This window comes from Culex quinquefasciatus, chromosome 3, assembly GCF_015732765.1.
Source record: "Culex quinquefasciatus strain JHB chromosome 3, VPISU_Cqui_1.0_pri_paternal, whole genome shotgun sequence".
In the NCBI taxonomy this organism is placed as follows: Eukaryota; Metazoa; Arthropoda; class Insecta; order Diptera; family Culicidae; genus Culex; species Culex quinquefasciatus.
In genome coordinates, this window is record NC_051863.1 from 195,953,081 (window position 1) to 196,189,132 (window position 236,052).

A 236,052-nucleotide genomic window follows, 5' to 3' on the forward strand; every position below is an offset into this window, starting at 1 on the left:
GCAGTTTCAGCAAGTGGTAGACAGCAACATCGACTATGATCAACACCCGGAAACTTCTGCTGATATTGATCGTTCGCTGGAGGTGATCCAGCAGGCTATCAACCAAGCAGAGGCTGCCAACGTTCGGGAGGTTCCTGTTAATTTTAAGGTAACTGATATTGACGTAGATACTAAACACTTGATTAGACTTAGGAATGTTTATAGGAGACAATATCAACGGACTGGGGACTATGACAAAAGATTTCAGTTAACAATTTGAACAAAATCATACAAGACCGACTTGACAATATCAGAAATCAAGAATTTTCAAAACATGTAAGCCAGCTTGGGAATTATTCAAAACCATTTTGGAAACTTTCAAAAGTTCTTAAAAACAAACCAAAGCCTATTCCTCCTCTTATTGTTGAGGATTCTCCTTTGATTACATCCGAGGAAAAGGCAAATGCACTTGGGCTTCATTTTGTTAGTTCACATAATCTTGGCGCTTCCATGACCAGCCGTAAAGAAACATCAGTTGCCAATAGTATTTCAACAATCAATGACTCTACCTTTGAATTTCCTGCAGATTCCCATGTTTCTGGTGAGGAAGTCAAAGTTGCAGTTAAACAAATGAAAAATATGAAAGCTCCAGGCTTTGATAACATTTTAATCTAGTGTTGAAAAAACAGAGTGATCAGTTCTTTCAACATCTAGCCAATATTTTCAATAAATGTTTGCAACTTGGTTACTTCCCTACCAATTGGAAGCTGGGCAAAGTCATACCAATTTTGAAGCCTCAAAAGATCCAACATCGCCAACAAGTTATCGTCCCATTAGTCTTTTGAGTAGTCTGTCCAAACTCTTTGAGAAGGTCATCTATTCAAGGCTTTTGGATTTTACCAACGATAATAATATAATTTTGAATGAGCAGTTTGGCTTCCGAAAGGGCATAATACTGCTCATCAGCTTACGAGAGTAACTAAAATCATCAAGCAGAACAAGCTTGAGTCTAAATCAACTGCTATGGCTTTGTTGGATGTTGAGAAGGCTTTTGACAATGTTTGGCATGATGGTTTGATACATAAACTGTATTTATACGGTTTTCCAATGTATCTTATCAAAATTATCCAGCACTATCTTTCGGAGAGATCGTTCAAGGTTTTTCTGAATGGGATTGCTTCTGGATTATTCAACATTGATGCTGGGGTTCCCCAAGGAAGTATTCTTGGCCCACTTCTGTACAATATTTTTACATCTGATTTGCCTACTCTTCCTGGTAATGGTGTGTTGTCACTTTTTGCTGATGACACTGCCGTTATTTATAAGGGTAAAATAACCAGATATTTAGTTGGCCGTCTTCAGAAGGGTCTTGACGTTCTTTCCGAATACTTTGGCGACTGGAAAATTCGCATAAATGCAGCCAAAACTCAAACCATCATTTTTCCACTTTCCAAATCGGCCAGATTTGCCCAAAGGATGATGTTTTGATAAAAATGAATGATGTTTCGATACCCTGGTCAAAGGAAGTTGTCTATTTAGGTCTCATACTTGACTCGAAACTATTGTTTCGGCAGCATGTAGATAAAATATTGAACAAGTGCAGCATTCTCATCAGGTGTTTGTATCCTTTAATTAACAGAAAATCAAAGCTATCTTTGAAAAATAAGCTAGCAGTTTACAAACAAATAATTTACCCCGTTATTGAGTATGCAGTACCTGTTTGGGAGTGTTGCGCTAGAACTCATAAATTGAAGCTCCAGCGTGTCCAAAACAAGGTACTCAAAATGGTTTTGAATGTTCCTGGCTGGACAAGATCAAGTGAGGTTCATGAATTAGCAGAAGTAAAAATGTTGGATCAGAAGATTCAAGAAAAATGTTTGAAATTCAGGGAAAAATGTGCTATATCTGAATACCCCTTGATTCAAGGATTGGTTTAGTTTATGGTAAGATTAAGTTAGTTTTAAGTTAGGTTATGTTTTCTTTAATTTTTTTTCCTCATTGTACCTAGTGTTACAAAAATGATAAATCATATACTTTTAAAGTTAAGATAATGAACAGTGTTTAAATCACGAAAAGCAAACTAAAGCTGAAGAGCCACAGCTGACCACTTATTATGTAAACCAAATGTAATTATTATAAGAAAGATTCAATAAAGTATATTTAATTCAAAAAAAAAAATTCCCTCCACCAAAAACCCATCAATGTAATGTTGCTGCTTCCTCCACGGCCTCCTTTGTTGGAACCGGGGTCTCGTTTGTGGTGTAAACTTGTCGATGGGAGCGCATTTTTAGCGGTCGAGATTTCGGGTGGGACACAATTCGCCGTAATTACCACTGCTCGTCTCTGTCTCTCTCGCTTTGGGTAAACAAGTGTCCCTGCCCGTAACATTATTTCGGGGCTAATGTTTGTAATTTGCGGCATACTTAAAATAAATGTTAATGCACGGGGAGGAGAAAAGGAGCGAAAAATATGCACGCCTGTTTATTTAATACTTTGGATGTTTTTACCGGTCTTTTTTTTAATATGTTGTGACTTGATTTTTTTAAAAGCTGTTCAATTTGCAACTTTTTTAAATATTGAATCTCAAATTAATAATAAAAGGTCATAAGCTGTTCCTTAAAGAACATGTTCCTAGAAATGCGAATTTGATGAAAGAAATTAAAAAAATAACATAATAACGTTTTATTAAGATTATAACTTGTAAATGAAATCGTTTGAGTAATAATTTCAACAAATTTACTAAGATTAACAAAAAATACGTTTTTTTTGCGGAAAACCATAGCCTTGTTCCAGAAATCGAACTCAGCCCGAATCCCAAATATGTGATCTTGATTGCAGGTACCGTAATCTGGGGTGAATCGGGACTTCAGTCTGAATAGGGACAGCAGTTTTTAGAGCACTTAAAGCGTTTATATTTGGAAATGGATGTACACATTTTGTTGGTCTGAGTCTGTTCTAACCGAAACTAACCAGAAAAATCAAAATATTGTGCTCCAACATGGTTAAAACTGCTGTCCCAATTCACCCCATGCGTCCCGATTGACCCCAGTTTACGGTAACAGGAAACGAAGCTCAACCTTTGAATTTTAAATGGAATATGACCCGTAAGAATATTTAACATTCAAAATTGACGATTTGGCCACTAATGCGTCTATATTGTGTGTGTACTGGATTCAGGATTCTGGATTCTGGATTCTGGATTCTGGATTCTGGACTCTGGATTCTGGATTCTGGATTCTGGATTCTGGATTCTGGTTTCTGGATTCTGGATTCTTGATTCTGGGTTCTGGATTCTGGTTTCTGGATTCTGGACTCTGGATTCTGGATTCTGGATTCTGGATTCTGGATTCTGGATTCTGGATTCTGGATTCTGGATTCTGGATTCTGGATTCTGGATTCTGGATTCTGGATTTTTATATTTGAATAGACCAAATTCACTTTATTTTTTATTGTATAGTTTAAATCATACTTTACATTATACTAGACTCTGGATTCTGGATTCTGGATTCTGGATTCTGGATTCTGGATTCTGCATTCTGGATTCTGGATTCTGGATTCTGGATTCAGGATTCAGAATTCTGGATTCTGGATTCTGGGTTCAGGATTCTGGATTCAGGATTTTGGATTCTGGATTCTGGATTCTGGATTCTGGATTCTGGATTTTTATATTTGAATAGACCAAATTCACTTTATTTTTTATTGTATAGTTTAAATCATACTTTAAATTATACTATATTTCGGAAAATTAGGGTGAAATATCTAATAGTCCATTGATATCGTTAGTACAGTTCGACATTAAAAAGATCATGTTTTTTTTTGGTTCCGCACTGAAGGTGCTTTGAAAAGATAGTCAATTCGAAAAAAAATCATTTTAAAGTCCAGGTTAATCAGGTTCAGCCTCGAGTTCAAAATCCTTCCTTTAGGATGCAATATTCTCCCGGCCGAGCACGTCCATGAACCGCAAGTCAAAAGCATTCAGAAGTCAATCGAGCACAGAAAAAAAATCGTCTCACTCTCCAGCGTGGATGCTTTCCCACGAACCGGAGGGGGCATGCATTGCATACTACAATCCGATTTTTTCCACTGATGTTTCTGCTGACCGTGTCGCGTCCCTTATTACAACCGAAGACCAGCATCCTACCCGGCCGGTCGAAGCACCTTCAACGCCAAGTTAGTACATGCTCGTCGGAGGACAACCAGAAAATAAAATCATAAAAAATAACCGGTCATAAGTGCATAATACAACAATACCTCGCAGGATCCACGGTTGGGCTCAAGATCTCGGGGTGTCTTTCTCGGTGGACAAGGGCAGCCAGCAATCAGGCTTTGTGAAATTGGTTTTAAGGTGGTGTAGAAGGTCCTTTTGGCTTCCTGAGGCATACTCGAAGCTCGATTAAAACCGAAGTTAACAATTGTGTAGATTCCGGGGAAGGCTTACAAAATTGAAAGTTGCCGGACACGGTTCGTTTTATGGCCCTTAAAAATAAGGAGGAACGCTGGGAGAAAAGGATGGGTGAGGCTGAAGACTGTGATTTCGGTGAAATGAAACGATTCCGAAAGTCAAAATACGAAAAGAAAAATTATCTTTTGGAAGTCGATAATGGAGGAGTGTGGAGGTAAAAACACACGTGTTTAATTGGTCTTTTCTATAGGGGCTACCTAATTGAACGATTCGGTACGGAACGATCACGGATGATTTAAATATTATCTTCTGAATGGTAGGTTCATCTGCCTCAATAGAATGAAACTTGTTTTGCTTTGTGTATTTTTAAACAATCATTTCTATGCTGGTGAAATTTTCGGTTTTTCTCTTAAAACTTTCCAACAATCCATACAATGTATTGAAGCTTTTAATAAACTCATTCTAATAAATTCTACTCACTTGCCTTGAAAACGTGACCAAAAATCGATTATCGGGACCCACATTTTCGATTATCGGCCCAATAACAAAACGGTTTCCATGCCACCATAAAAAAAAGAGGACAATTTCAAATAAATTTGCCCCTCCCCGCCAGGTCCACCAGCCCGATGACAGGTTAATGTTGATTCTGTGCACGTTTCGGGATGCACTTTAGAACCCCAGATGTTCTGAGGCCCAGCATCTAAGTGTATTTCTTTTTTTTTACCTCCCTGACAAGTTCAAAATGTTTCAATTCCAGTTTTGCTCTCAACCCCAGAGGACAGGGGATTGGCAACACAATGAGCCAGTTCTTTTTTTTCCTCTGGACCCACTCTTAAGTGAATTTCGCAACAACCTGTTGATATTTGATCAAGAACACGTTGTACCGTTAGTCATAAAAATATGTTAAATAGATGTGTCACTTCGGTGCACTTTTACCGTTGGGGTTCGAAGCAAAAAAGTGTCGCGCAAAGTGCAAATAACGGTCTGCTGCAACTTTTTTGCAACTCCACCGAAAATCTGCAAAACGGGAGCGCCAAAAAGGGTCATTACATGCCGTTTGGATGCTGTTAAGATTTCCGCAAAAAGGACCATAATTTATGGTAATTTTGTTCTCACGTCGTTTTTTGAGAAACTTTTTTTGCGGAGAAACAATCAGAGCACTCAGTTTTTTAAATTGATGAGACCGGTTCAGAAACCGTTAAGAGTCTGTGATGGGTTTATCTTGTTTAATGTAGTTTTTTCTGAACGGGAAAAAAAACTTGGAGTGTTAGCTGGCTGCGAAATTATGGGAAAATATAATTTCTATCAGACCTGGAATATGCATTATACAACATATTTCAGTACTTGGGTTAGCCCTCGCTCTGCCATTTTAGAATGGCAGAGAACTTGACGGCCAAATTCCAAGGTCAATTGGCAATAATTGGAAAATATTTTGAGTGTTATCAAAAAGATTATTAGCGATAAACATTATTTTATTTCTTTTTTCGCTGGAATTTATTGTACATTTTTTGCATTAAATTTGCATACAAATTCAAATTCATCAAAAACATGATCGGTTTATCCAAAAGGTCAACCACTTCCTAGTTTGAAATGGAACAATCCTTCGTATCTATAAAACCGAACAAAATTTCAAAATTTAACTTTTATCACCAAAATAGACAATAGCTTTGGTATCATTTCAGAATGTGTCGTGAGAAAACCCTAAACCCGTCCTCTTCAAAATTATAATCGATTCAACCTAAAATTAGCTCATCTCAAACATACCTGATAAAACGGGATTCCCGATTCTGGAAATTTCGAAACAATATTCAAAATACCTCTCTGTCCCCCCTTCACATCCACCATTCCTAAATCTCATTAAGACGGGTTAAAATATGGGTCTATTAATAGCCTTGGATGAACACCTGCGCGAGCCACCTCTAAAATCAAAACAAGCGCCACCTGTGGGCCCGCGCCTTTCGAAAATCCTCAAACGTCATGGCAACCGATTAGAGAGAGTCTGAGGGGGGGAGGGCAATAAACTGGTCGCGCCGTGTCGCCAAAATATGCAAATCAACCCGCATCGACGTGACTGGGGTTGAGGGGTTGAAAAGAAGGAAACGAAGTTTTTCATGGAGTCGAAATGTTAAAAAGCATCAGTCGAAAATTTAACGGTCAATTTAAACGACCAAATCTTACCAGGGCAATTTTGAATTCACCGCAACTCATTTAAACGAGTTTGACAGTATATTAAATTGTTTTGTGGGGTGCACATGTTCGCAACTAGATGGCTCCAGCAAGAAATGTTCAACGGAAATTTGCTTAAAAAAGCTTCATAAGTCAAGTCTGTTTGTCTGTGGTAAAACCATGTGCAAACGTCATTTGGAACACAGGTTGAAGAAAGACAAAAAATATTCTTGAAAATTTAGAATTTTTGACAGAACGAAAAATGTTAGTCATATATTTGTGAATTGTTTTGCTCTCATAGTTTAAATATTTTTTTCCATTTTTTTCATCGACAAACTTTGAATGAATTTCGAAATGGATCAACAAGCAAATGTTTGTAAATAATTAAAATTTCAGCGTTAAACTTCATGGGTAAAATTTCACTTCCTGCTTGCAAGCTTCATAGTCTGGCGCGGATTAGATGTCGTGGAATTTGAGGGCGCGCACGACTAATGATATGATGACGGAGTGGCGATTAGGCGATTGGGAGCTCGCGACGTCGCCAAGGCATGCTTAATGAAATTTTGTGTGCTACAAGATGATGGAAATAGGTTGACAACTGTGTTATTAAATTTTGCGCTTCGTTTTCAATTATATTTAGAGCGAATCATCGTCCCGCAAATATCACAAAATTTTAAACCATCATATAAATTATGTTTTAAAATAAGGATAATAATCCTTGTTTCAATCAATCAATACCGGTTCTCAATCCTCTTGGTTCCACGAGCTACCTGAGAGCTTATATAAGGAGTCAATGGCCACCACTAATCGTGTAGTAAAATGCACGGGACGGCGACTACTAGCAGTTAATTAAGTCCCAGTGGGATGCCAAACTTGATCGCTCGCCGTGAAATGGTGATTTTCGATTATCAATTTCGTTGTAATTAATGACAACCGATCGCAGCAGGCTGCTTGAGCTTCGGAATAAAAATTTACGCTGCGTGATGATTTGCGCAATTTAACAGATGTGTTTCAACTTGTTTATAGTTAAATTTGATTGATTTTCTTTCAATTTCTTCTGGTTAGGATCAGTATTTCATTTGTTTTGTTGTTAAAAAAATGTGGATACCTAAAAAATCATTATCATGCAATTATTTCAAAACCATTGAAGATTGGAAAATAAAACAAAATAGAAAGTTTTTTATATGACCAAATTCGCATTCAGATTTTAATCAACAATATCTCAACAGCAAAAAGATTGATTTTCAGTGTTAAAATTCAAAAAATGATAATTTTTTTATATTTAAGGATAAAAATACATTTTATGATTTAAAATCAGGTAAACAAAATACCAAAAGTTCATAATCAGTATTTTGGACCATTTTCAAAAATCTGCCTTGAATTTTGAATATATGTTAGTTGGTGAGATATTGTCATATAAACATTTGTCACGTTTTTGGTAACATTTCAAAAACGGGACGGGGGTCTAGAAAGGTAGACAGGTAATGGGTTAACTTGAAAACTACACATATTTACGAAAACAAAAAAAAACTGTACATCAAAACAAGTCTACAATCATTATTACTTTTTATGAATTCCACACTCTTTGTAATTTTTAAACTTCTTTTAATCTTGAACGATACCGAAATGATGAAAATGATAATTATGCGCTTTAAAGTGTGAAATTGTTACAGAAATAAGTAATAATATTTATTAAAGAGAAAACTTTCAATCGCTTTTCAGCGATTATAACTATTTAATCTAAGCGCTAAGCACCTTATTTAATCTAATCTAATCTAGTCTAATCTAACCTAATCTAATCTAATCTAATCTAATCAAACCCTAGCACAGTCAATCTTTCGAAGAGATCCCGGAGGAAGCCTTAGGTTAGAATACGCCTAGCATTCTTTTTATCATATTTTGACATTTGTAGTGCGCCATTCCATAAGAATGCATTAAAACATCACAAATATTTAAGAGGCCAGGCCTACTGCGTAACGTTTACCGTAAACATGATTTGTTTAAGAAGGTTGATTTTGAGCACGGAATAACTAAATTATCAGATTATTAAAAAAAACTATATTCTTTACTTGATTAACGAGGAATGATTTTAAATCAATCTAAACATGAATCATCGCCACGAGCCACGACAATGAATCTACCATGTTCCCAAAAAAAAAAACACGTCCTTTGTTACATTCCACCGTCAGGCGGGAAGGTAATTCCAAAGTCACTTCCAATGGAGCAATCACGAAATTGATTGCAGCCTGACCCACACCCAGCAAGCTCCACCGCAGCAACCAAAGGCGTGACTCCAATTTCCCCGTCGCCTGCCATGTCGAAGAGAACTTGAAGCTAGAATCGAGCCCCTTTGAAGCTCTATTAATTGTCTTTGACGTTTCAATAATCGAAGCAGGCCGGCCGCCACCATTTAGCATAGCTCCCCAGCAAGCTGGCGGTCTGCGGGTTTAAAGTTCCTATTATCAGATCGAAAGCCTCGGGAACAAGATTAAAATAGTTTCAACTCATTGGTCACATTGTTGCCACGGTTGGCCGCACTCGGAGTTTCTTAACATGTGCTACGCGCTATCACGGTTGTCTTAGGCTTGCTGAACCTATCCCTTAAATTGAATTGAAAAAAAATATTGAAAAACTTACTGAAAATCTTGAAATTCAAATTTCTAATAAAAATCAATTTTGATTATTTTTTAAATGGTCCAAATTTAAAGTTGGTTAAGGGTTAACCTGGTGGTTCAATCGATCTAATTAATTTCTTATGATTCTATTAAGGGCCTGTAACCGTTAGCTCGTGAGGCAGTTTTGCAGGGCACGACTTTTGCGACGACAACGGACACAAAAACACGTGTTGTGATTGATTAATTAAGAAGTGCAGGGCAGTTGTGGGCAGTGCCGCAGTTCGGAGTGATTTCTTGTGGTGGCCATTCGCGGTTCGTTTTCCGTATGGAACAATCATTCATTGTGACAGCTGGGTTAATTAGTTTTCAGTGAGTGTTAACCGCACTGTTTAACATCACAGTGGTCTTCAAGTGATGGCAGTTTTATTTTATTCACGGTAATAAAATGGAAGCCATTATCGAGTGTCAAATGGTTATGAATTGACTGTTGACAAAACCCATCAACAATTGTCGACAATTGTCGGGAAACAAGAACCAAACAGATGTTACATTCAACAGCGGTCCTTGGTGCTTTTAAGACATCTCTTGGTCAGTCCACCGCCGTGAGACTAGAGCATCCAATTTCCCGTCCCGGGAAAAAATTTCCCGGGATTTCCCGAAAAAAAATATTTCCCGTTTTCCGGGAAATTAGTAAATTTCCCGGGAATTCTCGAAATTTAAGCGGAAGTATACATTTCTTAATTTTTTTAACCTTTTTTTTTGAAAATGCTTTGAAAAAATAATAAATGAACAAACTCAACATGATTTTGTTAAATTGAATATATTGTTTGATTTATATATAATTAATCAGATTATCAGAAATTATGACATCAGAATTATTTCTGATAATATTAATTTTTAAGGTAATTAGGAATAGATCTTGCTAAATGAGTATTAAATTATTTCAATTAGGTAAGCTTTCAACAGATTAGTGTAATTTAATCAAAACAATATTAACTCCTTACCTCCAAATTAAAATTGAGATATTTTAACGTTTTTGTTTACCATGATCAAATGAGATGAAAATCGAATTTGTGCAAAAAGAATTAATTCAATTGGTTGAATACCTAGTACTAAAGAAATTACAATTTGAAGTAAAAGAATTATGGAACGCTGGTGCAACTACAGGTGTTAGAGGGTTAAATGTGAAAAATAGAAGACTTTTTGTGAATTGATGTTAGTTTATCGTGTAATTTAAATTATGCAATATAATAATACAAAAAAAAACATTGATACATTAATTTCTATTGTTTGTTCTCAAAAAATGCAAAAATATATTCAAAGCTTGCTCAAATATTTGAAAACATTGGGTTGTTTGGAGTAAAACCAACACTAAAAAGCTTTACCATTTGTTCAAGGGCTGAAACCAGTATTTGTCATGAAAAACATAATTTCTGCATGTTTTTTTTCTCATTTCAATAAACTGGTCACAGAGACATGTTTAAAATTTATGTCACTTTCTTATAGTTGAATGATTTTTTACATGCAGTGAAGCTGTTAATTGATCTTCACACTTATATAAACCATTAATGTTGATGTCCTATACAATTTTGTTGCTTAATATTAATTAAAACCAAGCAATTTTCAATAAATTTAAAATTTAACGGGAATTCCCGGGATTTCCCGGGAAATTGGCTGAAAATTTCCCGTTTCCCGGGAAATTTGTATCCCCGAAAAAAATGGACGCTCTACGTGAGACCGCACCCTGAGTTGGCCAATCCATCTAACGCGATTTATAAATTTATTGATGTATTTAAGGTAGCAAATATGAATATGCATGCCAAAATCGGCGTGACTAGTTCAACTTTAAGAGGAGGTGTTTGCATGCAAGAAACGCAGCTGCGATAAAATAACAAGGTCCGTAACATGGTCAGCAGTGCCACGTCCGTGACCGAAGAAGTCAACATAATATCTCTTTCCGTGATTGCGTGACTTCTGAGGATACCGCGTTGGAATGTTTCTGGCTTCTTTGCAGAGGTTCTCAGTTTTATTTTCTCATTATGAATAAATTTTATTTGCAATTCCGTCTTGAACATCCTTACTTTTCCTGTCACTCTATTGTGACGAAATGGCCTACTTATCATCACCAAAAATAACAGAGAGCTGAAAAGTTCAACTTTATAGCACTTGTATCGAAAAGTAATACTTTGGGACACAGTTTTGATTTTTGAATTGGCCATAAACGATGAGAACCCCTGCTGTAATCCACTAGCAAAGAACGCACCTTTCGTGGCGTGGCACCACGCACAGTCTGAACTTATTCTACACTCAAGGGGTCTCCGAATTCCACCCTTTGCAGGTCATCGCCGCCCAGCATGGGCGCGGCCCCGGCTGCCAACATGACCCCTGGCGGAAAGACAAACGGCGGGGGATTTTTTCGCGCCTCAAACTGTTTTGCACACACACACGCACCGCAACCAAAAACTCAATCCCCTCAGCACTCAAACACCAGGTGAGAGAAAACAAACGACTCATTTGAATAACGAGCTTGCCGAATGGGCCACTGACTCTGCGTGGGTGTGGAACGCGACATGGCCACCAGACTGTGCAGGTCGCATGTCCCCCACGGCGGAATTGAGTAGACAGATTCAGCAGCTGAGATCGTTAACGGGCGGCGTCACGTTGTGTCACGACGTCAAAAAGCGATCTCGACCATTAATTGCCCGAAGGTACAACAATTAAACCATATCGGTCCAATGTGGGGGTACCTTTCTAAAAGGGGAAACCCAACTTGCGAATCCAAGTAACCTTTGCATCGCCTACTGCCACGGTCCGGAAGATCCACAACGATCAAATCTCTCAAAGTCCGTTGGCCGTTGCGATGGTCATCATCCGGACAGTGGCGTGATTGGGTCTGGTTTGGTCTGGTCTCTGTTTACCTTCGTCAAAATGATGCAGGTGTGCGCCCGCCAAGCTGTCGCCACAGCAGGCCGCGATCGGTCGTAAACCGAGCGAAAGAGTGTTTGTATGAAAGGATGAAGGCGGATGGATGGATCGGTATTAGAGGAGACCCGCAATGGGTAGTCATTACACCCCATCACCATGGCGGATTTTCTCGCGGCTTATCCGGTGTGTGGAGCGGAGATGATGCTGATTTCGCGACATTTTTGAGTTGAAATTGTTTCATTGATTTTGTAAACTCAAATGACTGTGTGATTATTTCATTAGTTTTAAGACTTCGGATAATCAAGTCATAACCAAAAAAAGTACATCAAAAACGGATTACTTATTCTACACGAAAGAGCAGTCCACATGGTCTTTCTCTAATCCCCCAATTCAAACCATAATGACTCACTTCAGTGACAAAGTCACGCCAAAGTAGTTCGACTTAATTTGCATTTCGCTTAAAATAGGCTCCACCTGATTACCTGAGTGAGTCTGAGTCTACGAGTAGCAGCGTCGTCAGATCCTATCTCAAGGGTCTCCGGTTTCAGGCCCGACCCGAAAGAAGGGGGTCGACCGGCCATTCGGTCAATTTGGCACCTCACAATCTCGCCAAAGCTGCTGACGGTCCGGTGGTCTATTTTTTTCTCCTCCCAGCAACGTAGACAAATTCGCGAGAGGTTATCGGGCACATCAAATCAGCTGTAAAATTGATCAACACCATTTTGTTCACCGAGTTCACGTTCTAATGGTCACTTATCGTGATCTCCGGCGCGACGACCGGTTGTCGTGTGGCCAGCGTGGTCCCGGTTATAGGACAATTTGATAATTTGTTTATGAGATTGTGTTTATTCCGTGAACATGAGCCCGCTCAAAAATGGCGCCACGACCGGATTTTGTCGTTTGAAATGACCTGCGGCAGTATCCACATGTGACTGAAATCTGAGGTGTTTAGAAGTGCTTAGGTTCTTTGCTGAAAATTCACCTAATTTAATAGAGACTCAAAGATCAACAGACCACGTGGTGGTTATACATATTCAACGCAACTAGGCCCAGCTGTAACGAGATGTGTGGGAACAAAATCGCATCCTTTCGCGTGTGAAAGGCCTCCTTTTTTGGCGAACGACGACGATCCGATCCGGCCAAAAATGTGGGAAAATAGGTGAAAACACAAAAACGTACGGCATAAAAAAGGTAAAAATCATATGCGTGAGAAAACGGAAAAAATAAAGAGTGTGAGAGAAGAGAAGGATGAGGAGGAGGACAAGGACAAGCTGAGAGAAGCGGAATAGGCCAAGATTCGGGTTTAAATAGCAAGCAAGGCACTTTAAATTGCCCAAAAGCGGAAGAAAGCAAAGCAGAGGACAGCAACCAGGACCATGGGAACATTTTTGGCAAAACACCTTGCGTTTCCTTGGCCGAATTCGGTGGGAACTGTGCCGGGTGGTTTTGGAATGGTTATTAAAAGTACTTACTGGTTATTTTCGGCTGGTTATGGGATGTGTTTTTCTTCGAAGTAGGTATAATTTGTTATATTTTAGAAAGGGCTGCTTTAAAGTTTTCGTCTATTACAGTGCCATCCCACTTTGGCAACACGAATTTTCCAAATATTTTTGCTAGCCAAAAATCAACGTTGATTTTTTAATTGTTCATTGTTGGGTGAATTTGTATATTAGTTGACAAAAATTTTTTAACATTGGCAATGTTTCATGAAACAACTTTTTTTACAAAATTTATCAAAATTCCTATTTACAAAAATATCGAAAATTCCTATATAAAATCTAAACAACAACAAAATTAGTATACATCTATTTCAGATTTTGAAACATTTAGGAGCTTTTTAATCTGCTGTCCCTATTCAGACTATAGTTTCACCCGCTGATTCGCCCCAGTTGACAGTGAGATTTTTTTTCGATGTTAAATTAAATGTTTTATTTTGAAAAAAAAAATGAAGCAAAAGCAGCACTGAAAATATGTATGCAAATGACATAGTATTTCGAAGTATTACTTTATAAGCCTACACTGCCCATGTTCGCATAAATGTCAAATCTGTAAAAACAACAACCTGAGAAAAATGCAACGAAAATTTGTCCCACACATAAGGGGCCATCCATAAACCACGTTTATAAACCACGTTGACACTTTTTTGAAATCTCAAACCCTCCCAGATCTTGAATATTTCTTTTTTCTAATGAACCTAAAATTACTTCTTAAGTCAAAGAAATAGTACTCATGAACTCTGGCAAATCGTCGGAGTTTTTGAAGATTTTTTTAATACAGTCGACTCTCTGGTTGTCAATATCCAAGGGACCATCGAGGAAGAGAATCATAAGGTTACAGAACGATGCAAAATGAAGACTCGATTGAAAATATGTTTTTCTTGGTACCCAGCTATGGGAGAGAATCATGGCAACGTCCAGCAAACAAAAACACCCTTCAAAGCTTCGTTTCGCAAAGAAAAATGTCTATGCAAGCCTCGATGCAAGCCATGAGATAGTGACAATATTGACAACTGGAAGAGATTTCTAAAGCAAACAGAATTCAAGGGACCGTCGAGGAAGAGATCCTTCAAGCAAGATAAAATATCGAGGAATAAAGCCAATCGAAGTATGCAATTTGAAGGGACTGAAGAATTCATCGATAGATGGAGCAATATTGATATCGAGAAGATCGACAGCCAGAGAGTCGACTGTATATAAAATAAGCCTTACCCAGCAAACTTCGTCCTGCCCTGTTTTGGTTTCCTGACGTTTCTTGCTTCTTTGCTAATTCCGCCTCCTGTCATCAAAATTTGTTTTTACGCAACTTTCTTCATATGGTTTCGGAATCAGTGTCTTGCGAACCTTCGTGGTGAACGGACACTAGAGCTGCGGTATTTTTTACTACCTAAGCTCAGAGTTATTTCAAAACAAAATTCACAGTCTTTTTAAAGACTACCTGAGTTATTTTCCAAACTTCTAAACAGTCTTTTCAAGACTAACCCCACCTGAAATTTTGTTGTATTTTACAAACAAAGCCATCTTTTAAGAGAACTTTGCTTGCAAAATGCGTCAAAACAAAGGTAAACGCAAATCTTCTGAAGATTTGGTCGTTACGTCGGTGAAGCGTTTGAACGCTAAACCGGCTAACGGAAACAGAAAAAGAAAACAGCCTCTTCTGAGGTCTGATTCTGATTCTGAATGTGAGGTCAATCCTCCAATTCCATTGGCAAACAGTTTCGGTGTTTTATCCGAAACTGATGACAAGGAACCTTCTCCTCGTACTGAGCCTTCTGCCGTCGAGAAACGAGTAAAGGCTCCGCCAATTGTAGTGACTTCCGTTTCCGATTTGGCCAGCTTTCGAACGCAACTGAAGAATTGCAAGGAAACTTGCAATTTGAAAGTTTCGTTCCAGCTTGGTCGAAGAGGAGAATGTCGCTTGTTGACGGAATCTTTACAAGATCACCAAACTTTTGTTGGTTATTTGAAAAACCACAAACACAATTTCTACACGTATGAGACCAAGAATGCTCGTCCATTCAAGGCGGTCTTGAAAGGTCTCTCCAACGACTTGTCGGTGGATGAGATCAAAAACGAACTTAAGGTGTTGCTTGGCTTTGCCCCATCCCAAGTAATACCGATGAAGAAAAAATCAAACGGGAATATTTCTCGCTTTGGTTTGACTTCACAATTTTATCTGATTCATTTCAACAGAAATGAAATCAACAATTTGAAACTTTTGGACAAAGTTCAGTTTTTGTTCCATGTACGGGTAAAGTGGGAGCATTTTAAGAAACATGGCGGTAATGGCCAGAATCTGACCCAGTGCCGGCGTTGCCAGGCATTCGGTCACGGTACTGATCATTGCGCCATGGTTCCAAAATGCATGGTTTGCGGGGATTCTTCTCACGACAAGGACAATTGTCCCGTGAAAGTAGTCACCCAATTTAAATGTGCAAATTGTGGTGGAAATCACAAATCAAATTTTTGGGATTGCCCCATCAGAAAAAAGGTTTTGGATTCTCGTGCTAAGCATCAGCCGAAATCCAAACCGAAATTTTCTCAAAGTCAGGTTGTACCTGCATCTTTAAATCAAACGTTCGTGCTGTCTCACTCGAACAATTCTAGAAATACCCCTACCGTGGAAAAGTTAGGTAACAACAATGGCATTTCTTATGCTAACGTCGTTTCGGGTTCATCCACGAATTTTAAATCCTCTACCAATCTTTCTGAAATTGGGCAGGTACCTCAAATCTCATTTGAAAATTTTTCTGCTGGCAACGCTTTGGGATCTTCTGATCTCGGCGATGTTACGTTTGAAAAATGACTTTTTGCAAAACTCACTGTTTGGTTTGATTCAAACAATGAGTAATGCTACATCCATGATGGAAGCAATCCAGATTGGATTAAAATTTGCGAATGATGTTGTTCTTACCCTGAAGTTTAATCATGGATCTAAGTAATTCCATCAATATTATGAATTTTAATGCTCGCTCTTTAAAAGCGAAAGAAAATGAATTTTTCAACTTTTTACGAGTTCATAACGTGCATGTCGCTGTTATAACCGAAACATTTTTAAAAACTGGCACTTATTTGAAAAGTGATCCAGATTATAAAGTTATAACTAATAACCGAATGAATCGAAATGGCGGTGGAGTTGCAATAGTTATCCACCGTAGTATGACTTATAGCACGTTACGTGACTTTAAGTTAAAAGTTATTGAAAGTTTGGGCATTGAACTTGAAACTTCTTTTGGGAAAATTATGATTGCAGCTGCATATTTGCCTTTCCAGTGCACTGGGGAAAATAAAAATTATTTCAAAGGGGATTTGAATAAACTTACTCGGCATAGATCTCGATTTTTGATCATCGGTGATTTTAATGCCAAACACCAATCTTGGAATAATTTAAAAGTAAATTCCAATGGTAAAATTCTGTTCAGAGATTGCACTTCTGGTCTTTATTCGGTTTTATACCCGAATGGGCCAACTTGCTTTTCTTCTGTTAGAAATCCATCAACAATTGATTTGGTTTTGACAAATCAAAGTCAGTATTGTGGTCCTTTAGTGACTCATGCTGATTTTGATTCTGATCACCTTCCAGTAACTTTTTCACTTTCTCATGAAGCAGTTACCAGACCCAATAGTTCTGTGTTTAATTACCACAAAGCTAATTGGGACAGGTATCAGCATCATATTGAGAATAATTTAAATCATAATTTTGTTTTAGAAACCAAAGCTGATATTGATTCAGCCTTGGAATCTTTATCTAATGCAATTTTGGATGCTAGGAATATTGCTATTCCTAAAGTCCAAGTCAAATTTGATTCTCCCATTATTGATGACGATCTTCAGCTTCTGATTCGTCTGAAAAATGTTCGCCGAAGACAGTATCAACGTTCTCGTGATCCTGCACTGAAGCGAATTCAAAAGATTTGCAAAAGGTTATTGACCACAGATTCACTCTCCTGCGAAATGAAAAGTTCGCAAGAGATGTCGAACAAATTAAACCTTATTCCAAACCTTTTGGAAACTTTCAAAGGTTCTTAAGAAACCTCAAAACCCATCCCTTCTTTAAAAGATGGTGATAATATTCTATTAACTAATGGGGAAAAAGCTCAAAAACTTGCTCAGCAGTTTGAGAGTGCTCATAATTTCAACTTGAATGTTTTGAGTCCTATTGAAAATCAAATTTCAATAGAATTTCAGAATATTGTTGAACAAGAATTTTCATCAGATGAAGTTTTTAATACGGATCTGCATGAAATAAAATCTATTATCAAAAAATTTAAAAATATGAAAGCCCCTGGTGAGGATGGCATTTTTACATTTTAATTAAAAATTACCAGAAGCAACTTTAAGTTGCTTGGTCAAAATTTTCAACAAATGTTTTGATTTGGCATATTTTCCCAGTAGTTGGAAAAATGCCAAAGTAATTCCGATTTTGAAACCGGATAAAAATCCTGCTGAAGCCTCAAGCTATCGGCCCATTAGTTTGCTTTCATCTATTAGTAAATTATTCGAAAGAATAATTCTTAATAGAATGATGACGCACATTAATGAAAATTCAATTTTCGCTAATGAGCAGTTTGGATTTCGCCTTGGGCATTCAACTACTCATCAGTTGTTGAGAGTTTCAAATTTAATTCGAAGCAACAAATCTGAGGGCTATTCTACTGGCGCTGCTCTTCTTGATATAGAAAAAGCATTTGACAGTGTTTGGCATAAAGGATTGATTGCGAAATTGAAAAAGTTTAATTTTCCGATTTATATCGTGAAATTTATTCAAAATTATTTGACGGATCGTACTCTGCAGGTATGTTATCAGAATAGCAAATCTGATCAACTACCTGTACGTGCTGGCGTCCCTCAAGGAAGCATTTTGGGTCCAATTTTATACAATATTTTTACTTCTGACTTGCCTGATTTGCCCCCAGGATGTCAGAAATCACTTTTTGCTGATGACACAAGCATCTCCGCCAAAGGCAGAAGCCTTCGTGTCATCACAAGAAGATTACAAAAGCTTGGATATTTTCAATTCTTATTTGAAAGAATGGAAAATTACTCCAAATGCTGCAAAACTCAACTTATTATTTTCCCTCACAAACCAAGGGCCGATTTTCTTAAACCAAAAGTCATCACATTATAAAGATGAATGAGGTAAATTTAAAGTGGGAGGATCAAGTCAAATATCTTGGACTTGCTTTTGACAAAACCTTACTTACAAGGATCACATTGAAAGTATCCAGGTTAAATGTAACAAATATATTAAATGTTTGTATCCACTTATAAACAGGAATTCTAGACTTTGTCTCAAGAATAAACTGTTAATTTATAAACAAATTTTCAGACCTGCCATGCTTTATGCTGTGCCGATCTGGACAAGCTGTTGCTTAACCAGGAAGAAAAAACTTCAGAGGATTCAGAACAAAATTCTGAAAATGATTCTGAAACTTCCTCCCTGGTTCAGCACCAGTGAACTTCATCAATTAGCCGAAGTTGACACTTTGGATGTTATGTCCAATAAGATAATTGATGCATTTCGACAAAAATCATTGCAGTCTTCAGCTGCATTGATCCGCTCTTTATATAGTTTATAAGTTAGTTTTAAGGTATCCCTTTTCCCTTTTGTACATGTAGGACCTCCTACATTTGAAATCACTGAATAGCGAAAGCTACAATATTTTCATGAATAAATGAAAGTTGCTAGTATTTAGAATTGAGGTGAAAAGTCATCGTTTGTAATTGGACACTCAATAATATTTTAACTGAATGAATGTACATGGAAAAGAAATTTGAATAAATATAAATTAAAAAAAAAAAAAAAAAAAAAAAAAAAAAAAAAAAAAAAAAAAAACTTTCTTCATACCATTTGCCGATACTCGGGAATCGGTTCCGGAGTGGCCAAAGTGTCAATAAGTTAGCGTATAAACCTTCCTTGGACTTATACGAACCCAACGCAACAAAGAGCATCTCGATCCGACCTTCCGTGTTGAATTGATTCGCGTTCGAACAAAACCGTCGAAATTTTTTATATGGAAGAGAAGATTATGAATCATTTAGTCACATTTTCATCCACTTCATGTCAAAGAACTGTAGAAAAGCCCAACCACAACGTTCTGATTACTCCCCACCCGTCTGTGGTTGGTGGCCACGGTACAGAAAAAAGAACCAATTTAGCTTCCATAAATGGCCTTAGATATTAACAAACGCAGCGGGATGCCATCGGGCCGCGTTGGTCGTCCGAAAACGACGACGACTTTTTTGAAGTGGTCCAAAAATCATGATACGCCGCCATTAGTGCGCTCTAGCATCCCCGACTTGTACCATCTCCGTCCTCAGCCACATGCTAGGTAGACTTACGGTTTGCCTTGAACTTGATGTTGATTCTCTTCTCCGCGGTCCGACGATGCCTTATAAGGTGTCTCTGGGATGGTTGACTGGTTTCTTGGAGGCTGCTGAAATGCGTTCGCCTTTTTTTATCATCGAGGTTGTACTCACATCCTTTGGCTTGCTTGCCGATGGAGTATTTATTGAACACCTGAGGATTGTTTGCGCTGCTGCTGCTGCTGGAATTCCAGTCTGATCGAGAAGACGATCTGCGGGGTCTTTGCATAACGCTCAAGGCTGAGCTTGAGAGGATGAGACTTTTTTTATCTTAGCTTATGAATATGATTTGGTTTAAAATAAAATTTTATAGCAACTCAATAACAGCCATGAATAAAAAGACCCATAGGATGCAGAGACGTTATTCTTGAAAGTCCAGCAACACCAAAAGTCGGACCAATTGAACCTGGCTGACCTCGAACAAACTCCCGATGATGAGGTTTTTGCACCACGTGCACGTGCAACCGGGAAAACGTGGTCAGCCCAGGCCAGCAGTGCGGTTAATCCTTTGGCCTTTGCTCAAAGGGCACAACATACCCGAGACCAGCATCCCCCAGAAAGGAATGAATCTCTTGGGAAAGAAGACTCATAAAAAACGCAAAAAAGCGTAAAACTCAGCAAGTTGGAAGCTCTGAACTTTCGTACAAAAAATCTTTGAATTAATCCCTAACAGATTTTTACTCGAGCGTTTACAATGTAAACTTTTGCATCGATTAAGCAAAATCATGTAATAATCGTAAACTGGGGAGATATTGATATCCCGTGGTAACTTTGATAGGACTTTCAAATGCCAATCAAATTTACAGCTGACCGTATTTGAGTATTTCTGGAGCAACATTTGAAAGGGGCGGTACGACATTGCTCTTACGGCCTCTCATTACACGCGTTTAAATTGGACTAGAGGCCGTAAGAGCAATGTTGTACCGCCCCTTTCAAATGTTGCTCCAGATTTTTTGTTTACAAAGGGTGACAAGAAAAAAATATTTTTTTTGAAATTCTTAAGAGATTTTCCTCTATTAAATAAAATATCAAGCCCACCTTGATTTAGCAGCGACTCACACAAAGTCGACAAAGGTGTGTGTCTCGGATGAAACGCTGTCGACTCTGTACGCTAAACAAAAATTGTTAAAACAATGAACATATAACTGATTTGCAGTTTGATCTTTCGCTACGATCAATACGTTTTCTAGAGCAAAAAAACAACAATTCTGGAATTTTTTTTTAAAGGTCCTATGAACCAAATTTTCAATTTCTGCTTTTTGGGTGTTTTTAGAAACGCCTTTAGTCAGGGGTATTCAAAAACACCCAAAAAGCAAAAAATGAAAATTTGGTTTATTGTGAAGGCAGACAAAAATCAAAATACGAGCGCAACCTGTCAAAGCCTGTTGCGCCACGGGCTGATGTACACGCTTACGACAAACCACTCAATTTTTGTATGGCGCAACAGATTTTTTGCGGAACAGAAGAGATGCGCACTTCGGTTTGGTGGTGCGCGGATAATATAGGGCCTTTTAAAAAAACTCCAGATTTTGTTGAGCTTGTATTTAAAAAAATATTGTAATTTTTATTTTGAATTTCTAAATTTTTCAACAGGTTTGTTGAAACATTCGTTGAACAAACTATAGAGTTATCTACGTGCGCATGTATTGCGTGTACGTACACGAAAAAGATTGAGGTTAAATTTTGTACCGGCCAGCAAAACAAATGGCGTGCTAGTGTGCGTGAGAGCAGGCTTAGATAACTCTATGGAATAAGTAAGTCAATTTTGATTTTTTTACATTTCACGTTTGGCGTGTATCGAAGTAAACAGATTTGCTTGTTTGAAGCGAAGAAAGAGCTGTCAAAACAAAACAGAAACCGGCTTTGAAGTTACCGCGCGAATTTTGACAACAAAACTTAAAACTTATCTAAAAAGTTACGGGAAATATGTGTATTAGAAAAATGTTGGCTATTTATTACTTCAATGAATTGTGCTGAAATGACCAAGTAAGTGATTAGTAAATTAAACATGCTTAAAGCCCTCCTCAATATTGTGGAAAGCACGAAATGATTTAGCCTAACTTTTTCAACAACCAAACGAAAACCCATGCTAACTTGCTGTCGGATCTTATTCCGGAGCGACCTAAATTTCCGTTTTATAGTCTTTTTCCTAGCTTGACTGATCTTTTAAATTATTGTTCTAACTTTATTTCAGTCCTCAGTACAGCTTTGCCTTCAGCAAGAAGTTGATCGAAACATTGGCCAAACATTTCGAGGAAGTCCAACGGGACGAACAGAGTGGCTGGAAGCGGATCGCCCTTGAGCTGAACGATTTCGACGGCGTGCCGCTGCAATGCTGGCAAGTGCTGAGGGCGTACTTCAAGAGAAGTCTCGTGTTTAAACTTTCCAAAACGCGATTCACCGACGATCAGGAGCTGATCGACCGCCTTCAGTATCCGTACCTACGGAAGGTGTACTCCATCACCGTCAGCTTCGTGGACAAGGCCCCGAATGAAAAGGAAAACGCCGAAGACAACGTACTTTTCACCAAATCTGTCCTCGATGGAACGTACGATCCGGCTGTGGTGGCCATGTACAAGCGTTACGCATGCAAAGGAAGGAGGGTTTCCGTCTACATCAACGTGAACGACCCACGGTACAAGCTGCGCGCCGACCAGCGAGAGCTGCTGATGCAAATCGAGCAACGAAGGGCACGTAAGCACAAACCAGTCCGGCAGTTGGAAGCTGGCGTGTGGCACGATGCGGCCAGCGGTTCACGAGTAGGTGGCACGGAGGGTGATCCGGTGGTGATCGAACAGGTCGCCAGTCCAGTGCAGAAAGCGAATGGTTCTGTCCGAAGACTGCTGGACGACGAATCGCTCGATATCAACACCCAGGAGTACGAGCAGATGATGAAAGATTCCCTCGAACCGCAGCTTCTGTCGCTACCCAAAAGGCGTCGCTTCACTATAGACAGTACCGTTGATTCCGAAGAGGAGCAGGACGAATTAGAAGCAACAAGTGTCATCGATTTGACCTCGTCCGACAGTGAATGCCAGAACAGCATCGTGTTCGTAGATCCAAACGATCAATTCGCAAACTCTCTATTCAATGCCACCCATGATCCGTTGCAAATGTCCAACGCCCAGCTTGAGGCCAACTCCCAAGAGTCCCAAGTAGGTGGGGGAAAGGACACAGTTACGTCCGAACCTCTGTTTACGCCGTCCAGCGGCGAGAGCGCCAAGAACAACTCCGAACATCCTGTTGAACCGGAGCAAACTGTTTCGCAGGAGCCCGCTAGAAAGGCAGAGGTTCAAAATGTGTCATCCGACGCCGTACCCGTGGTTCAATCTTCCTCCAGTGCGAAGGTAATCCTGACCGGTGGAAGAAAATCGCCGATAAAATCTTGAATATTTTATCTTTTCTAGACATTAATGGCCGACATCGCTGCAATAACAAACCAACACGAAGTGCCTCTACAACTCCCCAACAAGGCTCCGATTGACGAAGAGAGGTCGACAGCGCCAGCGTCATTGGAGGACCTCGTGGCCAAGAGTCAACCTCCGACGTTGATTCTGAAGGAAGAACCATCGCCGGCAGGGGAAAGTCGACCACCGGTGACGGTGAAAGAGGAATCGCTGGACGATCCTCCCGCCCGGTCGGCGAAAAAGGTTGGAAACAACCCAGCGGTACCGAGTGGATCCGGGAGTGGGGAATTAGCTGTGCCGTCGACCAACGCTGGATGTGTGGCCCGGACTGCCGACAAGGTCGCTTCTTCGAATGCAAAGGTACGTTTAACTTATAAGATCAAATGATTAAAATATTTAAAATGGAGATCAAAATTACTCCCATGCACAAAAAAAGGTAAGGGGTTGTCCATAAACGACGTAACACTTTTAAACCGCCCATATTATTTCTCCACCTTCCAGAGAACGAACATAGGCACCATGTTTTGCGAAATATCAAAGGTGCAGTGCTTTAGTTGTCACCAGAACCCATTATTTTGGGTGCTTATAATAAGCACCCCAGTTTGAAGGTGCTTATTTTTTGCAAGGTTTTTTTTTAATTTAGGCATTAGATTGATGATATTTGTATGTAGATTTGGAAATAATTGCTGTAGGTGTAAGTTTAAATGTTAATCATCTTGCTTCTTGGCATTTTTTGGAAACGGGAAGAATTGCCAAAGCATTTCCCTCAGCTCGGGTTTGACCTTGCGAGAATTGACGGATGACATTTTTGAAAAGTTTCTCATAGAGATTGAGGGACACAAGGGGATTGTGTCATGCGTTCAAAGTGGCTTTTCATTAGATCTAAACAGCTGCTCCAAGAACATCCTGTATTATTCACGGTTCATTATCATATTCGTCTGCCTCATATTTTTGAAGGATTCAGTGCCTCCACGCCAATTGACCCTATTTCGGGTCGCATGAAGACAGTATTTTTTACCATTTCGAAAGTCTGCTCAAAAATAGGACACGAAGCAGTCTTTTTCTCAAGATCTACACTCACAATTCGGTCACTGATGTCTAATTTTGGCCACATTGTAACATGCCATTGCTCCTTAAGAAGTACAGAATCTTCTAGGAACTGACCAAAAACCAAGTTCTAAATGACAATGTTGACAACAATATTTTTTTCTGTGGTAAAAAAAACAGGTCATAGTTACCTTGTTTGAAAAATATGCACCAGCACCGCACCCAAATATTTTAAAGTTCGGTGCTTATCGTAGTTACCTTACTTCAAGTGCAGGTACTTATTTCCCTTCCCTGCCACCTTCCTAAGATTTTTCTTTTTTCAAGTATTTAGAGGCCTTCCATCTCCGAAAAAAAACTCCAAATCCAAATAAAAATGTCCACTTGGTTTATGGATGGTCTCTTGTCATGAATTAAAGGGGATACGGGAAGGTCCGCCATGGTGATTCCACGACTCTCGTTTTTTGAATGCATTTTTAAGAAAACCATCATATCTTAAAAAGTTCTCTGTTTGGCAGATGGAAAAGAAGACGTAGGCAAACAATCTGTCGAGTTTGAACATTGACTTTAGTCGCATAGAAGTTTTTTGTTGGCCAACCGACAGCAGCTTCCGATAGTCTGCCTTGAGAATAAAATTAACCAACCTTTAACCTCACTTATGCCAACGGTCGTATCGCTTGCTTAGGGCGACTCCCAGACCTTTACCTTGTACAACTACCAACTCCACGCGATGCTTTCGCAGCCTTGTTGTTTAAATTCGATCAAATTTGGCCAAGCGGTCAGTTTGATCGAGTTCCACAATAGGGTTGGGAAAAAGAGCCTGCGGTTTCGCTACCTTTTTCTAAGTAAGTTTAGCATCAACACTTCCCGTGCTTCTAATCCTTATTCCTATCCCGGTGTATGGTGGAGATGGGAGCGGCCGGCAATGGATGGCTTTCATGGTGCTGCCTGTCCTGTTCGGGTAGAATTGGTTTTAATTCCCTTTAATCAATTTCTATGCAACCTGAGCTGGACAATCATCACACATACATGAAGAAATCCAGTCTGCAACCCGCTAAGATCACCAGCTCCATGCGAATGCGAATGCGAAAATAAAAGTTTTTTGTTAGCCAACGTCCAGTTTCACCTTAAGAATGTTTTAAAATTTCATGAAGGTAGAAATTTTATTAAAAACTGATTAAAAAAATTAACAAATCGTAAATTAATTCATTGAAAAAATCTAAAATTTCAAAAAATTATTCGTTAAAATCAATAAATTCTTTTTTTTATTTCTAAAACTAAAACATTTTTATACTTTGATAGTTGATTGAAATATTAAAATTCAGTATCTAAAAAAACGATATCTTTATCTTTTAAATATATTAACTTCCAGATTTTTTTCTAAAGGACCAATAAACTATTGTCTCTCATGTGTTTATAGGACCTAATAATATAAACTCTAGACATGTAAATTTTTAAAATTTAAAATTGAAAAATACACCCACTCTAATTTAATTTAATTTTGTTTATTTTTAAATTTTCAAATTAAAAAAACTCAAAAATATTAAATATATAACTAAAATTTCTAAATTCTAAAATTCTTTAGTTATTAAATAATAAATTATTAAATATTATTAAATATTAATCATTAATCATTATATAATGAAAATTCTTAAATACAGACCAGACTCTTTTATCCGAAGCATCAATTTTCGAAAGTTTCGATTATTTATTTGTACCTTAAACTGGGGTCAATCGGGACACATGGGGCGAATTGGGACAGCAGTTTTAACCATGTTGGGGCACAATATTTTGATTTTTCTGGTTGGTTTCGGTTAGAACATACTCAGGCCAACAAAATGTGTACATCCATTTCCAAATTTAAAAGCTTTAAGTGCTCTAAAAACTGCTGTCCCTATTCAGACTGTAGTCCCGATTCACCCCAGATTACGGTATTTGTATTATTTGTAAGGGACATTAGATAATGGATAGCGAACAAAACAAATCGTATTTTTTTCTTTCCTTACTTTTAACGTGAAGACTTCCATCATTGCCATGATTTTTCGTTCAAAGATATAAATTTTGCGCCCCTATCAATATTTTGACAAAATTTCTTCTACAAAATGTTTAGAATACTACCCAACACATGCTGATTCATTTTGGTAACGATAATCCCATTCCTTGCGAAGTTATGGAAATCGTCATTAATCAATGATTGCCAACTAGGATGTCAATGACTGTACCACAAAATTATATAAATTTTGAAGCACAATTGATTAAGATCAAAAATTCCTTCAATGGCTTCAAGAAGGCAACAACCGACACATGCTGATTCATTTTGGTGCAGAAATTCGTTAAATTTAATGAGATACAGAGCATTTTAGAGTGATGATTATTTTTTATCGAAAATGATCAACGGCTTCACCTTAAGGTCGTAGATCAGGGGTGACTTCAGTATGGCCCGCGGACCCATTTTGAATGATCACCTGTTAAGTGATTTTATAATTCTTAAAATTAAGGTTTAGTTGACATTTATTTTCTTGTTAATATAAAACTAACGAAATAGATATTTTGTTGAATCTATTTTGTTGAAACAATTTTACACGTGTAAATGTGATTGTAAATTTCGTAAATTTCGTCAAAAACTTAAAAAAAAATTATGGGTTCTGAAACGTTCAGAATTTACTAATGTGGAAAACTGCAAAGACAGCAAAAATAAAAGTATTCCATATTAATTGAAGAGTCATGACGCAACATTTGTATGGGCTGAGCCCCAAACTTTGTAGGCACTTATAAAAGCCCCTCCTTGGGATTCGAACTCGTGACATTTTGGTTACGAATTGAGTACGTATCATGTGATTCAGCCTGACCTAAATTTTATGAAATATTATTAAAATTGGAAGAATATCAATTTCGCAATTCGCAATTTTCAGTGTAAGAACGGGCCTTGACCGATCTTATGCACCAGGTTCCCGACGAACACGCACTGCCCTTACACCTACATCTCACCCTTGCTCTGAGTCAGTACGAGCAACACGCTAGAACACGCTTTGAGTGTTCGTGCCAGGCATGCACACCTTCTTTTCCGGTTACGCCTTTTAACTCGGCCGGGGGTGGTACATTACGTAGGGTTTGATGCAAATAAGCGCATAAATAAACGAGTGGAAAAGCGTTGAGAAATAAGAGAATCAAATGAGTAAAATCGAAATCAAATGGAGGATAGTAAACAGAAGCCGCGTTAGAAAATCAGTGAAACAAAATAAACAGAAGGTAGGTGGTAGCTGAGAATGAAGAGAAGAGAAACCCCGTTGTGCGATGTTTCAGGTACATCCACAGCAGTTGACTCAACATACTGCGAATCAAAACAATACCGTCTACAATCACAAATTACTTCCCTGTCCCACATTGGCGCGCCCCTTTCATTTAGCCGTCTCGATTCTGACCCACGGCGGTCAAAGATTTACGAGCCGTTTCCACAGGCCACCAGCTAGGTCATCATGAGAACCAAGCCAACGTGGAGGTAACAAAATAGGACACTTGCAAGGAACCAGAGCCATGCTGTTTTGTCCAAACAGCACTACGGATGTAGTTGGGCTCCTTCCGGGATGTTCCTCGCCTGGGTGTCAACCGACGAGTATCATCAGTATCATGCACCCTAGGAAGAATATCAATTTACATTAAATAATAAAAAAAAAAAATGAAAAAACAAGATAAGACCATTTTTCTTTTCTTTTATTAAATTTTTTCAACAACGATTGTTTTCAGTTACAAAAGTATCAAGCATCCATCAACCTAGACCAGACCGTGGAATATATTTTATTTAAAAAAATGTTGGTTAACCTTAGGCATAAAATTGCACTATTTTTGATATTTGTTTTTAATTTAAAGTTGAACCAACTGTTGAATTGTTTTTATCCCTAATATTTAAATGACGAAAAAATACCTACAATTTAATTTTTTTTTGCATTTGGCCCGCAAGCTTATGTGAGCTTCAAATTTAGCCCGCCACTCGAAAACTTTGAGCACCCCTGTCGTAGATGGTGTCATTCAATTTTGGATTAATGACTGTTAACGATGGTTCTGGATACAGAGCCCAGAAATAGTAAATTGTAATGAAAAACTAATCACGATATGAAAAATGCTTTTACAAACAACACCTATTTTAGTAAAATTTTAATGGTCGGATTGCCTATTAAAACACCCCGAAGCTCGAGAAAGAGGGGAATTTGTATGGAAATTCCGCCTTTTCTCGAGCTTGGGAATTCTGTGGAAGGAGTGCAACCGCGTGGTTGATTTCTTTTTTGCATTTCTTTTGTTTCACTTGTGGTCCCGTTTTGAATGCAGTTGGTGGTCATTGTGTTAATTAAAATTGATTTTCTTCAGTTCTGTGTTATCATAAACATTGAAAAAAATCTTAATTTTGAAATTTATGCCAAAGGAAATATCAGACTACGACAAACAAACTCGCACTTTTTGAGAGTTTTGCAGTTTGTCGGCTTTGTTTGCAGAAATGGCAGCCTGCATACCTGTTTGCGAGTTTGTTTGATTGTCATAGTCTAATGCCTTCTTAGCTATTCAAATAACAACATAAAGAACAGTCTACGGTCGATGATCCAAATATGTTGATGACTTAACAATCCGGACTCGATTATTCGAATCAATAATTATTTTTTTTTTGTTTGTCTTATTTTTGATTGTCGAGCTTCGAAAGGCAACTTCGGATAATCGAGTCTGGACTGTGTTACGATCGCTTGAAATTACCAGGGGTGACTAATTTAACTTTTTGATCAACAGAGCACAACCGGAACGATTCCGACCGAACAGCGTACCATTACTGCTGAGCAGGTTTCTACCAAGACCGTGGAGGAAAAACGGCCAACCGTGGTGGAGGTGGCATCACCGCCGATCAAGGTACGGAAATCCGCCGTCGTAACTGAATCCATGCATTAACAAATGTTTTTTTTTTTTCTCTTTTCTAGAATGCGGAAGATCTTTTCAACAGACTATCCGGCACAGTAACTGACGGACCTGGAGGCGACTCAGCAGCGGTTCAAAGTGAGGAACCTCCGGTGCCGTCATCTAACGCTGAAAACGAACTCCACGCTCCTTCCGTTGAGATCGTACAAACGCAACCTGAAATAGCTGGGACCGCGAAGAAAGTCCAACCAGCAGTTGTGAAGGTGGAACCGCCGGACAGTGCCAAACCGAAGATGACCATTTCGGCTGTAAGGAAAGCGGCGGTCGCAATCTTGAATATCGCTTCTTAAAATTTTCGTTTTTATTGGTTTTCTAGAGCTTGCTGGCGGTATTCGATAAACTTGACGCAATGTTCGACGGCTATCATGCTACGATCACTGTTAGTGGAACACGATCGGCGTCGTCATTCGACGCCGTACACGTGATCCAGTCTTCCAGTGCAAACGCTGACGTTGCGAGGCCGGTCAGTGAACACACTACAACTCAACAACTCCACAGCAAGACTCCGGAAAAGACGAGCAGCGTCGAGCAGGGATCGCAAGTTGGATCATCGAAGATCGTTCGTGAAGAGGACCTCGTGGCCAAGAGTCAACCTCCGAGCTTGATACCGCAACAAGAACCGTCGACAGCAGATCCTGACGCTCGACCCGCACAGGTTGGCTCCGTGAGTGCGTCAACCGACGCTGAACACATTGTTCCGCCTGTCGTTGAGAGCGCGATCGCCAAGCAAATCCAACCAGTAGCTGTGAGTCCGGTCAATGAACAAACTGAAGGCAACCCAGCGGTTCAGAGTAGCTCCGATCCTGAAAATGCGCCTCTACACCTCCACAACAAGTCTCCGGAAAATACGAGCAGTGTCGAGCAGGGATCGCAAGTTGGATCTTCGAAGATCGTTCGTGAAGAGGACCTCGCAGAGGGAAGTCGACCAACTGCAGATCCTAACGCTCAATCCGCAGAGATTCTTGCGGTTCTAAATGGCTCCGTGAGTGAGTCAACGGACACTGAACACGAAGTTCCACCTGCCGTTGAGATCGTCCAACCCCAACAGAATGAAACCGGGAAGATCACTGGAAGCACTTCTGAAAATGCTGCGACCGCGAAGCAAATCCAACCAGGAGTTGTGAGGCCGGTCAATGAACACGCTGAAGGGCCTGGAGGCGACCCAGCGGTTCAGAGTAGCTCCGATCGTGAAAATGTGCTTCAACAACTCCACAAGAAGTCTTCGAAGGTCATCCGCGAGGAGGAACGCGTGGCCAAGAGTCAACCTCCGATCTTGATTCCGCAAGCAGAACCATCGACAGCAGAGGGAAGTCGGCCAACTGCCGACGTAGCTTCACTTCCCACCAAAAGTCCGCCCAATCGATCCTCAACAGAAGTTGTGCACGAAGTTCCGCCTGCCGGAATGGCGCCGACCGCGGAACAAATCCAACCAGCTGTTGTGAAGGCGGAACCGTCGGAGGCTGGTTTTTCGAGCTTGTTGGCGTCGATCGATAAATATTTAGCGCTGTACGACGACAGTGACAGCGATTCCCCCGCTCCTTCAGTTGCAAACTCCGGCACGAAAAGCGGTCCATGCAGCCCGGACGCCGGTGAGATCGCTACCTTTAGTGCAAAGGATCCACAGATCAACTCCGGACCGATCTCAACCGAGCAGTGCGCAACGGGACAATCCGATGTTGTGAAGCCGGTCAATGTACCGAGTAGCTCCGGTCATGTAGATGCACCTCAACAACTCCACAACAAGGCTCCGGAAAAGACAAGCAGTATTGAGATCATCCGTGAGGAGGACCTCGTGGCCAAGCGTCATCCTCCGAGCTTGATACCGCAAGAAGAACCGTCGACAGCAGAGGGAAGTCGACCAACCGCCGACGCAACTTTGCCTCCCACCGAAGATCCTCCCGCTCGACCCGCAAAGGTTCAACCAGCAGTTGTGAAGGCGGAACCGTCCGAGAAAGTCAAGACGACTAGTTTTTCGAGCTTGTCGGCGTCGATCGATAAATATTTAGCGCTATACGGTGCCTTTGACAGCGATTCCCCCGCTCCTTCAGTTGCAAACTCCGGTACGAAAGGCGGTCCGTGCTGCTCCGACACTGTACTCGTGGTTTCTTCTACTGGAAGCACTTCTGAAAAGGCTGCGACCGTCGATCAAATCCAACCATCAGTTGTGGGACCAATCAATGAACACACTCAAGAGCCTGGAGGCAACCCAACGGTTCAGAGTAACTCTGATCGTGAAAATGTACCTCAACAACTCCACAACAACGCTCCGGAAGAGACAAGCAGTATCATCCGCGAGGAGAACCTCATGACCAACAGTCAACCTCCGAACTTGATTCCGCAAGAAGAACCGTCGACAGCAGAGCAAAGTCGACCAACCGCCGACGCAACTTTGCCTCCCACCGAAGATCCTCCCGCTCGACCCGCAGAGGTTGTTGGACCGGTAGTATCGCCTGCTATCGAGATCGCGACCGCGAAACAAATCCAAACATCAGTTGACGCCGGTGAGACCGCTAGTGCAAAGGATCCACCGATCAACTCCGAGTCGATCTCAACTGAGCAGCGCGCAACGGGTCAACCCGATGTTGTGAAGCCGGTCATCGGGCCCGGAGGCAACCCGGCCGTTCAGAGTAGCTCCGGATGTGAAAACGTGATCCAGACTTCCGTTCCGCAGGGTAACACTGCATCATCGACGTCCAAAGCTACATCAGTCAGCGAAGAGAGCCTTCCAAACAGTTCAGCACAATACCGGTCACAAGCATCAACCTCCGGTGAACTCGTTCCGGGTGTAAGTACTTACGGGGTTCAAACTTTTCTCAAGAGCTGATGGTGATAGAAATCGATCGTAATTCCTCGATTTACGATTGAGAGAATTTTGATACGTGTTCGAAGCTTGCAGAATGTTCAAAAATTTTAGGTACCGTCATCAGGGGTGATATTGGGTCTGGGGGTGAGATCGGGTCATACAAATTTCGGCATTATTGTGGCACCCCTGATGATGGAACATGTTTATTTTTTTTAATTTCTGAAATTTTCTGAATTTAAAAAAAAAAATATTTTTTAACGTTTCTTAGTTTTTTTTAATCTTGTTAATTTTTTTTACTCTTTGATTTTTAGAATTTTTCAAATCATAAATATTTGTGTTGTTTTTTTAAATTATTGAAATTAACTTTTAATTTTATTTTTTTTTTATCTTCTTTTCTTTTTATTCTTTGATCTCTGAATTTTTGTTTTTTTTTTATTTTTAAAATTTGATAAATTTATTTTTTTTAGTTTTTTTTTATTTTTGAAATTTAAAATTTTTGATGTTAGGTTTTATTAATTAAATACATTTTTTGAATTTTAAATTTTTCCTTTTTTTTATTTTTTATTTTTTTACAGTCCAGACTCGATTATCCGAAGCCTTGATTATCCGAAGGTTTGTATGGGACTTCGGATAATTGAATCATGACCAACTTACCTTTAACATCAAATTTGAGTTCTGCGACACCACTTTAGTCAAATTTGAATATTTGATTGAAAAATGCATTTTTTGCCTTCCTCACATTACTGGGGAAAGGCAATAAAATCACTCGAAAAATGAACTTATTAATTTGTGTGGTGATTATTGCATTCGATCGTAATTTCTCGACTCACTATCGGGATTTCTCGTAATGACTTACCATAGACAAATCTCGATCTACCATCGAGAAATTACGATCGTAATTTTACCGTTGAGAAATCTCGATCGTGGATCGAGAAATTACGATCTTAATTTGTAATTCCATATTTTTTATATTTTTTGAATATTTTTTTGTTTAAACGGAATTTCTTAAAAATATTCTGAGCTCAATATTTTTAATGTAAAAAAATAACAAAATTAAAAAATCAAAAAAAAATCAAAAGCTTCAAAAATTTCAAAAAAGTCAAAAGAATTCAAAAAATTTAAAAAACTTTAAAAAATAAAAAAAATAACAAAATTTTCAAAAATTTCAAAGTTTTTAGAAATTTTAAGATTTTCAATCTCAAGAATTTCAAAAATTTCATAAAATTTAATTTTTTTTGAAAAAAATACAAAAATATTAAAAATTGAAAAAAATTCAAAAAATTCAAAAATTTTAAAAATTTCAAAATTTTAAAAATTTCAAAAAATTTAAAAATTTTAAAAATTTTAAAAGATTTAAAATTTTTAAAATTATCAGAAATCTCAATAATTTGAAATGTTTCAAAAATTTTAAAAATTTCTAAACTTAAAAAAAATTTAAAGATTTCAAAAATTTCGGAAATTTTAAAAATTTCAAAAATCACATATACTTATCGACACAGAATCACGTTCTGAGTAAATGTCTGTGTGGTGGGTGGGTGGTCAAAAAATTGTCACTCGATTATCTCCAAACTGGATGAACGGATTTTGACCGTATAAGTCTCATAGGTCTCTATTTGAAATCAGCAAGTTTAGTTAAGTACTTCAAAAGTTATGCTTAACGAGGCACATCAGCCGGAAACCCGTCCTCGAAATTTTTTTTTCTAAAACTGATATATCTCGAAAACTATAAAACATATCGATATGATTTTTGATTTAGCCCCTAGAGTTTTAATTTCTGAACAATTTGCAACTAAGCAAAACTATTTTTACAATACCATTGTTACAATGTTGGGTCCGAGAGTTGAATGTTGCATGCTGTTTTTACACTCTACATATTGTTTTTTGATCGTGTAACCCCAACAGGGCAAAACCACATTGTCAGTCCAAAAGGAAGTTGGTACGCGCTTCTCAAGACAATTATCTATTCATTGAATATAAATTTGTTTTGATATGAGTTTTCGTTTTTATAGTAAATATTCTACAAAAAAATATTTTTATCCAGCCCAAATCATGCAACAGGCACGCGACAGGCAATTTTGTTGCATACAACAGAAGTGGCAACAGCGCGTCATGCTAGCCTGCTGCTCAGCACTCGGCCAGCACGCGGCACAGCGAGAACAAAGGAGCCAAATAGGGCCGACTTCATATTTTTGTACGCTTTTAGGAAAATAAATATTGGACGACAAATTTCAACATATTTTTCACTGAAATAATGCCAACAGTAAATTATGTAATAATATTTTGCACTCTAATAAAATTTATTGATGTTCCATAGCGAGATGGGAGCGTACAATTCGTACTCGGCTAAGCATTTTCATTATGCAACCTGAAGAAAAAAAGTGAATGAAATGTTATGTAATAATAATGTAATTTGAAACTTCAAATAACACTGGTGATTTCAAAAATGAACAGTGTTTATTCTATTGAAAATTTTGATAATTTTGGTGGACTATTGACCCTATTTCTTCTCTGCTAACTTGCCGGCCCGGCTGGCCTCGGTGTGTGATTGTGTGTGCGTGTGTGTAGGCTTTGTTTTGTTGCAATCATTGCAATCAAAGGCATGGTTTTGGATTTATTTTGGCATTCACGTCGTTATCGACTGGTAAAGAGAATGATCAAATTAGATAATTTTTACAAAACAACAAAATTACAAAATTACAAAATTACAAAATTACAAAATTACAAAATTACAAAATTACAAAATTACAAAATTACAAAATTACAAAATTACAAAATTACAAAATTACAAAATTACAAAATTACAAAATTACAAAATTACAAAATTACAAAATTACAAAATTACAAAATTACAAAATTACAAAATTACAAAATTACAAAATTACAAAATTACAAAATTACAAAATTACAAAATTACAAAATTACAAAATTACAAAATTACAAAATTACAAATTACAAAATTACAAAATTACAAAATTACAAATTACAAAATACCAAAATTACAAAATAACAAAATTACAAAATTACAAAATTACAAAATTACAAATTACAAAATTACAAAATTACAAAATTACAAAATTACAAAATTACAAAATTACAAAATTACAAAATTACAAAATTACAAAATTACAAGAAACAAATGAAACAACTGATACAAATAATACAAATAACACAAATAATACAAATAATACAAATAATACAAATAATACAAATAATACAAATAATACAAATAATACAAATAATACAAATAATACAAATAATACAAATAATACAAATAATACAAATAATACAAATAATACAAATAATACAAATAATACAAATAATACAAATAATACAAATAATACAAATAATACAAATAATACAAATAATACAAATAATACAAATAATACAAATAATACAAATAATACAAATAATACAAAAATACAAATAATACAAATAATACAAATAATACAAATAATACAAATAATACAAATAATACAAATGATACAAATAATACAAATAATACAAATAATACAAATAATACAAATAATACAAATAATACAAATAATACAAATAATACAAATAATACACAAAATACAAATATAACAAATAATACAAATAATACAAAGAATACAAATAATCAAATAATACAAACAATACATATAAAACAAATAAAACAAATAACACAAATAATACAAATAATACAAATAATACAAATAACACAAATAATACAAATAATACAAATCATACAAATAATACAAATAATACAAAATTTCAACATATTTTTCACTGAAATAATGCCAACAGTAAATTATGTAATAATATTTTGCACTCTAATAAAATTTATTGATGTTCCATAGCGAGATGGGAGCGTACAATTCGTACTCGGCTAAGCATTTTCATTATGCAACCTGAAGAAAAAAGTGAATGAAATGTTATGTAATAATAATGTAATTTGAAACTTCAAATAACACTGGTGATTTCAAAATGAACAGTGTTTATTCTATTGAAAATTTTGATAATTTTGGTGGACTATTGACCCTATTTCTTCTCTGCTAACTTGCCGGCCCGGCTGGCCTCGGTGTGTGATTGTGTGTGTGTGTGTGTAGGCTTTGTTTTGTTGCAATCATTGCAATCAAAGGCATGGTTTTGGATTTATTTTGGCATTCACGTCGTTATCGACTGGTAAAGAGAATGATCAAATTAGATAATTTTTACAAAACAACAAAATTACAAAATTACAAAATTACAAAATTACAAAATTACAAAATTACAAAATTACAAAATTACAAAATTACAAAATTACAAAATTACAAAATTACAAAATTACAAAATTACAAAATTACAAAATTACAAAATTACAAAATTAAAATTACAAAATTACAAAATTACAAAATTACAAATTACAAAATTACAAAATTACAAAATTACAAAATTACAAAATTACAAAATTACAAAATTACAAAATTACAAAATTACAAATTACAAAATTACAAAATTACAAAATTACAAATTACAAAATTACAAAATTACAAAATTACAAAATTACAAAATTACAAAATTACAAAATTACAAAATTACAAGAAACAAATGAAACAACTGATACAAATAATACAAATAACACAAATAATACAAATAATACAAATAATACAAATAATACAAATAATACAAATAATACAAATAATACAAATAATACAAATAATACAAATAATACAAATAATACAAATAATACAAATAATACAAATAATACAAATAATACAAATAATACAATAATACAAATAATACAAATAATACAAATAATACAAATACAAATAATACAAATAATACAAATAATACAAATAATACAAATAATACAAATAATACAAATAATACAAATAATACAAATGATACAAATAATACAAATAATAAAAATAATACAAATAATACAAATAATACAAATAATACAAATAATACAAATAATACAAATAATACACAAAATACAAATATAACAAATAATACAAATAATACAAAGAATACAAATAATCAAATAATACAAACAATACATATAAAACAAATAAAACAAATAACACAAATAATACAAATAATACAAATGATACAAATAACACAAATAATACAAATAATACAAATCATACAAATAATACAAATAATACAAAAAATACAAATAATACAAATAATACAAATAATACAAATAATACAAATAATACAAATAATACAAATAATACAAATAATACAAATAATACAAATTATACAAATAATACAAATAATACAAATAATACAAATAATACAAATAATACAAATAATACAAATAATACAAATAATACAAAAAATACAAATAATACAAATAATACAAATAATACAAATAAAACAAATGATACAAATAATACAAATAATACAAATAATAAAAATAATACAAATAATACAAATAATACAAATAATACAAAAAATACAAATATAACAAATAATACAAATAATACAAAGAATACAAAAAATCAAATAATACAAACAATACAAATAATACAAATTATACAAATTATACAAATAATACAAATAATACAAATAATACAAATAATACAAAAAATCAAATAATACAAACAATACAAATAATACAAATAATACAAATAATACAAATAATACAAATAATACAAATAATACAAATAATACAAATAATTCAAATAATATAATTATTTAAAATAATACAAATAATACAAATAATACAAATAATAAAAATAAAACAAATTATACAAAGAATACAAATAATACAAATAATAATATAAATAATACAAATAAAACAAATAATACAAATAATACAAATATTACAAAAAATACAACAAATACAAAAAAATACAAAAAAAACATAAATACAAAAATACAAATAATACAAATAATACAAACAATACATATTATACAAATTATAAAAAAATAACACAAATAATACAAATAAAGCAAATATTGAAAATTTTACAAATCAAACATCAAATACAAATAATACGAATAATACAGTTTTATATATAATATTTGTATTATTTATTATGTATTATTTGTATTATTTGTATTATTTGTATAATTTAAAAATTTGTATTTTTGTTTTATTTGTTTTATTTGTATTGTTTGTATTATTTGATTTTGTATTAATTGTATGATTTGTATTATTTTGTATTATTTGTAATATGTATTATGTATTATTTGTATTATGTATGTATTATGTAATTATTTGTATTATTTGTATTATTTATATTATTTGTATTATGTATTATTTGTATTATTTAATTATTTGTATTATCTTGTATTATTTGTATTATCTATAATATGTAATACTTGTACACCTTGGTATTACCTGTATTACTTGTATTACTTGTATTATCTTGTATTATCTTGTATTATCTTGTAATATCTGTAATATCTGTATTACTGTAATATTTGTATTATCTGTATTATCTTGTATTATTTATATTATCTGTATTATCTGTACTATCTTGTATTATCTTGTATTATTTGTATTATTTGTATTATTTGTATTATCTGTATTATCTGTATTATTTGTATTATTTGTATTATCTTGTATTATTGTATTATTTGTATTATCTGTATTATCTATAATATCTTGTATTACTTTATTATTTTTATTATCTGTATTATCTGTATTATCTTGTATTATCTGTATTATCTTATTATCTTGTATTATTTTATTATCTATTCATCATATCACATCTATATTATTTGTACTTATGCCCTTCTATTTCACTCTTGTACTTTTGTACTTTGTATTTTCATTCTTGTATCTTTGTCTTTTGTACTTTTTGCACTTTGTACTTTTTGCACTTTGTACTTTCACATTTTACATTTTCATCTTCATTCTCTGCATTTCATTTCTGTATTTTCAGTATTTTTGTATCTCTGTTATTTTTCATATTTCATATCTTTGTATCTTCATTTCATGTACCCATCTTTTGTACCCCTCATATCTCATTCCTTTGCATTTTGTATTTTTGCATTTCCTATATCTTGTTATCTTTTGTACTTTTTGTATTCCTATTCTCTTACTCCTCATATTCTCTCACATCTCTGCCCCCATTTTGTATTTTTTGCATTTCTCATTTTGCACTTCATATTTTGTATTTTTGTATCTTTGCACTTTGTATTTTGTATTCTTGTATTTTTGCACTCTCACCTGCCCTCATATTTTTGCATCTTTCATTTTTGTATTTTGCATTCTCTATCTACTCCTTTGCATCTCATTCTTTGCATTCTCAATTTGCATCTTTGTATTTTTGCATCTTTTGCCTCACTTTGCCTTTGCATTCATATTTTGTATTTTTCTATCTTTTGCCTTTCACTTTTTGCATTCTTTGTACTTTGTATTTTGTATTTTTGTATTTTTTACACTTTTGTATTTTGTATTTTTGCATTTTGCATTTTTGTATTTTTGTATTTTGTATTTTTGTATTTTTGTATTTTTGTATTTTTTATTTTTGTATTTTTGTATTTTTGTTTTTATTTTGTATTTTGCATTTTTGTATTTTATTTTGTATTTTTGTATTTTTGTATTTTTGATTTTCACACTTTGTTTTGTATTTTTGTATTTTTGTATTTTTGTATTTTGTATTTTGTATTTTGTATTTGTATTTTTGTATTTTGTATTTTTGTATTTTTGTATTTTTGTATTTTGTATTTTTGTATTTTTGTATTTTTGTATTTTTGTATTTTTGTATTTTTGTATGGTAGGTAAAGTTTGTTTATTTGGTATCGATTCAAATTACTAAAATTTGTCTTATTTAGGGTTGCAGAACTGAATATTAAAAATATCACAGAAACGTCATTTTTCATGATTCGATGGTTCGAAGCATTTGATAACTCTTCGATTATCGACAATACAATATTAGAGCAATCTACTAACTTCCACGACACTTCATCGAACGTCCAAAGTCAGTCACGTGAGTAGCTAGAGACGTGGCTGAGTCGTCACGTGAGTAATCACATGAAAGACTCTTACGTAAACAACTCCGTTACCAGTCACGTGGACAGTCACGAAGCATGTCGAAAAACCTTAAAAATCATGCATTCCATTGAATCAAAACTAGAAACAATTCAACCACTAAGACAGGATGCGTATAGAGATATCCATGCGCGAGAGTATGTTAGTTTGTTTACACACGAGAACCACGTGCTTACAATTTTAGCCAATCACAATCGATCAAATTCAAAACAATACTCCTGGCGAGCCTCTGCTGCTGGAATAGGGTCAAGTACTCGATCGATCACAGACATAAAATAGTAAACTAGAATATATAATTTTATTATATTGAAGTGTGTTCTAACAATTGTAAATATATTTAGCATTTTTCTATTCATTTTTATCTTTAGTTTGAGAAGGAAAAATTGCTCAGCAAAAGGGATGATAATGGGCTTTGGTCTTTGTGAGACATCTCAAAATTTTATTAGCAAACGATACATTATTGCGCATGTGTTTTCAATATGTTAGTAAAAATGTTGATGAAAAATATCAACTTTCTAAAATGTATTTTCATAGAGAGCTAAAATGTGAAGTCTACCCTATAACGTTCCTTTGTCTTCGCTTTGTGCTGGCCGTGTGCAGCAGCAGCAGCCAAGAATAGTGCGCTGTTGCCATTTTTGCGCTGCGCAACTGAATTGCTTGTTGCACTTGTGTTGCATTATTTCAGAATATTCAAAAAAATATTGTAAAATCACGAATTATTACAAAAAAGTGTACTAAACCAATAATGGTTGAAAGGTATTTCAATCAACCATCTTCAAATCACTCTACAGAACAATCCAACCACCTCAAAACGTTGCACGACATTTCTTCGTGATGTCGCATGCAACATTTTTGAAGAAGAAGAGAACAACTCCCCGGCTGATGTGGGCCCTTAACGAGGCACATCAGCCGGAAACCCGTCTTCGAATTTTTTTTTCTGAAACTGGTATATCTCGAAAACTATAAAACATATTGATATGATTTTTGATTTAGCCCCTAGAGTTTTAATTTCTGAACAATTTGCAACTAAGCAAAACTATTTTTACAATGCCATTGTTTCAATGTTGGGTCCGTGAGTTCAATGTTGCATGCTGTTTTTGCACTCTACATATTGTTTTTTGATCGTGTAACCCCAACAGGGCAAAAACCACATTGTCAGTCCAAAAAAGGAAGTTGGTACGCGCTTCTCAAGACAATTACCTATTCATTGAATATAAATTTGTTTTGATATGAGTTTTCGTTTTTTATAGTAAATATTCTACAAAAAAATATTTTTATCCAGCCCAAATCATGCAACATGCACGCGACAGGCAATTTTGCTGCATACAACAGAAGTGGCAACAGCGCGCCATGCTAGCCTGCTGCTCAGCACTCGGCCAGCACGCGGCACACAGCGAGAACAAAGGAGCCAAATAGGGCCGACTTCATATTTTTGTACGCTTTTAGGAAAATAAATATTGGACGACAAATATCTTTCAACATATTTTTTCACTGAAATAATGCCAACAGTAAATTATGTAATAAAATTTTACACTCTAATAAAATTTATTGATGTTCCACAGCGAGATGGGAGCATACAATTCGTACTCGGCTAAGCATTTTCATTATGCAACCTGAAGATAAAAAGTGATTGAAATTTTATGTAATAATAATGTAATTTGAAACTTCAAATAACACTGGTGATTTCAAAATGAACAGTGTTTATTCTATTAAAAATTTTGATAATTTTGGTGGACTATTGACCCTATTTCTTCTCTGCTAACTTTCCGGCCCGGCTGGCCTCGGTGTGTGATTGTGTGTGCGTGTGTGTAGGCTTTGTTTTGTTGCAATCATTGCAATCAAAGGCATGGTTTTGGTTTTATTTTGGCATTCACGTCGTTATCGACTGGTAAAGAGAATGATCAAATTAGATAAAACAACAAAATTACAAAACTACAAAACAACAAAATTACAAAAATACAAAAGTACAAAATTACAAAATTACAAAATAAGAAAATTACAAAATTACAAAATTACAAAATTACAAAATCACAAAATTACAAAATTACAGAATTACAAAATTACAAAATTACAAAATTACAAAATTACAAAATTACAAAATTACAAAATTAAAAAATTACAAAATTACAAAATTACAAAATTACAAAATTACAAAATTACAAAATTACAAAATTACAAAATTACAAAATTACAAAATTACAAAATTACAAAATTACAAAATTACAAAATTACAAAATTACAAAATTACAAAATTACAAAATTACAAAATTACAAAATTACAAAATTACAAAATTACAAAATTACAAAATTACAAAATTACAAAATTACAAAATTACAAAATTACAAAATTACAAAATTACAAAATTACAAAATTACAAAATTACTAAATTACTAAATTACAAAATTACAAAATTACAAAATTACAAAATTACAAAATTACAAAATTACAAAATTACAAAATTACAAAATTACAAAATTACAAAATTACAAAATTACAAAATTACAAAATTACAAAATTACAAAATTACAAAATTACAAAATTACAAAATTACAAAATTACAAAATTACAAAATTACAAAATTACAAAATTACAAAATTACAAAATTACAAAATTACAAAATTACAAAATTACAAAATTACAAAATTACAAAATTACAAAATAACAAAATAACAAAATTACAAAATTACAAAATTACAAAATTACAAAATTACAAAATTACAAAATTACAAAATTACAAAATTACAAAATTACAAAATTACAAAATTACAAAATTACAAAATTACAAAATTACAAAATTACAAAATTACAAATTACAAAATTACAAAATTACAAAATTACAAAATTACAAAATTACAAAATTACAAATTACAAAATTACAAAATTACAAAATTACATAATTACAAAATTACAAAATTACAAAATTAAAAATTACAAAATTACAAAATTACAAAATTACAAAATTACAAAATTACAAAATTACAAAATTACAAAATTACAAAATTACAAAATTACAAAATTACAAAATTACAAAATTACAAAATTACAAAATTACAAAATTACAAAATTACAAAATTACAAAATTACAAATTACAAAATTACAAAATTACAAAATTACAAAATTACAAAATTACAAAATTACAAAATTACAAAATTACAAAATTACAAAATTACAAAATTACAAAATTACAAAATTACAAAATTACAAAATTACAAAATTACAAAATTACAAAATAACAAAATTACAAAATTACAAAATTACAAAATTACAAAATTACAAAATTACAAAATTACAAAATTACAAAATTACAAAATTACAAAATTACAAAATTACAAAATTACAAAATTACAAAATTACAAAATTACAATGTTACAAAATTACAAAATTACAATATTGCAATAACATTATACAAATAATACAAATGAAACAAATAATACAAATAATATAAATAATACAAATAATACAAATAATACAAATAATACAAATAATACAAATAATACAAATAATACAAATAATACAAATAATACAAATAATACAAATAATACAAATAATACAAATAATACAAATAATACAAATAATACAAATAATACAAATAATACAAATAATACAAATAATACAAATAATACAAATAATACAAATAATACAAATGATACAAATAAAACAAATAATACAAATAATAAAAATAATACAAATAATACAGATAATACAAATAATACAAATAATACAAATAATACAAATAATATAAATAATACAAATAATACAAATATTACAAATAATACAAATAATACAAATAATACAAATAATACAAGTAATACAAATAATACAAATAATACAAATAATACAAATAATACAAATAATACAAATAATACAAATAATACAAATAATACAAATAATACAAATAATACAAATAATACAAATAAAACAAATAATATAAATATTACAAATAATACAATAAATACAAAAAAATACAAAAAAAAAACATAAAAACAAATAATACGAATAATACAAATAATACAAATAATACAAATAATACAAATAATACAAATAATACAAATAATACAAATAATACAAATAATACAAATAATACAAATAATACAATATCAATAATACAAATAATACAATAATAAAAATAATACAAATAATAAATAATACAAATAAACAAATAATATAAATATTACAAATAATACAAAAATACAAAAAATACAAAAAAAATATAAAACAATATAATTAAATATCAATATACAAATAATAAATAATAATCAAATAAATAATATTAAATAATACAAATAATAATAATACAAATAATAATAATAATACAAATAATACAAATAATAGAAATAAAACAAATATTATAAAAATACAACAAAAACAAAAATAAAAACATAAAACAAAAATACAATTAATACAAATAATACAAACACATATTATACAAATTAAAAAATACAAATAATACAAATAAAGCTAAAATTATAGAAATCAATTATATAATACGAATAATACAGTATTATTTGCATTATTTGTGTGATTTGTATTATTTGTATTATTTGTATTATTTGTTTTATTTGTATTATTTGTATTATTTGTATTATCATCTTTGTATTTTTGTTTTATTTATTCATCCGTATCATCTGTACTTTCATTCTTTAATATCTGTATCATCTGGTAATATCTGTAATATCTTGTATCATCTGTACTATCTATACTATCTAATATCTTGTAATATCTATACTATCTAACATCTATAACATCTTGTATCATCTTACTATCTGGTACTATCTGTACCATCTATAACATTCATAATATCTATAACATCTATAACATTCTATAATTATCTGGTATCATCTGTACATCTGGTATCATCTGTATCATCTTATACCATCTTGTACTATCTGTACTTTGGTAATATCTGTACCATCTTGTACATCTATATTCATCTGGTATCATCTGGTACTATCTGTAATATCTGTACTATCTATACTATTCCAGTGATCTGGTAATTATCTATCATCTTGTACATCTATATTATCTGCTTATCTTGTACATCTTAACATTCTCATTCCCTATACTTATTCTATCTATTCCATCCGCATCATCTATACATTCTTATCATCTGTATTATCTGGTACCATCTGTATCATCTATAATTATCTGTAATTATCTGTAATATCTGTACCATCTATACCATCTACCATCTATATCATCTATACACTTATATCATCTGGTATATCTTACTTCTTTGTATCATCTGTAATTATCTTATAATATCTGTGCCATCTATACCATCTTTAACATCTGTAATATCTTGCATTATCTGTATTATCTTACCATTCCATCCTCCATTATCTGTACTATCCAACATCTATTCTATGCGCACATCTATAACATCTATAATTCTATCTCACTCCACTCCTCATGTACTTTTCATTCTTACACTTTGCATTTTGCACTTCTACTTTGCACCCCCATCCCTGAACCCCACTTCATCTCACCCTCTGCACCCCCACTTTTTTGCACCCTGCACCCTCACCCCCTGCACCCCACCCCCTGCACCCCACCTCATCTCACACCCCCACCCCACCCCACCCCCATCTCACTCCCCACCCCCACTCCTGCACTCTTCACCCTCACACCCCAAGCACCCCCACCCCCCACTTTGCACCCTCACACCCCCACTTTTGCTAATCCCCAGCACCCTGCACCCCCACCCCTCACCCCTGCACCCCTTTGCATCCCCCTGACCCTCACCCCCACCCCCACCCCTCCTTGCACTCCCACCCCCACACCCCTGCACCCCCTGCACCCCTACCCCCACCCCACCCCCACCCTCTTGCACTTCACCCCTCTGCACTTCTACATCTCACTTCACCCTGCACTCCCTTGCATCTCTGCACTCTACCCCATCTCCCACTCTGCACTTCTACCCCTTGCACCCCTCACCCCCTCAGCACTCTCACATCTCTGCACTCCCTGCATCTCTGTACCCCTGCACTCTCTGCACTTCTGCACTTCACCCTTACCCTTTGCACTTTGCACTTCACCCCCTTTGCATCTCACACTCTGCATCTCAGTACTCCTTGTTAATTCTCTGACTTACCCTATCATCTTGTAACATCTGTATCATCTAACATCTATTATCTGGTAATATCTGTACCATCTTGTACCATCTATACCATCTATTCTATTATCTACTATTTCCATCCTCTGTACTTTGTCTTAATTGTTTCATCCGCATTATCTTGTATTATTTTTATTATTTGTACTATCTTGTATTATCTGTATTATCTATAATTATGTATTATGTATTATTTGTATTATTTGTAACATCTGTATTATCTTGTATTATCTGTATTATCTGTATTATTTGTATTATTTGTATTATCTGTATTATTTGTATTTTGTATTATTCACCATCTTGTATTATCTGTGTTATTTGTATTATCTGTAACATCTGTAACATCTATATTATTCCCATCCTCCTATTATCTGTAACATCCGTATTATCTATTCTATTTAACATTCATTACATCTACCTTTATTCTCATCTTGTACTCCTTACATCTTTGCATTTTTGCATCTTTACATCTCTACTTCACTCCTTACCTCATCTTTGAACCCTCACACTCCCTCATATTTCCCTCATTTCATATTCTCATCTCACATCTCAGCATCTCTTTCATACCCTTTGCATTCTCATACTTGTACTCCTCATCTTTCATTCTGCACTTTGCACCTCATATCTCTTTACATTCTTACATCTCACATTTCACATTTCAGCATCTCATATCTCATTTCACTTTTGTATTTTTGCATTTTTGCATTTTGTATTTTTGTATTTTGTATTTTTGTATTTTGTATTTTTGTATTTTACATTTTCGTATTTTGTATTTTGTATTTTATTTTATTTTTGTATTTTATTTTTGTATTTTGTATTTTTGTATTTTTGTATTTTTATTTTTGTATTTTTGTATTTTTGTATTTTGTATTTTTATTTTGTATTTTGTATTTTGTATTTTTGTATTTTGTATTTTATTTTTATTTTTGTATTTTGTATTTTTGTATTTTTGTATTTTTGTATTTTTGTATTTTTGTATTTTTGTATTTATTTTTGTATGGTAGGTAGAGTATATTCATTTGGTATCGCATCAAATTACCCAAAATTTGTCTCATTTAGGATGCTGAACTGAATATTAAAAATATTACTGAAACGTTATTTTTTCATGATTCGATGGTTCGAAGCATTTGAAAGCTCTTCGATTATCTACTTTGGACTACGGCACAATATTAGAGCAATCTACTAATTTCCACGACACTTCATCTAACGTCCAAAGTCATCATTTCATAAGTCAGTCACGTGAGTAAGACACGTGGCTGAGTCGTCACGTTAGTAATCACATGAAAACTCTTCCGTAAACAATTCCGTTAGCAGTCACGTGGACCATCACGGAGCATGGCGAAAACCCAAAAATCATGCATTCCATTGAAACAAAATTAGAAACAATTCAACTACTACGACAGGATGCGTATAGAGATATCCATGCGCGAGAGTATGTAAGTTTGTTTACACACGAGAACCACGTGCTCGAAATTTCAGCCAATCAAAATCGATCAAATTCAAAACAATACTCCTGCAGGCCATGGCGAGCCTATGCTGCTGGAATAGGGTCCAGTATTCGATCGATCACTGACATAAAAAAGTAAACTAGAATATATAATGTTTATTATTTCGAAGTGTGCTCTACCAATTGAAAATATATTTTGCAATTTTCTATTAATTTTTTTATCTTTAGCTTGAGAAGGAAAAATTGCTTAGCAAAAGGATAATAATGGGCTTTGGTCTTTTGAGACATCTCAAAATTTTATTAGCAAACGAAATATTATTGCGCAATATATTTTCAATATGTTAGTAAAAATACTGATGAAAAATATCAACATTCTAAAATTTATTTTCATAATAGAGAGCACAAATGTGAAGTCTACCCTATAACGCTCCTTTGTCCTCGCTTTGTGCTGGCCGTGTGCAGTGGCCGCAGCCAAGAATGGTGCGCTGTTGCCATTTTTGCGCTGCGCAACAGAATTGCTTGTTTCACTTGTGTTGCATTATTTCAGAATATTCAAAAAAATATTGTAAAATCACGAATTATTACAAAAAAGTGTACTAAACCAATAATGGTTGAAAGGTATTTCAATCAACCATCTTCAAATCACTCTACAGAACAATCCAACCACCTCAAAACGTTGCACGACATTTCTTCGTGATGTCGCATGCAACATTTTTGAAGAAGAAGAGAACAACTTCCCGGCTGATGTGGGCCCTTAACGAGGCACATCAGCCGGAAACCCGTCCTCGAAATTTTTTTCTAAAACTGATATATCTCGAAAACTATAAAACATATCGATATGATTTTTGATTTAGCCCCTAGAGTTTTAATTTCTGAACAATTTGCAACTAAGCAAAACTATTTTTACAATACCATTGTTACAATGTTGGGTCCGAGAGTTGAATGTTGCATGCTGTTTTTACACTCTACATATTGTTTTTTGATCGTGTAACCCCAACAGGGCAAAAACCACATTGTCAGTCCAAAAAAGGAAGTTGGTACGCGCTTCTCAAGACAATTATCTATTCATTGAATATAAATTTGTTTTGATATGAGTTTTCGTTTTTTTATAGTAAATATTCTACAAAAAAATATTTTTATCCAGCCCAAATCATGCAACAGGCACGCGACAGGCAATTTTGTTGCATACAACAGAAGTGGCAACAGCGCGTCATGCTAGCCTGCTGCTCAGCACTCGGCCAGCACGCGGCACACAGCGAGAACAAAGGAGCCAAATAGGGCCGACTTCATATTTTTGTACGCTTTTAGGAAAATAAATATTGGACGACAAATTTCAACATATTTTTTCACTGAAATAATGCCAACAGTAAATTATGTAATAATATTTTGCACTCTAATAAAATTTATTGATGTTCCATAGCGAGATGGGAGCGTACAATTCGTACTCGGCTAAGCATTTTCATTATGCAACCTGAAGAAAAAAAGTGAATGAAATGTTATGTAATAATAATGTAATTTGAAACTTCAAATAACACTGGTGATTTCAAAATGAACAGTGTTTATTCTATTGAAAATTTTGATAATTTTGGTGGACTATTGACCCTATTTCTTCTCTGCTAACTTGCCGGCCCGGCTGGCCTCGGTGTGTGATTGTGTGCGTGTGTGTAGGCTTTGTTTTGTTGCAATCATTGCAATCAAAGGCATGGTTTTGGATTTATTTTGGCATTCACGTCGTTATCGACTGGTAAAGAGAATGATCAAATTAGATAATTTTACAAAACAACAAAATTACAAAATTACAAAATTACAAAATTACAAAATTACAAAATTACAAAATTACAAAATTACAAAATTACAAAATTACAAAATTACAAAATTACAAAATTACAAAATTACAAAATTACAAAATTACAAAATTACAAAATTACAAAATTACAAAATTACAAAATTACAAAATTACAAAATTACAAAATTACAAAATTACAAAATTACAAAATTACAAAATTACAAAATTACAAAATTACAAAATTACAAAATTACAAAATTACAAAATTACAAAATTACAAAATTACAAAATTACAAAATTACAAAATTACAAAATTACAAAATTACAAAATTACAAAATTACAAAATTACAAAATTACAAAATACCAAAATTACAAAATAACAAAATTACAAAATTACAAAATTACAAAATTACAAAATTACAAAATTACAAAATTACAAAATTACAAAATTACAAAATTACAAGAAACAAATAAAACAACTGATACAAATAATACAAATAACACAAATAATACAAATAATACAAATAATACAAATAATACAAATAATACAAATAATACAAATAATACAAATAATACAAATAATACAAATAATACAAATAATACAAATAATACAAATAATACAAATAATACAAATAATACAAATAATACAAATAATACAAATAATACAAATAATACAAATAATACAAATAATACAAATAATACAAATAATACAAATAATACAAATAATACAAAAATACAAATAATACAAATAATACAAAATAACAAATAATACAAATAATACAAATAATACAAATAATACAAAAAAATACACAAATAATACAAATAATACAAATACAATAATACAAATAATACAAATAATACAAATGATACAAATAATACAAATAATAAAAATAATACAAATAATACAAATAATACAAATAATACAAATAATACAAATAATACAAATAATACAAATAATACACAAAATACAAATATAACAAATAATACAAATAATACAAAGAATACAAATAATCAAATAATACAAACAATACATATAAAACAAATAAAACAAATAACACAAATAATACAAATAATACAAATAATACAAATAACACAAATAATACAAATAATACAAATCATACAAATAATACAAATAATACAAAATTTCAACATATTTTTTCACTGAAATAATGCCAACAGTAAATTATGTAATAATATTTTGCACTCTAATAAAATTTATTGATGTTCCATAGCGAGATGGGAGCGTACAATTCGTACTCGGCTAAGCATTTTCATTATGCAACCTGAAGAAAAAAGAATGAAATGTTATGTAATAATAATGTAATTTGAAACTTCAAATAACACTGGTGATTTCAAAATGAACAGTGTTTATTCTATTGAAAATTTTGATAATTTTGGTGGACTATTGACCCTATTTCTTCTCTGCTAACTTGCCCGGCTGGCCTCGGTGTGTGATTGTGTGTGCGTGTGTGTAGGCTTTGTTTTGTTGCAATCATTGCAATCAAAGGCATGGTTTTGGATTTATTTTGGCATTCACGTCGTTATCGACTGGTAAAGAGAATGATCAAATTAGATAATTTTTACAAAACAACAAAATTACAAAATTACAAAATTACAAAATTACAAAATTACAAAATTACAAAATTACAAAATTACAAAATTACAAAATTACAAAATTACAAAATTACAAAATTACAAAATTACAAAATTACAAAATTACAAAATTACAAAATTACAAAATTACAAAATTAAAATTACAAAATTACAAAATTACAAAATTACAAAATTACAAAATTACAAAATTACAAATTACAAAATTACAAAATTACAAAATTACAAAATTACAAAATTACAAAATTACAAAATTACAAAATTACAAAATTACAAAATTACAAAATTACAAAATTACAAAATTACAAAATTACAAAATTACAAAATTACAAAATTACAAAATTACAAAATTACAAAATTACAAAATTAAAAATTACAAAATTACAAAATTACAAAATTACAAAATTACAAGAAACAAATGAAACAACTGATACAAATAATACAAATAACACAAATAATACAAATAATAAATAATACAAATAATACAAATAATACAAATAATACAAATAATACAAATAATACAAATAATACAAATAATACAAATAATACAAATAATACAAATAATACAAATAATACAATAATACAAATAATAAATAATACAAATAATACAAATAATACAAATAATACAAATAATACAAATAATACAAATAATACAAATAATACAAATAATAAATAATACAAATAATACAAATAATACAAATACATATAAAACAAATAAAACAAATAACACAAATAATACAAATAATACAAATAATACAAATAATACAAATAATACAAATAATACAAATAATACAAATGATACAAATAATACAAATAATACAAATAATACAAATAATACAAATAATACAAATAATACAAATAATACAAATAATACAAATAATACACAAAATACAAATATAAATAATACAAATAATACAAAGAATACAAATAATCAAATAATACAAACAATACATATAAAACAAATAAAACAAATAACACAAATAATACAAATAATACAAATAATACAAATAACACAAATAATACAAATAATACAAATCATACAAATAATACAAATAATACAAAATTTCAACATATTTTTTCACTGAAATAATGCCAACAGTAAATTATGTAATAATATTTTGCACTCTAATAAAATTTATTGATGTTCCATAGCGAGATGGGAGCGTACAATTCGTACTCGGCTAAGCATTTTCATTATGCAACCTGAAGAAAAAAAGTGAATGAAATGTTATGTAATAATAATGTAATTTGAAACTTCAAATAACACTGGTGATTTAAAAATGAACAGTGTTTATTCTATTGAAAATTTTGATAATTTTGGTGGACTATTGACCCTATTTCTTCTCTGCTAACTTGCCGGCCCGGCTGGCCTCGGTGTGTGATTGTGTGCGTGTGTGTAGGCTTTGTTTTGTTGCAATCATTGCAATCAAAGGCATGGTTTTGATTTATTTTGGCATTCACGTCGTTATCGACTGGTAAAGAGAATGATCAAATTAGATAATTTTTACAAAACAACAAAATTTACAAAATTACAAAATTACAAAATTACAAAATTACAAAATTACAAAATTACAAAATTACAAAATTACAAAATTACAAAATTACAAAATTACAAAATATTAAAAAAATTAAAAATTACAAAATACAAAATTACAAAATTACAAAATTACAAAATTACAAAATATAAAATTATAAAATTACAAAATTACAAAATTACAAATTATAAAACATAAAATTATGTACAAAACATAAAATATAAATTACAAATTACAAAATTACAAAATTAGTAAAATTACAAAAAAATTACAAAATTACAAAATTACAAAATGCAATATAAAATTACAAAATTACAAAATTACAAAATTACAAGAAACAAATGAAACAACTGATAAATAATACAAATAACACAAATAATACAAATAATATACAAATAATACAAATAATACAAATAATACAAATAATACAAATAATACAAATAATACAAATAATACAAATAATACAAATAATACAAATAATACAAATAATACAAATAATACAAATAATACAAATAATACAAATAATACAAATAATAAATAATAAATAATACAAATAATACAAATAATACAAATAATACAATAATACAAATAATACAAATAATACAAATAATACAAATAATACAAATATACAAATAATACAAATAATACAAATAATACAAATAATACAATAATACACAAAAATACAAATATAACAAATAATACAAATATCAAAGAATACAATAATCAACAAACAATACATATAAACAAATAAACAAATAACACAAATAATACAAATAATACAAATGATACAAATAACACAAATAATACAAATAATACAAATCATAAATAATACAATAATACAAAATACAAATAATACAAATATAATAAATATAATACAAATAATACAAATAATACAAATAATACAATAATACAAAAATATAAATAATACAAATAATACAAATAATACAAATAATACAAATATACAAATAATACAAATATACAAATAATACATATACAAATAATACAATATCAAATAATACAATAAATAATACAAATAAAAACAAATGACATTAACAATAATATCAAATAATAAAAATAATAAATAATACAATAATAAATAATACAAATAATACAAAAAATAAATATAACAAATAATACAAATAATACAAAGAATACAAAAATCAAATAATACAAACAATACAAATAACAATATTCATAATAATACAATAATACAAATAATACAAATAACAAAAATCAAATAATACAAACAATACAAATAATACAATTATTAAATAATGTTAAATAATAATAATAGTAATGCCAATAATACAATAATACAAATAATCCAAATAATATAATTATTTAAAATATACAAATAATACAAATAATACAAATAATAAAAATAAAACAAATTATACAAAGATCAAATAATACAAATATAAAATAATACAAATAATAAATAAAACAAATAATACAAATAATACAAATATTACAAAAATACAACAAATACAAAAAAAAATACAAACATAAATACAAAATACAATAATCAAATAATACAAACAATACATATTATACAATTATAAAATAACACAAATAATACAAATAAAGCAAATATTAAATTTTACAAATCAAACATCAAATACAAATAATACGAATAATACAGTTTTATATATAATATTTGTATTATTTGCATTATTTGTATTATTTGTATTATTTGTATTATTTGTACACCCAAAAACCTTGTACTTTGTTTTATCTGTTTTATCTTGTATTGTTTGTATTATTGATTTTGTAATAATTGTATGATTTGTATTATCTTGTATTATCTTGTACTATCTTGTATCATCTTGTACTATCTTGTATTATCTTGTACTTATCTGTACTATCTATACTATCTACCATCTGGTATCATCTTGTATTATCTATTATTCAGTATCCCTGTAATATCTGTACTATCTGTATTATCTATATCATCTGGTACTATCTGTATCACCTGGTACCACCTGTATTCCTGCACACCTTGTAACACCTTGTATTACCTACCATCTTGGTATTATCTGGTACCATCTGTACCATCTGTACCATCTGTATCATCTATAACATCTGTACTATCTATAACATCTATATCATCTTAATATCTATACTATCTATACCATCTTACCATCTGGTACCATCATCTATCATCTTGGTATCATCTATATCATCTACTATCTGGTAATTATCTTACAATATCTTAATATCTATACTTATCTTGTAATATCTTAATATCTATATTATCTATAATATCTAACATTCTATATCATCTATATCATCTATACTATCTCTTTACTATCTCTTTAATATCTTGTACCATCTTAACATCTATACCATCTATATCATCTATACCATCTGTATTCATCTTGGTACTTATCTGTCTCATCATAACATCTATACTGATCTGCATTACTGCCTTCTCTTGTACCTTTGCACTTTGCACTCTCACCCTGCACTTCTGGCACTCTGCACTCCTGTCTCTCACTTCATTTTTCACCCTTTGCATCTCTGCATCTCTCACACTTCTAAGCACTCCCTTTTGTACTTCACTCCCTACCCCTTTGGCACTTGCATCCCTGCATCTCTAGCACTTTGTACCCTCTCTCTCTGCACTTCAGACCCCTGCACCCCCTTGCACTCCCCACCCCTGCACCTCTGCACCCCCACCCCCTGCACCCCCACCCCCACCCCTGCACCTCAAGCACCCCACCCCTGCACCCCTGTCCTCTCACACCCCCACACCCCTCAGCATCCCCACCCCCACATCCTCGGCACCCCCACCCCACTCTGCACCCCACCCCCTCTGCACTCCCCACCTCAATCCCCCACACCCCACACCCCACCCCTCACATCTCTGACCTCACACTCTGCACCCCCAGCACCCCACCCCCAGACTCACCCCACCCCAGCACCTCAGCACCCCTGCACCCCTCAGCACCCCACCCCTGCACCCCTCACCTCACACTCCCCACATCCCCACCCCCACCTCACATCTCTGCATCTCACCTTTGCACTTCACCCCTGCACCCCTACTCACCCCACCCCCCACCCCTGCACTTTGCACCCCTCACCCTTACACCCCACACCCCTGCACCCCAAGCACCCCCTCACCTTTTTGACTCACACCTTTGCACCCCCACCCCCTGTGACCCTTTGCATCCCCATCCTCACACCTTTTGCACTTGCAACTTTTGTATCCTCACATCCTTGCATCCCCCTTGACCCTTTGCATCCCCCACATCCCCTCACTGTATTTTGCACCCCCAGCACCCCAATCCTTGTATCCCCTTGTATCCCCCATATTTTTGCACCACCCCATTGTACCTCATATTTGTACATCCCCTGCATTGTATTTTTGTATTTTGTATGTATTTTGTATTTTTATTTTTGTATTTTTGTATTTTTGTATTTTTGTATTTTGTATTTTTGTATTTTATTTTTGTATTTTTTTGTATTTGTATTTTTGTATTTTGTATGGTAGGTAAAGTTTGTTTATTTGGTATCGATTCAAATTACTAAAATTTGTCTTATTTAGGGTTGCAGAACTGAATATAAAAATATCACAGAAACGTCATTTTCATGATTCGATGGTTCGAAGCATTTGATAACTCTTCGATTATCGACAATACAATATTAGAGCAATCTACTAACTTCCACGACACTTCATCGAACGTCCAAAGTCAGTCACGTGAGTAGCTAAAGACGTGGCTGAGTCGTCACGTGAGTAATCACATGAAAGACTCTTACGTAAACAACTCCGTTACCAGTCACGTGGACAGTCACGAAGCATGCCGAAAAACCTTAAAAAATCATGCATTCCATTGAATCAAAATTAGAAACAATTCAACCACTAAGACAGGATGCGTATAGAGATATCCATGCGCGAGAGTATGTTAGTTTGTTTACACACGAGAACCACGTGCTTACAATTTTAGCCAATCACAATCGATCAAATTCAAAACAATACTCCTGGCGAGCCTCTGCTGCTGGAATAGGGTCAAGTACTCGATCGATCACAGACATAAAATAGTAAACTAGAATATATAATTTTTATTATATTGAAGTGTGTTCTAACAATTGTAAATATATTTAGCATTTTTTCTATTCATTTTTTTTATCTTTAGTTTGAGAAGGAAAAATTGCTCAGCAAAAGGGATGATAATGGGCTTTGGTCTTTGTGAGACATCTCAAAATTTTATTAGCAAACGATACATTATTGCGCATGTGTTTTCAATATGTTAGTAAAAATGTTGATGAAAAATATCAACTTTCTAAAATGTATTTTCATAATAGAGAGCTAAAATGTGAAGTCTACCCTATAACGTTCCTTTGTCTTCGCTTTGTGCTGGCTGTGCAGCAGCAGCAGCCAAGAATAGTGCGCTGTTGCCATTTTTGCGCTGCGCAACTGAATTGCTTGTTGCACTTGTGTTGCATTATTTCAGAATATTCAAAAATATTGTAAAATCACGAATTATTACAAAAAGTGTACTAAACCAATAATGGTTGAAAGGTATTTCAATCAACCATCTTCAAATCACTCTACAGAACAATCCAACCACCTCAAAACGTTGCACGACATTTCTTCGTGATGTCGCATGCAACATTTTTTGAAGAAGAAGAGAACAACTTCCCCGGCTGATGTGGGCCCTTAACGAGGCACATCAGCCGGAAACCCGTCTTCGAATTTTTTTTTCTGAAACTGGTATATCTCGAAAACTATAAAACATATTGATATGATTTTTGATTTAGCCCCTAGAGTTTTAATTTCTGAACAATTTGCAACTAAGCAAAACTATTTTTACAATGCCATTGTTTCAATGTTGGGTCCGTGAGTTCAATGTTGCATGCTGTTTTTGCACTCTACATATTGTTTTTTGATCGTGTAACCCCAACAGGGCAAAAACCACATTGTCAGTCCAAAAAAGGAAGTTGGTACGCGCTTCTCAAGACAATTACCTATTCATTGAATATAAATTTGTTTTGATATGAGTTTTCGTTTTTATAGTAAATATTCTACAAAAAATATTTTTATCCAGCCCAAATCATGCAACATGCACGCGACAGGCAATTTTGCTGCATACAACAGAAGTGGCAACAGCGCCATGCTAGCCTGCTGCTCAGCACTCGGCCAGCACGCGGCACACAGCGAGAACAAAGGAGCCAAATAGGGCCGACTTATTTTTGTACGCTTTTAGGAAAATAAATATTGGACGACAAATATCTTTCAACATATTTTTTCACTGAAATAATGCCAACAGTAAATTATGTAATAAAATTTTACACTCTAATAAAATTTATTGATGTTCCACAGCGAGATGGGAGCATACAATTCGTACTCGGCTAAGCATTTTCATTATGCAACCTGAAGATAAAAAGTGATTGAAATTTTATGTAATAATAATGTAATTTGAAACTTCAAATAACACTGGTGATTTCAAAAATGAACAGTGTTTATTCTATTAAAAATTTTGATAATTTTGGTGGACTATTGACCCTATTTCTTCTCTGCTAACTTTCCGCCCGGCTGGCCTCGGTGTGTGATTGTGTGTGCGTGTGTGTAGGCTTTGTTTTGTTGCAATCATTGCAATCAAAGGCATGGTTTTGGTTTTATTTTTGGCATTCACGTCGTTATCGACTGGTAAAGAGAATGATCAAATTAGATAAAACAACAAAATTACAAAACTACAAAACAACAAAATTACAAAAATACAAAATTACAAAATTACAAACAAGAAGTACAAAATACAAAATTACAAAATTACAAAATCACAAAATTACAAAATTACAGAATTTACAGGGTATTAGCAAAATTACAAAATAGCAAAATTAAGTAAAATTAAAAAAGCTATTACAAAATTACAAAATTACAAAATTACAAAATTACAAAGGCAAAATTACAAAATACACAGAAAATTACAAAATTACAAAATTAGCAAAATTACAAAATTATAAAATTACAAAATACAAAATTACAAAATTACAAAATTATAAAATTACAAAATTACAAAATTACAAAATTATAAAAATTACAAAATTACAAAATTACAAAATTGCAAAATTAAAATTACAAAATTACAAAATTGTTAAATTATTAAATTATAAAATTACAAAATTACAAAATTACAAAATTAGCAAATTACAAAATATAAAATTACAAAAATTACAAAATTACAAAATTACAAAATTACAAAATTACAAAATTACAAAATTACAAAATTACAAAATTACAAAATTACAAAATTACAAAATTACAAAATTACAAAATTACAAAATTACAAAATTACAAAATTACAAAATACAAAATTACAAAATTACAAAATTACAAAATTACAAATAACAAAATAACAAAATTACAAAATTACAAAATTACAAAATTACAAAATTACAAAATTACAAAATTACAAAATTACAAAATTACAAAATTACAAAATTACAAAATTACAAAATTACAAATTACAAAATTACAAAATTACAAAATTACAAAATTACAAAATTACAAAATTACAAAATTACAAAATTACAAAATTACAAAATTACAAAATTACAAAATTACAAAATTACAAAATTACAAATTACATAATTACAAAATTACAAAATTACAAAATTAAAATTACAAAATTACAAAATTACAAAATTAAAAATTAGCAAAATTACAAAATTACAAAATTACAAAATTAGCAAAATTACAAAATACAAAATTACAAAATTACAAAATTAGCAAAATTACAAAATTACAAAATTACAAAATTACAAAATTATAAAATTACAAAATTACAAAATTAAAAATTACAAAATACAAAATTACAAAATTGTTACAAAATTACAAAATTAGCAAAATTACAAAATTACAAATAGCAAAATTACAAAATTATAAAATTACAAAATACAAAATAACAAAATTACAAAATTACAAAATTACAAAATTACAAAATTACAAAATATAAATTAGTAAATATAAAACACAAAATTACAAAATTACAAATTACAAAATTACAAAATTACAAAATTACAAAATTACAAAATTACAAAATTACAAAATTACAAAATTACAATGTTACAAAATTACAAAATTACAATATTGCAATAACATTATACAAATAATACAAATGAAACAAATAATACAAATAATATAAATAATACAAATAATACAAATAATACAAATAATACAAATAATACAAATAATACAAATAATACAAATAATACAAATAATACAAATAATACAAATAATACAAATAATACAAATAATACAAATAATACAAATATACAAATAATACAAATAATACAAATAATACAAATAATACAAATAATACAAACATACAAATAATACAAATAATACAAATGATACAAATAAAACAAATAATACAAATAATAAAATAATACAAATAATACAGATAATACAAATAATACAAATAATACAAATAAACAAATAATATAAATAACATAATAAATATTACAAATAATACAAATAATACAAATAATACAAATAATACAAGTATACAATAATACAAATAATAATAATAAATAATACAAATAATATAAATAATAAAAATACAAATACATACAAACAATAAAAAATACAAACAATAAAACAAATAATATAATATTACAAATAATACAATAACAAAAAAAATACAAAAAAAAAAACATAAAAACAAATATCATGAATAATACAAATAATACAAATAATACAAATAAAACAAATAATACAATATAATAATATAATAAATAATAATACAAATAATAAATAATAAAATATACAAATAATACAATAATAAATAATAAAATAATACAATAAAACAAATAATATAAATATTACAAATAATACACAATACAAAAACAAAAAAAAACATAAAAACAATAATACAATAATACAATATCACAATAATACAAATAATACAATAATACAAATAATACAATAATACAATAATACATAATACAATAACAATAATAAATAATAATATCATAATACAAATAATAGAAATAAAACAAATATTATAAAAATACAACAAAACAAAAAATAAAAACATAAACAAAATACATATAATTAAATAATACAAACAATACATATTATACAAATTAAAAAAATACAAATAATACAAATAAAGCTAATATTAAAAATTATAGAAATCAATTATATAATACGAATAATACAGTATTATTTGCATTATTTGTGTGATTTGTATTATTTGTATTATTTGTATTATTTGTTTTATTTGTATTATTTGTATTATTTGTATTATTTCTATTCTTTGTATTTTTTGTTTTATTTGTTTCATTCGTATTATTTGTATTATTTTATTATTTGTATTATTTGTATTATCTGTAATATTTGTATTATTTGTATTATTTGTATTATTTGTATTATCTGTATTATTTGTATTATTTGTATTATTTGTATTATTTGTATTATTTGTATTATTTGTATTATCTTGTATATCTTGTAATTTATCTGGTAATATCTTGTAATATCTACTATCTTGTATTATCTAATTATTTGTACTATTCTATACTATCTATCATCTTGTATTATCTATAATATCTATAATTATCTATTATTTATATTTCTATAACATCTGTATTATCTTGTATCATGTATTATTTGTATTATCTGTATTATTTGTATTATCTGTATTATCTAATGATCTTGTATCATCTTGTATTATCTTATCATCTGTACTATCTATTCTATCTATCATCTATTATTCTATCCCTTGTATCTTATTCTTATCTGTTCATCCGCATTATTTGTAATTATCTTCTTTATTATTTGTATTATCTATATATATTTGTATTATTTGTATTATCTGTATCATCTGTATTATCTTGTATTATCTGTACTATCTGTATTATCTGTAATATCTATATTATCTTGTATTATCTTATTCTATATCATCTATTATTTCATTATCTTGTGTTATTCATCATCTGTAACATCTGTAACATCTTGTACTATTCCATCCTCCATTCATATCATCCGTACCATCTATTTATGTGCACATTCATACTATCTTGTAATTTTTGTCTCATCTTGTATTCTTTGTATTTTTGTACTTGTACTTTTACATCTCATATCTTACCTCATACTCCCACATTTGCACTCTGAACCTTTGTACCCCACCCACCCTTTGCACTTTGCACTCACCCCCACTGCACCCCTGCACCCCCTGCATCCCCCACCCCCACCCCCAAGCATCCTGTACCCCCTGTACTTTTGCACCCCTACCCCTGCATCTCCCCACCCCTATTCCCCACCCTCACATTTTTGTACCCTTTGCACTTTTGCATTTTTGACCCCCATCTCCTTATCCCCTGACCCCTCACCCCTGCACCCCTTGCACCCTTGCATTTCTGTATCCTTTGCACCCTGCACCCTGCATCTCTGCACCCCACCCCCCACCCCCACTTTTGCATTTCACCCTCACACCCCCCTGACTTTCACACCCTCACACTTCAGCACCCCCACCCCCACCCCCTGCACCCCCACCCCCACCCCCACTCCCTTGCACTCACTCTGCATTCCTGCATCTCTTTAACACTCCTTTGCATCTTTTGCATCCCACCCTGCACTTTTGCACTTCACCCTTTGCACCCCTTGCATCTCTGCACCCTGCACCCTTACCCTGCACCCCACCCCTGCTACTCCCCTTTGCACTTTGCACTTTTGCATCTTTGCACTCTACTCTTACCCTTGCATTCTTTGCACTTCTGTACTTTCACACTCCTTATCTTTGCATCTTTGGCATTCTACTTTGCATCTTACTTTTGTATTTCTGTATTATCTGTATTATCTGTATTATCTGTATTATCTTGTATTATCTGTATTATCTGTATTATCTGTAATTATCTGTATTATCTGTATTATCTGTTCTATCTGTATTATTGTACCATTCTATCCTTTGTACTTGTTTTATCTGTTCCATTCGTATTATCTGTATTATTTTATTATCTGTATTATCTGTACTATTTGTATTATTTGTATTATTTGTATTATCTATATTTGTATTATTTGTATTATCTGTATTATCTGTATTATTTGTAATATCTTGTATTATGTATTATCTGTATTATCTTGTACTTTGTATTATTTGTATTATTTGTATTATTTGTGTTATTTGTATTATTTGTATTATTTGTATTATTTGTACTTATTTCTATCCTCTATTATCTGTATTATCCTGTATCTTTGTTTTATGCACATCTGTACCATCTCATTTTTGTCTCATCTGGCATCTTTTGTACTTCTACATCTTCTGCACTCTTTGTACTCCTTTGCATTTTGCACTTCTGCACTTCTGCTCTTTGCATTCTTGAACCCTGCATTTTTGCACTTGTACTTTTTGCACTTACCCCCACCCCCACTTTTGCACTTCTGCACTTTACCCTTGCATCTTCACTTGCACTTTCAGCACTCCCTTGCACCCTGCACCCTGCACCCTCTGCATCCCTCAGCACCCCTTTGCACTCTCACACCCCCTGCACCCCTCGCACCCCCTCTGCACCTTTCACCCCTCAGCACTCCCCACTGCACCCCCTGCATCCCCCACCCCCACCCCTCATTTGTACCCCTGCAATTTTCCAAGCATTTGTATTTTTGCACTTCATATTTTTGTACCCCACTGTATTTCATTTTTTTGTATTTTTGTATTTTTGTATTTTTCTCATTTTACCCCTTTTGTATTTTGTACCCCTTTGTATTTTTGCATTTTGTATTTTTGTATTTTTGTATTTTTGTATTTTGTATTTTTGTATTTTTGTATTTTTATATTTTTGTATTTTTGTATTTTTGTATTTTTGTATTTTTGTATTTTTGTATTTTTGTTTTTGTATTTATTTTTTATTTTGTAAGAGTAGAGTATATTCATTTGGTATCGCATCAAATTACCCAAAATTTGTCTCATTTAGGGATGCTGAACTGAATATTAAAAATATTACTGAAACGTTATTTTTTTCATGATTCGATGGTTCGAAGCATTTGAAAGCTCTTCGATTATCTACTTTGGACTACGGCACAATATTAGAGCAATCTACTAATTTCCACGACACTTCATCTAACGTCCAAAGTCATCATTTCATAAGTCAGTCACGTGAGTAGCTAGACACGTGGCTGAGTCGTCACGTTAGTAATCACATGAAAAACTCTTCCGTAAACAATTCCGTTAGCAGTCACGTGGACCATCACGGAGCATGGCGAAAACCCAAAATCATGCATTCCATTGAAACAAAATTAGAAACAATTCAACTACTACGACAGGATGCGTATAGAGATATCCATGCGCGAGAGTATGTAAGTTTGTTTACACACGAGAACCACGTGCTCGAAATTTCAGCCAATCAAAATCGATCAAATTCAAAACAATACTCCTGCAGGCCATGGCGAGCCTATGCTGCTGGAATAGGGTCCAGTATTCGATCGATCACTGACATAAAAAAGTAAACTAGAATATATAATGTTTATTATTTCGAAGTGTGCTCTACCAATTGAAAATATATTTTGCAATTTTCTATTAATTTTTTATCTTTAGCTTGAGAAGGAAAAATTGCTTAGCAAAAGGATAATAATGGGCTTTGGTCTTTTTGAGACATCTCAAAATTTTATTAGCAAACGAAATATTATTGCGCAATATATTTTCAATATGTTAGTAAAAATACTGATGAAAAAATATCAACATTCTAAAATTTATTTTCATAATAGAGAGCACAAATGTGAAGTCTACCCTATAACGCTCCTTTGTCCTCGCTTTGTGCTGGCTGTGTGCAGTGGCCGCAGCCAAGAATGGTGCGCTGTTGCCATTTTTGCGCTGCGCAACAGAATTGCTTGTTTCACTTGTGTTGCATTATTTCAGAATATTCAAAAAATATTGTAAAATCACGAATTATTACAAAAAATGTGTACTAAACCAATAAAGTTTGAAAGCTATTTCAATCAACCATCTTCAAATCACTCTACAGAACAATCCAACCACCTCAAAACGTTGCACGACATTTCTTCGTGATGTCGCATGCAACATTTTTTGAAGAAGAAGAGAACTTCCCGGCTGATGTGCGCCCTTAAAACGATTTTCCGTACGTCCGGGAGATTTTCAAGACCTTCTAATGAGCCCAAACATAGAAGATCTGACAAACCTATGAAAAGTTATAAGCACTTAAGTGTTATTTATACACTTTTTGAAGGCCGTATCTCAGATATTGTGACAGAAATATTGAAGGTCTGCGATCAGAAAAATGAGTAATAAAGTTGATTTGTTAAGCATGTTAAGGGGGAATTTTGCTATTTTTACTGAATCTATTGACTTTATGAATGTGAGGAAGGCACCAAACTCCTAAAGGTGGATTAAGTAACGTTTTTAATATTTCAACACTGCCATTTTGGCCACCATCTTGGATTTAAAAATTCTAAATCATTTTATATTAATTTTTGGGTCATACTTAAGCTCGACAATCAAAAATTGGACAACGAAAAAAAAAAATGTATTTCGTGATTCGATTATCCGAAGTGAATTTTTTCCGAGGCCTTCGGATAATCGAGTCTGAACTGTACTTTCAAATAAAGAAAAACTTTGAGTATTTTCAGATGCTCTTATTTCCAAAATTTCAAATTTTTGAAAAATATTGGATTTTTTAAATTTCGAACTTTTAAAATTTAATATTTTTGATATCAGAACTATAGATTTTTTTATTTTTTGAATTGAGAAAAACTTCTTTAAGTTTAATTTTTAAATCCAAGTTTAAAATGTTCAGTTGGTCGATTTTTTTAATTTTTAAATATTGAAAATGATACCTTGATTTTTATATTTCGAGTTTAGAGATTTTTTGAAATTTAATATTTTTAAATTGATTGATTGTTTGATGTTTTTTTTTATTTTTAAAATTTAAAATTATAGATATTATTTAAAACTGTAGAGTTTTTAAATATTTCGAACTCCTGGATTTAAAAAAATAATGTTTTTAAGGCTTAGAATTTATATTTTTGAATTTTTTAAATTTAAAGAAATTGATAATTAACGTTTTTTAGCTTTTTAATTTTTTTTTAATTTTCGAATTTGTTATTTTCAAATATTTAAAATTTTACATCACACATCTGAGTCTGAACTGTACTTATATACGATCCTAAACCCGCTTAGGCTGAGCAAAAATCCAAACACTTATTCGACATGACTTCTAGTACAGCACTTGTCTGGTGATTGGGCGTTGTTTAACGCTCGATAACTAGTTTATTGCCCAGTTAAAAGACCAACGTAAAAAATGGATGCTAACAGCAAGCTAAAAAATCTTTTATTTTTTAAGGTTCATTTCATTACTTGATAATTGATTGATTGATAATAAAATTCGAAAATAGTTTTTGTTACGTTTATTTCTCGGATTAGTTTTCAAAAAGACGTAAGAGCCAATGGTAAACGAAGCCTTTGTTTGCATAGGTTGTTTCTCCGGAAACTCGCGGGTTACATAAAAAAGCGGTGGACTGTATTTCAAACGTGTATATTCTGTTAGATCTCTTTTTTCCAACTAACTTTCCTTGCCCTGCTTCGCACTGACCGGAAACCAATCACTTGCAACAAAATATCAAGCTATCCAGCTGTCACTCTACACAGGGCTGTTTCTCTCCTACACTCTCAAAATGTTATACACTCATACAACCCATTTTTGGTTTAACATACTCCCGGAGCCGGATGGTTCAACTTCTCCTCCTGAGCTACGTACGCTCTGGCTGTCGTCATGGGTGGAGCGATCCTCTGGTTTGCACCGGGTTCTTGGGCTTGTTCGGGTTCATCGACATCTCGCATCGCTCCAATACGTAACAGCGTTCTCGCAGGAACTCAATCGTCGGCTTGTACTTCGGCATTTCTCCGTGGGTCATTGTGGTCTCCCAGGCACGTCGGGTTTCTGGATCCAGTCGAGATATGAGAAGGTTCACGATGATTGTCTCAGACAGGTTATCGTTCATCTTAAACTTGTGGAACTCGAGCGATTCCAGCCGCTTCTCAACAACATCCAGCAACGCCTTCAGCTCGGCATGAGTATCCTTGGTCATCGGCTTCAACGAAAGTAGCTGTGAGACGTGACCGTGCACCACCATCCGAACGTTTTCATACTTCGAGGCCAAGATCCTCCACGCACCGTCGTAGTTGTTGTCGTTCAGTGTCTGTTGGTCGATCGACCCCTTGGCCATACCCACGAGTGCCTTGTCCAGGTAATCAAGCTTCGTTGCTGGAGAATCGCCGACGCACTTGTCGACAATATCCTTGAACCGGTCCCGGAATTTGTGCCAGTTTTCGTAGCGGCCATCAAAAGTTGGCAGAGGGTTCTGCTGCAAGAGAAGTGATGGCACAATCGCGGGTGCTCTCGCTACGCTCAGATGTTCTGCTCGGGGCACTGGTGGGAGAGCATTCTTGATTTGAACCGCCTCGGCGAACTTTTCGTCGTCGTACGCCTGGATCATGTCGGCCAGGGCGATGCGTACGAATTCGTACATCTCCTCGAATAAGACGAACCGCTCCTCGTGCTCTGCACGCTGCTTCGGATCGAGCAAGTAGATCCGATTCGTGAACGAGTTCACGTCGTTGTACGCCGCAATTACGGTCTCGGTGTAAAGTTTAAGGCCATTGTAAGAAAACTTACCGTGTTCGAGGTTGGCCTTCTGGATGGAGTCGCGGACTCGCTCTACCTTGCTCTGCGCAGCGAAGAAGCACTGCTCGAGGGCCGCCAAAGATTCCGCCATCTTTGCTCGCCTTTGCCGCGCCTTCTGCTGTTCTTTTTGCTCGCGAACACTGGGAACTGGGGTCAGGGGGGTTGCGCAGAAACTGGTTTCAAGCTCCGCTCGAGGGGTGCAGTACAGAGGGGAACCGAGCGGCGAAGGGACGGGCGTTGCGAACTGGAGTTTCTTTCGAATCTGTATCAGTTTCCCAGATCTCAACTGCATGCCACTTTGCACCTCACCGAACTTGTTCAAAACTAAAGATGGCCGTCACCTTTTCCGCGCCAGTGCGTCATATTCCAATTTAAGCGAACACTTCCACGCAATGGGTGAACCTTATCAGCAAACTCGGATACTTCTGAGCCAGTTCTTTGTCCTTTAGCGGATTCACCAACACTTTCACTCGGCCAGCCAACACTTCCACTCTCTTCTTCTCGGCGTTTCGCCCCTCGCGAGGATCGCCGTCACTATGTTGTCCTCCGGTTTTTCGTCAGACAGGTGGCAGCACTTCGCCTTCCGGCGATTTCACTGGCCTAAACTCCTGAAACTTCCACTTCCCCGTGCCGGTCACTCCGTCCTCGGCCGAATTCGTGGACTTTCTCGAAGTCTTCAGGATTTTCTTTCGCCCTTTGGCGAACTCACTTTCACATTCACTTTTACGGTGTTCCACCCGCGTTGCAGAAACTCCGTCGTTCTTTATCGGTGTTCCGCCCTCGTGGCAAAGACCCCGTCGTTTTTATCGGCGTTCCGCCCTCGTGGCAGAGACTCCGTCGTTTTTATCGGCGTTCCGCACTCGTGGCAGAAATCCGTCGTTTTTTCAACACGTGTCAAAATCACTACGGTTAGAATGTTCACCTTCGAACGATTGCATTTTTCGCCCGTGTCACGAGATTTTTCACACACGCGTTGATATCGTTCTTAAAACACTCGCGGTTTTATCCGTCACGAAACGGACCAATGTTTCTCCGGAAACTCGCGGGTTACATAAAAAAGCGGTGGACTGTATTTCAAACGTGTATATTCTGTTAGATCTCTTTTTTTCAGCTAACTTTCCTTGCCCTGCTTCGCACTGACCGGAAACCAATCACTTGCAAGAAAATATCAAGCTATCCAGCTGTCACTCTACACAGGGCTGTTTCTCTCCTACACTCTCAAAATGTTATACACTCATACAACCCATTTTTGGTTTAACATAGGTCTTCGACCTACTTACGAAAAACTAATTTCAAAAATGCTTAAGATTGTTCATCTACACGCCTTTCAAGTGCCCCGAACTAAAAATAAATTAAATTTTGATACAATTTAGAGAAAAACGAATATTAGTGTCGGAGGTCACGGTGGCTCTTACGGCTTTTTGAAAACTCACCCAAGATTCGCATTTTGTAAAAAAAAAGAAAAAAAAACAGAATAATGCATTGAAAATCTTTGTCATTTTTTATGAGCCCAGTTAGCAAGCAGCATTCGGTAAGTGCATCTCCAGCGCGGGTAGCAAACATCGAAGCAAATCAAATTTGCACCCGACGTCAACCCCACCGCGGTACCTGTCGCGGTAGCAAATTTGCTCTCAGTTCTTCGGGATTTCACTTTGCTACCCACTATAAACGTATCCAGTTTGAAATGGCCGCTAGGTGGCCAATGGTGTTAGAAATGACAGCTTCCATGTATTTGAATATGCGAGCTCAAGAAAACTCAATTTTAAGCAATAAATTGATTATGTATGATAAAAGTATTGATTGATTAGGTGCACAAAATGTGTCTAGAATATTATTAAAATAAAAACTGTTCGAAAAATTTGCTATTGAGATAAGTACACCATTCGATTCAGCAGGAATTTTGGGCACCAAAAATATATAGTTTTCATATGTTAAGTATTTTATTTTAGAAGAAAATTAACAAAAAGTATGAAAATCGAGACATTTAGTATGGGAGCTGTCAAATCTCTCACCATCAAAAGCAGCGTTGAGCTTTCGCTGGATTTGTCTATTCTGCTGGTTTGCTACTGCGGCAAATGGAATGATGCACGGAAAACTGAATCATGCACGGAAAAATTTAATGCATGAAAAAATTAAAAAAATGACAAAAACAATAAAAACTGAAATTACAACAAAAATTAAAATTTAAAGAAAATTAAAAAAAATATTAAAAAAATTAAAAATTGAAAAATTTTAAAAATTTCTAAAAATTTCAAAAAAATAAAAAAAAATCAAAAAAAATTAAAAAAATCAAAAACAATTTAAAAAATCAAAAAAAAAAACAAAACAAAAAATAATATCAAAAAAAAATAAAAAGATTAAAAAAAATTAAAGATAATTTAAAAACATTTAAAAAAAAACAAAAAAAAATGAAAAACTGAAAAAATCAATAAAAAAAATTAAAATTAAAAAAAATAATAATAAAAAAATTTAAAAAAAAATAAAATAAAAAAAAATAATAAAAAATCAAAAAAAAATAAAAATAAATAAAAATTAAAAAATTAAAAATTAAAAAAACATTAAAAAATAAAAAAAAAACATAAAAAAATAAAAAAAAAAACATTTTAAAATTAAAAAAAAAATAACTTATTTTAAGAAATCAAATTTTTAAATTTTTGAATTTTTAAATTTTTGAATTTTTAAATTTTGAAATAATTAAATTTTTGTATTTTTGAATTTTAAAATTTTCGAATTTTTGAATTTTCAAATTTTTAGATTTTTAAATTTTTGAATTTTGAATTTTTTGAATTTTTAAATCATACACAAGTGCAGACATACAAAAATTTCTGAAACACGCTTTCAAAACTTTGCCCCCGGCTTGCCGGTACTTGTCGGGTATCAGAAAATGAGCACCGGACAGGTACCGACACATATTTTTCTTCTACAGATGAACTTGAGATCAAATTTGATACCTGCTTTGCTACGCGCGGTGGGAGACTCGGGGGCAAACTCTAGAGCAAATTTGGTGGGAATCAAATCGGGTAGCAAATGGTTTAACTCTCGACATTTTCGAAAAATGAAATTCTTTGAAATTTTCAATAGGATTAAAGAGTTTAATAAACTTTTAGGATTTCTAGGCATGAACAACACATAATTATTGATTTTGAAGGTAAAAGAGAGCAAAAAATGATAAAACCCATATTTGCCCCCCGCGGTGGGCTTGTTTCGGTGGCAAATTTGCTACCCTAGCGGTGGGGATGACGGAGTTTTTTCAAGGTGGCAAATTTGATCTCGGTATTCATGAGTCGAGTGCAAATTTGATTTGCACCCCAGTGCTGGAGATGCCCTAACTGGGCCATGTTTGCAGTTCAGTTTTTGAACAAGCACTGTATAAGAAAAAGCGTTAAGTTTTTTTTATTACTTTTTTTTATTTTATCGCCTTAAAAATTTTCTTGTTAAACTAAGTTTGCGAAAAGTCAAGTTGTTTTTCACGAATATTAACGCTCTGAGTTTGTTTCAGGCGTTTTATTGGGAAGAGGACGACAGCGTGCAAGACGACTCACGAGACAGTTCGAAATCGAAACCAGTTCGCCCAACGGTCCCGTGGATCGTGTTCCGTCGCTGGCTCGCTCCCCACCAAACCCTCGAGCCGGTCATCCGTCGTCACCTGACCCTGGTCGCCACCCTCCGTCATCGCTGGCCCCAACTATTCCACCGCACGACAGCCGACGTCTTCAGCGGCGTGAACTCACTCAACGACGCCATCACCGCCACACTATTCCCCGTCCTAAAACCAACCAACGTCGTTCGTGTTCTCCAAATGCGCGCCATGGCAGACCCGTTGGTCATTCGAATCGCATACGGGCTGACGTTGCAAGAGCTGGAACGAGCCCAGCAGGCCGTAAACCGGTCGCATCGTCCGGTGCTGGTGGAACGCAAATGGAACATTGTGCTCGAGTCGTCGGCATCGGTTGAAGGCGGCGGCGGGTCGCCAGCGCCGAAGCGGATCAAGATCAGCGAAGCCGGCTCCAACAGCTATACGGTGCAGAGCAACTCGCCCGTTGCGATTTGTCTGTCCGACTGGGAGGACTCACCGTCGGTGGTATTGCCCGTGCGGAAGAGACGCCAGCAGCGGGTGCGCACCGAACTGTACAAATGAAGTGTGATTGTGTTTTTCAGAGACTGGTCGTAATCTGCCTTTAATTTACCTTTTTATGTTACCTGAAAAATCTTGTTATCCGATGCGTCGAGAGATTAACTGTTGTGTCGTTACTAAATAAAATTACAATGAATTTCAGTTACCTCTTTCGTGTTAACCTGTATCTTGAGAAGGGCATTTCGGTTCGATTTTGTGTCTTCGGCAAACTTTTAGGTATTAACATTCCAAATCTTAACGTCAAAGAAAAGTTGGAAAAAAAATAAAAGTTATATAAAAATTGAAATTACAGGCCACGGTGTCAATATTTGAATGAAAAAAGTGTTTTAAAATGCATCATACACCTGTCCAGTTGTTTTGCAATCATTGATTTCCAAAATTTCTAAATATGTACTGACGAAAATTTTATTTTTGCGGAAAACAAAAATGGCGGTGCTGCACATTGTAATTTCATAAAAGCTCAAAGTATTTTTAAACGAGTCCAAACATGTTAAATATGATTATCAATGCAGAATAAAGCATTTAAGATTGTTCTCAGTTGATTAGACTTCAATTTTGAAGGAGGGGAGGGGGCGACATAAACTTTGAAAAATATTCGCAACAGCCTAAATTAAAAAAAAATCTGTTATTTTTTAAAACGCCTCATATTTTTGTTATCTTTTAATTGACATTTTTTGATATTTTTTCAATTTTTTTTTTTATTTTTTCACGTTTTTATGAGTAGAGTTTTTTGTTTATATTTATATTTTAGAAGTATGTGTTTTTTTAAAGCTTTGATTTACTTTTTTAAATCACAAATTACTCGATCTTGAACATATAAAACTCTTAGAACAAAAAAAAAATAAAATTCTTAAATTTTGCAATCTAAACATTTCAAAATTGAAGAATTTTAAAATTCTAAAATTTGAAAATTTTATGAGAAATAAAGATTTTGAAACAAAAAAATAAAAAAATAAGAAATTGAAATTTAAAAAATCAATAACTTTTCAAAGTAAGCAGGTAAAGTTGATTTCAATACTATGAGAAATTTATTTTTTAGCAACGCAGCAAAATTATTCAATAATTATTGTTCAAAGCCATTCGAGAAACGTTTTTCTATAATCGGCCTTATTTTCTCAATTGACAAAAAAAACTCAGCTATGTTTGAATCATTCATACAAACTGTCGTCCACTGATGTTTGTTTAGCTTTTATTTTTCTCTCCAAAAGTTTTTCTTCCTTCATTCCTTCTACAAACCGCACACAAATTCGGGCACTCATTCGCACGTTTTTTTTTTAATTTTCACTCGCACTCCCACAAGCTCCATTATTTATTTATTTATCATTTACTTTGAATTCACTTTAATGTTTTGTGTTTATTTCGCTAACTCTGCCTGGCTGCCCGCTGCACATCATAACATCGAGATTTTTTACGTTTTTTTTGTCAAGGGAATCGAGAGCGCCTCACTGTTTGATGGAGAAAAAACGTAGGTAAAGGCAGAAGACATTCGACAGCAATGACTTTGTTTTTTCCCGGAAAGTTTGCATTTTTAAGAGATATAGATAATAGCGTGTAGAACGAGAGAGGGTGGATTATTTTTGTTTTTTTTTTTTTGTTTTACGAAAGTGAAACACTACAACGCTTCAACACATACAGATTTAATTCAAATTTGAGGTGTGTTTGTGTGTGTATTTCTTTTTTTTTTCCTTCACAATGACTATTTCATCCGTTGATTTCAAATTTGTTTCGGTTTCTATATTACGATAGTTGTTTTTAGTAAGTTTCTCCTGGATTGGTTGTTCAAAAACTAGTTTCTGTTTTGTTCGATACCGCTTTTGGTTGCTCTTTTTTTTACTGTGGTGGGCTAAGCTTAAGTTGTGTATGTTTCGGGGGGTGTTTTCTGTGGAGGAGCGACAATTCAATTACTCTACACTAATGTTTAGTTCTGCCACGTCAGTCGATCAACGCATCGCGAAGAATTGTATGGGGGAGGACCAGACCAGAGGTTCTGTTCTGTTTTAAGCTAGATATATTTTCATTTACCAACACAACAATCTCGCACTAAACACAAAGCTATTTCTCGTGCAGACTTGGAATAAAATCTCGCACACGCACGCAGAACTTGAATTTTTTTTTAGTAACTATCGCTGTCGTACAGATTACCGCTAATTACGTCGAGGGACTCGTTCCGTGCGTTGGTCGCCGCAGCCGTCGAGTCGTCGCTAGAGGCCTGCTCTCCGCCGATCGAATAGTCCGGGTCCGCACTGCTGCTACCAATGTCCGCCTCGTTCAGTCCTTGGCCGGTGCTTGCGCCTGCTTCCGCCCCATCCTCGTCGGTTCCTTCCGCCGCCGACGTCGTCGTCGCAGCCGTTCCGTCCTGCGTTCGCATGATCGAATCAAAGTTGTCCTTGATCTGGTTGTTGGCTCCTTCGAGCCGAGATCGGTTGCCCAGCTGAGATGCATCAGGGCCAGGTCGACGTTGCCCAGCTTTTTGTAGATCTTGCCCATGACGTAGTACACGACGGCTTCCTTTGGCACGATTTGCTTCAGCTCTTCTAACTCCCGGAGCGCCTCCTGGTAGCGACCCATCGTAAAGTACATCGACCCCCGGTGGAACTTGCACAGCGGATTCTTCGGATCGAGGGCGATGGCCGCGTTCAGCGTCCGCAGCGCCTGGTCCATTTTGCGCAGGAAGAACTGCGTCGCTCCGATGTGCACCATAATGACCGAATTCCGCGGGTTGATGGCCAACGCCTTCCGGTAGTGCAACTCGGCCAGCTCGTATCGCTCCTGCTTGCTAAAGATCGTTCCGATGCCGAACCACGCGTTGTAGTGACGGGGATCGCGCAGGATCGCGTACCGGTACATCGACAGTGCCTTTTCCAGCTCCTCTGTCATGACCAACTCATGGCCGAGCAGGGTGTAGCTGTACGGGAAGTCCTCGTCCACCTGGAAACGACGAGATTCACATCATGGTTATTTCTCATTTGCCAATTGTAAATTTACGATTGAAATATTTTGATCAACGATGTTAGAATTCGTAAATAAATATTTAAATCTGTGATCTAGATGTTACACCCTGATTACTGCCAGGGAAAACAAACAACATTTGAAAAATATCAAATATGAAATAAATAAATAAATGGTCTGTAAACATTATTTTTCAACATTCTGTCTTTGATTTTTTTTCCCTGAATCCTCAAAATGTAAATGTTAATTTCAATCCGCACGAAATAAATATCAACGTTCTTAAATAATTGCTTCAAATCTCTTGAGTTCTCTGGAAATTTTGAAGTTCTCATATTCTCAAGATTGCAAGAGAAAATTACAATTTAAAAAAATACCTTACATTTATTTTATTTTTTTAGTTTTTTTCCAAATTGTACATAGTTTTTGAGCATATTTTTTTTATTTCCTAGTTTGCTTGTGACACAATCTGAACAAGAAAATAGAAATTCGTAAATGTCAAGCATAATGCCTTTCAAATCACATTTATTTTTTCGGATTGAAGTATGAAATTCGTAGTTTATAAATTTGGCTTATTTATTTAAAATAGTTTCAAAGCTAAATTTAAATTTATTCTAAGTTCACAAAATTTTGGAATTTATCAAAACTCCTACATTCTTTCAATTTTTATGTTCTCAAAATTCTTAAACTATCAAAATTCTTGAATCCTAACTATTTTCAATTCTTAAAATTTTTAAAAATTCAAAGCACTTAAAAACTCCTAAAATTCTTTAATTCAAAATTCCTGAAATTCTTAAAATTCTTAAAATTCTCAAAGTTCTTAAACCTCTAAAAAATCTTAAATTCTCTAATTCGTAAATACGCTAAATTCTTAAATTTCTTAGAATTCTCAAAATTCCTAAATTCTAAAAATTCTTGAGGCCTTAAAATTCCCTAAATTCGCAAGCCCTTACAAATCCTAATATCATTTTTTTTTTCAAAAAAAAAGTTTCTTAGAATTCTTAATTTATTTTATTTTAAAAATTCTTTATATTCTTAAAATTCTTAAAACTCCTAACAACTGTGGTTTGGTTAAAAACTTTCATAATTCTTAAATTCTCAAAGACTTAAATACGCAAAATTCTTGAATTCTTATATTTCTCAGATTCTAAAAAAAATCATAATTTTTTTAAAAATATTATTTTTTTTTAAATTCTTTGAAATGCTTAAAAAATTTTAAATTCTTATTGTGTTATTCCGTCATCAGGGGTGACATGGGTGAGATTGAGTCATACAAAAATGCTGTAATTTGTATGACCCAATCTCACCCCCAGTTCCAAAGTCACCACTGATGACGGTTCTAAAAATTTTAAAATATTCCAAAATTTTTAAAAATTTCCAATTATTTTGAAAAATTAAATAAATATTGAAAATTCTTCAAACTCTTAGAATTCTTCAAATCTTTAAATTTTTAAAATTCTCAAAATTCTTAAAATCTTTTCAATTTTTTAAACTTTGAATGTCCCTAAATTCCCAAAACTATTGTTACTTTTATGTATTTGTAGAATTCCAAGAATTTTATAAATTTAAGGAATCTTAAGAATTTTAGGAATTTTATTTTTTTTAAGGAAATTCCGAAATTTTAAAAATCTGTAAAGTTCTAAAAATTCCAAAAATTTCTAAATATTTTAAAATATTTTAAAAATTCTTTTAGTTTCAAAAATTTCTAAAATTCTTAAAAAAATAAAATTTCTGAAATTCTTTAAAACATTTAAATTTCTAAAATTCTTCAAAATCCATTAAAAAAAACTCTTGACATTCTAAAAAATCTTAAGATTTTAAAAATTCAAAAAAAGAAATCGGAAATTTCAAAAAAATTTCAATTAGAAAAAATTAAAATAAAAAAAATATTATAATTATAAAGTTATAGCAACTTTAAAAATTATGAAAAAAATTAAAAATCATAAATATTAAAAAAAAGGTTATAAAAATTATCACTTTTAATATAAAAAATCTAAAAATTAAAAATAAACCTAACGATTCTCAAAATATTTGAAATTCTAATATTCTAAAATGCTTTTGTTCTCAAAATTCTCAAAATCTAGACTTTTTTTGATTAGGTCCTATAACTGCCATTCTACGCATAATTGTCCCATGTTCAAAAAAGTGCAACTGAGAAAAACGCGATTGAAATTTTTCGACCGTTTTTTGTGTTCTACGCATAATTGTCCCTTAGGTCCCTATTCACCCTATATGTCCCTAATTGCCCCAGTTAGCAGTTTATCACTCCTATTTGTTATTCTTTTGCTTTACAAAAGGTAAACAAGACACAATGCTTTGTAAAACTAATGATTCCACGAAAGAAAATACTTGGTGGGAAAATTCTGCGTAGAAGTACCACGATGGGACAAACAGACTTGGTGTTGTTTTTGATGAGTTTCCTAACAAAGTACTAGATTTTATGTGTTTTTCGAAAAGTAAACGTCAAACTAAACCTAAAAATGACAAAAAGTCAGAATCGACCAAAAATGACATGGGACAATTATGCGTAGAACGGCAGTATAAACATATGAAACACAATAGCTTAGAGGACCTTTGCAAAAAAAAACTCTAGAATTCTTAATTTTCTTAACTTACCAAAAATTTTGAACTCGCAACGTTTTTTTTTCAATTTTTTTAATTAAGGTTCTCAATTTTTAAATTCCTTAATTCTCAAAAATTTTAAATTCTTAAATACTCAAAATTCTTGAGTCCTTAAATTTCTTAAATTCTAAAATTTCTCAATAATCTTAAATTCTAAAATTTTGTCAATAATCTTAAATTCTAGAAATTCTTTCATTCTCAAAATTTCTTATATTCTTAATATTTCTTGAATTTACATTTTTTTAAATTCTCAAAATTCTTAAATTATAACAAATATAACAACTCCTGAATTTTTAAATTTCATATTCCAAAAGAATTCAAAATTAAATTTTTGCACCATTGAACTTTTTTCAATCTCAGAATTTTGATCTATCAAAAAAAAAACTTTACAATATTTTTAGAGGATTTTAAATAGTTAGATCGGCTTAAACTAAGGTAAGAAATAGATTTTTTTATCAAATCCGGTAGGGGACCATCCATAAACCACGTGGACACATTAGGGGGTATGGCGATTGTCCACGATTCATACAAAAAAGATTTTTTTGTATGGACAATTGTCCACGAGGGGGGGGGGGGGTAACAGATTCACAAGAAAGTGTCCACGTGGTTTATGGATGGTCCCTAGGTGAAAAATCGGTGAAAGATTGGTAAACCGTCTGCCAAAACGATGGATATTTTTCTGAAACCCGGTTGAGCGATGAACAATAGTGAACTTCACTATCGAAATTCGTTAAGATTTTACTGAATTCGCTAGTTTTGATTTGGCAAACTGTTCCGCAGTTGAAACTCAGTAGATTTGACCGAAATCGGTAAAACAAAATAAAAGGATGTGTTACGTGTTTAGGCTACCATCAAATAATCTGAAACAGTCAAACCCGCAAAAGCCCCAAACTCACCTGTATTGCACGAAAGAAGAACTTGATGGCCGTCTCGTGCTCCTTGTGGGCGGAAAAGCAGTTCCCGGCCACGCACCACGTGATGGGCGAGTTCTTGTCCTGGGCCATCAGATCTTGGGCCAGCGCCGACAGCACCACGTCCTTCTGCAGGTGCCACAGGTCCGTGCTGTAAATCTCCATGTACTGCAGCCGGTGCGGTTCGCGCTCGTGAATCTCCCGGAAGATGTTGACGGCCGACTCGTAGTCACGCTGCTCGTGGTACGCCAGGGCGATCATACTTTGGACCCAGCTGCTGGTGTAGTGATGGGGGGACACGTTGGAGAAGGCATCGATGGCCTTGTCGCAGTCGTAACTCTGCAGTCGGAGGTAGCCCTGGCCGAGTTCTCGAAGGAGGGTCATCAGTCCGTCGGCACTCTGCTTCTTCATGGCCAGCACGTGCTGGGCCATCTTTTGGGCACTGTTGATGCTGTTGTTGAACAGGACCTTCTCGCTGAGCGTCTCGTTCGACGTAATGGTTTCAATTTTTTCTTTGCCGTCGGTTGACCCTTTCCGCTCGACGACGTTCTCCAGCAGACTGTTGGTGCTGCTGTTGAGGTTTTTGGAGATGCGCTGTTTGGACTTGCGAGGAGGTGACCTGGGCGCAACGAATTTGTTGTTGAGTTGGGGGCTTTTGGTGTTCTCCTTGACGGAATAGTTGCTGTTGCTGAAGAGGCGCGAGCTTCGGCGGACATTCTGCGCCTGGAGGGCTCCACCCGTCGTGTTGGGTGTCCGCGGCGTCGGCAGCTGGTTGCCGGTTTGGCTAAACAAGATCGGTTTGGTGTTTGCACTTTGCGACTGCAGCAGCATCGTCGCCGCCGTCGCGTCGTTCTTCCGGTTGATGATGTTGCCCATCGTTCCGAGGTTGTGATGGCCACGCAGCTTCTTGTTGCTGCTCAGCAGAGCCATTTTTTGCTGTTCGCTTTCGGGAATAATTTGCTGCGACTGTTGACTGCCGCCTATCGCCGCTGCCGATCCTCCGATCTGCTGGAAGGTTCCACCGGTGGCCGTGGATAGCTGCTGCGGCGAGGGGGTTATGAGTGCCGACTGATCTCCGATTGTCGCCGGACTATGCATGATTGGAAGCACGCCAAAGCTGGGTGTCGTCGGACTCAACGCGGTCAGATATTTGAACTGCTGCTTTCGGAAGGGCGTTCCGATGTCCGCGTTTGGCGTCTGCTCGTCACTGAGATTCCCTCCGGTGGCCATCGTCGACGATGCCGTCCGGAAGCTAGCTATACTGCTCTGCTGATGGGACTGAGGTTGCTGTTGTGGAGGATTATTTGGTGTATTGATAATGTTCTGAATCAGACACTGTGAAACCTGATCGATCGGCGTAGACGGATGACCGCCAAGGCCACCTCCAATAAGTGACTCTTCCAGTAATGTCCCTCCTCCTCCTCCTCCTCCCCCCACCGCTGCCAGCATTCCCGAACCACATGACCGACGAGTTGAGTGCCGGATGAGGCGCTTGGCTAGTCGCAAATACATCCGTACTGGACAGCTGGAAGACCGCGGCCGGGTCGGGCTTTTCACCCCGGTTGCACAGATCGGCAAACGATTGCCACATAAACGGGTTCAGCTTGACCGCCCTCCGGCTGGCATCGTTCGCCAGCTTTGCCTGCTCAGTCTTGAGACAAATCTTCGACAGCAGCTCCAACGCGAAGCAACCAATCTCGCCAAACTCCTTCGCGACCTCGTCCAGGTGCCGAGCCCGCAGGTGGTCATCGTTGATCAGCGTGTGCTCCGCCTCGGAATATCTGAAATGGAAAAATGTTTCACCGGTCAGAATAGTTTCTCCTACAACAACGTGACACCTGCGAGACGACTCACGTGTATCGTGTTACATTCCAGTGTTCGTATCATAAAGCCAACAAACTACCCTCACCACTCTACACTTTACAGTCTGGGGTGTGGTGGGACAAGCAAACAAAGAAAAGGTCACTTGTCCACGTTTGCATTTGTTGTGACTCAATTTGCTCCTTATCAAACTAAACCAAACCAAACAAAAAGGTACCAACTACTTACTGCTTCAGATCGAAGGCACACTTGGACAGCAGGAACCGGCACTGCGTCGAGCGGACGCTCTTCGTCGACAGCAGCCAGTGGGCCTGGTGTTTCTGGCCGGCCCGGTAGTAGCAGGTCGCCAACAGGAACAGACTCTCCTCGGATTCCACTGGAAAACAACAAACAAACTCAGTTACTATCCGGACCAATTAGCGTAATCAAACACCGTTATTTACCTTCCGCACAGAGGCGTTCCGCCAGGAAGATGGCATCCTGGTAGTCGTAATGGTTCAGGCAGTGCCATATTGCGGCCTGGAAATAAAAGGGAAGACGAAAAGCGCGAAGGCGTTTTTATTTACTATAAATATAGTTCACGTTTCGATCGATAATCTGGCATTTACTGCCGCTCTAATCTAGTCCGTCCCATATGTATTTTTGTCAAAATTGAGATAAACTTGACAAAAGTATTAATTTTACATGTACTTTTAGCCTATTGAATAAAAAAGTAGTGTTTGTTCTAAAAAATCCAAAATAAATATGACTTTCGTGCTGTCCCATATGCAAAATAAAGGAAAGTCAGTTCCTCATATCGAAATGTCTCGCAAATCGTTTAAATGGCTTCGAAATTATTTGAAATCTACAGAGTATGTTTTTAATAGTACGTATAACTTGAAAATATCATTTATTGTTCATTCCTGAAGAAATAGTTGAAGATTTAAAAACAAGATACTCTAAACCTTTAGTGACTTTTTTCTTTTGAAAAGTACAACTACGGATAGAAAATATAAAATACATACCGTTATTAACCATAAAATTAGTTATATTTTTTCTTGAATGAATAAGTTTGATCCTGGTTCTGGAAGAGACTCCACCAACGATAAGCGTAGTTTTTAAAATTATTTTCAAGAGCTTAGCAGTTGAGAATTTGCCTCTGTAATATATTTCCAATTTCCTGGTGTCGTTGCAGATCACATTTTCATATCCAGGAACTTTATTAAATACATTATTTAAAGCAAATAAATCTGAAATAAACATTTTTTTTTATAATTATTCACTTAGAAAACTACCAAAACAAACCTGGAAATGACAGTTGAACCATGTTGAAACTGTGTTGTAAATGTTCAAGCCTACCTTGATATCATAACTGACTTGCCTTTATTTATGGACAAATAAAGTCAAGTTGGTCTCTTGCTGTAAATTTCTTAAATTTACCTCCAAATTGTGAATTTTTTTAATCAAATTTATGGTACTTGCGTTTTTAAGACTGATATTGAAATAACAGTATAAATAATTATATAGAAATATTTAGATTAGAACGGGAAAAATGGTGAAACTTTTTTTGGGTTTCTCACAGCGTTATCTCAGCACTCACTTTTACATATGGGACGGACCAGATTAGAGCGGCAGTTTACGTCACACGGAAACTATTTTCGAAGATGGGATGGGAATAAAGAAGTTGTTCATCTCTGTCGGATCAGCATATCGACAGTTTCCCTTTGAATAACTTTTAATATTCATATTATTATGCTCGATATTCTTTTAACTATTTCCTCATAACTCGGAAATCCTTATAGACTTATCCTCATCTATGAAAAATCACGACATCCTGAGTAATTTATTTGTAGAACATTGAAAAGCGATAAGAATCTACCTCAACACTCTGCATACTTAAGTTTATATTTTTCTTTTCTTTCCCATACTTTTAAAAATCAAAGAAGGTTGAAAAAATAGTTTTGAGCGAATTATAATTTGATTTCATTAGACTTTTTAAATAAATACAAAAGAAAATAACCAGGGGTTTTTTTTTTTAAAAAAAGTTCCAATAAATCGAAGTTATCACTAGGGGAAATATACCCTTTCTAATCAAACACCTATCTTCGTCATATGGAGAGTTTGATGCTCGATTAAAGCTCCAAAAATACTATTTAGGCTGTAAACTTACCAGCAACAGCACCGCCTCGAGTAAGCATGGCCATCTCGAGTGAGACCATCTCTCATCATTTTGGTGGCACACACATCCACACGCAAGATCAGAGGTTAACTGCTTAACGAAAGTTGCCATCAATATTTTTTTGACTTGCGCTAACGATTTCAAAGCGCTTAAGATATAAAATTGCTTCCAACTACCGGCAACATGTTCTTTTGACCATTACTTAGTACCTCACTTGAAAAATAATCCCGAAAAATGTAAATAATTAGCAAGCGCCATCAAAAAAACAAACATGCTAAGTCTTCTGACGATTGAATTTTGAATACCCATTCCAATCGAAGGCAGAAGAAAACCGAGCGAGGAGCGAAGGCAAATAAAGAACAAAGGGTGGCCACCAACATGCCGGTGTAGCGCCTGTTGGAGTGAGCAAGTGCTGCCAGGAAACTTTCTCTATAAATGCTACTTTTTGTGAGTGTTCGCTCAAAATTTCATCAATTTTGGTAGCACTAAGCAGACCCAAAAGAGCACTGTAAGAAAAAAAAAGAACTTAGCTGAAAATAGAAAAATGGGCGTGGCCCAATGCACTCGACCGATTAGAATGCATTTTTGAAATATTTTTATTAAATGCTTGTAAAAGGAATAGCATAACCTTTAATAAAAGTGAAAATAAACAGAAATGTTCACAAAAAGTTGCTCTACTCGTTGGTGTACTTGGTTTTAGTGAACAATCCAGATTATCCAGCATCATTCAAACACGAACGCTTATTATTGGGCTTGAAATGGGCATATTTCCCCTAGTTTATTACAAATTTTGCCGAAATTTCGATAACCTTCCCCTCGACTGCATCCAAATGATACGAGCAAGAAAGAGAAGAGATTGCGAGAGAAAACAGAGAAAGAAAGAGATAGAGAGACAGAGAAAGAGAGAGAGAGAGAGAGAGAGCGTGTGCCTTCGTGTCGGAAAAAATATTACAAAATGCTCAACAACTGTTGACAGCTTTTGTTCTTTTAAAGATTTCAAAACATCTGCAAAATAACGCGCGTAAAAAATGCAATGCGAGATAATTTGGAAAACAGTATAAATTTTATTTCATAGTACACAATCAACGTTGAGTTGTCAAGTTTTGAACGATTTAAAATGTTTTTGGTTTTCAGTTAACCCTCTACTGCCCAGTTTTTTTTTCGAAAATGTTTATTTTTCTCGTGTTTAGGAGGTCATTATGAGCGACATTTGCTCTGCGAATAATATTACTTCTCTTATTTTATGTTTTTCTTGTAGTATTTTTTGTATTTTATTTGGCATTTATTTTGTTTAGTTTATGTTTGTTTTTGGTAGTATTTGGCCTATTCTACCACCTAATGTAATTAAATTTTGCCTATCTATTTTTTCACGATTTTATAGTCACTTTTTCATTTTTTTGCTATAGAATGGCACCATCATAATTTAAATTGTTAAAAAAATGCGTAGATACATAGTCTGGGACACTACAAAAATTATTGCATACTTCTTTTTACTAAAAATATGTGAAATGTTAGTAAAAAACACAGCAAAAGGCGGTTTTTTAAAAGGTCAATAAACCAAATTTTCAGTTTTGCTTTTTGTGTGTTTTTGAAACCGCCTTGAGTCAGGTATATTAAAAAATACCCAAAAAGCAAAAACTGGAAATTTGGTTTATTGGTCCTTTTCAAAAAAAAAAACTTTAGAATTCCTGATTCCAAATTTCAAGGTAACCGACTGGGATTTGATCCCTGAACCTTCTGCTTTCAAGACAGAAGCCGCAACCATTAAGCCACGGAGCCGGTTTTGATAACCCTATCAAAAGTTATGAGCATTTAAGTGTTATTAGTATTTTTTTTAGGCCGGGTCTCAGATATTTTGAATTAAAAAAAAAGTGGATCCATCAAGCGACTCATCGCAAGATGTGTAGTCAAATGACCTTTAGGTTTAGCCTAAAATATTGAAGATTTGATAACACTATCAAAAGTATATTAATGTGAGGAAGGCATCAACCGCCTTAAGGTGGATAAAGCAACTTTTTTTGTAAAAAAACAAGCTTTAGAAATGATAAACATCGATTGAATATTTTTGTATCTTTTTAAAATTATTCAAGCATTGTAGGGTCTGATCAAAGAAACCATACAAAAATGGTATCTAACGGTATTTTGGATGAAGTGCAAATGTTAAGGTACAGGTAAGGACAATTCGAGAAAAAATGGTAAACTGAAAAAATCCTTTTTGGTTCACATTTGAACAAAAAAATCTGGAATAACTAATCAAATGTGTTATTTACTGTTCAAAATCTTTAAAAATATCTTCAAGCACTAGAAAATATTTTGCTTTGCAAAACGTACTGGAATTTAGACATTTTGATAAAAGAGTAATTCCAGCTCAAATCGGGAATTTTTCTGGTACTTTTGTACCCGACCCTCTCCGATTTTAATGAAACTTTGTAGACATGTTATCCTAGGCCTATATAAGCCATTTTTGTGTATATGGAGCCAATTGTACTCAAAAATGACATTAATTTGAGAAGGGCGTAAGTTATTTAAATATTTTTGTATTTTGTAATTCAAAAATGACTGTATCTCGAAGCCGTTGCATCGTATCAAAAAGTGGTCAAAGACAAACATGTAGGAAATTTGATGGGCTTTCTGAAAAAATACACTGAAAGAAAAATACACGCCAATTTTATGAGTATTTTCCATTTTTAAGTTTTAAAGTTAAATTTTAAGGTGATGTCAAGATTTTTTTTCGTTCGCAATTTTTGTGAAATAGCCTAAAATGTGACAAAAAGACTGACGAAAAATGCAGGATGGTATGTCTCTCCTAAAAAATACAAAAAAATCATTTACTAAAACAGTTTTTTTAAAAAGTGGTCTAAACGTCAAAATTTTCAAAAATGATAGTGAGAATCGATTCCCCAGACAATTTTACATAAAAGTCTTCATATTGACCATTGTCCTATGTCCAATCCTTGTACAGATACAGCGGTTTTAAAAATAAAAATGTTGTGAAAATAGGTTTTTTGGTGGTTTTTTGCAATTTCTATATGACAGACTTGATGTCTCAGTCTCGTAAATATTTTTACCGGAAAGCTCGTCCGATTTCCCATAACATTGCCCTTTTTTTTTTTTTTTGGGAGGGTGATCCAGCCGCACATCGTTGATGTCGAAACCTCTAAACTGGGCCCTCGTCCTGTCATGTCCGTCAGTAGTCTTGTCGTACATTACAACTAGAATCAGATCTGCCAATGAATTAGTACACTTCGACCAAATAAACACTGACGCTGTATGGATCTGACTCTAGAATAAATGCACAGTTGTGTGTTATTCATAAGTCCAAAATGTTCAATTATTCATATAAGTCCTAATATTCATTTGCGGATAACTACCTAACTTGAATTGAATACAAGATTTAAAGCAACCTATCCGAAAGCTACTCTTATCTCAAATCCCCGACATTTTAATTATTAACAAAAAAAAAACGTTTCTTTTAAAACCTGTCTGGCTTCCTCTAAAAAAAAACAAAACAAAATAACAGTTGATATTTTACAAGTCGTGAATTGAAAAAGAGACGACCATTTGTTCGTCAGAATTCCAGTAGATCCTCGATTCGCAACAATGGTCGATACAATCATAATCCGACAACCGTTAGTTCAACAGATCAACGAATTTAGTCCGATATCATTTCACTATTGATTGATCGAGACTCTATGGAAATTTTGACAAATCAGAATGGTTTTATGGTACTTGAATGAAAATCACCGATTCTGATCATTGTTATCCGAGCATTCGTTGGTGAAGGTTGTCTGAATCAACATGACTCGTCGCGTCCCGGCGCAAAACGCCGGCAATATTGCCCTACCTGCGGCTCAAGCAGGCAAAAAGTGGGAATTTCCAAAGGAAGGTTGAGGCCTCAACTGATGGCCAAAACCGGGGATTTCCAAAAGGAAGGTGCTTTTGGAAGTGACATCGAACAGCAAAAAGACGAAAAAGAGCGACGGTACTGTACCGATGGATGAGGAGGAGGAGAACTCTTCGTCGCACGAGGAGCAGCTATTGAAGAACAACAAGTTCGCTGGACTGCCTGACGAGGACCAGGTAGCGGAAGCAAAGGAGAATGAAGTGAAACAGCGAAAGGAGAAACTGCCTCCTTTTATGTGAGGCAATCAGCAGCAACGATCGACTTTCGAGCGGGGCTGGTTGAACTCATCAAGTCTGGGAAAGTCCTAGGCAACATTCGTCTGTGTCAGGACGGATTTAAGGTGCTGGTGCAATCCAGGCAGCACTATCAACTGGTCAAGGACTACTTGACCGAAAACGAGGCGGAGTACTTTACCCATGATGTCGTCATGGATAAGCCGTACAAAATCGTCGTCAGAGGTCTGTACGACATGCCAGTGGAGGAATTAGCTGCCGAGCTAAAAGTTTTGAAACTGGATGTGTTGGCCGTGCACAAAATGAGCCGACGCAACAAAGACATCAAGTACCGTGACCAGCTCTACCTGCTGCATTTGGCTAAGGGATCGACGACGCTTCCTGAGCTGAAGGCAATCCGAGCGGTTTTCAACATTATCGTGTCGTGGGAGCGATACCGACCAGTGCACCGTGACGTCACACAATGCTTCAACTGCCTGGGCTTCGGGCACGGAGGTAAGAACTGCCACCTAAAGCGTCGTTGCGCCAAATGTGGTACCGATGCGCACATCACATCCCAGTGCATCCAAGATTCGCTGGTGAAGTGCCTCAACTGCAACGGTGAGCACTCGTCAACCGACCGAAAGTGCCCCAAGAGAGCTGAGTTCGTGAAAATTCGGCAGCAAGCATCGACGAAGAATCAGCCTCAGCGTCGTAGAACTCCTCCAGCCCTGGTGGAGCAAAATTTCCACCTCTTCAACCGCGACGCCAGGTCCCGAACTTGGCACCGTTGCCGTTGGATCCCAGGAAGAGAGCTGAGATGAATCATCCACGGCCGGGTTCCAGCCAGGAGCCGAGACCGCCACCACCGGGCTTCAGCCAGGAGCCAAGACCAACCCAAGAACCAGCAGTTGAGGAAAATGGTAATGATCTTTACACCTCAACCGAACTCCTCAATATTTTCAAACAGATGTCCGCTGCACTGCGTGGATGCAAAACCAAGACCCAGCAGATTGAAGTGCTGACCTCGTTCGTCATCCAGTATGGATCGTAGGTCCCTCAAGCTGCTGAATTGGAACGCTTGCTCCATTAGGAGGAAGAATTTAGAGCTGGTGGATTTTCTTCGCGAGAAGGAGATCGACGTAGCTGCCATCACGGAAACTCATCTGAAGCCCGGTGAAAAAGTTTATCTGCAAAACTACAAGATCGCGACGCAGCTCGACAGGACCACCTCTGGAGGAGGAGGTGTGCTTGTCGCTGTTCATCGTGATCTCAAGCCACGCCGGCTGCCACACTTTAAGCTGGACATCATCGAGGCCGTTGGGGTGGAAATTCCCACTTCGGTTGGCCCAGTACTCTTCATTGCTGCATACTGCCCACGTCAGGTGAATGCCAGAGATGGTTCAGCAGCAAAACTGAAGAGCGATATCCAGAAGCTGACACGGCGGAGCGCAAAGTACATCATCGCTGGTGACCTCAACGCGAAGCATGAAGTTTGGGGCAACAGCAGGAGGAATCGGAACGGAGTGATTCTGCACAACGATCTGCAAAACGGATACTACAACGTTGTGAGTCCGGATCGTCCAACGAGGGTGGCTCGGTCTGGGAATCACTCAATCATCGACTTCTTCATTACCAATATGGCTGAGAACGTGGCTCATCCTGAGGTGTTTGAAGAGTTGAGTTCTGATCACTATCCGGTGGTTGTGGAGGTTGGAGCTTCCGTTACTCCGCAGCGGCAACCAACCCGGAAAGATTACCACAACGTTGACTGGCAGCAGTTTCAGCAAGTGGTAGACAGCAACATCGACTATGATCAACACCCGGAAACTTCTGCCGATATTGATCGTTCGCTGGAGGTGATCCAGCAGGCTATCAACCAAGCAGAGGCTGCCAACGTTCGGGAGGTTCCTGTTAATTTTAAGGTAACTGATATTGACGTAGATACTAAACACTTGATTAGACTTAGGAATGTTTATAGGAGACAATATCAACGGACTGGGGACTATGACAAAAGATTTCAGTGAACAATTTGAACAAAATCATACAAGACCGACTTGACAATATCAGAAATCAAGAATTTTCAAAACATGTAAGCCAGCTTGGGAATTATTCAAAACCATTTTGGAAACTTTCAAAAGTTCTTAAAAACAAACCAAAGCCTATTCCTCCTCTTATTGTTGAGGATTCTCCTTTGATTACATCCGAGGAAAAGGCAAATGCACTTGGGCTTCATTTTGTTAGTTCTCATAATCTTGGCGCTTCCATGACCAGCCGTAAAGAAACATCAGTTGCCAATAGTATTTCAACAATTAATAACTCTACCTTTGAATTTCCTGCAGATTCCCATGTTTCTGGTGAGGAAGTCAAAGTTGCAGTAAAACAAATGAAAAATATGAAAGCTCCTGGCTTTGATAACATTTTTTAATCTAGTGTTGAAAAAACAGAGTGATCAGTTCTTTCAACATCTAGCCAATATTTTCAATAAATGTTTGCAACTTGGTTACTTCCCTACCAATTGGAAGCTGGGCAAAGTCATACCAATTTTGAAGCCTCAAAAAAGATCCAACATCGCCAACAAGTTATCGCCCCATTAGTCTTTTGAGTAGTCTGTCCAAACTCTTTGAGAAGGTCATCTATTCAAGGCTTTTGGATTTTACCAACGATAATAATATAATTTTGAACGAGCAGTTTGGCTTCCGAAAGGGGCATAATACTGCTCATCAGCTTACGAGAGTAACTAAAATCATCAAGCAGAACAAGCTTGAGTCTAAATCAACTGCTATGGCTTTGTTGGATGTTGAGAAGGCTTTTGACAATGTTTGGCATGATGGTTTGATACATAAACTGTATTTATACGGGTTTCCAATGTATCTTATCAAAATTATCCAGCACTATCTTTCGGAGAGATCGTTCAAGGTTTTTCTGAATGGGATTGCTTCTGGATTATTCAACATTGATGCTGGGGTTCCCCAAGGAAGTATTCTTGGCCCACTTCTGTACAATATTTTTACATCTGATTTGCCTACTCTTCCTGGTAATGGTGTGTTGTCACTTTTTGCTGATGACACTGCCGTTATTTATAAGGGTAAAATAACCAGATATTTAGTTGGCCGTCTTCAGAAGGGTCTTGACGTTCTTTCCGAATACTTTGGCGACTGGAAAATTCGCATAAATGCAGCCAAAACTCAAACCATCATTTTTCCACTTTCCAAATCGGCCCGATTTGCCCCAAAGGATGATGTTTTGATTAAAATGAATGATGTTTCGATACCCTGGTCAAAGGAAGTTGTCTATTTAGGTCTCATACTTGACTCGAAACTTTTGTTTCGGCAGCATGTAGACAAAATATTGAACAAGTGCAGCATTCTCATCAGGTGTTTGTATCCTTTAATTAACAGAAAATCAAAGCTTTCTTTGAAAAATAAGTTAGCAGTTTACAAACAAATAATTTACCCCGTTATTGAGTATGCAGTACCTGTTTGGGAGTGTTGCGCTAGAACTCATAAATTGAAGCTCCAGCGTGTCCAAAACAAGGTACTCAAAATGGTTTTGAATGTTCCTGGCTGGACAAGATCAAGTGAGGTTCATGAATTAGCAGAAGTAAAAACGTTGGATCAGAAGATTCAAGAGAAATGTTTGAAATTCAGGGAAAAATGTGCTATTTCTGAATACCCCTTGATTCAAGGATTGGTTTAGTTTATGGTAAGTTTAAGTTAGTTTTAGGTTAGGTTATGTTTTCTTGACATTTTTTTTTCTCATTGTACCTAGTGTTACAAAAATGATAAATCATATACTTTTAAAGTTATGAAAATAAACAGTGTTTAAATCACGAAAAGCAAACTAAAGCTGAAGAGCCACAGCTGACCACTTATTATGTAAACCAAATGTAATTATTATAAGAAAGATTCAATAAAGTATATTTAATTCAAAAAAAAAAAAAAAAAAAAAAATTCACCGATTCTGATAGAATTACTAAATTCACTGTTACTAATTTTGTCCCTAAATAACTAAAGGCAAAGTATAAAAAGTTGATATTTATAGTTAAAATCCTAAATTCTACAATCACTATTTTTTTAAACCCGCATCCTAACCTGACACCCACATTAAGATAGGGAAAAATCACATATGTAGCGGTTCATTGTACAAATGTGATATTTCCACTATCAGAGAACCTCCTTGTCTCGATGACAGCTTACCGGCCATCGATTAAGCCCTGAGACTACGCCAAAGTGGGTTCTCGCAGCATGAAGTGGTGTCCATGTGTAAAAATGGAAGCTTCAGCAATATACCGAACACTTCGATTTTAATTCCACATCGAATCAAATCATACTCTTTGCCAAACAAGCATCAAACCTATGACACTCATTATGACAAAGCCCAGGGATTTCCCATAACATTGCCCTTGACAGCATTTCTATTGGATGTATGGGCTTACAGATATAAGCTTTATTACATTGCTCATAACTGAAAATTGAATATTTTTTTCAGTGTGGTAAAAACCTGGATAATAAATAAGCTTATGTAAATATTTAAACGAGTCAAATTGAAAAGCTGTCAAAGGCAAACTTATGGGAAATTGGACGAGCTTTCCGGTAAGGGAGCGTTCTTTTATTACGTAACGCAGTAGGGGGGGAGGGGGGGTCGGAGGCCGTGTTACGCTCCATACAAAATTTTAAAATTTGTATGGAAATTTTGTTACGAGGGGGGGGGGGTGTGTAAAAGTCCGATTTTTCGCGTTACGTAATAAAAGAACGCTCCCTAAGAATATTTAGGAAACTGAAAAATCAAGTATGTCATAAAAAAAATTTCAAAAAACCTATTTTTTTCATTTTTTTTTTTTTTTTTTTTTTTTGGGACCGCTGTATCTTTACAAGGATTGGACATAGGACAATGGTCAATATGCAGACTTTGATGTAAAATTGTCTGGGGAATCGATTCTCTTTATCAGTTTTTGAAAATTTTGACGTTTAGACCACTTTTCAAAAAAACAGTTTTAGTAAATGATTTTTGTTTTTTTAGGAGAGACATACTGCATTTTTCGTGAATCTTTTTGTTACATTTTAGGCTATTTTCACAAAAATTTTGAACGAAAAAAATCATGACATCACCTTAAAATTTAACTTTTAAACTTATTGAATTGAAAATTCTCATAAAATTTGCGTGTATTTTTCTTTCAGTGTATTTTTTTTTTTTTTCAGAAAACCCATCAAATTTCTTACAAGTTTGTCTTTGACCACTTTTTGATACGATGCAACTGCTTCGAGATACAGTAATTTTTGAATTACAAAATACAAAAATATTTAAATAACTTACGCCCTTCTCAAATGTCATTTTTGAGTACAATTGGCTCCATATACACAAAAATGGCTTATATAGGCCTAGGATAACATGTCTACAAAGTTTCATTAAAATCGGAGAGGGTCGGGTACAGAAGTACCAGAAAAATTCCCGATTTGAGCTGAAATTGCTCAAAAGACAAAATTTCTAGACTCTTTCCGATTTTTTTTAGGATTTTAGCAAATTTCCGATATTTCCGATTTGAGTGGTTATCCTGAAATCTTTCAATTTTTTGCAAGTTTTAGCACATATTGTGTGTAGTGCTTAAGGGGTATACACACATTTTTTCACAAACTTTAAATGTATTGAAATACAATTTTGGTCAAATGTATATAATAAATCCTAGAAAGAACTATTATTATTGAGAATACATGAGAACTGACTAGCAATCGAAGATGTTGAAATGAAAATTAGTTAACACTAGGAAATTAAACAATTTAAGATTTAGATTGAATCAGAACAGCACAAGCGATTCCAAAATTAGCCAACGATTGATCGCAATAGCTTACAAACGATTCGCAATTCGCAATTCGCAATTTTCAGTGTAAGAACGGGCCTTGACCGATCTTATGCACCAGGTTCCCGACGAACACGCACTGCCCTTACACCTACATCTCACCCTTGCTCTGAGTCAGTACGAGCAGCACGCTAGAACACGCTTTGAGTGTTCGTGCCAGGCATGCACACCTTCTTTTCCGGTTACGCATTTTAACTCGGCCGGGGGTGGTACATTACGTAGGGTTTGATGTAATTATAAGCGCCTAACCATTTATAGTGTGCCTATCAACTTTCATTAAAGCAAAAACTGTTATATTTTTAGTTTGAATTCAAAAACTAGTTGTTATTTTACTGTGTTTTGTTTTCTCCTGAAATCTTTCCTAGTGTTGAGTCGTGTTTTTATGTTGCTATTTCTTTTGTCGCGGTGTTTTGTTACAATTTTTGGTCCTAAGCATTTTATAAAAGTTTTTCAAAAGTACAATAGTAATATTTGGGTTAATTCTTTGATCACTCCAAAAATTGAGTAAGGGCTCGAACCTCATTTGTTTGAAGAAAAGGGTGAAGATTGAAAATAATGGACAGTGAAAGAAATATACTATTTGAAGAATCAATAGTAAAAGAAAGATAGTAATTAATGAAGTAGATAAAGAAATTAACAATAATTAATAAATAGAAGTAACAAACAAGCTTAGATTGTATTGAGGGCAATTTATAGGGCAGATGAAAAATTATTCAAATAGATAAATAAAGAAAAGGCACATGATAAACAAAATTGACATCGCTGCCAAATTAAGGGAAAGCAGAAAGTATGTTACAGCAGCATCAATTGGTAAAATAGAGTGAAAAAGCGTTGAGAAATAAGAGAATCAAATGAGTAAAATCGAATTCAAATGGAGGATAGTAAACAGAAGCCGCGTTAGAAAATCAGTGAAACAAAATAAACATAAGATAGGTGGTAGCTGAGAATGAAGAGAAGAGAAACCCCGTTGTGTGATGTTTCAGGTACATCCACAGCAGTTGACTCAACATACTGCGAATCAAAACAATACCGTCTACAATCACAAATTACTTCCCTTTCCCACATTGTCGCGCCCCTTTCTTTTAGCCGTCTCGACTCTGACCCGCGGTGGTCAAAGGTTTACGATCCGTTTCCACAGGCCACCAGCTAGGTCATCATGAAAACCAAGCCAACGTGGAGGTAAGAAAATAGGACACTTGCAAGGAACCAGAGCTATACTGTCTTGATCAAGTATGATCTAACAGGACTACGGACGTAGTCAGTGACGCTCCTTCCAGGATGTTCCTCGCCTGAGCGTCAACTGAAGAGGTATCATCAGCATCATTCGCACTTGGCCTGCATCGCAATAGCTTACAAACGAGCTACAAAATTTAAATTGCATAATTGGCAACTCTCTCCTCAAAACTACCTTGAAACTATCTAGTCTGTTTATCGATTTATTGATCATAACACCGCCCCAAAATAGCAACCTTCAAACTTTCCTCATGCCAATCACGATAGCAAAACTTGTTCTCTGCCATCGTGTTCCTGGCCAACCGGCTCGCGGTAATCCCGCGTCCGGACGACTGGAGTTGATGACCCCCATGCAAAGGCACTTTACTGCTCCCTCTTTAAAACTATTCCTGCCCGTCTTCTTCTTCTTCACACTACGCCCTTCACTTGGCTCACGCGTTGACATAACTGTCAGCTCACTCACCTGCACAGGTTCCTGCACAATCATCTCGTCGCCGTCGTCTGCTCCTCCTCACCCTCGAGCCAGCAAAACTCGATATCCCGGAAGTAAACTGGACGCTGGCTGCTTGCTTGCCCTCGTATGTCAAACTCAATCCCGAATTTTCCGGGTTCCTCCTCGCAGAACCAAAACAATCGAAAGGATTTCCTCACCCCCTTCTCTTCACTCTCTTCCAGTCGGGGTCTCCTCAACAGTGGTGCTCTTGCTGTTCAAGGCAACAAACTTCCACACGACGATCGCGTTGAAATTTCACTAAATACATTACAACACTACTTTCTCAGCGACGAGTTGCTGCTGCTGCTGCGGTTGGCCACCGGAGCTACGACGACCATCAATACGTTTGAGCACTTCGAGGGGGTTGCTGTTGTTGCTGCGAAGAGCATTGTTCACGGACGAATCTAGTTTTATTTTGCCTCTTCTTGCTTCACACACAGCACTAGGTAGTGGGTATGTTTTTATTTTATTTCCCAAACCAGTGCTCTACACAATATGATCCACACTGACTAACGTTGGGTTTGAGTTTAGTAGAGACGTGGTTTGAGTTGAGACTGCTGGGTTGGGTTGGGCTGGGCTGGCGCTTCACCGATCTTTGGTTGGATACACAATAATCAGCCAAAGACGTCCCCTTCTAAAAACATTATACGCACTCGTAGAGAGTTTGGGAGCAACATTTCATAAGGGCGAATGCCTCAAAGGGATTATAAATTGGTCCTTTTCCTTGAATTAAGTTTGGTTTCAAAATGGATTTGAAGAAAAACGATTGGGCAGATATTCTTGATTCAATCCTAATCAGTTCTTTGTCATTATAAATAGGTAAGATTTTTAAATATTTATTATCAAATTTTCCTTTTCCTTATTTAAAATTATTACTTGTAAGTAGCTTGTTCAAATTTGTTTTAATCTAGGTCCATTGAAAATCTAGATTTGCTGTATCTTTTTGAACATTACATAAACCGATGCCTCTGTGTTCTCTTGTACTAAGCTTGCTGGTTTTCCTATCTAGTTAGCAAGAGAACACAGAGGCATCGAAACGCTAAAACTGGTTCCGGAAGATTGAGCATGCCCAGAAAAATGGCAATCTCAAACTTGTTTTTTTTTTGCAAATTTTGAAAATATTTTTATTGGAAGACAGGAAATTTTTAAAATAGTTTTATTATTTGACATTCAAAATTAAAATAGTTGCTCGAATACTTTTAGAATATAATGACGGCATTAAGCAGAAAATAATAATGCAAAATATCATAAATCTTTCTTTCTCGACCCCAATGCAATGTTACTCCCCCTCAGCGATGGTGGCTCTTCTCCGATGCTGCTGCGCTGCCGTCATGCATCCAAGTTGGCGCTGCTACTGCCTCGGTTGCGTATTATTACTCTTGATTGTTGCCTAATCGCAGCAGCCGCAGTCGAACACCACACAAACCACAAACATCCACGGCGCTGCACAGCCCATGGCCCCGTGTTTGGCCAATCCACCAACAGCAACAGCAGCAGCAGCAGCCACGAAATAATAACTTCTCTGCCCCTCTCCAACCAGCCAACCAACCAACCAGTCTCAAGGCAACAACTTCCAAACGAACGACCTCCTCACAGAAAAAAGGTTCACTTAGCCCCGGTCTCCCCTCGGACCAAGAATTCACCCCCTTTGAAAACACTTTTTCGCACCTTTCCCCTGCCGTAATCCACCTTCCACAATCACCAATCGACGCGCGGGACTTCCGTCCAACTGACGTAGCACGGTTCGGGGCCGGAAGTGGCCCGGATTACGCTTAAATTTGCACTTGAAACCGTACGCGAGTAAATTCCCGTTTTTTTCTTTTCTCGACGACGATTCAACCAAACGTCAGTTTTTTTTTGCGGCTTGCCCGTGCGTGCGCGCCACCATGCGGTCAAACCGAGAACCAAAATGGGATAATTCGAGCGCGGGCGAATTTTGAATATTCGACAGAGCTGTGCTTTAACGAATTTTGACAGCTACACTGATAATCAACATTACACACTGTTCAGTTCACTTTTACACACTTGTATGGGATTTTTCAGTTCAAGTATGATTACACGAAAGTGTGTAATCATACTTGAACTGAAAAATCCCATACAAGTGTGTAAAAGTGAACTGAAAAAAGTGTAATGCTGTTTACCAGTGTATCGTGCAGGAATACCCAGTGGGGTTGACGAGTGTTTTGAAGAAAGTTAATATTTTAAAAATAAATTTTCTTTTTTTAAGTGAATTTATGTACTCTAAATAAATTCAAAACGGGCCCCTGAGGCTCCCTAGAAGATTTCATACAAGGGGCAAACCCCCATCTCCTTCGATGAACCTTGGACTTCACCGCACGACAACGCTACACTACACTAAATCCCGATGATTTGACACCACCAATTATTGAAAAACTTTTTTACGTTTTGAAACTATACAAAAAATATTGAAATTGGGTACTAAAGCCCTATGTCAATTTTTATGTACAACGGTAAAAAACACGATTAAAAACCATTTATGATCACTTTTTTTCATTTTAATGCAAAAAAAATATGACAAGACAACATTTTTTCGATGGATCAACTATGGTCCCCTTGGAACGAGCTGTCAAGTAGGAGCTTTTCTGTCAAGAAGGACCGCGAGGATAATTTTTCAAAATTGATTTAAAAATCAATGTTAAACTCTTTGTGGTCGTACAAAGGGTCATTGTACTCAGAAATATAAGCTTTATCGCTGTAAACAATAATATCAGCAATCTAAGCTTCATTTTAGGACCCAATTGCAAAAAAATAATCCAAGAAATTTTTAGTTATTGCAAAATTGTTTTTTAAAAAAAAGTTTTTTTTTCCAAAATTTTGCTTAAAATAAGTAGGAAAACATAAAATCATAGCACACTGAATTTTCAGCGGAAAAAAGGTTAAATACTGACCACTAGATAAAGTAACATTGATTAAAAAATTCAATATCAAAATTACAAAACTAAAAAGGGAACTTGGCAAAATCATTTTCTTTTAAGAATTCTTCGACATTTTTCTAAATCCTTTGAATGAATAACAACAGCAATTATATTTCAACCGTTCTTTGATTTAAATTGATGATGAAGTTTTTAAAAAAATAGGAACGATATTTTAAGTTCAGTTATCTTTAAATTTTTGTCATTTCCAGTTGAAATGAAGTATCAAAAACTATACGTTTGCCAATTTGAAAAATAACATGGAAGTTATAAGTATTGTTGAACTTTCGATTATTTTTTCAAAGACTAATTGTTTGTGTTTCTACTCTGAATCGTAATAATGAAATTACATTTTTGATGTTTTTTTTTTATTTCTGGAGTTTTTTTTTTAAAAAGGACCAATAAACCAAATTTTCAGTTTTTGCTTTTTGGGTGTTTTTCAATACCCCTGACCATGCCCCTGACTCAAGGCGGTTCTAAAAACACCCAAAAAGCAAAAACTGGAAATTTGGTTTATTGGACCTTTTCTTTTTTTTTTTTTTTTTTGAGAGGGTGGTCCAGCCGCACATCGTTGATGTTGAAACCTCTAAACTGGGCCCTCGTCCTGTCACGTCCGTCAGTAGTCTTGTCGTACATTACAACTAGAATCAGATCTGCCAATGAATTAGTACACTTCGACCAAATAAACACTGACGCTGTATGGATCTGACTCTAGAATAAATGTACAGTTGAGTGTTATTCATAAGTCCAAAATGTTCAATTATTCATTTAAGTCCAAATATTCATTTGCTAACTACTTTGGATTGAAAATCTTAACTTTAATCTAAAATCCTCTAAACTTAATGTTCAAAAGTAAACGTTCCTTTAACTGTTGTAATACTACTTCTATCAAAAAACAATAAAAATTGTGAACTGATATACAAATAGGATAGAAATCGCGATTTGAAAAAGAAATTACCATTTATGTCAAAAGATCCGTAGTTCCTCGATTCGCAACAATGGTCGATACAACCATAATCCGAAAACCGTTAGTTCAACAGATCAACGAATTTTGTCCGATATCATTACATTATTGATTGATCGAGACTCTATGAACAATTTGACATAAACGAATGCCTAGTATTCTACATCAATCAAAGTTTAATGACAGCATTACTCTAACTTAACAATTGCAACTAAATTTATCATCAAATAGATTTGGAAAGCATACAGATTTATTTTAAATGCTAATGCTAAGCAACAAATCAATTGTACTATCCTAAAGTCCCACCTAAATCCCACATTGTGATAGTGAAAAAGTCACAGAAGCAGCGGTGTCTTGTGCAATTGTGATATTTTCACTATCGGAGAACTACCTAGTTCACGAAGACAGCTTATCGGTCAACGCTTAAGCCCTGGGGCTGCGACAAAGCGAGTTCTCGTAGCATGAAGTGGTGTCCATAGTGCTTATAAAAAAGAATGTATACCCAAATTTTAACTAATGCACTAGGATCAAATCATGCCCCTTGACTTTACAAGGCCCAGGGGAAATTTGGTTTATTGGACCTTTTCAAAAAAAAACTCCAGATTTGATGTTTAGTTTCTGTATTTACAAAAAATTTCTATATTTGGATTTTTTTAAATAATTAATTGAGAATTTTTGTTTTCGGTGGAATTGACTTTTTTATAGAAAGTTTTTTGTTTGAAATCGTTCTTTAGATAAGAAATGCCTATTATTTGAGCATTCTGGAAAAGTCTGGAAAAATCGGGAAAAAATCGGGAATTTGAAAATGGAATTTGAGTGGTCACCCTGGTAGTAACAGTTCAATAGGGCGATTCTGAGATTGGAAACAAGCAATCTATCCCTTTTGCTCAAGTGAAAGTTAATGTCAAGTTAGTAAGAGGGGATAGACTGCTTGTTTACAATCGCAGATTCGCCCTATTGAACTGTTACTACGGAAATGATAAATTAAAATAAGGCAAATACAAAATTTTATTCAAACTCCCACATTTAAAAATTCATTACGTATAAATTAGAAAATTTAACCTCAAAATTAAATCAAAGTTCTTCTCATCTACCTTGACCGAGGAACCAAAACTAAAAAAAATCAAGCCATTGTTTCCATTTTTTTTTAAGAAAGCAGGTTCAATCATTTGTTTAAAAATGTATAAACTGAGCAATTCTTCACCAAACCCGGAAATGGATTTTACTTATATTTTTTTCATTTGGCTCAAACTTTTTGGGGGCCTTCTCAATGGATAATGAAGCCATTTTGTGTCATGAAAAAAATAAAAGTTTCCATTCCATAAAATTTTAGCAGCTGTTCATACAAAGATGATACGTAAATATTCGAAAATCTGTTAATTTTCAAGGAAGTTTATGATTGATTTGGTGTCTTAAGTAAAGTTGTAGGTATGGAGCACCGGATGGAAATGCTGCATTCATGAGGACTATTCAGAAAAAACAGGTACACGAAAAAATTGGTTATTTTTAATGAACTTTTAATTTGGGAATTTGGGACCAATTCAAATGGTCTAAATCTCAAAAACCAAAAATTCAATAAGTAACAAAAAAATCTGAAAATTAATGATTTAGAAAATCAAAAATTTTGCGAAACTTCCTTTTGTAAAAGTTTCAAAATAAAAAAAAACTCATTATTGCGGCTCTCAGGATTATAAATTATGATTCTGCTGGGATTTATTGTGAAGGCAGACAAAAATCAAAATACAAGCGCAACCTGTCAAGGCCTGTTGCGCCACAGGCTGATGTACACGCTTACGACAAACCACTCAATTTATGTACGGCGCAACAGATTTTTTCGCGCAACAGAAGAGATGCGCACTTCGGTTTGGTGGTTGCGGGTGGATTGTTTCAGTTCCATTTGAAAAATGAAACAGCTAGAACAAAGTAGAGACGCGTTGCAAGTAATCTAAGAAATACATTGTAGAAAAAAGCTAAAACTGCTCGAATGGAAATGCTCCATTAAGCTTGCTAAGGAACCTCTGCGTTTTCCGCAGTGCGGAATACGATCGCAGCAGAATAATCAATGGAGCACCCGCAGTCAAGCAGTTTTTGACAGTTCGCTCCATAAGAAATACATTGTAGAAAAAAGCAAAAACTGCTCGAATGGAAGTGCTCCATTATAAGAGCCGCAATAATAAATAAAAAAAAAAAACAGGAATTTAAAGAAAATCAAAAATTATAATATTTCTTAAATTTATAAACTTAAAAATGTCAAAATTCATAAATTCAAGAATTTAAAAAAGGAGCATTTTAAAACCTAAATGTTAAATTTTTTAAAACTACAAAAATTTGGAAATTCAAAAACTGAAAAATATTGAGAATGCAAAAATTTATCAATTAAAAATGTCTAAAGTTCCAAAACCAAAAAGTGAATAATTTTAAAAAAATGAAAATTTTGATTGAGAAATTCAAAATATTCTGTAAAATTCCGTCGGACTTAAACAACTCAAGAATTGTAGATTTTGTTTTAATATTTTGAATTTTTGATCAGGCCAATTTAAGTGTGACGTAGTTACTACATGGATGACGAATTTCACTGATCAAATTTCAACAATAACAAGTTTAAATAAGGAAAATTTCAGACTTTCACACGAGTTTACTAAGTTTTAACAGAGGTGGGTTACATTGATAGAAACTATTTATTATTGAATAATGCATCGTCATAAAATCCCCGACTCTTCATATCTCGACTAGAATATCTAAAACTCGAAAATCACTGTTCATTGATTATTGTTTGTAATTACCTCATAGTATTGGTTCAAATAGGAATTATTTTATATTAAACGTTAATTTCGTTTACGCGACATATTTTTTTTTTCGATGTAATGCTTTACTAAGTATTAGGAAGTAATAGTAAAATGTGCTTAAAAAGTGCTTTCTCATTAAAGATTCACAGGTGGTGGTGCCGCACTTGCTTATTACAATAAGTTCGATTACAGTTACATAAACTGAATGTTCAGCTCAAACGGGTAGTCCTCGGCGTGTTTTCCTTGGCGGAAAATTTGCGAATGCTGCCACATCTTGCCTCCGGAAAGCCGCGCCTGAATCGTGAATTTGCCCGACCCGACCAAACTTTCTAGATTGGTGGTGGGCTTGCCTGGGAAAATTAAAAGCATTATGTTTTGTTGTTTTATTAGACCATTAATCCCTTACCTTCATCGGTAAAATAAACCAGCTCCACCTTTGCGCCCTCATAAACCATCGAGTCAAGCTTAAGTTTGATATCTCGAACTCGCATGCCTTGGATAGAAAAATCAAACTTCCAGCAGACGCTGCCTCGCTCGGTGCCCTCGGTCCGTGCCAAGTAAACCATCTTCCAATCGTGCTCCTCCTTTCTGAAAACGTTTTCGCTAGTGTACTGACGGCTCTGCCAATCCTTGGCACTTTCCAGCACCTCAACTCCGGTCGATTCTTTCAAAAATCGCTCATAAGTGTCCTTTGCGCAGGAGTAGCGCACGTTGAATTGCTTTGCACGAATTTCCTGTTCGTTCGGAATGAAGATGTAAAATGTGTTGAGCTTCTGCTCGCCACGCTGCAGCCGCCAGTCCATACTTCCAGAACTGCGTCCTTCTAGTTCGGCTTGCGAAGGAGCTCGTGTCGCCAGCAAATCCAGACACTCCCAAAGCGTCCGCTTGCGCAGATAGGCCTTTCTTGGTTCGGACAGCTTGCCGCGACGTTTCGCTCTCAGCTTAAGGATCGTGTCCAGCAGTTCACTTTCGGAACAAGTTCGACGACTTTTCAGCACCTTCTGGTGATCGTTGGAGTATCGCCACGTCACATCTGTAACATCTTCCTTGGAGAAGGCGAACACATAGGAAATCTCTTTCTTCCAACCGTGCTCGTACATCAACGGAGAATCGATAGCGTTTTCACACGGGTCAACGTGAATCCACCGTCCCTGGCGAGCCGAGTAGACCTCTGTCCACACGTGATCGCCAGTAGAGAATACAAAACGAGCTTCGTAGCCTAACGCTCGGCACAGAAAGGTGAAGCAGTTGGCCCATTCCCCGCAACGTCCGCACCGAGTGTGCAACAGTTTCTCGACGTCGTTGTATCGATAGAATCTTCTCAGTTCATTACAGCACTTGTAGACCTCAACTCGAACGCCGTCCTCGACTCGACTATCCACCTGTTGGGTCTTTTCGTTGCCACAAACCGTACAAGGTAAAGCGTTAACCCAACGAAAGAAGTCTGCCTTGAACCAGCCGACTAGTTCTTCAAGGATCAAATCCTCCAACCACGGCTCCTCTCCGTCGAACGTGCCAGCCTTGACCAGCTTCTGCACCTGCCGAAGCTTCTCCTTGGCTCGTGTCTTCAAAGTTTCCAGTGGAACCAAATTTCTTCCGCTCTCCAGCAATTCCTCATCCTCGTACTGCATGACTTGGTCCGAAAGCAGTTCCAACTGTTGCAACAAAGCATTCCTCGCACACACGATCTTCGGGAAGGCAATACGTTTCTGGAAAGCACTCCCGGCCCGAATCGTGGGCCTCGGCACGCTAATAACCCGCTCCTTGGCCTCCAGCTGGACGTCCTTCGAAGTGGACGGTTTCGCAGCGCCGGGATTTTTACATAACTCCATTCGTTCGGCTATAAAGTCCCGATATTTTCGTAGCTTGGCAATAACCACATTAGAAGGCAGCGACAGCGTCCCGTTTGCTTCAACGTAGCCAATCTCCAACATAAGCTGTTTCATTCCACTGCAAGCAAGCAATTTTTCCTTAATGGTTTTATTCTCCAGGCGCACTGTCCGAAACTTCCCATTTTGAGGGTCTCGAATTATGTTGTCCAGAAGTCGCAGAAGAGTTTCCGCTCCGGTCAAGAAACTATCCCGTCCGTTGGACCGTTCTAGTGCAATCACCAGCGATTCATTCAGGGTGGTCATTTTGCGTTACTCAATCACTCAACCTTTATTTCTGATTCGCTAAGATTGCTGAATTGAGGCCACGACGCTGGAGATCACGATTTTCGTAACAAACTGCTGCACTTTTTCAAACGGTGGCCAATGATTTTGCTGACACGGCTCTCGAGAATGACTAAGCAGCAAAACAAAACAAAACACGAAGGATGATACCTCAAAAACAGACGTCAAACCGTCGAACGGGCTTCCAAAACAAATCAAACTCCGACACTACTGCCACTAGGGAACAGTAACCATTATTGGATTGGTCCAAAATCATTGCTGATTTTTTGACAAGCTTCCGAAAAACGTTGCAATTAAAAAAAACATGTTCAGTAATTATTCTTGGTGCATCCGTATACGCCGTCATCATCATTTTTATCAGATAGTGTTACGTCATCTGGCGACGTAGCCTCCGTTACAAACCGCCGAACTCTTCGCCCGAGGTTCCAGAAAAATACGACGCAGCTCTAAAGTGTTCGGCCACACCCAGTACCACCGGAGGGATCGTTATCAAACGCATCGGCAATAGCGAAAGAAGAGAAATAGTAGGAATAAGAAGTGATCTTGAACTTGAAATGAGTAGGCCTTTGTAATAGCTTCTATTGTATCTCCAAAGTACTACACCGAGGACGCGCTGTTAAAAGCTGGACTAAGATCGTAGAATATTGTGCATGCCAGTGACCTAAATTTACGATCGCAGGTGAAAAAAGCATACTATATGTTGTACACGCTGCGGTACTTATATTTTTGACCCCCATTCTAGCCCTACTGCGCGTTGTACCCCAGAACAAATTGTGCGCCACGCTAATATGATCCCCGTAGATCGAGCGCAATAATTAGGTAACGATTAGGCTAGATTTGTTGATTTTTGCGCCCTCACACTTATACTATCGTCCTCGTAGAAATTGAATTCCCTCGTGCGAGGCATCCCAGCCGATGAACGGCTTAGAAAAGTATAAATATTAAGGTAATTTCTCTAAATTCAATCCCTAAACAAGAGCTACATGCAAATCTATTGTTCTAACAGTAAGCCACAACCTTGCTGTTGGACCTACCGTCAGTGCATGCATTCCGGCCGTTGAACGGTTATAAAGGGCATAAACGTAAGTTCGTTCAAACTTTTCCCTAATGCTGGATTGATCAACTGAATTTGTATTTGTAGGGAAAATTTAATCACGTCAGAATAAACGGATTCAAATTTGTGGAAAACTCTGTTACTTGACCACTTCTCGTAACATTTTAAATTTTCCGTTTAACTAAACCGGAATGTCTGACAAAGGCGGGCCGGAGAAACCCGGCGCGATATGTGGCAAATGCGACAAAATGGGTTGGAAGCGGATGGTGAAATGCGCGAAATGCAGACTCTGGTATCACTATGAATGCGTGCGTGTGACTTCTGGAGTGCTCGACGCCCCCTGGGTTTGCAATGACTGCCTTAGAAGATCTATCGAGGAAAGCAATGAAGTCCTTGAACTGCATCTGCGTGAGGAACGGCGGAAGGTGTATCGCAGCCTACAGCAGAAACTAGAAAAGCAGTGGCGTGAACAAAACCCTGGAACTGATCACACGCAGTCTGAGAACGTTGAGTACGTTAAGTTTGGGAATACCGTCATCCAAATTGAGCGACGTGGTGGAATTCCTCTGGCTACATCCAGTCCTTCTGCCGGTGCGGAACCAGCAATGAAACCCGGTCAGTCCGGAACACTTCAGCGCCTCCGTGAACTGGAAGAAGCAAACAGGAAGCTACGTAGACAGATAGAATTGGCCCAACAATCGGAAACATCAGGAGGATTCACTTCCCACACGGAACCGGCGGAATCACTGTACGAATATCCGCTGCCCAGCTCAAGACTAGAACGTATCCTTGACCCAACAAAGATCAATCCAACCGGATTTCTGAGTCCTGTCGTTGAGAGAACAGAATCTTCCCACCACGGGATCTGAAGCTGAAAGCGCTAGCGGAAAGGCAGGCGCTAGAGAAGAAGCAGCTTGAAGAAAGACAAGCACTGGAGCAAGAACTTCTCGACCAACAAGACCTTGACGAAGACTTGCGATCTGTACGAACACGCAGCAGTGATCACCACTCGTCCGGATCAAACTTCTTGAATGTCAGCAAATGGCTAGATGAACTGCAAATCTCTCTCAACCCTGTGCCAGCCGCGAGCGAAACCCCCTCCGGAAGCATGCCAACTCCCCGCGGAAACAGATCTTTGCCCGCGCTGTCTTCTATTAGTGACCGGCGAGGTTCACCTACACCTCCTCCAAAGCCTCAAGATCTATCGAGCGGCTCGCGATTGACCAGCAGTCAAATAGCTGCCCGCCATATTGTGAAGGACTTGCCAAGGTTTGGCGGAAACCCGGAAGACTGGCCACGGTTCATAGCCGCGTACGAACGAACAAAGAAGATGTGTGGATTCGAGAATGATGAACTCCTGGATCGACTGGAACGTTGCCTGTACGATAAAGCACAACTTGCGGTCCAGAACCTATTGCTACATCCCAACAAGGTTCCGTTGATCATTGAGCGCTTGAGGACCCTTTACGGGAATCCAGAGATCATTGTGGAGACGATGGTACAGCGAGTCCGAATGATGCCCCGACCAAAAGCGGACCGAATGGACACGATAATCGATTTCGGAATTGCAGTACAAAACCTTTGTGCTACCATGGAGGCTTGTCAGATGGATGAGTGCTTATACAACGTGGCTCTGCTACAAGAGCTCGTCGAGTACCTGCCGCCGTCCATTAAGGTTAACTGGGCGCTGCACCGGCAGGGCAAGTTAAAGGTGTCTCTGGGCGACTTCGGAGACTGGCTTGGTAACCTGGTCGAAGCTCTAAGTAAGGTGACAAGACCGCAACCTACGGTAAAAGGCCACGGTGTCCACCGGGATCGTAACAATGAGCACGTCCATGTTCACTCCAATACCCTGGACGACCAAACAGTTCACGAAACCTGCCTCGCATGCGGAAGCGACTGTCAATCGCTGGACAAATGTGCCAAATTCCTAAAAATGTCACCCAAACATCGATGGGAACAAATTAGGGAAAAAAGCATTTGTCGCAAGTGCCTAAAAAGACATTTTAAACCTTGCGACACGAAAGTTCCGTGTGGTAAGAACAGCTGCAAATTCCTGCACCATGAACTTCTCCATGACAGCAGCAAGCACAAGTTACCTGAGGATCTGAAAGCAACGAACGTTCAGTCGCAGGAGGAGTGTAATGCGCATCACTGCTGCCTCGGATCTGTTCTATTCAAGTACGCAAAGGTCACCATCCACGGCAAGGGAAAGTCCATCACCACCTACGCATTCCTCGACAGCGGCTCGACTTGCTCACTGATGGAACACAGCCTCTGGAAAGAACTTGGACTTGAAGGAGAGCAGTACCCACTATGCATTGGATGGACAGCAGGACAAGGTCGATACGAGGCCGGCTCGGTCAAGTGCGCGGTGGACATCTCGAGTATCCACAGTGGACATCGAAACCGATTGAAGAAACTTCACACGGTCGAAAGCCTACAGCTGCCGGCGCAGACTATGAACATTGACGATCTCTCGCAACACTACCGGCATCTTTCGAACCTGCCGATCGACTCCTACGAAAACGTTCGCCCCAGAATCCTCTTGGGGATGGACAATGCGTTCCTAGACCACCCAATCGAAGCACGAGAAGGAGGGGAGAACCAACCGGTCGCTGCGCTTACCCGTCTAGGATGGGTCGTTTACGGGCCTTGCTCGGTTGAAGAAAACTCCAAGAAAAACCATCACCAAGAATTCAACTACCACATATGCCAATGTGACACGATGTTTGCTGAGATGAAGCAGTACTTTATGCTGGACAGTCTTGGAATCCAAACGCCCAGCAAACCGCTGATGTCCAAGGACGACGAACGGGCGATGGAGCTGCTGAGATCGCAGACAGTTCGAGAAGGAAACCGGTACCGAACTGGTCTTTTGTGGAAGTTCGATGAAGTGAAGCTACCCGACTCGCGAGCTATGGCGCTGAACCGACTGCGCTGCCTAGAGAAGCGCATGATTCGAGAGCCGGAACTTGCTACGGCGCTGCAGGCTAAAATCGAAGACTACGAGCAGAAGGGTTATATAAGGAAGCTAACCGATGAAGAGGAGCGAGCACATCGTGATCGCGTGTGGTATTTGCCAATATTTGTGGTAACAAACCCAAACAAGCCGGGAAAACTACGCATCGTATGGGACGCGGCTGCAACCGTCCGTGGCGCATCGCTTAACTCCTTTCTGCTGAAAGGCCCTGACCAGCTTGCGCCGATGGTCAATGTCCTGTACCGCTTTCGGGAGTACCGCACTGCTGTGACAGGTGACATCCGTGAGATGTTCCACCAAGTTGGTGTACACCCTGAAGACCAGCATTGCCAGCGATTCCTGTGGAACAACGGGCGCCCCGGATCAACCCCTTCGATCTACGTTATGCAGGTGATGACGTTCGGCGCGACCTGCTCCCCAAGCTGCGCACAATTTGTCAAAAACACCAATGCCGAGCGCTTCAACGAGGACCATCCGGCAGCGGTAAACGCAATCATCAATGACCACTACGTGGATGATATGCTAAGCAGCGTTGAAACGGAGCAAGAGGCAATCGAGCTGGCGACTAGCGTCCGAGATATCCACGCGCAGGGAGGATTCGAAATACGAGGTTGGAGATCAAATTCGTCTTCAGTTCTCGAAGCACTCAGTGCGGAGCAGTTGAACGAGAAGAATTTAAACGTCATCGCGCAGTTTTCAACCGAAAAGGTGTTGGGAATGTGGTGGGACTCCTGCACCGATACATTTACGTTCAAACTGCCGACCAAGCCCGACAAGGAACTGTTGAACGGGTCTCGTGTACCGACCAAGAAAGAGGTTGTAAGCGTGCTGATGAGCATCTTCGATCCTCTTGGGCTTCTGGCCAACGTGCTGATGTTCCTGAAAGTTCTCATTCAAGAGATTTGGCGCTCAAAGGTCGGGTGGGAAGATCCGATAACAGCGACACAGTTCGAAAAGTGGCTTACATGGCTGAAAGTCATCGAACAGGTAGAAAACGTAACGGTGCCGAGATGTTACCGCCAAATAACTTCGAGCTCGTCGAAAACCAATGTGCAGCTGCACATGTTCGTAGACGCTGGCGTGCAAGGTTGCGCGACGGTCGGCTACCTGCGGTTCGAAGAGGCTGATCGCATCGAATGTGCATTTGTCGCTGGAAAGACTAAAGTTGCCCCAAACAAGCTAACGTCGATACCACGACTTGAAATAGACGCTGGAACCATGGGAGTGCGCCTCGCACAGAAGATAATGGAAGCCCTTCGCATCGTGATACACCAACGGTTCTTTTGGACCGATGCTCGAGATGTCCTGTGCTGGCTGCATTCCGACCATCGCCAGTACACCCAATTCGTCGGTTTCCGTGTTGCCGAAATACTGGAAAAGTCGGACCTGTCCGAATGGAACTATTGCCCCAGTAAGCTTAATCCAGCAGACGATGGAACCAAGTGGACCAAAACACCAGATCTGTCGAAAAAGAGCCGCTGGATGCACGCATTATGCTTCATTCAAGAAAAGACATCAAACTGGCCAGAGAAGCTTACTCACATCGGAACGACACAGTTAGAACTTAAGCACTCGGTGGGACTGCACTGTGCGACAGCTCAAGTCATCAGATGGGAGAATTTCTCAACCTGGAAACGGCTACTTCGACACACCGCTTTGTGCAAGCGCTTCGTTCGGAACTCTAAAGCTTCAACGGACAAACAATTACGCACAACTGGCGAAATCACCCAAGAAGAACTGCAAGCAGCGGAAGCATACCTGCATCGACAAGCTCAGGAGGCAGAGTACCTGGAAGAGATAGCCATTCTCACCAAAGCAGCAAACTGTGATGAACCAGACAGGTACCACATCCCTAAAAGCAGCTCGCTCTTCAAGTTATCGCCGCACCTGGACGAACGTGGCGTGCTGCGTATGTCTGGTAGAGCGGGTGCTTGCGAGTTTATCGAACCAGAAGTCAGCTGCCCAGTCATCCTCCCACGAAACCATCATATAACTGTGCTCACCGTACGGTCGATGCACTTTCGCTATCATCACACCAGCAACGAAACCGTCGTAAACGAGCTCCGACAGCGATACAGAATTCCACATTTGCGCCGGGTCTGTTCCCAGGTCCGATGGTCCTGCCAGGATTGCAAAAACCGCAGTGCCCGCCCTGCTGCTCCGCTCATGGCCGATCTACCACAGGCAAGGCTTGCCGGTTTCTCGAGACCGTTCTCATACACCGGGGTGGACTACTTTGGTCCCATGTGCGTCGCCGTGGGTCGCCGCGTAGAGAAGCGCTGGGGCGTGCTCTTGACCTGCCTGGTAACGCGAGCAGTACATATTGAGATCGCGCACTCTCTAAACACCGACTCTTGTATAATGGCCATCCGCAACTTCGCTGCACTGCGCGGAACGCCTCTCGAGCTGTTTAGTGATCAAGGCACTAACTTCATCGGATCAGACCGCGAGCTAAGAGAGGCGCTCCAGAAAATCGACAACGACAAGCTGTTCAAGGAGTTCACAACACCCAATACGAAGTGGACATTTAACCCACCCAGCTCCCCACACATGGGTGGAAGCTGGGAGAGAATGGTGCAATCCGTCAAGAAGATACTGACCCAACTCAAGCTACCCCGCAACCCAACCGATGAAGTACTTCGCAACACGCTCCTTGAGATCGCTAACGTCATCAATTCGCGACCCCTAACATACATCCCTATTGATGACGAGAACTCTCCCGCACTGACTCCAAACCATTTTCTGCTCGGCTCCTCAAGCGGCAGTAAACCGCTGATGCCATTCAGCGACGACATCGCTACGCTCAGAAACAACTGGAAGGCCTCTCAATTGTACGCAAACATTTTCTGGAAAAGATGGGTGAAGGAGTATCTTCCAACAATCTGTCGCCGAACGAAATGGCATCAACCTGTGCGGCCGATACAAGTCGGCGATGTCGTCGTCGTAGTTGACCCGGACCTGCCTCGCAACTGCTGGCCCATGGGGCGAGTGGTATCAACGAACACAAACAACAAGGACGGGCAAGTTCGCAGCGCTGTTGTTAGGTCTAATGGCCGGTACTACGAAAGACCAGTGGTGAAGCTCGCGGTTCTAGACGTCGGTATCAACACTAGTAAGCTGGACAACGATTCCAGCGTACTCGGGGGGACTGTTACGTCATCTGGCGACGTAGCCTCCGTTACAAACCGCCGAACTCTTCGCCCGAGGTTCCAGAAAAATACGACGCAGCTCTAAAGTGTTCGGCCACACCCAGTACCACCGGAGGGATCGTTATCAAACGCATCGGCAATAGCGAAAGAAGAGAAATAGTAGGAATAAGAAGTGATCTTGAACTTGAAATGAGTAGGCCTTTGTAATAGCTTCTATTGTATCTCCAAAGTACTACACCGAGGACGCGCTGTTAAAAGCTGGACTAAGATCGTAGAATATTGTGCATGCCAGTGACCTAAATTTACGATCGCAGGTGAAAAAAAGCATACTATATGTTGTACACGCTGCGGTACTTATATTTTTGACCCCCCATTCTAGCCCTACTGCGCGTTGTACCCCAGAACAAATTGTGCGCCACGCTAATATGATCCCCGTAGATCGAGCGCAATAATTAGGTAACGATTAGGCTAGATTTGTTGATTTTTGCGCCCTCACACTTATACTATCGTCCTCGTAGAAATTGAATTCCCCTCGTGCGAGGCATCCCAGCCGATGAACGGCTTAGAAAAGTATAAATATTAAGGTAATTTCTCTAAATTCAATCCCTAAACAAGAGCTACATGCAAATCTATTGTTCTAACAGTAAGCCACAACCTTGCTGTTGGACCTACCGTCAGTGCATGCATTCCGGCCGTTGAACGGTTATAAAGGGCATAAACGTAAGTTCGTTCAAACTTTTCCCTAATGCTGGATTGATCAACTGAATTTGTATTTGTAGGGAAAATTTAATCACGTCAGAATAAACGGATTCAAATTTGTGGAAAACTCTGTTACTTGACCACTTCTCGTAACAGATAGCATTTTGGAGTACACTCTACTTTACTATGTCACATCTAATATCAAGTACCACTATATTTGTTTTGCTAAACTTATAAGTTGAATAATCTGAAAAATAATAATATAAAAAAAAAGTAAATATTATTTAATATAAGAATTGTTTATTCTCGGTTCGCCCCGGTATAATAGCGATGTATTCATTTGCATTTTGTCCCTTTTTTAATACATACGAGCAAACGCGTCGATGTATTTTATATACATAAAAACCAAAATTTATACAAACCTAAGCGTATACTAATCCATGGATTGAGTGGACTTTTATACAGCCCACTGAGAATTTTGGCTCGAGCCTCGACTCGAGCCTCGACTCGATCTCGAGCCAGATAGACTCGAGGCTCGAGCCAAAATTCTCAGTGGGAGGCGTCATTTTCGACCGACCTTCTAACTCCGACAAACCTAAATCAACTGCACAAAAAGGATATGTCGATGAAAATTAAACAAAAACGAAGTGTCAAAGTAATGTGGCAGAAGTCTTTTTCCAGTGCAAGAGCAATAACAGCATAAAAACAAAAGTGTAAAAAATTATAAATTTCCTCAAATAAATAGATTTAGTAATTTTAAGTAACTAAGTTCCCGAGGTCTAGCATCAATCAAATCAAAACAATTTTTTTGCTATTGTGGTATGTAATCACACTCTACAAATTGCTCTTGGTTAACTATTTGTATGAATTTTGCAGATCCTCTGACACAACTCACGATGCTTGGTGGTAAATACAGCGAGCCACCAGAGGCCGCCCGAAATCGACCAAATCCTGTGGTAATGTCCATGATGGTGCCACCGCCCCCGCTATATCCAGCACCTTCCTTGGTTACAACCCCGACAACAGTAGTCCCGTCCACGGCTGTCCGTCGACCACCGAATGACTCATCATCTGCTGAAGATGGATCCACCACCTCGTCCACGACGCTTCAGTACCAGTGTCAACTGTGTTTAAAGTGCTTCGCTAGTGTGGCCACCCTAACGGCTCACTTGAGCACACACGAACAAGACTACCGGCACGCAAGCTCCGGCTATAATGGACAACAGCTGGTGGCCTCAGGTGCCGTCATCAAGTCAGAGCCGCAACCCTTCCAATTGCTGTCGCCTCCGATTTACCCAGGATTTCAGGTGGCATCCGGTTCCGGAACTACGACTGGTCAGGCGTGTCAAATTTGTCAGAAGATCTTCAGCACGGGTGACCAGTTCCAGGCCCACATGAAAATCCACGAGAACGAGTTTCGTAACCGGGCTCTGTACCAGGCCGGAAGTGTCCAGCAGCAGCAGATACAGGTGAAGGAACAAGAGCCGGAAGAGGCTGGCGATGGAAATCCAGTTGACTGCATTATGTGTCATAAGAAGTTTCCAACGGCGGCTTCGTTAGCGATTCATTTGCGTGAGCACAGAGAAGTCAAGAAACCTTACAATTGCTCTGTTTGTGGCAAAGGTTTTATACAGTCAAACAATTTATCGACGCATATGAAAATTCACTCAGGATCTAAACCGTATAAATGTGAAATATGTTTGAAGCAATTTAGCCAATCAAATAATTTGAAGACACACATTCGCACCCATACGAACGAACGTCCATTCGCATGTCCAATTTGCGAAAAAAGATTTAATCAGAAGAACAATCTGACTACACACATGCGAACCCATTCGCTAATCTGCAAGGTCTGCCAGGCCCAGTTCAATCACCCAACAGAACTGACCAAACATGTACGCGTTTGCTACGCAGACCTCAAGCCGAACATTTGTACGGTGTGCAACAAAGTGTTTATAAACAACGAAGAACTAACCGAACACACGAACAAGCAGCACAACCAGGTCAAACCACATCGCTGTCAAATATGTTTAAAAACCTTCACCCAGTCCAACAATCTCAAAACGCACATGAAAACTCACATCTTCATGGATCCATTCAAATGTCACTTTTGTTCGAGGTCCTTCCAGAACGAGGAAGAATTCGCTCGCCACTCGCTGGTCCATTCATCGCCAAAACCATTCAGCTGTCCGTATTGCAACAAGCAGTTTATCCAATCCAACAACCTTAAAACACACGTCCGTACGCATACAGGCGAAAAGCCGTACAAATGTTTCGTGTGCGATCGTCTTTTCAACCAGAAAAACAACCTCAACACACACCTACGAATTCATCAGGGACTCAAACCCTACCAGTGCACAATATGCCAGAAGCGGTTCAACCAGTCCAACAATCTCAACAAGCACATTTATAAAGTTCACTGTCACGATAAGATACCCGGAGTTCCTCAGCAGCAACAACAGCCGCCACCACCGGTCAACGGTCCTATCGATGGACTTGGAACCGTTGCTCAGAGTTGACTGATACGATAGCGATGTGAACAGGTGCCTGCACAATGCTGATGTAAAATAAAGAAAACACTGAAATATATGTAAATACTATTCACTAATTCTAATTGCTGTTATTTTTTACCTTGCAAAACCGCAACAGCTTTGCCAAAAACGCGAATTGTTGCGAATTTTGATTTTTTACCGTACGTGACATGACTTCACGCTTCATGCTGTAGTTAAACGCTGTGCATGACTCCGATTAAATTACAAGTGCACATTTTGAGCACTCATACCAATCGTCACTGCAGTTCAATTTCAGCCATTCAGTAGGAAAAATGGCAAAATTTATATTGTTCTTAATACCACTATTACTACAAGGTCAGGCCGATATCTCACCGACCCTTGGCCTAAACCTAACCCGCCCGTACTTGATTCGTGTGTCCAAGTTTATTTGCGTTGAGCAACCGTACAAGAACACGGAAGTGCATATTTGCAACATCAAATTGCACCGGAACAAACCGGCCAGCTTGAATTTGCACTTTACATTTACTAAACCGACTAAAATTATGCATCTGGCTTTTACGATGTTCTATAAGTACACGACTTTCCAGCCTTTCCTCATGCAGTTCGACATAGATTTGTGTCATTACTTTAGCGAGCAAAGGGGCAAAGGTATTAACAAAATCGCCGATTTTGTCATTGATTTTGCGACATCACAGGTCAGTTGGATTGACCGCTGTCCGTACTACGTAAGAAACCCTAAAGTTTATAGTTGTAATACAAAGTCTGTCTAAGCTTTCGTTTTAGGGCCGCTATAATATCACCAATTTTCAGGTAACCCCGGACATTATGCCAAAGTTTTTGCCAGCTGGAGATTATCGCTTGGACGCAAGACATTATGACGAAAGCAATAATACTTGGATGTATTTTCAAATATTCTACAGTGTGCGCGCCAAAGGTTTGATCGACTTATCAATGGGATAGAATGTCGTTTTTAATATATTCCATACCTTAATAACTGTCAAATTATTGACTCAATAACCTTGAATAAATTTTTAAAAATAACAGAGAAATGTTTAGCTGTCTGTGTAGGTAACGGCTTAAACAGACATATTGACTCCTGAATCCTTCCATCTTATTGTAAGGTATGCACTTTGGAAGAAACCGGTCAAGAAAAATTTCAAATGGGCAGCAGCGGTAGTGAAAGCAAGCCAGAGAGGGTGAAGAAAAGCCTCAAGAAAACGTTCCCTCTCTTTTGTTGACCCCCTTTATTTCGAAGAGCATACCGGCCCTATGTTGGAAAGAATGATTTGACGTTGCGAGACAAAAACTAAACTTAATCAGTAATACTTCAGTACTCTAGTGCATGTTAGTCATGCATCGGCACGTGTTAATGCAGATCAGCACTAAGATTGTAGCACTCAGTATTGCTGACTAAGTGCTGCTTAAGTGCCGGCGCTGGCAACTGTGTTCATCAGTTTTCTCAAAACTGGCAACTAGGCGTTGCCCACGTAGGAAGAGAGAGTGAGATAGCATGTCTTCATGCAGAATTGTCATCATTTGCTCACTTCATTTATTTGGGTTTACTGGTTTTAAAAAATAATGTAAGTACTAAATTCATATATAAAATCTTATAATTTTACTAAAATGCTATGTATTTTCAGAAACCTCTTCTTGGTTACTCATCTTACTTCCTGACTTGGATCTGGGTATGAAGAAGGTCGACTTACTGCAGATTCAGCGATGGAAATTAGCATATTTTTCCGGGAGACCTGACGACGTCAACGTCGAAATCCTTTTTCAAAAGAACCAGCCGGTGAAGTTGACATGCAGGCCAGGATGTGCCAAGAAAGCCATCATTGAAAAACAAAATCAACTCCAAGGAACGTCTGGTATTAAAGTGTGTTGATGGCTATAATTTCCGGAAACTTCCCGTAATTTTCCCCGTGGGCTTGTTTCAAGTGTTTGTTATTTCTTGCGTGTTTTTTCATTTGTGTAAAATAAAAATATGAAAAATTGTTTGATGAACTTCGTTGTTTAATTTATCCAATCTTCAATCATTCCAATCAATCAATCAAAATTGCAATCACAAAAAAGCATGATTATCGTCCATGATGATGTTAAAATTTAAGTCGATAAGATGCTCCAAAATCACATCAGTGATCCACTTCTAATTTAGTCGAGAGGATACCGGCTCAAGATCTACACCCGGCGATGGCAGCTTGCAACTAATGGTATCAAATCCCGAACAACTCATTTTCAACCAAAAAATCCAACTCGGTCAGCTGTGTCGGTAATCGAGTGCAGTCATCCCACATATTCGGAACACCCACAAATTCGGAACACTTCTGTGATAATTTGTCAATAGCAAGCAGAATGCATCTTTTCTGTAGACCCTACTATTTTTAGGACCTTCATTTGGACATTCTCTTGCTATTTCACTAGTAAAAGTGGTACTTTTTGAACATTTCAAGACTATTTTATCCAGAGCAGTAAAACACTGCCTCCAAATTGCCTGTTCCATAATTGTGGGATGTTATTGTGCCTCCCACAATTGTGGAACACCTGCATTTTTACTGGTTTTTTCACAAAAATGTTACCAGACCATTCATAAAACATAACTAAGCTTGAATTTCGTTTGTTTCAGTGCGTCAAGTCATTATTTTGTGAAAATTATGCATTCATGGATAGAACCAAAGTTTGTTTACATCCGTAAGAAAAAAGTGTTCCGAATTTGTGGATTTCAAAGGTCAAAGTTTTTCGTCAAAAACTTGATATAAAAGTTAAAATTTGCATTTGTTCGATACAGCATTAGAGAGATCGCAAGAAAAGCTTTCACATGAAGGTAAAAGCAAATCAATATGTTCAATTATCGATTTGCTATATGATTTTTTGAACATTGGCCGATCTGTAAACTGTTCCGAATATGAGGGATGACTGTACAGAGTAAACAAAACAGACTGTACAGAGTAAACAAAACAGAGCATGGGGAGCTGGAGGAAAGGGAGAAAGATATATTTTTGCCTCTCTCAATTTTTTGACGTTTTCTGCAGGGTTGGAAAACAACAGTAGGGACCAGCCGAGGGACCAGCACTAAACCAGCCGAGTAAAGTCCAAACTCGGCCATTGTTCAGCACTGGAGTAGCTGTTAGTGCTGTTGTCAAAGCAGTTTAGCTTTTACTTGGAGCTGTAAATGCGCTGTCAGTGCTAAACAGTGACCATGTTTAAGTGCTGGATGGTTACTTGGGTGGTGTTTGTTGGTTTCCTATAGATCAACGATTCTCAACGGGGGTACCGGGCCTACTTGATTTGCATGGTAGGGGGTACCGACCTAGAAGAAGGTTGAGAATCGCTGCTATAGATCCTGTAGAATGAAGTAAACGAAGATGGGCAACCTGGTTCTCTAAGGATCGTCTATGAAAGGTAACTTTCCTTCAACTTCAACTTCGTAAGTGAACTTAATGCTGTTTATGGTGTCTAGTACCGATGTTAGTGAATCCCTTTTGATGACGCAAAAGATTTCATCTACATATTGATCCTTGCACTGTAACTTGGATTTGGCCCGCACTTTTCTCTCGCACTTTTGACAATAAAATTTCCAAAAACTAGGCAACCAGCAGTTGTTTATTTACATTTCCAGTCGCAGTTTCCATCAAACTGGACATTCGCACTTTAAAATTGCGATTGACAGGTGAGAAACATCGGCTCGCTTTGATCATTTTTTGAGAAAATTAAAATTTCCCAGGCCAGTTTGACAAGTCGCAATAGTGCGATCGATAGCAATAATTTAGTACGAAGTCCAAGTTAAGCTAAGAACAAGATTGTCCGTTCGACGCAGTGGTGAACGCAGAGTGCTGTGCCAGTTCGAATTTTCCATCAACTGTCAGTCGAACAATCTACAGGGGTTGCTTTATTCAATGGTCAATGACTGGCAGGCTATGATGACAGGCGCAAAATTTTGCGTTTGCGTCCAGCCCTGACGGACAATCTTGTTCTTAGCTTTAGTGAGAATTGCGCAATATCTCCACCAACGTTCTGGTAGTAGGCGTTCGGTCTGTAGCTCGTGTTCCAGTTCAGCCATATAAACGTCGCTCAGGAACGGTGACAGTGGGGATTTCCATCGGTGCCCCCAGCTTCTGTAGTATACACAGCAAATTCTGATGTTCGTTTTCAGTTAATATTTACTGAAAACTGCACTACTGAAATTTTCAGTTAGTTTTTCGCAGAACTTCTGTTAAAATTTGTATGGAGCTGTCAAATATTGCTGACATTTCAGCAAGTTTTCATTTACTGAAAATTTCAGTAGTGCAGACTTCAGTAAATTCAAGCAAAACAATGTAAAAGGACCAAAGTCAAAAATGTAAACAAACCAGATTTTCTCTGTAATCGATGCTAAGGGAGTTAAACTATCCCTACATATCGAGAAAAGTATTAAAAATGTGATGTTTCTTTGAAAAATCGCTATTTTACATAAGGCCAAAGTCAATTACATTGTGTTTGTATTCAAAATCCTCATAGACCCTTTGATTCTAAGGTCCAATGTGAAAACTGGGTTGTTTTGTTTTGAAATCGTGTTTGGGCCAGGGACAATCAAGATTTTGTTTGCAAACAAGAATCGAAACCAACATTGGCCTTCTGCTTTAAAATCGCTGTTTTGACCCAAATGAAAAATCCCAGGCATTTCTGGCCAATTCTTCCCTCCTAGATGTGATTCCCCATGGTTCTGGAGATGTTTTACTTAATTAAATGAAATGCAATTTGAATGTCACCGAATAAGATTATTCAGATTGCCCAAGTGTAAGTCTGCTAGTGGAACCGGCTTGGTAAAAATATATTCATGCTTTAGGTTCTTAGAGGACACCTGCAAAATGGAAAGTTTCCAGTATCAAATGAGTGGCAGGTTCTCCGACAGCCTGAACGACCAAGGCACCGGTTCTCTCGTCTGAGTTTTGCTCCAATCAATCCTCGAGTATTCTATTCAGGCGGAGCTCTTCCGCTACGTACTTTGTTCACTAGATCAGCAGGGTGGAACCTATCCCCGCCAACGACTACGTCAGGGATCAGCTCTGGAACAAACGGTGGCCACACGAGCGGGGCCGACGGCATGAGCACCACATTAAATTTTCGTCGCCGGAACATTGATCTGGAGTGGCAGTTGTGTCAGTGTTTGTAACGAGAACATGCTGCCCTCGGACGCGATCATAAACTCAGGTGACTGTGACTGCTTCGACAAGGAGGAGGAGGGTATTGGTAAAGAAGCGATAAAGGCAACTTTTGGGAAGAAACTACTACCAGAAGCAGCTGCACGTGTTCTTCGTCCTTTAACAAACTTAACCGGGCCACCTCGACTGATCCGGACGAAATCCTCCACGTTCGAACACCACCTGCGACGTCTCCAATTAACGAATTAACCTTTCCACTAACAGAGATTTATTCAAATTAAATATTTCCCAGTATTTCTGGCCAATTCCTACACTCCCTAAAGACGTGCATCGCTATGATTCTAGTCAATTTCTGTTTTTTAAAGAAACATAAACACGAACTATTTACATAAATTTATTAGATAAACCATTTCTTTGCTATTCCATGTCGCAAGTTCCGATGAATCTACCCGTTTAAGTACATTCGCACCGATGACTCCTTTTCCTCCTGGTTGTAGCCGGTCAAGCCGTCGTTGCCATCGACCCGTAGGCAACGTACAGGTTCGACAAAGATAGTCATGCGATTTGGCTGCAACATGCGAATGCAACAATCGCCTCCGTCGGCATCGTACAACGTTATTTCTTCCTCACCCTTTTTCCTGGAGCACCTACCAGCCATAATTATCCAAGTTGGTGGGCTTTTTTAGCCATCTAAGGATCACGAACTTTCCTGCAAAAAAAAGAACTTCAGTATGCACTTTAAAATACTAAAAGTTAGAACTTACCCATTGGAATGAAGGAATACTCGATGTAAAATAGAAATTATAAGAAAAAACGCGATATTAACTCTTTAACAAACATAAACGAGCGAAAATATATTTTTGATTCAAACGGCCCAACACGAAAACGAAATTTGTTTTGGATTGGCCTACGAGGCCAAAAAACAAAACAATAACAAAAACAAATCCTGCCGTCGTGTTTGGTCGTTTGACATAGGGCCCAAATGGAAAATGAAACACGCCAATGTTTACAAAGGCTCTAAAACGCAAAGGGCTTAATCCGATCCCGCATGTTGATAACTTTTTTTCAGGCCTATATTATTTTTTCATCAATTTTCTCGGGAATAATCACCTTTTTGCCTTAAATTGAATATGGGGATGCATAACACATCTAGTTTCACGCATTTTATTTGAATGATAATCACAGTTGGCCAATTATGTCCGAAATAGGAATTGAAAAACCAACCGCAGATTTCATTCTCGTTTTTCTCATTGTTTTGAATTATGTGTTCGGTCGTTTTACAATGTTTTGCTTGAATTTATTTAGCCACATTTAGTAAAGATTCGTTAAATTTTGTTAATCAACGGCAAATCTGCCAAATGTACGCGCCGTTTCCCTAGCTTTTTGCAGGTTATTTTCCTTCTCATCAATTCGCCACACCACAACACCACTGGGCATGTACACAAAAGAAAACAACCCGTTTGACAGTTCTCGGAAAAAGTGATTCGCTCACAAAAATATTATTGCGAAATTTCTCAAAATTAAGAACGAAATACTAACTCTTGTTTAGTTTTAACTAAATTGTAAAAAATTAAATCATTTCAGTTATTTTAAAAGTGATTAGTTAGCGAATATGACGACAACTGTAGCATCCAGTATTAAAAGTATCGTCCTTTCGCGTTCCTTAGTTCAATTTCAAAGGCAACCACTTCTGTGAGTACTTCCTGCAATACTTTAGAAAAAGTTATTCAAAAAACGCCCGTTTCAGTTATTCAACCTATCGTGGTCTCTTCGATTTCACACCGATTACAAATACGAGACGAGAGTTTGCCCAGAAGAAGCTGGCAGGGTAAGCTCGGGATTAGCTATTGGCCTTGAATGTGACCGACCTTGACCATGAACTTCCGCTTCCCTATATTCACAGATATTCGGCGGAACAGCTATTCAGCGTGGTGTCGGACGTCGAAAAGTACAACACCTTTGTCCCGTTTTGTAAAAAATCGCACGTGTACGCCCGCAAGCCCGGTTCGCTGAAGGCCGACCTGATAATCGGATTTCCACCGCTGAACGAAAGTTACACCTCGAACGTAACGCTGGTCAAACCATCGCTGGTCAAGGCCGAGTGCGTGGACGGGCGGCTGTTCAACTACCTGCTGACGGCGTGGCAGTTCAGCCCGGGCCTCAAGGACATCCCGCAGTCCTGCGTAATCGATTTCATGGTCGCGTTCGAGTTCAAGTCGGTGCTTCACTCGCAGCTGTCCAATTTGTTCTTTGACCAGATCGTCAAACAGATGGAGTACGCGTTCATAGCGGAGGCCGGCAACCGCTTCGGGCCGCCCTCGATCAAGAGCCACGTGCTCGTGTCGAACAAATCGTGACAGGGCCGAGATTAAGAATGAAAATATTTGTACATTTTGATTGGCCACGTGTGGGCGGGTGGTTTAATTTATGTAGAATGTCCTAGCGAGCCGCTGGCTCACAAGCAAAAGGATTGAATGAAAGTGGAGGTATTTTTTGTTGTTGTTCGTTATGTAGATATTGTTTTATTCGAATTAATAATTCATCAACGAGGAGGGACCGTTTATTGCGGTCCCTCTTTCATCCCACCCCCTTTGGAAGTCTAGGTCATCGCGTAGCCCCGAACCCAGGACGGCGACCTTCGCGTAGACTAATTTAACAATTGGAAGGCAAAAGTACCCAAATAGATTGATTTAATGTGAACGTACGGGTAGCGCGTTTGTCGTCGAAAGAGAGAACTGAGAAAAGGCAAACGTTGGTTTTTTTCTTCTCAATGAACTCTCGGAAAGAAAGCCCAAAATTTCCATTGAATATCGCAACCTTGGCGTGCGTGCGCCCGCTAATAGCTTCGTTGTAACCTTGGTGAGTCTGTTTTGAATAAAACCCCTTTTTTTACAAGATAATCTTAAAGGATTCAGCAGTTGCATTAATGAAAGGTTGAAACAAACACGAAAATTCCGTGCCTGCACCACCGGACTAAATCTAATCGGAAGCTAATAGTCGTTAAGTTTATTTTTACAGCTTGTCGATGGAAACAAAGAAAAAAAAAAGGCCAGACAAGTTGATGGTGTTTTGTAATTCGATTTGACTATAATGAAGCAACATTAGTCATCGTTAGCTGTGTTTGAGATTTAAACCACCATTTTTGTCCATTTACTAGCTTTTAGTGCATTCTATTTCTGGATGGATTCAAACAAAACACAAACCAAATAACTGCCAATCGCAATTGGAGAAAATCTGGATCTTTACTTATGCATTTTTGTTGATTCTAAAAGTTAAAAAAAGTAAACACAAATTCTAAAATTTAAAATTTTTAAACATTAAATAAACATATTTTTTTAATTCTTCTTTTTTAAGCGGTAACATACATGTAGAAAATCTGTCATATTACAGAAAATTCTTTTACAGAAATTTTTTTTTTTCAAAAAACAACGCATTTCTCTGCGTTTAGAATCATTTTAAAGAATGTTTGGGTTAATTAAAAAATGTCTGAAATTTAAAAAAAATCGATGCTTAGTACCGCCAATTTTTTTTCACAAACGTTTTTGTTTTTCTCAAATCTTAAATTTTTTTGAAAAGTTATGATTGCAAAACAACTGAACTAGTGTAAAATTCACTTTAAAGCACTTTTTTTATTCAAATGTTGAAACTATGGCTTGTTAATACAGTTTTTTATATTTTTTTGGACCCTCCCCCCCCCCTCGACACTGCCCAATATTTGCATCAACATAAACAGATTAAACAAAATTTTAAATGTGTGCTCATACCAGTCCTTGACAATTTTGCCGATTTACATGTATAAGGCTTTCTGAGGCTTCTTCTTCAAAGTGTGTTTAAATGGCAGCTGGGGGTTTGTTTGCATCAGATTTGCTAGCTCTTTCTAGCAAAAGTGTTTTGTCAGGCGATTTATAGCTGGTTTTTTTTTTTTGACTGGCCGCCCGATATATCAGCCAACATATTTCGCAGGAATGTGACAGCTCGAGCTCGATCATTGTTTGCAAAGTTCGTAATTTTTGGGTTAAATTATATTTTTAACTGTGGCTAAAAAGCCTTTTGTAGCCCCTTAAATTTGTAAATAAAAAAAAGTTTAATTTAGGATTTTTTTTAAATTCTAGAGTTTTTGTTTCTGTTGTTTATAAATTAAAGACCAATAATATAACTTTCAAAATGCATAAATTGAAAAAAATACTAGACTTAATAGGTTTTATTTTTAGAATTTTTAAATTTCAGAAGGTCTATTTATTTTTCTGGATTTTTTTTTTTTGAACTTATAAATTTAAAAAGAATTACCTCAAAAATGCATAAATTAAAAAAAATAGTTTTTTAAAGAAAAAAGAACCAACATTATACAAAATAACAAATATCAAGAAATTTAAAAAAAATGAAAACATTAAAAACTCAAAAGCACAAAAAAATTAAAACCTAAAAATTTAAAAAAAAATATCCTCCTTACAAAAATCAAAAGATTTGGAAAATATAAAAAATGTCGGGTCCGGCCAGTTGGCCTGGGTGCGATCCCAGTCAGCCCAGGTGACATTTTTCGAGACGATACTTGTCTGATCTCGCCTTCCGTCGGATGGGGAAGAAAATGATGGCCTATATATTTATATTTTTTTTATATTCAATATTTTTTTATATTCAAAAATTTACAAAAATTCAAAAGTTATGGTACTGCGAAATTTTTTTTTGTAAATATTCTTTTGAAGCTTTACATTTTTTTTTTGAATTTAAGCCTTTGCAATTATTTTTCAAAGTTTAAATCGCACTTCTTTCAGAATGTAACAATGTTTCCTGAAAATTCCCGTCCCTATTTTTTTTTTAGATACAGATGTTCGAATATATACAAAGCACTTTTGTTTGAACCGTAAAGTAGTATAGAGATCGTATGAAACAATGAGAAAAAATGGCGTCCTAAGACATATATTTTCTAAATTTAAACCAATCGAAAAATTCGCAATTCGCAATTCGCAATTTTCAGTGTAAGAACGGGCCTTGACCGATCTTATGCACTAGGTTCCCGACGAACACGCACTGCCCTTACACCTACATCTCACCCTTGCTCTGAGTCAGTACGAGCAGCACGCTAGAACACGCTTTGAGTGTTCGTGCCAGGCATGCACACCTTCTTTTCCGGTTACGCATTTTAACTCGGCCGGGGGTGGTACATTACGTAGGGTTTGATGTAAGTATAAGCGCCTAACCATTTATAGTGTGCCTATCAATTTTCATTAAAGCAAGTACTGTTTTATTTTTTAGTTTGAATTCAAAAACTAATTGTTATTTACTGTGTACTGTACCGAAATCTTCCCTAATGTTGATTCGTGTTAATCTGTTGCTATTTCTTCTGTCGCGATGTTTTGTTACAATGTTTTTGACCTAAGCATGTTATTCAAAAGTTTAACAAAAGTACAATAGTAATATTTGTGTTAATATATTGAGTAAGGACTCAAACCTCACTTGCTTAAGAAAAAGGTGAAGTTTCAAAACAATGGACAGTGAAGGAAATATACTTTGTAAAGAATCAATAGGATAGTAAGAAAGATAGTAATTTATGAAGTAGATAAAGAAATTAACAATAGTTAATAAATAGAGGTAACAAACAAGCTTAGATTGTATTGAGAGCAATTTACAGGGAAGATGAGAAATTATTCAAATAGATAAATAAAGAAAAGGCACATGATGAACAAAATTGACATCGCTGTCAAATTACCTAAGGGAAAGCAGACAGTTTGTTACAGCAGCATCAATTGGTAAAATAGAGTGGAAATGGTTTGAGAAATAAGAGAATCAAATAAGTAAATCAAATGGAGGATAGTAAACAGAAGCCGTTTTAGAAAATCAGTGAAACAAAATAAACAGAAGATAGCTGTTAGCTGAAATGGAAAGAAGAGAAACCCCGTTCTGCGATGCTCAGGTACATCCACAGCAGTTGACTCAACATACTGCGAATCAAAACAATACCGTCTACAATCACAAATTACTTCCCTTTCCCACATTGACGCGCCCCTTTCTTTTAGCCGTCTCGACTCTGACCCGCGGTGGTCAAAGGTTTACGATCCGTTTCCACAGGCCACCAGCTAGGTCATCATGAAAACCAAGCCAACGTGGAGGTAAGAAAATAGGACACTTGCAAGGAACCAGAGCTATACTGTCTTGATCAAGAATGATCTAACAGGACTACGGACGTAGTCAGTGACGCTCCTTCCAGGATGTTCCTCGCCTGAGCGTCAACTGAAGAGGTATTATCAGTATCATTCGCCCTTGGCCTGCAATTTAAACCAATCGAAAAATGCTGAGAAAAGTCAACATACGGCACTTCGCAATTTTTTCGCATATTGACTTTTGTTTGCAATTTTTTTTTTGTAATATCGATGAAAATTTGAAATTTATCGTTGAAAAGTATTTAATATTCTATTATTTTTTTCATTACTTTTGATTGCAGGCCAAGGGTGCATGATACTGATGATACTCGTCGGTTGACACATCCAGGCGAGGAACATCCTGGAAGGAGCCCAACTACATCCGTAGTGCTGGACAAAACAGCATGGCTCTGGTTCCTTGCAAGTGTCCTATTTTCTTACCTCCACGTTGGCTTGGTTTAGTCATCATGATGACAAGGTGTAACCTAGCTGGTGGCCTGTGGAAACGACTCGTAAACCTTTGACCAGCGAGGGACAGAGTAGAGGCGGCTAAAAGAAAGGGCGCGTCAATGTGGGAATTTTGTGATTGTAGACGGTATTGTTTGGATTCGCAGTATGTTGAGTCAACTGCTGTGGATGTACCTGAGCATCGCAGAACGGGGTTTCTCTTCTTTCCATTTAAACTAACAGCTATCTTCTGTTTATTTTGTTTCACTGATTTTCTTGAACGGCTTCTGTTTACTATCCTCCATTTGATTTCGATTTTACTTATTTGATTCTCTTATTTCTCAACACTTTTCCACTCTATTTTACCAATTGATGCTGCTGTAACAAACTGTCTGCTTTCCCTTAATTTGGCAGCGATGTCAATTTTGTTTATCATGTGCATTTTCTTTATTTATCTATTTGAATAATTTCTAATTTCTACTATCTTTCTTTACTATTGATTCTTTACATAGTATATTTCCTTCACTGTCCATTGTTTTGAAACTTCACCTTTTCTTAAGCAAGTGAGGTTCGAGCCCTTACTCAATTTATGGAATGATTAAAGGATTAACACAAATATTACTATTGTATTTTTGATAAACTTTTCTAAAATGCTTAGGACCAAAATATTGTAACAAAACACCGCGACAAAAGAAATAGCAACAGATAAACACGACTCAACACTAGGAAAGTTTTCAGGAGAAAACAATACACAGTAAAATAACAATTAGTTTTTGATTTCAAACTAAAAATAAAACAGTTTTTGCTTTAATGAAAGTTGATAGGCACACAATGAATGGTTAGGCGCTTATACTTACATCAAACCCTACGTAATGTACCACCCCCGGCCGAGTTAAAATGCGTAACCGGAAAAGAAGGTGTGCATGCCTGGCACGAACACTCAAAGCGTGTTCTAGCGTGCTGCTCGTACTGACTCAGAGCAAGGGTGAGATGTAGGTGTAAGGGCAGTGCGTGTTCGTCGGGAACCTAGTGCATAAGATCGGTCAAGGCCCGTTCTTACACTGAAAATTGCGAATTGCGAATATTATTTTTTTCATTACTTTTGATAGAATAACCACTTCCTCAACATACTTACTTTATTGGAATTATTGGTAGTTTTCCTAATTAGCATTGATGTAAAAATACTGAATATTGGTAAGAATAATATTTATAAATTTTCATAAATTCCCCCTACTTTCCTTCCAGCATAACCTGCCCTTAAATTCATTAGCACATTCCGACAGCCAAAGTGCTCCGGCCGACCCTCATCATCCCCGCCGGACTCCCGCGGTTGCGTAATGAGTCTTCAAGTACCTTCACCCATGGCACCCATCTGGCGAGATATGAAATCCTCACCCACAAAACCCCGCTCCTTTCCTTCTCGTTCGAGGCACCGACGGTGGATGGAGGCCGAGTTTTGCATACCAAAGTGGTGGTCAGAATATTCTCCCTCCCACCTTAATTCTGGCATATCCTCGTCAAAGTCAAAACTAGAAATACGACGGTGGGAAAAGGGGGAGAAGGTAATGCGCTCCCAGCACGCAAGCTCGGTGCTTTCCGGCGTAAGTAATGATTGTCGAAGGGGAAATCTGGAGTTAATGCTCCTAGCAGTGTGGAAGCATACTTTAAAAAAAATAGCTTAGCTTATTGACCGTACAAAAAAAATACCGCAAAAGCTAGGTTGGTGCCGATTATTTGAAAAAAAAGTGCCGGGAATGTGCCACATTCCTTCCTCGAGAAAAGTAAACAGACCGCTGGCGCAAAATTATGACTCCCGCCACAACGCGGGCATTTTCCGCGATTTCCATATAACTGTCCATAAAAATTATTATCACCATTCCATTTTGGGGCCTAACGGCTCCGACGATGAGTTCATAAAAAGACGGTTGACTCTTTCGCATTCACAAGCCAAATCTGTTCAGAAAAGGCGACTAATTCGAAGGAAATTCAACCCATTCAAAGGCAAAACGGTCCCTCGATTATCATCAAAAGGGAGGCCCCAAAAGCCGCACATGTTTTAGCACTGCAGCTAACGCCGCGCTGCCGGAAATGGAATGATTAGCGGTTACGCCGAGGTGGCTCCCACCCCGTGCAAAGGAACCATTTGTGCGGTCAGCTGTTCCTCGGCAATCACAGAGGTATATAAGAAATAAAATTGTTAGCTGCCCAAGGTCAGCAGGCTAAACTTGACCGATCGATCTACGGCCTGGGACCGACCGTGGCAAGCAATCAAACCAGCCAAGAACGGAAATAAGGTCAGCGTCGCAGAATAGGGTTTGTTCTACGAGCGTAATAACCATTCATAATCCTACTTGGACATTTGATTTATAACATAATTGCTGAGTTAGTGTTCGTTGATAAATATCCGTTGAGATTTTGATTAGCCGTTTCTTTTGATGAAGAAAAATTAGGTTTAAAAAATACTTAAGAATAATTTGGTAACAGGACTGCTCTTAAAAAATACTCTAAAAAGTAATTAACATTAACTCCCAAAATAATAAATCAAAAATATCAAAATTATAAAATGTAAAAAAAATTGCAAATAAAAACTAAATACAAACTGCAAATGAACAAAATATTAAAGCATAGATTATAAAAAAAACTCAATTCTACAATAACATGAATTCCAAGTTTCAAAATTATAAAAAAAATTACAAAGCTACAAAATAATGAAATAAATAAACAAAACACACAAAAAATTCCGATACCAAAACATTAAATAAAACAATATTAACATATAAAATAAAAAAAAATTAAATTGAAAATAATTAAAGAATTAAAGAATTGAATATTTTTTTTAAAGAGAATTTAAGAATTTAGGAATTTAGGAATTTAAGAATTTAAGAATTTAAGAATTCAAGAATTTAAGAATTTAAGAATTTAAGAATTTAAGAATTTAAGAATTTAAGAATTTAAGAATTTAAGAACTTAAGAATTTAAGAATTTAAGAATTTAAGAATTTAAGAATTTAAGAATTTAAGAATTTAAGAATTTAAGAATTTAAGAATTTAAGAATTTAAGAATTTAAGAATTTAAGAATTTAAGAATTTAAGAATTTAAGATTTAAGAATTTAAGATTTAAGAATTTAAGAATTTAAGAATTTAAGAATTTAAGATTTAAGATTTAAGATTTAAGAATTTAAGAATTTAAGAATTTAAGAATTTAAGAATTTAAATTTAAGAATTTAAATTTAAGAATTTAAGAATTTAAGAATTTAAGAATTAAGAATTTAAGAATTTAAGAATTTAAATTTAAGATTTAAATTAAGAATTAAATTTAAGAATTTAAGAATTTAAGAATTTAAGAATTTAAGAATTTAAGAATTTAAATTTAAGAATTTAAGAATTTAAGAATTTAAGAATTTAAGAATTTAAGAATTTAAGAATTTAAGAATTTAAGAATTTAAGAATTTAAGAATTTAAGAATTTAAGAATTTAAGAATTTAAGAATTTAAGAATTTAAGAATTTAAGAATTTAAGAATTTAAGAATTTAAGAATTTAAGAATTTAAGAATTTAAGAATTTAAGAATTTAAGAATTTAAGAATTTAAGAATTTAAGAATTTTGGAATTTAAGAATTTAAGATTTTAACAATTAAGGACATTTATGATTCTGGTTTTAGATAAATTCAGATCTTGAATGAGAATCTTGAAATTCTAGTGGCTAAAACATTTTTAATAAATTTAATAAAAATGTCATGTCATGCCACTGGTTCCCGGATCCGTAACAGTCAGAACAGGTTCCCATTGGCCCCTTGGCCAAATTTTGGGAGTCTGAAAATGTAAAAAAGCTAAGAATGCCACACCATAACACCACGTTTTTTCTAAGTTGGCTGAGACAAATTTAAGAATTTTTAAATTTAACAATTTTAGAATTTAACAATTTAGAGTTTAATAATTCATATGTTATAGCACCTTCTAAAAAATCTAGATTTAAGAATTGAGGAATTCAAGTTTTCATATTAATGAAAACTAAAGAATTAAAAAAAATAGAATTTTAGGATTAAAGGTTTCATTTTTCAAAGAGAATTTATGAATTTGATATTTTGAAATTCAAAGTTTGTTTGTTCGGTTGGTTTGTTAAAAATTTCAGAAAAGTTAAACTTCAGTTTTTTTAAATTTTTGATTTGAATAATTTTAAAAATGTAGGAAAATAAGAAACCTTACAATAAACAAAATCATAGAATTTAGGTATTTAAACATTAAAGCAAAAAAGAATATAGAAATTAAATATTATGAATTTGTTTTGTTACTCGATATTTTATAAACAAAAAAAAAAGATATTAGAAATTTGGGACTCCAAGATTTTTAATTATTATGGAATTTCAGAATCATCAACTATACAATTTAAGAATATAAGTTTTTACAGATGTAAGAATTTAAAAATGGTAGATTTTAAGAATAATTCGTTAATGGTTTAAACATATGAAAATCAAGTTTAAAAAAAAAAACAAGGCTCAAGAAATTTATTAATGATACGGGTAGTACAGCAAAAAATTACGAATCCTCGTATTTTTATGGTTTCCCCCTTTTCCATCAACATCGTCGTAGAAATCAAGGTTAACTTTTTCCACACCACCCTCTCCTTAGGAAGCAAATACTAGCTACCTCTTCAGGGAAAATGTGATATAATTAGAAGTGGAAAAACATAACTTACGATTCTGTGCTGGCTGGCTGTATTTATGTGTATGTGTTGTGTTATCCTTGCTGGAGTCCGGACTCTATCCGGACCGATTTCGGCCAGTGCTGGGGTGCAGACTTTTTAACAATTGTACGATTCTGCTTACACTCTAATCTACGAAATAACCTACATCTGTCCGCACTGCGAAATCACGACCGGAAGTTTGGGCTTGTTGTTCGGTCCCGTCGGGACATTTTCGATCTTGCGCATGATAAGCAGGCCATCGAGGACGCGACCGAAAACAACGTGCTTGTAATCGAGGAAGTTGCATTTGGCGCAAGTTATGAAAAACTGACAACCGTTGGTGTCCTTCCCACTGTTGGCCATCGAAAGCAGACCGGGAGCTTCATGCTTCAGCAGGAAGCCCTCGTCCGGGAATGTGTTGTTACCGTAAATGCTCATCACGCCCGTTCCGTCACCCTGTTGAGGGAAAGAAGCGTAATTTTCTTTACTCTTGAATAATTATAAAGCCATAAAAAACGTACATTCACAAAATCACCACCCTGAATCATGAAGTCCTTGATCACCCGATGGAAGGAGGACCCCTTATAACCCACGGGAACTCCGTCTTTCTTGTGCTCGCCGGTGCAAAGCTGCCGGAAGTTCTCGCACGTCTTCGGCACTACATCGGCGAACAACTCAAACACCATCCGGCCAATTTCCTGCAAATTCACAAAACATTACTCACAAACAAGCTTCCAAAACGGCCCCCATGCCGCGGTCACTAACCGACGTTCCGACGGTTATGTCCATAAACACAACCGGATTGTTGGGGTGCCGAAGCTGTGACTGAATCTGGTTCCAGGTGGGCATTTCGACGACGGGGTTAACTTGATCTATTCACTACTGCACTTCACACCGGACAATCATTCACTTGGACGGAGATGGACCGAAACCCGCGGACTCGAAACCGAAACACGACCGCTCGCGACAAAGGTCTGTTTACAAATGCAGAACGGGACGCGCGCGCCTCGAATCGTTTGAAATCGCCGAACTCGCGTTTTTTTGTTTGTTTGTTATGACGTTTGCTGGCAGCTGCCCAGTGAGTCGCGGCTAGTGTGTAATGGCGCGTGATGCAAGGCTCCCACTTTTTTGAAGAAATTGGACGGCGCCGCTGGTAGGTTGTTTATGTTCTGTGGTGACAGCTGATCGGCGCGTGTGAACTCTGAGCACGGTGGCGGTGTTTTTGTTGACGATAGTTTGTGAAATCGTGAAACAGTGCGGCTATTTTGTGATAATTTAGTGAAAAGTGCATATTTTCACGGAAAATTCACTGAAAAATAGTGCAGTGAAAAGCTGTGAGCACGCTGAATCGCCCATAAGCAAAGGTGAGTTCCTTACTTTATTCTTCATCAGAGTCTGTAATAAAAAACAGCGCCTTTTTTGTCTGTTAAATTTTATAGAACATAGAGTGAATGTTCTTAATTTGACCCTACTATACATTATTAATCTGATAAATTTATTCAGCAAACCTTACTAAAATCACTACTTATAATAAAGTTGTTGATTCGAATTCATAAATCCAAAATACAAGCTTATTTAAAATAGTTTAGTAAGGGACCATCCATAAACCACGTGGACACTTTTTAGAAACATCAGATCCTCATCCCCCCTCCCCGTCGTGGACAATTCCATACAAATGTAAATACTAATTAATAATAAATAAGGTAAGGGGTCAAACAAATTTTATGTATGAAATTTATTTTTTTTTCTTCAAAAATTACTATTTTTCGAAAATTTATAACTCGACGGCAAGATTTTTGACCGTATTTCTCTATGGCTCAAAATTTGCGGGTTTTTAAAACATATAAAAAATTTCGAAAAAAAATACGGATTTTGGTCTTTGGGAAAAAAAAATCATTAAACAATTCAGATTTTTTCCCTGTACCTATTTTTTGGAAAATTTCTCATTGATACCTACAATTTTGCCGAAGACACCAAATTGATCAAGTCTCGGATTAGTTTTCGAAAAGCCGTAAAAAAGCCATGGTAAACAAAGTCTTTTTTGCCTCGGTATTAGACGTACTTACTTACGTAAAACCAATTTCAAAAATGCTTAAGATTGTTCTTACCGAGCCACACGGCTCGGACCAACACAACTGGTGATCTTCTCCCTTCTGGAATCGATTGCTTAGTAAAGGGAAGGTAGTGCATTGTCACAAACTGGACCTTATCACGACACCTTAGGGAGAGGCGTCCTATGGAATGCTAACATTAACCTTAACATGTTAACATTAAGTTGAGAATGAAATTGCCACTGAATCCGCTTTGTAAATGCCGGCCCCGATACTCTTCAAGGGCGTTCCCCTCAGGAACTGGGAAAGATTTACTTTACTTTACTTTTACTTAAGATTGTCCATCTACAAGTGCCACAAACTAAAAATAAAAGAAATTTTGTTGCAATTTGGAGAAATACGGATATTAGTGTTGGAGGTCACGGTGGCTCTTACGGCTTTTTGAAAACTCACCCGAGAAGTAAAATTACAGTTTTTCAAATATTTACGTACCATTTTTGTATGGACAGCTGTTTAAATTGTATGGAGGCTTGTATGGATGAACCAAAGACACAAAATGGCTTCTTTGGTCATAGGGAAGGCCCCCACAAAGTTTGAGCCAAATTAAAAAAAAATACAAATAAAATCCATTTCTTGTTCTGGTAAAGAATTGCTCTGCAGTTAAATGTCGCGAATCCAGATTACAGTCAAAGTAAAGACGTTAGTTTTTAGAGTATTTCAAAGCTTTAAATGTAGAAACCTTTTTGTTGATGTAGGGAATTGTGGGGTAATTTGGACACCCTAAGGAAATTGCTCTGCCACAGGCTGTATAGATATATATTTTAATGGAATGTAGATGGCACCAGAGATATTACATTCGATGTAAAAATGTCATTAATTTCTATAAATTTTGATAAAAAACTCATTTTTATCGCAAAGATTCAAAGGTGCCCAAATTACCCCCACATTTTGGTGGGGGTAATATGGACACCCTTATGGGGTAATATGGATATACATTGTGGGGTAATATGGACACCTTTTGTGGGGTATTTTGGACATATGTTGAAGAATAAGATTACATTTGATTTTTTGAGCATGTTTTTTATCATTCGCCCTTGTTTTGTAATTGCTTTATATTTTGATAGGTTTTTTTTGCTCATAATATTTCATCAATAAATAATGTTTTTGTAATTTAATGATAATTCAAAAGGATGATAATAAATAGTTAAGTGTAGTAGAAAAAATATAATCATTCATTCTGAAATGATTTAAACATTGATTCTGGATTAGGCACAAGTAATATCTTTAGTGATTAGGGTATCATTTAGATTTATCTAAACCAATCTCTATAAACAAACTAATTAAGCTGAAACGAATCATTTTTGAAATTTAACATACCGAAACCCTTCAATTTAAATAATATTGTAGACCAGCATTAGAAATTTCATACAAATTAATAAAAACCCGTCAACATTAGAGTTTAGTTGAACGCCAAATGTGCAGTAATCAGATTTTCATCCATAAAAACTCTAGAAATGCACAAGTTTTGTATGAACATATCTCAGACATCGTCCAAGCTTTATCACTTAAATTGCCGTTTTCGCTTTATATCCGAAGAAAAGTTGATTTTTGAAGGGGTAATTTGGGCACCCCTCCTCTACGATCTTACATGAACAAACTACAAATATGATGTATTGAGTTAAAGGGTTAAAGCATAGCTAACATAGCTGTCCCTATTCACCCCGTATGTCCAGATTTGAGTGGGTCTCGTGGCGCAGGGGTAGCGGCTTCGGCTGCCGATCCCGATGATGCTATGAGACGCGGGTTCGATTCCCGCCTTATCCACTGAGCTTCTATCGGATGGTGAAGTAAAACGTCGGTCCCGGTTTCTCCTGTCTCGTCAGAGGCGCTGGAGCAGAAATCCCACGTTAGAGGAAGGCCATGCCCCGGGGGGCGTAGTGCCAATAGATTCGTTTCGTCCAGATTTGCCAAAACATATTTTTTTGAAATGTTTAACAATGTGTGAAAGAAAGCCAATGTGTTAAATGCTGTCATGGGGGAAGCGCTTAGTACCCATTTGATGGAAATGTCGAATGTTTACAAGCCCTCGTGTGAACATAGTAGAAACATACTGATGATAAAACCAACTTCTATAGATAAATATGACTTTATTGCAAACTGTTCTCTTTATACACATTTGTAGGTTACTTGTTCAATTGGGTATAGATGGTCATGGTAGCCGTCATCATAGAACTACAATCTTAGAAGTGCACATGTAAAATACATCTATGCAATGTCCCTTATTATCTAATAATACTTGATGATTTGGCGAATAAAATATATTTCAATGGCATAGCATAATAAATAAAGTACAAAAGCACTGAGAAGTAAAGTCTAGGCACGTTTTATAAAAATCACATTTGTCTAATACTAGAGCAGCTCTTGGACTTGCACTGTTGGTGGCGGCGCCGCAAACTCCGGCGAAAGAAGCGTGCCGTAGCTAGTCAGTTGCTGGCCTCGTCCGTGCTGTCCGTTTCGTACAGCTCGTGCTGCTTCTGGATGCCACCGTTTAGCCGGGCTGACACCGTCGCCCGCTGCAAACTTTGCAGAATCTCGTCGGTGTCCATGATGACCACCGGGGTGGCACCGTCCGTGAGTTGGGACCTTTTGTTTTGAAAAGGAAATGGACACACGGATTAGGACCAGCGAGTCTTGGTGGGGGAGGGGGAGGGTTGTAGTGGGTCTTACCGGCTGTTTTGCCGTTCGTAGATCTCGCGGGACACGCTACGCGTGAACGAGAACCGGGTGGACATGCTGCGGGTGAGCTTCTTCGGGGGCTTCTTGGCGATGATGGGTACCTTGACGACCACGTCGGCGTCAGCCGGTCCCTCGGCGGCGAGCGTTTCTTCGGCAAAGTTTTTGATTTCCTCCCAGGCGTAGTCTAAGAGATGAAGGGGTGGGTTGGTTAATGAACTGATTATGCAAATTTTAGCCGCGACCACGTGGAAGGAATTAAGCTTGACACGTTCACACGTGTCGTGTTATTTTTGCATCAGCGCGCTTACCAATGTGTTCGGCGGTGGCATGCTCGTACGTTACGCAGAACCGGATGATGTACTTGCCGCCCACTTTGGCCGGGGTCATGTGGAACCGGCCCGAGCTGTTGATGCGAGCGAGCAGGTCCCGGTTGATGTAGTCGTTGTGTCTGTTTGGAAGGGGGATGTTGGTATTAATATTTAGTTTAGTCGAAGTCATTTTGAAATGACTCACTTAAGCCGGAAGCAGACGAGTCCCAAGTTGACGTCGTTGCGAACCTCGAAGCGGTCATCCTTGTTGACGAGTCCCTCGAATTGCTTCGCTAATGTAATGTGATTACGGATGTACTTCTGCAGGCCGGCGATTCCGTACGACCGGAACACGAACCAAAGCTTGAGTGCCCGGAAGCGGCGGCTCAGCGGTATGCTGTAGTGGCGGTAGTCAACGGCTCCGTTGTGATCGTGCTGCAGGTACAGCGGGTCGACGGCCAGCGCTGAGGTTAGCAGTTTCGTGTCCTTAACCCACATGGCCGAACAGTCGAAGTTTGTGAGAAGCAGCTTGTTTGGATTCGTATTGAACGAGTCGGCATATTCCAAACCTTCTTTGAAGTGTCGCATCTCGGGAAGAATGAAGGAGTTACCTGCGTATGCTCCGTCCACGTGGAACCAGATGCTCGGAACCGATTTGCAAACTTGTCCAATTTCAACAAGGTTATCGAAGACGCATGCCGATGTCGTACCAACCGTGGCCACCACGAAGAACGGTGTCAATCCAGCCTGCAAGTCCTTTTCAATAGCCTCTTGCAAGGTATTCCCTCGGAACACCCCCCGAGAATCGGTCTCCAGCACCCTCAACTTGACAATTGCCATTTTGGCTGCCTTTTCAATCGATGAATGCGCCTCCTTTGAAGCGTACGCCACCAACTGTGGCAAATAGACACTCTCGTGCACGGAAATATCCGAACCACGGAGCTTCTGGATTGTCCGGTACCGTGCGGCCATCATGCACACCAGCGCACACTCTGAGGCCGATCCCTGCAAAACCCCTCCACCGCGTGACCCCGGCGAATCACTCCGGAAGAACGTCGGCAAATCCAGCGCCTTCGCGTACCAATCCATTACGATTCCCTCCAGTTCGGTAGCAGCCGGTGAGGAAGCCTGCGAGAAGAAGCCAAATCATCAAGAGTTCTGTCCACAAACCAACACACTCCGCCTCGAGTGGTCGCAAATATTTACCCATGAGAAACCGATCGACCCGATCGCACTGCTCAGCATCTCTCCGAGGATCGACGGGTACGAGTTGCCAGACGGGAAGTACGCGAAGAACCGCGGATGGTTCCAGTGCACCATATTCGGCATGATCTTGCCCTCGACGTCCTCGAGCATCCGCTTAAAGTCTTCGCCCTTCTGCGGTGCTTCATCTGCAAAATGAAAAAAAAAAAAAAACAGAGAAATGGTTTCAAATATGCTAATTACTGTAGCGAGGAACAACTGAAAACAATTTCGCCGACGGCGAAACAAAATCCCACTTCAAAAGAATCCGAAACGCGCAGTTCGGCTTTCGTGTTTACACTAGACAAGCCGTCGACGTGGTCAGCAATGTGGTCATACTTTGTTTGAAAGAGAGCAGAACGAAGCAACAAAAAAAATATCTCAGAAGGCGATGTGATTCCCCGAACCGACGGGTTCGTCGCTTCTGCTACCGGACAGTCAGCCGAGCTCACCGCGATGACGTGAAGAGACAGAGTTCTTCTGGTTGAATCGCGATAAGTTACTATACCTACTACACAAATCGGTAAATATCGCCACGAGCTACTCCACGACGTCTTCTCAGCTATGCAAACGTGGTTGGAGGAGACGCGTGGTGTTTGAACAGCGTTACATCATATTTGCGGTATTTGTGGATCGGTAAACTAAAATTTGTTTGAATTTTGATGAGCTAATTCGTGTTTCACTTTCAAAATCATTCGTGAAATGCAACGATTTATTGAACTTACAATTATTTAAGAACTTAACGACACGCTCTGACTTTTTTTAAGATGACGATAATTAGAATAACCCGTATCGGCATCAGCAATGGTGAAATTCACATCAACAGATTTTCCTTTGACGCTCACATAGAGAGAAAATCTCTACAAAATTACAAAAGCTGAACAATCTAAAGGATGCTGAAAACATTTACCTTTTTAATAATTTTTACAAGAAAAATGCTAATATAAATAAACTCGGCTCGGGACATATTTGCAATACAGTGGACTCTCTCGTTGTCGATATTGAAGAGACCGTCGAGAGCGGAAGTTATCAAATTATAGAACGAAAAATCAAAGCATGCTTCTTGAAGGGACTGAAAAATTTATTGACAGCAGGAGCAATATTGATATTCAGAAGATCGACAGCCAGAGAGTCGACTGTATTTGCAACGGCCTTATTATGTATTAAAAATATAAATAAACAGTCCAGACTCGACTCTCCGAAGGCAACCAACTACTCAAATTTCACTAAAACTGCATCGCAGAACTCGAATTTAATGTTAAAAGTAAGAAAATAGAAAAAAAATAAAAAAAATTAAAAAAATGTTTTGTTCATGATTTGATTATCCGAAGGCCCATACAAACCTTCGAATAATAGAGTCTAGACTGTATTCAAATTATTTTCATGATTTCGCGTGAAATCCGTTCCGAAAGTTTTGATTTCTTCGCGAAACTGAATGGAAGCCTGTTAAGAAATATAAAAAAATACCAAGGTCATTCTCCGCCAACTTACACGAAATCGGTTCGATTTCCTTATAACTTTGTCTCGTGACGGTAAGTCGGGACAACCCCTTTCATTTTGCTGAATTTTTAATACACGTTATGTTATTGGTGATTTTTAGTTCCAAACCGTGAAGAGATAGAAGTTTGGTGTCAAAAAGACCATCGTGTAAATTTATGAACCTCTCATTTTTTTTATCTTTTTTTTTTTGAAAAATACGGTATTCCGAAATTTTGAGTTCTTTCTGTAAAATTCATTGTTCTAAGTTGCCCCGTGAAAACTGATTTTTTAGTCAACGTGAAATACTTAGTCGTTTCATATGGTAGGACTTGTCAAACAATTTATATTTGTAAAACGTTTATTATACATGTTTTAATGTCCCCTGACTGACATTTCTGAGCGATTTTGAAGAATAATCTTGTAAAAAAAATAGCTACAGCTTATTGCTTAAAATTAACTTCCACTAGATTTTTCATAAAGATTTCAAATTTAACTACAATTCAAGTCGATTTAGATGAATTACAAAAAAAATCCAACTTTACCATCAGAAAGTCTTGTGAATGCTTAGGGATTTGAAGATATTGTGCAATTATATCGTATTAACACTTGCAACAAAACAAAATAAAATCTATTTTATTAGGTACTCTTTGTATGAATCTGCCCAGAGAATTTAAAATATAAATCGCTTTACGACAATTCAATTTACTTTTCTCTACAAACTTAAACTTTGTAGAGGTTATTATTTTCGTAGTTGTTTCGTTCTTTTCATTTTGCAATAAATCTGCAAACTGTTAAAGTCACCCCAGTTTAATCCATTCAGGGCTGATTTTTTTTTAGATCATTGAAAATATTTTCTAATCTTGGAATTTAAAATTTTGCGTCATTTATGTTACAGCAAGTCTGAAAGTGTTATTTCAATGCGAAATTTATTTATTTATAGGTACTATGATATCTAATATCTATTTCCGTCAACAAACACTACCAGCTTCTGAGATAATATAAAAAGGCAAACAGAAGCTGTTATAGTGAAGCTCACGTGTTTTGAAATCGATGACTTGTGCAATGGTTCAAGAGACTATTTATATATCCAGGAAATGGCTTAACTTTAACATTTAACGTTTTTTCAACTCAATTATTTTATGTTTTCCTAATTTTTATTAACTTGGTCAAAACATTTATATTTAAAAGCTATGTAATACAGATTTTCTCAAATCGACACAGGTTCTCATAATTGCGGCAGTTGAAGACTATTTCAACCAACAATTATATCAGATTCACTCAGCAGTATAACTGATGCAGATGATATCGACACTTATTCATCACATTCGAAATACATATTTAGCACCTTGTTAAAAGACGACAAAATTCGCTGATCGCTGACAAGCCGGCAGTAATCTTCAAAATGCAAACAAAACAAAAAAAAACGAAATTTTACTAATTATTTTCAAACTTGAAACTCAACCGACGACAAAAAGGGCATGACCTAACCGGATTAGCCGTTAATCCACCGGCTGAGGTACCGTGGGGTCGACCTAGTGACGTTCGTCCGGCATCTTTTGTTGTTTCAAGCCAATTCTGGGCGCGTGTTTGGTTTACAACTTGGCGCGTGACTTTTGCTATTTTTGAATTTTTTTGCCTCTACTTTGTTGTTTTGTGTACTTTAATGACTTATTTTCCATTTATTTTTTATTTACAGATTTTTACCAACAAAAGTAAGTGTTGAAACTCCGCTAGATGATTAATGGGTGGATTGACAAACTTTTCATCACCTCTTGCTGGCCACAATCACCGTTCATGACTTGCGAGAAGGGAGAAATTTACGAGACAAGTGATAATTTGCCAACCATGTGGTGTGGCCCGCAGTGGGTGACAAGCAGCTAATTGGCAAAAATAACATAAATCATCGAGGTCCCTCCCCCCACAACTAAAACAGAAATTGCATCACTAAATCGTCCCAAAACTTGACCTACCTGGCAACATCTGGCGCAGGAATCCGGGATCCACGGTCGGGGCCACGTCCCGGCTTTCGATCGTTTTCCCATAGTCGCAGATGTAGTCAATCATCTGTTTGCCGTGCACGCGAAACTCTTCGGTATTCATTTTATCACTCGAAACGTAATTAATGTGTTCCGTTTGTGTATTTCAAATCACCCAACACTAAACTTGTTTTCTCTGCTTAATTGCACAAAACTTAAGTAAATATTGACCCGCTGAACGCGATTCGATGCAATAAATCACTTGCTTGTTTTACACACTGCCAACACCCCCAAATTGCGTTCTGGACTTGTTTGGCTGTTTGAAATATTTTCCTCACTCACACTCACCGTTGGAAACAATTTTCTTTTCCCGCGGTCTTGCAAAATGTTCCCACTTTCTCTCTTACGAGTTGTTGCTTCTTCTCTAGCCCGAATACGAATGCTTGCCGGTTGAGCCGAATGAAAGCTTTTTATCCATCCATCCGTCCACACACCGCGAGTGCCGACGATCTGCTCTCGACTCTCGAGTCGTCGTCGGAGAATCTCACACACGAAGTTAAGCTATACATTCTGTGAACGGAGTCCAGCTTATAGCTTGCACGCGGTTTCGGTCTCTTTAGTTGCGATGCTTAGGTCCTTTGGTGCACGTTTCAAGTGGCACGTGTGAGCTAAGTTGAGGGTTGGCTTGCGAAATTTGTGCACTACTTTCTTTCAAGTTTTATTGCAAGTAATATCAATTAGCTAGCATTCCATTTTCATTTCACCATTTTTTGTCATTTTCTAAAAAACATTTTGATTGGACTGAAGTCCAATTTTGTGCCAAATTTACGCATTTCCCCCAAAATATTGCAAAACAATATATAATATGGTCTAAAATATGAAATAAGTACACTCAAACCCCGATGGTTTGACAACAACGGGGTCACTTTTTAGATTGACACCCCTTTTACACGGAGTTCACACACACTACCAATCGTTTGTTCTGATAGTGTGCGTGAGCGCCGTGTAAAAAGTGACAGTTCGTCACTTTTTAATTTGACTTTGTCAAACCAACGGGGTACAAACTTAAAAGTGTCAAACGAAAAAGTGACCAACCAGCGGGGGTTGAGTGTTAAATTATTTATTTTATAAGAGCTAACGTTAAAAAAATTAAATCAATTCTGTTGAAAAGAAAATTTGGCAAGAGTTTGAATTTTTAACATTGCAAATGTTACCAATAGTTTCTGAGATATCGTCAGTTGAATATTACAGGGCTAATGAAGGGACAATTAGAGAAATTCATTATCATCGATTCGAATTCTTTGTGAGGTTCAAACAAAAAATCTCAAAAACTTATTGTCCCATTTTCAAAGTTCCAGAAAAAAATTTAAAATAATCTCATCTTTTCAAACATATTTTTCTTAGAGGTGTTTTTCAAGATTTTTTTTTTAAACTCAAAACACAAAAAAAAATCAGAAAAGTATACTTAAAAGTGGCTATAACTTGAGAACGGTGCATTTAAATTAAAAAAAAATACTTTTCGGTTGCAAATTAGCTCTTACTTTAAGAAAATATCATGTTTTTTTCTTTGGCCAGATTTTCGAAACATTCATAAAAATATAACCTAAACCAGATTTTGAACCATCACGCCCAAAAGATGTCTTTTTAGACCCTTAAATTTATCAAAAAAAAACGAAAATAAAAAAGAACGTCTTTTGGGAATTCAACTTTAAGTGATGCAAAGTTTTTTTTGTCGATTTCGTAATTTTACTGTTTTTCCCCTAAAACAGTACGAGGAATCTGCTAAACATACTTTCGGGTATAAGCTCTTTGGGCCAAACACCATCAAAACGACATTTAAAGTTTCAAAAGACTTTTATAAATGTTAGGTTAGATTTTTGAATTAAAATTCAAGAGAGTTAAAAGGTCAAATGGTGCTAAGGTTTTCGCAAAAATAGACGGAAGCGAAAAATCATCATTTTTTTTTTTAAATTTCGAGCCTGATTGTTCAAATTTTTTAGGAGAATAGCATCACAAAATGCTTTTACTACGTACAGTCCAGGCTTGATTATTCGAAGGCCTTGGCAAAATTTCACTTCGGAATCCGAATTCAGATAATCGAATCACGAAAAAAAAACCTTTTTTCGTTGTCTTATTTTTGATTGTTGAGCTTTAGTATGACCCTTAACCTACCGTCAGTAGGGGTGACTAAGGGTCAAAAAACGATACACGTCTCGTAATTTCTTAGTAACAAAAACAAATTAAATAGTATCGAAAATATTTTATCGTAGAATTGTTCTTAGATAGTTTACTAACATTTTCCCAAAATATGGTGTAATTTGATGGACTCTACCTGAATCCCACCCCTTTAAGGGGGTGACATTGGGTCAAATCAAACTAAAATGATGCTCAAATACAAAGATATAGTAAAAACAAGTCATCCAACAGTGTTTCTTGTTCGAGGGAATCGTATTGACATGCTAAAATGTTTGAAGTAGAGATTTTAAAACATTTGGGTACTTTTTGATCAATTCCTACAAAAAATCAAAAAAGTTGGTTTTTTGAAAGGTCATTATTTTGGTCAAAAACGTACCTCAATTTTAGGCAGCTGCTAAAATGACAGGATTTGTTATAGGAACGAGATTTTTTTTCAGCAAAGTCACCTTAAGATGTCCCTTGCACAACCCTTTTAACAGAATTTAGTTTCATTGAGAAGTACCTGAGAAATGGTAAAATCCTTAAAAAAATACTTTGACCCAATCTCACCCCCCAGACCCAGTGTCACCCCAACTGACGGTACTCTAAACTTATTTAGAATTTTTAAAATCCGAGATGGCGACCGAAATGGCATCAATTAAATATTGAAAAAATGCATTTTTTAATTACAGGCAATCAACCATTCAAATTTGACTAAAATGGGGTCACAGAACTCGAATTTGATGTTTGAAGAATGGAAAAAAAGAAAACAATATTTTTTGTTCGTGATTCGATCCTCCGAAGTCCAATATTGAACACTGTGTTCGTAATTCCTAAACTCATGAATGCTTGTTCACGATTTTGACAACTCATTTTTTCCCATGGTTACCATACTGCCCATGTTCGCATAAATGTCCCATATGCAAAAACAGCAAGCTGAGAAAAACGCATTTGAAGTTTGTCCCATACATAAGGCTACGTGTTAAGTTTTTGCGAAAAAACTGGATTTCCTCCGGATTTCTAGAATAAAGTACTGGATGTTATAGGCTCTTTTGAAAGAGAACACAATTTTGAACCACACTGCATCAATAACTCGAAATCGATGAAAATGCATATGGGACATTTATGCGATCAGGGGCAGCATACCTCCTTCTACTTAGGTCTAAACTTTTAATCTTTGACCGAAAATGAAATCATTAGTTAGCTGTTTAGTACAAAGGAGACTATTTCCCGAACAAATGTCTAGACAACCAACAGCTCCATACTTGGCCAGAACAACTCATCGCAACCCACCCAAATATTTACACTTTCCCGAGTACGACGTCAGCTCCGCTTATACGTTCATATCACAACACGCGTGCCGACTTACCGCGCAAAAAAAAAGAAGCTATTTATCTCACTTTTCACCGTCTTCAAAGACAAGGAAATTCGAAACTCATTGGCCTCTTCCACACACAAAAAAGGAAACACCGGAAAAAAGCACCACTTTGTTGGTCGACAAACATTGCTCACCGCTGAACAACCATGCGCACGCACGCACCTTCAGCAAAGCAAAGTGGCTCAACTCGATGACGTCGCGACCACGTGCGGTAAACTCGGCATCGGGGGGCCGACCCGCCATGGTCAGCATATCTTATACACCGAAGAAGGGTAAACAATTGACCTGCTGACGGATTCCGCGGCCACGAACTTGACGTCATCAAATGGGACTGGTTGGATTCGGATTTTGAAATAGATAAATACCGCACAGACGGACAGATTTAGAGCATGAGTTGGCAACTATTTTCGATGAAGGGTCAATCTTGAAGAACCCCCCGACTTGCAGAATTTGCAACCGACACGTAATCCACCAGGAATGGACTTTGTCCGCTTCGAACAAGGTAAGGTGGGTTGGTTGGAAACCAAAAAAGCGGCCTGTGCCGGCCTTCCGGAGATCCTCAAACATACTTTGCATAAATTTGACAGCTAAGCAGCAATTCGGGGCTCGGTGCTGGATCAAAGTCCACCCAGCTTGACGTCATCATCCATTGATGGTTTGTCGGAGGAGGATGTTGTGCCGGTGAAGAAAGGTTCAGTCGGTGTACCGCATTCATGACTTGTGATTTTTTTTTTGTGGTGATATTTGCGCCGGCAATTCTTTTTTTTTGTTGGCTTTTCGCTTTATTGAGTGAGATTTAATAATGTGCCAAATGCCCCACGCCTTCGGTGGACCAGGTGAGACATGATTGACGAAATGGTTGGAATTTCCAAAACGTCGATGCTGTCGGATTAAGCCGAGTTGTAGTTCAATGGAGAGTTGCTAAGGGAGAAGTTTTATTCTTTTGTTGAAAGGATGTGATAGTTGAAGTCACTCAACTGAGTCATAACATCAAGAACCAGACGAAGTTAAACTGCTAAAATTGATTTGAAATAGTGCAACTACCAATAGAACAGGCATTAACTCATAGGGGAAGGTGGGGGCAAGACAACCATATGGGGCAAGAGGAACAATCGCTCGAAAGGCCGTAATTTTTACAATTTTGATTATTTCCAGTATGAGGAATTGTTGCTAGCAATGCAATCAACTGATTCTACTACCACATATCCGCCAAAACGACGTACACGCCACGGGGCGTAAGATTGAATGAAGTTTTTTTCAAAACCTTTGTTTCCTTATAATATCTGGAAAGTACAAAATAAGGCTTAGGGTTCGTTTTAAGGCTCATTTTATCAAAATGCGTTTTTCCTAGATCAGTAGTGTCCCTACCAATGACTTGCACCTTTTAAAAAGTATGATTTAACTTTTAGTTATTTTTATTGAGAGTTTTTAAAAAATCTTGTTCAGGTGGGCCAAGTGTAACATATGTATTTTTAGTACGGAACAAATTACGAATTGCTGCAACAACATATTTTGTTGGGAAAAAATACATAAAAATACTTAAAAACTGATAAACAATTGTTGAAAAAAAATTGTCCATGCAAAATATAGTGATATTTTTAAAATTTCCTTTTTTCATCTGAGTAATTTTTTTTCGTAAAAACGATAATTTTTTTAGTAAAATATTATTATTCAATCTAAAAATGAAAGAAACGTTTCAAATACTTTCTAATCTGATGTATCTAAGTGATAACAGTTGTTGTTACATGAATTGTTCCTCTTGCCCCAACGGGTTGTTCGTCTTGCCTAAGGCTACCAACTGTACGGATTTTTTCCTTACCGTACGGATTTTCGACCCTCTCCACGGATTTTAAACAGGCCGGAATTTTTGTACGGAATTTTAACAACTTTTTAAAAAATCCATTGCTTTTTTGATTGGGTCAAAGCTTTTGCTAATTAGATATTTTTATTTAACTGTCAGTTTGGGGTTTTCCTCAGTTCAAACTTGATTGTCAATAATTGTTCTTTTCAAATTCCTTACTAAACATATTTATCAAATAAAAGATCAAAAGGCTTTCTAAAGCTTGTGAAAACCTTGTGATGTGCTTGTATTTATAGGACCTTTCCAATAAAAACTCTAGAAAAAACTTGATATTTCGTAAACTTTTAAACGTTTAACAAAAATATGTCTAATTCCCAAATTCCAAAATTATCTAAATAATTCCTTGACATTTTTTGTTATACCATGGTGTCATGTCGGTAAAGTATACGGATTTTTGCTCAGAAAGAGTTGGTAGCCTTAGTCTTGCCCCACTAGTTGAGAAGAACGTACGGAAAATCAAAATTTTTAAAATCATTTTTTACATTAAAAAACAGGATTTTTTTAGAACTTTTTCTAGCAAATTCTTAGTCAAGACCTAGAATAAGGTGATTATGAAAAATCCGACCGATTTTTTTACGTTTTTGATGGGTTATAACGAGCATTTCCTTAGCTTGTTACACTTGCCCCACTTTCCCCTATATCTTTGAAACGTTCGTAAACACCATGGGTTTCCTGCGCAAGTAGGACTTTTGAAAGTAAACTATAATTAATACGTTAAATTAAAAACACTTTGCACTATTAATCTCTTAAAACTTTGTCATCTCTTTGAAAACAAAAATGTTATCTTAGAGTAATTCTCTACGATTTTGCAATTATATTGATTTTTTTATTGTTTTGGTTGAAACATAGTTATTTGTATTTATTTCTTATTTTAGATGCGGTTCTCATACTGAACAAAAGTTGATTATGATGAACCTTTAGCCAAATTTATTTTATTGATTCACTTGAATTTTAACTTAAGTGTTAACAAGTCCTATCGCCGGAGCCAAACTGGTCAGTTTTTCGATTTTTCCTGGCGTATAGTGATAATCATGGAATCAACCTATCGTCGGAACTGGATTAGCAACTTATCGATTTTTTTACGCTTTGAGTAATTTTTTTCCCTGCTATCCTAGTTTTCTGTATCGTTTGATCTGATGAAAAATGAGTTTTTTTTTCTGAGTTTACTCATTTAGTCTCGGAAATGTTCTGTTCCTTTTGGTAAAATTGAATTTATAAAAATAAGCCGAACTTTTTTTTTTTTGCTTTTAATTTCATTTCATTTTATTTATTTAGTTGCTTAATTATTACTTGTGTGAAGTTACTATCCTAAGCTGAGATGTGGACTACCTTTCAACAGCTGATTAATTCAAAGTTGGGAACAGAGTTTATGGGTGCATAGAGAAATGAGTAAATGTACTGAAGGAAAAAAGTTTCAAAATAACCTTCGAAATAGCTAATAGGTGGGGGATAGTCATTTGAATATTATTTTTTCAAGAGATAGATGACAATTTTTTTTAATGGGTGCACAGTAGCGTGCCTCACTTCAATTTCGAACGCCTCGCCCGGAATTTTGAAGCAATATGGCCCCAGAACATCGCCTTCAATTTTGAGCGCTTTTGGTTAAGGTTAGTTAGTATGGAACTTTTGAAAATTTAATATGGGAAATTTTCACTTTTAACCTCTTCTTAGAGAAAGTTTCACAAAACCCAATAAATATTCCTATTCTCAGTTTTGTTGTATAGCTTTTGATCCGGGGAACACATTTTAAAAACATCGCAAATCGCTAGGAATTGATCTCGAAAAGATACAGGATATTTTTGGAGTATGGAAAAAAATGTAACGTGCTCTAAAAATTTGCATGTATCTTTCCGGGATTAATTCCTACCGCTTTGTGATATTCTACAAAGTTGTTCCCGGATCAAAAACTATAAGAAACCTTTTTTTTTTGAGGAAAAATCAGTGGGCATAAGAAAACTTTCTCGAAGAAGAGTTAAAAAGTTGAAAATAATTAAATTAAATTTATTAAAATTTCTTTATAACTTCAGGTCAAGAGTGGAACAACTAAACATTAACCAAACTCGCTCAAAATTTCAGGTTGGGGCGAAATTGAACACTGTTGTCTTTTTCATATATCCGTGAGCCACGCTAGTGCACAGCAACCAAGGAAGTTTTTGTCTTTTTTTTTTTTTTTTTTGAATTAAATATACTTTATTGAATCTTTCTTATAATAATTACATTTGGTTTACATAATAAGTGGTCAGCTGTGGCTCTTCAGCTTTAGTTTGCTTTTCGTGATTTAAACACTGTTCATATTCATAACTTTAAAAGTATATGATTTATCATTTTTGTAACACTAGGTACAATGAAGAAAAAAAAATTAAGAAAACATAACCTAACCTAAAACTAACTTAATCTTACCATAAACTAAACCAATCCTTGAATCAAGGGGTATTCAGATATAGCACATTTTTCCCTGAATTTCAAACATTTTTCTTGAATCTTCTGATCCAACATTTTTACTTCTGCTAATTCATGAACCTCACTTGATCTTGTCCAGCCAGGAACATTCAAAACCATTTTGAGTACCTTGTTTTGGACACGCTGGAGCTTCAATTTATGAGTTCTAGCGCAACACTCCCAAACAGGTACTGCATACTCAATAACGGGGTAAATTATTTGTTTGTAAACTGCTAGCTTATTTTTCAAAGATAACTTTGATTTTCTGTTAATTAAAGGATACAAACACCTGATGAGAATGCTGCACTTGTTCAATATTTTATCTACATGCTGTCGAAACAATAGTTTCGAGTCAAGTATGAGACCTAAATATACAACTTCCTTTGACCAGGGTATTGAAACATCATTCATTTTAATCAAAACATCATCCTTTGGGACAAATCGGGCCGATTTGGAAAGTGGAAAAATGATGGTTTGAGTTTTGGCTGCATTTATGCGAATTTTCCAGTCGCCAAAGTATTCGGAAAGAACGTCAAGACCCTTCTGAAGACGGCCAACTAAATATCTGGTTATTTTACCCTTATAAATAACGGCAGTGTCATCAGCAAAAAGTGACAACACACCATTACCAGGAAGAGTAGGCAAATCAGATGTAAAAATATTGTACAGAAGTGGGCCAAGAATACTTCCTTGGGGAACCCCAGCATCAATGTTGAATAATCCAGAAGCAATCCCATTCAGAAAAACCCTGAACGATCTCTCCGAAAGATAGTGCTGGATAATTTTGATAAGATACATTGGAAAACCGTATAAATACAGTTTATGTATCAAACCATCATGCCAAACATTGTCAAAAGCCTTCTCAACATCCAACAAAGCCATAGCAGTTGATTTAGACTCAAGCTTGTTCTGCTTGATGATTTTAGTTACTCTCGTAAGCTGATGAGCAGTATTATGCCCTTTCGGAAGCCAAACTGCTCATTCAAAATTATATTATTATCGTTGGTAAAATCCAAAAGCCTTGAATAGATGACCTTCTCAAAGAGTTTGGACAGACTACTCAAAAGACTAATGGGACGATAACTTGTTGGCGATGTTGGATCTTTTGAGGCTTCAAAATTGGTATGACTTTGCCCAGCTTCCAATTGGTGGGGAAGTAACCAAGTTGCAAACATTTATTGAAAATATTGGCTAGATGTTGAAAGAACTGATCACTCTGTTTTTTCAACACTAGATTAAAATGTTATCAAAGCCAGGAGCTTTCATATTTTTCATTTGTTTAACTGCAACTTTGACTTCCTCACCAGAAACATGGGAATCTGCAGGAAATTCAAAGGTAGAGTCATTGATTGTTGAAATACTATTGGCAACTGATGTTTCTTTACGGCTGGTCATGGAAGCGCCAAGATTATGTGAACTAACAAAATGAAGCCCAAGTGCATTTGCCTTTTCCTCGGATGTAATCAAAGGAGAATCCTCAACAATAAGAGGAGGAATAGGCTTTGGTTTGTTTTTAAGAACTTTTGAAAGTTTCCAAAATGGTTTTGAATAATTCCCAAGCTGGCTTACATGTTTTGAAAATTCTTGATTTCTGATATTGTCAAGTCGGTCTTGTATGATTTTGTTCAAATTGTTAACTGAAATCTTTTGTCATAGTCCCCAGTCCGTTGATATTGTCTCCTATAAACATTCCTAAGTCTAATCAAGTGTTTAGTATCTACGTCAATATCAGTTACCTTAAAATTAACAGGAACCTCCCGAACGTTGGCAGCCTCTGCTTGGTTGATAGCCTGCTGGATCACCTCCAGCGAACGATCAATATCAGCAGAAGTTTCCGGGTGTTGATCATAGTCGATGTTGCTGTCTACCACTTGCTGAAACTGCTGCCAGTCAACGTTGTGGTAATCTTTCCGGGTTGGTTGCCGCTGCGGAGTAACGGAAGCTCCAACCTCCACAACCACCGGATAGTGATCAGAACTCAACTCTTCAAACACCTCAGGATGAGCCACGTTCTCAGCCATATTGGTAATGAAGAAATCGATGATTGAGTGATTCCCAGACCGAGCCACCCTCGTTGGACGATCCGGACTCACAACGTTGTAGTATCCGTTTTGCAGATCGTTGTGCAGAATCACTCCGTTCCGATTCCTCCTGCTGTTGCCCCAAACTTCATGCTTCGCGTTGAGGTCACCAGCGATGATGTACTTTGCGCTCCGCCGTGTCAGCTTCTGGATATCGCCCTTCAGTTTTGCTGCTGAACCATCTCTGGCATTCACCTGACGTGGGCAGTATGCAGCAATGAAGAGTACTGGGCCAACCGAAGTGGGAATTTCCACTCCAACGGCCTCGATGATGTCCAGCTTAAAGTGTGGCAGCCGGCGTGGCTTGAGATCACGATGAACAGCGACAAGCACACCTCCTCCTCCAGAGGTGGTCCTGTCGAGCTGCGTCGCGATCTTGTAGTTTTGCAGATAAACTTTTTCACCGGGCTTCAGATGAGTTTCCGTGATGGCAGCTACGTCGATCTCCTTCTCGCGAAGAAAATCCACCAGCTCTAAGTTCTTCCTCCTAATGGAGCAAGCGTTCCAATTCAGCAGCTTGAGGGACCTACGATCCATACTGGATGACGAACGAGGTCAGCACTTCAATCTGCTGGGTCTTGGTTTTGCATCCACGCAGTGCAGCGGACATCTGTTTGAAAATATTGAGGAGTTCGGTTGAGGTGTAAAGATCATTACCATTTTCCTCAACTGCTGGTTCTTGGGTTGGTCTTGGCTCCTGGCTGAAGCCCGGTGGTGGCGGTCTCGGCTCCTGGCTGGAACCCGGCCGTGGATGATTCATCTCAGCTCTCTTCCTGGGATCCAACGGCAACGGTGCCAAGTTCGGGACCTGGCGTCGCGGTTGAAGAGGTGGAAAATTTTGCTCCACCAGGGCTGGAGGAGTTCTACGACGCTGAGGCTGATTCTTCGTCGATGCTTGCTGCCGAATTTTCACGAACTCAGCTCTCTTGGGGCACTTTCGGTCGGTTGACGAATGCTCACCGTTGCAGTTGAGGCACTTCACCAGCGAATCTTGGATGCACTGGGACGTGATGTGCGCATCGGTACCACATTTGGCGCAACGACGCTTCAGGTGGCAGTTCTTACCTCCGTGCCCGAAGCCCAGGCAGTTGAAGCATTGTGTGACGTCACGATGCACTGGTCGGTATCGCTCCCACGACACGATAATGTTGAAAACCGCTCGGATTGCCTTCAGCTCAGGAAGCGTCGTCGATCCCTTAGCCAAATGCAGCAGGTAGAGCTGGTCACGGTACTTGATGTCTTTGTTGCGTCGGCTCATTTTGTGCACGGCCAACACATCCAGTTTCAAAACTTTTAGCTCGGCAGCTAATTCCTCCACTGGCATGTCGTACAGACCTCTGACGACGATTTTGAACGGCTTATCCATGACGACATCATGGGTAAAGTACTCCGCCTCGTTTTCGGTCAAGTAATCCTTGACCAGTTGATAGTGCTGCCTGGATTGCACCAGCACCTTAAATCCGTCCTGACACAGACGAATGTTGCCTTGGACTTTCCCAGACTTGATGAGTTCAACCAGCCCCGCACGAAAGTCGATCGTTGCTGCTGATTGCCTCACATAAAAAGGAGGCAGTTTCTCCTTTCGCTGTTTCACTTCATTCTCCTTTGCTTCCGCTACCTGGTCCTCGTCAGGCAGTCCAGCAAACTTGTTGTTCTTCAAAAGCTGCTCCTCGTGCGATGAAGAGTTCTCCTCCTCCTCATCCATCGGTACAGTACCGTCGCTCTTTTTCGTCTTTTTGCTGTTCGATGTCACTTCCAAAAGCACCTTCCTTTTGGAAATTCCCGGTTTTTGGCCATCAGTTGAGGCCTCAACCTTCCTTTTGGAAATTCCCACTTTTTTGCCTGCTTGAGCCGCAGGTAGGGCAATATTGCCGGCGTTTTGCGCCGGGACGCGACGAGTCATGTTGATTCAGACAACCTTCACCAACGAATGCTCGGATAACAATGAAGTTTTTGTCTTCTTATTCCAAAATAGGCAAACTTATGGACACAATCCTTAAACAATCCGATTGTAAAAATAGTCAAACTTTGTTGTAAATAACTTTGTAAACAGTACTTTAGGGAATGAAAAAAACATCATATCGATAGTTCCCGTCATTGTGAAGATACTAAAATGTCTGTAACAAAAAACTTGGTGCATAAGCTTTGATTGATGTGCACCGTTAAATAAAATGCTCGGAAACTAAAATTTTTGGGCTGTGTCAAAATTTGTCGTCTCCACGTGTATTAAAAAAATGATGCAAAACGACTTTTTTGTACAAATTTAATTGATGGAACGATGGTTAAAATTACAAAGAATAAAAAATATGCTGTTTTTATATTAAAAATAAAACTGTTTTCAAAACCAAATGCTTGAATAAACTAAATCAGAATATTCCCGAACGAACATGAATCAGTTCTGGCAAATAGCAAAATATAATAAACCCCAGAATATTTGCAGTGTCAAGCTAGGGATTTTCGCCGCTCTTTATCAGTTATGAAATCGACTCACCAAGCCGCATCCGCTGGAAATCTCACGTTGCAATTATAATATCGTCATTATTTGCACAACGATAAAAGCCCGAACATGACGCGGTACGATTCGGCGCCACACGATTCGATATGTTATCTACATAGGCAACATATCAATACTAAGTGTTGTTCACGTCACGTAAATTTTTTGTAGGGCGTGTGTCAATAGTTTTGTAGAGACGCGTCAAATCTAGAGATAACATTAATCGATGTCTTCTTACAGAAGCTTGTCAGAGTTGTCATTTGATACACTTTGAAAGAGCATTTTATTGAAATTCACGTTATGCTACGTTGCATTAACCGCGTTAGACAGATTCTTCGATCGTATCCATGTACCACAGAATCAACGGGGGTTGAGGGGGATGCGTGGACTTACCGTGCTAAACGCTCCGAGTTAGTTGCAGATTTATATTGTTCTTTTTTATATTTTTACGCTTTTATTGGTATTTTTTTCGATTCGAGGAAGCTCCAAATTTGATTGAGTTGTTCTCTAATCACATTTTTACACGGAGTAGCCTTCATTATGGGTCGGTAAAACAGATCAAAAATGTCCATCAGCCTTGGTGCCTTGCACTCAACCATCTTCTGCTCGAAGCACTCCCGAACCTGGACCAGCTCCTCGCACTGCTTCGAACCGTAGTTGGACAGGCCAATCGCTTCGTCAAAATTGGAGATTTTTTCGGTGCACTTTTTAGCGTAATTTAAGTATTTATCCGAGCACTCGTTTAAGCTAGAATCGTCCGCTGTAAAAGATTGGCTAGAAAAGATGACTTCTCTCGAAAGAAGGCCTCTACTCACTAAAGAAGATCTGTCCGTTGTCCTTGCAGGCAAGGTTTATTCCTTCCGGCAGCCTATCGATCATGATGCCCAGTACATCGACTTCATTTGGAGCCAAGCATTTCCGAAGCTCTGCAGTCACCGGCTCTAAACAGCTGAGACAATTGTGCATCTGGGGGCAATACTTGGCGAAGAATTTTGCCCTGGTTGATTCGTCCAAGGTTTTCAGATCGCTAGACAAGCTCCTCACGTCGAGTTTGGACGTTATGCAAAATGGAGCAAAAATACTTTTGACAAGCAATTTTTCGTAGGTTTTGTTAGATCCAGTCTGCCTCCAGCAGCTGGGTTCGACCTTGTCTAAAAATGCCGACAACTCATCATAATCTTCCGTAGAGCTGTTTTCAATATTCCGGGTCGTCGTTGCTGAGAATGAAGAAGATTACCGCCAAAACCTATAATACAAACTAAGCTGATAACTTACCAGAAATGAAGCCAATCATCAAAATTAACAGCAGATTTCGGAGCGCCATGGTTGTCTCTCTTCGCGATGTTTAGATGAACTGTGGATGCTACCGGTCAATACAGCCGGTTTTTATTAAAATAACATGATAAGAATTCGAATTGAAGGATTTCGGTGCAAAGCAGAACATAAAGCCAAAAATGCACTGATTATAATTTTCTAAGGTTTTGCGAATCAAAACAATACCTTCTATGTTGCACACGGTTTTAATCGGTTATAATATCATCATTATTTTGCACAACAATACGAGTCCGAACATGACATGGTGTAATTCGGCACCAAACAAATTGATAAGTATATTGTCAGCATCGAGAGCATATCAATACTATATGTTGTTCACGTCATGAAGATTTTTGTATGGCGTGTGTCAATAGTTTTATCGAGTCACGTCAAATCTATATAGATAACATTAATCGATGTCTTCTTACAGAAGCTTGTCAGACTTGAAGTTTCATATTTTCAATAGTAATTGCATCAAAACTACATATTTATATGGATTAAATAACATTATATTCGTTTATTTCGAGTAAATTAATAATGTTTATAAGCACGTTTTGAACGTCATTTCAAACTGTAACTGATAAGATTATTACCATTCTGCTTTAGGCTCTCTGATGCACTTCAAATGGCATTGCTTTCGATCTCGGGAAGCTCGGTCAGTGTAATTAGCTATAAAAAATCAAAACTTTTAAACAACCTAAACCTGATTCAACCGTTCAATCTACTCACGTTTTTGCACGGACTCGCCTTCACCATGGGCCGGTAGAACAAGTCGAAAATTTCAATCAACTTGGGCGCTTTGCACTCGACCATCTGCTGCTCGAAGCACTCCCGAACCTGGGACAGCTCGTCGCACTGCTTCGGACCGTAGCTGGACAGGTTCATCGCGTCGGTCGTGTTGGAGATCTTGTCGGCGCACTTTTCAACGTAGCCAACAAATTTATCCGAACACTCGTTGAAGTCGGAATCGTCCACTGTGGAAGGTTAGGCCAATTAGAAGAATTTTTCTCGTGAAGGTTATTCAAAGAACTACACTCACTGAAGAAGATCTGTCCGTTGTCCTTGCAGGCAAGGTTGAGTCCTTCCGGCAGCATATTTACGATTACGTCCAGCACTTCGACTTCTTCGGGATCCAGGCATTTTCGAAGCTCTGCCGTCACCGGCTCAAGACAACTCAGAGAATCGTGCAACTGGGGACAATACTTGGGAAAGAACTCCGTCCTGTTCGTTTCGTCCAAGTTGTCCAGATCTGTCGAAAAGCTCTCAATGTCCAATTTAGAAATGACACAAAGTGGAACCAGAGCAGCGTTAAGCACCATCATTTCGTAGGTTTCGTTAGATCCGGTCAGTTTCCGGCAGCTGGACTCGACCTCGCCTAGAAATTCCGCCAGCTCCCCGGATTCCTCCGAAGACTTGCTCTCATTGTTGTCAATAACCCTGGCCGTCGATACTGGGGGGGAGGGGAAAGAGGAAGACTTCTTCCATGACCTATAACACAACGTGAGCTGATAACTTACCAGAAATGAGGCCGCCGACCAGCGCAACTAACAGCATCTTTCGGAACGCCATGATTGTCTCTCGGTAGACGTTGATTCTTCGCGGGTTTAAGATGAACTGAGGATGCTACCGGTCAGTACGGAACGTTTTTGCTACAACTGATAAGGATTATGCACGAGAAATTTTAGAGTGGAATTAGAGTGATCTGTGTGGCGAATACTGAGAAAACGATATTTATTTAATAATGATACTTGTTTAGACATAGAAACTGGCAACACTGGCTGGGAAATGTCTAGTGTTTTGGTCGTTTTGGTTTGACCATCGAAAAAAACCTCTCAGTTCAGGTTATAACGCAGAACTGAAGGAAAGGCGTTCAAAATTAAGATTGTTTTTTTATTACCAAAAAAACCCACATTTAAGCACCGCAATGTTCAGAGTAACTGCGATAGCCTTGGCCATGATCGTTATTCATCTTTCAAAGGAAGCGCAAAGATCAAGTGCGTGCGTTTTTGCAACGAAAATTGGATGCTGATTAGACTTTCTTTTGGGAAGCTTTATGTCTGCACGAGATAGCAAGTTTCGCGAAGAGGACTAGAACGCAGTAAACGTAAACAATGTAAGTTAATGAATATTTACTTTTCACATTGGAATCACGAGACTGATGATTTGTGGAAGATCCGCTTTCTCGCTTTTTGAAAAACTTTTAAAAATCTTCACAATTTGATGAAAATTGCCAAAAAGGAGTTCTTCTAAGTTCTACCAATTGACCCACAATTTTTAATTGATGATATCTTGGAAATCAGATTTTCAATGTTAAAAAGTGAAATCAGCGTGAAATTTTTTCAACTCTTAGAAAAAAATATTTCAGATTTTTAAATGATTTAAGTCTTTTTGAAATGAAATAAGTGATTTTATAAATTTGACAGTGGTTTTTTTTTCGAGGTGTTGAGGAAACTTTCACATTTCACATTTTAACGTTGAAAATCTGATCAATGTTTTCCAAGATATTATCGATTGAAAATTCAGGATTATTTGGTGGCAATTACAATAAACTTTTTTTTCGTAATTTCCACTCTTTGCACAGCTTAACAATCTTTTATAAAGCAAATTGTAGAAAATGTTCTATTAAAAAAATAGAAATACAGTTTTAACCAATTAAATATGTTAATTTATCCTCCAACAATAACTCAAAAACGGTGCACTTTATCAAAACTTTATAAAAGTACTTTTCGATTTGAAATTAAATTTTGCTTCGAAAAATGATCTTTTGATAATATTTATATGCATTTTCGATACTTTCCAAAAAAACTTTCAAAAGATCATAAGGCCATTGTAATTTATTTTTCAAATTTTGTTCCCCAACCTCCCTCCAAATTTCCCAAAACATCATCAAAAATACTTCTACTTTCCAAATATTTAGAATAACGTCCACGAAAAATCGAAGGGGATAAAGTTTTCCAAAATTAAGTTTTTGTGATAACAACTTGTTCAAAAATGGGTTATTTTTTTAGAGAGTACTTAGAAAATCTGTAATATTGAATCAGAAACCGGTGAATTTTCAACAGGTTCAATTTTGTATTCAGCCTACCCAATTTTCAACCTTCCAAAATTCAACTTTTTTTCTGTGCAGCTATTTTGTTCTGAATAGTCCGAATTATAATCTACAACTTTGATGAAGACACCAAATCGACCAGAACATCTCTTCTCGAGATACAGATTTTTGGAAGTATTCATAGCTCTTTTTATGGACAGCCCCCATATTTGTATGGAAACTGGTATGAAAAAAAAATGCAAAATGGCTTATTTGGTCATAAAGAATCGATGGACAGAGTTTCATGCAAATAAAAAGAAAAATTAACCAGTTTTGGAGTGTGGAAGGCCCCAACCACATAGGAGGATTAAGTTTGTTTTAGAATTGTGATAAGGTCGATAAAGACAATTAGGTTAACTTCAAAAATAACCACAATTGCAACACTGTGTTCAACGATGTCCAAACTCACCTCTTGAAAAACTCCACTCGAGTCGTTCCGGAAGCTTCGGCGAGATCCTGGGCATCGGCCATCAAGCGATCAACCTCCAAATTCAACGCGAAGCACAGTGGAACCATGTAGACCGTGGAAATGATCTCCTCGAAGGTATCGTTGGAACCGGTCCGGGCGAGACAGGCCCCTTCGAGATCCCCCACGAAGGGAACCGATATGTCGAGAGAATCGCCCAAGGAAAGCGAGGAGGAGGAGTTTTGGGTCTTTTCCGGAAGAACAGCCGCCTTGGATGCTAGTTTGGAATATTTTTTGATTATTTTGAAATTTTTTTTTCAAATTTTTAAACAATTACCAGATACAACTGCTACAAACAAGAATACCACATATTTCATCTTCGATGTTTTCGCGTCTCGTGGCTTCAATAAACTGACCAAGATTTGAGGAAGTAACTCAAACCTTAGAGCAGACGCTGATAAGAATTAGTTTATTTTGGTAATTTATTGTTGAAATTTGTCCTTGCCAATACTTTCAAAATCAAAGAACGCACAGTTGCAATTTTTATTCTCATTTGTGTTGGCCTTCCAATATGAAATAATCAGTCATGTAATGATCGAATATTGAGTTTTGCCCAACTTTAAGCATGCTTTTCTGCAATTTTTGCTAGGTTTTTGGTGAGTATAGCTGGTTTTTCGACTATTCCAAGTGTTTTTTAATTATCTTTTTTTTTTATTTCCATTGCTAGGCTGTTTTTTAGTCATCCTTTTTGCTGGTTAAGATTATTTTTTCTTGCTTGGATTTTGGTTAGTCCAGCTAGTTTTTTTTTACTTTTTCAATCGATTTTTTATTTTATTTTTTCTGTAGGTGTATATGGCAAAAATTACTGAAATACAAAAGCATAAAAATACAGAAATAAAAAAAATGTTGCCGATAATAATACTTTTGTACATATTCAAATATGTTTTTATTTCATGCCACTTTCAGTTCTATAGAACGGGAATAACTGTACTGTGAGCACAATAATACTTAGGATATTAAATTTGAAGTTATATAACTGTATTTTCACACGAACTCGCCTCCATAATTGGCTTGTAGAAAAGATCGAGCAACTCTTTTGCTTCAGCAACTCCGCAGGAAATATACTTCTCGACTATACAGTTGTGCGTTTCGATGAATCCTCTGAAACAAATTTACTGAAACAACCTTTGTGGAAAACATATTTGTTTTAAATACCTGCACTCTACCTCCTCGTACTGGGATATCCGACGCCGTCGAGGCTTAAATACGCTGGACATTCCACGGCCACATTTGACTTCTGCTTTGGATTCCAAGCTGTCCAAGCACATTTGGGTTCGAGGATCCTTCAATTCTTGAAAGAATAGGATGCTGCATTTTCAAACGATAATTTCAACAACTAAGAGAACACTCACTAGCAAACACTTCCCCATGATTTAGACAGATCCAGGACACGGCTTTTGGCAGCGTTTCGGCCACAACTTCGTACAGCTTCATATCTTCCGGGTCCCGGCAACGGCGCAAATCCTCCATCATCGGACCGAAGCACTCCAGCGAGCTGTTGATCTGGGGACAGTACTTGTCGAAGAACTGAATCCGGCTGAAATCGTTCAGCTGGGCGTACTCCCGTTGCGTTTCCTGCAGGTCAAGATGCTTGGCGATGCAGCTGCGGAATTGAGCGACTCCGCTTGGTCTTATTGTGCTTTCGTTGGTTTTTGAGTGACATCCTTCCTGAAGAGCCGAAAGGTAATATCCGTGGAATATGGGAATTGCTGAACTCTCTGCAAATTTAAAAAAAGACAAGTAAAGATTTTTGGAAAGAAAAATAAATACTTGGAGTTGTCAGACCTCTACTACTGAGCACTGCGATTGCCACAATCATTGTGAAGGCTCCAGCCATGATCGTTGTTTGGTTTGAAATAGTGCAAAGATCACGCGCAGTACGTATTTCAATGTAAAACACTGCTGATTAGACCTGCTTCTTATGAGACTGCAGGAGTTGGTGTGACTATCATTAAAAAGGCAAAAACGTAAACAACATTCATTGATTAACATTTACTCTTCACATTGAAATTGTGCGATAAGAACGATGATTACTGGAAGAATAATTTAAAAATTTGCGATAAACTGAGTGAAGTAACAGAGGAAAACATAAATATTTATCTTTATTCAAGCTTAATGAACTGAAAAGGAAAAAGGAATGTCAAGACTTTTACAATTCAAACACTTTCGCTTGATACCCACATTGCTACACGCCGTCTGCTCCACGACGGATCTATACGGCAGGTCAAAAACCTTGATCAGCTCGCCGTTGCCACAGTTTGTTAACTTGTCGATCACGCACCGTCGGGATCGCTCCAGTACCCGACACTCGACCTCGGCAAACTCTCCCCGAGGTTTGGCGTTGGTTTCACTCACAAAGTTCCGCATGCACTGCTTCATGTAGGTGAAATAGTTCTCAAAACATTTCGTTGGGCTTTGGCTACTGTTTGCTGTTTGGAATTTGTGAAATTTGATCATTTTAATCTTGAAGATTATCGTAACAACCCGTCCTTACCAAACAGAATCTCGCCATGACCCTCGCAGAGCAAATCCACCACCTTAGGAAGCAAATACATCGGAAAGTCCGGCCATTCAACCCGTTGAGCTTCCGACGTCATACACAACCGACCTTTAGCCTCAACTGGTACCAAACACTCCTGAACGCCTTGTTTTACCACCGGACAATTTTTCGTAAAGTACTGCTCCCTGGTGGCATTACTAAGCCGGTTCCACCCATCAACCAGCTCTTCCAGGTCAAATTTGGACCCAAAACACGCGGGAGTATCAGCCACTGCCTCCATCATGTCGCCATAAGTGGCGTTTGAGCCACTATTGCTTTCACATGAATCCTCCAGTGTCTTGCGAAGACGTCGGACGGCTTCCAATTCTTGCAGAGATTCTCTTTCATCTGAGTCCTCCGTTGGAGCACTCAAGCAGCCTTGAAAATAAATTTGCTTGTGTCTGTTTGGTTATTTCGATTAGATCATACCTTTGGCGATTGCAACGATCACCGTGACTATCAGTAACAAATTCATTATTAATAAGATCTGTGTAGTTCAGATGCAAAACAGAAACTGATCAACTGCTCAATCGATGATAGAGATCAAATCGTATTGTGTATACTTATTCGTTCAATAATACAAATAAAGTATCACGTGATGATAAGTGTAAGTGAATTAATTACTAACGTCAGTGATTTTTCAATGCAAAAAAAAGTGCGAATCACTAGAATTTTTCGGTAATTTCAAAATTGTTTAAAAAATAAATAAATGCAATAACTTAATTATTTTAAAAAGATATTCTTGTCTACTGTTCTCTTCAAATATACAAGGTTTTGGTTTAATAGATTTCTCAGAGTTACTAAAATTGTGAATTATTTCAAAATAAAGCCATTTTTTTTTATTTGTTTTTATTTGAACTTGTTTGAAACTTGTTGGAGGGCTTCCCTATAACCAGAGAAGCAATTTTCTATCATTAGTTCGTCCTATTCTTCATGCAATTTAGGCAGCTGTCCATACAAATATGCTTTGTAAATATACGGCAATCTGTATCCTAGGAAGGGAAGTCATAAAAATTGGAAAATGTTTATTTTTTCAGACAAATTTAAATTGAAGGAAAAAGAAATTGTTTTTCAATAAGTCCAATTTTTTCTACTGACAATATCTCAGAAACTATTGATCCAATTTTGATTGTAAAAAATAGAAATATAAAAAATATTTGCAATCAAGTTTGGAAGATTTCATAGTTTTTTTTTTTTTTTTATAGAAAAATTGATGAATATTTCCAGAGATATCATCAGTTATAAATATTAGACTTATTGGAAAACACAAAAAATAGTTTTCTCAATTTCAATTAATTGCAATGCTCTGTCTCAGCATTTTTTCCAATTCTCAGAAAATAAAAATTGTGTAGAGAAATTTCTCTGCCATTTGAAAAATATATTTTTTTCTGAAATACCAATTCCAAAATATATGTTTTGCCGTTTTATGGTTCTCTCGCGCGTTGCATCAAAAATTAAGTTTTTTGTGGAAAAACCGCGTCTGGAAATCCTTTCAATGAAACTATTTATGGACATGTTATGTCAAATTTCCGATAAAATTATTTTCAAACCCAAGATTTTTGGCTAAAACAGCATTTTTTATGTCATACGAGCTTTTGATATATTAGGTTAGATTTTCCGAAATTTTTAATTACACAGAAAAAAATCAATTCCCATAATCGTGAATTAAGTTCATGAATTTGAGAACCACGAAGGAATTCATTCATGAGTATGGTGCATTTGCACTATAAACGTGAATATATTCCTCTGTGGTTCTTAAAATCATGAGCACAATTCACGATTTCGGGAATTGAATTTTTCATTCTTTTGCAAACTGGTTAGCTCAAATTGGTGAAAAATTGTGCAGGAAAACAAAATTATCCATTTCGTAAAATTGTGAAATTTATGAAAAAACTTGGATTGTTGTCTTTAAATTTACAAAAAGAGATTTATTTCTTTCAGTTTTAACTGTGTTTACTTCAATTTGAAGTTTTTTTTTCTATTTTCTTTTTTTTTAATAAATAAGTAAGCAAAGCTAATGTATTTTTGCAGAACAACTTTTTAGTGATAAAGTTTTTTTTTTAAATGCTTAAAAATCTAATTATTCATACTGAAAATAGATCACTGGAAATATTTTTAAAATATTGAAAAATATATCAAAAACTTCAAAAAATTGCAACGATCATTGAAAATTGAATGTTTTTTTTTAAGAATTTAACAGTTCTGCTCCAGGATGTTACATTTGCAATTCAGAGATTTGGAGAACCTTTCTACTGAGATCAATTCAAAAGCCTTTACAGGGAGGGTACTTGTTTCTAAGTTTAGATTTTGCTAGCTGAGTGCTCTTTTAGGGAAAATAAATATGTTTTTTTTTAATAAAAATATATATACACTGTACTAAACTAAAACGTGGCCAAAATTAACCAAAATTTTGGCATGTTGCACATTTTTGTAAAGCTTTTTCAAAACCCAATCCAATGAGATACATATCTCGACGAATTATTAGGCTTAGTCGCTAATATCTGCACTAAACTGCTATTTTTGACGATACCAATGCATTATCACATGCTGGTTCGCCCATCCGGCTAAAAAACCCAGAACTATTATACTTCACTCATATATTATACAGCAATTCCATTTGAAAATAGCCTAAACCGAAAAAAAGTTCTCCGATTGGGCTCAGAATTTTTCTGGGGGTTCCTTGGCCAAAATAATTAGACCCGTATTTTTTGCAGGGCCAAAAGGTGTGGAGTTACTTTTAAGCTGGTCCAATAAACCAATTTATCTTTTTTTCTTTTTCGGCGTTTAAGCTGCTTGGGATAACTCCGGAAACAAAACAGCCCAACATCGCAAATTAAAGAATTGGTTCCTTGAACCTCGAGTGTTTTGAACAAATTTCATGACCAAGAGCAAATGTCATGGATATAACGAAAAATCACTGTTACTACGGATTTCATGTATTTTTATATTGTTTGTTTTGTAACAGCTTCAATAATTTGCGATATTTTCATATAAATTATCCTGATTCTAATATTTTATTCGCTCACCCTTTACTTCTGATGAACATTTCAAGTAAAATAGTGAGCAAATATTCATATCTCCAACAGTATTTCGCAGCATCCCGCAATGAGTTCATCTCATCAGCATCCGTCAAAATTTTGCACGCTCGAATTCTCCGAACTCCCCTTTCAGCTCAGCCAAGTGGAAGCAATTCCGTTTCTCGAGGCGGTGGGCACAATGATAGGCCACAAAACAGGTACCCCCTCAATAAAAGCTGCCGCGATTGGTCCATTAACCGGCCGCATTGGTTGGGGGCCAAAACTTGTTCGGTCACGATGATTCACTACCTACCTGCTACCACGGCCAAAATGTGTCTCCACGGTAATTATGCAGGCGAGCCTTACGTGAGCAGATGAGTCCACTGAACCATTTCACCACTTCAGCATGCGAAAAAGGTGGCTCAAAGAATTGATTGGCATGTTGTCGAAGCCTTTCCTTAAGAGAGGTAGCCACGTGATTCTTGAGGGGAAGATGATGAAATATTACATCATGCACCTGGCGGTGCGTACGACGATTTCTAGTTGAATGAAAGTTTGTGAGGGTTTAGGGAATGATTTTTGACGAGTTAAAAACAAACACTTATCGCCGGTTTACTGACCTACAGAACAAAAGTTCACCACGTTATCGCAGTCGCATTTCGGACAATGTGTATACCGAGTCTGGTTTAGTCCCAATTTCGCTGGACCAGTCTTGGACGGTCATCCGTTAGCAATGAAGCTTGCAGCGCCCCTTTTGATACTAACCTTTTTGTCGCTTTGCGATCGAATCCGGGCCGACTCCAACGATGAGTCCCTGCTGGATCCGATGGAATTCTCGTACGTGAACCTTTGGAAGTACGCCGAGAGTGAGTGTGAGAAAAAGGGCATCAACGGATCGATCATCACGCGAACCTGGATCAACGTGCGAGCCTGCTTGAGGAATACGCTGGACGTGATCCAGTTCAACATGGACGCGATCCGACTGGACGCGGACAACCAGCGGACGATTTTGGCCAAGTCCGGTGACGGTCGTTGCGTGGGATCGTGGTATTGATTGTTATGCTTCCTCTTGTAGACACTGTCCAAACCTGAGAAAAGCTCCCAACTGCTTCGAACCGTTCATGGTGGCCGTTAAGGGTTGCGTTCCGGAGAAGAACTACGAGATCTTTGAGGCACTCCGAGGGTGGATCGAGAGCGTTTTGGGACATGTTTGCAAGGACGATGGAGCGCATATTGTGTACGATCGAGTTAAGCATGAGAAGTGTACCAACGAGCTGGGTGGATACATCTTCGAGTGTGCTGCGCTGAATATTATTAACAAGCAGTACGACGACCGGAAGGCACTGACGGAAGAAGATTGCGGGTATGTTGATCAAGCATCTTGATCCTCGTATGCTAATCTGAATACCTACCCCATGTTACAGTTCGGTGGTTCGAGCCAAGGATTGCCTCCTGAACAAACTATCCGAGTGTTCAGTATTCGCTGCTGCGACGCAATTGTTCTACGATAACTTTATCCGGATAACGTCGTGCATCGGTTCGGCTTGATGAAATAAAAGGTTCGAATCGACAATGTTTCATACATTTAGCAATCATCTGATACCTGGTAGAGGAAAGCTATTGGGTGGAAAGAGGGAAAGTAGGTATGTGAAAATGTAAACAACTTCTTGACGGACTCGAAGTGCACGAAAAGAGCTAGTTTCCCTTGTTTTGCTAGATTTTCAACTTGCAATCTATGGAATTTGTTTATTTACTTCAACGTCTGCGTGTTCTAGTGTGTATGTTTTGCGGTGAGTGAGAGAGTGGAGAATAAATATTATAATATACTTCCAACAGTGTGCTATATTTAGGGCGTTTCAGGCCCCTTCCCATATCTTTCTTCCTGCATATTTGCCTATAATTAGAGAATTCCCGTGCCGACTTTTGAATCGATGGTTGAATATACTTTTTAGAGAGTTACACACACATTTTACGTTTAAACATTCAAGAATTGCGACGACTAGAGTAAGTTCTGCTGCCAGGTGAGAAGAGAGATCCATCGGTTTGAGAGTGTCCTGTTTTAGTTTAAAATTACTTGTCCGATCCATTGCCGGCACCACCGGAACTCGGTGACGTACCCCGTCTTCGTATCATAATGGGAGATCGCTTGGGCGATTTGGCCAGAACCAGTCCGTTTTCACCCTCCGGTGACGATCCTCCGCCGGTTGCCGAGTTACGACGCGAAGCGGACAGTCGGACCATGGTGTCCAGATGACGGAATCTGCACAAGTTGATAATCAGAAAATGACTCTTAAAGATATTCTAGATCGACTTACCTCAATGGCATATCGTTCTTTGGCCCATCCTCGGAGTTGGCAAACAGGAAGGCCAACGGCCAGCTGATCCAAGAAGCTGATCCGGGAGTCCTGTAAAAACACATTGTCATTACCATTCACAATCGTATCCCACTTCTTCAAAACTCACTTTGGCGACTGCACGGTAACGACGGTTCCATCGGTCGACGGTGACGTCAGCTCGCCGGAAATCCTCAATGGCGTCTGCGCCTTGTTGATGGCCGGATTGTAAATCTTCGGATCGCTGACCATACGCACGAAGAACGATCGCTTCTGGGCGAGCGTGTGCGTTTTGCGCCGGTCCACGATCTCGGTCACCTCGTCGGCTTGGTCCTTCTCCAGGATCTCCGCCGCAAAGTCCGTTATGACGTCCCATGCGTAATCTGTGAAGTAGAGTTAGTTGAAGCCTCACGAAGAGATTATTAAGCTGACAACATACCAATATCCTCAACGGTGGCATTCTGAGCCGTTGCGCAGAACCGGATCACGTACCGCTCGTTGACCGATGCCGGTACCATGTGGATCTTGCCGGACGCGTTGATACAGCTCAGTAGCTTCTCGTTGATCCGGTCAGTGCCCTTGAGCCGGAAGCACACCAGTCCGAGCTTGACTTCGTTGCACACCTCGAAGCGACTATCCTTCAGCACAAGCCGCTCGAATCGCTTGGCCAGATCGATGTGGTGACGGATGTAGTTCTGCAGCCCGGTGATTCCGTAACTGCGCAGTACGAACCACAACTTGAGCGACCGGAATCGTCGGCTCAGCGGGACACCCCAATGACGGTAGTCGATGGCCGAGTCCGAATAACCGTGCTTGAGATACAAAGGGTCAACCTACCGGATATTCAGAACCTAGCATCATAGTTACGATATAACAACTCTCAAGCAAACATACCACTAGAGCTGACGTAAGCCGAATCCGGTCACGGACCCACAGCGTCGAGCAGTCAAAGTTGGTCAACAGCCACTTGTTGGGGTTGGTGTTGAACGAGTCGGCGTACTCGATGCCCTTCAGCAGATACTTGAGCTCTGGACATATGAACGAATTACCCGCGTAGGCCGCGTCCACGTGAAGCCAGACGCTGGGGAAGCGCTGTAGAGCTTCACCAATCTCGGCCAGATCGTCAAACGCACACGAACCGGTAGTTCCGAGCGTGGTTGACACGAAAAACGGTATCAAACCCTGCTGTTCATCCTCCTCCATGGCCTGGAAAGTCATCACGGTGATCTCGTTATTAAGTGTGAATAAGATCTCCAAAATTATCGAATGTATCAATGTGTATACAAGAAGGTGTCCGTTCGGACTCCCCCACTTTAGCAAAGTAGGTGTTTACTTTTTCTCATTTACAGTTATTCGATAATTTCGGTTGAACATCTGCTAATTTTTGCTCCGACAAATCCATCGGACCAGGTGCGCTGGGATCCCCCGAATAAAAAAAAACATCTGACCTCACCTTTCGCAACGTGTCCGCCCGGAGGGAGCACTTTTCGTCCGGCTCCAGGATGCGCAACTTGACGAAGCTAATCATGGCGGCCTTCTCGACGCAGCTGTGCGCCTCCTTCGAGCAGTAGGCCATAAGCTTGGACAGCAGGTGGCCCTCCTCGACGAACGGATGCTGCTGCTTGAGCACCTTGATGGCCTGGGCCCGGGCGGCCAGCATCGTCACCAGGACGCACTCGGACGCGGAAGTCTGTCGGAAAATTGCGCTAATTGCATTACTCTGCGGCCACCACCACCCTCAGCGATGATGATAATTAGAAGTCATAATCTACCTGAATTACGCCGCCTCCTTTGCTGCCCGGCTTTAGCGCCAGAAACTGATCCGGCAGGCCAATGGCTTTGCCTGCGCGGGTGGGACGAGAAAAACGTAGTAGATTTATTAACGTTAAAGTTTTTCCCGGGACTTTTCTTTCCAGCCGATGTGCGCCAGCTGGCCAGAGTTCTGCACATCGCGGTGGGTTGGGTGCGAGTAGTTTTTATTAGCAACCATGGTTATGACATTTTATTAAATTAAAAACCAATTTGCGGTTAGGTCAGTTAAATCGACGGTGTCCGCAAGTTGCTTGTTTTAATAAACATGAAAATAATGTTGAAAGATGGCCTTATACAATTATTCTATTTTGTTCAATTTCAAATAAGAGTGTTTGAGTAATGGCCGAAAACATCTTCCATTGTTTTAATTTGATCAAAAATAAAAAGAATCTCCTTCGAGCCGGATTTGAACCAGCGACCTATGGATTACTGTGATTCATCGAATCCAATCATTTCTACAGTCCACCGCTCTACCAACTGAGCTATCGAAGGTGTTGGTATCGTTGAGAGATAAAAAACAAACATGATTCACTGTTGGTTTATTTTTGCAAACCGACTTATCTTTTTTTTTGTCAAATATTGTTGAAAATCATAGATTTTTTTTAGAAAAAATGTAATAGCATTTTATTTCTGGTATTCCTGGTATTTCTAGTGAGTAGTAAAATAACTCCTTCGAGCCGGATTTGAACCAGCGACCTATGGATTACTGAATATCTGACTTCTTCTGCTTCTACAGTCCACCGCTCTACCAACTGAGCTATCGAAGGGTGCATGGTTCTTTGATCACGCGAATTTTCCAAAACCAATTTCAAGATATCACGTTCAGGCAGGTTTGATTAACTCGCCCAGTCGCTGAGTGCTGACAATTTATTTAATTCGTTACAAAATGTCAAAAGATCAATACACCTCCTTCGATAGCTCAGTTGGTAGAGCGGTGGACTGTAGAAATGATTGGATTCGATGAATCACAGTAATCCATAGGTCGCTGGTTCAAATCCGGCTCGAAGGAAAATCTTTTTTCCTCAAATTCATTTTTTTCTCCCCACCAAAAGACGTCAAATGACCACAGGGTGGCCACTCAAGTCGGGAAATCGGGAAAGTCGGGAAAAAGTCGGGAATTCGTCAAAATCCTCCAAAAATCGGGAAAAAGTCGGGAATTTATGATTTTATGTCAAAAAGTCGGGAATTCTGAGCTTTTTTAACTCTTGAATAAATTTTGTAATATTTTGTACAATTTTCAAATTGAATTCACTCATTTCTGCTTTAGTAACTTACTTTAAATTTAAGGTTCTTTTCACTATTTCAATTTATTTGAGTATATAAAAGCTGTTAAAGGCATTCAGAATCTTAATGAATATTGGAGTCTTTGACACAGATTTTCATAATATTTTTTATGAATCAAATGATCGCTTTAATTTTTGTTCATCAAACAAGAGGTAAAGTTGATGAAAAACTAATATAAAAATAGAGCGTAATGGCCAGCTTAGAATTATGATTCTATTCCATTTTGTCACATAATTGAATATTTGAAACAGGATTTGAACTTGAGTTTTTTTTGGGTAAATATTTGTAATTGTTTAACAAAATTCATTAAGTAATTTAAAATGTGTTTTTTCCAAATGTTGCCCTTGAACTTTTTTTTGTGAGCATGGGTAAATTATCTACCATAGATTAAGCTTGATTTTCAGTTTTCGAAAAACCTAAATATCGAATAAAATCCAAAATTGAAAAACTTTTTTACTTGTGGTTTGGTTGAGCGTTTTAGCAGAATGCATTACTGTGAATACAAAGAGACGAGTTGTTCCTTCAACAACTCGTCTCTTTGTATTCACAGCAACTTTTTTACGTTTTGGAAACATAAAGAAAATATTGAAATTGCAAAAAAAATAATCCAAGAAATTTTTAGTTATTGCAAAATTGTTTAAAAAAAATTGTTTCTTCAATTATTTTGCTTAAAATAAATGGGAAGCCATAAAGTCATATCAAACTTAATTTTCATTGAAAAAAAACAGTTAAATACTAACCACTAGATAAATTAAAATTGATTAGAAAATTTAATATCAAAAATTACAAAATTAAAATAAAATTTTATGAATTTCTTGACATTTTTCTAAATCCTTTGAATGAATAATAACAGCAATTATGTTTCAATCATTCTTTGATTTAAAATGATGAAGTTTTGAAAAAATGAAACGCTATTTTAAGTTCAGTTATCTTTAACTTTTTGACATTTTCAGTTAAAAAAGTATCTAAAACTATACGTTTGCCAATTTAAAAAATAACATGGAAGTTATAAGTATTGTTGAACTTTCGATTATTTTTTCAAAGACTTATTGTTTGTGTTTCTACTCTGAATCATAATAATGCAATTCCATTTTTGAAGTGTTTTTTTATTTATTGTTAAGTTTTTGTATTTACAAAAAATGCCTATATTTGGATTTAAAAAAAAAATCATTGTGATTTATTTTTCGCTGGTTATTGACTGTTCTTATAGAAAGTTTTTTGTTTGAAATCATTCTTTAGATAAGAAATGCTTATTATTTGAACATTCTGGAAAAGTCTGGAAAAAGTCGGGAATTTGAAAATGGAATTTGAGTGGTCACCCTGTGACCAGAAAAAATATATATATGTTAAGGTCGTTTACACCCACTCGGAACGTCAGGGGCAGACCCGTGGCCAAACACGCGCCGTGACGGATGGATAAATCATCTGGCCACTAGCAACACCCCTATTAATAACCAATAAATTATGTCGGACAGCGCGTTTTTTTTTTTTTTTGTCTTTTCCGAGGTGGGCGGTAAACCGCGTATTTTTAAATACACACAAAATTTTAGTGGATTTATTTTTGTAAGCGGAAATGACCAAACGCCTGCTGCGATGATGAATTGGAATACGCACAATAATTGTAGACAATTTCACTCTCGTTTAACTAGATTGTTTAGTGTTTAGCACGGAAAAAATCTAATCGATTTTTTAATGTTGTGTTATACTTGATGAAAAAATGGTAGAATTTTTGTTTTTACGAAAATTTATTTTGGTCAGCAAACAAAATGTTTTTCTTACTGTGCAACTCATCTTAGTCAAATTATTGTTAGACGTACGTTTCGGCTAAACAGTTTCCGAGTGTAACGTATATTTAAAAGAGGGAGAGGAAGCTTTGTTTATTCGTCATCACCAGCGTGAAACGCCAAACTTTGTGTGTGTGATTTTGAAATTATTTTGCAACCGCCACATTACGGTATTTGTGTGAACGTCAGAGATCAAGCAAACATTCTAGGAATTTTGAACTGCAAATGACTGTTTTGGTCATCGGCTGGGTCAATCGTGGACCAAATTGTTGAGTTGAAATCGTGATCGTACGTTCAACTTTTGACCAGTCAGTATTTCCACTTAAATAAATGTTGAATTTTCCTTTGAAATTTAGTCTTATTGAATAAAATCTACTTATTTTCAAAACTTTCATTTAACCTTATTGGTTCCTCTATATAAGTCACTTTTTGAAATATAATTGAGAATACTTTACGGAAACACATTTTTCAAACAATTTTTTGTCAAAAAAAATATTAAAGAATTATTTTGAACATATTTGCCACCATTATTTTTGATAATTTGTTTTTTTTTAGTGGAGTAAAATGCATTTTTTTAGTTCTAGTGTATGCCTCATTAAGGCTACCAACTGTACGGATTTTTTCCTTACCATACGGATTTTCGACCCTCTTCGCGGATTTTTAACAGGCCGAAATTTTTGTAGGGATTTTTCGTATAATACGGATTTGTACAGAATTTTAACAACTTTTTAAACATTGAATTTCTTTTTTTATTTGATCAAAGCTTTTGTTAACTAGACATTTTTTATTTTTATTTAACAGTGAGTTTGATTTAAAAAGGAAGTTTTCCGGATTTTCCCCAATACAAACATGATTATCAATAATTCTAGAGTTTAAAAAAAAGGTTCTATAAACTATTGTCTTTCATATGTTGGTCCTTTAAAAAAATCGAATTGTTCTTTTAGAAATTTCTTATTAAACATATTTATCCATTGAACGGCTTTCTAAAATTTGTGAAAACTTTTGAACATTTGAATTAACAAATTTAGAGTTTTTTTAAAGGTCCTTTAAACTGTTGTGTTTCACATGTTATAGGACCTTTTCATAAAAAAAAAACTTGGAAATGTGTTTGCGAAAACACTGAGAACGATATTATTCGTAAAAGCAAACTTGACACTTCGTGAACTTTTAAACGTTTAACAAAAAAAAATGAAGTACGTACTGTTTTGATTCAAATCACGGTTTATTTATTATTTAAACGTGCAAATCATAAGCGCTCAGTAAGCTGTAAAAACGACACAGTTTTAAATGTTCAAATCTCAAATTTAATTTAATTTATATAAATAATTCCTTGACAGTTTTTGTTATACCATGCTGTCATATCGGCAAAGTGTACGGATTTTTGCTAAGCAAGAGTTGGTAGCCTTATAGTATGACCGACGAATTGATTTAACCAAGTTAAAATTGTATTGAACAAAATCGATTTTTTTCAAGATCAATTTTTGTTGTAAAATTTAACTTTGAGCTTAGTCTTTTTTCAATTAAAATAGTTACTTTCAACATTTAAAAACCGTTCTCTTTTTAGTAGATCAGTTTGTCTAATTCTTAATTTTTTTGTAAATAAAAGTAATTAAAAGAAGGCTTTTTAAGGAGTCCATCAATTTTGTTAAAAATATTGAATCATAAAATCTTTCCTCTGGGTACAAATTTGCGAGTATTTTCCACTATTGCAAAAAGCTACAGAAATGCCCAAATTGGAAAAGTGAGGCTGTAATATTGCTGAGATAAACCGATTTTAAGTACACTGGGGCAAATCGGGACAACAGTTTTAACCATGTACACGGAGAAAAAAGAGTTACCAAAATCGTGAACAAGCGTCCATGAAAATGGGAACCTTTTGAAAAACGTACCATAAAATTTGAACACTTTGTTCGTGGTTCTCATTTTCATGAACGCTTGTTCACGATTTTGGGAACTCGTTTTTCTCCGTGTAGGAGCACAATATTTTGATTTTTCTGGTTGGTTTCGGTTAGAACAGACTAAGACCAACAAAATGTTTACATCCATTTCCAAATTTAAAACCATAGTCCCGATTCACCCCAGATGACGGTATGGAATTTTGAAAAAAAAAACGTGGTTCAACCAAGGGAATGATGTAAAGAGAGGAATCACAAATCCGTATAAATAATTTCAAGATTTTTCAGGTGTAAACCAAAAACGCGATCAAAAATTAAAGTGGAAGAATAAGGCTTAACTGCTTATTAAATTGTCGGTGTACAGGACGCCGCACTGTTTAATCATTTTCTGACGTCCATCCAATTTTGCAGTCCAAACCCAGTCATTGAATTGGAAAAATAAAATTCTTTTTCAAATTTTCTTTTCTTGATTTGTGTGCACCTACGTCGAAGACCAAGATTGTTTACTTTTTGCTCTTTGGTCTGACAGTCTTGGTCTGACAGATTTGGTCTGACAGCTTTATCATGGATTTTGGTCTGGTCTAGGCGAGGGATAGGACACAGCACCTTCCTGGGTTCAACACGCTGCTTATCTCGATAATCTCTAGATGTAATGTTTAAACATTCTCAATAGCGATTTAAAATATTTTTTTTATTTTGCTTTTTTTATTTTTACAAATTTTGATTTTAGGATACGAAAAAGATCTAAATGCGGCTTTGTCATCAGGGTTACCAGGTTGTCAGAAAAATCTGGAAAGCCAGATTTTTCAAGTGTCAGCCAGAATAAAGATTTTGCTGATTTTTCATTTTATGGCTATTTTTGAACAACTTTTTGATTAAAATGAACGAATTAAATTGAAAATCGTAAAATTTAGAATGTGTTTTTATAGAAGAAAATGGTAATTCATTCAAATTCTTAAAACTTTTCAATTAATTTAGATATTCCTGCCCCCTCATTATTCAAAACTGTTAGATTTTCGTCTGCCAGATTTTTCAAGATTTTTTATCGATACTTTGCCAGCTTTTTAAAATTTTGAGCTGGTAACCTTGTTTGTCATCGACTCGGAGTTGTGTTGACCAATTTTCAACTATTTTAGGTCTATCCAGAACAGTCCAGACTTGTGTATCCGAAGTTCAGTTATCTGGACTGCCCATAATTGAAGATTCGGATATTATGCCAAACTAAGTATTCCGAGAAAAACGCGTTTTCTGTGTTCGTCACCAAATCTTCGTCACGGATTTTTCAAAAGAGAATGGGATATTAGCCGTTTGGTGTTTCGCATCGGCAGCCAAAACTAAACAATGTTTCAGTGAAATTCAAGTTTTGGAAGATGCGCTGGAACATCCTTTATCACCTGGAGCAAAAATCTCGATTTTGCCAAAAGCGGCTAATAGCCGTTTTTTTAATGATGGGCTGTGGAGCTCTCCTTAGAAAGTTGAAATATTAGAATCATGAAAATATTTTGTTTCCTGTTTAATTTTATTAGATACACAATACTAATTTTATTTCAAGTTTTTGTCCTTCCTTCATAACCTTCCCTAAAAAATTGAAATTTCATTGAAAAAACTTGCAGCATCGAGCCTTGAAAAAAAGACAGAGTGAAAGCTGGATTTACAAGCCCTTGAAACATTTTCCAATTTTTTTTATCTTTCTAGTGCTAGGCAGCTTTATGTTATCACATAAGCTGACCATCAATTGGTGAACTGGAAACATGGCTGAAAGAGAAAATAAAAACAACAATGGCCAGATTCTGGAACCCCACCTTTCACTATCAGCCGAACCGAAGCTGCTAAAAATACGATCACCTTGAAAGTCTCAGTGATCGAAATAAATAAAACAAAATGCGTTTTGGGTGATCAAACCACCACCGAGCAACATTATCTGTTCGGCAAGCAAAGGTGCACTTTCAAGCCCCCTTCGATAGCTCAGTTGGTAGAGCGGTGGACTGTAGAATTTGGAGGTCTCCCATAAACAATAGAGAGGCGCACACTTCTCCCTCAGTAATCCATAGGTCGCTGGTTCAAATCCGGCTCGAAGGAGATTTTTTTTCGTCCCTGCTGCTACTTACCCAACCAATCCAGCACGATCGTCTCCAGCTCGGTGCAGGCCGGGCTGGCCGCCCACGAGAACCCGATGCAGCCGATTCCGTCGCTCAGCATGTCGCCCAAAATGGACGGGAACGAGTTCCCCGAGGGAAAGTACGCGTGGAAGCGCGGATGCTGCCAGTGCGTCACGCCGGGCATGATTTTACTCTCGACGTCCTGCATGATTTTTTCCCACGGTTCCGGATTTTCCGGGGCCTCGCCGGGGAGCAGGTGCCTCAGGTAGCCCGGTTCCACGCTCGGCGTGACCCGCCGTTCCTCGAGCGTTTCCAGATAGTTGCAGATGTACTCGACCATCTCCGTGCCCCGACGGCGGAACTCTTTACTGTCCATGGCTTGCTGGGGTTTTTTTTGTTGCTAAATAAGGACCTGATGAGTGAACGTTGTCTGGATTTTGGATTGTGGACGTCGAAATCCACAACCGAATATGGGATGAACCGCGGCGTTACAAATGAGTCAGTTTGCCAGAATATGTGCTAGGTCTATTTACACGAGTATTTTATAAATAGAGACGATATAGGGAACGCTTTTAATGACTTTTCAGTCAATGTTCCAAGCCGGTGAAGAAAAAGTACAGACCACTTTTCCGGTGAAATTGCATACCGCCAGAGTAAATAAAAAGACAGAAAAGCGCGTATGGTACAGTAAACAAATGATCTTGAATCAGATAAGGTTAAAAAAATAGCTGAAATTTTACATCATCAATCACCTGAAAATTTTAAATATAGTAATCACAACCGACTATACAAAAACAATCGAGAAAGAAATATTCACAGTTCGCATAATTGCAGCACTACTGTATGCATATTGGAATGAATGAAGTTGTACTTTTTTGGCGCAGTCCTAACTCTGATTTCAGAAATTTCGCGTGGGGAAATCGTAGGCACGTGTTGCTTTCTCCTGACTCTTGACTGTGACTACTCTCGCATTTTTTTACCCTTATTGGCAAATCTGCAAAAGTGATTCATTTTAGCAGCGGCCATGGCTAATATCAAGGTACGGTATTTCGATCCCTTTATTTACAAATGACTTCAACGATGCAACGCCATTATTGGGGAATATTCGAGTTTGAATTTATTTGCTGGTAAACTGCAAAAATCAGACTTTTCTATTGTATCACTCGAAATGGTAATTGAAAAACAGAGTTCAGCTGAATTTAATTTGTTCAAGGCTTATCGTCGAAATGACGATTGCTTTTTTCCTGCACTCAGGCTACTTTTTGTGGAACTCGTGTTTCCCACAGGATTAGCCTTTCTTGATACCCTTCAAAGGCACGTCGCCACGTCAATGGGTAGAATTATTTCAAGTCTCAAGTTCTATTTGCGTAGGTACAGCAATTGCGTTAGGTTAGTTGAGCCGCCAAGTCGGAGGCTATCCGAATAAAAGACCGACTTTCACTTTTTAAGGCCTACGCGAGAACAGCTGCTCCGGACTTGGAACAAAATCGATAGTAATTCGTAACGGTTGTTTTTGACTCAAAGTAAGGTGCCAAACAAAAATAAACAGCAACCAAATAATTTAATAAATTGAAGTAATGTCTCAAAGACAATAGAACTGAAAGAAATTTAAAAAATATATTTTAAAAATCCATCAACAATAATATCAGGCAGTAGCTAAGAACGCCTCAAGGTTCTTAAATAAGGCGAAAAAATATTTCCTAAAACTCTGCAAATTACAGTCCTGACTCGATTATCCGAAGTTTGTCCGAAGTCCTAAAAAAAAATCACTTCGATAATCGAATTACGAATTTTGTTGTTGTTTTCTTATGGGTCGTTAAAACTCAAATTTTCTTTGGTTTGCCCAAAGAAGCCACTTTGCATCATCAGTTTGTCCATATCATTTTCCGTACAAATTTGGCAGCTATACCAAATGTATGTGAAAATTCAAAAATCTGCATCCTTCATTGATTTTTTCTATCGATTGTTTTCGGCAAAGTTGTAGGTAGGAATAAAAATTGCACCGGAAAATGGCATCAAAATGTTTTTTTTTTTTGATTTTTTAAAAATTACTTTTTGTCACTCATCAGTTTTATATGAAAGTTAAAGAAAAAAATAAATAAAAGTGCTTCGATTTGACTCAAAAAAATTCTGGGGGTTCCTTGGCCAAAATTCGTATTTTTTTGTTTGGCCGTTAGGGTGGCCTACGCCGTGTTAGGGTGATCCGAAAAAAAGGACATTTTCGTCAATTTTCACAAAAACCACTTTGTTCAAAAAAAATCATAACTTCGTTCCATTTCAACCGATTTTGGCTGTCTTGGTCGCAAATGAAAGATGATAAGTTTGACTTCCAAAAAAAAGTGGGGTTTATAAATCTAGCCTAACATTTGAAAAAGTCTTATGTAAACATCAAACGCCGTTTTGACGGTGTCTGGACCAAAGAGCCTATATTTGAATATATTTTTAACGGATTCCTCGGACAATTTTACTTAATATATCAAAAATTGGGCGAGGTTCATTAACAGGATTCAGAGGTATGATTTTTTTTAATAGAATCCGGGTTTTTCGGCGCGCCGCGCGCGGATACGAAAAATTGATGAAATCGACAAAAAATCAACTTTTTTCACTAAAACTGCGATAACTCGAAAATTTCAGCGATGACCTATACATGTTAGGGTACCAAAAGTTGCGTATTTCAATTTCCCGTTCTTGCGCGTGGCGCGTCGAAAAACCCGGATTTTATTTTAAAAAATGTTATGTAAAATTGTCTAAGGAATCCGCTAAAAATATATTCAAATATAACCTCTTTGGTCCAGACACCGTCAAAACGGCGTTTGATGTTTTCAGAAGACTTTTCAAATGTTAGGCTAGATTTTAGAAACTCGGCATTATTTTTTCTTAGAAGTCAAACTTATCATGTTTCATTTGCGCCCAAGACAGCTAAAATCGGTTAAAATGGAGCGAAGTTATGATTTTTTGAAAAAAGTGGTTTTTGTGAAAATCGACGAAAATTTCAATTTTTCAGACCAACCTAACACGGCGTAGGCCACCCTAACGGCCAAACAAAAAAGTACGGGTCTAATTATTTTGGTCAAAAAATTTTTTTAGCCAAATCAAAGCACTTTTTTTTCCTTTAACTTTCATATGGAACTGCTGCACTTAAATTGTTTTTAGGGCTTAGGGTACATACAATGAAACCTTTCCAGAAAATTCCACAATGGTCCAAAGTTCAAAAAACACATTTATTTTTTTATTATTTTGATTTTTGAGTGTTTTTGAAACCACCTCGATTCAGGGGTATTCATAAATACCAAAAAAGAAAAAAAAAATTTTGCACATTAGGCCTTCTTTTTTAAAGAAAAACTCAAATAGTTATGTTTTTTTCAAAGATTATTTTTCTAAAAATCTGGAAAGAGGTCAATGTTTTTATATTTCTTTTTTATGTGAAATCAAATTTGTAATCAAAATATAGCAATTTTAAGGTTTAAAAAAAATCAGCGTATTTTCAATTTTGTAAAATAGTTCCTTTTTTGAACTTTGAACCTATATTTTATATACTATATTACTATATTTTCTCATAGTCAATGCTAAAAAAATATGAATATTTCATAATTTTAATAGCTTTAAAAAAATATTTTAAATGTCTAAAATCAGACCAACATTCCTTAGCCTTTTCCAAAAAATATTCTTCCTTTTAAAAATAATATGCGTAATGACTTCTTTGGGTACCTATACAGAAGGTATCCAAAAGTTTCAGCCAGATTAAAAAATGCAACAAAAAATCGGATGGCCAAAAAAAATGTTTTTCCGGTTCCGCGGATAATCGAACTTTTGAACATCTAACTTCGGAAAAATCGACTCTGGACTGTGATTGAAAAGATTAATTTTAAAAACGAGTTACTGATAAATCATATTTAGGAAAAGCACATTTTAAGGTTTTAAAATTAAGACTTTCATTTGAAAAATGAGTGCAAAATGCTTAAATGGCAAAGATCGAAATGGTATAAGTTGGTTAAAACGACTTTTTCCTAAAGAGTCCTGATCATAACAGCCAACTTTGACAATAAAACACACCAAATCGTTCTGAAAATCTTTTTGCAATATGAAAATTTATGAATATTTTCATAGCACTTTTCAATGAATAGAAAAATATATAAAGACAATTTTAAGATGCAAATTAAGCAAAAATCTTAGTTTTCCTGTTGAGCGAAACAAAACAATTACAAAAAAATACTTTAGATCTGAATATGTATCATTCCGGCAAACTGAATCATTCAACCAATGTTGCTTCCTAAAACCACCTTCTCCGCACCTAATCCGCTCAGTTGGGTAATCCAGTAATCAGAAGGGATTTGGTTCCCCTCACAGCAGCACCACAATGTTCAAAAAGCTCCAAACAATTTCAACACAAGTCACTAGTCACTTTTCTATCACCAACTACTACAATTTCACAAAGTCCTTCCGCGATGCCTCAAATTCGACCGATCCGTTTGACTTCCGGTGAAGTACTGAATTTGGGCTCAGCGTGGAACCTTCTACTAAGCTAGTCGGTCGTTCTATGCCATCCTCCGGTTGAAGTCCTTTGACTGTGCAGCAACAGGCGTCATCATCATCAAGTCCTGCGCTATTCGCATAGAACGCATGTCGTCATCGTGGCGGCGGCGGTTCCGCGAGGGTGGGTGGCTCCAATGCCTTTTTTCCCGACCGTTTTGACATGCTCGACATTCCTGGGCGTTCTTCTATTCTCTTCTCTTTCTCTTTTTTTTTTTTGAGCGATTGAATCCGTTGTTTCGCACACACAAAAAAAGGATTCGAAATGAACTCAGTCCGAACGGGATAGGATATGGCTTTGGCTTTGGTATAAACATGCACCATCACCAGCAATCGGAATATGATTATGATGCGTATGCCTTGAATAGAGATGGATTCATATCCAATAAAAGAGCACGGGGCAACGGTTTGCCAAGTGCATGAGATGCAATTGATTTGCTTGGACTTTTTCCAAATCAGATATGGATTTTTTTAATTTCACCTGTCCTCAATGTTAAAATAATACTTTTTTGTGTTTAGGGACCATCCATAAACCACGTGGACACTTTTTTTGGACATCTGTTATCACCCCCTCGTGGACAATTGTTCATACATCAAAAAAAAACTTAAGGACCACTTAACTCAACTACTTTTTTGTGTATGCAGTGTGCAATGAACTGATAAATTATTTAAAAGTGTCAAGTATGATGATGCTCGTTAAATAATTTGAATAAAGAACAAACTGAACACTGAAATCATGACAGTTATTTTTTTTAATTTGAACTTCTTTTAAACAAGGACCTTTTTTTTATTTTAAAAGCAATGTTTTTTCCATATTCTTCCCAAAAGATAACCTGAAATTTACCTTTTCTGTTCTCTACTGAGATTAAAATCTCAATTAGTGACCTGATTTGGGGAAATATTTAGCATCCCAAGTATGTTGATTCAAAATTAAATATGTTACAGTTGAAATATTTGCACTCCAAAAAATCAAAAATATCACCAAAATTGATTAAACAGTTGCGCTGGCGACATCTGAATACAGCACACCTTTTTTTTCAAATGTTTTTTTTTCAACACAAATTTATTGGATATTATCCGTTTTTTTCGAAAAAATTACAACATTGTCAAACTTGACCATGACTTTTGAGCAATTCTGTAAGAACTCGGTAACTCGATTTTTTTTTGTATTTTAAAATCCGGCTGAAACATTTTTTGTGCCTTCGGTATGCCCAAGCCATTTTGCATCATTAGTTTGACCATATAATTTTCCATACAAATTTAACAGCTGTCCATACAAAAATGATTTATGAAAATTCTAAAATCTATATCTTTAGAAGGATTTTGTTTAACGATTTGGTGTCTTCGCAAAGTTGTAGTTAAGGATAAGGACTACACTGAAAAAAATGATAGACGGAAATTTTTTTGGTGATTTTTCATTTCACTTTTTGTCACTAAAACTTGGTTTGCAATTTATTTTTATTTTTTTATTTTCTGGTATGTTTTAGGGAACATCATATCGACTTTTCAGAAATTTCCAAAACGGACAAAAAATTAAAAAAATTAAGTATTGATCGCAAAAAACATTTTCAAATTTATTTTTTAAATGTAAAATCGAATTTGCAATCAAAAAGTACCGTAAAACGGGGTGACTTTGATAGCCGGGGTGACTTTGATAGGTTTGCGATTTTTCCGCAAAATGAAGAGTACAATTAAAATTCGTAAGGAATGGTTCAGAAACATACTGACCGTGGTAAAGAAGTGTTCAAAGTACCTCATGAAAAACTTTTCATAAATTTTTGAAAAGTTTATAAAGTTAGTTAACTATAGTTAAGAAAATGTGGATGAAAGTCATTATTTTAAACTTCTCAAAGTGTCATGATTTTCTCAATGAACATGATTTTTAATCGGAAAACGGAATGCATTTTCGGATTCTTTGGACAATTTTCCACTAGGAGAAGGTTAAATAAGTTTGTTAATAATAAATAATATGTGTTTTTGAAACACAATTAAAAAAAATCTCCAAATTTATAGGCAAATTCAGTTGAACAAATTTCATGTAAAATGTGAAAACTTGTGATTCGTGCTTCGAATTCAGTATAAAATGCAATATAAATCGATAATTTTATAAACAAAACTATTTTTAACAAATTTCAGGCAAAATTCCGACTTTTTAACAATTTTACCTAAAATTTATATGTATTTTGTTAAAAAGCTTATAAACTTAGTTAACTTTATATAAACATTGATTTTTTTCTTACAAACTATATCAGCTACTTTAGTGATGGTACATTTAACGTACAAATAAAGTTTGAACATCTTAAATATGATTTTAACAAGAAAAACTATGACTATCAAAGTCACCCCGGAATTAAAACCGAGAATTTTTAACGTAACTATTTTTCTAAACACTATTGAAATTTTTTTTTTTTTTCAAAATAGTGCATGGACTTTGTGTGGCCTACCCCAGTACATGTTTTAAAAATAATAATCTTGAGAAAAACCTTTCCTGTTGGAAAATATTCTAAAAACAAATTGAAATCCTATCAAAGTCACCCCGGTTTACGGTATTTTGATATGCAATGATTTATAAACAGGCAAATTGATGTTTCCTAAGTCTCACCAATATTTTCATTTTTTTTAATCAATACTAACATTTCAAAAGGGCGTATTGTTGATTGTTTGGCCCTTTTGAAATGTTAGTATAGATTTAAAAAAAATAAAATATTGTTTTCGAAAAGATAGGAAAATTTCACAAATGTTTCATATTTTCGATTGTTAATCGGACCATTAGTTGCTGAGATATCGACATTAGAAATTGATGGGTTGTTTGGGTGAAACTTAGAAAACATCAATTTTCCTGTTTCAATTTCGATTTTCGTGAAAAATCAATTTACAAAAATCAGTTTTTTTTTGTATTTTTTTTGTTTTTCATTTTTTGATATGATTAAGGTACAAAACCCGCAACTTTGCAGGCATACAGAAGCCTTGAAAAAATAAATTTAAAAAAAAACGGGTTCTGTTTTGAATCTATTTTTTCTGAATTGTTTGCATCTATACCTACAACTTTGCTTTGGATTCCTTCCAAAGTTATTTACGTATCATTTTTAACATTTTCGTTAGCGTAGCCTAAGTGATAAAGCAACAAAATTACAAACTACCCTTTATATAAATTCAAAATTATTGGTTTACTGTTTTGACTGCCTTTTCAAGTATAGAAAAAAAAACAAAGTTGAATTCATTACAATGTAAGTTTTCAAAGTGATGTCAACCCAGTTTCCCCATAGAACTTTTCTCAACACTCAAAAGTGCCAACAACTTAATCTTTTATCGATGAATTTTGCAGCGGCCAGCACAACTTGAGCAGTTTGTTGGCCATCGCAGCCAACTCCCACGCAAAACTATTTGGTGTTGGGAAATATTCTTGAATGAAATTCTTGTGCGTCTTTCGCATAACTATGGCACCTTCTTTTCGCATCCTCGTCAATCCAAAGAAGGAGGAGGGGACTCTTTTACTAGTGCCATTTGTTCCTTCTTTTTTTTTCTCTCAGTGCTCGAGCCAGTATCATACATGAACCTATAGCTGCCGCGTGGGTGGATGGTGGTAAATTAAATAACTGAGTGATGATTTCAATGACAATGGAAGAAAGAAGGAGGATGGTTTTGCCGTGTGAATTATACTCTGGGACTTTCCTTGCCACGGGGACGGAATTTCTGATCGATTTGCACAAAACCCCATGAATGGAATCGAACAAGATACGACTTTCGATGAAGCCCCTCTCTCCGAAATTGAATCGCGAGTAAAATGCGTCAGCAACAGGCGAGTTCGAGGGGACGATGCTAAGAAAGCTGATGTGATGAAATTCATGTTCATTAAAAAAAATTAAGGTAAGAAATCACCAAGTAAATTTGACGAAATTTAAATATTATTTCAAACCTAAAGGTGTAAAAATATCTAATAAAATAATTGTAATCGATTCTGTTGAATATCATCTTACGCAAGATTTTGCTCTTATTCATCACATCAAGAAGCCAATTAACTGAATGATTTATATTCCACAAACGTGCTACGAAAAGACGTCAACAGCAACAAATTCAGTTAGTGGTGCACATTAAAGAAAACATAATTTGAACGTGATCTGTCACATTTGCGAAGCCTCAACTGAATAAGAATGAATTTCAAATAGAATTTCAATTCACATGATTCTTTAGTTAAAAGAAAAAAAAATATTATCAAACATTCCCACCATCCAAGTTTTTTTTTTCACTCGCTCCAGAATCCCCAACTTTAGCCAATTATGTTGAACAATCACTTAACGCCATTCATTGGGAACTGACGCGTCGGTGGATCCCAACAATCTGTTGATTGCTGCTAACAGAGTGCAAAAGCAAAAGGACATTGAGAGAGTAAATGCAAAAGCAAAAAAAAAAGGAAAACGAAATCGACTGCGTTGGCTGATGATGGGAAGTTAATTGAGTTTATTGAAATATCATTCGCACCGTCACGGAAACGCACCACCCTTACCGGGCGATAAAGTTTGCAGTCAAGGGTCATTAGAGGAGCAAAAAGAATGTGTTGGAAAGAAATTACTAGGTTTATGATGCTAGAAAGTGTGGTGTTTGTCAAACACTTGTTTTAATTTCTAAATTTGACAAAATCGAATTCTTTTGTTTTACAATTTGGGATTTCTCTTTCAACAAAAAATTCAAAAGTATATTTTTGCAAATATCCACCAATTTTTAAGGTTAAGATATTTCCAAGGAACGGAAAAATAATTTGATCCCAGGATTATTTACATATTTATAGAATCCCACTGTTATAACTTTTTTTTCTTTTTTTTTTTCTTTGTGGATTTTCAAATTTTTTTTTTGTATATTTGTAAAACTCCCTTTATGAAAAATTCAATCAATATTATCCGAAATATAAGGGGGGCAAAACCTAGTTTTTCTTCAAAAAGCTTCGACATTTAAATGAAAATAGAAGTCTAATCAAATGAAAACAATCTGAAATGCACTTTTCTGCATGATAATTATATTTAACTTTTTTTAGCTGAATTATTTTTTTTAATTCCAATTTAGAGCACCACAAAACCTTTTTTGCAAAAAAAAAAAACTTTCGTGAATATTGAGATATTTTAGAAACTAATCATTGCAAAACAACTGGACTGGTGTATAAAGCATTTTAAAACACATTTTTAACTCAAATGTTGAAACCAGGGCTCGTAATTTGAATTTTTAAAGTGTTATTTCTTTTGCCCCGCAACTTTGCTCAGAATCAAAGGACATAAACTTCAAAAATATTTGCAACGGTCTGGAAAAAAACGAAAACATTTTTTTTTTGTTTATGATTCGAATCTGGGTGATGGGGATAGAGAGAATGCGTTACGTGATTTTCGAATGATCCCACTTTGTTTACATCTTCAAAGTAGGAGGCTGTTCAAGCTCAAGCATGACTTTTTTCTTACAGGTAAATGTGCTGTTTTATAATCAGTGTCAGTGGCTTTATTTTATCTTGTTTTGACTTTTTTGGTGGAAAATTGTGTATGTTTTCAAGTTTCGATCGGTTAGGAGAGGTTTTTCTATTTTTTACGGGTGACGAAGAACTGCGGCGAGAGTGTCATTCTGCGATGTCGCAGATTAATTTCCTGGCTGATTTTGGAATCCTGCAGCTTTTCCTGGTCCAGCGAAAAAAACATCGCTATTTCTAGCGAAGCTGATCCAACAAACAGAGAAGATTTTCACTAAACCAGTAGAATTTCAAACGGAATCAAACAATTAAGACAGCTTCTGGATGGAACGCATCGGCTCCATAAACAATTTCAATTCATAATTATAAAAATAACGATCTCGCCTTCAACTTTCTCAATATTCTTGACTTCAAGTCCAGGTCCTAATAAGCCACAAATTTTTTATTCCAAAAAACTTTTTTTAATGATCGATAACAATACTTTTGGCGAACAGTAAATTAGTCCCACTTTGACAGTTCAAAATTGAGGCCGTTTTGCGAACCACTATTCAGCACTCAGGGTAATACATCTTTTCAACCCTTTTTTCAACTTATTCACAAACTTCTTTTTACACAAATATTGATTAATACGCCCTGCGGTTGTCCTTATCTCGAGAAAAAAGGAATTCTTTGTGTCGCCACGACTTCAAACGAGATAAAGCTAGAATCCAGCAGTAGAGGGTAATGTAGTCATCGTCATCTTCGAGGACTACACAGCGCATAAACCAGACGACAATACTGGATAGTTCACATTCCATTGAAAATTCCATCTTTCCCTTGAGTCCCCCTCTCCTCCTCTGAAGAAATCCTCAAGTATCGATTCACCACGTGGTTTTCTCTATATCTCTAATTTCAGTTAAACTTCTCCAGTAGTCACTTGATGGCCACAGGATGATGCACTACAAGAAGGGCAAAAACGTCGAGGAGGAGCTGACGCGGGAGCAAATTCCGCTCGAGAATCTGCCCCAGTCGTTCCTGTGGATGCACGTGAAGGGCGGGTCGCGTATTTTCGGGCTGATCGACTATGCGAAAAAGGAGCTCGAGTTGGGCCAGTACCGGGCGATGGTGTGGAGCGGGACGGGCGGCGGAGTCGGGAAGACCATCAGCTGTGCGGAAATCATGAAGAAGGACTACGAGCTGCACCAGGTCACACGGATTTGCTACCGGAAGTAGGTTTATTCTTAATTTCTCTCTTTGGAAGTAATTTTAAAATTCATCAATCACGAATTCAACGGTCAATTTGAACGGTCAGAGACTCACCACGTCCGGTTTGAATTCACCACAGCTCATTTACATGAGTTTGACAGCTGCCTGAAACTGTATGCACGCACACTTTCATACATTTCGTGCTATTTCGTGTATTACGCACGTTCAGAACTAGATGGCGCTAATGATGAATTTTGATTAAAATGTTAAATGATTTACGTCTGTTTGTCTATGGTTCCAAATGTCCATTCTTTCTCAAAACTTGTCTCAAAAGTATATTACTGAATCTTTTTCAAATGATCGTAGAAAATTTAACAACGACGATTTTATTTAAAAAGTCTCAGTTCAAAACATATGATTCTAAGAATGGCCCTCAATTCCACAGAGTCGAAGAGTTCTGGGACCCCCAGCAGGAGGGCCTGGAGCCGATCGTGGCCACCCGGAACATCCCCAGCATCCACATTCTGCTGTCGCTGGAAGAAATCGACCCAAAGACGGCCGGTTATCAGCACTCTCGGACGCGGACCACGTTCTGGAGTGAAGGAGACCAGACGGAGGGCAAAAGTGGCCGGAAGAACTACTTCACCGGGCCCCAGCTCAAGAAGAAGCCAAATCGACACTATGAAAACGGTGGAAAAGATGGCGGGGGAACTGGTGCTAACGGAGGTGGTCCGGAAGGTGGTGCTGGTGGAAATGGTGGTGGGAACAAGAATAAAAAGAAGAACAAGGGAAAGGGTGGGAAACCGACCGAAGGTGGACAAACGGAAGTGAAGGAGAAGAAGGATTCCGGAGGGAAGGCAGAGAACAAGGCGAAGAAAGCTAAGAATAACGAAAATAAGCAAAAGGCACAAAGTTCCGGTTCTGGTGATGCGGCACCGGTTGGGAAGGAACCGGCACCGGGAACGTCTTCGGAATCGTGAGTAAATTCTGTTAAGCTGAATTAAAGTGAATGTTTAAAATAACTTTTCTTTATTGATTTTCCATGTGAAATTTCCATCGATCAAACTGTTTTAAAAAAGTCACAAGACTAAAATTCCATAACAGTACAAATTAAAAAAAAAGCAAATCAACCAAACTAAAAGAAATTACAAAATTAACAAAACGAGCGCAGTTTAAACATACAGTCCAGACTCGATTATCCGAAGTCTCGATTATCCGAAGATTTGTATGGGATTTCGAATAATCGAATAAAAAAAAAAATCGTATTTTTTTTATTTTCTTACTTTTAACATCAAATTTTAGAGTTTTTTTTTTTTTGAAAAGGTCCAATAAACTAAATTTCCAGTTTTTGCTTTTTGGGTGTTTTTGAAACCGCCTTAAGTCAGGGGTATTAAAAAACATCCAATAAGCAAACACTGAAAATTTGGTTTATTGAACCTTTAAAAAAAATCTCCAGAGTTCGAGTTTTGGTTGGATGCGTATTAAATTGAAAAATGCATATTTTTTTTCAATAAATGATCATTTTGGTCGTAATCTTGGATTTTAAAATTTTAAACCACTTTAGAGTAGTTAAGGAGTCATACAAAGGCTAAACAATAAAAAATAAGACAACAATTTTTTTGTGATTCGATTATCCGAACTTTCCGATTATTTAAAGTGAAATTTTACCAAGGCCTTCGGATAATCGAATCTGGACTGTAATTGACAAATTTGAATAAAGAATCACTAAAACTACGAAATTGGCAAAATTTATAAAATTGACAAATTAAAAAATAAATTATCAAAAATTGCTAACTGAGCTAAATTTACAAAACTTCAAAAAATTACGAAGTTTGAACAATTTACAAAATATACAAGATAAAAAAAATACAAAAAATAACTAAATTTGCATTATAAACTCAATTTACAAAACTAAAAAAAATAGTAAATTTACAAAAAATATAAAATTTCAACAAATTATTGCAAATTTTACAGAATTAAATAAAAATGACAAATTAAAAAAATATCAAAATTTGCACAATGAGCTGAATTTACAAAACAAAAAAAAATTGCTAAATTTAAAAAAATACAAAAAAATTTAAAAAAATACCGAATTTACAAAATTTACAATACAGTAGTTGTTCGGTAACTGGGCTGAGAACGTAGCCCAGTCACCGAATGTTGCTCGTTAACTGGGCTGAAAAAAAATAACGAGGGGACCACCGATGAATAATATTTTCCAGATGAATTATAAAAATAAAAGATACTCAAATTTATTTACAATTCTTAATTTTCATATTTCTTTAACTGTAACTTGAAATTCAACATAGTTTTGTTTTATTTATTGAATATGATTTTTGCATCCATTAACCCCTCGGTCATTTTGGTTTGTTTTGGTTTTTTGACGTTTATCTGCTTTTTGACTGGGCTACGGCCCAGTTATCGAGCGTCCAGTTAAAAAGCAGCCCAGTTAAACAACGCACAGTTACCGAACAACTACTGTATACAAATTTTACCAAATTTACCGAATTTTTAAAATTAACCGAATTCTCATTATTTACCAAATTTACCGAATTCACAAAATCTACCGAATTTAGAAAATTTACAAAATATACAAAATTATAAATAAACTTAAAAATTAAAATTGACAAAATGAATACAATTAAACTTTATAATAAACAAACAAACAAAATGCTCTAAACATTCATGTATTTCTATCGAGAACCCTATGTTGGCATATCATGTAAGCACAGAGTAAATCAGCTGCCCTAGTAGCAACCTGCGCTAACTAACATTCCCGTCCCTTAAAATCGAGATCTACAAACTGACATGGCGGGCGCCGTTGGTGGCCAATGACTGTTACCTATTCGCAACTGATCTAGCTTTATCAATCATGGTGTTTTATCTTTTCAGCGCATTCATACATGCTGTTGATAAGGGAAACACCACTAGATCGTCGAAGCATATAATCAGTAGTGCTGAAAGGATATTACGGTTCTGTTCAGCAACGGAGGGGCAACCATGGGTGATCTCTCATGCTCATGCGAGAACCCAATGTTGGCATATCAGTAATCTGACGTTCAATTACAGCTTAAAAAGCAAATTAGACTGAAATCAGGTATAAATAGCTCTATAGAAAGTGAACAAGCAAGTTTCTTTCAACATTGGGGATTTCTCAAAAATTACACCAAACAGCATTAGTTTTCGGTCATGATTCTCTATTTCTAGTTAAAAAAAACACTTTATCACAATTCCAGTGACCCTCTCCCTCCTTATCGCACGTACTTCTCAAAGTCCCGCAACCGCTCGCTGTAGCCGTCGATTTCGTTGATCAGACTCTTGGTCAGGTTCTCGGGCGTAACTTCCCGCCCCAGAAAGTTGGACACGAGCAGCCGGCTCGGAATTCCGCCGCCGTACGCCAAACACCCCCGGCGATACTTTTCACCCTGCGTCCTGCTCAGTGGATCGCGCTCAAAGTACGTCTGCCAGATCCAGGACGCGACGGCGCGTGAAATCAGGTACGAGTAATACTTCGCCCCGTAGCCGACTAGGTGCGAGAAGCGCAACTGCCAGGCGGTGTTTTCCACGTACGGGAGGCCGTAGAACTTTTCCTGCACGGTTCGTAGGGTTTCGGTGGTGTTTTTTTGGTGGTGATGGGTTGGATCTCCGTGGTAGACTTGATCCAGGGCGGAATAAAAGACTTGGAGTTGAGTTTCGCTGGATGAGAAGAGGTGTTTCGAGGCGCAGAGACGTTCGAGCATGTCTTCCGGCATGGGTTCCTGGGTTTGGAAGTGTTTGGCGAAGGTGCGCAGGACACGCGGGTCGCTCGCAAAGTATTCCATCAGCACGGAGGGCACTTCGGCGAAGTCGGTGCTGCAGCGCGTCCCGGTCACGTGTTGGTATTCGGTGCGGGCCAGCATCGAGTGCATTGCGTGACCCATTTCGTGAAAGAGGTTGTCAACCATTGAGGGTGTTAGTAACGTTGGTCCTGACCAGCGAGGTTGGGAGAGATTCAGCATGACGACTACGATCGGGTTTTGGTAGCTTCCATCGGGCATGACCTTTCCTCCTTGGATGGTAAAGTGACAATCCTGGTTGGGTTTGCCGGAGCGTTCAAACAGGTCACAGTAGATGTATCCAAGAAGTCCCTCAGACTCGTGCGTCACCGCTAGCTTGTAGATGTCGTGGGACCAACTCTCGCCTGGTTCCATCTCTGTGTTTTCCAACTGAATGCCGTACAAACTGGTCATGATATGGTTCAGCCCTTCCATGCACGCTCCCAAGCTAAAATACGGCGAAAATTCCGACGCCGAGGCCTGCAGGCACTGCTTCTTGAGACTCGACGTGAAGTACGGCGTGTCCCACGAGGCCAACGGAGCTTCAAATCCATTCTCCTGATTTTTCATTCGCTGCATCAGAGCGAAATCCTTTTCTGCCCGAGGTCTTAACTGGTCGTTCAACGTGTCCAGAAACTCGTTGACCATTTCCGGTGTTTCCACCGTACTCGCCTTTAACGCCCTGTGCGCGTACGTCTTAAACCCACAAGTCGTGGCAAGTTCATGCCTTGCCTGTAGCAACTCCGACAACAGTTGCTCCTGCTGTTGATCCGGAAACAGGAACAACCTGTAAGCCGCTTCTCGTGCCATATTATTCGCCGAATCTGCGTACAATCCGGACACCAGCACGTTATCACCATCTGTCGAGAAAAACGGCCTTATCGCTTCCGGCAGGACACTCTTCTTGATCGTCCGCGGGTGCACAGCTCCCGCCATAAACCGCTGACCCAGCTGCAAAATACAATCGTTCAAAAATACCACCCTCTTCCGATCCTTCTCCTTCAAGTGAATCCCACTCTGTTCGAAATCAAACAGAAACAGTTCCGCCACATGCCGATCCACGTCACTCGTCTCGACCAGGTCCGTCCCCTCGTCCACGACCTGCTTCAGCGCCCGGTACAGCGGCTTGTGCGTGTTCAACTTTTCCACAATTCCACTGATCGTGATGCACGCATTTTCCGCCGCGTGGCTGTAATTGGCTTGAGGATGCGCCAACCGGATGAATTCCGCCAAATCCGCCACCTTGCACAGCGTGTCCGAAAGCTCGTCGAAGATGGTGACCATCTTGCGCGTCCGCTCCGGCCCCGATGTGGCCTCCCGGATGAGGTCCTCCGTTTTGAAGATGGCCTTCTCCTTCAGCGCGTAAAAGCCCTCGAAACTTGTGAGCTCCGGGATGCTGAAGAGACCCTAGAATTTTAATTGAATTGTGATTATATAAAAAGCATCCAAACGAAATCAAGGACGCTCATTTCGCAAAAAAAGTAATATAACTGCCCCCGAATGGGGAACAACATTCGCTTGTGTAATCCAACGCAGCCGAAACGATAAGAAAAGAAATCGAACAGAAACAAATCCCTTACCACTTCATTTTTAGTGAAATTGATTCGCTTCTCGGGCCTCGAGTTGAAGGCTGTCGTCAGCGGGGACCAGGTGCTGACCAGCTGCCGTTGAATGCCGGTCAGCAGAGAACCGCTCCGTCGCCGGAATAGTGCCGCTCGGTTGAATCGAGACCACATTTTCACAGATTTCCGATACGAGATTTCACCACCAACAGCAGCTACTGCAGCAGCACAAGAACACGGTTACTCAAGACAAATCGATTTCCAAAACAAAACAGAGGAGCTCGGTTTGACAGTTCTTATTCTTAGCCGAGACACTTTTGGGGGGGAAGGGATGCCGAGTTGTCGATGCCCAGATTTTTGTTCGTACAGAACTTCTCTTCCCAGACGGAAACGGGGGGCGCCTGGCGGGCGTTTTGTCTTGGGCGCTACGCAAGACGTCTGGCAGATTTTCCCCCCGACTGGCCCAAGATTTTCGCCAGAATTCTGGCGAATATGCAACAAACCGGTCGTGCACGATTGAGGCGAACGAACCGTTTCAACCGATTTAATCGGTTATGCGTTTTGACAGATGGGTTTTGCCAGACACACGCCAGATTTTGCGCCAGATTTTCGCACGACTGCGGGCAATAGAGCAGCACAAATCTGGCAAAAATCGGACGTATTTCGTGGATTGATTTTCTTCTTTTTATACTGTTTTTCTTGCTGTTTTCTTTAATAAACAAGTTTCTACAAAATGAAATAAATTTAGATACTCTCAGCGTAACAATTAAAGTTTATTAATGTAAAAATATCACGTAAAAATAGGGTTAATGAATAAGCAGCTGACTTCAAATAGCGCACCGTCTTTGGCTTTGCTTTTTCCGGCGGATTCAGTAACCACAACCGAAAGTGGTCAACCGTCTCCGGCAAAGTCTCAAGTATGTCAATCCCGGCTGTGCGGACCGTCCTCCTTCTCGCCCTTCCGGCAGGTTCAGCAGCAGCCCGAGCGGTCGTCCGTCGCCATTGGACTCTCCAGCTATTCTAGAACTCGTCCAACGTCCTGGATGTTCCTCCTCCTCACCTCTTCCGGCAGGTTCAGCTTTTCGAGGGGGCCAAGGAGATAATCTTGGAATCGGATTTAGAATCTGTGCAAAAGGAACGGAAAGGAAACTTTTAGCTCAATAACTTTAAAATTACGCATCATACTCACAGGTTCTTGAACTTGGCCACGGTCCCGGCTGTGTTGACCGTCCTCCTATTCGCCTCTTCCGGCAGGTTCATCAGCAGCCCGAGGTGGTCGTCCTTCGCCGATGGACTCTCCAGCTGTTCTTGAACTCGTCCAACGTCCCGGATGTTCGGACCGTCGTCCTCCCCACCTCTTCCGGCAGGTTCAACAGCAGCCCGAGGTGGTCGTCCGTCTCCGATGGACTCTCCAGCTGTTCTTGAACTCGTCCAACGTCCCGGATGTTCGGACCGCCGTCCTCCCCACCTCTTCCGGCAGGTTCAGTTTTTCGAGGGGGCCAAGGAGTTGTTCTTGGAATCTGTGAAAAAGGAACGGAAAGGAAACTTTTAGCTCAATAACTTTGAAATTACGCATCATACTCACAGGTTCTTGAACTTGGCCACGGTCCCGGCTGTGTTGACCGTCCTCCTCCTCGCCTCTTCCGGCAGGTTCATCAGCAGCCCGAGGTGGTCGTCCGTCGCCGATGGACTCTCCAGCTGTTCTTGAACTCGTCCAACGTCCCGGATGTTCGGACCGCCGTCCTCCCCACCTCTTCCGGCAGGTTCAACAGCAGCTCGATGTGGTCGTCCGTCTCCGATGGACTCTCCAGCTGTTCTTGAACTCGTCCAACGTCCCGGATGTTCGGACCGTCGTCCTCCTCACCTCTTCCGGCAGGTTCAACAGCAGCCCGAGGTGGTCGTCCGTCGCCGATGGACTCTCCAGCTGTTCTTGAACTCGTCCAACGTCCCGGATGTTCGGACCGTCGTCCTCCCCACCTCTTCCGGCAGGTTCAACAGCAGCCCGAGGTGGTCGTCCGTCGCCGATGGACACTCCAGCTGTTCTTGAACTCGTCCAACGTCCCGGATGTTTGGACCGTCCTCCTCGCCTTTTCCGGCAGGTTCAGTTTTTCGAGGGGGCCAAGGAGATGTTCTTGGAATCTGTGAAAAAGGAACGGAAAGGAAACTTTTAGCTCAATAACTTTGAAATTACGCATCATACTCACAGGTTCTTGAACTTGGCCACGGTCCCGGCTGTGTTGACCGTCCTCCTATTCGCCTCTTCCGGCAGGTTCATCAGCAGCCCGAGGTGGTCGTCCGTCGCCGATGGACTCTCCAGCTGTTCTTGAACTCGTCCAACGTCCCGGATGTTCGGACTGTCGTCCTTCTCACCTCTTCCGGCAGGTTCAACAGCAGCCCGAGGTGGTCGTCCGTCTCCGATGGACTCTCCAGCTGTTCTTGAACTCGTCCAACGTCCCGGATGTTCGGACCGTCGTCCTCCTCACCTCTTCCGGCAGGTTCTACAGCAGCCCGAGGTGGTCGTCCGTCGCCGATGGACTCTCCAGCTGTTCTTGAACTCGTCCAACGTCACGGCTGTGTTGACCGTCCTCCTCTTCGCCTCTTCTGGCAGGTTCAACAGCAGCCCGAGGTGGTCGTCCGTCTCCGATGGACTCTCCAGCAGCTCTTGAACTCGTCCAACGTCCCGGCTGTGTCGACCGTCGTCCTCCTCACTTCTTCCGGCAGGTTCAACAGCAGCCCAAGGTGGTCGTCCGTCGCCAAAATTATAGACATTTTAAAATTTTTTAAAATTTTGGAAATTTAAAAAAAATTAAAATTTTTAGAAATTTCGATTTTTTTTGAATTTTTAAAAATTTTCGACATTTTAGAAATTTTAAAAATTTTAGAAATTTTAAAAATTTTAGACATTTTAGAAATTTTAGAAATTTTAAAAATTTTAGAAATTTTAAAAATTTTAGACATTTTAGATAATTTTGGAAATCATAGAAATTTTTGAAATTTCAAAAAAAATGAGATATTAGAAAATTAAGCAATTTTTGATTTTTTTTAAATTTTTAATTTTTTTGAAATTTTGAGTTTTTTTAATGTTAACAATTTTAGAATTTTTTAAAATCTTTGAAATTTTCAAATTTCAGAAATTTTTGAACTTTCAGATTTTTTTGAATTGTTAGCAATTAAAGAAATTTTAATTTTTTATTTTTTGGAAATTATAGAAATTTTAGAAAATTTAGAAATTTGAGCACCTTGAGAAATTTTAGAAATTTTAAACATTTTGGGAATTTTAGTAATCTTAGAAAATTTTGAAATTTTAGAAATTAAAAAAAATATTTTTGTTTGAAATTTTTAGAAATTTTAGCATTTTTTGTAATTTAAAAAAAAATTGAAATTTTTAAATTTTTTTAAATTTTTAATTTTTTAATGTTAATAATTTATGAAATTTTAGAAATTTTAAAATTTTTAGAAATTTTAGAAAATTAATTTTTTTAGAAATTTTAGAAATTATAGAAATTTTAGAAGTTTCCGAAATTTTAGAAATTTCCGAAATTTTAGAAATTTTATAAATTTTATGAATTTTATAAATTTTATAAATTTTATAAATTTCATAAATTTTATAAATTTTATAAATTTTATAAATTTTATAAATTTTATAAATTTTATAAATTTTATAAATTTTATAAATTTTATAAATTTTATAAATTTTATAAATTTCATAAATTTTATAAATTTTATAAATTTTATAAATTTTGGAAATTTTATAAATTTTATAAATTTTAGAAAATTTAGAAAATTTTAGAAATTTTAGAAATTCAAAAAAATATTTTTTTTTAATTTTTAGAAATTTTAGCAATTATAGCATTTTTTGAAATTTTAAAATTTTTTGAAATAATTAATTTTTTAATGTTAACAATTTATGAAATTTTTGAAATTTTGAAATTTTATCAATTTTTGAATTTTTAGAAATTTTAGAATTTCTAGTAATTTTAGAAATTTTAAACATTTTGGAAATTTTAGAAACTTTAAAATTTTTAGAAATTTTAGAAATTTAAGATTTTTTAGAAATTTTAGAAATTATAGAAATTATAGAAATTTTAGAAATCTTAGAAATTTTAGAAATTTTAGAAATTTTAGCAATTTAAGAAATTTTAGAAATTTTAGCAATTTAAGAAATTTTAGGAATTTTAGAAATTTTAGAAATTTTAGAAATTTTAGAAATTTTAGAAATTTTAGAAATTTTAGAAATCTTATAAATTTTATAAATTTTATAAATATTATAAATTTTATAAATTTTATAAATTTTATAAATTTTATAAATTTTATAAATTTTATAAATTTTATAAATTTTATAAATTTTATAAATTTTATAAATTTTATAAATTTTATAAATTTTATAAATTTTATAAATTTTATAAATTTTATAAATTTTATAAATTTGATAAATTTTATAAATTTTATAAATTTTATAAATTTTATAAATTTTATAAATTTTATAAATTTTATAAATTTTATAAATTTTGTAATTTTATAAATTTTATAAATTTTATAAATTCTATAAATTTTATAAATTTTGTAATTTTATAAATTTTATAAATTTTATAAATTCTATAAATTTTATAAATTTTATAAATTTAAGAAATTTTTATAAATTTATAAATTTTATAAATTTTATAAATTTAAGAAATTTTAAAATTTTTTAGATATTTTAAAATTTTTAGAAAATTTTGAAATTTCAGAAATTTTAGAAATTAAAAAAATAATATTTTTTTAAATTAAGAAATTTTAGCAATATAAGCAATTTTTAAAGTTTTTGAATTTTTTTGAAATTTTTAAATTTTTTGAAATTTATATTTTTTTTAATGTTAACAATTTCTAAAATTTTTCAAATCTTGAAAATTTTCAAATTTTAGAAATTTTTGAATTCAGAATTTTTTTTGAATTTCTTGTAATTTTAGAAATTTAGACATTTTAGAAATTTTAGAGACTTAAAATTTTTTAAAAATTTAAGAAACTTTAGAAATTTTAGAAATTGTATAAATTTTAAAAATACTAGAAATTTTATAAATTTTAGAAATTTTATAAAATTTCTAAAATTTATAAAATTTTATAAATTTTAGAAAATTTAGAAATATTAGAAATTTTAGAAATTTTAGAAATTTCAAAAATTTTAGAAATTTTAGAAATTTTAGAAATTTTAGAAATTTTAGAAATCTTAAAAATTTTAGAAATTTTCAAATTTTAGAAATTTTAGAAAATTTAGATTTTTTTTAGAAATCTAAAATTTTTTAAATTTTTTAAGAATTTAAAACTTTAATAATTTCTAAAATTTCAACAATTTCTAAAATTCAGAAATCAAACATTAAAAAAAATCAAAGATTTTAAAAAAATTAACAACGTCTAAAATTTGAAAAAAAATCAAAGTATCAAAAATTTCATAAAATTAAAAAGTATCATAGATTTTCGAAATTTTGAAAAATTTATCAAATTTCTAAAATTTCTAAAATTTTTAAAATTTATAAAAAATTTGAAATTTTTAACTTATTTCTAACATATCAAAAATCTAACATTTCTAGCATTCCTAAAATTTCTTAAAATTTTAAAATTTCTTAAAATTTTAAAATTTCTAAAATTTTAAAATTTCTTAAATTTTATAAAATTTAAAACTTCAATAATTTCTAAAATTTCAATAATTTATAATTTTCTAGAGATATCAAAAAAATTTAAAATGTCTAAAATTTAAAAAAAAATCGAAATATCAAAAATTTCATAAAATTGAAAAATATCATAGACTTAAAAATTTTAAAAATTTCAAAAATTTATCAAATTTCTAAGATTTCTCAAATTTTTAAAATTTATAAAAAATTTTACATTTCAAACCAATTTCTAACATATCAAAAATCTTTAAATTTCAAAGACTTTAAAAAAATTAATATTTTAAGATTAAAAATTTTCAAAAATTTCCAATTTTTTTAAAAATATTTTTTTTAAATTTTTAAAAATTAAAAATTTCTAACATTTCAAAAATTTAAACAATTATTTTTCAAAGTTTATGTCGCTCATCCCCCCTCTCCCCCTTTAATATTGGCTCAAAAATTCAAGGGGCAGAAACAATATCTTTTCAAAAAACTTCAAAATGTCAATGAAATTACACGTGCAATCAACTGACAACTATTTACAAAGTAGTTCCCTGCGTTAATAATCACTTTGAGCATATTAATTGAAACTCTTGAAACATATTTTTTTTAGAAAATTCCCAAAATTTCAAAAAATTAAAAAAAATCAAAAATTGAGCCAATATTGAATGGAGAGTGGGGGAATGGGCGACATAGACTTTGAATTTTTTTATTTTTTTTAAATATTTAATCTTAAAAATATTTAAAAAAAATAAAGTCTTCAAAATTTTTAAGATTTTTGATATGTTAGAAATGTAAATTTTTTTAGAAATTTTAAAAATTTGAGAAATGTTAGAAATTTTAAAATTTTTAAAAAAATTTGAATTTTTTAAAATAATTTGAATTTTTTAATTTGAAAATTTAAAAAAAATATATATTCTTAATTTTTTTAAAATTTAAGAGATTTTTGAAATTTAATAATTTTTGAATTATAGAAATGATTGAAATTTCAAAATTTTTAGAAATGTTAAAAATCTTAGAAATGTCAGAAATGCTAGAAATGTGTTTATTACCGCAGGGAAATGCTTTGTAAATAGTTTTCAGTTAATTGCACGTGTAAATTCATTGAAATTTTGAAGTTTTTTGAAAAATATTGATTTTGCCCCTTGAATTTTTGAGCCTATATTGAAGGTAGGCGACATAAACTTTGAAAATTTTTGGATTTTTTTTTTAATTGTTGAAATTTTTGGAAAGTTTTGAAATTTTTCTGAAGTTTTTTAAAATTTTTGGAAATGTTAAAAATGTTTGAAATTTTAGAAATTTTTGAGACTTTTGAAATTTTAGAAATTTTTAAAAACTTTAAAAATTTTTGAAATTTTTGAATTTTTAAAATTTTCAGAAGTTTTTATTTCTTTTAATGTTTACAATTTTGAATTTTAGAAACTATTGAAATTTTAGAAAAATATTGTTTTTGCCCCTAGAATTTTTGAGCCTATATTGGAGGTGGGCGACATAAACTTTGAATAATTTTAAAAAATTTTTAAGCTTTTGAAAATTTTGGAATGTTTTGGAAAGTTTTGAATTTTTTCTGAAGTTTTTTTTAAATTTTTTGGAAATTTAGAAAAAAAAAATGAAATGTTAAAATTATTTTTAAAAAATTCGAAAGCTTTGAAATTTCAGACTTTTTTTTATTGCAATCCATGCTTGTATGGTTGAAATGTCCCCCAAACGATCACCCCCAAAGGAACCGGCCATCCCGAGTTGTGGCCATTTTCCCGAGCCATTGGCCGAGCGACCAATTTGCATTTTCCGTATCATAATCCATGCCCGTATGGTTCTTCAAATGTCCCCCAAAGGAACCGGCCATGCCGGGTTGTGTCCATTTTCCTTAAGCGACCAATTTGCATTTTCCGTATCACAATTCATGCTCGTATGGTTCTTAAAATGTCCTCCAAAAGATCACTTCCAAGGGAACCGGCCATCCCGGGTTGTGGCCATTTTCCCCGAGCGGCCAATTAACATTTTTCGTATCACAATCCATGTTCGTATGATTCTTTAAAGGACCCCAAAACGATCACCCCCAAGGGAACCGGCCATGCCGGGTTGTGGCCACTTTTGGCGGAATTTCAACTTTTAAAGTGAATAAAAAAAAACTTACCTTTTTCCCCGCACGAGACCACCAAAATAATCGCGAGAGTTCACTCCTAGACACTTCACCACTTCACTAGAAACACATAAACGGACACTCCGAACATGGAACACGGACACGGCAACGGTAGCGGCACTCGGAACAAGCAACACAAAAAAACGCGGAACGAGCACGACGTGCACGCGGTTTTTCTCAAGCAGCTAAAATTTTGACAATGACCGATTTTGACAGATGCCAGAACGCATTAGTGTGTGTGAGGCGAATTTTCGCCGAAGAGAAAACCGCAAAAAACGGCAAAAACACACCCAGGTCCCAAACCAACCAAGGACACGAACCCAACATAAATAAATAGTGTCTTGAATTACCCCCGACAAACGTCCGCCGCCGCCAGACGCAAGATGTTCTGCCGTGTGGGAATTGTAGATGCAGCAGACTTCTCAATAATAATTGTAAAATCGAGCATAATAAATATTTAATAAATATCTGGAGTTTTTTTTTGAAAAGGTCCAATAAACCAAATTTTCAGTTTTCGCTTTTTAGGTGTTTTATAATACCCCTGACTCAAGGCGGTTTCAAAAACACCCAAAAAACAAAAACTGGAAATTTGGTTTATTGGACCTTTTAAAAAAAACTCCAGATATTATTGTGTTGTTTAGCTTTGCTGCAAAATTCTATACGGCTTAGGACCCGTAGGACTCTATATCTGAAGCAACATTTGAAGGGGGCGGTACGACATTGCTCTTACGGCCTTTCTTCCCATTTAAACGCGTGTAATCAAAGGCCGTAAGAGCAATGTCGTACCGCCCCCTTCAAATGTTGCTTCAGTTATAGAGTCCTAAGGGTCCTAAGCCGTATAGAATTTTGCAGCAAAGCCAAACGACACAATGTCATGTCGCCACTTACGAACAAGTAGCGTAAACCAATGATTTTTTGGAAAAAATGTGTTTTTACCTTCAAAATTAACATTTTTATAAAATTGATGTCCGATTCGGATAAAATGGTTTATTTCATTAATTTACACGGGAAACTCAATTTCTAGTGTTCCAACATGTTTTTTATGTACACGAAATTGGGTCCTAAAATTTAGCCTAAATTTGTGATATTATTGTTCAAAATGATACAACTTATTTCTCTGACCTAGTCTCAAACTAAAAATTTAATAAAAAAAATCCATTTTAAATTCTTTACGGTCGTTCAAAGGGTCATTATACTTTGAACGACCGTAAAGAATTTAAAATGGTTTTTTTTATTAAATTTTTAAAAATTAGCCTCACGGCCCTTCTTGACAGAAAAGGTCTTATTTGACAGCTCGTTCCAAGGGGACCATAGTTGATCCATCGAATAAATGTTGTCTTGTCAGTATTTTTTGCATTTCAATGAAAAAAGTGATCAGAAATGGCTTTTAATCATGTTTTTACCGTTGTACAAAAAAAATGTCATAGGACTTTAGTACCCAATTGACGGCCATTATTTTAGAAAAAATCGATTTTGTTAATCAACCCAGCAAAAAGGCATACGATTTTTGGCAAGTAACCTCACTAGTGGCGCCGCCTACATTTGAAGTTTCACGCTGCAAAACTAAAATGGTTAAACCGATTTCGGTAGATCGTGGTAGATTTTTCTTGTCAAAAAACCACATTGAACGCACAAAAAAGTGTGGCAGAAAAGTATCCATCGCGATCTACCGCAATCAATTTTTGACATTTCAACGCCAACGAATTGTTTCAAGAGCTGTGGATCTGATCTGACTTCTGATTTTGCACCAATATATGAGGCCAATATTTGAGTCCATATATGGTACCCAGCCAAGGCAAAAAAAATCAAACCATCCACATTAACGACCCCCGGGTCTTTTGTGGTCTCTATTGCAAGTTTCTGCTTGAACCTAAGAGTCCGAAGGCTTGAATGGGGAGAGCACCCAAACCTCTTTCTACTCCAAGGAACCTTCCACCCCAGTGTTTGAACTGACGACCTTCGGATTGCGAGTCCAACCACCGCCAGCGATTCCACCAGAGTAGGCTTGGTGTGGTGTGTTGTTTGTACTTATGGCATGGAGACGACTCCTACACCTGGAATGACTTAACGGCCTATCAACCAAGGCCGGGACCGACATTTTACTTCCTCATCCGATGGAAGGTTGCAGCAGATGGGAATCGAACCAAGAATCGTCCGCTTACAAAGCGGACAGCGTAACCATTCGGCCACGCACTGCCACGCCAGCCAAGGCGTACTACGCGAATATTATGTGTGTATGATATTGACGCTTCCAAAATTTTCATAATCATCATTTTCGCTGAAAATGTTACTTTTTTCGTTTCTCTTTGTTTCGTTGTTCGTGTCTGTTTTTTTTTTTTTTTATTTATTTAACTAACTGGCCTCCGTTTACATAGTTTGGCCAAGCTTCAATTTTTCAGAATAAAATTAATAACATTTTTATTTATATTTTTACTAGAATAACGTAGACCCACGTCAAACGGTCGGTTTCCTAAGTCGTCTCTTCGGAGTTGGCTTTTGCTGTACGATCTGTTGTTCTTCTTCTTGACCATTTCCATCGCGATGTTCGTTCCCAGTATCGGGTGTCGTTTTGTCGTCGTCGTCGATGCACGTTCTTTTTTGCTGTGGCGGTTTTTTATCTTCCTCCAACAATTGCCTTTTCGATTTGCCTTTCTTCAAAACAGTAGTGAATCCGTCATTGCCATTGTCCCCATTGTGTGGGGTAATGACTTGGGATTCAACTACTGGTGGATTGGCTGGGGGCAAAACAATCGGGGCAGCTGGAGTAGTTTTCGCGGGTTGATTTGCTGGTTTGGGTTGATTCTGCTTCGTTTTCTTCGCTGCTTCAGAGCAGCTCTTCGATACGTGGCGCTTCATCCCACAACGTCTACACGTGGCGATTTGCCCAGTATATGTGGCCAATGACGGCAGATTGCAGACAGTTACGTAGGATGGGACGGGTTTGGTAAGTTTCATTTTCAGCGCGCGTACACCATTGGGAACGCCGGTGAAAAAATTCTTCCAAACCTCGTCCCTAATTGTCAGCACTTCACCGTACTCACGCATAGCTTCTGCGATCTTGCTGTTCGGCAGGTCCAGCGGGAGATCGTCGATCCGAACGTCGATGGTGTTGTCATCGACGTAGACCGGGATTTTCGTTGATGCGTACTTCAGGTGGTTCTCCGTTGCTATCCTTGAGGCGGCGGTTGCGTCCGCCACACGCACACTAGGGTGGTCCAAATCTGGACTTTTTTGGGGCTACCTCCTGAAATCAAAGATTGGCCCATCACTAGGCTAAATTCCAAATTTGAGCTCATTCTGACCACGGGAACCCCTCCCTCCAATCGCTTAAAGTTTGTATGGGAAAAATCGTCAAAATGTATGGAGAAAAGCAACTGTTTTACTTTTTTACCTGTGGAAGGCGCCATAGTTATCCGATCCTTACCATTTCTCAAATGTAGAACCTTCATTATATTTATAACAACTTTCCCGAAGACACCATATTTTTAGGATTTTTTCCCGCGAAGTTATTAGCACCCAAAACTGACCATTTTTGCGCGGCAAGCTGTAAGGGGCTACCTAACAACGATGTTTATTTCCAATTCGTACACGCACGTGCTCTCTCTCAGGTTCAAACTCTCTCACGAGTTTGTTTGCCTGCCTGGCTGCCTGCCTGCTTACCAACAAGCGCGCGCTGTTTCTCTGCTTGGACTTTTGTCGTCGTCGTCGTTTTCGTTTGCTATCTGCTGCGCTGTGTTCCTGGCATGTTTATTATAATTTTCAAATAAAATAGCAGGTTTGTTTTGAGATATATTTAGCATATAAATTCTTAGGTTATGTCAAAATTGAAAAAAGTGCACTAAAAAAAATAATTTGAATAAAAAACTCAGGCCTTGGCTTAGCCTCGTTTAAAAAATTGAAGCAAATGAACAGGATTTGTTCGTTTTTCCAAGCATTACAAGCAGTTGTTCGTATATGCTCATTAGAGAGAATGATTCAATTATTTTTAAAAAATCTTCAGGTAATACAAATTTTGTTTTTTTTTTTACTCTAAATATCATCCGACCAACTGCTTGTCCATTCGAAGGCGATTTGATTACAGATTTCAAACTAGCTAGCTCAACAATCTCTATTTTTGAGGCTTTTCTTATAGACATCGTTGCACTTTTTGGATGTTTCGGAATCGTAAACTTCTAATAATCGTCAAAGGCAAAATATACCGCAATTTGTTGTTAGGATGTTTTTTTTTTATATTTTCGGCAGATTAAAATATTTTGTATGGAATGAAAAATAATCGTGATCATAGGGCTACGAAAAAACTTCAAATGTTTTCTTTTTAAGCTTGTTTGATAGTATAAAAAAGTGAAAAAAAACAGTTCCCAAAATCGATTAATTGTCTAAGTGTATTGTTCTTCATGAAATCTATACTTGACTAAGTTAAAAAAAAGTCTTATATTTTTTCTAGAAGAGTTAAAATCGCAGTCTTGAGTTTGGTATGATACCAAAACTAGAAATAAATTTCAATTACATAACATAACAGATGACAATTCATGGAGGAACAAATGTATCGAAATTTGTATTCTCTCACACACGCTCTGATAATATGATATCTATTGTTAATCACATATTACATTTAATTTTATATCTCGAAATAAATATCGAAATATATCTTGAAAATTATAATAAACATGCCAAGAACGCAGCGCAGCGGATTGCCGTTCAAGAGCCAAACGACATGCGACACCTAGTGTTGAGTAGCAGAACAGAACGAAGAATGTCGATTGAAATTTCCGCCCTTTGAGGTTATGTATGCGAATTCTGTTTTGTTAAATTCCAGCGTTCAAAACAACTTTTGAGCAAAAATTCGAGCTGATACTTTGTTAACTTTTGATGCTCTATCATTTTAAACCATATTATTTTTTCAAAATTATTTTATTTCAAATATTTTTTTTTATTGCGTTAATTTATAGAGGGCAAAGAGTTAACAATCGTACTACTTGAATTTTTTCTCAAAAGTTGCTCTATGAGCTGTAAATTCAATTTTAAGTTTGCATTCCTATGTAACCGAACAACAAAAATCTGAATCGTCATTCTTCGATGCTTTGCGCCATCTGTCGGAATTTTTGAGCTTTTGATCGCGAATAGCAAACGAAAACGACGACGACGACAAAAGTCCAAGCAGAGAAACAGCGCGCGCTTGTTGGTAAGCAAGCAGGCAGGCAAGCAAACTCGTGAGAGAGTTTGAACCTGAGAGAGAGCACGTGCGTGTACGAATTGGAAATAAACATCGTTGTTAGGTAGCCCCTTACAGCTGGCCGCGCAAAAATGGTCAGTTTTGGGCGCTAATAACTTCGCGGGAAAAAATCCTAAAAATATGGTGTCTTCGGGAAAGTTGTTATAAATATAATGAAGGTTCTACATTTGAGAAATGGCAAGGATCGGATAACTATGGCGCCTTCCACAGGTAAAAAAGTAAAACAGTTGCTTTTCTCCATACATTTTGACGATTTTTCCCATACAAACTTTAAGCGATTGGAGGGAGGGGTTCCCGTGGTCAGAATGAGCTCAAATTTGGAATTTAGCCTAGTGATGGGCCAATCTTTGATTTCAGGGGGTAGCCCCAAAAAAGTCCAGATTTGGACCACCCTAACGCACACGCACAGACATTTGTTCAGAATTTGATTCTGAGTCGATAGGTATACGTGAAGGTGGGTCGAATAAAGAAGCTCATTTTTCGAGTGATTTTATAGCCTTTCCTCATTGAGGTGAGGAAGGCAAAACACTTTCGTTATTACTGCAATTTGTGTGAGGTATGAAAAATCGTCGTGCATTTTTTTTTGGTGAGGTATGAAAAATCGTCCGATTTCATAAACCTTTGACCGGTACTGTAAATGCACAGACTTTCCCACAAACTCTACCCTGGCATCCTTGCACGATATGTCAAACTGTCAAGCATCAGACCTGGCAGCAGCTGTCAAAGCCAGGGAGGAAAAAGAATTTTCAATCATGAAGATGGCTGACGGTTCTACGATCCTCAGAAGAAACAGACCCGGAACCAAAGCTAAGGTGAGTACCGTTCGACCCCCGGAACCAGTTCCCGTGCAAGCCCAGGCTCCCCCGATTCCGCCGAGGTGCCACAAGTGATGGATTTCGCACGGACGGGGTGGAAATTTTCCAACTCTGGTTGCGTGTGTGAAAGTGGCGACGACGATGACAATCGATTCGGTTCCCCACCCCTCCGGGCTAGTTCATCTGTTTTGGGGGGGTGGAACTTGTTTGTTGTATTGATGGTTTTATCTGATTTTTGCAGGACTTTTCCAACTGGCCCGATGAACCGTTCGAGGAGATGGACAGCACGCTTGCGGTGCAGCAGTACATTCAGCAGATGATCAAGAAGGACCCCTCCGGCGTGGAGCAGATTCTGACGATGCCCGACGGGCAGGACGAGGGTGTCTGGAAATACGAACATCTCAGGTATTTGCGTTGATGCTTTGGAAAGGGGAGAACTGTTCTTGAATAGCTAAGAATTTGTTTTATTTTTTCAGACAATTCTGCATGGAATTGAACGGCCTGGCGGTCCGGCTGCAGACGCAGTGCTTTCCGGCCACCTGCACCCAGATGACCGCCACCGAGCAGTGGATCTTCCTGTGCGCCGCTCACAAGACGCCAAAGGAGTGTCCGGCCATCGATTACACGCGCCACACCCTGGACGGGGCCGCGTGCCTTCTCAATAGCAATAAATACTTTCCTAGCAGGTACCTTCTCAAATGATTTTTAAAGGTCGTAATATCTGCTACATCAATCCGCTTTTCTTCCAGGGTATCAATCAAGGAATCGTCGGTGTCGAAGCTGGGCTCGGTTTGCCGGCGCGTGTACCGGATCTTTTCGCACGCGTACTACCACCACCGGCGAATATTCAACGAGTTCGAGGAGGAGACGTACCTCTGTCTGCGCTTCACCCACTTTGTCACCAAATATTCGCTCATGTCCAAGGAGAACCTGATCGTGCCGATCCCCGAGTGCGAGCTGACCCCCGGCGAGAGTGAAGCTTAAGGCCCCCGGGTAAGATTTCACGACGCAAACGGACGTATTTGTTGCATTAACGACACCCTATCACAAACACACTCAAACCTCTTACTATTGGTCCTCCTCTGTTCCTTTCCACGGTGAGACAGCTGCTTTCTTTGGCGTGTTTTTGATCCTATTTTTAAAACCTTTCCTATATTTAAAAACAAATGACGAACGCAAAACGCAAAGTTGTAATCAAAGGTAAAAACCTCTCACTAGAAAGCACTCGAATAGAGAGAGAGACGCGAGTTGGACAGTTAATGGACAAACACATAATGGAAACAGCATTCAGCATATGAAAGAAAAATAAAATTAAAAACAAACGCGAAAGATGGTAAATCGCGTGTAAAATTTAAAATAAAAAAGTATTTAACGATTGAGCAAGTAATTATAAACTATACTTATACTGAATACAAGTAAAAACAAAACAGAAAGAGAGATTCGGAAGGCAAGCAACAATAACTATGGTTTAAGAATGCAATGAGACAGAAAAAGTAGAAAGAAAACAAACTCGTACGCTATAATCGTCCATCCGTCTTTGATCCTGTTTCACCTGTTGAGAGAACCCGGAACAAGCGCGCGAACCTTCGGCGCGCGCGAGTTACCTCTTCAGGGTTGTCTATTTTTTACACATTGAACAAAAAAACTGAACCATCTTCACACACATGACAAACTAAAAAAAAATGGGTAATGAAACTATGCAAGCATTACGGAAATTAAAGAGAGAAGAAAACAACAAAAAATCCATCGTTCATAGGGTGGCGCGCGTGGCGGGCAACCAAAACGTATAAAATATGTGTCAGTTTTTTTACGCTACTCGAAGTTAGAATATGTAACGAAACAAAACAGCATCAACAAAATTCACCCCACAAGCAAGAAGTAAAAGAAAAAATAGAGGTTCCACAAACAACTCACTCACACACACACACACTTCATAAACTAGCAAATGGTGTTTAGTGAAACAACAGAAGAAAAAAGAAAGTTGAAAATAACCCAACCAAAAAAAAAAACAAATAAAATAATTAAAACAAGTCGAAAGAGCATCTCAGCGCAGAAAAAAAAAGTGTTACAGTAATCACTTGAGAAATGTTTACACCTGAAAGGAAATGGAGATTATGTAATCTAGAAGTAAAATGGGGGAAAAATTCAAATAAAAAATCATTAGTAATATTATAATATAAATACGACGTGGTTGCTGATTTCAGTTTGTTTGGCAATAAATTTAAACTTATATCACAATCCTTTCATACACACTTTGCTTCTACTGAATCAGATTCTGTTTGAATGGTTGAAATAAATATCACTCTGAATTGACTAAGCCATCGCTATATTGAGATCAAAATGATAATTCCTAAATCTTATTCCGATTCTTTGAAATCGTTAAAAAAAATCGTAAGGTATTTAAAAAATCAGCATGACAAAAAACTTTAAAACAAATGAATTTGAATGCCCCAAATTTAAATTTTGTTTTTTTTTTTCAAACCTTAGTAAATTGTAAAAATAAAAGCCTAAAAAAACTAAACATAACATAATTTGGGATGAAAAACTTATTGGATACAAAATAAAATAATATTTCAATTCAGAAATTAAAGTTTACAATTCTTGAGCCAATGTCTAAGATCTGAAAATATTTTTCAATTACACATAAAATACATTTTAAATCACCCTTTGACCCAACTGTAAAGTGATTTGGAGTTTTATAAAATGAAAGTCTAGTCAAAACTTTTTTATTGACAGTCTATGCATTTTTTTATTTATTTTTTATTTTTTTTGGTCATTTAAAAATTATGATTTATCTATATTTTGCTACCGATAATGCGACATAAATATTTTGTTCAAAACTATGTCTCATTGCAACATTTTCGCAAGTTAATTGTGATTAAAAATAGTAATTTCGTAAAAAAATAATAAAACGTTTTTGAAAATTGGATATAAATTGTTCAAATTGGACTAAAGTAGAAAACTTTAATGATAAAAAAGGTAAATACCCATTGACCCATGACACCCATTTTATTCTTGGCTCAGCCTAAAACGCACTTAGAAACCTCCCAGAGAGAGAGAGAGAGAGAGAGAGAGAGAGAGAGAGAGAGAGAGAGAGAGAGAGAGAGAGAGAGATTTATCATCATAAGTTGCACTTTGTTTGAAAATCAGATCGTTTGGTACGGTATGTCCCCTGTAGATTCTGTGGAATGTGATCCGTTCTCCGAATCCTCTCTGCGGTAAACACAACGCAGTAGGGCTGGCCGCTTGAAATTTTGCAGAACATTTCGACGCCAACATTTCAAAAAGCATCTGTACAAACCGTGCGTTTTCAAAAAAAACGTATTTGAATGTTGAGCATCATTTTTCAATTCCCATTTTAATATAATAGTACACTCAAAAAACCTTTCACCACATAGTTGCATGAAATTTCCGGTAGCAGCCAATTTTTGGCCTCAAACATCATATCACATGAGTCATGCAACTATCACAATGCATTCACGTCAATCCTACTTGCTTCCAACGCAGCCTACACTAACACAACTAAATTTTACGTGAAATTCTTGCCTGAAAAATTGGAGGCGTGGCTTGCATGTCAGCTGATTTTGGTTTGCATGAAATTCATGCCACATTTACAAGCAAAGTGGTATGGAAAATATCCACATACCATTTCATGCAACATTGTGGTGAAAAGTGACGACGACGACCAGAGATGGAAAGCTGCATGATTTTCCTGTCTGAAATTTTTGAGCCAGCCTGCAAGTCTGAGGACAATCAGTCTGCTGGTGATTCTCAACAGCTGAACATGGTATCAGCTTTTCGTTTGTCTCGGTGGATTATCGACACCGGAAAAATCTGCGTTCTTTTTCCATTTCTGGGGTTAGATTTATGCGAGCAACTGTAAGTATTTTTCTCATCATTTTAGCCAATTTTTGAGATAATTTATTATGTTCTTATTGTCTAGGCCATGGAACCAGAAATTTCAGGGCAATCACATGAAGCCGGAGGTGAGCAAGGTTTAACATCGTCAAAGGAGCAAAACAGGCTGCGAAGAAGGCGCTGGCCGCGAACGGAAGAAGGAAAAGCAGCCAATCTGTCCCACAAGCCGCAAGTGGAGAGTCGGAAACGAAGACCAGTCGCGTGTGTGAAAAAAACTTGGTGATATTGGACAATTTAATGCAAAGAAAATATTATGTATATTGTGCCAAGAGTGTTTGATGTGTTGTGACGTAATTAACAATGTGTAATGTGTGTTAGTATCAGTGAAAATAGTCAAATTTTGAAAATAAAATGTGAAAATAACAAGCCCTTTTTGACATAGGACTATGTCTCTACTTACTATATTGGGGGGCCAGTTCAGAAATTCGATCCAAAGCGTCACATTTAAGCGTTAAAAAAGGGGACATTTTGAACGCTTATATCTTTTTTCCCTGTGAATCAATACGGACGGTTGGACCACCAATCGAAAGAGGAAGTCTTCAGCTATTGTTTAACTACATAGATAGTCTGACTAAACATAGTTAAAGCACTTAAAACATGCAATCAAAATGAGTAATTTTTCAGTACAAATCGGACAGATGACCAATCAGAGCGAGCGTATGCATTCGAGACCGCGCCCCTTTTGTGCCGTTCTCCGGCTGTGCCGCTATTTAAGCAGAAAATTTCGCAAAAGCAAGTCACTTTGGAACGAGCACTCGAACTGTGCACGTCGGGCAGGCGCGGAGCAGCAGCAGCAGCAGCGGCCAATAGAAGAAAAGGACCAGCAACCAGAAGGAAGAACCACCAGCAGCAGAAGGAGGAAATTCGAGCGAAGCGGACCGCGTTGAAGCCACTATGATGCGGCGGTTCTCATGAAAAATTTCGAATTGGTGGTGGAAAAAACCTGGAGTGGCCGGTACCCTCGAAGTAGGTTCCCCCGGGGCCTGGGGGAACTTTTACAGAACCATACGAGTTGTGGCAATATGGGTATCAAAACTCATGCTTTTTGATACTGAACATAATAATGGCCATTTCGACAGTAGTGGCCACAACCTGGAGTGGCCGGTGCCCTCAAAGAAGGTTCCCCCGGGGCTTGGGGGACATTTACAGAAACATACGAGTTGTGGCAATATGGGTATCAAAATTCATGCTTTTGATACTGAACATAATAATGGCCATTTCGACAGTAGTGGCCACAACCTGGAGTGGCCGGTACCCTCAAAGAAGTTTCCCCCGGGGCCTGGGGGGACATTTACAGAACCATACGAGTTGTGGCAATATGGGTATCAAAATTCATGATTTTTGATACTGAACATAATAATGGCCATTTCGACAGTAGTGGCCACAACCTGGAGTGGCCGGTGCCCTCAAAGATGGTTCCCTCGGGGCCCGGGGGGACATTTACAGAACCATACGAGTTGTGGCAATATGGGTATCAAAATTCATCCTTTTTGATACAGAACATAATAATGGCCATTTCGAAAGTAGTGGCCACAACCTGGAGTGGCCGGTGCCCTCAAAGAAGGTTCCCCCGGGGCTTGGGGGGGACATTTACAGAAACATACGAGTTGTGGCAATATGGGTATCAAAATTCATGGTTTTTGATACTGAACATAATAATGGCCATTTCGACAGTAGTGGCCACAACCTGGAGTGGCCGGTGCCCTCAAAGAAGGTTCCCTCGGGGCCCGGGGGGACATTTACAGAAACATACGAGTTGTGGCAATATTGGTATCAAAATTCATGCTTTTTGAAACAGAACATAATAATGGCCATTTCGACATTTCGACAGTAGTGGCCACAACCTGGAGTGGCCGGTGCCCTCAAAGAAGGTTCCCCCGGGGCCTGGGGGGACATTTACAGAACCATACGAGTTGTGGCAATATGGGTATCAAAATTCATGATTTTTGATACTGAACATAATAATGGCCATTTCGACAGTAGTGGCCACAACCTGGAGTGGCCGGTGCCCTCAAAGATGGTTCCCTCGGGGCCCGGGGGGACATTTACAGAACCATACGAGTTGTGGCAATATGGGTATCAAAATTCATCCTTTTTGATACAGAACATAATAATGGCCATTTCGAAAGTAGTGGCCACAACCTGGAGTGGCCGGTGCCCTCAAAGAAGGTTCACTCGAGGCCTGGGGGGACATTTACAGAACCATACGAGTTGTGGCAATATGGGTATCAAAATTCATGATTTTTTGATACTGAACATGATTATGGCCATTTCGACAGTGGTGGCCACAACCTGGAGTGGCTGCTGCCCTCAACGAAGGTTCCCCCGGGGCCTGGGAGGACATTTACAGAACGAGTTGTTGCAATATGGGTATCAAAATGCATGATTTTTGACACTGTTCATGAAAATTGACATTCCGAGAGTAGTGGCCACAACCTGGAGTGGCCGGTGATCTCAAAGCAGGTTCCCCCGGGGCCGCGAGGGTCTTTTACAGAACCATACGAGTTGTGGCAATATGGGTATCAAAATTCATGGTTTTTGATACTGAACATGAAAATTGACATTTCGACAGTAGTGGCCACAACCTGGAGTTGCTGGTGCCCTCATGGAAGGTTCACCTTGGGAGAACATTTATGACAATTTTGCCGACAAATCTATGAAACAAAATAAAATAATCTTATTCCAGATTTCACTAGCAATCCAACAACACATTCAAATTGTTTGGTCCTATGTCTTTCGGTTATGTCTCTGACATACCATCTTGAACTTTTTTTAATTCTTCATAAATCCCTGACAAAAAAAAAGAAAAAGAAACCCTCTCCCCAGCGCCCCGTACTTTCAAGTCCACTAGAAAATCATGAGATGGTATAACATTCCCAGAAGTTAGAACCTGCGTGAATTTGTTGCAACTTTGGCGTGAAATTCTTGTGATGTGGCATATGGTTGTATTGGTTCGCTTGGAAATTGATGGAGCTTAGCCACCTGAGTTTCACGTAGATTTGACATGAAAATACAGATGGAAAAAAATCACCTATATTTTCATGCAACACTGTGGTGAACAATATTTTGAGTGTAAAAAAAGATGTTATAATGATAACAAACGATGAAAAACGTTGTTTTTATTGATACTTCGACGGTAACATTTCAAAAGGCATCATGTACATTTTGACACTTTCTGGGTTATTGTATATTCTGAAAGTACTTCTAATAAGCTACCTCTCCACCAAAAATGAGCAAAAGTTACTTCAGTAAAGTCTGTTTAATCCGAGGTTTAATCATGTTTTTAAATAAAGTAACATAAACAAAATCTCTGCCATCAGCAGTCCCTGTTTATATAGCCCTGTCAACCTGTCAAACAAAAGGCTTCATAAACCTCGTGACAAAAAAAAGCAACATGAAAAAAGCGCCATGTACATTCGGCGAAGAAAACCGAATCATAACAAAGCGCCCCCCTCACTGACAGCAGGGTGATATCGACGTTGGTGATTTCAAAAGAAGTTATGTTTGTTTTTCTCAAATAAAATTACGGAAGTATTGTTTTATTGAATATGGATGATCAAGTATCAACAAAAGCAACGTTTTTCATCGTTCGTTATCATTAGAACATCTTATTTTGCTTTTTGGTAATTGAAAATGGATGCTCAACATTCAAATGCGTTTTTCTCAAAACGCATGGTTTGTACATGATGCTTTTTGAAATGTTGGCATCGACTTGATAATCCATTTTCAATAAAACATTATTTCCGTCCTTATATTCAAGAAAAACAAACATAACTTCTTTTGAAATCATCAACGTCTATATCACCCTGCTGTCATTGGAGGAAGCGCTTTGTTATGATTCGTTTTTCTTCGCCGAATGTACATGGCACTTTTTGCAAGTGGAGGGGATGTTTTGTTATGACTCGTTTTTTAGTCGGCAAGCGTACATGGCGCCTTTTTCATGATGCTTTTTTTTCGTCGCAAGGTTCATGTAGTCTTTTATTTGACATAACAGGGCTATATAAACAGGCACTGCAGATTTCAGAGATTTTGTTTATGTTACTTTATTTAAAATCATTATTAAACAGACTTTACTGAAGTAACTTTTGCTGATTTTTGGTGGAGAGGTAGCTTATTAGGAGTACTTTCAGAATATGCAATAACCCAGAAAGTGTCAAAATGTACATGATGCCTTTTGTAATGTTGCCGTCGAGTTGATCCATCGAAAATATGTTGTCTTGTCATCTTTTTTTTGCATTAAAATAAATAAAAGTGATCAGAAATGGTTTTTAAACATGTTTTCAATCGTTGTATATCAACATTTTCATAGGGCTTTAATATTTACCCTATTGCAGCGAAATTGTAACTTCAAATTGATTCTTCTAGATTTTACTCATTCTTGGAGTAAAACTACCGAGAGCCTCTACTGTAACTTTTAAACGCATCATTAATGGACGCTCCCTCATCGCGAAGAAAACATGTGCGGGCAGCTGTCAAAACAGTAAACAAGTTGTGCGGTCTCCGTCGTCTCGTTGCGGCGCTTTCGGTTATGTAAAAAAGTAAAAATTGCATTTTTCGCGTTGAAAAATGCTGAGCATTGGTGAACTAATTACCAAAGTGCAGTGCCTGCGACTGGCCCGCAATGTGGCCCCACTCGCAGCGCGATGGACCACCGTGTTGTCCTCGAGAACGACCACGAGCGAATCGACTGCCGTCGCCGCCTCCGCGGAACAGCAGAAGAAGGTCGTGAAAACGAGTAAAGCCATGAAGTCTTATCTGGAGCGGGCCAAGGCCCACGACGAGTTTATGCGCATCCAGAACACGGAGTTTAAGCTTGGCAAGCGCCACTTGGCCAACATGATGGGTGAAGATCCGGAAACGTTCTCCCAGGACGACATTGACCGGGCGATCCAGTATCTGTTTCCTTCTGGGTTGTACGACAAGCGGGCGCGCCCCATGATGAAGCCCCCAGAGGAGGTGATCCCGCAGCGGAAGGCGGCCGAGTTCGATGAGACGGGACGGCCGTTCCACAGCATGTTCTACACCAGCAGGCCAAACTACAGCAAGCTTTTGTATGACGTCGTTGAAAACATCAACAACCTGAACGGATTCGAGGACCGGATGATGAGGAAGCAGTTGAAGCCGGACGAGAGCCAAAAGCTGGAAGCGTCTGGGTCGGAATGGATTCACAAGGATGCGTTGGAGAAGATTCTCCTTGAGGACCTCACCGACACGGAGTACGACAACTTTGTCCTGGCGATGGAACGTTTGCTTCAGCATCCGTACTCGTACCGGGAACAGGAGTTTATCAACCGCTATCGGAAGCCCCTTCTGGCCAAAACCGATGCCGACCAGTTGCCGCAGCCTCAGTTTGACGCCGACGGACGTGCCTTCGTCACCGTGTACGAGTGTCTACGCAAGACGGCCCGAGCGGACGTGACCGTGACCGTACCCGGCACCGGCAAGATCACCATCAACGGCCAGGACATCACCTACTTCGAGGCAATTCAATCGCGCGAGCAGGTGCTCTTCCCGCTGGTCTTCGCCGACATGGTCAACAAGGTGGACATTGTGGCGAACGTCGAGGGGGGAGGTTTTGCCGGCCAGGCCGGTGCCATCCGCTGGGGCATCGCGATGGGACTGCGCAGCTTTGTGGACGCGGACACGATCGATCGGATGCGGATTGCGGGTCTGCTGCAGCGGGACTACCGTCGGCGGGAGCGCAAGAAGCCGGGCCAGGCCGGAGCCCGCCGGAAGTACACCTGGAAGAAGCGATAGAAAGTTGCGTTGGAAGGCATTTTGCTAGCGAGTAATGAAAATAAAGATTATAATTCCAAATTGTGCTGGCTTTTTGTTGTTTTTTTTTTTTTTTCGTGGAAAAACAGTTGAGGAAATCTATCAATTTGTTTCTAGGATTTCAGTTCGCATGGGAATGAGCTTCATTTGAATTTTGAATTCTAGGAATTTCTTAATTCCTACAATCTAAAGTGGCGATTATTGCACTCGATAGTAATTCCTCGACTCACGATCGAGATTTTTCAATAGTCATATTTAGATCTACCGTCGTCAAATCTTTATCTATCATCGACACGACTTAAGCCAATTGCCATTAAGAAACTCGATCGTGAATCCAGAAATTACGAACGAAATTTTAAAAAGCTGTTTGAAAAAAATAAATTTAAACATTTCCAATATTTTTAAAAAAAAACTTTAAAAGTTCAAGAGTTTTGATCAAAAAACCATAAATTTCGATTATTTCCCTTATTTTAAGCCATTCTTTTTTGTTAAATAAAGATATAAAACTTCTAAAAATCTAAATACAGTAAATTTGAAAAAAAAAATCGACAACTAAAAAAATATATTAAAACTAAAAAAAATTATTTAAAAATAATATGTTTAAATTTAATTTCCAAATTCTAAAGTCTCAGAGAGTGCATAATTGGCAAAGGGAGCGCGTAGTCGTAAAAAAATATTCGGAGTGAAAAGTGTTTTTTTTTTGTGTGTGCCTTTTGTTTCGCATTTTTTGTCGTGAATTGTGCGCTGTGAGAAGAAGATTACCCTCTGAAAATGCAGCGTCATCAGTGCATAATTGGCAAGGGAGCGCGTGGTCGTAAAAAAAATTCGGAGTGAAAAGTGTTTTTTTTTTGTGTGTGCCTTTTGTTTCGCATTTTTGTCGTGAATTGTGATATAGTTTTCGGTAAAAACGATCCGAGTTCGTTAGGTTTATCGCGTAACAAAATTATTTTGATTCATCAAGAACGTCGTGTGGTGCGCGAGTCTCTTTTTTTGTGTTGAAAAGACCTTCCCATAGCTCCGTAGCTCGGAGGGCTCGACGTCGGTTGTTTGTGTGTTAAGCCCTCTCCATAGCATCGTAGCTCGAGAGGCAACGAAAATCAATACCTTATCTAGCTAACAGAAAGAAGATCGGAAAGCACTTGATGATTGAGTTCGTCGCGTCTATTCCGTAACAAATTCATGAATTAAATGATTGTATAATTAAAAATCAGACTACGCTATCATTGCAGCATGGCGTTTAACACCTCATTTTATAAATAAATATTATTTGGTTTTATCTTTCCACAGCCGGCTGTCTAAGATTAAACCATTTCATTAAAAATTTAACAACAGTTAAACGGGAAATGTCTCATCCGCAGCAACCGATTGTTTGCCTTGAGAATAAAATATAATACCTTTCAACAAACACTATGATTTTGGGTCGCATCATCATCTTCTATGATGAATCCTGACCAAATTATCCTGTATTAAATTATGATTTTTTTTTTGCATTTTTTGATGTTCCAATTTTAAAGTTTTTGAATTTTTAAAATAATTTTTGAGATTTTTTATTTCTGAATATTAAAATTTAGAATAATAGATCGAGAAATTACAATCGAATGATATCAATCTACTATGTGGTAACAGTTCATAAAAACACTCAATTTTTAGTTTTTTGATGATTTTTGAAGACCTCAGTAATTTTTAATGAATTTATATCGCTTGCAAAAAAAATTGAGTTTTTCTTCCAATAAACAAAATTATGATTTTTGGGCATTCCTGAATAACCCTGACTCAAAGCGGTTTCTAAAACACCCAAAATCCACAAAAAAAAAACTCCTTTAAATTTAATGTCAATGTTGAACATGACGATTTTAGGCACCCCTGCCGTCCTCTTCAATTTGACAGCTGCAAGCAGCCAGACAGCAAATCGCATCGACGGTCGCGGCCATTCGGAAAAGGATTCGCGGTTCCAATCGCGTCGAATTTACCCCGTTATCGGAGCGCCGTATCGTTAAGCGCGCGTGTTATCGGTTCCGCTGGACGCAGCGTGGCCGAAAGTGGTATCGGTTCCCGGGGGAAGTGCTCGATTCGAGGTGAAAATCGCCTGCAAAGTGGTGTGAATTTTGGAATTTGGATTCTGGTCGACATTTCGGCCACGGCCAGTGGTGTTGGTGTGACGTGAAACATTTCACCGCGCGTGTCGTGAAACATTTCGCGCCTTCCTATTTTGACAGCTCCGCGAAAGCAACAACAATCACGCGAGGCAGGATTGTCATCAGCCTCGTCGTCCTCAGTTCGGAAGAGGAATAAATTTTTATTATTTTTTTTTTTTGTTCTTGTGGCTTCGGAGTTTCGGAAATTTGCCAGTTTCGGGACGCGGCTGGCACGCTTAATTCGGTCACAATTTCGAAACGCAAGCGAGACTCGTTGGGTGCCGGAGGTGGTGGTGGTGGAGGCGGAGGAACTGGAAGTCGGGACCTTCCCGGAAAGAGACTAAAACCAGGTGCAGGATCTAGCAGCTTGGAAGAGCACCAGCTGACGACGTCGGCGGCCATGAATCTGGCCGAGAACGACCGGAAGAGGGCCAACTTTTCCGCCCTCAGCAACACGAACGGAGCGGTGATCAAGATGACCACCAACACCGGAACCGGGAAGCCCGGGGACATTAAGAAGATTGTCATCAAAAACTTCAAAAGTAAGTACAGCTTTAACCCTCACTGCGACGCGGTGACGAAAACAGCGCTCAGAACATAAGACAAAACAAAAAAAAAAATTGCGATTTCTCGTCGAAAATAGCTTACCTTGAAGGTTTTTTTTTGCTGCTGCTGCCTTCTTTTCATATACGGATATGCTCCGAGGTGGACTTGTACACATAAAGTGTTTAATTCTGCTCCACTTGTCGTTGCCGCCGCCGCCGCCGCTGTTGGTGGTTTGTATGACCTCCCCCGCCTTATCCATGCTGTGCGAGTAGTCGATACGAAAACGATAGTAATTTGCAGACTTATTTGAATGGAAGTGCATGTTTTGCAACATAAAAAATGTGGTCATATGGGTAGCCTAGTAATATTAAAAAAAAAAAATACTAATATTAGATATGTGTAAATCAGAGCGAAAAACCATGGAGTTTGGAAAATTAACTAGATTTATGTGACAAAAAAAAAACCTTTAATAAAGAAGAATGTATGTATTCTGAATTATTTTCAAAGATTTTCAACGATAACTGAAACAGTGCCAAAATCCTGAAGCGATGTTTTCAGCATACATTTTGCGATTTTCCCCATATAAATTTCAACGATAAAAAGCGACCCTTAAACCTTAACCGATTTGGCTTAAAATTGACACAGCTACTTATTTTTTAATTTTCGATTTTTTTATATGGCTTAGCTGTCGTTCTACGCATATCTGTCCCATGTAATTTTTGGACGATTTTCACTTTTTAACATTTTCAAGTTTAGTTTGTCGTATACTTTAAGAAAAACACATAAATCTAGTACTTTGTACGGAAACTCGTTAAAAACAACACCAAGTCTGTTTGTCCCATCCCCCAACTCAGAAGTCGGTCGGAAAATTTCAATCGTGTTTTTCTTCGTTGCACTTTTTTGAACATGGGACAATTATGTGTAGAACGGCAATTAGGGGGCAAAAAATACATTTTCTGAGACGTCATGGTGCAAAATCTGGTTTAAAAGACAGGGATTTAAAAAAATCGTGTTTTTTTTGTGAAAAATCTGAAACCTGGACAATGCCCCCAACGAGAAATTTAAGAACACATAAATTTGAAATTATGAATATGAACGAAAAATCAAAAGTCGCTCTAGGCGGGGTTCGATCCCCCGTCCTTAGGATTGGTAAGCAAAAATGCTAACCACTAGGCCATGACGACTTGGTGAGCGTAGACTGGAATTAGGAATACTGTTACAGAGAGCGAGTTGTGGCGCTATAACTACGGCAAATAGTGTCCAGGGCATTCGTGGAAATACAGTGTCCCATCCCAGAGGTTCCCGGAGTACCAAACCTTCTTAGCATGGTGCTCCCACCGAATACAACCAAATCTCGGAGCGTATGGTGGTGTGTCCCCACGCTTCTTCCTCCCCTGTCGATTCAGAATTGTGTTGTTGTTCGAACACTCAGTGCTCAAACTCAACCCAATTACGAGTCATATCTGCGATACGGCTTTACGCAGTAGGCCTGGCCGCTTTAACGCTTGTGATGTTTCAATGTATTCCGATGCAATGGCGCACTACAAATGTTAATAAATGACAAGAAGAGTGCTAGGCGTCATCTAACCTAAGGCACTCTCCAGGATCCCTTCGAAAGATTGGCTGCGCTAGGGTCTGATTAGATTAGATTAGATTAGAAAAATCTGAAACCTGGACAAAAAAAATATGATCGAATTTGCTATCTAAAAATACTTAAATATTATTTTGATGGAGTGTACAATTTTCAAGTAATGGCTAATTTTAGGTATACATTTTCGATTTCTTTTCGATTTTTCCCCTTTATTAAATACTTCTTGCAGGCCAAGGGCGAATGATGCTGATGATACCTCTTCAGTTGACGCTCAGGCGAGGAACATCCTGGAAGCAGCGTCACTGACTACGTCTGTAGTCCTGTTAGATCATTCTTGATCAAGACAGTATAGCTCTGGTTCCTTGCAAGTGTCCTATTTTCTTACCTCCACGTTGGCTTGGTTTCGTCATCATGATGACAAAGTGTGACCTTGCTGGTGGCCTGTGGAAACGGCTCGTACAGTTTTGACCAGCGATGGTTAGAGTCGAGACGGCTGAAAGAAAGGGGCGCGACAATGTGGGAAAGGGAAGTAATTTGCGATTGTAGACGGTATTGTTTTGATTCGCAGTATGTTGAGTCAACTGCTGTGGATGTACCTGAAACATCGCACAACGGAGTTTCTCTTCTTTCTGTTTTTATCTACTATCTATCGTCCATTTGTTTTCGATTTTACTTCCTTGATTTTCTTATCTTAAAACGCGTTTCCACTCTATTTACTAATTGATGCTGCTGTAACAAACTGTCTGTTTTCTCTAAATTTGGCAGCGATGTCAATTTTGTTTATCTTTATTTATCCATTTGAATAATTTTTCATCTGCCCTATAAATTGCACTTAATACAATCTAAGCTTGTTTTTTACCTCTATTTAACTTTTTTATCTACTTCATAAATTACTATCTTTCTTTTACTATTGATTCTTCAAATAGTATATTTCTTTCACTGTCCATTGACAAGTGAGGTTCGAGCCCTTACTCAATTTATGGAATGGAAACACCGCGACAAAAGAAATAGCAACATATAAACACGACTCAACAATAGGGAAGATTTCAGGAAAAAACAATACACAGTAAATAACAATTAGTTTTTAAATTCAAACTAAAAATATAACAGTTTTTGCTTTAATGAAAGTTGATAGGCACACTTTAAATGGTTAGGCGCTTATACTTACATCAAACCTTACGTAATGTACCACCCCCGGCCGAGTTAAAAGGCGTAACCGGAAAAGAAGGTGTGCATTTGTTTGTAATTCAGTTCAGACTCGATTATCTAAAGCCTCGATTTTCCGAAGTTTCGATTATCCGAAGTTCCATTATCCGAAGGTTTGTTTGGCACTTTTGATAATCGAATGTCCATAAAATGTTTTTTTACATTAAACTTTAAATTATCACCCATTTTAGTCAAATTTAAATGGTTGATTACTTTTAAATTTGAAAAATCGAATCACGAAAGAAATATTATTGCTGTAGTCAAATTTTTGATGCTATGGGCAAAAAAAGAGCGAGCCGGTTCACTGCCATTTTACGCATAATTGTCCCATGCTCAAAAAAGTGCAACTGAGAAAAACGCGATTGAAATTTTTCGGCCGATTTCTGTGTTTCTACGCATAATTGTCCCGTGGGTTCCTATTCGCCCTATGTGTCCCTAATCGCCCCAGTTAGCAGTTTATCACCCTTGTTTATGATTCTCTGGCTATACAACAGGTAAACAAGACATAATGCTTAGTAAAACTATTGATTCCGTGTAAGAAAATACTTGGTGGGACAATTATGCGTAGAATTTTAACGATGGGACAAACAGACTTGTTGTTGTTTTTAATGAGTTTCCCAACAAAGTACCAGATTTTATGTGTTTTTCTTAAAGTATACGCCAAACTAAACTTAAAAATGTCATAAAGTCAAAATCGTCCAAAACTGACATGGGACAATTATGCGTAGAACGGCAGTTCACTAAAAAGAGCGAACGAACCATGGATCACACAAAAAGAACCGCGGTTCTTTTTTAAACTCCGGTCTTTTGAAAGAACCGTTCCAAGATAGAATGATTTTTCAACTTGTTATAAATATATTTACCGAATTTCGAACAAATTGTATCACAAAATTTGTTTTTAGAATTGAAAATGCAATTCTCAATTGAAAAATAATTGCTTATAAAAATTAATCCCAAAATAGCATTGCTGCCAAAAACCACTTTAAAGTTTTCAAACTTATTTTCAGTTACCTACTTTTCTTTAAAATTCCAATAGTAAATGATTTTTTAAACAAAATGAAAAAGCTTTTCTTTATATAACTGATCGTACATTAAAGTACCCTGGGCTTTGTCATAATGAGTGTCATAGGTTTGATGCTTGTTTGGCAAAGAGTATGATTTGATTCGATGTGGAATTAAAATCGAAGTGTTCACTATATTGCTGAAGCTTCCATTTTTACACATGGACACCACTTCATGCTGCGAGAACCCACTTTGGCGCAGTCTCAGGGCTTAATCGATGGCCGGTAAGCTGTCATCGAGACAAGGAGGTTCTCTGATAGTGGAAGTATCACATTTGTACAATGAACCGCTACATATGTGATTTTTCCCTATCTTAATGTGGGTGTCAGGTTAGGATGCGGGTTTAAAAATAGTGTTTGAGAATTTAGGATTTTAACTATAAATATCAACTTTTATACTTTGCCTTTAGTTATTTAGGGACAAAATTAGTAACAGTGAATTTAGTAATTCTATCAGAATCGGTGATTTTCATTCAAGTAGCATAAAAACCATTCTGATTTGTCAAAATTTCCATAGAGTCTCGATCAATCAATAGTGAAATGATATCGGACTAAATTCGTTGATCTGTTGAACTAACGGTTGTCGGATTATGATTGTATCGACCATTGTTGCGAATCGAGGATCTACTGGAATTCTGACGATCAAATGGTCGTCTCTTTTTCAATTCACGACTTGTAAAATATCAACTGTTTTTTTTTTTTGTTTTTTTAAAAGAAGCCAGACAGGTTTTAAAAGAAACGTTTTTTTTTTGGTTAATAATTAAAATGTCGGGGATTTGAGATAAGAGTAGCTTTCGAATAGGTTGCTTTAAATCTTGTATTCAATTCAAGTTAGGTAGTTATCCGCAAATGAATATTTGGACTTATATGAATAATTGAACATTTTGGACTTATGAATAACACACAACTGTGCATTTATTCTAGAGTCAGATCCATACAGCGTCAGTGTTTATTTGGTCGAAGTGTACTAATTCATTGGCAGATCTGGCTCTAGTTGTAATGTACGACAAGACTACTGACGGACGTGACAGGACGAGGGCCCAGTTTAGAGGTTTCGACATCAACGATGTGCGGCTGGATCACCCTCCCAAAAAAAAAAAAAAAATAACTGATCGTACATTAAAGTATTATCCGAATACAAATTTGAGTATTTAAAATTGCATAGCTTGTTAAATTTAACCTAAAATCTACTAAATAGCTGAGAGATTATGGAAAAAAATAATAGACTTCATCGATTATATCAGAATTTAGAAAAGAGTTCGCAAAATCACAAAATTCTTAAAAATATCCTTTTTATCAAAATTTTGAAAAAAAAGCGTTCGCTCCTAAAAAAGAGCGGTTTTGCCCGTGAGCTACGCGGCCAAAATGGCGGTGATGAAATATTGAAAATGCATTTTGTAATTTAATATGCAATCAACTATTATTGTTTGCCTAAAAGGGGTCACAGAACGCGAATTTGATGTTAAAACAAGAAAATTTAAAATAATAAAACACAAATTTTTTTCGTGGTTTGGATAATCGAGTCTGGACTGTGTTTCATCATCGCCATTTTAGCCGCCATCTTGGATTTAAAAATTCTAAATCACCTTAAAGTAATTTATGGATTATACTCAGAGGCGACGCGTGGCCAAAATGTTTACCTGTTCAAACAATCTTTTTAGTAATTTTCAAGTTTTTTAGCTCAATCACATTTAGAAAATATCTTTTATACATAATAAGAAAATATTAGATGATGTTAGTAATATTGTTGTGAGAACTGTTGATCAAATGATTTTTATTGAAATAGTAACTTTTTCAAATTACAGCAATTATTATTCTTCAAGAAGTGTAAAATTGAAATGATTTTTACATTGTAGTTTTCTATAATTAGCTTGTTTTGTAAATAAAAAAAAACTAAATCAAAACTTGAGGCGTAATCCAACCACAAGTTTTTCCCTGGAGTTTTCTTTAGAATGACTTCTCTTATGTTCCATTGGATTAAATTGGAGCAAAAAAATTCTCACTAAGCAAACATTCCGGATCTTGACCATTCCAAAACAATTAGGCCATAAACATTGTATTTTAAGTTTCTCTTCAAAATTTTCTTAAAAAACTAGAGGGAAAAAAATAATATCGATGAAAATTATGAAAATCTACAAAAAAATAAAATAAAAAACATCACTTTATAAAATTTTCCCAAAAAAATTTAAACGATCAAAACTCAAGAATTCAAACCAAGTACACTCAAACCCCGATGGTTTGACACCAACTGTTGTCAAACGAACGGGGTCACTTTTTAGTTTGACACCCCTTTTACACGAAGTTCACACACACTATCATACGTTTGTTTTGATAGTGTGCGTGCGCGCCGTGTAAAAAGTGACAGTTCGTCACTTTTTAGTTTGACTTTGACCAACCAACGGGGTACAAACTAAAAAAGTTTCAAACGAAAAAGTGACCAACCACCGGGGGTTGAGTGTACACATTATTACGACAGCTTTATTTTGATTTTTATTTTTGGACAAACAACATGTAAAGGAAATTATTGTATGTTTTGTATTCACAAAAGCTCTTCATATCGTGCGGCCCGAGGCCAAATGAGAAGACACTAGTTAATATAACACGGATTAAAATAGGTCTTTATTCTACGAAATACAATGCAAGAATGATCTTCGACAACTGGGCGTTTGACTTTTTAAGTTGTTACTGCTGACGTCGCAGCTGCTGTCAGGCCAGCTGACAGCTTGGAGCCTTCAGGTTGACTGCGGTTGTGTTGGTTTCAACCGTCTGTGTTCCCAGCCACAACATCTCCCCCTCTGAAGATCGATGGTCCGAGTCGAACTGGAACAACACTATTCATCAGGAAAAGCTGTTATTTTCGACGACCATCGAGCGTAGTTTGGCCATCGACGGTGACATACAGGTGGACGTCAAGGTCGAGGACGAGGACGGTGATGCAGATCAATTCCTGGTTCATGATCTGGCTGTGGGGCACGCTGTGGTTGGACGACACAGCGAGTTGTTTTGCTCGCGACTTGGGTTGCACACCATCACGTTGTGACGATCATTGTGTACAGACAGCAGTTGAAAAGTACACACAGCTGATCGACCGAATCTGCCAATCGTCACCTGCACGTGCAATTTGTGGAAATTTTGCGTTGGACACGTGTGGCAGGTGGCAGGATTAGTTACGGCAACCAAAATCGACATCTTGTTGTTTCTCCCTCCTCGGAAAATGTTGGAGGTGTGCTTGGGAGAGCTGGAAGTGCACAATGGAGGCGGCCACGGTGGAACTTGTTCTAAGAACGATACGGAGTTACCTTCTTTCGGCCGCAGTCCTCTGATGCCGATGTGCAGCTGAAGGGAGCCATGCGCGCTGGCTACGACCTTGCTCGGTGATGATAAAAACTGCCAACTCGTGTAGTCCATCGGGATGATGTTTATCTGCTTGTGCCGACCGAGATCCTTTGGGGCGGCATACAATGTCGAGCAGATGAAGGGCAGTTCCCGATGCTGGTCCATGACGTCGGCAGTAACTTCATTCTGCGCGGTTGTCGACGGAGGATCTTCGGTGATCAGGTGGTTGTTTGGGTTCGCTGGCTTGGGCAGGAGCCGCTGACCGGAACTGTCCACTTGAGGGAGTTGCTTGGGGTCCTGGACGAGCTTCCGGCGATCGTGATCGTCGCCGACGACGTCACTGAGATGTCCACCTGCTGGCTGCGGAGTGTGCTCGGCAGCTTCAAGGTCTCGCGTTGGTTGAGCCGGACTTGCTAGCGAGGTGGATGTGTCGATGGTATGTGCCCTCAGATGCGATCGATCGTTCTCGGATGGTACGGACGACACGGGGCACATCTTGATACTGCTCTGAGGAGTTGTTAAGCGGGCCGGTTGGCAGGGCACTAAGCTGCAATGCGCGGCCACGGTAATCTCACTTTTATGCAGCTGCGGGACCTCGCACATAGAACGGAGCGAGGAAAATGGCGCGGCCGCCATTGTTGATAGAGCTTGCTGGAGATGCTGCTGCTGCTGAACCAGGAGGTCCATCATCGACGAACAGCGGAGCATCATCTGGTCGAGGGAGAGCATGGGCTGTCCGGGACTTGGGGCGTGATGACAGGGGCCTCCCGGATGGACGTTGCCGTACGATGCCGCTTGAGCCGGACCCGGGCCGATGGATGCCAATCCGTGGAACATCGCGATCGGTTGTTGATCACCGGGAAGTGCGGGGACACCATGTACGGGGCCAGTTGATCGGTGCTGCTGGCCGTTGCGCGATGGCTGCTGGTCGTGGAGTTCCGGGCCGACGGGAAAATGGCCGTCCACCGGCCGCTGCCTGACGGGAATCACGACGCCATCGTGGATGCACCCAATCAACGGCGGGTTGACTGGTGCAAATTGCATTTTGCTCCTCCTCCGCACGTGGGAATCTTGTAGTGGAGATATCGACACTACAACCACTTCTCGTCGCCAATTTTGTATTCACAAAAGCTCTTCATATCGTGCGGCCCGAGGCCAAATGAGAAGACACTAGTTAATATAACACGGATTAAAATAGGTCTTTATTCTACGAAATACAATGCAAGAATGATCTTCGACAACTGGGCGTTTGACTTTTTAAGTTGTTACTGCTGACGTCGCAGCTGCTGTCAGGCCAGCTGACAGCTTGGAGCCTTCAGGTTGACTGCGGTTGTGTTGGTTTCAACCGTCTGTGTTCCCAGCCACAACAGTATGCTTGGTAGGTTAAAGATTTTGTTCTATTTTCTTCCAAATTATTTTGCAAATCTGTCGATGAACTTGCTTGCTTACTTTTAACTGAGCTATTTATCCGAGGGGCGGGACAGTAGTAAAAAATTTAATAATTTAATTAATTAACTGCTGAAATTAATTAATTAACGAGAAATTAACGATTGTTTACGATCAAAACATCGCCACCTATTTTTACACCACATTGATTTGACAGTTCGATATTGCGCACAATTGTTGTTGTTGTTGTTGTTTTTGTTGAGCCGCAAGCGGGAGAAAACTTTTTCGGCGTGCTCGACACACCAACCATACCATATCCGAGCGGAACGTCATTGTGGTCGAGCTGCGGCTTCCCTGAGAAGAACTCCAGCCCTTAATCAACTCCAAGTTTTGCAACCCCGTTGCTACCATACAGATGAATCGTCTTCACGTTCACGCCGAGCTATCCCGTTGGAATAACCGTTTCGCTTACCCAAAGAAGAACCCTGTACCAAAAAGCGCATCTTCCGGCGAAGTGCTTCCTTCGGTAAACAACATGCTCAAGTGTACCGTCTGCGTGTTATCTTCCCTGTGCGATCACGTTCTGGCTGCTTCTTCCATCGACGTGGACGAGGACTTGCTATAGCAAGTACTATAGTACTTGTCGCAAGTAATGTTCTGCCGCCGGAAGAAATCCTGCCCGCCTGACAACAGGAATCGGGCTTTACCGGCCAGCAACGACGCGCTAGAAGAAATCATCGATCACAGCGCTCTCTTCGGTCGACCTGATGCACGTCAAGATAAAGGTAGTTTTTGAAAATTTGGTGAAAATGCAGCCCATAACTTTGTTTTCTCTGCACCAACAGTGAACGATCAACTCTTCAAGGCGTCATATCAGAAACGGTTTCTGCTGGCGGACGCTTTCAACAATTCAGTCCATGTCAACCGAGAAATGCCACGTTGGATGTAAGATGATTGAAAAGATGGTGAAGAAGCAGTTACTAATTTCGCTATCACCACCCACAGACCAAAATTTGGGACCTGTCTTTTACCGCCATTCCCCCCAAGTACCAGGAGGCCTGCCAGAAATGTCTCCAGCTGCCGGCTTGTTTCGTCGATGTGAAGCTTACTGTTGCTTTCCCAACACTCGCTGCGATGTCATACGACCCGGCCCCTGTTCCCGGAGGACGACGCCATCCTTGAGGATCTGGTCTTCTCAGCCGACGTCGTGATGTCAAACAATCATGAACGACCAGCTGATCGTGGGAAGCATAAACACAAGCAGAAGATAGTTTATTTATTTTTTTTTAATTCAAGAAACTCATAGCCAAAAGTATCAACACGCAGCTAAATAAAAAATACGAAAAAATAATTGAACTTCCATGTCCGCCAGGAGCCATCCGGCCACGGAGAAATTCCTTATTCGAAGAGACTGAAGCCCATGTTGTCATGCTCCTCGGTTCGGACACTTCCTTTTTCTTTTCCTCCTTCTTCTCCTCGGTGGCAGCGGTCGGGTAGCACCACCGGATGGCATCTCGCGACCGGAAGCGATCAGTTCCTCGACGAACTTGACCTTCTCGTTAACCACCTTGTTGACGCGGGTCGTGTCGGCCTCGATACCGACTGAGCTCAGGAACTTCTCGGTGTAGGCGTTTCCGGCGAGGCAAAAGGTAAAATGCAGCCTCGTTCCGTATTTTGTTTAATTAAAAAATGACTTGAAAAATAAATATCTGGTGTTAATATTACCCGAAATAACCTCCACCGGTAGGATTGAAGGATGTTCCCCTGCGGTAAACAGGCCCGGCAGGAAGTGTAGATGAACACGGTCATCGTTATGTCTTTAAGGAAGCTGCAATTTCTCCGAGAGAATGAGGTTCATACTTTCGATGAACATTAAATTCACATTGGAGAATGGGTCCATTCTTTTGCAGCATCAGGCAACCGGGATCGACTAATTCTTTCCAGAAACTGTCTTTAAAGCAAATTTGAAATAAAAGAACGACTGACATCGGCACATTTTTTTTACCAAAAACAAATCAACACAAATTTGACAGACGAATGCATGAAGGAGACGCAAAACAAATCAATGTTTTCGACAATGTAGGTTGGGCGCTGTCAAATGTTAGTTGGCAAGCGGAATTTAATTCCTTAATACATTAAATGCGATAATTAAATATATTAAGCCCAGTTTCACGCCCCTCGTATTTATCACTTTATTTCAGTTAAAAACGCTTTTTGGAAGCAACATGCCGTTCTACTATTTATAAAAATTAAAAAAGTTTTACAAAAAATATTTGAGCGAACACGCCAGATCGTCTTAGAATCATGGAACAGCCAAACGCATTCGTATCCATAAAGCTCTCAATGAAAATCTAACGCGCACTGAAAATTCTCCCAAGCAGCCGCCAACCTGTCCGAATTTCTCCGTGCACGAGTTCCCATACAACGCAATCTGGAGTTTTCTCTCTCTCTTTGAACTTTGCTCTCTCCGTGCTCGCGTCTCGGCTCGCGCGCTTTTATGTCGACTGTGCAAAAGCTTTCATGCACACCCTGAACTACCATATTCATACCGTCCAGCGTGTACAAATAGGGGGGTCTTTCTGTGTATTGTTGGATGCGTTGTATGGGAACTCGTGCACGGAGAAATTCGGACAGGTTGGCGGCTGCTTGGGAGAATCTTCATTGACGCTCTATGATACGAATGCGCTTGGCTATTTCATGGTTCCAAGAAGAGTTAGCGTGTTCGTTCAATTATTTTGATGAACATATTTTAATTCTTTCTTCAGAAAGAAATCAAAATGATCACCTGTCCTTTGAACAGGTTGAACAGGTGGACGCGACGCCTCTGATTATACTTAAGCTCAACAATAAAAAAACACCGAAAATCTATTTTTTCGTGGTTCGATTTCGAGTCTGGACTGAAAATGAAAATGAAGTCTACCGAATAACATTGTATATTCAAGTCATTGGAAACATCCAATCCAAACAAACCAGGTTTATAACAAGGTTTAACAAGGAGAATTTTCAGCGATCCTTTTTCGGTTCAATTGATTTTTTTTTTTCAATTAGAATTAAATTATGAATATGAACGAAAAACGATTCAATTAAGGAGGGATTCGAACACCCACCCTTGGATTGGTGGGGTGGGTCTCCTCACAATATCCTCTACACAATACGGTATGTCCACGCATCCTTCCTCCTCTGTAGATTCTGTGAAATGTGAATCTTTTAGAATCCTCTCTGCGGTAAAGACAACGCGGTATGGCTGGCCGCTTTAATGATCGTGTTTTAGTTCGGATGTACTATAATTACCATAATCACACGCTTTCCAATGACAACATTTTCACCAAAAACGGTCAAAATCTCTTTTTGCCTTCCTCACCTTACTGATGAAAGGCTATAAAATCACTCGGAAAATGAACTTTTTAATTAGACCTCCTAGACCTACCTTCATTTGTACATATCGACTCAGAATCACCAGCTGAGCAAATGTCTGTGTGTTTGGCTGTATGTAGACATGTGTACCAAATCGATGTCACTGGAATATCTCGTCACAGGCTCAACCGATTTTGGCCGGAATGGTTTTAATCGACCCGTCTTAACGTCCCCTAAGTTGCTATTTAAATTCATGCAGTTTTATCATGTATTTAAAAAGTAATGTTAAAAAAACTGTTTCATATTAAATTGAAATTATGGTAAAAAGGGTGGTTTTTTCATGAAACCCTCACATGTTATATATTTTTAGAAAGCATATGAGAAGACCTTTTAGGTGCAGTAAAAATTTTCAAGATCTGACTTACCTATCTTAAATTACAAGCAGATTAAAAAATGGTCTGAATTCACATAACCTCAACTGGTCGGGTCTGATCGCCACGAAAAAGCCGTGTAGAGGGATGCCATTTTCCTCAAAGGCCGTAGGTCTGTAGGTAGTCTGTTTTTTTTTACTCATCACTTATTTTTATTAGGGGAGATCCATAAACATGTGGACACTTAGGGGGGTTGGAATCACTATGAATGAGAGGAAGGCACCAACCACCTAAAGGTGGATTAAGTAACGTTTTTTTTCAATTGTTCACAAGGATTTAACTTAGGACAATGGTCGAAAAGGAGACTTTTATGTGGACTTGCCTAGAGAATCGATTCCCGCTATAACTTTATGAAAAAAAATTTACGTTTAAACCTTTAAAAACAGCTGTTACATATATAGAATTAGTCTCTAACCACTTTTTGATCCGAAGCAACAGTTTTACGTAAAATAAAAATATTTGAATTACTTACGCTTTTCTCAAAAGTAATTATCGTGTGCAAGCCTAACCCGACAAACTTCGTCTTGACTTTTTTTTGTTTCTTAACGTATGACACGTAAACGTAAATTTTCCCATACAATCAACAAAACCATCCAAATTTTTAATATATATATATATATATTGATGAGTTCTTCAGGAAAAGGCAAACCCATTTTTAAATATATTAGGTAAATAGATATCTTAAAATAAAATAAATCTACTACACTTGAGTTTCAACCTATGCAGTGCCGTTATGGAACGCAGTTGAAGCGATTAATACGCTCATTTTCCGCGTGATTTATGGAATTATTACCGCTCGACATAAACAGCAACAAAAAGCGCACAAGCAAATAAAAAGCGGGGCAAAACACTTTGCACCTTGCTTTAACAGTTGTGTGTAGTTGCATTGAGCGAAGGTCAATCTTTTTTTTACTGCTTGGTTCATTCGTGGCTTTGACTAAATTTGTAACGTTTTTTTGTTTCTGCCTTCTTCACAGCCAAGCCCACACTACCGGAGAACTACCAGGAGACGACATGGCAGAAGCTGCGCGAAGCGGTCATCGCCATCCAGCTGTCGAAACGGATCGAGTACTCGCTCGAGGAGCTGTACCAAGCGGTGGAGAACATGTGCTCGCACAAGATGGACTCGCAGCTGTACGTGAATCTGACGGCGCTCGCGGAGCAGCACGTCAAGGCCAACATTACGCCGTTCATGGCCGAGTCCATCGACAAGCTGGTCTACCTGAAGAAGATGAACGACTGCTGGCAGTCGCACTGTCAGCAGATGATTATGATTCGCAGCATCTTCCTGTATCTGGACCGGACGTACGTGCTGCAGAATCCGACCGTCCACTCGATCTGGGACATGGGGCTGGAGCTGTTCCGGGATCACATAGCGATGAACACGCTCGTGCAGGCACGCACCGTCGAGGGGATTCTGATTCTGATCGAAAAGGAACGGAATGGGGATGCCGTCGACCGGGCACTGCTCAAAAGTTTGCTCCGGATGTTGTCGGACCTGCAGATCTACAAGGAAGCGTTCGAGCAAAAGTTCCTGGTCGCGACGAAGCATCTGTACCAGTCGGAGGGGCAGGCCAAGATGGAAGTGCTCGAAGTTCCGGAGTATCTGCTGCACGTGGATAAGCGATTGCAGGAGGAAAATGAACGTCTGCTGCACTATTTGGACAGTTGCACGAAGCACCAGCTGATTGTGACGGTCGAGCGGCAACTCATCACCGAACACATTACCGGCATCCTGCAGAAGGGCCTCGATCAGCTGTTGGAAGAGAACCGCCTGACCGATTTGACGCTGCTTTATTCGCTGTTTAGCCGGGTCAAAAACGGAACCATCGAGCTGTGCGCGTCGTTCAACGCGTACATCAAGAAGAAAGGACGCACCATCGTCATCGACCCGGAGAAGGACAAGTCCATGGTGCAGGACCTGCTGGACTTTAAGGACAAACTGGACAATATCGTGACCAAGTGCTTCGACAAGAACGAAAAGTTCTCCAACTCGCTGCGAGAAGCGTTCGAGTTCTTCGTCAACCAGCGGTCCAACAAGCCGGCCGAGCTGATTGCCAAGTACGTGGACATGAAGTTGCGCGCCGGCAACAAGGAAGCCACCGAGGAGGAGCTCGAGCAGATCCTGGACAAGATCATGGTCCAGTTCCGGTTCATTCACGGCAAGGACGTGTTCGAGGCGTTCTACAAGAAGGACCTCGCCAAGCGGCTGCTCGTCGGCAAGTCGGCCTCCGTTGACGCCGAGAAGAGTATGTTGTCGAAGCTGAAGCAGGAGTGCGGCGGCGGTTTCACCTCCAAGCTCGAGGGCATGTTCAAGGACATGGAGCTCAGCAGGGACATTAACATTGCGTTCCGGCAGGTGAGTTTGTGTGAACGATTCTGAAAGTGACTTCTAATGACACATTTCCCCCCGCAGTACATGGCCAACTCGGAGGGCAAGGAGCTGCAGAACATCGACCTCACCGTCAACATCCTGACGATGGGCTTCTGGCCGACGTACCCGGTGATGGAGGTGACGCTGCCCCAGGAGCTGCTCCAGTACCAGTCCATCTTCAACAAGTTCTACCTGGCGAAGCACAGCGGCCGGAAGCTACAGTGGCAGCCCACGCTCGGCCATTGCGTGCTGAAGGCGCGCTTCGATGCTGTGAGTGTTGAATTTAGGATTGACGGCTAGAACGGAGTTATGAAGGTTTGATTTTGTTTTTTTAGGGCCCGAAAGACCTGCAGGTTTCACTGTTCCAAGCGCTGGTGCTGCTGCTGTTCAACTACAGTCCGACCATTACGTTCGAGGAGATTAAGGCTGCGATAAACATTGAGGTGAGCTTCGACCGAGAATTCCGCGACTTCATGATTGTAATGTCTTATCTAATTTCCAGGACGGCGAGCTGCGCCGTACGCTGCAGTCGCTGGCCTGCGGCAAGGCCCGCGTCGTCTCCAAGATCCCGAAGGGGCGCGAGGTCGAAGACAATGACAAGTTCCAGTTCAACAATGAATTTACGAATAAGCTCTTTAGGATTAAGATCAACCAGATCCAGATGAAGGAAACGGTACGATTGGAGCTTGCTTTTACAAAGTTCAAAGGTGATTCTTACTGTTTGTTTCGTTTTTCAGACGGAAGAGCAGAAAGCCACGGAGGAACGCGTCTACCAGGACCGGCAGTACCAGATCGACGCCGCGATCGTGCGCATCATGAAGATGCGGAAAACGCTCAGCCACAATCTGCTCATCAGCGAGCTCTACAAGCAGCTGACGTTCCCTGTAAAGGTAAGCGCCCCTCTCTTGTCTAAAACCAGAGCTCCGAATCTAAAATCCGACCCCCTTTTTTTAACAGCCGGCTGACTTGAAGAAACGGATCGAATCGCTCATCGATCGGGACTACATGGAGCGGGACAAGGACAACCAGAATCAATACAACTACGTCGCTTAAGCGGGAGAAAGCAACAGCAGAAATGGCAGCCAGCAGTCCCCTTTTGCTCCGTGCGGGCGTGTTTGCGGGGCGGTGGGTGTGAATGAAATCGTACGCCGTGTGCTCAACAACAAATGCAAATGTTTAATTGAAAATATTAAAGCAAGTCAAACGCGAGAACAAACACACACACACACGCTGCAAATTTATATTAGATAGAAAACGAGGTTTGGAGAGGAGGGGTAAAGGAAACGCGATATTAGAGTTCACTCCTTTCTTTTTTCTATACAAAAAAAAAGCAACAAAATTTACTAAGTAGAAGCGGAAACAAGTACTATTGCTACTGAATGATGATGATGATAATACTACTACAAGCTACGATAAGTAAAATCATAAAAAGAAGAAAAATAACTAAATTAAGTGTGTGAGTGGGTGTGATACTGTTGAGCGAAAGTGTGTGAGAATGTGTGGGGGGTTGATATGCTTGCGTGTTATTTTTAATCTGTAGTAATTTGAGGTAATGCAAAATAACAAAAATAAGGAAAACTGTGACAGCCAAACTGTGTGGGAACAGTGCCGGAAGTCATCAAACATAATTGCAGATAAACTAAGTGTGGAAACAACGGCGCAGTTAGGAGGAAAAATGATAAGAAATAACAAAAAAAAGGTAATAAAGGATAAAAACAGCTTCATGCAAAAAAAAATATTGTGCGTTTATTCTCTGTAGCAAACTAAAAGAATGTAAAAAATGTTTAAAAGATTTTTTTTTGCGTCAATTAAAGCCATTTTTGGTGCATCACCCTGAACTAGCCACCCAGCAATATTAAGGGCATCTCCACCGCAGAGATCTAATTACGTGGCAAATCTATCGCTTGGATTCCAAGTTTTAGATTTGCTCAGTAGCACGTTTCCAGCGGTGCCTATTTGGCTGCTGAATCAAGCACACTGCGGGGATCTTATGTATTAATTTTCAAATTCTAGCCATTTTCTTGATAAAAAAATGCAAAATTTTCTGAAGTCTTCAATACAAATAATTTCAAAATTTTGAAATCAAGCTTAACTTTTGAATAGACAGTTTTCCTTTTTTTAATTTGGAATTATAAAATTTCAAAGATATTTTTATTGAAAAGTGCAGAACAATTTGTTCATCTACACGTCTTTCAAGTGCCCCAAATTAAAAATAAATAAAATTTTGTTACAAATTGGAGAAAAATGAATATTAGTGTCGGAGGTCACGGTGGTTCTTACGGCTTTTTGAAAACTCACCCGAGAAATATGCTTAGCATTTCAAACACATTAAATTAATTTTTTTAAAGGTGTTTTTCTTTTAGGAATTATTTTTCAAACTCAAAAAAAAAACCTTCAGAAATCAAAATCGATTTTTTTTACAGATTTTAGATATTTACCTAAAAACAAGATTTATGTTTTTAAAAAATCTTATCTACTATACCTACCAGATTTTGAACTATCACGAACCATTTCTGGAGCAACATTTGAAAGGGGCGGTACGACATTGCTCTTACGGCCTTTTGTCGCATTTAAACTCGTGTAATGAAAGGCCGTAAGAGCAATGTCGTACCGCCCCTGGCAAATATTGCTCCTGATTTTATAGTCCCATAAGTGCATCCCCAGCGCTGGTGGCAAACATTGAAGCAAATCAAACGCAGAAAAATATTTTGTAGAATCAGCCTGTGTGAGGTTTGATTCAACAAAATTTGCACCCGACGTCAACCCCACCGCGGTTCCTGTCGCGGTAGCAAAATTGCTTGCAGTTCTTCGGAATTTCACTTTGCTAACCGGAATTCAGCCTGTTTGCTACCGCATCAAATTGAATTATGCATAACGGAAAAGTCGTGCACGGAAAAGTCGAATCAAGTATGGGAAAAAATGAAAATAGAAAAACAAATTTCAAAAATTTAAAAAATTATAATAATATAAAAAATTTAAAAAATTAAAATAATCTCAAAATTAAAAAAAATATTACTAAATTTCAATAAAATTAAAACAGAAGTAATTAAAATAATTTTGATTCAATTTTCAAAAGGTCCTATCTGCATAGGGAACTCATGACTCATAGGTTGTTTTGAAAATTTACTCTAGAAATAAAAAAATATAAAAAATAAATAATTATTTTTTTATGGGACTTAGCAGTCTAGAAATCATTAAGGCTGTTGCAAATATTTTTCAAAGTTAATGTCGCCCTCCCTCTGCATTGAAATGTTTTGAATTTTTATGAAATTCCAATGTACAGCACCGCAAAAAAAATATTTTTCGCAAAAAAAAAAACGTCATGCTGAAAAGTTCCACTTTTCCGCACTGAAATCGGTGCTGAAAAGTTGAACTTTTCAACACTATTATCGATAAGTAACATTTTAAAATATTTTTTTTTGTTTTGAACGGTGAATTTACTAAACACATGAATGTTTGACATAAAATTCCATTCAAGAAGCGTTTTTCGGAATTGCAAAAAATGTTGTAAGGAACTCGTTGCAAAACTTGATTTTTTTCAGCACTCGTCGTATTTATTCAACTCGGTAAACCTCGTTGGATAAATGTACGACTCGTGCTGAAAAAACCTTCTTTTTGCAACTTGTTGCATAAACTACTATTAAAACACTTTTTTAATTAAAATATTGAAATCATGGCTCGTAATTTCAATTTTTATACTTTTTTATTTTTTTGCCCTCCCTTCGACTTTGGTCAGAGTCGAGGGACATAAACTTCAAAAAATATTTGCAACGGCCTAATAACGAAAAATCCAGATTCAAAAAAAGATAAAATTTGAAATTAATCTTCAACTAATTAAAACATACACAGAATCTATCATTTAAAAAACAAAATTTTAAAATCTAAGAGTTTCAGAATTTTTGAATTTAGAATTTTTTTGACTTTAGAATTTTTGGATTTCTGAATTTTGAATTTCTGAATTTTTGAATTTTTGACATTTTGTTCATGTTTGCTTTCACAAATTTGCTCTCGAGTTTGCATCTGAGTCTCCCACCGCGCGTAGCAAAGCAGGTATCAAATTTGATCTCAAGTTCATCTGTAGAAGAAAAATATGTGTCGGTACCTGTCGGGTACTCATTTTCTGATACCCGAAAAGTACCAGCAAGCCGGGGGCAAAGTTTTGAATGCGTGTTTCGGAGATTTTTGTATGTCTGCTCTTGTGTATGATTAAAAAAATCAAAAAATTAAAAATTCAAAAATTCAAAAATCCAAAAATTGAAAAATTCAAAAAATCAAAAATTTAAAAGCTTAAAAATTCAAAAATATAAAAAAAATTAAAATTCAAAAATTCTACAATTAAAAAATGCCAAAAATCCAAAATTCAAAAATACAAAAATTCAAAACAAAAAATGCGTTAAAAAAGCTTATTTTTTAATTTCTTGTAATTTTTTTTTTTCTTATTTTTTCAATTTTTCTTTAATTTTTTTTCATTTTCTAATTTTTTTTATTTTTTTTTTAAGTTTTTCCATTTTTTTTTATTTTTTTTATATTTCTAAAATATTTTTTTTTATTTTCTTCATTTTTTATTTTTTTTATTTTTTTTTCAATTAAAAAAAATACATGCACAATTAAAAAAACAATTCCGTGCATGATTCAATTTTCCGTGCATCTTTTCATTTGCCACGGTAGCAAACCAGCAGAATAGTGGGTAGCAAAGCGAAATTCCGAAGAACTGAGAGCAAACTTGCTACCGCGACTTCCGCGGTGGGGTTGACGTCGGGTGCAAATCAGATTTGCCTCGATGTTTGCTACTCGCGCTGGAGATGCACTAAGCGCGGTGGGAGACTCGGGGGCAAACTCGAGAGAAAATTAGGTGGGAATCAAAACGGGTAGCAAATTGTTGAATTTTCGACATATTCGAGAAATTCTTTAAAATTTTCAATAGGGTTAAAAAGTAGTATAAAGTGTTTGCATTTCTAGGCATGAATCAACGCATAATTACTGATTTTGAAGGTAAACGAGGACAAAAAACGAAAAAAAAAACATATTTACTCCCCGCGGTGGGCTTGTTTCTTTGGCAAATTTGCTACCCTAGCGGTGAGAATGACGAAGTTTTTTCAAGGTGACAAATTTGATCTCGGTTTTCATAAGCAAATTTGGTTTGCACCCCAGCGCTGCAGATACCCTAAAGGAGCCATTACACTACCGAGTCTGCCAAACTCGCAAACGGGTCAGGATGACGTTTGTAATCCGTGCAGACAAACAAAGCAGGTAAAATGTGCGAGTCGACGAGAAACCCAAGCTCTACCTGCTAACATCTTCTAGAATACGAATTTCTTTTTGCCACACCCCTATCCTATTGTAATCCTAGTCGAGCTTCTGCTTCCCATTGGCCAATCAATGATGAGTCGGGAAAAAAGTATTCAAATTTTTCATGAAAATTTAAGTGCTTCAAGTGTTTTTTTTTTTCAAAAAGCACAAAAAATATTATTTTTTGTAATTTAAAATTTAAAATAGCAATTAACCTCGAAAACAGCACGATTTGAAG

General features: G+C 37.2%; 20 protein-coding genes, 4 long non-coding RNA genes, 4 other non-coding genes and 1 pseudogene across 35 annotated transcripts; 14 read left to right on the top strand and 15 right to left on the bottom strand.

Annotated features, from left to right (window-relative positions):
• The first annotated feature begins 21,775 nt into the window (after nt 1–21,775).
• LOC6038702 (mucin-17) lies at nt 21,776–71,532 on the top strand. Of its 3 annotated transcripts, none has more exons than XM_038261938.1 (8): nt 21,776–21,935; nt 22,144–23,296; nt 23,357–23,716; nt 29,174–29,290; nt 29,359–29,604; nt 29,673–31,271; nt 31,785–32,141; nt 70,756–71,532. In XM_038261938.1, the coding sequence occupies exons 1-8, from the start codon at nt 21,913–21,915 to the stop codon at nt 71,392–71,394; spliced, it is 4,494 nt and encodes a 1,497-aa protein (XP_038117866.1). In that variant the 5' UTR covers nt 21,776–21,912; the 3' UTR covers nt 71,395–71,532. The 3 variants fall into 3 exon arrangements, with proteins under 3 accessions (XP_038117866.1, XP_038117867.1, XP_038117865.1); XM_038261939.1 differs by having other exon boundaries at nt 29,673–30,596; nt 31,140–32,141; XM_038261937.1 differs by having other exon boundaries at nt 29,673–32,141.
• A 999-nt stretch (nt 71,533–72,531) lies between these two features.
• LOC6042793 (cell division cycle protein 27 homolog) lies at nt 72,532–95,415 on the bottom strand. The gene is given in 8 exon segments (XM_038260679.1): nt 72,532–73,800; nt 73,803–74,319; nt 77,856–79,302; nt 79,304–79,651; nt 79,920–80,067; nt 80,135–80,210; nt 93,519–94,053; nt 95,217–95,415. Coding segments are annotated over 7 exon segments (2,856 nt in total). The 5' UTR covers nt 93,543–94,053; nt 95,217–95,415; the 3' UTR covers nt 72,532–73,504.
• Nucleotides 95,416–100,088: 4,673 nt separating this feature from the next.
• On the bottom strand, nt 100,089–102,366 carry LOC6042789 (peptide-N(4)-(N-acetyl-beta-glucosaminyl)asparagine amidase). Its single transcript, XM_001870759.2, has 2 exons — nt 100,638–102,366; nt 100,089–100,581 (listed from the first exon to the last, which is right to left on the bottom strand). The coding sequence occupies exons 1-2, from the start codon at nt 102,364–102,366 to the stop codon at nt 100,424–100,426; spliced, it is 1,887 nt and encodes a 628-aa protein (XP_001870794.1). The 3' UTR covers nt 100,089–100,423.
• Nucleotides 102,367–102,776: 410 nt separating this feature from the next.
• LOC119770235 lies at nt 102,777–103,299 on the top strand. Its single transcript, XR_005278728.1, has 3 exons — nt 102,777–103,084; nt 103,148–103,224; nt 103,287–103,299. It is a non-coding gene; the product is annotated as an uncharacterized LOC119770235 (long non-coding RNA).
• A 351-nt stretch (nt 103,300–103,650) lies between these two features.
• On the top strand, nt 103,651–110,444 carry LOC119769369. The gene is made up of 6 exons (XM_038261418.1): nt 103,651–104,242; nt 104,299–109,905; nt 109,971–110,047; nt 110,110–110,175; nt 110,236–110,311; nt 110,371–110,444. Exons 1-2 carry the CDS (start codon nt 103,651–103,653, stop codon nt 109,674–109,676), a joined length of 5,970 nt encoding a protein of 1,989 aa, XP_038117346.1. The 3' UTR covers nt 109,677–109,905; nt 109,971–110,047; nt 110,110–110,175; nt 110,236–110,311; nt 110,371–110,444.
• A 503-nt stretch (nt 110,445–110,947) lies between these two features.
• Nucleotides 110,948–112,898, top strand: LOC6042790 (zinc finger protein 883). Its single transcript, XM_038265378.1, has 2 exons — nt 110,948–111,109; nt 111,167–112,898. The coding sequence occupies exon 2, from the start codon at nt 111,187–111,189 to the stop codon at nt 112,807–112,809; it is 1,623 nt and encodes a 540-aa protein (XP_038121306.1). The 5' UTR covers nt 110,948–111,109; nt 111,167–111,186; the 3' UTR covers nt 112,810–112,898.
• A 5,424-nt stretch (nt 112,899–118,322) lies between these two features.
• LOC119770838 lies at nt 118,323–118,931 on the bottom strand. The gene is made up of 2 exons (XR_005279019.1): nt 118,706–118,931; nt 118,323–118,650 (listed from the first exon to the last, which is right to left on the bottom strand). It is a non-coding gene; the product is annotated as an uncharacterized LOC119770838 (long non-coding RNA).
• A 473-nt stretch (nt 118,932–119,404) lies between these two features.
• Nucleotides 119,405–120,691, top strand: LOC6042791 (coenzyme Q-binding protein COQ10, mitochondrial). Its single transcript, XM_038265691.1, has 3 exons — nt 119,405–119,633; nt 119,689–119,769; nt 119,845–120,691. The coding sequence occupies exons 1-3, from the start codon at nt 119,554–119,556 to the stop codon at nt 120,296–120,298; spliced, it is 615 nt and encodes a 204-aa protein (XP_038121619.1). The 5' UTR covers nt 119,405–119,553; the 3' UTR covers nt 120,299–120,691.
• Nucleotides 120,692–129,216: 8,525 nt separating this feature from the next.
• Nucleotides 129,217–130,218, bottom strand: LOC6042794 (peptidyl-prolyl cis-trans isomerase H). Its single transcript, XM_001870762.2, has 3 exons — nt 129,974–130,218; nt 129,730–129,906; nt 129,217–129,664 (listed from the first exon to the last, which is right to left on the bottom strand). The coding sequence occupies exons 1-3, from the start codon at nt 130,055–130,057 to the stop codon at nt 129,371–129,373; spliced, it is 555 nt and encodes a 184-aa protein (XP_001870797.1). The 5' UTR covers nt 130,058–130,218; the 3' UTR covers nt 129,217–129,370.
• A 155-nt stretch (nt 130,219–130,373) lies between these two features.
• Nucleotides 130,374–203,754, top strand: LOC6042805. 2 transcript variants are annotated; one of them, XM_038262767.1, is made up of 6 exons: nt 130,374–130,572; nt 138,721–138,736; nt 183,931–184,243; nt 184,666–185,196; nt 203,243–203,409; nt 203,654–203,754. In XM_038262767.1, exons 3-5 carry the CDS (start codon nt 183,966–183,968, stop codon nt 203,361–203,363), a joined length of 930 nt encoding a protein of 309 aa, XP_038118695.1. In that variant the 5' UTR covers nt 130,374–130,572; nt 138,721–138,736; nt 183,931–183,965; the 3' UTR covers nt 203,364–203,409; nt 203,654–203,754. The 2 variants fall into 2 exon arrangements, with proteins under 2 accessions (XP_038118695.1, XP_001870805.1); XM_001870770.2 differs by lacking the exons at nt 203,243–203,409; nt 203,654–203,754 and having other exon boundaries at nt 184,666–185,242.
• Nucleotides 133,515–139,124, bottom strand: LOC6042795 (aromatic-L-amino-acid decarboxylase). The gene is made up of 6 exons (XM_001870763.2): nt 138,995–139,124; nt 135,510–135,694; nt 134,509–135,431; nt 134,304–134,443; nt 133,987–134,179; nt 133,515–133,902 (listed from the first exon to the last, which is right to left on the bottom strand). Exons 1-6 carry the CDS (start codon nt 139,122–139,124, stop codon nt 133,743–133,745), a joined length of 1,731 nt encoding a protein of 576 aa, XP_001870798.1. The 3' UTR covers nt 133,515–133,742.
• Nucleotides 151,818–152,752, bottom strand: LOC6042796 (annotated as a pseudogene).
• On the bottom strand, nt 153,230–154,370 carry LOC6042797 (27 kDa hemolymph protein). The gene is made up of 4 exons (XM_001870765.2): nt 154,260–154,370; nt 153,782–154,192; nt 153,472–153,716; nt 153,230–153,411 (listed from the first exon to the last, which is right to left on the bottom strand). Exons 1-4 carry the CDS (start codon nt 154,309–154,311, stop codon nt 153,364–153,366), a joined length of 756 nt encoding a protein of 251 aa, XP_001870800.1. The 5' UTR covers nt 154,312–154,370; the 3' UTR covers nt 153,230–153,363.
• LOC119769616 lies at nt 156,216–157,062 on the bottom strand. Its single transcript, XM_038262769.1, has 2 exons — nt 156,574–157,062; nt 156,216–156,513 (listed from the first exon to the last, which is right to left on the bottom strand). Exons 1-2 carry the CDS (start codon nt 156,611–156,613, stop codon nt 156,236–156,238), a joined length of 318 nt encoding a protein of 105 aa, XP_038118697.1. The 5' UTR covers nt 156,614–157,062; the 3' UTR covers nt 156,216–156,235.
• LOC6042798 lies at nt 157,198–158,293 on the bottom strand. The gene is made up of 4 exons (XM_038262768.1): nt 158,082–158,293; nt 157,649–158,014; nt 157,452–157,587; nt 157,198–157,397 (listed from the first exon to the last, which is right to left on the bottom strand). The coding sequence occupies exons 1-4, from the start codon at nt 158,131–158,133 to the stop codon at nt 157,265–157,267; spliced, it is 687 nt and encodes a 228-aa protein (XP_038118696.1). The 5' UTR covers nt 158,134–158,293; the 3' UTR covers nt 157,198–157,264.
• LOC6042799 lies at nt 158,371–159,331 on the bottom strand. The gene is made up of 4 exons (XM_001870767.2): nt 159,265–159,331; nt 158,791–159,213; nt 158,478–158,725; nt 158,371–158,416 (listed from the first exon to the last, which is right to left on the bottom strand). The coding sequence occupies exons 1-4, from the start codon at nt 159,308–159,310 to the stop codon at nt 158,399–158,401; spliced, it is 735 nt and encodes a 244-aa protein (XP_001870802.2). The 5' UTR covers nt 159,311–159,331; the 3' UTR covers nt 158,371–158,398.
• Nucleotides 162,586–163,678, top strand: LOC6042800. Its single transcript, XM_038261420.1, has 3 exons — nt 162,586–162,869; nt 162,928–163,215; nt 163,277–163,678. Exons 1-3 carry the CDS (start codon nt 162,586–162,588, stop codon nt 163,398–163,400), a joined length of 696 nt encoding a protein of 231 aa, XP_038117348.1. The 3' UTR covers nt 163,401–163,678.
• On the bottom strand, nt 163,670–177,579 carry LOC6042801 (tyrosine decarboxylase). 4 transcript variants are annotated; one of them, XM_038262766.1, is made up of 9 exons: nt 177,351–177,579; nt 173,069–173,471; nt 165,958–166,028; nt 165,639–165,875; nt 165,080–165,391; nt 164,625–165,018; nt 164,316–164,568; nt 164,168–164,257; nt 163,670–164,112 (listed from the first exon to the last, which is right to left on the bottom strand). In XM_038262766.1, exons 2-9 carry the CDS (start codon nt 173,433–173,435, stop codon nt 163,923–163,925), a joined length of 1,914 nt encoding a protein of 637 aa, XP_038118694.1. In that variant the 5' UTR covers nt 173,436–173,471; nt 177,351–177,579; the 3' UTR covers nt 163,670–163,922. The 4 variants fall into 4 exon arrangements, with proteins under 4 accessions (XP_038118694.1, XP_038118692.1, XP_038118693.1 ...); XM_038262764.1 differs by having other exon boundaries at nt 173,069–173,459; nt 177,340–177,579; XM_038262765.1 differs by having other exon boundaries at nt 177,340–177,579.
• Trnay-gua lies at nt 166,389–166,489 on the bottom strand. Its single transcript has 2 exons — nt 166,453–166,489; nt 166,389–166,424 (listed from the first exon to the last, which is right to left on the bottom strand). It is a non-coding gene; the product is annotated as a tRNA-Tyr (tRNA).
• Nucleotides 166,666–166,764, bottom strand: Trnay-gua. The gene is made up of 2 exons: nt 166,728–166,764; nt 166,666–166,701 (listed from the first exon to the last, which is right to left on the bottom strand). It is a non-coding gene; the product is annotated as a tRNA-Tyr (tRNA).
• Trnay-gua lies at nt 166,906–167,006 on the top strand. Its single transcript has 2 exons — nt 166,906–166,942; nt 166,971–167,006. It is a non-coding gene; the product is annotated as a tRNA-Tyr (tRNA).
• On the top strand, nt 172,915–173,039 carry Trnay-gua. The gene is made up of 2 exons: nt 172,915–172,951; nt 173,004–173,039. It is a non-coding gene; the product is annotated as a tRNA-Tyr (tRNA).
• On the bottom strand, nt 187,401–189,859 carry LOC6042807 (mitochondrial intermediate peptidase). The gene is made up of 2 exons (XM_001870771.2): nt 189,616–189,859; nt 187,401–189,442 (listed from the first exon to the last, which is right to left on the bottom strand). The coding sequence occupies exons 1-2, from the start codon at nt 189,769–189,771 to the stop codon at nt 187,472–187,474; spliced, it is 2,127 nt and encodes a 708-aa protein (XP_001870806.1). The 5' UTR covers nt 189,772–189,859; the 3' UTR covers nt 187,401–187,471.
• On the bottom strand, nt 190,440–197,519 carry LOC119769617. Its single transcript, XR_005278451.1, has 5 exons — nt 197,359–197,519; nt 191,802–192,198; nt 191,349–191,736; nt 190,787–191,065; nt 190,440–190,721 (listed from the first exon to the last, which is right to left on the bottom strand). It is a non-coding gene; the product is annotated as an uncharacterized LOC119769617 (long non-coding RNA).
• LOC6042810 (MOB kinase activator-like 4) lies at nt 203,350–205,610 on the top strand. Its single transcript, XM_001870773.2, has 4 exons — nt 203,350–203,409; nt 203,654–203,817; nt 203,889–204,098; nt 204,162–205,610. The coding sequence occupies exons 1-4, from the start codon at nt 203,350–203,352 to the stop codon at nt 204,394–204,396; spliced, it is 669 nt and encodes a 222-aa protein (XP_001870808.1). The 3' UTR covers nt 204,397–205,610.
• A 1,455-nt stretch (nt 205,611–207,065) lies between these two features.
• LOC119768772 lies at nt 207,066–207,707 on the top strand. Its single transcript, XR_005278218.1, has 2 exons — nt 207,066–207,291; nt 207,356–207,707. It is a non-coding gene; the product is annotated as an uncharacterized LOC119768772 (long non-coding RNA).
• Nucleotides 207,708–211,797: 4,090 nt separating this feature from the next.
• On the top strand, nt 211,798–213,150 carry LOC6042811 (28S ribosomal protein S9, mitochondrial). Its single transcript, XM_001870774.2, has one exon. The coding sequence runs from the start codon at nt 211,897–211,899 to the stop codon at nt 213,085–213,087; it is 1,191 nt and encodes a 396-aa protein (XP_001870809.1). The 5' UTR covers nt 211,798–211,896; the 3' UTR covers nt 213,088–213,150.
• A 1,846-nt stretch (nt 213,151–214,996) lies between these two features.
• On the top strand, nt 214,997–232,250 carry LOC6042812 (cullin-4B). The gene is made up of 7 exons (XM_001870775.2): nt 214,997–215,782; nt 229,129–230,510; nt 230,568–230,795; nt 230,861–230,968; nt 231,028–231,198; nt 231,263–231,415; nt 231,483–232,250. The coding sequence occupies exons 1-7, from the start codon at nt 215,641–215,643 to the stop codon at nt 231,576–231,578; spliced, it is 2,280 nt and encodes a 759-aa protein (XP_001870810.1). The 5' UTR covers nt 214,997–215,640; the 3' UTR covers nt 231,579–232,250.
• On the top strand, nt 224,674–225,712 carry LOC119768771. Of its 2 annotated transcripts, none has more exons than XM_038259854.1 (3): nt 224,674–225,151; nt 225,212–225,311; nt 225,372–225,712. In XM_038259854.1, the coding sequence occupies exons 1-3, from the start codon at nt 225,019–225,021 to the stop codon at nt 225,466–225,468; spliced, it is 330 nt and encodes a 109-aa protein (XP_038115782.1). In that variant the 5' UTR covers nt 224,674–225,018; the 3' UTR covers nt 225,469–225,712. The 2 variants fall into 2 exon arrangements, with proteins under 2 accessions (XP_038115782.1, XP_038115783.1); XM_038259855.1 differs by having other exon boundaries at nt 224,682–225,151; nt 225,414–225,710.
• Nucleotides 232,251–236,052: the final 3,802 nt, after the last annotated feature.

What these genes read in the sequence shown, in the direction of transcription:
- LOC6038702 (XM_038261937.1), top strand. Translation starts at nt 21,913, where the DNA reads ATGAATTGTGCTGAAATGACCAA. An exon ending in AATTGTGCTGAAATGACCAA is followed by an intron (nt 21,936 to 22,143) that starts GTAAGTGATTAG and finishes ACTTTATTTCAG; the next exon opens with TCCTCAGTACAGCTTTGCCT. An exon ending in TCGCTTCTTCGAATGCAAAG is followed by an intron (nt 23,717 to 29,173) that starts GTACGTTTAACT and finishes TTTGATCAACAG; the next exon opens with AGCACAACCGGAACGATTCC.
- LOC6042789 (XM_001870759.2), bottom strand. Translation starts at nt 102,366, where the DNA reads ATGACCACCCTGAATGAATCGCTGGTGATTGCACTAGAACGGTCCAAC. An exon ending in GGTTTATTTTACCGATGAAG is followed by an intron (nt 100,582 to 100,637) that starts GTAAGGGATTAA and finishes TAATTTTCCCAG; the next exon opens with GCAAGCCCACCACCAATCTA.
- LOC119769369 (XM_038261418.1), top strand. Translation starts at nt 103,651, where the DNA reads ATGTCTGACAAAGGCGGGCCGGAGAAACCCGGCGCGATATGTGGCAAA. An exon ending in GCCCAGCTCAAGACTAGAAC is followed by an intron (nt 104,243 to 104,298) that starts GTATCCTTGACC and finishes CCTGTCGTTGAG; the next exon opens with AGAACAGAATCTTCCCACCA.
- LOC6042790 (XM_038265378.1), top strand. Translation starts at nt 111,187, where the DNA reads ATGCTTGGTGGTAAATACAGCGAGCCACCAGAGGCCGCCCGAAATCGA.
- LOC6042791 (XM_038265691.1), top strand. Translation starts at nt 119,554, where the DNA reads ATGACGACAACTGTAGCATCCAGTATTAAAAGTATCGTCCTTTCGCGT. An exon ending in TTTCAAAGGCAACCACTTCT is followed by an intron (nt 119,634 to 119,688) that starts GTGAGTACTTCC and finishes CGCCCGTTTCAG; the next exon opens with TTATTCAACCTATCGTGGTC. An exon ending in GCCCAGAAGAAGCTGGCAGG is followed by an intron (nt 119,770 to 119,844) that starts GTAAGCTCGGGA and finishes CTATATTCACAG; the next exon opens with ATATTCGGCGGAACAGCTAT.
- LOC6042794 (XM_001870762.2), bottom strand. Translation starts at nt 130,057, where the DNA reads ATGCCCACCTGGAACCAGATTCAGTCACAGCTTCGGCACCCCAACAAT. An exon ending in ACATAACCGTCGGAACGTCG is followed by an intron (nt 129,907 to 129,973) that starts GTTAGTGACCGC and finishes GTGAATTTGCAG; the next exon opens with GAAATTGGCCGGATGGTGTT. An exon ending in AGGGTGGTGATTTTGTGAAT is followed by an intron (nt 129,665 to 129,729) that starts GTACGTTTTTTA and finishes TTCCCTCAACAG; the next exon opens with GGTGACGGAACGGGCGTGAT.
- LOC6042795 (XM_001870763.2), bottom strand. Translation starts at nt 139,124, where the DNA reads ATGAATACCGAAGAGTTTCGCGTGCACGGCAAACAGATGATTGACTAC. An exon ending in GGTCGATCGGTTTCTCATGG is followed by an intron (nt 135,432 to 135,509) that starts GTAAATATTTGC and finishes TTCTTCTCGCAG; the next exon opens with GCTTCCTCACCGGCTGCTAC. An exon ending in TGCCACCGCCGAACACATTG is followed by an intron (nt 134,180 to 134,303) that starts GTAAGCGCGCTG and finishes TTCATCTCTTAG; the next exon opens with ACTACGCCTGGGAGGAAATC.
- LOC6042797 (XM_001870765.2), bottom strand. Translation starts at nt 154,311, where the DNA reads ATGGCGTTCCGAAAGATGCTGTTAGTTGCGCTGGTCGGCGGCCTCATT. An exon ending in GGTCGGCGGCCTCATTTCTG is followed by an intron (nt 154,193 to 154,259) that starts GTAAGTTATCAG and finishes CCTCCCCCCCAG; the next exon opens with TATCGACGGCCAGGGTTATT. An exon ending in CAACGGACAGATCTTCTTCA is followed by an intron (nt 153,717 to 153,781) that starts GTGAGTGTAGTT and finishes AACCTTCCACAG; the next exon opens with TGGACGATTCCGACTTCAAC.
- LOC119769616 (XM_038262769.1), bottom strand. Translation starts at nt 156,613, where the DNA reads ATGAAATATGTGGTATTCTTGTTTGTAGCAGTTGTATCTG. An exon ending in GTTTGTAGCAGTTGTATCTG is followed by an intron (nt 156,514 to 156,573) that starts GTAATTGTTTAA and finishes ATTCCAAACTAG; the next exon opens with CATCCAAGGCGGCTGTTCTT.
- LOC6042798 (XM_038262768.1), bottom strand. Translation starts at nt 158,133, where the DNA reads ATGGCTGGAGCCTTCACAATGATTGTGGCAATCGCAGTGCTCAGTAGT. An exon ending in TCATGGGGAAGTGTTTGCTA is followed by an intron (nt 157,588 to 157,648) that starts GTGAGTGTTCTC and finishes TATTCTTTCAAG; the next exon opens with AATTGAAGGATCCTCGAACC. An exon ending in TACGAGGAGGTAGAGTGCAG is followed by an intron (nt 157,398 to 157,451) that starts GTATTTAAAACA and finishes AATTTGTTTCAG; the next exon opens with AGGATTCATCGAAACGCACA.
- LOC6042799 (XM_001870767.2), bottom strand. Translation starts at nt 159,310, where the DNA reads ATGAATTTGTTACTGATAGTCACGGTGATCGTTGCAATCGCCAAAG. An exon ending in GATCGTTGCAATCGCCAAAG is followed by an intron (nt 159,214 to 159,264) that starts GTATGATCTAAT and finishes TTTATTTTCAAG; the next exon opens with GCTGCTTGAGTGCTCCAACG. An exon ending in TCATGGCGAGATTCTGTTTG is followed by an intron (nt 158,726 to 158,790) that starts GTAAGGACGGGT and finishes AATTCCAAACAG; the next exon opens with CAAACAGTAGCCAAAGCCCA.
- LOC6042800 (XM_038261420.1), top strand. Translation starts at nt 162,586, where the DNA reads ATGAAGCTTGCAGCGCCCCTTTTGATACTAACCTTTTTGTCGCTTTGC. An exon ending in CAGCGGACGATTTTGGCCAA is followed by an intron (nt 162,870 to 162,927) that starts GTCCGGTGACGG and finishes TTCCTCTTGTAG; the next exon opens with ACACTGTCCAAACCTGAGAA. An exon ending in CTGACGGAAGAAGATTGCGG is followed by an intron (nt 163,216 to 163,276) that starts GTATGTTGATCA and finishes CCCATGTTACAG; the next exon opens with TTCGGTGGTTCGAGCCAAGG.
- LOC6042801 (XM_038262766.1), bottom strand. Translation starts at nt 173,435, where the DNA reads ATGGACAGTAAAGAGTTCCGCCGTCGGGGCACGGAGATGGTCGAGTAC. An exon ending in GATCGTGCTGGATTGGTTGG is followed by an intron (nt 166,029 to 173,068) that starts GTAAGTAGCAGC and finishes CCACCCGCGCAG; the next exon opens with GCAAAGCCATTGGCCTGCCG. An exon ending in AAGGAGGCGGCGTAATTCAG is followed by an intron (nt 165,876 to 165,957) that starts GTAGATTATGAC and finishes ATTTTCCGACAG; the next exon opens with ACTTCCGCGTCCGAGTGCGT.
- LOC6042805 (XM_038262767.1), top strand. Translation starts at nt 183,966, where the DNA reads ATGATGCACTACAAGAAGGGCAAAAACGTCGAGGAGGAGCTGACGCGG. An exon ending in ACACGGATTTGCTACCGGAA is followed by an intron (nt 184,244 to 184,665) that starts GTAGGTTTATTC and finishes TCAATTCCACAG; the next exon opens with AGTCGAAGAGTTCTGGGACC. An exon ending in CCGGGAACGTCTTCGGAATC is followed by an intron (nt 185,197 to 203,242) that starts GTGAGTAAATTC and finishes GTAAATGCACAG; the next exon opens with ACTTTCCCACAAACTCTACC.
- LOC6042807 (XM_001870771.2), bottom strand. Translation starts at nt 189,771, where the DNA reads ATGTGGTCTCGATTCAACCGAGCGGCACTATTCCGGCGACGGAGCGGT. An exon ending in ATTTCACTAAAAATGAAGTG is followed by an intron (nt 189,443 to 189,615) that starts GTAAGGGATTTG and finishes TTAAAATTCTAG; the next exon opens with GGTCTCTTCAGCATCCCGGA.
- LOC6042810 (XM_001870773.2), top strand. Translation starts at nt 203,350, where the DNA reads ATGAAGATGGCTGACGGTTCTACGATCCTCAGAAGAAACAGACCCGGA. An exon ending in GACCCGGAACCAAAGCTAAG is followed by an intron (nt 203,410 to 203,653) that starts GTGAGTACCGTT and finishes TGATTTTTGCAG; the next exon opens with GACTTTTCCAACTGGCCCGA. An exon ending in AATAAATACTTTCCTAGCAG is followed by an intron (nt 204,099 to 204,161) that starts GTACCTTCTCAA and finishes CTTTTCTTCCAG; the next exon opens with GGTATCAATCAAGGAATCGT.
- LOC6042811 (XM_001870774.2), top strand. Translation starts at nt 211,897, where the DNA reads ATGCTGAGCATTGGTGAACTAATTACCAAAGTGCAGTGCCTGCGACTG.
- LOC6042812 (XM_001870775.2), top strand. Translation starts at nt 215,641, where the DNA reads ATGAATCTGGCCGAGAACGACCGGAAGAGGGCCAACTTTTCCGCCCTC. An exon ending in TGTCATCAAAAACTTCAAAA is followed by an intron (nt 215,783 to 229,128) that starts GTAAGTACAGCT and finishes CCTTCTTCACAG; the next exon opens with CCAAGCCCACACTACCGGAG. An exon ending in AGATCCAGATGAAGGAAACG is followed by an intron (nt 231,199 to 231,262) that starts GTACGATTGGAG and finishes TTCGTTTTTCAG; the next exon opens with ACGGAAGAGCAGAAAGCCAC.
- LOC119768771 (XM_038259854.1), top strand. Translation starts at nt 225,019, where the DNA reads ATGTTCTGCCGCCGGAAGAAATCCTGCCCGCCTGACAACAGGAATCGG. An exon ending in TGATGCACGTCAAGATAAAG is followed by an intron (nt 225,152 to 225,211) that starts GTAGTTTTTGAA and finishes CTGCACCAACAG; the next exon opens with TGAACGATCAACTCTTCAAG. An exon ending in CGAGAAATGCCACGTTGGAT is followed by an intron (nt 225,312 to 225,371) that starts GTAAGATGATTG and finishes CACCACCCACAG; the next exon opens with ACCAAAATTTGGGACCTGTC.